The 252,240-nt window shown below is 36.8% G+C and overlaps 3 protein-coding genes and 1 pseudogene across 11 annotated transcripts; 1 reads left to right on the top strand and 3 right to left on the bottom strand.

Annotated features, from left to right (window-relative positions):
- Positions 1-27,626: 27,626 nt before the first annotated feature.
- Pkib (cAMP-dependent protein kinase inhibitor beta) lies at positions 27,627-124,946 on the bottom strand. 7 transcript variants are annotated; one of them, XM_070015351.1, is made up of 7 exons: positions 124,809-124,946; positions 122,778-122,851; positions 101,725-101,822; positions 64,683-64,744; positions 46,682-46,784; positions 32,603-32,776; positions 27,627-29,414 (listed from the first exon to the last, which is right to left on the bottom strand). In XM_070015351.1, the coding sequence occupies exons 5-7, from the start codon at positions 46,755-46,757 to the stop codon at positions 29,347-29,349; spliced, it is 318 nt and encodes a 105-aa protein (XP_069871452.1). In that variant the 5' UTR covers positions 46,758-46,784; positions 64,683-64,744; positions 101,725-101,822; positions 122,778-122,851; positions 124,809-124,946; the 3' UTR covers positions 27,627-29,346. The 7 variants fall into 7 exon arrangements, with proteins under 7 accessions (XP_069871452.1, XP_069871454.1, XP_069871457.1 ...); XM_070015353.1 differs by lacking the exon at positions 101,725-101,822; XM_070015356.1 differs by lacking the exon at positions 46,682-46,784 and having other exon boundaries at positions 64,689-64,744; positions 124,809-124,945.
- Positions 124,947-183,685: 58,739 nt separating this feature from the next.
- Positions 183,686-202,517, top strand: Serinc1 (serine incorporator 1). The gene is made up of 10 exons (XM_070015350.1): positions 183,686-183,826; positions 189,725-189,886; positions 192,258-192,427; positions 193,599-193,678; positions 193,904-194,041; positions 196,263-196,432; positions 196,536-196,626; positions 198,286-198,430; positions 198,518-198,745; positions 200,955-202,517. Exons 1-10 carry the CDS (start codon positions 183,788-183,790, stop codon positions 201,088-201,090), a joined length of 1,359 nt encoding a protein of 452 aa, XP_069871451.1. The 5' UTR covers positions 183,686-183,787; the 3' UTR covers positions 201,091-202,517.
- A 10,042-nt stretch (positions 202,518-212,559) lies between these two features.
- Positions 212,560-243,040, bottom strand: Hsf2 (heat shock transcription factor 2). 3 transcript variants are annotated; one of them, XM_070015346.1, is made up of 12 exons: positions 242,860-243,040; positions 235,152-235,260; positions 234,883-235,010; positions 233,761-233,885; positions 231,711-231,786; positions 227,825-227,886; positions 226,007-226,094; positions 223,271-223,419; positions 222,412-222,651; positions 221,468-221,573; positions 214,133-214,217; positions 212,560-213,559 (listed from the first exon to the last, which is right to left on the bottom strand). In XM_070015346.1, the coding sequence occupies exons 1-12, from the start codon at positions 242,950-242,952 to the stop codon at positions 213,264-213,266; spliced, it is 1,557 nt and encodes a 518-aa protein (XP_069871447.1). In that variant the 5' UTR covers positions 242,953-243,040; the 3' UTR covers positions 212,560-213,263. The 3 variants fall into 3 exon arrangements, with proteins under 3 accessions (XP_069871447.1, XP_069871448.1, XP_069871450.1); XM_070015347.1 differs by lacking the exon at positions 242,860-243,040 and adding an exon at positions 242,224-242,312; XM_070015349.1 differs by lacking the exon at positions 242,860-243,040 and adding an exon at positions 241,916-241,935.
- A 6,944-nt stretch (positions 243,041-249,984) lies between these two features.
- On the bottom strand, positions 249,985-251,096 carry LOC138822540 (protein phosphatase 1 regulatory subunit 3C pseudogene; annotated as a pseudogene).
- Between the last annotated feature and the right edge of the window lie 1,144 nt (positions 251,097-252,240).

Genomic DNA, 252,240 nt, shown 5'->3' with positions numbered 1-252,240 from the left:
ATGTGATTAAAAGATTCCAAAAATAAGTAGAAGGAATTAGATCAATGTAAGAGACAATAATGAATAGAATATCATTTGAGAGATACTCTAGAATTAAAAAAACATCACGAATAGCAATAAAACATATATCATATGTTTTATGTGGTATGGGAAAATTGATATAGAGCTTAGTGAGTGTAAATGTTGCCAAGAAAGATAATCAAACAATTGGCATAATAACATATAATAAAGAAAATTATAACAGGCAAAAATTCCCCATAGACATCGCTATATAGACATCAGTCTTCCACATCATTTGATACGATGGAATTTTCTATTTCTAATAATGTCTTCAAACAAATACATTGTATATCAATGCACATAAAAATAAATAGACAGTAGAATAAATTTTCAAGCAGAAAAAAAGATGTGTAAATTCAAAAGAATTAGTGGGTTTCCATAATCTTTTCCATCATGATATTTACATAGCCAGTCAACATAAAATAATGCCATAGAGATTTTGAAAATGATTAGGTCATGTTTTTATTATATGTGAACTTTTCAAGAAAGAGATTTTCTATTTGAAAGCCAATCACTTGGCATTCTCATTATAGTATTTCACATATGTTATTTCTCCATCAGAAGAGATAGGCAATGATTTGATAGCCTAATTTTGGTTTTATTCTTTTTTTTTCTTTTTCTTTTTTTTATTGTGAGAATACAGTACAGAGGAGTTACAATTACATGGGCAAGATAACGAGTACATTTCTTATCAAGCATTGTTGCCTCCTCCTTTGTTTCCCCTTCCCATCCCTTCCCATATTCCTCCCCTCCCCCCACCTGATCATCTCCCCACCCCCCACCAAAGTTGTTAAGTTCGTTTTTCAACATAACGACTTGTACATCTCATTGTTGCAATGGGTCCACCTGTATCCCTAGTTAAACGATTTGTTTTTTTTCCCTTCCCCTCCAAAAATTGTACCAACATCAAATACAGTGAAAGAATGGGTAATAGTGTGGGGGGAGGGACATATAAAGCAACATAGAAATCATCTTATAAATATGATAGAAACAATTACATGAAAGGAAAAAAAAACATTTGAATACTTATCTTTGGGTTCATTCCCCTAGCATCAACTTATCTGACCTTTTCTGCTTGACTCAGACATATACTAGTTATTGCAAATAAGGGAAACCATGGGACCTATGTTTCTTTGGGCCTGGCTTGTTCACTTAATATAATTTTTTCCAAGTCTTTCATTTCCTAACAAATGGGGCAATGTCATTCTTTCTGATGGAGGCATAGAATTCCATTGTGTATATATACCACATTTTCTTGATCCATTCATCTACTGAGGGGCATCTGGGTTGGTTCCAGATCTTAGCTATCGTAAATAATGCTGCAATAAACATAGTCGTGCTGGTAGCTTTGGTGTGGTCTTGTTTGTGATCATTTGGGTAAATGCCCAAAAGTGGGATTGCTGGGTCATAGAGGAGCTCTATGTGGAGTCTTTTCAGGAACCTCCATACTGCTTTCTAATGTGGTTGAACAAGTTTGCACTCCCACCAACAATGCAGTAAGGTTCCCTTCTGGCCACATCCCCTCCAGCATCAGTTGAATTTCCCTTGGGTATTGATAAAGTCTGATTGCATAACAGACTAGTTTACTTGAATGAACTTTTGAAATGATATCAAAGTTTGCTGCCATGTCATGCTTCAAAATCCTCAGGTTCAATTCTGCATGCATGGCAAACAATTTAAGGTAATGTTTTCTAACTCAGAGAAAAGATGCACTACATAACATACCTTTCCAAAGGGGGAAATACCTTGGTTGTTCAAACAGAGAAGATCAGGTTCAATTTGAAAGCAACTAAATTCATAATAACTATTGTTGTGATTTACAACATCAAGGGGATAAAATTTTTCTTTTTCTTTTTCAATTCAACATGTCAATTTATGAGTGCAATGCATTTTTTTTCAACCTGTATCTTTGTTTCAGCATTTTGTTATTTCCCTTCCCTTGCCCAAATTAGAAAAATGTATATACAGATGCAGAGCACCAGAATCAAATATAGTGAAAACAGGGGTTATACCATGGGGAAGAGCATACAAAAGAAACAAAACAATCACCTACTACGTTATAAGTACATTAAAAACAACAGCAACCAAGATAAGACCACTTGTGTCCCTGTCTTGGGGTTCATTTCACTTAACATCAGCTTATATGGCCATATGTACATAGCTTTTGACCTTTTCTGTTTGTCTTAAACATATACTAGTTATTGAAAATAAGGGAAACCATGGGACCCATATTTCTTTGGGCCTAGCTTCCTTCACTTAATATATTTTTTCCCAAATCTTTCCATTTCCTAATGAATGGGGCAGTGTTATTCTTTCTGATGGAGGCATAGAATTCCATTGTGTGTGTGTGTGTGTGTGTGTGTGTGTGTGTGTGTGTGTGTGTGTGTGTGTGTGTGTGTGTGTGTGTGTGTGTGTAACATTTTCTTGATCCATTCATCTATTGAAAGACATCTGGGTTGGTTCCATATATTTGCTATGGTAAGTAATGCTGCAATAAATATAGTTGTGCTAGTAGCCTTAGTAAGGCCTTGCTTGTGATTGTTTGGGTAAATACCCAAAATTGGGATTGCTGGATCATAAGGGAGCTCTATGTGGAGTCTTTTGAGGAACCGCCATACTTTTTCCAAAGTGGTTAAACAAGTTTACACTCCCAACAATGCAGTAGAGTTCCCTTTTGGCCACATCCCCTCCAGCATCTGTTGTTATTAGATTTCCTGATTAGGATGCAATTTTTCAATATGAAAGAATGGGCCATGTACAATTGAAAATGTTCTCAATATTTAATATTTGAAGATTTCCTTTGAACATTCTTTTCAGACTATCACCACATCACAGTTGTGTTAGAACTTGTATACTTCTTAGAAAGCATTGTGTTATTAGTAATCTCCATATTTAGTAGCCACATGTTTGTGGCTCCACTTGTTCAAAGGTCCGATAACATGGTTCTTAGTAACATGTTTATTTCCACATGTAAGTCTCTGTTCCCAATCCCTTTACCATCTCCAAGGTAGCTAGCCTTGGGTTGTGAAAATAATTGCAGAAACATAGACAAACCTCATAACCTAGAGATTAGTATTGTAGTATTGAAAATCTTCAATCTGTTCAAATCCAGTCTTTAGATTAATTTATATCCTAATCTCTGACTGCCCTATATTAAAATCCCATAACAAGGTGATTTGCTTGTTCTGAGGTTGTAAGATTACTGGCCAGGATTAAAGCATAGAATATATCCTGAGACAAGCTATCTAACTACTTTAGATAGTTTACAAATAATGGAGATTCCCTGGATCCATCTCTTAGCTTTCTTTAATTTCCTGGAATTCCTTGGTATTTCTATGTCATCTGGTAAATGTTTAGAATTACCCCATAGAACTTCTTCAGATAGGGCCAGAGGTCCTCGGCCTGTGTGTATCCTATCAGCCCCCTCATAGAACAACATTCCCCAACCTCTCATGAAGCAATCACTGTGTACTCCTGTGAGTCAAATTCAAGGCAAATAGTAAAAAAATAAGAAGCAGTTTTACTAAAGTAGTACTTTTAAAATTAAATATATTTTATCCTTTAAAGGACAAATGAGGAAAGAAAGACCTAACTTAATCACCTATGTTTGTGTTTCAGGTAAGTAAAGTTAACTTTAGCCTGGAGATCTCACACAATCAATTCAAAGACATTGGTGTTTTCAAAAGAAAGAAAGAAAGGAAGGAAGAAAGGAAGAAAGAAAGAAAGAAAGAAAGAAAGAAAGAAAGAAAGAAAGAAAGAAAGAAAGAAAGGAAGGAAGGAAGGAAGGAAGGAAGGAAGAAAGGAAGGAAGGGAGAAAGAGAGAAAGAAAGAAAGAAACTGATACTAGGTATTGCAACTGATAAGTTGGATAATGAATATAAATTATTCCTTAGCCCTATTCCCCAAAGACAAAAATGGAATGAAATATAGATAATAAGCCAAAACTGTCTAGAAAACAAATGCTAATGAATTTTTAACTAACCCAGAAGAAGGCATAAACAGGGAGAGAGAGAGGAAAGAGAGAGATTGGTTAAACAAATACAAATTAAAGAATAAGGTATTAGATTTAAAATATTAGGTTTAAATTAGAAGTTGCTTCTGCAGCTGGATGCTGGAGCAACTTCTGTAATCCAAGCTTTTGAAGGTGGAAACAGAAGTATTTGCAAGTTTGATTTCAGCAAAAGCTACATTGTGAGTTCAAGGCCTGTCTGACACACCTAGTAAGACCCTATCTCAGAAAACCTAGGACAGATAATCAAGTTCGGTACTGGAGTACTTGCATGATTTACACAAGGCCTTGAGGTATATCTGCAGAAACATGCACACATGCATGCATCCGTGCATGCATATGCGTGAGTACACACACATACATGTGCTTGCATGCACATGTGCACGCGTGCGCGCGCACACACACACACACACACACACACACTCAAAATTTCCTTTTAGCTGGGTGCCAGTGTCTCACCCCTATAATCTTAGCTACTAAAGAAGCTGAGAGGCTGAGATCTGAGGATCATGGTTCAAAGCTAGACCAAACAGGCAAGTCCATGAGACTCATCACCAATAAACTATCAAAAAAGCCAGAAGAAGGGCTGTAGCTTAAGTGGTAGAAGGCTAGCCTTGAGCAAAATACGGTCAGGGACAGTGCCTGGGCACTGAGCTCAAGCTCTAGAACCAGGACCAAAAAAAGAAAGAAAGAAAGAAAATTACTTTATGAAATCTCATTTCTTAAATGTCTAAGGATAAAAATATATTTAACAAAACATAGAACTACCTCTCCTGGGCATTAATGAACACTAACAAGGCCATGCTAAGCTACCAATACACTGTGTTCATTGTAGCACTATTTACCATAGCTAAGATATGAAATCAACCCAGATACCCCTGAGTAGAATGGATCAAGAAAATGTGGTATATATACACAATGGAATTCCATGCTTTCATCAGAAAGAATAACATCTCCCCATTTGTAAAGGAAATGGAAAAACTTGGAAGATATCATATCAAATGAAATAAGCCAGACCCAAAGACACATACACACCATGGTTTCCCTCATTTGTAATAATTAGTATATGTCTAAGATATTACCAGCAGAGGATCACAATAGCAAAAAAGCTATGTACATAGGCTCACATAAAATAATGCTAATCAAGATGAAATCCAAGATATGGAAACAAGAGGCATTTTGGATTTTCCCTTTGCTTTTTAAAAAAATGTACAGTGTGAAGTTATTTCTGTTTTTCTTCTTATTTTTTTTCTTTCCTCCCCCTGCCCCTTTTGGTTTATCCACTGTTGTCATTGTTTCTGATTTTGGTATCCTGTGTTTTGAACATTTGTTTAACTGATCTGGGGAAGGGAAGGGGAATAACAAAATGATGAGACAAATGACAAAGGGTGAACAAGTACAACAGTGATACTCACAAGACCCTGTATTGGAAGTGAACTTTACAATTTATGTAGGAGGGATGTCAGTGGGAGAAAAAGGAAGTAACACTGCTCGACAAGAAATCTACTCAATACTTGCTTATATAGCTGTAATCCCTCTGTACATCACCCTTACAATACGATTTTAAAAATGTATCACAAAGCTATTAGTCATAAAAGTACTGATGTGATTATATTGAGACAAGGTAGACTTGAGGACAATGAACAATACCAGGGACAAACAAGAACATTTCACAATGACAAGTGAATCACTCAAGTTCCACTTCTTGAAAGGGGCACAAGGGAACTTTCTGAAGAGATGGAAATTTTCTTCACAGCCATTTTCTTTGAAGGTGCATACACTCGTCAAAACTATCAAACTATGTACTTTGAGTGGATACAACTATTCTATGTATTACAAAACCACTCAGCCCTACTGTATTTGGTATGGCCCCAAGTGCTGTTAGAACAAAGAAAGAAAGAGAGACAGGTCTAGGATTGTACTAAGTGCCATTTTCTGGAGGAAATGCTATTACAGTGTTCTCTCTGGTGGCAGCAAGACCAGTTGGATTGCTGCAGTTTGACTCAGAAATGTATAGGTTAGGACAAAAGGGACTTCACCATGGTTAGAATAAAACTGGTTTATCTTAGATAATATAAAGGCTCTGGAGTCAGAGTCTTGTTTATAAAGCCCAGCATTTTGTTAATGCTTTTATTATTTTGTGGTTTACTGGAAAACCATGAATGAAAATCAGCCATTATAACATGGAGTTGGGTGGAGGGGGAGCAATGGAAGGCAATCATGGAGGATATTAGTCAAGATGGCTAAAGTCAACTTAAATCTTTAAATGTTTTAAAAGTGGTATTTCCCAATGAATCATAAACAGTGCAGTATAGTATGGCATAGTGAGTTATAACTTTGTGTTTATTTTTATCGGAGAGTGTCGGGTCTAAATCTTAACTTTATCTATGCTTTACCAAATAAGAGATTAACTGAAATAATTACCTTCACTGTGGTTTTCTAAAATGGACATTATCTTTTAAATAGTCATTGGAAGGATTCAATAATTTACTGCAAATAAGTGCTTAGAAACTTTTGAAGTATTTGATAAATGTTAGCCACTTTCACATTCTATATCCTCTTTTTACTCATTAGGACAGGATGCTTGTGATAATCTGTGACATTATTTTAACCAATCAAAAGGAGATAAAGAGGAGAAAGAGAAAGTAAAGCAGCCTTTTATTGGAAATAGGTTTTAAAACAGGAATTAGCTAAAATTGCATGTCCGGTATTTCGGTTTGAGCAATGACAAACCTCTTCCAGTAATTTGATCTGCATAGTAGGCAATTGCCCTAGAGTGGGGTAGAAGCAAATGCCAGCCAAAACCTGAGAACAATATAGAGTTTTGCCAATAATTCTCATTAGCAATTTTGGAAACACCTATGAGGAACCTCTAGGCTCTACATAGTCATACTCCATGAAGAATACATTTCATAAAGATATATGAGTGAGTTAATATATGGAGAATGTAGAATTCACAGTCAGTTTGTGAAAAGGGATAACCTTGCTTTTTAACTTTATAGAGAATAGAAAATGTGATGTTGGTAACAAAAGATCTTGTAAATTAAGTAGCTTCTTAGAGCACTATGTAGCTTTTTCATTTTTCTAATGTGAGAGGCCTGGTGATGTAGTTAGGTGTAACAGTGATTGCCTAGCATACATGAGGCCCTTGGTTTAATTTAATTAAGGGGGGGGGGAAGAGAGAGAGAGAGAAAGGGAGAAATAGAGAGAGAGTCAGACAGACAAAGAGAGAGACAGAGAGACAGACAGAAGCAGAGACAAGAGTAGAAGGAAAAAAAGGAGGAGGGGAGGTAAAGGGAAAAAGTCATCTTATTATTATAGTATCTACCAAGTATTTATAGTTAATGTTTTATTTAATGTAACCTGTATCATCTTTATAGTTTATATTTTTTAGCACTGGGGATCAAATATAAGGCCTCATACATGATAACTACATAACTGAATGCCAGAGTGCTACCAGTAGTGCCCACTATATGTAGGTAAATATGTATATGACAGAAACAAATCACCTTGAAGTGACAGAAGAGAGGAAATTGTCTTGGGGAGATGAGGTCAATGTCAAAATCAACTGATTTTAGATAAGCCAGTGGATACTGATGAGGCTTAAATCTGAGTAAAATGCCAAATGCTTTAAATCATCTTCAATAGAAGCTTTGGATTCTATATAAGGAATGAAACTAAAGCTAACAAAACTACAGATTGGCACGGAGATTCAGTTCTCCACATTAAGAGAGGACATTTGGGAAGTGATGAAAATTACATTTAGAGCCAAGTTTTTAACTTCTGAATTAATTGAAAAGAAAAGCTGTCTACAAAAACATGGCAAGGTGTGGCTGAAATTAAGAAAACAACTCCATTCGTAATAGCCCCACAAAAAATAAAATACCTAGGAATTAACTTAACCAAAGAAGTGAAGGAACTCTATGATGAAAACTTTAAAAACCTGAAAAAGGAAATCAAAACAGAACTTAGAAAGTGGAAAAACCTCCCATGCTCCTGGATTAGAAGGATCAACATCATGAAAATGGCAATACTTCCCCAGGCTTCTACAAATTCAATGTGATACCTATCAATATTCCAACCTCATTCTTCAAGGAAATAGAAGAGGCAAGCCAAAAATTCATATGGAACAATAAAAGACCCCAAATAGCAAAAATGATCCTCAACAGAAAGAACACTGCTGGAAGAATATCAATACCAAATTTCAAACTCTACTACAAAGCCATAGTAATCAAAACAGCTTGGTACTGGCACAAGAACAGACCTCAGAACCAATGAAATAGAATTGAAAACCTAGACGTGAACCCACAGACCTATAGCCATATAATCTTTGATAAAGGAGCTAAAAAAATAGAATGGAAGAAAGACATCCTCTTCAGTAAATGGTGCTGGCAAAATTGGTTAACTACTTGTAGAAAACTAAAGCTAGATCTTTATATCACCCTGCACCAGAATCAACTCCAAATGGATCAAAGACCTTGGAGTCAAAGCAGACACTCTGAAAACATTACAGGATGGAATAGGAGAAACCCTAGGTCTCCTTGGCACAGGCAGAAATTTTCTTAATAGAGACCTAGAAACACAACAAATCAAAGAAAGGCTGGACAAATGGGATTGCATGAAATTGCAGAGCTTCTGCATGGAAAAGGACATAGCTAGCAAGATCAATAGAAAGCCCACCGATTGGGAGAAGATCTTCACTAGCCATACAATGGACAAGGGTCTCACATCTAAACTATACCTGGAACTCAAAAAATTAAATCCCCACAAAACAAATCTTCAAAGAAACAACTGCCCAATAAATAAGTGGGCTAAAGACTTAAAGAGAAACTTCTCTGAAGAAGAAAGAAGGATGGCCAATAGACACATGAAGAAATGCTCAACCTCCCTAGCCATAAAAGAAACGCAAATCAAAACAACATTGAGATACCACCTCACCCCAGTTAGAATGGCTATAATCAAGAACTTTAATAACAACAGATGCTGGAGGGGATGTGGCCAGAAGGGAATCTTACTGCACTGTTGGTGGGAGTGTAAACTTGTTCAACCACTCTGGAAAGCAGTATGGAGGTTCCTCAAAAGACTCCACATAGAGCTCCCCTATGACCCAGCAATCCCACTTTTGGGCATTTACCCAAATGATTACAAACAAGACCACACCAAAGCTACCAGCACGACTATGTTTATTGCAGCATTATTTACCATAGGTAAGATATGGAACCAAACCAGATGCCCCTCAGTAGATGCATGGATAAAGAAAATGTGGTATATATACACATGGAATTCTATGCCTCCATCAGAAAGAATGACATTGCCCCATTATATTAAGTGAAGTAAGCCAAGCCCAAAGAAACATAGGTCCCATGGTCTCCCTTATTTACAATAACTAGTATATGTCTGAGTCAAGCAGGAAAGGTCAGATAAGTTGATGTTAGTGAAATGAACCCTAAGATATGATTCAAATATTTTTTTCTTTCATGCAATTGTTTCTAACACATTTATAAGATTATTTCTTTGTTGCTTTGTATGTCCCTCCCCCACGGGTTATACACCCGTACTTTCACTGTATTTGATGTCAGTTTAATTTGTGGAGGGGAAGGGAAAAAAAAAACAAAACAAAACATGGCAAGACAGTGGCCTGATTAGCCTCACAACGTAATCATAGAGCAATGACTCAAACATGCTGGAGGACAGAATTTGTTTTCGATGTCCAGTTTTGCCTCCATGATAAAGCCATAGATAACCACTTTGTTCCAGAAAGAATTACTTTTTTCGAGAATGGATAAGTATTTATTATAAACTAAGTATTTTCTTTGGCTTTACCTTTATGAGAATGAATTTTGTTTTTAGCTATGCTCTTAAAGTGAAACCACAGAGCCTTTGCAGATTCAACAACTCCAAAGAGGGTCATTACGGAAGTCTAAATTCAACTCAACCTTTCTCAAACTGAGCATTTCATGGCAAAATATTCATCAATAACTATGTACCGGGGTAAATAGGGCTAGAAATGTGGGCTGGGAAACTGACTCCATTATAAAGCTTGCTTTGTCAGAGACTATCTCACTTCACACTTTAAAAAAAAACTGGCATTTACAGATTTTAGTGTTCCTTTTTGTGCTTAAAGCATCTCAGCTTAAACAAAAGGTATAAGACAATCTATTCAACCAAAAGCCAATACTTCACACCTTGTGGAAGAGGTTTCATCAAGTTTTATTCCAGAAGGAAAATGTCAATCAACATCATGGCTGTATTTTCAGGAGAGGAGAGGACAGGGAGGATGTGAATGGCGTAGGCTAACACCTTGGGAAGGGAAAGCCCCATAAAGTGACTGGTAATTCTAGCTATGCAGATTGCAGATGCAAAACACTACTTCTTCCTGAAGATGCTATACTTATCCAGACACAGACTACATGCATAATTGAGAGGGAGTTCCTATCCTTGTGCAACAGATTCTTGTTTCCACCCTTCTGAGAATGCAGAAGGAAATAAACTCATATTTATAAGAAGTCAGTTTTTGTTATCATAATTCAGTAACCAGAAAAAGAGAACATTTTTAATTGCACATTGATTCTTTCCTTTTGCTCTCTGACTTCTCTAAAATTAGACAAGTTCCTAAGGGAAATTTGTTAACAGAACATCAGGAGGAAAAAATATTCTAACTAGAAAACTACAGAATCAAGCATTGGAATTGGAGACTCAGAGTTGTAATAGGCCTGGATAAATGCTGTTTAAACATTGCTCAGTCATCCAGATCAAATTTCATTAAATGTTTAAGAAATAGAAATTATTTGGGTTGGGGCAGAGTACCAAGAGAAGTAAAGGAGATAAGTAGAGAAGATACAACTTGGAAGCAGGTGACTCTATTAAGAAGCTTAGTGGTTGTTCACCTATTTTCCTTCTCTAAGCTATGTCTCAGAGTGAGAATACAAGACAAAAAATTATTCTAACTTTGGAAGTGGCGCTGTAGCTCAAGTGGTAGAGCGCTCGCCTTGAGCTGAAGAGCTGAGGGACAGTGCCCAGGCCCAGAGTTCAAACCCCACGACCGACAAAAAAAAAAATAACATTCTAACTTTGTAAACATTTGAGGGATGAAGAATTTGTCTCAGTTGCCAGGTGGAATGAAAGGGAGCAAGTTTTGTTATTGTTGTTGTTTCTAAGTTCTTCTGACCTAGCAGCTGAAATATTTTCTCACAGAAAAAAATAATGTGGATAGGTTTTGAGGTGGAAGTCCCCTGAGCCAAGTGTCCTTATAAACTACTTAAAAAGTGTGAGAGAAGTTAAATGATGACAAAGTGAAACCAAAAGGGCCTTGTCAGCAGAATTGTTAGTAATTTATGCAGAACCTTAAAAGAAGTTGGCATCTCTGCATGGATGCATTGATGGTAACAACCAAGGACCCAAATCCATACCTGTAGTGCCTTTTACCTGACCTATTATCATCATCTGAAATAAGGGATAAAAGTGGAGATGAAGACAGAAGGAACAATAACAGAAGCAAACATTTTTATATAGTTTCCTTTCAGTCAGACACTATTCTACATGACTTACATAGACAGCCAAACAGACAGACAGATGGATGGATAGATAGACAGGCAGGCAGACAGACAGACAGACAGAAAGAAAGATAATTTACATATTTAATTCTCACAGGTACCACTATAAAACACACTTTTTTTTTTCAGTTGTGGAGCTTGAACTCTGAGCCTAGGCACTGTCCCTCAGATCTTCAGCTCAAGGCGATCGCTCTACCACTTGAGCCATTTCTGGTTTTCTTTGATTAATTGGAGATAAAAGTCTCACAGACTTTGCTGCCCCAGCTAGCTTTGGACTATGATTCTCAGATCTCAGCCTCCTGAGTGGCTAGGATTACAGGCATGAGCTACCAGTGCTGGCTAAAACACACCTTTTTATAACTAAAAAGAAAAAACAAAAACAAACAAACAAACAAAAGAATAGGTCCTGTAACAGACCTGGTAGTGCATGTCTATAATTTTGGCATTTAAGTTCAATCTGGGCAACATAACAAGACCCTATTTCAAAACAATCATTCTACTGGAAATGAAATCCTGACTTCATCAGGATTAATGGATAATATCAGTTTTATGATAGTAAGTACAAAGAAAGGGTTTAAAATGCATATAAATTTATTAGCACTTTTCAAATACTTGAGAGAAAAAGTATTAAAGGAGGAAGGACTTCCTTTGGCTCCCAAGCATGGAGAGAGGTGTCAGTTCATAGCTAAGTTGCTCTGTTTCTAGGCATGCTGAGGCCAAATGTGGTGAAAGTGGGTAGTGAAAGTGCAGTGAGGCAGAGCTGCTTACCTCAAGGAGACAAGAAAGCAGAGAGCTGACAGAGCCAAGAACAAGACACTCTCCAACACTTCCTCCAGTTAGGGTTACCTCCTGAAGTTTCTACTAGCTCCTCAAATACCATCACCAACTATCCGCCACATGAACCTGTGGAGGATACTTCATACTCGAACCACAATACCAGCTGAAATTCCTCACAGATACTTTAACTAACTAAGATAGTTGCTTATTGTGAACTTTTAATTATTAGGTATTCATCTCTAAATATAAGCATATACATATATATCCATATATATTCATATATATATATGCATGCTAATACACAAAAATAGAGTAATTCAAGCAACACAGAAGCAAAGTAAAAGCTCCAATACATGTATTTTCTCTTTGGCAGAAAAATATTCTTCCAACTTTTCCTTATTCTTTTACTCACCAGCTAACTCCTGACTTCATTACTCTTTTTCACAGTCCTTTCTCTAGATTGGGTACATCCTGCTTTTATTAACACCTTAAAATTTCTTACAACATTGCACTTAGAACATGTTTCTTGTCTCTTCCATTTAGTTCAGATTTCAGCAGTAGTGGTAGAACACAGTAAAAATAGAGCCCCATCATGTCTGAGTCTTTTTACCTTGCTCAAAAAACACAACTAATGCCCAAATTCAGACACATGTAACACTAGGATTTCACAAGTCTGAAAACTTGAAAAATAATTAGAAAAAGATTAAGATATTTACTATTACAGGGCTAGTGATATTGTTGAGGCTATTTATGGATAGTTAAATAATAATAAACAATCATAACTTAAGAATTCATATACATTCATTCTAGAAAATGTATTTTTCTTGCCTTCATTTTAAGAAAATTATTATGGGATAGTAATAGTTTTTACTTTTGTGTTCTACTACCAGTAATTACTCTAAATGATAAAGATAATATGTAATTATTACAATGTATTTAAAATACTTGTGTTTTGTTTTTTTTTTTAAAGGTAAAACACAATTGTACTAGGCACTGGTGGCTCACACTTTTAATCCTACTCAGGAGATTGAGATCTGAGGATCACAGTTGGAAGCCAGCCTGGGCAGCAAAGTCTGTGAGACTCTTATCTGCAATAAGCTACTTAGAAAAAGCCAAAAGGTGCTGTGCTAACCTTGAGCACAAAGAGGCTCAAGGACAGAGCCCAGGTTCTCAGTTCAAGCCCCAGAAGTGGTTTGTAATAATTAGTACATGTCTAGGATAGTCCTAGTAGAGGATCACAATAGCTCCATAGCTATGTACATATGACCATATAAAATAATGTTTAGTACAATGAACCCCAAGATATAGAAACAAGAGATTTTTATTTGTTGTTGTTTTTAATGAACTGTGTGAAGTTCTTTCTTTCTTTCTTTCTTTCTTTCTTTCTTTCTTTCTTTCTTTCTTTCTTTCTTTCTTTCTTTCTTTCTTTCCTTCTTGCTTTCTTTCTTGCTTGCTTTCTTGCTTGCTTTCTTTCCTTCTTTCTTTCTTGCTTTCTTTCCTTCTTTCTTTCTTGCTTTCTTTCTTTCTTTCTTGCTTGCTTTCTTTCTTTCTTTCTTTCTTGCTTTCTTTTTTTCTTTCTTTCTTTCTTTCTTTCTTTCTTTCTTTCTGTTTATCCTCTGTTTTCACTTTCGGTACCCTGTGTATTACATATAGGTTTATCTGATTTGGGGAAGGGAAGGAGAATAACAAAATGGTGAGAAAAAGGACAAAGGGTGAACCAATGTAGTATCTATGTTCACAGACAATATGTTGGAAATGAACTATACAAATTGGGGGGAGGGTAGGAGAAAAACGAGGAAGGGGGTAACAATGTTAGACAAGAAATGTGTTAATTACCTTACCTATGTAACTGTAACACCTCTGTACATCACCTTGACAATAAAATTAAATTTAAAAAAAAGAAATTACAGAAGTTAAAATTATTTCCTGTTTTTCAAACTTTATCTTCCTTATAGTTATTCAGCATAATTATAATGCAAACATAACTTAAAGTGAATGATTATTAAACACATTATATTTCACTTTTGAAATAATTCTTATATGGGTTGATGAAATTAAAAATGGTCACAATTCTCATGTTTAACTTTTGACTAGTCAAGTGTGCTATACAATTCATGTTACATCTAAAATATATTTCTTAATACAATAAAATATTTGTGAGTTACCTGTGCAACCCTTGTGAAAGCTAGAATAAATTGTGAATAGTAAATTACAACATGGAAGGAAAATAAAATTAATATCCTTGGTATTTTAGGAAATGCTATTTTACATGCAAGAATCTACTGCCTTCTTATCTGTGTGAAGAATTTTGACAAGTTAATTTGCCATTTAGGTTAACTATATGATTCAATAACTCAAATCTCGGCCATCAAAACAATATTTGTCTCTGACACTGGCAAAAAATTCCACAAATATTCACAGAATTTAAACAGAGCTTCCTTTCATTTCAAAGGTAGAAAAGAAGACCACATAGGGAAAAATGATTATTTTACAACCTGTATGGTATCAGTCATAAGCATGAGTCTTTTTTCCCCTATTCAGAGCACCAGATCTTCTTTCTCTAAGTAGTAATGTGGAAATTTTCACATAGAGCTGGAGAATATTAATAATTTCTTAGTTTAAATGGGAAGTCTCATAATATAATTTTAAAATCACTAAAGTGTTTACTACTTTTTATATTATTTTGTTGTTGCTTTCACAAGTGTAGATTTAAAATTTTTCTCCTTCAGTTGAATCTCCTAGGTTTAGGTGAGGCCAACTCCCTGTTTCTTACCTCAATGGAGAGAATAACTCTTAGTCATAGACAACCCAAGTGTCTTCTTTATAAGGTGAAAAGGTTCATTTGCATAAATGGTCTCCAGTCAAATGGACCACATCATCTCAGAAAGTATTTCGTGGGACTGTTGATGAAGGAGTGTCTGTATTATTCTCATGTGGATGTAACAAGTTGGAGTTTCCTGGAAGCCATCTTGCCTATCACATGTGTTTGAAAATTCAAGCCAGGCAAAGACCAACAGAGTGAGGGGAGGCCACCTAAGCCCTCTTAACATTATCCAAACCTGAGTTCCTGGACATCATCATGAGGGAGGTTGAATAGACACAGAAAGAAAATGTAGTTATGGCCTAAAAACATTATTAGATCCCCCTTTCAGATGTTGATTTCCCTCTAGATGTGCATGAATCAATAATTCACTCTCCTTTTGCTTTAAACTCAGATGGGCTTCTTTCTAAAGTCAAAAAGTACTACTAAATAAGTTAATCTATAATAGAATATGTTCATAGGACATGGCAGGAGGGGAGGGAGAAAAAGGAGGAGGAAATGTGCTCACTCATGTGCACATCTCCTGTGTACAACCTTACTATTAATATGAGTATTGGAAATGGGCCGTAACAAAAAGTGAGCATGCTCCTAGCTACTTTTCTAGAACTGAGAGGTTTATGAAACACAAGTTAGTTGACTTAAAAGAGTTCTTAAATAATAGATCCTTAAAATATGACTAGAGGGCTGGACAGCATGAAAGTACAGATAGTACGAACAGCATGGTTCAAATGTACGTACAGATAATATGAAGAACATGGTTCAATATACAGATGGAAGACTCCATTGGTATTTTCTTTTTTTGTGTGTGTGTTCTGATTCTCACACTGTTTATTTTCCATTTTTGATTTTTTTTAATTTAAATTTTATTTTATTTTATTTGAGAACATACTGTACAGAGGGGTTACAATTACATTGGCAGGATAATGCATACATTTCTTATCCATTGGTATTTTCTTGCCTTTGCTAGGTGATCTAAAGACATTCAGTTCTTTGTGGTTCCCAAAATAAAGTTGTTAGATCCACTTTTGACTTGAAAAAAATTAAAAGCATAACAAAATTACTTAGTATTTCATCAATTTGTTATTGAATTATTAATATAATTTGTGCCATTTCACATTTCCATCAACACAAGTGACAATAATTTATAATTAAGCCACATATTTGGTGGCAATTGTACTAAGAACATTGTAATATTTTAGGTAAATATTCATTAGTCACCCTTTACAGCAGGAGCTACTGTGTTCCCAAATTGCAATGGGAAAGTGGAGACTTGTCCAATGCCTACAATTGGTTGAAAAGCAACACCAGTGATTGTCTGCCTATAGAGCTCATGCACTGAATCACTGCCTCATATCAATTCAACTTGGCTAGTAGGAAAAAATGGTGGTGTTTGTCTTAATAAGAAATTCAGCTGCATATTCTAATCTGACTTGAACTTAGAACTCCTTTATATAACTACTTAAAATTTAAAAACTGGAACTTTTGGGTATTTTAACCATTACTCCTGGATTAGGTTTTCTTTCTCTTTTCTTTTTAAAATGCTCTCATAATTGAAGTATTCATTTATATTTCTTATTAAAACAGACATTTTAGAGAGAATACACACACATACACACACACAGACTATGCCAAATGGTACAACATACGTGAGATATGGTTGATGTATCAGATTGTCTTTCCAGTTTCACCTAGACACCTAAAGTACATAAACACAGCCAGAGAGAAAACTCTGATTTTATTGGCTTTCTTCCTGCTACTAATTTGAAAAAATCTTGGCCTTAATCTAGACAGATGGCTTGTGGTTAAGTATCACATATTTTGCTACTGATTCTGTGTGGATTTCTAGGAATTTAGTTATTTTTCTATGATAGTTGAAGGTAACAGGGAAATATCAATCTAGGGATAGGTAAATATTTGCCAAGTTGAATTCAAAGAGGAAACTGAAATGTTTGCCAATGGCTAAAATGGGCTCTTTTTTTTCTATGAATTTTCAATGTCTGTAACCACAAATACAATATAGGATTTGCTCTATCTTGTAGAATAGGCTGTGATTTTACAAGTTTTCCTTACAGAAAACTCATGTTCACATGAAATAAAAATAGAATGGTATAACCAAAGTATGACTCTAACCAAGTCAAAATTCTTATATTAAATTCCATTTTTGTTTTGCAAAAAGAAATGTAGATAAAAATCTACTGCTACTGCTACTACTACTGTGACCTCCTGCTTTCTTTCTCTTTTTCTCTCTCCTCTTTATTCCTCTTAAACACACACCAGGAAAACAAGAAGGGCAACTTTGTTGCGTTTATAACATTCCTTTTGTAAAATACAGTGAAGAGTGAGAAAGAGAAATTCAAGTGAGAGTAATAAGCATTTTTAATGCTTTTCTTCTTTTGTAATCTTTCAGTTAATGGGAAAACTGATAATAGGATACGTAGGGGCTGCACATATATGAAAGATAAGAACTAAGTGGCAATGTAAAACTTTGTCTCCACATTACATGAAGCTCCTTACATGGAAAACTGGGTTTTTACAGAATACTGGGCAAGCTACAATAATTATTCCATATGGCTAAACAGGCTTTGAGCTGCTTTCTTCCCACAGTCTGTGCTTGGTGTTACTCATATTAATGGGCTATTCGAGACTGATCTGATTTTCTGTCTGCTCCTATCTGTGGTCCTAAGCTTCAGTTCATTCCTTGCTCATTACATTCAGAAGTTAGGATCCACCATTCCTGCAGTTGGTATAGAAAATACCTTGCTCCTACTGTGCTGAAACAAATGTTTATGTTCTACTTTGATGCTGGGAGAGAAGAACCAAGAGACTAAATCCAGTGTTTCTCCATAATTATTCAGTAGAGACAGAACCATTCCCAGTTCAGTTCCCTAGGCAACCATTTAAGAAAATGTTTGCAGCTTTACCCTATTCTATTTTTCTATGATTTGCTAATTTCTCTACATTTTCACTCTCTAGTCTTATACTTCTCATTTTATTTTTTCATTAATCTTTCTTCTCTTCTTGCTCTTCTCTCCTCTTTTATTATCTGAGGAAAGTGATCAGGAGGAATACTTGTCCTTAAATTTGGCCATCAACTACCATCTGGTTACTCTTTTGCTCCACTTTATAAAATTCACAGAAGACCTTCATGAAGTGCTGCTGATATACACCACTAGGGCATGATTGTGTCTCAGCTTATTGAAGTGTGGAAGTCTTCCTAGTGGACACAATGGTTCAGGATCTAATTTCCACAACTACCTGCTTTCTCTGAAGTCTTAGGGGATATGAAATGTTATTTCTTAAACAATACCCAAAACAAACAGAGAAATAAACTCTGATCTGGGGAGAGACTGCTTTTGTTAGCAGATAACTAGCCAGGGGAAGTTAGACATGGAAGAATACACAAGTATTCTGGGAGAAGAATAGAATAGTGTTGAACAGAATCATTTGTTTGGAATGAAATGTTTTTGTTTTGCTCTTTCTTTGAATCAAGTTTCCTTATAGCTTTAAAATCTTATTCTCTAATGTAGAGATTTGGTGTTTTTAACCAAATTGGTTAGTTTTTGTTACTGGCTATTTCCCATTTAGTAAGTATGAAGTAGAAAATATGTTCAGTACCTGTTCGCTACACAATAAGATCTGTATGTCTTACTCTGCCTTTCCAAGGTCTTTAGAATGCAAAGACTGGATCTCATTTTCAACCTAAATGCTCATGTTTCTTACTACTTCTTCCTATGTGCTCTACTATTAGAATCATATTAGCTCACTTCTCTCCAAATACCCTTATGCATTTATTTTTCCTTTCAGCTTCTTCTCAGGTCCAGAACCCTTAGAAAATCCCTACCCCTAATTAGCTCACCTGGAACCACCTAGCATATCTCCCTTCTGTCATGTGACTCGCACATCACGTTACCCATCATAGATGACTGGTCCTATACTCAAGAAGGCAGTAGGGGCTCAGAAAAAGCACCCCAAAAGGCAGCCTCTAGTAGGTCCCATCCTCTCTGTTATCTTTTGTTGCCAAAAGATTTCTAGGTAATTCCAAAGCCATCTCTGAGAAGGTATAGTTCAGGGTGGGAAGGAACAGGAAGACTATTTTAAGGAATAAAAGTGTTAAGGGAGAGAGCATCTTATGGTCTACCGAAATGGGACATCCCCTATCAAGTGTAATACTCATGTAAGGTTAAGTTAGAAATGCCTCAGTATGGAACTACCTTAGAAAATTGTCTTGAGGAAGCAGTAGAGTGCGGAGAATGAGGACAGATGTAGGAAGTGTTACTTGTTTCGGCATTTCTGCCATTGCCTTTGGCTAAGGCTGAGAAATGATAGCACTCACTTGTTGAGTACACATTATGGGGAGGACACACATAACCATTCTAGCTCTTCTCAGTTAAAACCTGAAGTAGGTAGCATGGAAAAAGTACAACTGAACCCAAATATACATTGTTTGCAGGTTCACGGTGTATATATTGTTGTTGTGGATAGTACAGTCTCTCAAAGTATTTTTTAACAATCAATGACCATCATCCCTAGGCTGGCTTTGGAGGCTTCTCAATAGCTTCAATCTATTTATAAGGAAAAAAGCTCAAAAACTAAAAGAACACTTGTAATTTGAAGAGCCCATGACTGGAAAAGTATTCTTCTTCTTTTGCATTTTCTGTCACTCTTGGAAATAGAAATACTGGGCATCACTTTGTTATAAGGTGAGAAATCAGACAAGCCACATTTGGAGAGATTGAATCTTTGAGTCTTTAGTAAAAAGCTGGCGACTGCATGGTGGACTCCTGTCTCAAAGACCAGCAGCCAGCAAATACACTAACACTGTGTAAACTATGCCATGAAGGCCAGAGAGGAAAGAAAGAACAAAACAATACCAACAAACCAATTCAGCTCCAATGGAGAACTCTCCACTGAAGAGTTCCAGTTCCAATGGAGAGCTCTCCATTGGAGCTGAATTAGTATGACATGTTGATTGGAGAAGAGCCAGAACTAGAAGACAGTTCAGGATCACAGAGACATGTGGCTGAAACAGGGTCAGGTCAGGGGTCAGGGTCACAGGAAACTCCCAGTCCCAGGCACTGGGCTGACACGTTTAGTAACCTATCAGCCAAGTGCCTGCCTCCAGGGATTCATGTGTGCCCATCACCTTCATCCACCTTGAAAATAAGATACCAGACCCTACCATTCACCATGTAGCCTATATGGCACCAGCCCGACCTGACCTCCCTACTTCTGCTAATAGATAATAATAATGAGGTATCTCTTTAAGTCTATGCCATTCAACAGAATGTTTCCTGGCCAATGACCTGACTTCCAGAGTTGTGAGAAGCAGATGCTCTCACTAGAAGAGTAAGCATGTATGTTAGTTGCCAGAGAGGAGACAATCAACTGAGGAAGAGAACTAAAAGGCCCTTTGGCTATGCTAAAAGGGGAAAACTGGTAAGAAGATGCCAACCGAGGAGAGAGGATGGTACTGGAGAGCAAGGAGGAACCTGCTCAGTAGCCTAGAGTCTGTAGTTAATGCAACACTGTGTAGCTGTCAGGGTAAAGGAAGTTAAACATGCTTTGTTCTCTCTATTCAGTATTAAACTCTTGAAAAATCTCAGCATTTGAGCTGAGCAAATGAATTTACAAAAGGCACAAAAACCAAGCTCATTTTCATACATTGGCCAGGACCTTTTAAAAAAAAAAAAAGACAGTGTAGCTTAGGAAAGCCTGAGCAGGGAGGCATCAGTGAAGGGGAAGGGGATAGTTACAGGGCAGGGGAGAGTATCAGAGTCCAGTCCTGAACCTTCAAAAGCACAGTGGACTTTGTTTAGATAACAGTGTTCTTGTCTGTAAATCCACCCTCAGCTTCAATCATCATTTTAAACCTTTAGTTGATCTGTGCCTCAGTTTCCTTGGCTATAAATTGAGGACAGTATTGTTTTCTTTTTTCTTTTTCTTTTTTTGTCCTGGGGCCTGAACTGTGGGCCTGGGCGTTGTCCCTCATCTCTTCAGCTCAATGCTAGTGTTCTACCACTTGAGCCACAGCACCACTTCTGGCCTTTTCTGCTTATGTGGTGTTGAGGAATCAAACCCAGGGCCTCATGCATGCAAGGCAAGCACTCTACCACTGAGCCACCTTCCCATCCCCATAGGAAAATATATTTTTGTAAAATTTAATAGATATTCACACACAGTAAGACCAAAGAGGTTACCCTTAGGAAAGAAACAAAAGGGTTTTATCTATCTCTATCTATCTATCATCTATCTATCTATGTCTATAGATGATATAGATGTCTATCTATCTATAGATTGATATAGATGTAGATATATAGACATCAAAGTGAACTCCAAGAATTCTTGGAAACAAGATCTCTTAGAAACAAGAGATCTCTCTTTTTATTTTTTTTATGATTGTGTCTTCTTTAGGTATGGTGTTTTCAATTTTATACCTTTGGGAAGGTGAGGGGAGGGCACAGAACTCAAAGGAAAAGGGTGAACTGTGCAGTAGTGAAGCTCACTGGACTCTGATGAAAGTGAACTATGCAACTCATAGGTGGAGATGGGAGGGAGAGACTGGAGAGAATGAGGGAACAGAAGACACTGTATGAAAGAAAATGTACTCATTACCTGATTTATGTAAATGTAATCCCTCTGTACATTTAAAATTCAAGGAGTTAGCATTGATAAAATGCTCCAAACAGAGTCTGGCATATAGCAATTGTCTTTAAAGGTTTTTCTGTCACTTGGGGAGATGGCAGAGCTTAGTGACTGAGAGCAGGGATTGTGAAAGCCAGCCTCACTGGCTTTGGAATGGCTTTGCCACTTACTACAGTGTCAGGTGCCTCTCTGAGCCTGCTTTGATGTATATACTCATTGTAAGAATTGGATACACGAACATATAGAAAACACTGAATCACTTTCATGTGTAATGAGTGTCAGATGTAATCTATATCTTCCCCTTGCTACTCACTCACCTGCACATCACTGAACAAGGAAACTTTCTGTCCAGGAAAATGACTCTAAAGATACAAGAAGCCATTCTCAGAACCTCTAACCCTTCATAGTCCCTTGCCAAGACGACTTGGCCAGTGTCCACTTCCTGCACTCAACTTTCCCACACAGCGTACAGTGGGACTTGTGAGAAAAGATTTCCCTATTTTCGCCCCTGGCTTGGAGAGCAGAATGATCATTTAGTTAACTTTCATTTGTTCTTTTAGTTTTTGTCTTTTTGGTCAGTCCTGGGGCTTAAACTCAGGAGCTGGGTGCTGTCCCTAGGCCTACTTGTGCTCAAGGCTAGTGCTCTAACACTTGAACTACAGCACCACTTCTTGTTGGAGATAAGAGTGTGCCTGGGCTTCAAACTGCGGTCCTCAGACCTCAGCCTCCTGAATAGCTAGGATTACAGGTGTGAGCCACCAGCACCTAGCCTTTATTTGTTTTTATATGACCTATCTTTCTCCTCAGTGAAAGGGGAAAGTGCAGAGTGAAAGGGGAAAGTGCAGAGTGAAAGACGAAATTCTGAGTTAGATAAAGAATGCAAGCTGTACATTCACATTATTATCTCCTGAAGGCTCCAGCTGCGAACAGCTTTGTAAAGTCTAAAAGTCACGACTGAAAATGATCCTTTCAACTCGAAAGACATCAAGCATCTTGCAACTTCAGATGTAAGAGAATTCAGAATTATTTGTAATTTGATTTTAATGAATAAAGCATTTGTGCTTAGCTAATTCAAATGAAGAAAAAAAGAGATCCACTTGGCTTTGTTATACAGAAAAAGAAACTGTGGCACTGAAAGTACAGTTGCAGCGTTCACATAGTCAAATAAATTTTCAACATGTATTTACAGCACCCTCTTCTGGATCTTAAACAACATGAGAACTCCTAAAAATATCAACAACCCAGGGTTAGAACACTGTATTATAATCTCCTTTTGAAAGTATATTTCAGAAAACATGTGTTAAAATACTGTACTTTGGGGGTTTTCTTTTGCTTTTGCAATGATCTTGACCAATATGTGTGCCAGGTCAGGTAAAACACACCAAGTAGAAGGAAACCTTAGGCAGTAGGGTTTCATGTGCAAGAGCTGTAGAGAGGGCTCCATCTAGTGTCCATTTTGTAATTTTTCACATAAAAACTATCAAAGAGCAAAATAATTTACACAAAAGTTTATTTTTGGTCAAACTGAAGTAAAATCTTGGAGCAAACTCATATTTACTGATTGATATCCAACTTTTTTCTATTTTTCTCCAGAGTTTTAGGATACTAAAGAAAGGAAAGACTTTTAGAAGTAAATTGTACCCATCGTTGGAAATCTAGTGCAGATGACCATTTCATTATAAAAGCCGACATCAAAATGCTTCCCCTCAGAAAATGTATTTTGATGCCAGCAGTCATTTATCTACAAAATATACTGTAATATACTGTAAAACATTGCACATGAGTATTCAAGCAATTAGAATTTCCCCAGTTATAGGAAAGCATGATAAAGAATAAATTAAATAACACCAAGAAAAAAAAAATCATAAAGAGCCAGGATATGGGACCTTTTCTCCATGCCTCAATAATTTCATAGTATCAGGGATAAAGAAAGAAAGAAGAGATCTGAGACAAAGGACAAAGGATGAACCAATGCAATAACAATACAATATGTTGGAAGTGAATTTTACAACTTGGTGGGGAACATCTGGAGGGAGGAAAAATGGGAGAAAAATGAGGGAGGGGGTGGCAATGTTTGACAAGAAGTACACACACTACCTCACATATCTAACTGTAACCCTTTTGTATATCACCTTGACAATAAAATTAAATTTAAAAAATTTATTATTCAACATTAACTTTTATTTGTATTCTGGTTGAAATAAATTTTAAAGTAAAAAGGTTAATTAAAAACATCAAGGTTATTGTTGATTTCATTAACTTGTGGCAATATAATAAAACATGCTTATTAAAGAAAAACAATAAAACAGAAAGCCTAGAATGTTTAATGCACTGTGAGAATTTTCACTAGAGTTTTCCTGTCAATTCCGCAGCTTCTAAAGTGCAGCTGGACTTTTGTTTTGAGTTTCTTCCTCTCGGCATAGCTCCCAGGCCTCAGTTGCTACAGGACATTTGGGGTCTCTGCCATCATTTTCCCATACAGCACTCAGTGTGAAGTACACATGAAGCAGACGAGATGATCTCATTCTCCCAGAGTTTCCACTGTTAAAAGTTTATGGTAAGCTCATGCCAGATTACTTTTATATCACTTTCTACGACAGCTTGGATTTTGAATGTCCACTAAGGGCCGGTGTGTTGAAGATTTGGTCTCTAGCCCAAACTGCTCCTGGGAATTGGTGCTTTAGGAACTGAGCTCTAGTGGCCTCGTGTCCAGTTCCCTGGGATCATGCTCTCAAAGAAACTACTGGAATCCAGCCCTCTTTTAATATGTTTTCCAGTCACTCTCAGGCCAACAGGCCTCCTCTACCACACAATCCTGCCACCATGTAGTGATGCCACAGGCCATGGGAACATGGTCCTGTAGACTTCCACAACTAAGAGCCAACACAAGCATTCCTCTTTTTAAGCAAAATGATTGTCACAGTAATAAAAGCTATGACACACCTTCACAATCAGGGGACCCTTTTTATGATTACTGGCAGTCACACGCATATGAGAGAACTCAACCCTGAGGGTAGTATGTCTTTCCATCAACACTTTCTCCCCTTACCTTGTGGAGACACTATCTTTCACGCAAAAGAGACAGAGGTTCTCATCCATTTTCCATTCCTTCATTGTCCTTAAAAGTCTAGCCAGGTACCAGTGGTTCACACCTGTAATCCTAGTTCCTCAGGAAGTTGAGATCTGAGGATCAAGGTTTGATCTGAGGATTCGCCTAGACAGGAAAGTGTGTGCCTATCTCCACTAAACTACCAAAAAAGCCAAGGAGTAGAGTGCTAGCCTTGAGAAAAAATGTCAGGGACAGAGACCAGGACCTGAGTTCAAACCTCAGGACTGGTGTGTGCAGGTGCACACATGCACATGTGTGTGTGTGTGTGTGTGTGTGTGTGTGTGTGTGTGTGTGTGTGTGTTGGCAAATGTAGTGACAGATTCTGCCATCTAAATTTTTGCCATAAAAAGTGACAAAATGTGTCATATAAAATCTGTTGAATAAATAGAAGGAATATGTTGACCAAATAAAAATAAAGTCACATGTTTTTAGTCTCAATAATTCATATGCTATTCTCCACATATAAAGATTTTCAATTTTTCCAAAGATTCATATAGTTAATGAGACTCATGGATGGAGCATCATGGAAAAGTGGCTTTTTGGTGCAAGAAAGGCAATGTGCATACTGGCTCCCAGAGCCTTGTCCCAGACCACTGCTTGTGTAACTGCTCAAGAGCACCTTTTCAATCCATTTTCTCCATCTGTGAAGTGAGAAGTTAAACAGCTTATTTGTGGGATTACTTTTATGAAGCTTCAAAGGAAGCTAGTATGTACTTTGTAATCTCTAATTGCTCAGCATATATCTATAATAGTTATTCCTATTGATGTCTGTTCAATAAGAAGTCCACTTGGGATTTTTAACAGGTAGTAGCAATATTTGCTTCAACCTTTTGTTTTGAGCCACTGTTTCTGTATTTATTAGCTGTAGATTTTTGATGTTCTGAAAGTTCTCAACAATAACAGAAGAGAGTAGAAATCACTGATTGAACAGCCCCAGGTTTAGCTAAAGAGTTATGGTAATGGGAAGGAAAGAGTAAAGGGAAAGGGACATCAGTGTGAGTAAATAACATGGAAAAAATAAATCTAAGAATTATATTAATTTTTTGGGCAGGTCTTAGGGCTTGAACTCAGAGTTTGGGTGCTGTTTTGGAGATTCCCTCATCCCACTCCAAGACCAGCTCTGCCACATCTCCACTCCTAGCCTCTTTATTTTTTCTTTTTTTATTGTCATCAATTGGAGAAAAGAATTTTGAGGACTTTCCTGCCTAGGATGGCTTTGAACTACAGCTCTAAGATCTCAGCCTCTTGAGGAGCTAGGGTTACAGGCATGCCACCAGCACCTGCAATCTAAGATATTCTTATCCTCTGGCGAATAATAATAATAATAATAATAATAATAATAATAATAATAATAATAATAATAAACAATGGCTTTTGTTACATGTCAGGCAATTTATTGTATTCACTTATTTAATCCTCATGATAATTCACCATTTTACACACTGAAGGAGTTGAAACACAGTAAGTAATTAGCCAGAATGATGGGAGCAAAGGGAAGAGATGTCCTTTAAAGTCAAGTTCCACAGAGTACTAGAGTAGTGGCTTTGGTAATATCTTTCCTTATTCACTCTTCTCTTTTACTTTTCTTTTTTCTATCTCTCCTTTCTTCTCCCTTTCCCTTCCCCTCTGTCTATCCTTTTCTTCTCTCTATCACCCTTCCTCTTTCCAACAACCTACCCCCCAGCTCAATATGCCCAAGCTATAGGAACTACAGAATTACATTTATTGCATTATTTCCTTTTCCAGGAAGGATTCTACCTCTTACCTTACTCACATTCTTATAGAACTTAAGCCTTTCCCATCCATATCTCAAAAGTATCTGTGGACAAATGACACAGAATGGACTAGTTTTGCTCTTTCTCTTCTTTTGCATAGTTTTCAGATAGCTGCTTTAGAGCTTTATTGTCCCCCTTTAGCCAGGCTTTCTGGAAGTATTAAGACTTTCTAACTATCAACTAAACCAGACATCTTATATAAAGACAATAGCAAAAAAAAATCAGGGAGCTTCCTTTCATGAGTCCCAACTAGATGGTTGTGTTTAACTAAGTACCCTAGATTCCACTAAAATAGCTTGATTTTCTAACAATAGTAGGTAACTTAATTTTGTCTTTAAACTATAGCAACCTCTATGTTTTTGTCTCTGCTTCTCATCCAAAATTAAAAATTAAAAATAAAACAATTGCTTTTTATTCTTTCAGTGTTATATAACACAAAATGCATGTGCATATAATGGGACATATTTATGCATGCATTGTAATGCATATGGGATAGAGAATATACACCATTCAACATATACATAAATATATATATATCATTAGAAGTAATAATCACATTGCTTTGTACAGTTTTCAAATATGGGAGAGTATCATGTGATACTATAACTTATGTTAATTTCTTTTAATGTCTCTATTTTCAAGGGAAATTTTATTCCTTTAAATGCTAACTTTAAATTGTTTTGTTGCAAGTCATTGTCAAAAAGAAACCCCAGAGAAATGACTTGCTCATCACCTGTCAGTGCACATTATGATGATTGAGTTGGCATTAATGCAGTAATTACCATGAATTTTCAATTTCTAGCACAATGTCTTCTCCTATCCCCATCCGTCAGGCATATTTGTGAAGTCACAAATGGATACAGAAGACAGACAAGTTGAGAAACGGAGCTGCCCACCGCCTCTACTGCAGAGAATGAAAGCAATAAGATCGGAAGTGACGGTTCTGGTGATGGCTAATATTTATTGAATACTTTTTTGGTCAGGTATTCATCAAGCATTTAGCACATCTGAGCTCATTTGCTTTTACTCATCTAATAACACAGATATGACTATTAATACCATCTGCCAGATTACAACAAATTTGGAAATATGTAAAGCACCATAGATCATACAAATAGCATGTAGCAGAGCTGATGCACATGGGTGTGTCAGAAGCAAATCTCTGCATACTAAAAGGTTGATTCAGCTTCATGGTTTCTCAACGCAGTACCACAGATGCGGTGGGGAGGGGGGACGGCTAAGTAAGTCTTAGCTATGGGTGACTTGGCTAGCTTCTCTCCACTAGGTGCCAATAGCACCTCCTCTCCACTGCCTGCTTCCCTCCACCTGTGTGGTAGCCAGAACTATCTTCAGACATTGCCAAATGTCCTCCAGGAAGCAATATTCCCACCTCCCCAACAGAAATCATATAAGACGTAAAGATAAGCTTTGTCAGTAAAATAATAATCAGGAATTTTACAAAGCCATGATGGTAGCTTTATCTTTTAAAATGTGTCACCATTTTTCTTCTGGAATATTTCAGATAGTAGAATGAAAAATACATATCAACAAATTTCCTTAGAGGGAAAGTTTATTTGGTTAATATATACAGATGTAGATTAAGTCAACAATCAAATAAAATATAGGTGCATGTATATATAGCGGAACATTAAATTATTCAAAAATTTAACATACAGAATTCTATTATTTTCATAAAATATCTAGTAAATTAAAATTCACTAAAGCTTTGGTTTGTCTTTATTCCTTTTAAAATAGATACTTAAGTATGTATATTAAAAGTATACAGGATCCACTCCATACTTTAAGTGCTTACTGCTATGTTATCTACTTTAGGAATGATATAAAAATTAAGGTTTGCATTCCTGAGGAAATTGCTTAGAAACAACTCATATACACAAAAGCCCAAAGAATAAGAAAAGGTAGCATGAGGCAAGTGGTATTTTGAATGATTCACATTAAAATAAAACACGCGGCACATACGTACCCAGGTTACGGTGTGTCATTTAATAGGCATATTTCATGTTAGCAATGTGTTACACATTTTACATTCTAAGGATCAACATGAAGAATCATAGTATGCACAGACCTAATGCAAAATACATCAGACAAAATCACTCTAGAGATATTTATGTTATTTTCTTCTAACGTTTTGGGAAAATCCAGTGCAATTTTGGTTAAAAATAAACACACTTTATTCATGTGATTTTTTGGAGTATTATTCCTTCTCACCAAAAAATATAATCTCCTACAAAGTTTACAAAATTTTAAATTAGTAATGTTTAGCTTATATTATCAAGAAATATTTCCCCATCACCATAAAATGTAAATCCAGCCAAATTAATAACAAAGAGGACAGTGGATTTTGTTGTGTTTAAGACAATAATATGTACTTAAGTGGTTCTACATTCTTGGGTGCAATTTAGAACTAGCCTTCTTTTTAATAGCATACACTGGGTATCACAGTTACAATCCAAGTGAGTAGCATCACAACACAATTATCTAACACACATGTTACCACAGATGCCATAGATCAAACATCTCAGGAAACACTAAGTTGTTCAATGTGCATAAATTCGGCACGCTTGATAAATGATAAGCCTTCATTTTTCTTCATTTGGGGGGTTTTCTAGGTGGTCTTGTGTTGTTTCTTCACTTTTCTTTTTTACATCTGGTGGGGGAAAAAGAAATTTCCATTCATATATAGAATATATCAAAATGTATTTTGTTATATTTACATAAGATATTTGGATTTTCCTTTCTCCACCTGAGTCATTTTTATCTTGACTAAAGAAAAATGTGTCTTATCTCTAAATTCATATAGGAATATGAAAAGAAAGACGTGAGTGGGTTTGACAACCTACTTTCTCTTCAATAAACTCTTACTTATTAAGAGCCAGGCAGCAGCTCAAAAGGACAAAAGTCTTGTGCTTACCCTCAAATGTGTGGATGTTAGACCTAAAATATAGGCATATAAATATAATCAGGATCCTCTTTATATGTATATATCATGTTATATATGTTTCTGACACATATGACATATTGTATTTTGTATATCATATATGACATATACTTATGATACATGTTATGTATCATATGTGTGACTTAAGTGCATATGTATGTGTGCATATATATATGCATATTCCTGTTGGTATGGAAGTTGCAGGAATACAGGAGTTTACATGCACCCCATTCATTCACCGCTGTATTGCTAGCTGTTAGAAGGCCTATCTTTTAAGAGTTCTAAGTTGAATGATAGGTCAAATAGTAATGATGAAGGTAAGAAAAGACATAGTATTTTGTGACTTTTCTAATTTTCTAGGATGCCACACTTTGTCATCCTTTGCTGACGTATCATAAGGCATCATTGCCTTCCTATAAGAATTTTCAACTTGTAAGGGGTCTATTTAAACATAAATAAACTAAGCAACTTTCAGGTTAATCTTATGCAGCATGCAGTTCATTTGTGCTATACACGAGGATATGCCTAGAAAAGCTACTGGTCTTTCTTTCCTAGAATTTTATTGATTTATTTGTTACTTTACCAGTCCTGGGGCTTGAACTCAGGGCCTAGGTGCTGTTCCTGAGCCTCTTTGTGCTCAAAGCTAGTGTTCTACCACTTGAGCCACAGCTCTACTTAGGGCTTTTTCTGAGTAGTTATTGGAGATAAGAGTCTCACAACTCTTCCACCTGGGCTGACATTGAACTGTGATCCTCAAATCTCAACTTCTGGGTAGCTGTGAGCCACCAGTGCCTGGAGTTAGAATTTGATTTTTAAATGGCTGAAGCATTGAAACCAAAATATTTGAGATTTCTTTGTGCTTCCAGTGTTCATTAGCAATTTCACGTTATTCATTTAAATATTCTATTCATATTTGTGCTTAGCTAATGAGAAAGAAGATGGGCTTTAAATCTCTTTACTATAGCATCAACCATATCATCTACATCTGTAAGTCTATGTCTTTATTCTTTAGCATCTGGTGTTACATGTCATTGGTTTTCAGCATTTTTGAACACTTAATTGATGTCCTTGACTTTATTTGAAAAATAATAAAGAAAATTATAGCAGTAGACTCTCCAGTGATGGAAATAAAATGGAGAGTGCTACAACCCTCCCATGTAGTTTGCTCCTTCTTGCTTATCTCAGTAATGGCAGTAAGCATTAAAATTTCATTTGGGGGGTTAAATTATGTAATCTTTAAGTAAGCATTTTTTTTCCTGTTCTGGGGCTTGAATTCAGGGTCTGGGTGCCACCTCTGAGCCTCTTCATGCTCAAGGTTAGTGCTCTGCCACTTGAACCACAGTGCCACTTCTGACTTTAGAAGGTCAAATTTAGAAGGTCAAATTTAGAAAGTCAAAAGCATTATATATTTGTTTCTTGTCTTCTCTTTAGCTCTTCCATATGTTTTGTTCTTTTTTTTGGAATGTGGGGCTTGAACTCTGGGCTTGGGCGCTGTTCCTCAGCTCTTCAGCTCAAGGTTAGTACTCTACCACTTGAGCCAGAATGCCACTTCCGGTTTTTCTCAGTGGTTTATTGGAGATAAGAGTCTCTCACAGACTTTCCTGCCCAGGCTGGCTTTGAACCATGATCCTCAGATCTCAGCCTCCTTAGTAGCTAGGATTACAGACATGAGCCACTAGCGCCCGGCTTTCGTTCATCTTATAATTAAAAAAAAAAAAAAAACTTGCCCTTTAATTTACTGTCATTTGTGTCCCATATGAGAAATTCAATGATCTTTAGAGGAAAGTGAAATTACTAGAAGACTCCAGAACTTGATCATGGTCCCACTCTAACAAGGATCTAAGTATTTCATAGACATCAGGCCAGGAACATTTGCAGCTTTATCAGGTAGTAAATAATCTCCTGAAACTTAGAGTCAAGAGCCTTATTCCCGTGGTGCCATGAACAGAATAGAGGTGTAGCAGCTTTTAGCTTTCTCTTGCTTTGTTCCCCCGAGGATTACATTTCTGCATATACATACAAACGCACTTTTGATTTTATTGAAGTACTCTTTCATTTATTTTCAGACTAAGGACAACCCAGGGAGTTAAATGAACTACATGCAAGAATTATAGACCTTCCTTCGCTGGTGTCACAACTTTCTCATTTTCTTAATTCAACTTTTCCCACTGTTTGAAAAATGATCACCTTTTATCCAAAGTTTTATTTGCAATGCAATTACCACGATGTAATTACTTTTTGGAATGCTTCTCAAAAAATTGTGTGATTTGGAGGTAACAATGCTTGATAGGAATTACACTCATTACCTTACTCATGTAACTGAAACCTCTCTGTACAGTATCTTTACAATAAAAAATACAAAACACATTGCATAATCTCATTGAGAAAAGGATCATTTTGTATTTCCATGAGCCCTGTGAACTACTAAACACATGTGATAAAGAAATAGGACATCCATTTCCACAAATGGCCTGGGAATGTAGAGTGCTTGCCTAGCATGCATGAAGCCCTGAGTTAGATTCCTCAGAACCACATGAACAAAAAAAGTCAGAAGTGGTGCTGTGGGCTCAAGTGGCCTTGAGCCAAAGAAGCTCAGGGACATTGCCCTAAATTCAAGCCCCAGGACTTGCGATAGATAGATAGATAGATAGATAGATAGATAGATAGATAGATAGATAGATAGATAGATAGATAGATAGATAGATAGATAGATAGATAGATAGATAGATAAAATGCCTAGCTCAGAAATGCTGAAAGGTCTTAACCATATGCAAAACATGGGATACGTTAAATCCACAAGAAACATAAAGCACTGTATGCCAGAGTGTTCTAGAAAAAAAAAGGATTAACTAAGAGAGAGAAGTGCACACTTATTTAACGAGGCTTGGAAGCCTTACCTTCCTTCATGGCAAGAGCTGCCAGCTTCAGGGGCAAATCAGAATTCACGCCGGTAACAGATGAACTCTGGATGTCAGGTAAGGCATTCCGGCGGCCAGTCCTGGCTGAGGCTGCAAAGGTGTTGATCCCAGACTCCACATCAGTCATCTCTGATGAGTCTGACCTCATAACATCTACAAATAGAATGCACACATGAAGAAGATGAGAAACACAACCGTCTGGAAAGTCTCTCCCTTGATCACACCCTCCAAGAGTCTGTGCCTCGGTCCTGGAGCTGCCATGTGCATGATGCTGAATAGAGCAGGAAGTCCTTAGCATCAGCCAACGTGCTATAAATAGCCCCGGAGCCCTAAGAGCCACTTAGTCTTGAGCATGAAGCCATCTTTAAGTCTTTGTTCCACTTTTCTGTGGATCAGCCAAACCAGAGAACTTGGAATGACACAAAAACAGATTTCTTTGGCTGCTCCCAAAGGGCCCTCTGCCTGCCAGTATTTGTTTGTAATGCTTGTTTAAGCTGAAAGTAAATCACTATAATTCTGAGGACTAAACAAGATGCTCTTTTTCTATTCTTTGGAAATAAGAAATACAACATTAGCCCAGAAGCTCTTTTTTCTTCGTTGAGCATTTCAATCTGTTCTGGTCTTAGACTCAATTTTCCATAGACTTGCGTTTATGTTAGAGAGAGTCAGGACCCTTTTTTTTTTTTTTCTGTCTCTTGCTTTCAAGTGGATATGGTAATTGTTTATATGTTCTGCAACACTCTAATCTTCCTAGCAATTAATTGTCTTTATAGATTCCCAAGAGTTCAGTGACAGCACAGAGAGGAAGGGAGCAGTTATTGCTTATTCTAAACCCACCCTCTTTCATATGATGATTTCTTTTCCTAAGATGTTAATACTGAATCGTATCTCAAAACAACTGAAACAGCAGCACCAAGCATTTATTGAGAAACTTTTGTGTCAGGTTGTTAGCCAGGCATTGGGAGTATGGAGGTATAATACACTCTTCATTTTGAGAGATTTTATACTCTCAAGAGGCAACACAAGCTGTGTGTACTAGCACAAATTGCATCAAAACAGAAAAGTGGTCCAATATCAACCAAAGGATAAAGACAACTATTTGTAGGCCTTAAGAAATATGTTAGCCAACAGAAAACATGCCAGCAGTTCAGAAACTGCTAACAACAGAATGAGTCGGATGTTAGAAACACAACTCCTTTGGTCCAAATCATGCAAGAAATGCATGTTTAGTATGGTCCTCGGGATGTCAATGGTCTTAAAATGTACCCTCCCCTCCAAATAGGCATACTATTATTATTTAAATGTTGTGGGTTTTTTCTAAGGATCATATAGGGTCTCCAGATACAACTGTGGAATCCATTAGACTTTCAACTCTCTGTCAGCTGCATGGTTCTGACAGGTAACTTAGAACACAGTATAAAGCACTCAACTATAAGATAAAAATAATTCATGCCATTATAGAATTGCAAGATAATCATGAGGGCTCAATCCATTTAATTTGTCTTACTCAGGTCTAACAATTAGCCTGTCTGATTCACAGAATTTTTATGAGAAATTAATGAGATAAAGAACATAGAAAATTTTTTGTAGCTAAAACATTGATAATATTGGATTGATTCCATCATGGTTCATATTTCAGTACCTTTTCCTTACTCTGTTACCATTCTACACAGAATGGTAATCTTTTTAATTCTAATGAGAAGCTCCTTCAGAGAGAATTCTAAAGTTTTCTTAGAGAACAATCAGCACGTCTTTGAAACTGAACTTTTAAACATTTTATTTGTCATGTCATCGAAACCTCCCAGTAGTTCTATAAGCTAATGATATGTGAACTTAATTCTGTAGATCTAGAAGCGAACTCAGAGTGGTTAAGTGACTCAAGAGCTGTCGTTGCTAGTCTAGCACTCATGGGTACCAATCCAGTTTCAATGCACTCTGAAAAACAAGGTAACATGGATGATAGGAAATGATCTATCCAAATCCTACAACACTTAGAGAGAGAGACATTCTTTTCTATCTTAAATGTTTGGTTATCTTGTTAGGTCCTGTACCCATGATCCATGGATTTCTATTAGGATATATTCTCCATAGCTACTGAGAACTACCTGATACCAGCAGCTTTGTATTGACTCCATACTCAGGGTTCCCAACCTGCTCTAGGTCAATTAGCATCACAGTGAAACCAAGGCCATGATCAAGTGCTTGTCTCTCTGATCAATTGCAGAAACAACTGTGGTAGCCTTGGAGAAGGAACTATATGATGATCTGAGAGTTAAAAACATTAACACTGAAGATAAAATTTATCGAGATGCAGTATTTTTAACATTTAAATGATGTATACGTTGAAATAAATTTCTTTACTAAGATAGGAAACGTTAAGGAATATTTATATATTATAAATTCAAATTCACTTCTTTTGCACAATTGATAAACAAAAGTCCTCTTACATGTTATACTTTTAAGCCAAAAAAATTTTTTTTGGGGGGGGGAGGTCGGTTGAAGGGCTTGAACTCTGGACCTGGATGCTGTCCCTGACCTCTTCAGCTCAAGGTAAGTATTCTACCTCTTGAGTTACAGTGCCACTTTTGGTTTGCTGGTGGTTAGTTGGAGACAAGAATCTCACAGACTTTACTGCCTGGGCTGGCTTTCAACTACAATCCTCAGATCTCAGCCTCCTGAGTAAATAGGATTATAGGCGTGAGCCACCAGCGCCCAGCTAAGTGAACTTAAAAAGTGTCGGGGCCATCAATACGGAAGCAGCAAAATTTTGACTCAGGTTTATTTAAAAATTCCTTTGCTATTGGTGCTAGAAAACAATCATTACAAAGCTTGCCAGTTATATTCATTAACTGCTATCTTGTCAAACTCAGAAGTTGTTCTACAAGGAAGTCAAGCTAGCATGCTTTTCTCTGAAGATTTAGCTGATCATTCCCCAACTGACATTCAGCATGATCTCCTTACAGAACCTGCTTCTGATTGCTCCTAAGACACTGCCCACCACAGGTAGACAAGACAGGTTCTCTCTGCCCAGCCCAAAGAGCTGTGATAAGGTGGGCCCTTCTAAGGTGAAGTCATCTCATCTTCTGGACAGAATTTGTTGTTGACTTACAGATACTTTACAGGACCACATTACAATACAACTCTAAACAAGGCTCTCTCAGTTCCCTGGCAAGGGAATTGTTGTAGCTTTGGGAATGATAAGAAAATCCAGGGCTGGGAAGGTGGCTCAGTGGTAGAGTGCTTGCCTTGTATGCATGAGGCCCTGGGTTCGATTCCTCAGCACCACATAAGCAAAAAGAAAAAAGCCGGAAGTGGCGCTGTGGCTCAAATGGTAGAGTGCTAGCCTTGAGCTGAAGAGCTCAGGGACAGCGCCCAAGCCCAGAGTTTAGGCCCCACGACCGGACCCCCCCCCAAAAAAAGGAAGAAAGAAAGAAAGAAAGAAAATAAAAAAGAAAATCCATGGCCGGGCACCAGTGGCTTATGCCTGTAATCCTAGCCTCACAGGAGGTTGAGATCTGAGGATCACAGTTCTAAGCCAGCCCAGGCAGGAAAGTCCATGAGATTCTTATCACCAATAAACCACCAGAAAACCAGAAGTGGTGCTGTGGCTCAAGTGGTAGAGCGCTCACCTTGAGCTGAAGAGCTGAGAGATAGTGCCCAAGTAGCAGGCAATGAGAAAGTAAATGTGTTCGAACCTGTTAGATCTACCTATGGAGGTGCCTGTGACACAGTGTTAAATAAAGCAACAGTCAGTAAACAGCAATAATATTTATAATATGGGGAAGTCAGTAAACAGCAATAATATTTATAATATGGGGAAAAAAGAAAAAGTTATAAATGTAGTATGATCTCAATTTCATACAGAGTAGTAATAATGACCACATACATATTACTTTCATTATTTAAAAAAAAGAGTGACACATTCATTGGGAAAAATTACATGAGTAAACAGTTATTAGTCACAGAAAATTTCAAAATAATAGTTTGAAAAGTTAGCCAAATAATAGCATATCTTCAAGTGAAACCTTCCCCCTCCCCCCCAAATAGTCAATGTCTGTGTCTGTCATTGATTCCATACAGACCTTTGACTGTATATATTTTAATGATTTTTTAAAAGGATAACATTTAGAGACAATTACTCTCTTCAAATGCCTTATGATACTTAAAAATATAATCCAGATGGTAATAGTACTAAGAAAAATGAAAGATATTAACTTTCTGGCTCTTAGTTTTCTGAGTTGACAAAGCTAATTATGTGCATGTTTGCTAACCAAGCAACTCTTCCTTTTTCTCTTTTGCAGAGTTAGAAGAGGTCTCTATATGAGCTCTAGTTTGTCAATCTCAGTTGCTTATAGGACCTAGAGACATTTGGGAATTAGGGGGTTTCATACAAATCCTTACATTCCCTCAGTGAGCCAATACTATTTACAGTGCTGGACTCTACCTGGATTAAAAACACACAGATTAGGATGTATTATCAAAGTGCCCTCCACTGTCATATGTACATGAATGTGGGATTATTTGCAGGCTCTGAAATACTGAAAAAGTGGCACAGTCATAATTGTGAAAAGGACAAGAGATTCAAGCTAAATAGAGTACTGGGATATCTATCTATCTTCTATCATCTTTTTATCTATCTGAAGTATATATATATATATATATATATATATCACATATACACATACAACAATGTATACACACAAACCTATACATACCTATATATGTATATATATGTATACACACTTTTTCTGTCTATATCTATGTTTCTATACAGATATAGACAGATATATATATATAGATAGATAGATATAGACTAGATATAATCACTAGTCAACTGCAGTGGGGTAAAAAGAAAATAGGTTGATGTGTTACAACTGTAATTACAAATAAATAGAAGTGTTTGCAACTTCTTTCTCTGGCGATTGAAATACTGCATTAACACAGGTTCTTTCCTTCTCCAATAATTTCCTTATTTGAAGCCAAAACATCAAGGAATTTGATGCTTTTTTCATTTCGGGATCCATCTCACCCCATCTCCACTCATTCATAAGTGAAACCTCAAGATAAACTTTCTAATGAAGCCACTACCTTAACACACTTGGTTGAGAGGTGGTCTGGATCAAACAATGTGAAAAAATGCTTAGACTAAGAAAAAAGAAATCATGCATTTTTGGTATGTTAGTGCTTTTCTTGTCCAAAGACAGAGAGAGAAGGAGAAAGATTCTACACTGAGTTGGAACTGAGCTCAGTGGTAGAACTATCAGATGTGAATTAGCACGTGTGAACTAGCAGTGCTCAATCCTCAGCATGAAAAGTAAAAGGATACCGAATATCTTATCAGTATTTCTCCAGCTCTTAATATACTAATACCTTATGCTAGATTTCTTTAATTGTGGCTAATGCATTTTATATGATTTCCTGATTTATGATATAAAGATTCTTCAAACAAGGTGAAAGAATTAAAACAGTAGCCAGGCTCCGGTGGCTCACGCCTGTAATCCTAGCTACTCAGGAGGCTGAGATCAAAGCCTGCCAAAGGAGGAAAAGTCTGTGAGACTCTTATTTCTAATAAACCACCAGAAAACTGGAAGTGGCGCTGTGGATCAAGTAGTAGAGTGCCTGCTTTGAGCTGAAGAGCTGAGGGACAGCGCCCTGGCCCAGAGTTCAAGTCTCATGACAGACAAAAAAAAGTTACATTTTTATGTACCAACAACATAGATGATGATTTATCAAATCAATATTTATAGGACATCTACTGTATTATTAAGTTCAAGGCCTTGTACCTGGCTCACAGCTTCAAGGAGAACCCAGTTTGCTGACATCTTGAGATAATCTGCTTATATTTCTTTACCTCAAATATTACCCTTTGGAAATAAAATGAAATTTCCCACCCTAAAGTGGGAACTTGTAACAAATCTATCCATTTAAGTAAGAAGGCTATTTTAGGCTACACCAATATTGTAAGAAATAGATGTGTATACAAATTATTTTTTTACTTAGAGATCTGCCTCTTTTAAAAATTCCTTTACATATATTTCTGTACATACCTTAGCTGATCAGAGAGTGACTTAGTTTTATAGTTTCCTCCAACTCTTTTTTTTTTTTTTTTTTTTGGTCCAGTCCTGGGGCCTGAACTCTGGGCCTGGGCGCTGTCCCTCAGCTCTTCAGCTCAAGGCTAGCACTCTACCACTTGAGCCACAGCGCCACTTACGGCTTTTTTCTTATGTGGTGCTGAGGAATTGAACCCAGGGCCTCAAGCATGCAAGGCAAGCGCTCTACCACTGAGCCACCTTCTCAGCCTCTCCAACTCTTTTCTTAAGAGAGAAAACTCTTGTTTCCATAGTTTGGAGTTCATTTTGACATATATATATTATATATAATTTTATATTAATATAAAGAGGCATGTTGGTGCTCTTGTAGGTTCCAAAAAGGACCATTAACCTGGTCTCCCATTATTGAAGATGGTTTTGTTTGTTTTTGTTTTTGAGACAAGGTCTTGTTATGTGATTCACACTCACTTTGCTTTCCTATGTAGCCCAAGCTGGCCTAAAACTTTTTTTATTCTAACCTCAGCCTCCCAAGTGCTAGGATTTTATGCAAGAACTACTCTGTGTGATTTTAAATTTGAAAGGAATGTGTGTGTGTGTGTGTGTGTGTGCGTGTGTGTGTACGTGCGTGCGTGCGTGTGTGTGTGTGTGTGTGTGTGTGTGTGTGTGTGTGTGTGTGTCCTTTAACCTTCCAGATAGAGACAGTTCCTTAAATGATATATCAATGTGTCACAGGCAGTTTGTTTCCAACAAGTCTTCCCTAAATTCAGACAACTTTTTGCTATCACTATTCTTTTTCCTGTTTCTTCCCATAATAGAAGATCGACCTGCTACTAATCAGATGGCTGGGAATATTTTGTTCTATCCTGAAAATTTTAGTGGGAAGTTTTCTACAGACTGTCTCTCATCTCTTCATTAGCCAAGCTTTTGGATATAAAATATTTCTAGATTTCAAATGGAGCCCCAAAGGCGCTCCAAGCACACTAAAGCCTAGTCAGAACTGAATTTGTACTTATGGGTAAACAAGTATAATTTGAAGTTCTGTGGTCAATTTGTGCTTTTCTCAGAAGGATGAAACTTGTCTGTGCCAGGGTTTGAGCAAGAAGTTGAAGTCATTTCCCCTTCCAGTGAAATGGGTGGTTTTCAGATGTCAAATGACTGTGGATGATGTCAGTAAAAAAGAGAGAAGGGGAAGTTAATTCTGACCACCAAGATTCTAAAAGAAACAGCATTGCATTCTTCCACCTGGGTAAAGACTAGACCAAAGTCACCTAATAAATTCAATAAGCAATTGTTGAATTAATAGCTGAAACCTATCAATAATAAGTTAGCAAGCATAAAAAGTAAAGGTTCTGTTCATTATTAATATTCACAACAAAGATTGCAAGTAACTACAGGAATGCCCAATGGCTCATGCCATAATCCTTGATGTTCAGGAAACTGAGATCTAAGGATTGTGGTTCAAAGCCAACTCAGGCAGGAAAGTCTGTGAGACTCTTACCTCCAATTAAACAGCAAAAGGCCAGAAGTGGAGCTGTGGGTCAAGTGGTAGAGCACTAACCTTGATTTAAAAAATTCCAGGTACAGGGCCAGGCCTTGAGTTCAAGCCTCGGCACTTGCATAAATAAATAAGCAATAAATTTCATTAGTAAATATTAAAATGGGCTTTGTTATGCTAATAAGAAAACATTTTTTGCAAGTAGATTGTAGAATACTAGCCCAAGTAATGCCTGTCTGGTTTGGGCATGAGCTCTGTTTACCATAGACACAACAATAATCAATGCAAAAACTCTGATAGTACTAACTTTTATGCCCATCAAGAGCTCTGATAGTACATGCTCCTGACTTGAGCCCTCTCTGGAAGGGACTCACTAACATAAAATTGAACACATTGTCTGCCTAAAGTCAATACAAGCAACCTACCAGTTTTCCCTTGTATGTACATATGTTACTCTCTAATACTTTTAAGTAGGCTGATTCCCGCACTTTATTGGTTTTGTTCTCAACCAGGGGAGAAATGAAATTCCTTAATCCTCTAAACTGATGCTCTAGATGTTTTATCTAGAATTATTACTGAGAGAGTTACATCTATGAAAAAAAACTGCTGTTTCAACTGAAAGATAATTTAAAGCTGTTTAAACATGAGAAGCTTAAATTGCATGTTTTCATTTTAAGGGAATATTTTTGTAACAGGTATATTTATCTATCAGAGAAAAAATACAGTGTGATTTAAAATAGCAGATCTATTTTAATAACAGCAAAAGTTATACCATATCAAAGCATTAAAAGCTAGATTTCATTCCACTTCTCAAATTATTCTTATAGATGCATAAGTATTCACACTTAATATAATTTCATTTTATGCTTAATATAGTTTTAGCAAACTTTTTGTTTTTTACTCATATAATAGCATATTAGAATTTAATGTAGACCATTTTTTCAGTAAACTTTTGTTTTTAGCAGTGCTAAGAACTGAACCCAAGACTTTGTCTATGATATGTTAGTACTCTACCATTGAACTATATCTCCAACCCATAATAAACTATTTTAGTCATAAACTGTATATTTCCCTTCATTGCTTATCATACTTTCCAGAAGTTAAATCCTGCATTGCCTTCGAAAAGAGATTTGATTTCCCACAAGACAGCAAATTACTTTATTAGCTTTCTACATTATCAAAAGTAGAATTAAAAGTACCTGTTTTATTTCTTTACAATCAAGTAAACTAACATTTGTAAAAGCGCATCACTAATAACTACACAAATGAAATGGTTTGAATCTGTCATATTACTGTATAGGCATTCTAACAGAATGTAACTATGAGCACCAATTATCTTGTTGAATCACACGACTGGCATGACTTCTAGAGACAGCATCTAATGTCAGTTATAAAGTTATTATAATGTCACGATAAAAATCACATACAAATCTGGCTAACCTTCTTAATCAGCTAAGCCAGCTAAGTCACACACAACCCCACTGCCCTGCACTGTCCATGGCAGGTTCTCCTGAAAGATATTTAAATTTCAGGGTTATCTTCAATAGTTAAAATGAGATTGAATCTCAGTATCTTCATGATACTTGAAAAATAATCCTTAGTCTAAGTAAATATGATAACTCTATATAAAAAAAAAAAGGTTATAAAAGAAAGTCCTGGGTTCTACATGAGGCTTTACCTGACCTCATTTAAAATATTCCTTCTCTGAATGCTTGATAACTCCTTGCCAGGCCCTACTTTTCCCAATGCTTGCTAGCTTTGAATGCACATTATAATTTATGTATGAATGTATTAAAGAAAAAAATCTCCCTTCCCAGAAATGTTAAACTTCACATAATTAAGGGTTTTGTATGTCATTTCACTGACATTCATAGCAATTAAAGCCATGCTTGGCACTAAAATCTGTATATTTGTTTCAAAATGATGTTTTTCCTCTTGGTTGACATACCTTTATGTTCATTTTTCAGAAAATGTGAAATTCTGGTAGGCATTAAGAAGAAAAATAATTGTCTCATGCCTCATTAGCCATAATAGTAGTGCTATTATAATACTGGTATAGATCCTTCCAGAACTTTTTCCATGCTCACAGACACAAGGAAATGACATACAATGTATGCCACATACACAAGTTCATCATATACATAAGAGTTCCATATGCATATATTTCAGTTCCATATTATTTGACTGGAAGATGGATTATACTTATTTTATATCATTGACTACATAGTAAAAGTGAAATCTTTTGTAAGCCAGGATAATTATAAATTTGAAGGAAAGGTTTAACAAAAACAAAAATCATATATATAGATTACTTTATATATGCACAGGTAAACATTATAAGGTAAATGTAGTAAAAGTATTAACTATTAATTAACTATTTCTAGGTGGTGTTTTAGTTAAGATTTATATTTTCCTCTTGGAGCTTCATTTTTTACAAATTTCCTATAATGAAGCTTTTTATAACAGAAAAAATATCAGGAACATATTGAGCATTTGGAATGTGAAACACTTTAGAGGGAATTCTCTCATGATCCTGAATTTTGCAATGATCATTACTATCTTTGAAAAATAAGGAAACTGAGCTTGGCGCTCACCTGTAATCCTAGCTACTCAGGAGGTTGAGATCTGAGGATCACAGTTTGAAGCCAGCCCAGGCAGAAAAGTCCATGACACTCTTATCACCAATTAATCAGAAAAAAAATCCAGAAGTAGCACAGTGGCTCAAGTAGTAGGATGCTAGCCTTGAGCAAGAGGAGCTCATGGTCAGCACCCAGGCCGAGTTCAAGCCCCAGGACTATCAAAAAAAACAAACAAACAAAAGGAAACTGAAGATCATAGGAATGAAGCAATTTGATTAAATCCAGCTAGCAAGTGACAGAGGAAAGACCATAAACTATTACATCGTCATTCATTTCTTTTAAATTACATCTCTCAAATATCTGTTGAACAAAAAGTCTGTGTCCATCAATTCTTGAGAGCTTACTAAATTCTTTTTGCAATGTAGAATTCTGAGGAAATATGTACAGGAAAACAAAAGATGAAAATTTGGGATATATCTATATCTATATAGGTGTGTGTGTGATATATATCTATCTTTATCTATATCTGTCTATTACTATTATAAACAGATATTGGTTTATGTATGTATCTGTATATAGACAGATATAGATATATATCCTCACTTTCAAAGGGTTTCAGAACTAAAAATAGAAATAATCAGAATACATTAGGACAGATATACTTTTTGCACTGCTGGCGTTATGTGAAAAGGAAGTGTTTGAGTTGTGTAGTCATTAAGGAAAATTCACAAGGCTGTAGACCACCACCCACAAAATTTTGGAGGGATTCTTTAAGGGAGAAAAGAAATAAAAAGGTGAAATCAAAGAAATATCGTGAAGGTAAATCATGAATGATGGAATGAAAAAGACAAGTCATCATTAAGGAAAAAGAAAAATTTCACATTGGAGCTTAGGTATAACTCAAACAAAAATTATGAAAGAAATGAATGCCATTAAAATGCCTGAATGTATTTTTTCCTAGGAACTGTGGAAACATGAACATTTCCAAGACACATAAGAAAGATATGTATGAGAAGCAGTGTCTAAAATGGAGACTGATATCCAGAAGATCATCAAAAAGCAATTAAGAAAGATTATTTTATAAGCAAATCCACCACAATAGGAATGATAAGCTTATTTCCCAAATTCAGAACACCAGAAATTGCTTCTTAGAAATAAGATAATGGTAATGAACTTACATTAGCAGATCTGAAATTTTATTATACAGTACTAGTTAAGATTTTGTAGAATTCTCCAAATATTGTCAATTAAATAATAAAATAGACTTGAAAAATAAACAAATATTCATATTATCCCTTGATTATTGAAACAGGTTTTAACTAGGTTACTGAACTGTTACTTGTGATCCTGAAGTGTTCACAAGAGAAAACCTGATATAGATGGAAAAACTGCTACTCATGGAAATAACATGTGGTCTTGTTAATAGTATGTAACAAAATTCTAGGTCTATTATATGGAAAGCTTCAAGCTATCTTATTTTCCATTTGGCCTGGAATCACTCATATTGTCATTTGAAAATTTTAAGTGAACAATATATATGTTCACTTAATTCAGCAGTAAATATTTTGCTATATTTAATCACTGTAAACACTAACATTCTGTTCTATTATTTGAAAACAAACTGCTAGCAACATACTATAAATACTTAACACATCTCTAAGTCTTAGCATTTACCCACATTCTCTAAATTTGACCCTTCTGGGTATATACCAAATTGATTAGTTTTATATTTTCAATGTAGCTTTTGTTTTCACTACAAACTAGACATCTCATAGTCCTGTAGATTTATGAGGGCTCATAGATTATTAAGAAAGCCTTTACCCCAAGCCTTTTCTTCTCTGGTTAAGCCAAGACTAGTAAGTCTTATCTTCTTTTGGAATAGGCTTGTGTTATGTTATCCTTTAACTAACCAGATTACTCTTCCTCTATCTGGGCTTTATTTTGAGGATTTAGTCTATCTTCCACCTTGAAAAATTCCCATTTTATGCCTTATCTCCAGAGCAGGATTCATTAAAACAGAACTTGTGCTCCCAAATTATGAAGCTGACCACTTGAAATCTAGGAAAGACTTCAAAAAGACTGCATAAAAGATTGAACGAGTATCATCATCTTGGACTTCCCAGCCTCAAGAATTTTTAAACACATATCTTTTGCTTAAGCAAAATAAAAGTAAAATAGAATTGGAGAGTCACCGTGGAGTGAACCTGGTCGGCCTCTGCATATAGTACTTACCTGTTTCTCCAGCTTTGTGATTTCTCATTGATCTGGCTTTGTGAAGAAATCTCTCTCTCTCTCTCTCTCTCTCTCTCTCTCTCTCTCTCTCTCCCCCCCTTCCCCCAACTCTCTCTCTCCTGTCTGTCTGTCTGTCTGTCTGTCTGTCTGTCTGTCTGTCTGTCTCTGTCTCTCTTTCTCTCTCCTCTCTATCTCTCTCTCTCTCTCCCCCTCTCTCTCATGTCTTTTTTGCAAGCATTTTTTTAAAAAAAAAAAAAAAAGCCTTACAGACCTATCCAACATTTGAAATAGTGTTAATACAGATTTTCATTATTCTGTTTTGGCTTTTACTTACTTAATTAGGTCTTCTATAATGCCAGAAAATTAAGTTGTGGCTTTAAGTTTCAATTCCTTCTTGCCCAAGTAATAGTATTCACTTGATCACAAGAAGACCAAATGTGCAATAATATAACCATATTTTTTGTTTCACATTTTCCATATTATTTTTAACAGTAGTTGTTTTTTTTTTTTAACTCACAGTGTAAGGCTGTTTTTCTTCCACATGGAAGACAATCTTCTCACTCAAAGTAAAAGCATTCAGTTTCACATTAAAATTCGTTGCCTCTTGGGTAAAGTAACAAATAATTTAAGATGATTTGCAAAATTTATTCCCTCATTTTGTCTACAGCCTAATAATATCAAGGCTCTATATTATGTATTGTCATGACAGCTGATAAAATCGGGGGTAAGAGCTTAAATAGTTTGATCATTTCTCCAGTTTATACTCATGAATGGATAAAATACCTTAAACAACCTTTCTAATCAAAGGGACCAGGCACATTCCTACCTATGCCTGAGTAACAAATTTCAGTTCCAAATGAGCATATGGAATTATGCAGACAAGCCAATCATACCCTATGATAGAAAACAGAGGACACCACACCTGCTCCTTACCACTCCCACAGCTCCTTACTTATTAACTCTCCTCTTGATATAGCATCTTTACAACTGAAAAAAAAATGTGCCTCTGCATCGCTTCTTGTGCTATATTTCACTACTAAACTGATTTGAGTCATACTTGTCAGGGGTTAGGTGTTATGTGTTTCTATCTTCAGACCCCTCAGTGAAGAAAGCTCTCCTTCACCAACAGGGTGAATAGGAAGGGAAAAAAACCCACAAAACTAGAGTCAAAAACCACATGGTATTCTCCCACAAGATAGAAGATACCTGGTCAGCTTAAATGAACTGCCCCTGGCTAACTGATTCTGAGACATGATGAAAGCTTCCGGAAACAGAACTGCTAATTACTGGGGCACTATGTGGCACTGTGCGGCCTTTGTCACCATTCCTATTTTCTCATTGCTCTGTCTCCAAGATGAAGGATGTTTGAACTATGCTCTGGTGTGACATGTTTTAGGGTTCAACTTGTGTTTGGCAAGTGCTGAGGTTTTCATTTATAAGGAAAGTTGATGAACAGTGCCTTAACCAGTCAATACTTCAGTCTTCTTTATCTGAATTCAAGCTAGAGCTCTCTGGTCACTGTGTCTAGCCTGGCAACTGCCATTGGCTATTCCAGGAACCTATACAGACACTGTTTGCACTTGTACTTGCATATCTATTAGATATGCCCAGGGACAGCCAGCCCTCTGGAAGAGAACACCACCCAGCAAAGAATCAAGCATGACATTCCCGATGCTGTTGCTCTTCGTGCAAGGGTAATGACCTTGCTGGACTCCTGTGCTGTTGCTTCCCTTGCTCTTGTTGCTTGATTTCTCCTGACCCCCAAGGACATCATCCATGGTGGCCCGTGGCCCAGGTGCTGATGGCTGATGAAATAAAAAAACAATAGGGGGAGGGGGTAGGGAGAGGAAGGAGCATTTGGTACTCAACCAACCACTGAATGCAAACCCATAGCCAGTATGCCCTGGCTCAGCACTGCTGCCTATCCACACAGAATACTTAATTTCTCAGTTATGAGCCCAAACCCCCCCTATCCAAGTTATAGATAAATTTCTTTGCTGGCTGTCGACCTATATTCCCAGGAAGATTGGAACTCTGAACATATCCCATAACTGCCCATATGGTCTGAATCACAAAGTATACATTTCTATGCATACAGACAGAAACTGGAAGCTGTTACTTTACATGGCTATATAGAAAAAAAGGAAAAGAAAAGAATACTACATGATAGAGAAAGGGGGACTATGTTTAAAGATGGTTTGATCTGTCAAGTTTGATTACAGATCAGGCACTCTTTCCTTGCACTATTTCATGGAATAGCTCTCAGTGCTACAAAAAAGTCCCAGTCTATGGGATTATACTAAAACACCAATGGAATCCTTGTGGCATCTTTTAAATGAACTAACTCAAATATAACTTAAACCCAGGACTGAACTCAGGTCCTTGTACTTGCTAGGCAAATGCTCCTCCACAGAACTAAATTCCAAGCTCCCAAATCCGGCACCATTGATCCATGTAATTCAACCATTCCCTCAGGGGAGACTAGGAACTTGATGATTTTGAGAAGTAGAAACTTATAAATAATATGATGAAGATGAAAAGGACCCTTCCTCCATCTCCTTAGAGGAATATCTAAATATACAGGAGGGAGTAAATTATTATCATCTTAACCATCAGAACTACTGGCTTACCCATATGCCCTGCAGTAACAGCACTCATTGCCTAAAAATATCCCATAATGGTCATAGAGATTCTGACCCAATAAAAAATAAATGAAAATTAAATTAAGTCTTTGACATTTACAAATTGGCCAGACAAAATGGGAACTCGGGATCTGTCCAATAACTATCACAAGTAAAAATAATTAACATGGCTTAACATAATTTAAAATAGTGCCTTCAAGAATTAAAACTTAAAAAAAAAAAGAATTAAAACTTGTTTTATGGCAGCTTATGAGAGAAGGGGTGATTACCCCTTAATAATTCAATGCAGTTTATTTGGCCTATTCTTAAACCTGGAGGAAATAAAAACATTTACTCTATGCCACAGTGGATTTCTGCGCCTTTAATGCTATGATTTCATACCATTAAAGGTGATAGAGGTAATAACTTCCTTATTGGCATTGCTGTCTCCCTCCAATCAGAAATTGCCAATATTTTTCCTATTACAAATTTGGCTAATATAATCTGTTTGGTGCCTATTTGAATAGCCTCTCAGCCAGTTTGCCTTACTTCTACAAAGAAACAATACACCTTCCCTACACTGGCTATGGAACACTTCCAGAGCTTTGTCATTACATACAGGTCCTTCTAGACAAAACTTATACATTCACTTTTCTCCAAGAGCACATGTGTGATATCACATGGATGATCTTTACCTCCAGTCATTAATTTCTTTGATACGTTTATTAAAATATAATCACAAAGGAGTTCACAAGAGGTCGTTATGACACATAGAACAAGGTCTAGCTTCTTCAAATAAATTCTTTTTTCTTTTTTTTTTCAGGCCATCTTGGTCCTCCACATGGTGGGAAAAGGCCTGGGAAAGAGAGCTGGGAAAGAGACAGAAAGAGAGCTGGGGAAAAGAGCTAAGAGAGAACTAGAAAAGAGAGAAAATAGCTAGAAAAGAGAAGAGCTAGAGAAGAGCTAGAAAAGAACAGAGAGAAGGCATCTGGGCCTGGGCTAGGCCTTATCTAGGGTATGGGTGGAGAAAGGTGTGGCCACATCAAATTCAGATGTGACCTCAGCGGATGCAGATGTGACCTCTTCCAGGTGTCCCAGTTGTCTAGGTAACGCAGGTACTGGGTGGAGACTTTGCTGTGAGGAGGGTGGAGTCTGCTAGCCATCCAGGTAAGTTCTTTTTTTTCTTTAAGAATATTTATTATATAGTCACTGTAGAATCTTTAGACATCAAGTAAATCTATCATCTAGAAACAATCAGAAGGAACTGATTTCTCTTGAAGTGCAGAATCTCAAAAGCATATACAGATAATACATGTATTCTAAAAAGTAATTTGAGCTGGGCGCCAGTGGGTCACACCTGTAATCCTAGCTACTCAAGAGGCTGAGATCTGAGGATCACAGTTCAAAGCCAGCCCGGGAAGGAAAGTCTGTGAAACTCTTATCTCCAATAAACTACAGATGTGGTGCTGTGGCTCAAGGAGGAGAAAGAAAGGGGAAGAAAGAGACAAAAAAGAGAGAAAGAGAGGGAAAGAAAGAGAGAGGGAAGGAAGGAGTAAGAGAAGGAGAGAGGGAGACCTAAAAAAGAGCACTTGGGGCTGGGAAGGTGGCTCAGTGGTACAGCGCTTGCCTTGCATGCATGAGGCCCTGGGTTCAATTCCTCAGCACCACCATAAGCAAAAAGAAAAAAGCCGGAAGTGGCTCTGTGGTTCAAGTGGTAGAGCACTAGCCTTGAGCTGAAGAGCTGAGGGACAGCGCCCAGGCCCAGAGTTCAGGCCCCATGACTGGACCCAAAAAATAAATAAAATAAAAATAAAAATAAATAACTAAATAAATAAAGAGCACTGCCCTAATCAACAGAAGGTCAGGAACAGTGCCCTGGCCCTGAGTTCAAGTCTTGGACAGCAAAAAGAAAAAAAAAAAAAAAAGAAAAGAAGGAAAGAAAGAAGAAGGCTTCTTGATATATCAGCAAGAGGAAGGCGGCGGCCTCGATGCTCAGTTCCTAGCAAGATTCTATGATGTTGGAGGAAGTCACCCAACTCAGGAGTCCTTCCATACTGGAGATACTCCTTGAAATAGACTAAACCAACAGCAATGCTATTTTTTCCATCACAACTAATGGAGCTCATTGGAGAATTGCTACTTTCTATTCCTTAAGCAGAATGTACATTTCAGACTTTCATCTTAGCAGTGAATACTGGCTCCATAAGTACTTTTTTACAAATCATAGGTTATTGTCAAGAGTTGCTCTTTAACTTTAATTAAACTGGAGATACCAGTTTTAAATACCCAAACCTTGGCAAACAGATTTCTCTACATTTATTGATTGTAATTCAAGCCCTCAGTAGGATACTTCTAATTCTCCTTTAGAGTTCTAGAGATAGAATTATAGTAAAGAAGGCATTCCTTTCACTTCTCGGAATACACACAATACTTGTCACTTGAAGAAGGCATTCAATGGAAATCTCACCTTACCTATAAGCCTCAGGTCATTAGCCCTAGGAGGCAATCAGTTTCATTGAGTAGCCTAATGACATGGTTAAGACCTATTTAAACCACAAAGTAGAAAATGTTCCCCTTTTCTCTGAAAGTCACTACAAAAAGGGCTGCCGATTAGGGTTCTCTGGAGATACTCACGCTGTCTCAACGCACAGGTCTCTAAATTACATTTATTGCCTATCCAGGAGGATACCTCTAAACTTCTTCTAATATTCCTGATCAGGTGGCTACTTTTTACATCTTGAGTAGTTCCATTGTTTTGCTAATCCCTAAAATACCCAGCTATCATCTAGATTTAAATGTCAAATGGAGGCCAACACGTCAAGCTTGACCTCTCATTGAAGAGGTCTCAAATGTTGGCTCCTCACTCTTTCCATAGGTACCCTAGCCAAACCTCGGTTCTTATCAAAGGGACTTGGCCCAGCTTCAGCTCAGGTTTCAGCTGTCTGCTTGCCAAACTGTTGAAATAAGGTCCATATTTTCCTCCAGTATTCAGGGGCACCGGGTGCTCTTCACATTTTAAATCTTCTTCTAACATCCCTGGTTGCTCAGTGAGTTCCCAAGTATGGCTCCTATGGGACCCTGCATGATGAACAGTGTCCTCTTTTCCCTCTGCTCTTAGTTTACAATACTAACAAATAACCTCCAATCTCCACGTCAGGAGATGCTGAGCTCTCTCCACTAAATGAGCAAAACACATACCCCCTACATATGACTAATACCTATTTCCTAAAAGAGATATAAAGACAGGGAGGGATAAAGCCTCAGTTTCACATGTGTCCTACATCCATGCTGACCAGCACTGGTTTGCAACTTGTTCTATTTAGTTAGTGTGACCTGGAATCCACAGCCATTGATATCAATGTAATCCCTGCTCGATCCTCTGTTCCAACCTAGGATATGTGGGATACAGGTCTATTTAAACCACTGTGGATCCTTCCTGAGGGTCTATGAGATACTTTCAGTCTCTTTTCTGAATATCCTGAGGGCCAGGGAATTGTAGGAAGTGGCTTTCAAGCACATCTGCCTAATATGTGCAGCTTTGTTAACTTGTCACCATAGGAGTGAAGGCATAATATTCTCTACACTTGGATTTTTTAAAATATATATTTTTATTGTAAAGATACTGTACAAGGGGGCTACAGTTACATGAGCAAGGTAGTGAGTCCATTTCTTATAGAGCATTGTTACCCCTTCCTTTGTTTTTCCCCTACCGTCCTCCCCACATCCCTGACTCCTCCTCCCCACCCCCCACCTCTGCCCCACAAAGTTGTAAAGTTCATTTTCAACATAGTGTCTTGTACATCTCGTTGTTACAATGGGTCATCCTGTATCCTTATTTCAGCATTATGTTATTTCCCTTCCCCTCCCCAAATTAGAAAAATGTATATATAAGTTGCAGGACTTGGAATCAAATACAGTGACAACAGGGGTTATACCATGGGGGAAAACATACAAAAGAAACAAAAAAATCACATGGTACATAATAAATTGTTGACTTCCTTAAAATCTTTGTTGCTAGCAGTGCTTAGGTGGCTTATGTCTATAATCCTAGCTACTCAGGAGGCTGAGATCTGAGGGCTGTGATTAAAGCCATTCTGGGCAGGAAAGTCCATGAGACTCATCTTCATTTACCACAAAATGCACCAGAAATAGAGCTGTGGTTTCCATAATAGAGTACTAGCCTTAAGCGTAAAACGTCAAGGATGGTGGCCAGTCCCAGAGTTCAGAACCCAGAACTGGTACAAAAGTCAAAAAGTCTGTTATTTCCTTCTGGCTCAACCTAAGGAACTGGGATTCCTCGGGACCTTGCAAAGACTCAATAGTCAGGCTTTTCTCACACTGACAGGTAAATGATTCATTTCCTCTCCCAGAAACGTTAAAAAATGAACTCTTAGTTCATTACATTCTTCTTCCTGCTTGAAGGTTGTTTTCAGTTCTTTTCTCAGCTCAGAAAATCTTTTATTTCAAAAAGCCCGGCTATTGTCAGATATAACATTGGTTTTCAAGCCTATGATTCTTTGTTTACATTTTAAAAAGCATGAAAAACATAAGAGGACTTTTGTTGTATATTATGTATCAATTTTCAGTAAATAGTATCTATAAAAAGCATTAAAGGAAGTATGAAAGAGTAAAGAAATCTCAGTTAATTATTAAAAATGTTATCAGGCCATACAAACTTAGGCAACTACTCTTACTGAGTTCTTACCTTAGGCAGTTGGCTTTATAAATATATTTGCAAATTGTACATTGCTTTATTGCATTATTTCATTTAATCATTACCATGAATGTTTGTGAGAGAAAACAGACCGACACATAAAGGAGAAAAAACTACCTATCAATATGAGATGACTAAAATCAAGTTTTCCAGATGTTACGAAACTTCCGTAGATAAGGATCTGAGCTTTGTTATGTGATTCTAAAACATAGGTTTTTTTTTTTAATCATTGCATTCTAGTGCTTCTAGCATCAAAAGCCTGTGTAAACTTAGAAGACATTAGCAAAAGAAAACTAACTGCCCTATGTATAAAGAAGCCATCTAAAACTCACTGTCAGAATATGCTCATATGTTCTCCGAAGTGCTTGATCTCAAAACTCTTCAAACAACTTATCTCTCATATAAACTTTTATCCTCTTTTTAAAATTTGATTTTATTTTGTTGTAAGGTACTGAGTACATTTATTTTTGAACATTATTGTTACCCCCTCCCTTGTTTTTCTCCCCCCCACCCCCCCCCCACCACCTCCAACTCTCCCCAATTGTAAAGTTCATTTCAAACATAGTGTCTTGTGAGTATCGCTGTTGAATTCAGGTCATAGAATTAAAATAATACTCATGATGTTGAATAAACAATGTATCTTCTGGTCTTTGTACTTTGAACAGTTAGACAATTTCATTATGATCCACATTCAGATACCTTAAAACTCTTTACCAGAATAAAACAGAAGCAAACTCTTATTGCAGATGATCTGATCTCTAAGTTAGTCATTATTTCCAGATATGTTAGTTGACTTTCGAAATTATCTTCCATGACTGAACTCAATTGCAAAGACTAAGAGACCAATACAGTATTTTATTTAGTAGCACTGGTAGGCTTAACATTTAATTTTGTATGTACTTTTTCTTGTAATTTGTATGTACTTCTTTTGTATGTACTTTTATCTTTGTGGTTTTGTGTTAAAGTGTGAAAATAAATGTACATCTTAGAAAAAGGTATTTCCTAGTTATAAGAGAGATAAAAATCTCAAAGATAGCAGAAAAGGAGTCTCCTTATTAGATTCCTTGGGTAGAAGTGGAAGTGGGCTACATTCCACTCTACCAGTTCAGTTAGTCATTTTTATACAGTGAGACAAATCCATAGATCTCTTACTGTAAAATCCTAAACTTTGTTCTCGTAAGCTGTCATTGAAATCTGCTGCCTTTTCCCAGCCATGTATACCCCAGGCTGAGCATCCTTCAAGCTCAGTAGCTACTCAGTGATCAAGCTCCGCCTCATCCCTGCAGCTCTCACAGTGACCTCTCTTAAGGTTTTTTGTTAGCTTTGGATATTTTCCTTTTATAGCTTTGCTAACATAGTCATATTACATCCTGACACCAGCTAGTGTAAATTAATTCACATGTGCCACTCCACAAAGAACCAGATTTTCTTTTCCACTTTAACACTTGATTAAATTATGGAAAGATGACAAAAACATAAGGTCTCTGAGAAAAGTATATCTCACCTGTACCAGCCTGGAAACTAACACAATGAATTTTAAAGCAAGCTAATTCTTCCTAAAATTTGTAAAAATCTTAATGGGAGAAGTATAGAGAACTATAGGAGGAGAGAGAGAGAGCAAAGGTAGGTTTAAAAAAAAAGTATTGACTGAAAATCAATCTCTGTCAGATGAACCAGGACAGCATTTCTCCAAATTGTCTGTGTATAAGCCTTACTTGGGGAGGAATCTGGTATCAAGACCCAGTGCTAGATCTTCTTCTGAACTTTTAATTCAGCAGTTTTGATGTGATCTGTATTATAAACACTGTAGATGATTGTGGCCAACAAGTGTGAGAATAATTAATCTGCGCTAAAAATTAAATTGAGTTATATTCTCCTCTACCTTTCTCCAAAAATATTACCAGGACTAAACAAATGGATTTTTGTTACTGAGGAGGTTTAGAACACTTTCACCTGAATGAGCAGATTGTTTTTATTAGTGGTGTTTAACAAAGTATAGCAACACATACACAGAGACTTGGAGAACAGCCCATCCAATTTCAGGTCTCACTAGTCTTTCCTTGTAGTACACTGAAAATTGCAATAAATCACAAGAAAAACTTTTCCTAGACCTTCAACTAGACATATGTCAGGATGTACATCGATATCATGGATTGGGCTATTTATTTCACCTTCACTCTGATAACCAACACTAAGACTCATCACTAAACCACTTTAATATCATGCTCACTAAACATTCTATGCAGGTGACCTGTTGTTTTTTTTCCCAAAGGAACAAAAACTCCTGGGAATTTTAGATGAATTTCACACTGCCTCATGCTGTCTTTATCATTTGTAAATACTGTCCATGCAAATATGCAGTTTGTTACTGATTATTTTTTTTTGTCAGTTGTGGGGCTTGAACTCTTGGCCTAGGCGTTGTCCCTGAGCTCTTCAGTTCAAGGTGAACACTGTATCACTTGAGCCACAGCACCACTTCTAGTTTTCTGGTGGTTAATTGGAGATAGAGTCTCACGGACTTTCCTGCCTGGTCTGGCTTTGAACTGTGATCCTCAATCTCTGCCTCCTGAGTAGCTAGGATTACAGGTGTGAGCCACTGGTGCCCCACTTTTTTCTAATTTTCAATTGAAAAAAAAATAAACCACACAGCTTGGATGGTCTTTTAAGTATTAATTGTATTTATATTCTAGACATTGTCCACAAACCAAGAAAGACTTCCAAATCCCCCATCACTCTGTCTCTCAGCAGATTTTCCATTATTATCTTTTATCATTTTCTTAAAGACACTAAAGAATTTTGGAGTGGATAAAGATAAAATACCTAGGAATTAACTTAACCAAAGAAGTGAAGGAACTCTATGATGAAAACTTTAAAAACCTGAAAAAGGAAATCAAAACAGAACTTAGAAAGTGGAAAAACCTCCCATGCTCCTGGATTGGAAGGATCACATCATGAAAATGGCAATACTTCCCAAGGCTATCTACAAATTCAATGCAATACCTATCACTATTCCAACCTCATTCTTCAAGGAAATAGAAGAGGCAAGCCAAAAATTCATATGGAACAATAAAAGACCCCAAATAGCAAAAATGATCCTCAACAGAAAGAACAATGCTGGAAGAATATCAATACCAAATTTCAAACTCTACTACAAAGCCATAGTAATCAAAACAGCTTGGTACTGGCACAAGAACAGACCTCAGGACCAATGGAATAAAATTGAAAACCTAGACGTGAACCCACAGACCTATAGCCATCTAATCTTCAATAAAGGAGCTAAAAAAAAATACAATGGAAGAAAGACAGCCTCTTCAGTAAACAGTGCTGGCAAAATTGGTTAATCATTTGTACAAAACTAAAGCTAGATCCTTATCTATCACCCTGTACCAGAATCAACTCCAAATGGATCAAAGACCTTGGAGTCAAAGCAGACACCCTGAAAACCCTAGGTCTCCTTAGCACAAGCTGAAATTTTCTTATTAGAGACCCAGAAATACAACAAATCAAAGAAAGGTGGACAAACGGGATTGCATGAAGTTGCAGAGCTTCTCCATGGCAAAGGACATAGCTAGCAAGATCAATAGAAAGCCCACAGATTGGGAGAAGATCTTCATTAGCTATACAACGGAAAGGGTCTCATATCTAAAATATACCTGGAATTCACAAAATTTAAATCCCCCAACAACGAATCCTCAAAGAAACAAGTGCCCAATAAATAATTGGGCTAAAGACTTACAGAGAAACTTCTCTGAAGTGGAAATAAGAATGGCCAATAGACACATGAAGAAATGCTCAACCTCCCTAGCCATAAAAGAAATGCAAATCAAAACAACATTGAGATACCATCTCACCCCAGTTAGAATGGCTATAATCAAGAACTCTAATAACAACAGATGCTGCAGAGGATGTGGCCAAAAGAGAACCCTACTGCATTGTTGGTAGGAGTGTAAACTTGTTCAACCACTTTAGAAAGTAGTATGGAGGTTCCTCAAGAAACATAAGTCCCGTGGTTTCCCTTATTTGCAATAACTAGTATATGTCTGAGGCAAGCAAAAACGGTCAGATTAATGAACTCCAAGATAAGGACTCAAATGATTTTTCTTTCTTGTGATTGTTTCTAACATATTTATAAGATGATTTTTTTGTTGCTTTGTATGTCCCTCCCCCACAATATAACCTCTGTTTTCATTGTATTTGATGTTGCTATAATTTGGGGAGGAGAAGGGAAAAAACAAATTGTTTAAATAGGGATAGAGGTGGACCCACTGCAACAATGAGATGTACAAGACGTTATGTTGAAACACGAACTCTACAACTTTGGCATGGGGTGAGGGGAAGAAAATGGGAATGGGTGGGAAGGGGAAACAAAGGAGGAGGCAACAATGCTTGATAAGAAATGTACTCATTACCTTGTTCATGTCATTGTGACCCCTCTGTATGGTATTTTCACAATAAAAAAAATTAAAAAAGAACTTTGGAGTAGGAAAAGAACTCAAATCCATCAGGATTAAAATAATTGGAAACCATACCAAAACAAAACCAAAAAAAACCCTGATTATAGTTAAGTTAGAATTTAGTATTACTACAGATAACTGTCAAAATCCTTCCCATCAGGAAGGGTGGGCATGAAAGCAAATGGGTACATTTAAAGAAGTAGGAAGGATTGCTCACTGAAGTTACTGCTGAAGAGTCAGCTTGAGCATCCTACATGTTACTGAAGATCTCTCCAGGTCTCACTATGAGACATTAAAAAAACTCAGTATAAGGCAACCATGGTAAAAAAAAAATTCAGCTAATACTATATAAACATCACTCATAGATATTCATCTTCTGAATTTCAAAAAGTATCAGAAGCAATCATTGGAGATGTAATCAATATTAAATAGCTTTTTGTAACAGAATAAAAACTGGGGATGGAAGTAGTGGAGAAAATCTCTCCATGCTCATTTTAGAATTTTATTACAGCAGTAAGCCAGCCTCTGACCAAGTGTAATTACTATTCTTTATCAGACTGTCCCAAAACAGCCACCCTGTCTCCTTTACCATCTTCTTTCATCAATCATCTCTGGCTTTCCTCTTCCTGTCTCTGGATTCTCTAAGAGTCTCTTTTCATCCTACTCAGACAAGGTTTAGAAAATTCACTCAATCATTATTTTAGCTCAATGGGTAAAATTTACTAAAATATATTTTATTTATAACAAAAAGTGTGAATTTTAAGTTAAATCCAATTAGTACGGATTATAGCTTTTATTTAGCTTTAATGAAAAATGTTATGATGCAAGAACATTGTCACTGGTCAATAGTCCCTGAGTCTTTTAGTCTCAGAAGACTCCTAAATTCCAGGCTAAATAGTCCAGTGTAGAATACTAAGATCTCAGATCATTTTGAATCCTTTCATGCTGGAACCAGCTGGACTTCGATAGCAATCATACACCACAACATACAGAGAGAAAAGTATCTGGCTTTTTCAAGAACCGCTAGTACAAAGTATAGAAATTATGGAAAAGAATTTTGAGTGAAGTAAGCCAGACCCAAAGAAACACAGACTCCATGGTTTCTCTCATTTATAATAATAGTATATGTCTAGCATAGTCCTAGAAGAGGATCACAACAGGTCAATAGCCATGTACATGTGACCAGATAAGAGGATGCTAAGCAAAATGAACTCCAAGATATGAAAACAAAAGGTTTTTCTTTGTTGTAGATGTTTTTTAAAAAAGAAAAAGAAAAGTAATATAAATGTTCAAAATTGCTTCCTTCCTTTTTCACATACTTGTATGTGTCAAGTTGCTCAGTAATTCGTTGCAGAGCATGGAAAGAAAGCAGAGGTGTTTGCTCTCTGTTAATTTAGATAGTCTCTGTCTTCTGAACTGCTGCCAATTTTTATGACTATCATTAAAAAACTTGTTTCACATAAATTCTAAACAAAGTTTAATGCTGGTTAAAGCATCAAGTTTCTTTGATGTAGATTTAAGCTAAGATGGCTGTCGCAATCATAGCAGATAGTAGTAGTATAGGCACCACTTCAACTGAGGCTAAGCAGGATGAATATTTTGCTACTAGACTCTAAGATTCTTTTCTTTCACTTAAATCTCTCTGAAACTTGACTCTACACTTATATGGTTCATTCTTATCTATATTTCTCATATTATCTCCTATATATGTAATGGTTATTGTGAATAGAAATTTTAATTTTTAATAAACAAAGACTTTTATTGCCTGTCTACACAATATTTCAATATTTAAATTAAAAATTGTGATGAACCAAATTATCCAGCTGCTAATTCCAACACAGTCTGTTACAAGGATTAAGTGACTGATTTTTTTTCATAACAAATTTTAACAACCTGTGAAGTTCAGTAGCTAGGAGAAAATTAACAAGTTAAGTGTTTTTAGGATTTAAAAATGCAGAGAAATATTCAACAGAACCTTGCTCATGTAATTGTAACCCCTCTGTACAGTATTTTTACAATAAAAACTTTATAATAATAATAATAAAGAAATATTCAACAGACTTATTTTTAAAATTGAGATGTGCATTTTAAACAGGAGACTGACATGTAATCTTGGTCACATACATCTCATACAATTTCTTTTCCCCACTTTCAAATTAATTAAATGTATACAAACAAACCAACACTATTAGAAGCATTCAAGAGAACAAGACAGAGACAATCCATGAGCAATTTGTCATTATCTGAGAATTTGTATACATAATTTTGAAACCTTAGATGTCAACCTTTGAGAACTGGCTAATAAACATAAAATTAATAACAAGCAATCCTGATTTCATAGATGAGGAAAGGAATCAGGAACACTATTTTGACTAAACATCTGGTTCATTTCAAAATCTAAACATCTTGTAACTGGATAAATTCATTCCATTAGATAAGATAGCAATAGATTCTATTATACTTTTTTAAGAATAAAAATCATTTTGACATCAGATCAATTGTGGGCATGGGGTACATTCCATGTAGGTGGGGCATGATTGGGACACCAGTTGATTGAAGACACTTGAACAGGTGTTTCTAAAGGAAATTAGCATGGGAGTCTGAGTAGACTGGCAAGAACCACATTCAGTACAAATAGGCATCACCCAACCAGCTCAGGGGGTGGAAAAAATAAAAGAGGGAGAAAAATGAGTGGCACACACTCTTCCTTTTCTATCTTGGGACACTAGAAACTCTAGCTCCCTGCATCTTGGATTCCAAAACTTGCACCAATCACCAGCACCCTGTGTTTTCAGCTTCAAAATAAGAGTTACACCACTGTGCATAACATAGATGCAGTTTACCCGTCATCAGTTATGGGACTCAGCATCCATAATTGTGTGAGTCAATTTCCCTAATTAATCTTCTCTCATATCTCTCTGTCTGTCTGTCTGTTTATCTACCATGATCAACATCTATCATATACATGTATTATTGGTCTGTCTTTCTGGAGAACCATGACTAATACATTGCTCTTGAAAAGTCTTTTCAATGGAACTGGGATAGAGAAGCCTCATAGAATTAGTAAGTGAAAACAAATTATAACACATTTCCATCCTATACTGGTACAATAAATGGTAATATATTGTTCTTTTATGGTTGCTATTTCCAGGTTTTAATTGCTTTGACTTAATTGGTTTAATAAAAAATGTCAATATGCTGTTTGAATCAGCTTCATTTATTTAACCAAACTGATTTCAGAAAGGAAAAAGCAATTACAAAATCAAGGGAAATGTTATATCGTTTGGGTATTAAAAACAGTATTACATATGATTGAAACTTGGTTTTTGTTGTTGTTGTTGGGGGGGGTGTTTTTTTGTTTTTGTTTTTGTTTTTTTTTTTGGTCCCGTCGTTGGGCCTAAACTCTGGGCGTGGGCGTTGTCTCTCAGCTCTTCAGCTCAAGGATAGCACTCTACCACTTGAGCCACAGCGCCACTTCTGGCTTTTTTTTTTTCTGCTTATGTGGTGCAGGGCCTCATGCATGCAAGGCAAGCACTCTACCACTGAGCCACCTTCCCAGCCCAAAAACTCAGTTTCTTTTGATAGATAAAAAAAGCAAGTTATCTTCTATTTAAATACAGTATTTTACCAAATGACCAAGTATAAATTAGGTAATCAAAATCACTTCTATTCATCTATAAATTTATTAACTCGGTTGGAAAACATCTGTTGTGTATCGAATATATGTCTAATAAAACAGTTTTATAATTATTTTATGTAATCTAACAGGAAAACATCCAAAGAATAACAAATACAAAGTCCTGTATGACTAATATTATGATAAGTCTAGGATGAAAAATTGTAACGTCAAGATCTGACTCACTGATAGTATGAGTTGACATATGAATGAATAAAAGCAGCTGCAGCTGGCATGGGGTTATAAAAATAGAAGAACACATGTTTCAGAAACTGAAGAAAGCCAGTATGACCAGTATTGAGAGGAAAACGGAGAATGGCATGAGGTAAAGGGAGTAGCTAAATAGGAACTACTTCACTCAGACAAGGTGAAGATCTCATCCGCCCTAATAGCAACAGGAAGTCACTGAAGGATTTTAAGCAATAGTATGACAACCATAATTGATCCTTTGGGATGGTAATTTCTGCTGCCAAGAATTGTATAGATTGGGGGAAGATAAAAAATAGTTTCAAGAGGTAAGTTTGGAGGCAATTACAGTATTCTGTGTGAGAAACAAAGACAACTCAGAAAAGAGTTTGTGTGTTCTATTAACACCTCAAAAATGTTTTGCATTTTACAACTGACCTATTTTCTTAGAATTAGACATAGCAGAGCTAAAAAAAAAAAAAAAGCAGTAATAAAAAAGGCGGCACATGTGCTTTGCAACAGGATATATCTGGTTTTCACCTTTGGTCTGGTTTGGGGGCTGCACAGCCTATTAATAGCTAAAGGACCATATGCATGGCACATAAGGTCTCTAAGCCTCAGTGATTGTACCTTTGGAGTTCACATAATAACACTTCCCGCAGGTGAGAATATTAAGTGTGACAATGCACGCGATATTCTCAGCATGAACAGTTAATATTGAGAAGCCTCAGGACCAGTCATCTGATGGCATTCTCTCTGCTGGGAAATTCTCTCCTTTCTTTAGAAACCTGTTCTTTCTGAATTTTTTTTCTTTTTGCTTATGTGGTGCTGAGGAATCGAACCCAGGGCCTCATGCATGCAAGGCAAGTGCTCTACCACTGAGCCACCTTCCCAGCCCCTTCTTTCTGAATTTTCTCTCAGTAAACAGCACAGATACAGAGTTGGGGGAAAGGCACTGCTCTGGCAAAGGTAAAGACATAAGAAAGACAAGTAAAGATGGAGATGCTCTGAACAGGCTGTCTCTTTGAGTGTGCATGGGAACTATCTCCACATCCTTCTTGCCAAACTCAGTTGGAAAGGAAGACCCTCTCACTTTCAGAAAGATAGCTGGACAGATTAGGGGAAAAGCTGTCTCATCGAGCACTTTCTTCTGCTCACCTACTGGCTGTTCAGAAGCCTAAATCAGCATGAGGGAAACTGGTTTCACAGGTGTTACTGGCTCCAGAAATGGTAGCCAATCAGCCAGGTATGATGGGGATGGAGCTGAGTTTGGAGCAGAAATCCAATTGTTAATCATGGCCTTAGGCAATTCCTTTAGTTACTTTCCTTTTCTGTGAAATAAGACGCTGTTGGATGGTTTCAAACTCTCTTTTCTGGCTGAGAAAGTGTGTGGTTTATGGACCTATCACCTCATTTACTTAAAGTAAGTAAACAACCAAGGATGAGGCAACCGTGAGTTCTGTTAATCCTACAGTAAAGACATCTAAGCTCATCCTTTTCACTCCTGTAACTTAATTTGAACTAGCAGAAGCACATACTCCCCACTTAATTCCCAATCCACATATAGTAAGCATAGCCAAAAGCTTCATCATTAAAAAATAATTACCAACAATGAGGCTATAAATTAGTGCCTTGCAAATATCTAAAGCTGCAAGGCAATTGCTTGAAACTATGTTTCAAAGCCTTGCAGCAATTACTGAATCAGAATCTCTTAAGGCAAATCTCCAGGAATACCTACTTTTACAAATTTTTCCTTTTTTTTTTTTTTTTGTAATAAACTACTTCAAAGAGGATCACCTTTAAAGAAAGATTTGCTTTTTCTCAGGGTTGTCTACAAATTACTTTTATGTGAATTACCAAAAATACTTGCTGACAATAGCAGGGAGAATGCCCAGGAATATGCATTTAATAATTCTATTATTATACATAGAAACTTCATTTCCCCCCCCCCATATAGTTTGTATGTGCTTATGAACAATATCATGTGGGTAAAACCTTCAGGTCTACAAAAAATATAGAAAAGATAATATTGAAGATACAGACAATATAAGGAAATCATAATTGCAGTATAGATATCACTATTATTTCTTTTTTTACAGTTTTTTCTTAAATTGTGAAAATACTGTACAGAGGGGTTACAATTACATGAGCAAGGTAATGAGTATATTTCTTATCCAGCATTGTTGCCTCCTCCTTTGTTTCCCCTTCCCATCCCTTCCCATCTCCCCCATCCCTCCCATCCCCCTTCCCACATCCCTTCCTCTCCCTACCCTGCCAAGTTTGTTTTTCGACACAATGTCTTGTACATCTCATTGTTGCAATGGGTTCACCTGTATCCCTATTTAAACAGTTTGTTTTTTTTCCCTTCCCCTCCACAAATTATATCAACATCAAATACAGTGAAGGCAGGGGTTATACCCTGGGGGAGGTACATACAAAGCAACAAAGAAATCATCTTATAAATATGTTGGAAACAATCTCAAGAAAGAAAAAAACATTTATGTTAATGTTATTACAACAATCATAGATTGACCAAAATAAAATAATATCATTCCTAATAACAGTAATTCCAGAGGCCTCCCCAAATCATAAAATCATCTAAAGTAGTCATCATTTCACTTCAACTACCGTCAAATACAAATATTTACAGGTGAAAAGTCTACAAGTGTGCTTTGTAGAGACTTCTAGCTGCATGGCCTTATTATATGACCTTATTTCCCTGATCCATTTTCATACCACAGGCCCTTGACTCATGTTTATAAAACTCAGTATGCTGGTCATTTGCTATAACAGATTTTCATTAGACTTAAAGATTCTGCAAATAAGGAAAAAATCTTTACACTATAAATATATTTATTTTTGGGGGGGTTGGGGGTCCGGTTGTGGGCCTGAACTCCGGGCCTGGGCGCTGTCCCTCAGCTCTTCAGCTCAAGGCTAGCACTCTACCACTTGAGCCACAGCACCACTTCCAACTTTTTTTTTCTGCTTATGTGGTGCTGAGGAATCGAACCCAGGGCCTCATGCATGCAAGGCAAGCGCTCTACCACTGAGCCACCTTCCCAGTCCCTAAATATATTTTTTAGAACAAGGATTTTGTTTCTTTTTCTCTTACTGATTCTTCTACATTCATCTAATAAGGTATTAGTGTAAAAGTGTGTGTGTGTGTGTGTGTGTGTGTGTGTGTGTGTGTGTGTGTGTGTGTGTGTGTGTGTGTCTTGAACTCTTGGTTAAGTGAAATGGGAAAGGTCTCCTCTCCCATATTCTCAATTCCTAAGCTGACCAGTTTGAGCAAAAATATGCTATAACAACATGCATTTCATAAATTTGTTCAAACAAGATGAACCTTAGTTATGCAAACCCTGTGCTTGATTGACTGATTGATTGATTGCCAGTCCTGGCACTGTCCCTGAGTCTCCGTGCTCAGGGCTAACACTCTACCATTGGAGCCACGGTGCCATGTCCAGCTTCTTTTGAGTACTTTATTGGAGATAAGAGTCTCACGGGGTCTTTCCTGCCCAGGCTGGCTTCAAAATGCGAACCTCAGATCTCAGCCTCCTGAGTAGCTAGGACTATAGGCATGAACCATCAGCACCCCACTCCCCACAACTGCAATATTTTTAAGTCATTAAAAATGTTAATAATAGAAAATAGGAAGATCTCCGAAGTCATATACATTTTAAACAAATACAATTGCCACCTTCTGCTATGGCCAGATGTTACCTACCTTTTTAATCTTCTTTCACCTTGAATGTTACAAACTTTCTAAAATGTGAATACAGATATTTTCACATAGAGCAAAAAGAATGAATATGACATGAACAAAAAGAAATTTCCAAAGAGTAAGTGACATATTAGCTATAAAAACTACCTATAAAAAGATATGGCAAAGGTTTTTTGATTGTGATTTGTTTTCTTTCAATATTTGGTGGAGTGGTATCTTTTTTCATGCCAGTTTATGTTTTATAGCTATATTTGGTCAACTTAGGAGCCATTTTTTTCACAAAATCAACATCTATTTTTTTTAAAGAAAAAAGAAAAAGAAGGATACTTACAAATACCTGTAAAATATGCTGTACTTCTGAAACAGGTTTAGGACTCAGATAAACCTTCTTTCCTGCAAATTAAAAAAAAATACAAGAGAGAAATGAAAAGAGAAACCATGAAGAGACAGAAAAATTCCAACTAAATAATCTAATATTATCTAATACTAGCTAAAATATTTTGACTAATTTTTTTGGGGGGGGTCCGGTCATGGGGCCTGAACTCTGGGCCTGGACGCTGTCCCTCAGCTCTTCAGCTCAAAGCTAGTGCTCTACCACTTGAGCCACAGCGCCACTTCCGGCTTTTTTCTTTTTGCTTACATGGTGCTGAGGGATCGAACCCAGGGCCTCGAGCATGCAAGGCAAACGCTCTACCACTGAGCCACCTTCCCAGCCTATTTTGACTAATTTTTAATTCACTTTAAACTGGTAAACACCAAACATTTTGGGGGAAAGGACAGCTTCTAATTTGATAATAAAAATTTCACACTGAACTCTTATATCCTACTTTATCATCCCCAACATCAAATGTTAGTCTTGAGGATTGCAAGCAACAAAATCTGTCATAGTACTGGTCAATGACAACTTGAGAAAGTCATCATATAAAAACAACTGATTATTATAGTAAATACTTGTACATATGTGCACAGAGTGCCCACTGTAAATATATCCTTGGCATTACTATACCTTTCAGTGGGCATAGAAACACTTCACATGTTTACACCTTAGAAAATCTTTTCACTTTCACCTTTCTTGAGTTTCCCAAGATAGTGTAGCAACATTCCTAGCAACTACATGGGAACCATGCTGAAGGAATGTACGCTATCTTGTTCCTAGAGATAAAATAAACTATGGAGATGACAATCCCTATTTGTAGAATAGGGAAAATAATAGGAATATGGCAAATCAGTATCCACATCTGCCACTCAGCATCAGGGTGCTTTACAAATTTCTTCCCTCCATACTTCCACTGCCCTCATTCATTCAGCCACTTTCTTCCAACATTTACAACATCCTAAAGATTTCCATGTATGCATGCTTCCTCACTGAAAAGCCATTCTTTGTATAGATAGGAGGCAGAATTATTTCAAAGTAAATCTGCTCATGATCACTCTATAATGAATTCTTCTCTAGTTTCCTATCACCTAGAATCAAGTCCAAGTCTTTTTCTATTGCATAAGTTGCCCTCCAGGAACTTGCCCATCTGCCTCTCCCCTTACTTTTCACCCATGCCGAACATATACCAATGCTAAAGACAAAAGCTCTGAAGTGGTACTCCATCAATGGAACTCCTGTGCTTTACTTGCATTACTTCTGTGGCAATTGATTTATTTATTTATCCATTCTTGAATGGATAAATATGGATCTATTTATCCATTCTTAATCAACTTGGGCACTTCTTCCTCAGAACCTTCTGTTTTCTCCTCAGGCCAAATAGAAAGACTCTGGAATATCTCTCTGGTTGCACTTATCACACATATTATAAATGTCTGATTAGCTCTACTTTCCTGCCTCAATCTTTTGAAGCCTTTTGATGGCATGGATTATGACTCATTTGGGTCAGCCCTAGCACAATCTTTTCTAGATGGTGGGACAAATCAAGAAATAATTTGCTGAATGGCAAGGTGCATGTAGACTTTTCATTCTTCCAGCTGACTAATTGCATACTTGGTCTCCTTGAGGGAGTTTTACAATCAAAAGAGGACACCTTTTCACCTTATTCTATAACTAAGCTTCTCATACACTTTTTGGCCATCCTGTAACTCTCTGCCCTGCAGTTAAGTCTTATATCTGCAGACAAAATGTAAGAAACTAGCAAGAGAAAGCAAAAAATCCAATCATGTGAGAAGCAGTAATACAATAAAAATTGCAAGCCTCAAACTTTACATAATATAATGAACATACGCACTCCCTATAAAGCCAAATTGAAAAATAATGGCCAGTTACTTATCATACTCCTAATCCTAGTTATCTGGAAAAGTGATATTGAGAGAATCATGGTTTGAGGCCAGGCTGGGCATGTGAGATCTTTTCTCAACCAATAGTTGATCACTATGTGGCTATGTGGGAGGTTGAGGTCTGGTGGACTATCGACACCAGGCCAGCCAGGGCACCTGCAGCCAAAGACTCTGTTTTAGTGGAACAAACTGGATATGGTAGCATATACCTGTCATTCTAACTCCCACATGAATCCTAAAATAGGAGGATCATGGCCCAGGCATGAGCCTGGGGAGGAAGTGCCTATCTCAAAATAACCACTGTAAAATGGGATCCAAGTGTGGCTCATCTGAGATAACCTGCACATTAAATGTGAGACCCCAAGTTTAAACCTCAGTACAGCCAGAGAATAAAGGAAAAATTCTATATGCTACTCTTTCCCCAATTTAACTTTTGTTTCATTTTATGAATTTCCAACTAGTTCTGCCCATTGCAACAAAATCAGAGAGACAGAGAGAGAGCAGTAGCAATGAAGTGGTATTTTTAAGGATATCCTAAACATAAACACACTAAAAGAGACTGAATCTCTCTTCATCCTTTTTAACTATCAAATATTTTATGAATGAAGGTATTCATGAACCCATTTCAAGAATAATGGCATAGTAGCCCTAATAACAAGAATTTTTTAATGTGTGTGTATACATTATCTCCTATATATATATCCTTATAAATTATAAGAATTATTATGCTAATAGGCTAATATCTTTGTTAAACTATTGTTATTGTATATGTCAATCACTTTAACACAAACAAAATAAACAGAACAAGGTGTTCTAGTATTCTCTCCCTGAATAATATAGGACACAGAACTTGAAAGACATAACTACCTCACAAGGTCTAATTCTTTCTGCATATATCACTTAGGACTGTATTTACATATAAACCCCACGACATATGTGGAGCAAAGGCAAAAAAAAAAAAAAACCCAAAAACTAATGATCTCCTATCTATAGTTTGCACCTCTTGCAAGGGAAACATTAGAGTGTGAGTGAATTAGTAAACTCCATTACACCATTATGAGTTAGCTGAGATTGGATATCATCTCGTCCAGTGAATTTCAAATTACGTTTGCTGATGAGAAATGTTTTCTTTTCAAATGAACTGTTTGGTAAAAAGACAATATCCAAGACAGTGAAAAGCAGAACTTCTCTGAGACCACAGTCTTCGAAGGCCCAAACAAAGTTTTGCCCACACCCCATCTTTTCACTTCTCATTCCCTAACCAGATTTCAAGTTTGAAAACTACATGACCATAGCTTCATTTCAGAGATGTCGCCACCAGGCTAAATCTGAAGCAGCTACTTCAAGACAATGCAACAAAGTAATTGAAAGCATTCATCCCATGTGTTTTCATCCTCCCTTCTCCTGTCCTTAATTTGTGGTCAAGGACCTGCTTTCCTGCATATCCTGATGTGATCTCAATTGAAAATATATAAATTGTGATCAGACAGGATTTACGGTGATGTTTTATTCCAGTGTTCGGTAAAATACTATTTATTTTTTCTGTGTTATGACTCAGGTAAGTATCTTCTACTTGACTTATCTTCAGCCAATGGAAATATTGATAGGCAGTAAAACCTTTGAGGAGAGTTAGGCCCCATGGGAAGAAGTCATGAAGTCAAGTGCATGTCCTTGAAAAAGATAGTGGGGCTCTAGCACTTTCCCTCCCCCGCTCTCCCTCCCTCCCAATCGCCCTCTCCTCCCTCCCAATCGCCCTCTCCTCTCTCCTTTCTCTCTCCTCTCTCCTTTCTCTCTTCTGTGCCTCTCCCTTTCTCCCCTCTCCCTTCCTTTCTCCCTTCAATTTTCTCCCCGTTCTCGCCCCCCTTTTCTCTCTTTCCCCTTATACACCACGAGGTATATAGCTTCTTCTACCAAGTTCTCCCACCAGGATAAACAATTAGAATTTTTGCCACTGACCAAAAGGAGTTATCTAACCAACTATGGAAGAAAATCTCCAAAATTATGAGCCAAAATAAAATCCTTCCCCCACTGATTATCTCAGAGATTTTTGTCATAATAATGGATTTCTACCTACAACGTGTTTATGTTTTCTAACATTTAAATTGTAATTACTCAAGCAGTCACCCATGTGAATATGCAAATAATATACACAAAGAATAATCCATCAAGTTCCCACCACAAAATTTCAGGGAGCATTCAAAACTTTAGACATCAAGATTAATAATATTTTCATGTAACATGTTTCAAAAGTCAAAGTTCATGCAAAAATTCCATGGTGACGCTCCTAGATTGGAAGGATCAACATCGTGAAAATGGAAATACATCCCAAGGCTATCTACAAATTCAATGCAATACCTATCAATATTCCAACCTCATTCTTCAAGGAAATAGAAAAGGCAAGCCAAAAATTCATATGGAATAATAAAAGACCCCAAATAGGAAAAATGATACTTAACAGAAAGAACAGTGCTGGAAGAATATCAATACCAAATTTCAAACTCTACTACACAGCTATAGTAATCAAAACAGCTTGGTACTGGCACAAGAACAGACCTCAGGACTAATGGAACAGAATTGAAAACCTAGAAATGAACCCACAGACCAATAGCCATCTAATCTTCAATAAGGGAGCTAAAAAATAGAATGGAAGAACGACAGCCTCTTCAGTAGATGGTGCTGGAAAAATTGGTTAATCACTTGTAGAAAACTAAAGCTAGATCCTTATATATTACCCTGCACCAGAATCAACTCCAAATGGATCAAAGATCTTGGAGTCAAAGCAGATACTCTGAAAACATTACAGGATGGAATAGGAGAAATCCTAGGTCTCCTTGGCCCAGGCTGAAATTTTCTTAATAGAGACCCAGAAACACAACAAATCAAAGAAAGGCTGGACAAATGGGATTGCATGAAATTGCAGAGCTTCTGCATGGCAAAGGACATAGCTAGCAAGATCAATAGAAAGCCCACGGATTGGGAGGAGATCTTCACTAACCATACAACGGACAAGGGTCTCATATCTAAAATATACCTGGAACTCAAAAAATTAAATCCCCCAACAACAAATCCTCAAAGAAACAAGTGCCCAATAAATAAGTGGGCTAAAGACTTACAGAGAAACTTCTATGAAGAGGAAAGAAGGATGGCCAATAGACACATGAAGAAATGCTCAACCTCCCTAGCCATAAAGGAAATGCAAATCAAAACAACATTGAGATACCAACTCACCCCAGTTAGAATGACTAAAATCAAGAACTCTAATAACAACAGATGCTGGAGGGGATATGGACAGAAGGGAACCTTACTGCATTGTTTGTTGGAGTTCAAACTTGTTCAAACACTTTGGAAAGTAGTATGGAGGTTCCTCAAAAGACTCCACATAGAGCTCCCCTATGACCCAGCAATCCCACTTTTGGGCATTCACCCAAATGTTTACAAACAAAACCTTACTAAAGCTACCAGCACGACTATGTTTATTGCAGCATTATTTACCATAGCTAAGATATGGAACCAACCCAGATGCCCCTCAGTAGATGAATGGATCAAGAAAATGTGGTATATATACATAATGAAATTCTATGCCTCCATCAGAAAGAATGACATTGCCCCATTTGTTAGGAAATGGAAAGACTTGGAAAAAATTATATTAAGTGAAGTAAGCCAGGCCCAAAGAAACATAGGTCCCATGGTTTCCCTTATTTGTAATATCTAGTATATGTCTGGGTCAAGCAGAAAAGGTAAGGTAAGGTGATGTTAGGGAAATGAACCCTAAGATATGTATTCAAATGTTTTTTTTTCCTCATGCGATTGTTTCTAACACATTTATAAGATTATTTCTTTGTTGCTTTGTATGTCCCTCCCCCACAGTATAACCCCTACTTTCACTATATTTGATGTCGATATAATTTGTGGAGGGGAAGGGGAAAAACAAATAGTTTAAATAGGGATACAGGTGGAACCATTGCAACAATGAGATGTACAAGTCATTATGTGGAAAATGAACTTTACAACTTTGGTGCCGGAGGGCGGGGGGGAGAGGGGGAAGTGGGAGCAGGGAGTATTGGGTAGGGGGCAGGGGGAGGAGGGGAAAGGATGGGAAGCAGAAGCAAAGGAGGAGGCTACAATGTTTGATAAGAAATGTACTCATTATCTTGCCCTTGTAATTGTAACCCCTCTGTACAGTATTTTCACAATTAAAAAAAAAGACTTAAAGAGAAACTTCTCTGAAGAGGAAAGAAGGATTGCCAATAGACACATGAAGAAATGCTCAATCTCTCTAGCCATAAAAGAAATGCAAATCAAAACAACATTGAGATACCACCTCACCCCAGTTAGAATGGCTATAATTACTGCATTGTTGGTGGGAGTGTAAGCTTGTTCAACCACTTTGGAAAGTAGTAGGGAGGTTCTTCAAAAGACTCCACATAGAGCTCCCTATGACCCAGCAATCCCATTTTTGGGCATTCACCCAAATGATCACAAACAATACCATACTAAAGCTATGTTTATTGCAGCATTACTTACCATCGCTAAGATATGGAACCAACCCAGATGCCCTTCAGTAGATGAATGGATCAAGAAAATGTGGTACATATACACAATGGAATTCTATGCCTCCATCAGAAAGAATGACATTGCTCCATTTGTTAGGAAATGGAAAGACTTGGAAAAAATTATATTAAGTGAAGTAAGCCACGCCCCAGAAACATAGGTCCCATGGTTTCCCTTATTTGCAATAACTAATATATGTCTGAGACAAGCAGAAATGGTCAGATAAGTTGATGTTAGGTTAAATGAACCCCAATATAAGTATTCAAATGTTTTTGTTTTCATGCAATTGTTTCTAACATATTAATAAGATGATTTCTATGTTGGTTTGTATGTCCCTCCCCCATGGTATAACCCCTGCTTTCACTGTATTTGATGTTGGTACAATTTGTGGAGGGGAAGGGAAAAAACAAATCGTTTAAATAGGGATACAGGTGGACCCATTGCAACAATGAGATGTACAAGTCATTATGTCGAAAAACGAACTTTACAACTTTGATGGGGGGGGGGGTGGGGGTAGAGGGGTGTGGAAGGGGGAGATGGGAAGGGATGGGAAGGGGAAACAAAGGAGGAGAAAACAATGCTTGATAAGAAATGTACTCATTATTTTGCCCATGTAATTGTAACTCCTCTGTATGATATTTTCACAATTAAAAAAAGAAAAAAATTCCATGGTGAACATAATATCCCCCTTTGAAATGCATATTTAATTTTAAGCTTATATAATAAAGTCATGTTAGAGCAAATAAGTACACAGCTATAATACACAAGTGAAGAGTTGTTCTAAGCAGGGCTTGGCAATATATCCCTGTAATCCCAGCACTTGGGAGGCAGAGGGCCTTGAGGCCAGCCTGGGACTCTTTCAAAAATTAAAATTAGGGCTGGGAAGGTGGCTCAGTGGTAGAGCGCTTGCCTTGCATGCTCGAGGCCCTGGGTTCGATTCCTCAGCACCACGTAAGCAAAAAGAAAAAAAAGCCGGAAGTGGCGCTGTGGCTCAAGTGGTAGAGTGCTAGCCTTGAGCTGAAGAGCTGAGGGACAGCGCCCAGGCCCAGAGTTCAGGCCCCATGACCGGACCCAAAAAAAAAAACAAAAAGAAATAAAAAAATAATAAAAAAAATTAAAATTAAAAAAGACTTTTTTCTAAACCTACATTTGATTGTTTTACAATGCCAATGATCTAAATCTAGCTACTTGCTCCTATATGCATTATTTTCCATTGTTGTTTTGGTTTTAAAAGCAAATCACGCTGAAATATTTGCAAACATGAAAGCTGAAAAGTGTCAGGTGAATATCCATTGAACTCTGTAAAGCAAATTAGTCCTTTCAACTGCAAGACCTAGTTTTAATGGGCTGTTCTTAAAAGGATGTATTTAATCCCTCAAGCATGATAATGGTAGGAATAGCCATGAAAGGTGAATCACAGTGACCACTGAAGCATGTGCACTCGTGAGGGTGCATTCTAGCCACAAACCCAAATGATGTAGGTGAAGAAAAACAGTGTTTCTGTGTCTCACGGACAACAGGAATAAACTTTACTCATTTACAACAGGAATAAAACTCACATTTGCTTTCGGAAGAATAAAAGTTGAAAAGAAGTTGGAAACAGGTAAAGGAAGATCAGATTGCAAAGAGGCTTGAGATCAAGACCATATGCTATGGGCTACTAAGCATAGGTTTAACTAATTAGGTATATATGCACAATATATCTTTTAAAAGTAAGAGTGGATACTATGTTGAGAATGAACTTTACAACTTTGGCGGGGGATGAAGGAGTTGGGGAAGTGGGGAGGGAAGGGATGGTAGGGAAAAAACAAAGGAGGGGGTAACAATGCTCCATAGGAAATGTACTCATTACCTTGCTCATGTGACTATAACCCCTCTGTACAGTAACTTTACAATATATATATATATATATATATACATATATATACATATATATATATAAAAATAAAAAATAAAACTAAAAAAGTAAGAATGGATAGACTGACAGTGAGTAAATAGTAAATCTTGGTAATAGGCAATAAAGATTATCCAGAAGACAAAAATAGCAAAATTCTAGAAAGGAAAATATGGGAAATAATGCTCTTTAGTTGCCAATAGCTCTTCTCTTCTTTCTTCATAGACATGGAAATTTGAGCTATGTACACAGCTAAAGATGATATGACCAAGTTTCTGATACTGGTAAGTATAGTGATACAAGTGGATTTTGTCACTAAACATGAGATATTAACTGTATATGAGTTGAACATTCTACTTATAGCTTATATCCTGAAAGAAAAATGAATGACATGCAAAGCAACAAAGAAATCATCTTATAAATATGTTAGAAACAATAGCAAGAAAGAAAAAAAACACTTGTGTCCTTATCTTGGGGTTCATTTCACCTAACATCAACTTATATGACCATTTCTGTTTGTCTCAGACATATACTAGTTATTGCAAATAAGGGAAACCATGGGACCTATGTTTCTTTGGGCCTGGCTTACTTCACTTAATATAATTTTTTCCAAGTCTTTCCATTTCCTAACAAATGGGCAATGTCATTCTTTCTGATGGAGGTATAGAATTCCATTGTGTATATGTACCACATTTTCTTAATCCATTCATCTACTGAAGGGCATCTGGGTTGGTTTCATATCTTAGCTATGGTAAATAATGCTGCGATAAACATAATTGTGCTGGTAGCTTTAGTATGGTCTTGTTTGTGATCATTTGGGTGAATGCCCAAAAGTGGGATTGCTGGGTCATAGGGAGCTCTATGTGGAGTCTTTTGAGGAACCTCCATACTACTTTCCAAAGTGGTTGAACAGATTATAAACTATTGCTTTCTAATGGTCACTTACAAAACTTCAGTAAAGGTAGTAACTTAACTGTTCCCACCCAAATCAAACTTCTTAATCTAATAACTTATTCACCTATATAGTAAATCAGGAAAATAATTTAGAAACCCCAAATGTATTCCATATAAGTCATAATATTATAAAAAGTAACGGTTTGGTCTCATGGCTAAAAAAAGAATGTTAATATTACTAGCAGATTTACATTTGACATCTAACATGCTTAGAAAAGAAAGCCAATGAAAATTGTGCTGTATGAATGCTGAACATCCCAATTTGATGGGAATAAATGGTGAACAGTTTTCTTGGTGACCTTGATTTTTCCAGTTGCTTCAAATAATCTCTCACTGAATCCCTACAAAAGACCTCAGAAAGAAAATACTAATATGATCAGAGGCCTGAGAGAGCCTGAGGTTCTAACAGAGTCAGAGCCAAGAACAGACGAGATTTAATCCGGATCCAACTGCAAATATATATATTGTTTAGCAATTGTAATGATTTATTAAATCACCTCACTAGTGCAGCAAAAAGTACACTAATGAATCCTACATTAAAGGTCACACTTGATCGGATCCCATAGTTTTTCAAAATGGATTTTATTTGATGCTCAGTTAGCAGCTCTATTCACTGAAGATGTTGTATCCGTACCTTGGTAAAATCAATAATCTGCCCAAAGGAGCCTGATCTGTTTTTAAAGCCCAAAACTGTGCCATGAAGGCACCAGACTATACATTTTTACATATCCCATATACGTACCATACACTGATGACATAGCATACTAGAGGCTGCAGGGAAATAGGAATAAAAACAAAACCTGGCACAAAACAAAACCATAGTATTTCCCCATTAACAACAACAACAAAAAAAAAAACCTAATCATTACATAGCTATTCTGTTGGTGACTTTTGGGTATGTCAAGGTGCTTTTATGAAATGTACCTAATTTTTACCCTAAGCATTATACTCTTTGGACATTAGTTTCTTCAATTGTCTAGAAAATCTGCTAGAGTTTTAAGAGCTTTTACTGAGGCTGCTTTTCTGGAACCTGCTTGAGAGACTATGTTAACAGAGGGAAGCAGGCAAAGGAAGTCAGATGGTCATTTAAAAAATGTTATAAAAGGCTACATCTGGAAAAGACTCCAGCTTTAAAGATAGTATGATGCGTTGCATATGAGCTTTGGAGCCAGGCTGGCTCGTGAACATAGCAGCTATGTGACTTGGGCTACTGCAGCCCAAATTCCTTTTATGTTTTTGTAGAATGTTATGTAGAATAAAAGAGACAATGTTTGAAAAGTACTTGGGATAATACGTAACACATGGTTAGTACTTAGTAAATGGAAATCATTATTGTGTCTTCTTTCTACTGAAGTAAACCATACTGTGGAAGATTAATGATGACCAGGAGGAGGTCGCAGGCCATTTCTTTTCAAGGGAAAGTAATCAACTCAGCTTCATCTAAAACCAAATCACCTCTAAATGACCTTTTAGTAACACAAGACCATAAAAAGTCTATAAAATTCCAACTATATTTTGGGGGTATTTTTATTTAAAAATTTAAAACTCATGGTATTATATAGCCACTTTTTTCCTGTTCCCTAATCTTTAGGTCCTTTCAAAATTGTGAATTTCTGTTTGATTTTTAATCCTGATACTTCTCGTGTTGACAATCCCTCTCTTAAATGTACATTGTCCTAATATTTTCAATTATTAATAAGTTTTTATTATGAAAATACTGTACAGAAGAGTTACAGTTACATGAGCAAGGTAATGAGTACATTTCTTATCAAGCATTTATTGCTATTATTTTTCCTACAGTCTAGAATAAAAGCCCACAAAAAAATTCACAAGAGAAATTAGAGGCACATATTTTCCTTAACTAACTTGATTCAGATTTAGAAGCTTCTAAATAAGACACAAACTGTTACTTCAGAGTACAGAATAACTTTGAAAAATGATCTGGATCAATTATTTTTGGTCAGTCTGTTTTTTCCTGGTGTAGAGGAAACCTCAAGGCCAGGACTGGAAGCATATTAGGCAGTCTAACACTGACTACACAGCCCTTGGCTTTTTGAGACAGGGACTCTCTAAGTGGCTCAGGTTGGACTTGAACTCACAATTCGACTATTACTTCAGCTTCCTTAGTATTGGGATTTCAGTTGTATACTGACATCTTGGTTATGAATCCCTTTTTTAGGGGCTTTTGAAGACTTATCTATTGATAAAAAATAATTTCTGAGAAGTAATCTGAAGAAGCTAAGAGTTTCTATTTTCTGCAACCGGAATAATACTCAGGTAGGCCAAAAACTATGTACATATGACCATATAAGATGATGTTAAGCGAAATGAACCCCAACATAGGGACACAAATATCTTTTTTTCTTTCTTGCTATTGTTTCTAACATATTTATAATGTACTATGTGATTTTTTTTTGTTTCTTTGTATGTTCCTCCCCCATGGTATAACCCCTGTTTTCACTGTAATTGAAGTTGGTGCCTTGCATCTTGTATATACACTTCTCTAATTCTGGGAGGGGAAGGGAAAAAACAAAATGCTTAAATAAGGATACAGGTTGACCCATTGTAACAATGAGATGTACAAAACAGTATGTTGAAAACAACTTTACAACTTCGGGGTGGGGGGAAAGCGGTGTAGTTGTGGAGGTGGGAGGAAAGGGATGGTGGGGGGAAAACAAAGGAGGAGACAACAATGTTCCATAGGAAATGTACTCATTATCTTGCTCATGCAACTGTAACCTCTCTGTACAGCATTTTTACAATTAAAAAATGTACAAAAAATACTTGGGTTGAAATATTTACTTCTGCTTCTTTCACTTATCTTTACTAAGTGATTCAGCCGTGCCTTGATTCTTTATATTATTATTATTATGTTTGTTATTTTGGATAATTTTACCCACGTGTACAGACAAAAAGCTTAACTTTCCAACTCAATCTTTTGAGTAGAGGAAAGGCAGTTAGAGAAGTCCACAACATGAGGCTGTAGAGACTATGACTCACAGCTGTCACTCACTATGGTCCAAGAAACACTCATAGCTAAAGTAAAAAAATAAATAAATAAAATACTTGATATCATAAGAATCTAAATTAGAATTTAAATAAATACATCTTAATATATTTATTTATATCCACGTATATTAAAATATTTATTTTCCTCTACAATGGTGGTTTCTAGGCATTCTAAATTCTAAACATTATATTAAGTATAGTTTATTTTTATCAGGAAATTTAAACCTATTATAGGTATGTCTCACATTAAGACATTGACATGCATTCAACTTAAAGCAAAGAGGTTATGGATATACTAAAGCTACCAGCACAACCATGTTTACTACAGTATTATTTACCATAGCCAAGATATGGAACAACCCAGATCCTCCTCACCAGATAAATGAATTAAGAAAATGTGGTATATATACACAATGAAATTCTATACTTCCATCAGAAAAAAAATGATATTGCCCTATTTGTAAGGAAATGGAAAGACTTGGAAATAATCATATTAAGTGAAGTAAGCCAGACCCAAAGAAACATAGACCCTCATTTATAATAATTAGTATATGTCTAGGATAGTCCTAGCAGATGAGCATAATAACTCAATAGATATGTACATGTGATCATATAAGGTGATGCTAAGAGAAATGAACTCCAAGATAAGGAAACAAGAAATTTTTCTTTATTGTTCTCATTTTTAATGTACTATATGATTTCTTTTTTCTTTTGTTTTTTTCTTCCTATGGTTTATCCCTTGTAGTCACCATATTTGATTTTGGTACCCTGGGTATTGTATATATGTTTATCTGAGTTAAGGAAGGGAAGAGAAGCAACAAAATTGTGAGACAAATCACAAAGGACAAACCAATGCAACAGTGATACAAGACAATATGTTGGAAAATAACTGTACAACTTGCGGGGGGCAGAGGGGAGGAAAAGAAGGAAAAAAGGAGGGAAGGTTAACAAGTTTGACAAGAAATGTACTCACTACCTCATGCATGTAACTGTAACACCTCTGTACATCACCTTGACAATAAAGTTAAATTTAAAAAAAGAAATTTGAATACATTTGCCTTGCTGATCCTGTGACTTGACACTTTCCTGTTGTAATTATTTAAATATCTGTTCTCAAGGCACTTTTCAACTAATGGTTTTGATATTCTTAAGAAATACAGTTTTTAATAAATTACAGCAATATTAATTTGCAAAAATAAAGGAGGTTATGGACATGACAAAAATAACTTGGGAAAAAAACAGTAAAAATACAGTTAATGATAAAAATCCTCTTTCCCCAAATCTAAGAATGACTAAAAATCCAGTACATACAGATGTTCTCAATGGCTGACTATACACTTCCTATAATAGCAGATGTTCTTATCAGATTTCTCTGGCCCTGAGAAAAATGTCAGCTACAGTGGTGATTCACTACAACTAATTCTCCGAGCAGATGCTGCCACTAAGAGCTATGATTCCAGCATCAGCATCCTCTGATTGTCACAGCTGGTAGAGACATCATCAGTGGGGTCTATTGGTTTTGTCAGTTGCACTGTTACTGTTTTCATATCATACTATACTAGTTGAAGTAACATCATCTTGTAGAGTATCAAATTCAAGAAAAACCATATAATTGTGCATCCACTTGGCAAGTGAAATGAGGAAACAAATTTTTATTCCAAATGCTTAGGAAAATGATTCCATCCTGCCATGTTTTCCCCAGGGGTTAGTCTCAGCCAACCACACTCCGAAAATAACAGAAATACCAAAACTAGGGTTATGAGTCAGATTTTGTGCCTCAAAACAATATGTCAAAGGCCTATTCCCAGCACCTACAAATGTGATTTTTAAAAAAAATTTGGAAGTAGTCTTTGCAGTCACAACCAAGTTAAATTAAGATGAAGTCACACTGGAATAGGGTAGGCCCTTGATACAATTATCACTCACGTACTTATGAAAAGAAAGAAAATCATGTAATGACATAGACACTCTGCAGGGAAAATCACATGAAGCGATAGGAGTGAAGAAGCAAGAAAGAGTCCTATCTTGTAGGTTTCTAATGGAATATACTTGCTCAAGGACTGCGAGCAAATAATTTTTTCTTGTTTTAAGTCATGTAATTTGTGGGTGCTTTAGAGGCATCCTAAATGTATCAGCAATTTTTAGAGGATACAGACTATGTCAACCAGTGAATTACAGTAAGTTAAGAAACTCTTTTTTCAAGCCCTATTTTCTCAAATTAGAGACTGTCCTCAAAGTATCCCCAAGTATAGCTAATTCCTATGAAAAATCAGGATCAGACTAATAACCTTTAGATTATTGAATACACAGCAATATCTTGAGACTAACCAAGTGTTCCCTAGCAACTTAAGTTTCCAATACTCTATGGTCATCTCATGACCCATGATTTTAACAGGTATCAACCTATCACCAGTCATTTATCCCCATATAAACCAATTCACTCAGAAGAACAGACATGCATTAAAATAAGTAGAGCATTATTTTCATGAAGTTTTTCCAATGAAATGAAATATATAAGAAATGATACAACCAGGGGAAAGGAACAAAAGAAATAGGCCTAAGGAACTGAGTCATCAAACTACACCTTCATAATTATTTGTGCAAGTGTTTATCTTGGAAGTGAGCAAGATGTCTCTGCTAGAACAGGACATACTTGAGTCATGCTAACTGAACCATTGATTACCTCTGTGTCTTTGAGCAAGTTATATACTTTAGTTTACACATTAGTAGCATGAGACCAATAATCTCACCAAACTCATAAAGTATTTCATAATTGCCAAAAGTGTTTATACTTAGCTCAGTGTCAGTCCAAAGTTGCCACTTCACTCAAAAAACAAATAGTTCCCTCAGCACTCTGCTGTTTTTAAACCAGAAAAATAAAGCCAAATCCAAAATGAATCAACTCTAAGAAAATAACTGTAATGCTACAAAAATCACTTCTATAACCACACTTAAATGATACAAAACTAGACAGTTTTTACTGTTTAAACCTTCTCAATTTTGCTGCTAAGTATTTTTAAAAGTACATTAACTTGGAAAGGGAAGTAAATTTGAGCTCCTTATAACTTTTAATGGCCACTATTATAAGCATTAAACATAATTAAAGCAACATATTTCAGAATAGTCTTTTACAAAATACTATGTATGCTCATAGCACATAATCTATCACCTATTAACATTGTCCTATCTTTACCAAGATTGTCCTGACTTTTATATTTCTTGCATTATAATCTAACTTTAGGAACAGTATGTCATTTATGCAAAGTATAACAAAAACTAAAAACAAAAAAAAAAGCTTAATTTTGATAGGGGGTTGTATTTGAACCTGTAGATAAAGTTGGGAAGTATTGCCATTTTAACTGCATTATCTCCAGCTTAAATATGTCTTTATAAATGCTAGCTCCCTTCCTTGAATAGAAGGGATAGCTTCACTGGTTTCTTCAGTTTATTTTTTAATTAATAAGTTTTTTATTGTGAAAATACCGTACAGAGAGGTTACAATTACATGAGCAAGGTACATTTCTTATCAAGCATTACTGCCTCCTCCTTTGTTTCCCCTTATCATCTCTGCCCTCCTATCCTACCCCACCCCCAAGTTGTAAAGTTCCTTTTTCGACATAACATCTTGTACATCTCATTGTTGCAATGGGTCCACCTGTATCCCTATTTAAACGATTTGTTTTTTCCCTTCCCCTCCACAAGTTATACCAACATCAAATTCAGTGAAAACAAGGGTTATACCATGGGGGAGGGACATACAAAGCAACAAAGAAATCATCTTATAAATATGTTAGAAGCTTCTTATAAATATTATACCCTTTGAATGTACACAATATTGAAGTATAAGCATAAACTCTATTAATGTAAAGGAGGAGAATAAGTAAATGAGAAAGCTTTTAGATGAAAAGAAAATAGTTTCAGAACTAAGATTTTTACTGAATTTTTTTCTCTTGTACTTATAACTCAGTTCCAAACCTACTTTCCTGAAGAAACTTCACATTTCCATATGAGAACAAACTTCTTTGGTGGATTAAGAAATAGACACAATCATGCTTTAGGGTATGCAATGTCATCAGGAGATTGATCAAAGATTTGTGTTTAATGGAACAGGCACATTTTAATGTAAGTAATCTATTTTATCCTATAGCTTGGATCTTAGGTATTTCCCAGAATGATGGGAAAATTCCCAGGTGATGGGAATTTTAAGACAGAGGATCTAATGGGAGTTTCTATGTTGCTGGGATGTGTCATTAAAAGAGACAGTGTGTCCCTGATCTTTCCTCTCCCTTTATATCTTATTATTATTATTGTTGTTGTTGTTCCCCAGCACAAAGAAATCAGCTTTGCTCTGCCATGTGCTCTCCACCATGATACATTGTCTTGCAAGCCCCAGAATAAAAACTATTGACCGAAACATCCAAAATTGTGGCCCAAAATAAGCTTTTTTTTTTTTTCTCACTATGTAAGTTTATTACCTTGGGTTCTCAGGTCTGGTCTTGTCTTGTCTTTTCTTTTCTTTTCTTTTCTTATAGTAATAGCCAGTTGTATGCTGATCCTGGAGTTTGAGCTCAAAGCCTGAGCACTGTCCCTGAGTGTTTTTGCTTAAGGCTAGTGCTTTACCACTTGAGCCACAGCTCCACTTCCTTTTTTTTTTTTTTTTTGGTGGTGGTTGATTGAAGTCTTAGGAACTTTTCCTTCCTGCCATGAATGATTTCAAAGAGCAATCCTCAGATCTCGGCCTCCTGTGTAGGTAGGACTACAGGAGTGAGTCACACATTGGCTCCTAGCTATCAATTATAATCCTAAACACCTAGAAATCTCCTTTGAACCAGAGGGCTAAAGCTGGGAGAATTTGACTGTATCTATGATTTGGCTTGCAATAGGTCCCAGGATCACAGAACATTGCACTTATAAGGACCTCTACAAGGAAATATACTAAACTCTTTAATTCTCTTTGTCTAATTCCAGAGTTGCAATATAATACTTTGTCTTTACTTGAATGAATTCCCAAGATGAGAAAAGATGGAATTAGAATTCAGGTTTTCTGAGACTCTGTGCCATGTTATTCACACCAAATAGTGTTGTCCTTGAAAGCATAAAAGGGCACAAGCTTCTTTGGTTTGTTTTTGTCTATCTTTTTTTGCTTTGTCTTGTTTGTTTGTCCGGTGGTACTAAGGTTCACACTGAAGGGACTTGTTCTTGCAAGCTTTTTTGTTCTTGAACATATTGTCCATAGCAGTAAACATGCCTATGAATTTGACAACCCTCCCCCACCTTTGAGGGGACTTATTTATGCATGTCCAAATCCTCCAGGCTCTGCTACATTCAGAAACACCTGCAAGTGATTCACTGCATGGCCATCTCATTCACCAAGAAATTTGTTTGACATTTTCCAACTCATTTGTGAAGAGAAAGTAAAGTAGGTAATTAATTTTTCATGCTATTATTTCAGAATATTTAATATTATGCTGCACAGGATAAATGTTTCCATTTTTTTCTTTTGTGCACTCATCCTATTGTTGACTGCCATGTATTTTTATACAAAAGGCTCTTGTTTTTTCTCTTCTTTTCTTTGTGTCCTCTCAAGACAACATGAGAAGAAATCTCTCAACTGATTTTCAAATTACTTTTTATGGTTTTTTTTTTGTGTGTGTGAAAATACTATACAGAGGGGTTACAGTTACATGAGCAAGGTAGTGAGTACATTTCTTATCCAGCATTGTTGCCTCCTCCTTTATTTTTCCCCTACCATCCCATCTCATCTCCACCTCCACAACTGCACTTCCCCCCCCCAGCCTAAATTGTATGGTTTGTTTTTCAAATTACTTTTGTATTTATGGACTCACCTCCTGTTAACCCATTAATTCAATGCCCGTCATGCACACATGCTACTTTATTGACTTTTCTATGTCAGGATTTTAAATGCTAGTGAAGAATATCCTCCTCTCAAATTCTGAAGCTCTTGCTATAAACCATAAGGATAATAAAGAAGTATATTTTCTTCCAAGATAAACAATTATATGACAAAAGAAAAATCCCTCAAATACCTGTGGTTAGAAAAAGAAGAAACCAGAGGTCTTTCAGAATGATTTCTCAATTACTTTAGCAGGTCATCCATAATGTCAATGAAGGCCAAAGTTTTACATTATTTCCCAGAGAAACCACCAGCACACTAATGACTTTGATCATCTTTTTCTAAAGCATATTGATCTGGGCCTGACTCACTTCATATAACATAATTTTTCAATTTTTCTAAGTCTTTCCATTTATTTAGTCATGTCCAGAGAGACAAAGAATTCATGTTTGCTCTTATATGTGAAAACTAGATTTAGCTTACACACCCATAAGTAAAAACCTTAGGTGGTAAGCAAATGAATTCAAATTTATTAACGGAAATATGATAGATTCAAAGAAGATCTCAAATAGTATAAATCTTCAAAAAGCCAAAATCAAAGTTCAGCACAATATAACAGCAAGAAGCAGGTACTCTAAAATGATGTGGGGTGGGAAGAGAGGAAAAGGGTAGATGAATGAAGAGAAGTGGGGTAAAATGCAGACAAGAATCCAATATATATCCTACAAAATTAAGAAGAGTAAAGGAAGGAGTGGGTAGGGGAGGGACAATGTTCAAGGTTGACATAGATCAAAATGCATTGCATTCATATACTGCTTTGTTAAATGGCAACTCATTTGTACAACTACTTAAAGATAATACTAAAAATAAAAAAGAATATTGCAATTGGCTAGTTATTGCAATGGGCTAGTTATGGTGGTGCATACGTGCAACCCCAGCTATTACCAGAGGCTTAGATTGGAAGATTGTATGCAGAGTCCACCTCGGGCAAAATCTTTAGACTTATTTGAAAACTTCCTGAAGTAAAAAGAAAAAAAAAGGCTGGGACATGGCTTAAATATCAGAGTGCTTACCTTTATTATGTGAGGCTCTGAGTTCAAACCCCAGTACTACCTCTCACTACCTCCCCCCTCTCTCTATATATATATACTATATATGTATATATATACATACTATATAGGTATATATGGACATATATGTCCATATACAGTAACTTTCTAGCTATTTAAAAATAAATTTAAGTGTATTTTGGGTGTGGCTGAAAACTTACATTTGCTTTTAATCAATAGAGTAAATGAAACTTTAGAAATCTTTAAACTTTCTCAAAAATAATTTTATAGTGTTTAGAAACATCTACTTCCATATAAATAATAAGCAAATAAGACTCTCTATTCATTCTAAGAATCCATGACATCTAGAAGCCTGAACTAAACATTTTCAATGCTTAATTCTTATGCCTTAGGGAAAAAAAGATGATGTAATTAAAATTCCATTTAATTAACCCTTATTGTTTAATATTAATATAAATAGTAGCTCCACTAGACCATGATTCTGTTTTGTTCAACATTATGTTGTAATAATCTAGAAGAATGACTGGCTAACATATCATATTAGTAGTAGGAATAAAAAAGTAAATTTATATGAAGCAGTCTTTCTCCTACCATAAAAACCTCCACATATCTAGATGTCTAGATACTGTTTCATGATACCAAAATTGCCAAATAGTAGAATTTTTAAAAATCTTAATAGAGTATCTTCCAACAAGTTATGAGAAAATCAATATAGAAAAAAATTAAAAATCTGATGACTAGAATAAGATGTAGATTCATCATTATGTGTGTGCACTACTGGGGTTTGAACACAGGGCCTGAGTCCACTCCCTTAAATTTTTTGTTTTTGTTTTTGTTTTAAATCTCAGCGCTAATGGTCTACCACTTGAGCCACAGTTCTGCTTCCAGATTTTTTGGTGGTTATATGGAGACAAGAGTCTCATGAAGTTGCATGCTCCAGCTGGCTTCAAACTGTGATCCTCAGATCTCAGCATCCTGAATAGCTAAAATTATAGGTATGAGCCTCCCTTGGAAAACCTATGCATTGTTTTAATGCTTCAAGTTAACATGTAGATCACATTCACACAATAATATTCTCTGGCATTTATGGTCTTGCTTCAGAACCCTGAATATAGTAGACTTTCCATAAATGTGTATTCTTAACATTAATAATATTCTAGAAATTATGGTGACCATTGTGAATTGACTTTTAAAATATAGGATTTAGAGTCCCCATTGACCATCTGGGGAAAATGGCAAGTGAGACAAGTCTCATCCTAAATGCTATTTGTTCACTCATATTTCTGTTCAAGAAATGTAAACACAGTGGCAAAGAAAATAGCATTTTTAAGTACCTATCCTATCTTACTGCCTTACACACAGATATCTTATTTTAACATTATGCTCTGAATGACACATATTTTCTTTTTTTTAATTTTTTTTATTTTTATTGTGAAAATACTGTACAGAGGGGTTACAATTACATGGGCAAGATAATGAGTACATTTCTTATCAAGCATTGTAGCCTCCTCCTTTGTTTCCCCTTCCCATCCCTTCCCAGCCTTCTCCCGCTCCCCTACCCAATCCTTCCCCCCACCCCCACCAAAGTTGTAAAGTTCGTTTTCGACATGACAACTTGTACTTCTCATAGTTGCAACGGGTCCACCTGTATCCTTGTTTAAGCAACTTGTTTTTCCCCTTCCCCTCCACAAATTATACCGACATCAAATACAGTGAAAGCAGGGGTTATACTGTGAGGGAGGGACATACAAAGCAACAAAGAAATAATCTTATAAATGTGTTAGAAACAAATGCATGAAAGAAAAATAAAACATTTAAATACATATCTTAGGGATCATTTTCCTAACATCACCTTATCTGACCTTTTCTGCTTGACTCGTTCATATACTAGATATTGCAAATAAGGGAAACCATGGGACCTATGTTTCTTTGGGCTTGGCTTACTTCACTTAATATAATTTTTTCCAAGTCTTTCCATTTCCTAACAAATGGGGCAATGTGAATGACACATATTTTCTTCATGAGAAAATCAAGGTTTCCAAAATTCAACTAATCCCATAATAAAACCTAAACCCTACATTCTTCCCACTGGATCCCACTGCCAGAACATAACAGAGATGACAACCAAGAAAGACAGGGGAAATGACAGGAAAAAAACTTTTTTTGTTGGGCTCAAGCACAAAGATGATCTATTCTAACATAAAACTGAACTAGTATTCTGTTGTTATTAAATGGAGCCAGGAGAAAGGTGGAAGGTAGAAGAAGGAGCCAATTTTTTTTTAATCTCAATTTGGTTTCAAATAACCTTGACAGTATTCTAAATAGAATGTGGAGAGTTTAGTATTAAGAGCAAAATATCTATTTTGGAAATAGGCTCCTCCCTACTTAGCCTTTACCCACCAGGTTTTAAACGTAGACCATTAAAAGAGTTTCCTGTCTCAGAAGAAGTAAAAATGGCCAATAGACACATGAAAAAAATGCTCAACATCTCTAGCCATAAAGGAAATGCTAGTCAAAACATTGAGATTCCACCTCACCCTAGTTAGAATGCCCATTATCAAAAACAAAAACAAAAAAAACAAAAAATGCTGGTGAGGATGCCACTAATATACTCTTGGTGGGAATACAAACTTGTTCAACCACTCTGGAAAGCAGTAAGAAGGTTCCTCAGAAAAAAAAAAAGAAAGAAACTAAACATAGAGCATTCCTAGTATCTAGAAATCCCATTCCTGGGCATTTATCCAATAGAACACAACAAGGTTACAGTAAAGCCACCAGCACAGCCATGTTCACTACACCACTAGTCACCCTAGCCAAGATATGGAATCAGCCCAGATGCCCCTCAATGGATAAATGGATTAAGATTGAGAAAATGTGCTACGTGTGTGTGTGTGTGTGTGTGTGTGTGTGTGTGTGTGTATACACAATGAAAAGAACTACATTGTACCATTTGTAAGGAAATGGAAAGACTTGGAGAAATTATATTAACTGAAGTAAGTCAGACCCAGAGTAACAAAGGTTGCATATTTTCCCTCATTTGTGGTACCTCAACTGTGGTAATAAATCTATAAGTAAATACATTGGGTGGTAATTGAGTGGTTAGAAATGAATTAATAGAAGTATAATAATAGACTATGGAGAGTTCAAATAGTATAATTTTTTAAAGAAAGACTTGGTCAAAGCCCAACAAAATAAGCACCAGGAAGGAGTACATGCAAGGGTTGGGATAGGACCAAGGAGACAAGGGTAGATAAATGAAGGGGGAAAATGGAGAGAATGCAGTCAGAAATTCATGGAATATATCACAAAATTAGGAAAAATATAGAAAGGAATGGACTGAAGGAGGATGAGAATGTTAAAGGGAGCGACACTGATCAAGATGCATTATATGCATAAACTGCCTTGTTAAATGACACCTTCTTTGAACAACTACAGCTATACGTTACAGTCCTGTCAAAGCAGACCAAAAAAAAAAAAATTACAGACATTACTGTCACAACAAGGACACAAATGCAAAGTGGAGGTGATTCTAAACAATCCTTTACTATCTACCTATGTGGTCTATGTGGGCCTTTCCACTTCTGCAGAATTTATATGATTTTAGTAGTACAAGGCAGTTTGACGTATCTCTTCAAAGATAGGCGGTAAACTATGTCATTTGGTTTCTCCCACAACCAATAAGGAAGTACAGTGTTTAGTAGGTTTCCGGATATTAGAAGCTATATCCACTACTCCCTGGGTAGCTTTCTCTTGCTCAATTTCTGGGTGACTCAAACAGCTGCTAGTTTTGAGAAAAAAAAAATCTCTGAATACAAGAAGGCTCTTCAAAAAACCCAGTCTTCCTTGTATGCTGCTCTGTTGTTGGGAAATATGATTCATCAGATTCAATAGTGTTTGAAGTGCCAGTCACAAAAGAGATGCTATTTTAAGCCATTAGCAGGGCCTACAGGTGAATCACAGAATAAGACCTCAGAATTTTGGAACAAAGCTCTGCCTTCCTTTGAAAATAACTACTGTCTCTTGAGAAACCACATTTAAGCTTGTGACTGAATTTTTGAAAGTGAATATACAATCATGGTCCACCAATTTACCATGAGACTTGAGCTATCCATTCTGAGCTAGCCTAGTTCTCTGATTCATCAACCCTTCATTTGATGATACACAGCAACATGCCAAGAGAAAATGGAAGTAGTTTATATTTGATAGGGCTCAAATAAACTCTGAAGCAACAATTTATACCAGAAAGTGGCATAAACGCCCATAGTTCCTAATCCTTCCATGTTGCCTTTTTTCTTCCAGCTCACACCTGTAGTATCATGGCGAAGCTCTTTAAGATCAACTGACTGGAAGAGAAACTTGAGCCTGGTTTGTAGATGGTTATGCTTAATATGAAAGTGTCACTTGGAAGTGGGAATTCGTTACAATCCATCTATGGAAAACTGTGATAAAGAAAAGTCTTCATACTTGAAATAACTTCTAGTATGAGGCAGTGTTCATTTTACTTGGATGGAGATATGGCTGACACTATAAGACTACACAAAGTCATAGTATATGGCCATCATTTTAATTGGATATTCATCAACTTGCAACATGACCAGAAAGTTAGTGATGAGCATCTGTAGAAGAGGTGTGTGACCTATTTATATTGTTAGCTATGATCTTTACTATCACCCCAGTTAAAATAGCCATTGTCAAGAAAACTAACAATAACAGATGCTGGGAGGATGTGGCCAAAAGGGAATGCTACTACACTATTCTTAGGAATGTGAACTTGTTCAACGACTCCGGAAAGCAGTACAAAGGTCCCTCAACAGACTAAGCATAGAGCCTTCCCCGTGACCCAGCAATCTCACTCCTGGGCATTTATCCAACAAACCAAAACACAGGCCACCAGCACAAGTGTGTCCAGTGTAGCATTGTTTACTGTAGCTAAGATATGGAACCAACCTAGATGCCCCTCAATGGATGAATGAATCAAGAAAATGTGGTATATATTCACAATGGAATTCTATGCCTCCATCCAAAAGAATGGCATTGCCCCATTCATAAGGAAATGGAAAGACCTGTAAAAATTATAATTACCAAAGTAAGCCAGACCCAAAGATCACTAGGGCTCAATAGCTACGTGTAGATGATCATATAAAATGATGTTTATGGAAATGAACTTCAAGAAATGAAAACAAGTGGGGTTTTTTATTTTACTTTTTGTGGGTCTTTTGTGTGTTTTTGACTCCTCTCTTTTTGTCACTGTTTTTTATTTCTGTACTTTTGTCCTGTTTGTAAATTTATCTGCGTGGGGGATGGCAAGGGAAAGCACAGAAATAGTGATGCAAAGGATGAACTAATTCAGTAATGATACTCACTAGACACTATGTTGAAAATGAACTATAAAACTTGGGGTTGCAGGTGAAGGAAGAAAAAATCCAAGAGAAAATGAGGGGAAAGGTGACACTATTCAAAGAAAAATACTCAATACCTAACTAATGAAACTGCAACCCCTCTTTATGTCACCTTTACAATAAAAAAAGAGGGGGTATATGAGTAGATCTCTATAAAAGACAACATGAAAATATGTGTATCTTCCATAAATATTAAACAAAAAGTAACCATGGTGAGAGGATTTTAGTAATTAAGCAGATAGGATGACTTTACCCCCTAGCATCTTTACCCAATGGATTCATTAATAGTTTCCATGATCACTAAAAGGAAGCTTAGATTTGGTCTCAGCAGCATGGACTTCCATTCACCAAAGCCAATTTAGTGATAGCCAGCAGAAGGCATCAACACTGAATTCCAACAAGACATCCTTCATCTGAGTGGCAATACCCAGAAGCAGGCTGGTTATAGTAGATTATTTCCATCATGCAAAGAACAACAGTTTGCAATTACTGGAATAGATATACTAGAAATAAATGTATTCTCCAAGCAAGCAAGCAATGTATCTGCCAGAATTTTCCTCTCTGAATGTACAGAATTTTTAAATTAACTGTTATGCTATTCCACATAGCTATTACTTTTCATCAAAGACCAAAATATGATAGAAATTCTCATTAAGTGTCTTTCCAGTACACCATCATGCATCTTTAGGTCAGCAACATATGATGGAATAGTGGAACCATTTTTGATGAATAACTAGGTGGAAGAACCTTGCTGAGCTTTGGAAATATCCACTAAGACGGTGCCTGTGCTCTAAATTTCCATCTGTATATGATCAATACATGGTGTTCTATAGCCAGGATTCATCAATCTAGTGATAGATAACATTCATTAATACCTTTGGCCATGCACGGGACAATTTTAATTACTAATTCAGCCACATTATGCCTTGGTGGCCAAAGGCCTTAGATTCAAAAGAAAGAGTGCTTCCTTTAAGATACATTAATAATCCCATTGAAGTGGGTTCCATACCAACCACTTTGTGATGCCCACACTTTGAATCAATAGGCAAAAAATAGATAAAATTTGATGCTGAGATGACTTATACTAATTACTGAGGTGTCATGGGGCTTTGATACGCAATGGAGGTAAAGAATATGTCTAGAAGAAAGATCTCTTGGAGCATCTGTTATACTGTGAACGTTATTTGTCACCTCTGAAACGTGTTGGAGTTTGATGGCTTTTTTTGGGGTATTAAGAGTCTAAACCTAACCTTAATGATGGTGTTTAGAAATAGGGCCATTGGGACATGGTTAAAAATAAATCATCCTGGTAGAGGTCTTATGATTGAATATTGATGGCTTTATGAAATGAGAAGACAGAAGATTTATAAGCACACATGTACCTCTGTCTCTTGCCATGTAGAATTCCACCTTGGAAGTCTGCAATCATCAAATGCAGGCCCTTGACCTTGAGCTAGAACTGTCAGCCAAAATCAATCTCTTATCTTTGTAACTTGCTCTGTAGAGTTCTGTTCTTAGCAACAGAAAATAAAAAAAAATCATCCGTGATTAGAGTCCATGGGGAAAACATAGGAATTTGAAGACTGCTAATGGTACAGACCCTTTAAGAATGAAGGTTTGAGTGATCCTACAGGAGAAGAACCATGACCAACACCAGTATCATAAGAAATACCCTGAATGAAGACTAGAGAGAGGGAGTACCTTTTTATGAACTAGATAAATACTAAACACTTTTGCAAAAAGTTAAGAATCAGGCAAGAGTTAGGGTCCAATGTTCTCTCCTTGGAGAGGCAATTACTGGTTTGATATAAAGTATTCTCTAGTAACATAGTAAGGCCTGATAATTCCCTAAATAATTCCTAGGAGAACAGTCATTTCAAACTTGTATTCATGTAAGACAATTCCACTCATTTTTCTCTCCCTATGGAAGAGCATTTCAACCAGTTCCTATTCCTTTCATTTTGTGCTCTTTTCTCTGATAGATGACTTCTTCCTAAGGAAAAGTAAGAAGAGTAAGAATAGCATGTCCACATTTTATTCTTCTTTTAATTGTAGCTACTTGGAAAGATTCAACTGTAGGGGATTTAATCTGGTCTGAAATTAACTTGAAGCTTTCCAAAAAAGACAAAAATAATTGGCAAAGCACACTTAAGTGATCAACACTATGGTTTTCCAGTTTTTGAAAGTTAATCATGTGTTTTGTTCTATGGGATGTCCAAGTCAGTATCTAGGAAAGTCTGTCTGGCTCCTTGGTCCAACCACCCTTCAATCCTCACAACCCTCAAACCTGAGGGATCACAAATTTTCTTTAATCAGTGTCCTCACGAAGCATAGTCACTGCTTCACTGCCCAATAGGACCTTTGTGCTAGTCTACCCAATATCCCCAAACCTGCATTTCACGCCCTAGCCCTAGCCTCAACCTTGGGGATCAGACCTATTGCTTATCTACCTAAATAATTATCTTCCTCCAGACTCTGTGTCACCATGGCCCACTCACCTGTGAGGACACCATCTGCTGCCCTTGTTGGCCCCTTCTGGAGAGTCATGACTACCTGTTGCCAGTACTGTTCTCTCCTGAAAAAAGAGTCCACTAACATAGTTGGACTTTCTCCTACCATAAATTCCAGTTCCCATGAGCCTGCCTTTTCTTTAAAACAAAACAAATACATCCCTCTGTCATAAAGCTCCTCTGTCAGTGTTATGCAGTTCAATTGCCCTAATCTGAAAATATTTCCATTTTAGAGTTTTCAAGCATAATGAAAACAGACTTCGGGTTGCTCAACAAGAGTTATGGGCATGTGATAAATCAAAACAAACACAAAACAAAGGCAAGAGACAGTTGAGGATGGCAATCCTCAAAGCAAAAATACTCTCTATAAACACGAAACACAACACTTCGTTAAACAACCTATAAGCAATATTCTAAGCATTATACAAATGGCAACTGGTTAAAACTTAATAACCCTATCAGTTCTGTTTTACAGATTAAATACATTGAGATAGAAAAGTTAATTTGCCTGAGCCCACTCATTTTATAAATGGTACAAGTTAAACTCAAATTTGATAATCCATGATTTGGTCTAAGTCATTGTGCTGTGTCTTTGAGTGACTTCTGAGATTCATGCAACCAGATTTGACATAGGACCACTATAGAACACATTTTATTTTCAATACTTAAAATCCCTCCATGAAACCTTTTGATGAGTTTATGTGTCCACCTAATGCCATCTTTTTGGGAAGTAATCTTAACTTTTTAGGGTTCTGTCTAAAAACCAACCAAACATGTACATGCACATGTACATTTCCCTATAAGTTGAATTATAATTATTGTTATAATTTCTATGCTTATTCCAAGGTAGGATAATAGATTTACAATAAATGAACCAAAACAGTATGTGTTCTCAGAACCTAACCTTCCTAGTATAACATAAGGATTGCTACGTTTTATTAAGAACATAATTAGATGAAACCCAATGCTTAACATATGTTAGATATTTACATGTCATTTGGATTATAGTATTTTAGAAATTATCATTTTTACTGGATAGTCAAGAACACTGATTTTTTTGTGAACATACTGTACAGAGGAGTTACAATTACATAGGCAAGATAATGAGTACATATCTTATCAAGCATTGCAGCCTCCTCCTTTGTTTACCCTTCACATCCCTTCCCAGCCTCCCCCCGCCCCCCACCCAATCCTTACCCCCCCCACCACCAAAGTTATAAAGTTCATTTTTGACATGACAACTTGTACTTATTGTTGCAACGGGTCCACCTGTATCCTTAAATGACTTGTTTTTCCCTTTCTCCTCCACAGATTATACCGACATCAAATATAGTGAAAGCAGGGGTTATACTGTGGGGGAGGGATATACAAAGCAACAAAGAACTAATCTTATAAATGCATTAGAAACAAATGCATGAAAGAAAAAAAAACATTTAAATACATATCTAAGGGTTCATTTTCCTAACATCACATTATCTGACCTTTTCTGCTTGACTCATACATATACTAGATATTGCAAATAAGTGAAACCATGCAACCTATGTTTCTTTAGGCTTGGCTTACTTCACTTAATATAATTAAGAACACTGATTTTACTTATCTCATAAATGTAAAAGCAGAACAAAACAAAGTAAGAGAAAATTTAAAAGCATTTTATAATCTTAGGAGTTGTATAGTTTGGATTTAAAATAAAAATAAAATAAGGAATTATTTGTTCTCACACTATGTTGTCTAACTGTGAAGAACACCTGAGATTAGCTTTCATTAAAGAAATATAAGCCCTGGGTTGGAAATGCAAACTCCTTGGTTTCCTGTGGTTTAACCAGTGAGTCAATTTCCTGTTTCTAGTAGTGTTCCGGTACATCTAAACCTCTATAAAGTTAGATATGTCAGGTTCTTTAACAAGCCAGAAATCAAAACAACTTCAGGTGTATGCATTATCCTGCCCATGTAATTGTAGCCCCTCTGTACAGTATGTTCTCAAATAAAATAAAATACAATTAAAAAAAATAAAACAACAACAACAACAAAAAAAACAACTTCAGGGAGACAACAACTTGGCAATTAACTAGAGAAGAAATAAATTCTGATCACCAGTGACAAGTGATTCACCAGCCCTCATTCTTAAACTATTAGAGCAAATAAGACGAGAGTGCTTTACCCCAGTGAATACAGGTATTGAGTTTACCCAGTAGATCACATCTCTAGGAAAAATGATGGGTGGAAGCTATATTGTAATCAGTCCTTCTGAAGTCAGGGTAGTAGGTATTTTCATTAAGAATTCATTGTCTTATTTCTCTATTTTTTTAAACCTAAGATATACCATACAAATAGAATAATGGGCCAGAAAGCTATATTTTTTTTAAGCTATATTAATTTTAAGTGTTGATCGAGTCATTACAAAATTGCCATTAACCAGATATATAAAACAATGCCTAAAGAATAACTTTAGATAAAAATAATTCATACGCTGAGCAACACTCAAAACAGGAAGAGGTTCTAGGACCTCTGCCCTGAAAGCCTGAGTAGACATCTTCCCTTGTGGTTGCTTGCACAGATTCTTGAACAGATTCTCTGACTTCCCATATAGTTTGGATTTAGCATTTTGTAAAAAGTTCCATTACTTATAGCAGAAGAAGACATAAGAATCGTTTTTCTTCTAATTGTTTCAGAAATATCATTCTGTTTTGCACAGGCTAGATGTAGAAGTAAGGTAAATCATGCGATGTGAGTAGCAAATGAAATAGAATTTCATAAGAAAAAAATTAAAAGAATGAATACTTATTGTTTTTGGAAATTTCAAATTTGTAAGCCAAGATGGTTCCAAGTAAAAATATAAAATGGATTAGAATCACTTAAACTAATTTATAGGAGAAGAGATTTGAGTAAATATAGCACTTTACTTAAAAGGATGAGTTTAAGAAAATACTTCAAAATGAAAGGAGTCAATTCTGGGAAATGAGAGTTGATCTTAATTTTTTTCATATTTTAAAAAATTACAGTTGTTCAAAGGAGGTGCCACATAACAATGCAGTGTATGTACATCTTGATCAGTGTCACCCCTTCAACTCACCCCCCCTTACTTTTCTTACTTTTGTGATGTACACAATGAATTCTTTACTGTATTATACCCCCACCCCTACTGATCTTATTATTCTTGATTTGTCTTTGCATTTAAACATTTCGGTGTAAGTACAGCTGTCCCTTGACTAGTCATAAAGTAATGTTACTATAAAATGTTTTTCAACTGAAATTATTGTGAATTGAAAATGTTTAACACACTTAACTTACTGAACACGAGAGCATAGCAATGAGTTCACTGCAGAATCTTAGTAATTTCTCTGCAGGTTTGGAAGCTGATCAGAACTATGGCTTGGTCTGTGGGCTAGCATACACTACATATGGCTGTCCTGGGAAAAGATTAAAACTAAAACTCATAACTATAGTTGCTACTAAATAAGTGTTGTTTTTACATCATTACTAAGTGGGAAATTATAACTCAAAGCATTTCAAGATAAGAACAATCTGTGTACTCTACTATAGAGAAAATAAGTCTGATTGGAGTACATAGTATGAATGTATGGAAATGTCACAATGAAATCCCTTTATACAATAAATATATAGTAATAGAAACAATTCAAAGAAAACAGAATACAGACTACTTCAAGTAAAAACAAGGTGAACTAATTAAAGAAGCACAGAATAAAAGAGTAAAGTGGGGTGATTTTCGTTTATTTTATTTTTTTATGTGGTACCAAGGAATTGAACCCAGTGCTTCATGCATGCTAGGCACTCTACCAGCAAGCCACATTCTAGCCAAGAGTATAGTGTTTATAGGGCTCATTTATTGTAGCTGATAAGCATGCCCAAGTCATTCGTAGCTCATTAAGTTCATAATGTTATTTATGGATAATCACTAAATGCTTTATTACACTTATGTTAGCACAATCTGGTTTTAGCTCCACAAACTGAGTCCTTTTGGATTTCTTAATCACTAATTTAAATAATCCAATGATTGATTTCAATAACATGACAAAAAATAGGAATTGATTGCAACACAGCAACCAAAACTGAGTAACTCCCCAGTACTCATCCAACATGTATAAGCATGCTTTATTACAACAGGTCAGAGCACATTATCCATGACCACCTTTGATATAACAAACTCAAGTTGAAAATATGGGTCTTATATCATAATATGAAGACTGAGTTAAAATTAAATATTTTCAGCAACTAAGTTCAGACAAGTAAGAGAGTGCTAATAAAATGGAACAATTGGTCTGTTGAGTTTTCTAATGCTGGTTTTCTAATATGATGGTGCATGTCAGAAAGATTCTGTTATTTACAAAGACAAAATATGGAAGTTCTTTTTACAATAGGTCTCCCTTTCATTTTCTATATTATTTACATCTAGAAAGTCTAAATGTTTACTAAGTAAAATCCTAGTTTCTTATAGAAATGTGAGATAAAATATCTATAAAATAGTATTTATGAAATGTCTACTTTATTTTAAGCATCATAATTAGTTCATAGACACATTATATTATTCAATTCTCACCAATGTTGTACAATATATACTTTTACTAATAATTTCCTTGATATAGGAACTAAGAGTCATGGATGAGTGATTTAGCTAAAATCTCAGAGTTAAATGGAAAAGTTGGTGGGCTTGACTCTTTTGAGCATAGGATTTCCTCATTGTGTTGTTTTCAGGAGAGCCCTTCTCAGATTAGTCATTTCAGTAACCAACCCAAATGAGTAACTCAACTACCTCTTGCCAACTTCTCCCCGTTCCACATATAGATCCCTTTGCTACCAAATGGTAGCAAAGTCATGGTATCAATGGGTTACCAGAACTAGATCCCTACAATTTCAAGCAGTCATTCCTTGAGTTAAAAAAAATCTTTCTTCCTCCCATACCATCTACTTAATCTAGTTTTGCCCCTTGATTGCACACAATGATCATTTAAGTATGATATTTCTCACTGCATTGAAGTTATTAGCATGCTATCCCTGGCACCTACTAAAGGAGGAGATTAGCCACTCCTAATACAGTGCTCTTTGAGTATTCTTCAGAACTTTTGGCCAGTCTTTCTCCAACATGGCGTTTCTATGATGGTGCTTCACAAACTTTGGGAAACTGTGAAGCCTTTTCAGCAGTGTATCAGCTGAACCCCAAAAATCATTCCAGCCCAAAGAATATAGAGTAAAAGTTCAATGAATATTGATTGGATAAAGGAATGAGATTTGCCCACTCTGAATATTAATTGGCAATTACTTTGATCTGTAAGAACTAAGGTTAACTGGCTAACTTCCTTTGTTTTTCTTGTATATCCCCTTTACTCTCCTCCACAAAAGAATCTTATCTGTTCTGCTTTTTGTTTGTTGGTTGTTGTTTTTTCTTATCTCCTATTTTCCCTTCTAGAATTTACTACTTACAAGCCAGTTTTGATTTGTTTTGTTGACAGTCTTCAAAAAAGTGGCAGTTTAGCCAGAATAACAATGAACAAGATTTATTCCTTTATCTTTGGAGTTGTGCTTATTTGATTTTGTTAGTCTTATTTCAAACAAAACAGCCAAGAATTCTTTTTCTTTGATTACCAATGATGAGAAGAAACCCTTTTACATAGTTCTTTTGACCATATCCAGGACATTTTTCTGGGCATGGTAAAACTTACAAATAAACAAACATGCTCTTTTCTTTTTGTCAGTCATGGGGTTGAACTCTGGGCCTGGGTGTTGTCCCTCAAGGCTAACACTCTACCACTTGAGCCACAGCTTAACTTCCAACTTTTTCTGCTTATGTGGTGCTGAGGAATCAAACCCAGGGCCTCATGCATGCAAGGCAAGCACTCTACCATTGAGCCACCCTCCCAGCCCCTAAACATACATGCTTTTAAACCAGTGTTTGTTTAGAGTTACTCATACTGCCTTCTTTTGTTATTCTTCCTTTTCAAAAATGTTCTTTTCCCAGGTTCTCCATTCTCTTATTGGCAAACTTTTCCCTAAAATCTCTTCAAGATTTTTAAATAAAATTGTATTAAATTTATAAGGCTAGGGAAGAAAATAATTTTGTAGCATTTATTATTTTCATCCAAAAATGTAATGTAGATCTTCAGCACCGTTTATAAGTTTAGGGAACAGAATGGCTATAGAACATTTATTATTTTTATCCAAACATGCAATGTAGAACTTCATTACTACTAATCTCATTTGTGTTTCTTATTATATCATTGCTGTTCTTTTTTTCACTTAGGTCTTGCATATTTTCTGCATAGTTGATTCATAGAATAGTTTATTCATAGATAATCATTTCTACAATAACTGGCACTTCATTGTGTTTGTAATTTATTGATATTATAATGAACTTTAATTTATATAAACCTATCCTTTATAGCTTTACTTAACTTTGGTTCCTTGCTCTAATAGTTTCTCAGTTGAGTTTCTTGGGATTAATAATATTAAATATTATTAATATTAAAAAAAATCTATTAAAGTATCATCTTTTGAAAAATAATTGTAACTTTTGAGTCTACATGATATAATATTGAAGTCTAAAGACTCATGATTCCAGCCTCCTGAGCTCTATCTGAACTCAGATACTTTCTTGCTCTACAACTTAGTTGAGTTATATGCTTTTATATGTCTCAACTTTCTAATTTGAAAATGAAAACTTATAATAATTAATACCTCCTGGGATTGTTATAAAAATTAAATAAGATCATTTAGATCTTAGTGAATATAAATAAGAAATCAGAAATATTTCTTTTCCTTTTCATTAGTTAGAATTTGTATCATATTTCTCTAGGTGATGAAACTGGACATGTAATAAGCCTCTAGAAATTTCTTTTCATGGACTCACTGTTTTACATTTTAATTCATTCTTTCTAGTCCTAAATTGCCATGCGAGTGTATTTTCCCCTTTTTTGAGAGTCTATTAATGTTTAATGTTCAGTTTTTAACATCAATCTGTTCAAAATTCTTTACACCTTTTTATTGAAAGAAAAAAATGACATTTTATCAAATGTCATTTGTTATCCATTAGGAAATAAAACAGATCCAAGTTTTATTTTTTGGTCTGTGATTATTAAATTATTTTTAATAAATTTTCCAATACTAGGTCACTGTCACATTCATAGGATATAATTTTATCCTTAAGCGATTTTGTGTATTTCTAATTCCTTTAGCTCATTTTCATAAATATTTGTGATTTTTCCTTTTATAATTCTTTTGATATTTTTTCTTATTTGTGGAGTGTTTCAGTATGATTTTTTTTTATTAAGTGAATCTGAAAAATGAATCGGAGCCCTGTAACAAAGTTCTTTGGGTGTATGACAATGGATTCCTTAAGAGTATATTTTTAAAACCAGATCATAAGTACCTGGTGAAAACAAGGTAGCTTACTCATTTAAGCGGAAAACATGTTAGCTTCTGCCAAACCTTTCTGTCAGCTGGTCAAGGATATATATAGACTTAAACATCAGACAGAATTAGGCTCAAATCCTAACTTCACCACCCACCCGCTAAATATGTGCATTTGGCAAGATATACTTTTATCATAGAGAAAAAAGTATAAACTTTCAGTCCCTTTATAGAGTTACCTTGAGAATTAAATAGACTTACATTTGTAAATCACTGTATACACAACATACAGTACTAGCTCAGTACATGACTTTATATGTTACCTTTAATTTTCCTTAAATAAAAAAATTAATTTTACAATTCGACTAGTTATCTTTTCATAGTATGAATGGCTCAGTGAATTGTGGAAAGATGTGTTTTCATAAAATTATTTCATTGAAATTACTTCACAGTAAAAGGTAAATTTGAATTAAAACATTATCATGGGCATGATGATGAACTTAAAGCTTGACATTAGATGCTCCAGTGAGACATGGAACCATAAGAATGAAATCACAGACGGTTAACAATAGTTTTAGGAAGCCAGGCTGACAGTCTAAACCTCATGTAATGTCTTCCACTCTTTCCTGTCACCATAGCCTTATTCTCATAGAAACTTGAGAATGGAGGAGAATGGGAGAGCCTTTACCCCCATGGAGGTTTATTCCAGGATCTGCAGATCCATCATCTAACCAACAGCAGAAAAGCACGTGTCTCTTTCTGCATGGCAAAACAAACATTCAGGGATCAAAGTGGATTCAAAGCAAATTCTGCCAACCTGCAAAAATTTTGCAAAATAGCAGTGAGACTAAAATCTTATTGAATGGATGCATACTCCATTTTCAAAAGGCATATACAGATATAATTACCTCACTAATCAACTGCATTACACAAAAACATACAACTGTTTCACTCTTTCTCAAAAAAAGTATTAACTTGGGGTTTATGTCCACTGATCAATATTATCAAAAATATTACTCCTATGTAGCTACTCAATAGGCTGAGATTGGAAGGCAGTTTGAAACCAGCCTGGGCAAAATGTTTATGACATCCTATCTAAATAAACAAAAAGTTAGCTCAGTGAGGGTAGCGTGGTAGAGTGGTCTAAGATGCATTCCATTTTGGGGCATTTATTAAAAGATTAAAAACTATGATACAGTAAAGCCATTAGCATGACCATGTTCATTACTGCACCCTAGCCAAAATCAACCCAGATGCCCCTCAATGGATGAATGGATATTGAAAATGTGGTATATATACACAATGGAATTTTACCCATCTATTAGAAAGAATCATTTGTGAAGAAATGGAAGGTTCTGAAAAAATCATACCAAGTCAATACTAGAATTAATGTATAAATCTATAAGTAAATACTTTGGATGGGCTGCAGGTGTGCACAAATGTATTGCCTAAAATGTGGTAGGTTCAAGGATTCAGCCTTCCTGAGAAAGGCTGACAGTTCCACAAAATAAACACCAGGAAATCTGTATTCGAAAAGGGGGCTGTGATCAAGGGGAGAGGGCTCGGTCATTAAAGACAGGAAGACAGAGAAAGCAGTCATAAAATTCAATGCACATCCTACGACAGTAAGAAAATTGAGGAAAGGGTGGAAGATGGGGTTGGGAGGGATGAGTGAAAATGTTGAAAGGGGTGACATTGATTACATTCATTGTATTCGTAAGTTGTTGAATGTCAATTCCTTTATGCAGCTACCTAAATTATGTATCTAAAAGCTGGGTGAGGTAATGTCACACCATCATTTCACCTGCACAGGAAGCAGAAACAGGATCATCGCAGTATCACAGTCCAGGCTAGTCCTGGCAAAAAGTGAGACTGTTCAAAAAATAAAGACAGCAAAGAAGGGTTTGATCTGGTGCGAGAGCAGTATAGTGTCTGCCTACCAAACATGAAGCCTTGAGTACCTCATGTACTGAGACCTGAGTACCACCAAAAAACCAAACATGAAACTAGAGTACCAACAAACATGGGAGGCGAGTACCACCCAAAACAATTTACTTGTGTTTAATTGTCAATGTTTTACTTAGGTTCTTTACAGAGAGCAGTTAGGAGGAAAATAATATATATCTGTATATGTCAATATCATGAATTTCTCCCAGGTTTTAAAGATGACAGATTTTAAAATAGTATTATGATGGGCCAGTTGCCTAAACTAAGAATGACTTAGGTAAGCACAGCTAAGAATAAAACTAGCAAACCCAGCTTGTCTCTCTACTAAGCAGGGTCCCTGGCTGACACAGGATGGAACTGGATCCCTCAAGGTCTCAGGATGTATTATTTACTGATGATTTGTAACAGTAGCTAATTCAACTGTATCTATTTACATTCTAAAATAAGGAACCCTCACCCTACCATTTCTCTGCTGTCCTTTGCTTGATAGCAGCAAAGGCATTTCAGGAACTTCCCCTGGATCAGGTGAACATGAATTGTACGTACCTTTTGTCTCTTCTGCCCCGGTATGGTCTCAGTTATTATGGCTTTTCTGTTTTCCCCAGATTACTCTTGATGGAGTGTCCTTTCAATATACCATAACCCTTGAAGGAAATGAAATGGATAAGTGCTTCTAGTTCTTTGTTGCCTTAAGTAATGTAAAAGTGGTTCTTTGGGCAAAAAGAAAAAAATATATAATTTCAAACATCCGAATACTACAAAATTTTAGAACAATCTCCATTGTTCCTTATCCTACTTTTTTTTTCTACTTGTCTGAGATCAAGAGGACAGATTTTGTTGAGCAATCAGGTCTATGCTTCCTTATAAATGAGTGTAATTTTTTTTATTACTTTGTTCACCCCAACTCATCAATTGTCTTCTGAGAAGTCCTTGTGTTTTGTCTTTAATGGTATAAAAGAAGCTGTCAGAAAACATTTTTACCAAAGAGCAAAATCAACAATATAGCAAGATACATTGTTTTCCTTCAGATTTTCAAATTTCTATTGACTAGATAAGTGACAGCCTTTCTCAAATGTGTGACTGAAATATCTATATATCCCTGCAGCGGTTCATCTTTGATTTTCAATGCCAAGGAGAAAAGACATTGTTTTCCTCGATTGCCTGACATAGTGATTGACATGCTTGTGCAGAAACAAACCCAATAGAATCCAGTCTACAGACAAAGCCTCAGCATCAAGAGATAACCAAGAAATTTGCTATGAATAGACAGCTGACCCACATTTTTTCCTGTTAGGCATTTCTGTATTAAATGTCCCCATTTTAAAAATAAGAATACATACAACAGCCTATTTATTTTCATTTCCAAATACACTTCTCTGAAAAGTGGCTACAACTGACCACTAGTCAAAATGGAACCCATTCACTGAGGTAGGCTACATACATTAGCAGAAACATAACAGAACCTTAGATGTCCTGCATGAAAAAGCCATGTTTTTCCTAACATTCGTTTTTATCTTAAAGAAATCACTGTTTTTTTTCCTGAATGTAGGTATGTGAATTATCAATATATCACTCTGCTTGTATTTTCTGTCTGTCCAACTTTACTAGACTTAATGTAAGCAAGAGACTCCATTTTGTTCTATGTATTTAGGGATTCATGCTCTCTGCTATCTTCTCTCTACTCTATTTCTGTTAAACAATCAAATTCTACCCATTTCAGGCTCTCAATACTCTGCAGCTCACTTTTCCTTCGAAGGCCATGTGCACAGCCACCCTCTAGTCTGACTCTGCATCCACACGGCCTCCATCCTATCAATTCCTGCAGAGATTGTGGATAACATCCTTCACAAGCCTTCCTCAACTGAAACTTCCTCTTCCAATCCAGGCTCCACAGACCATTCACAGTGGCTCATGAACTCTAAATTCAAGCGAGACCCGTGAATCACATGTGGTGACTTTTCACCACATGATTCTTAAATAAATGTATCTTTGTTCTCATGATACCAGCATTACTATATTAGTCTCTCTTAAATTAGTATCCAACAATCTGCATACTTTTTTTCCCCTTAGCCTTTGGCATTTTTCATAGCATACAGATGGAGCATTTCTAGAGGAGTTGTCAATTCAACTACATTGGATTTGAACTCATCCATTTATCAGGTTTTGATTTTGTCTCTTTCTTGTAGGAATTACAAAGCAGTGCTCACCAAGTGTGCATATGCAGTTACCCCGCCTACCTCCTCAGGTTCCTCTAAGATTCAAGGAAGATAGCATAAAATAATCTAGCAGATACACAGTTAGTGCTCTTCCCTAAGAATAGTAAAATTAAAAGTTGCTTCTTTTGTTTAACACTAGATGTAGTCTGAGACCCTAGAAAGGGATCTGTGATCACACTCCTAACATCTTGCAGGTTTCTTTGAGGACTGTGATGTTCTGGAGATTTTGTTTTTGCTTCCAAAGGAAAAGAACATCAGAGGAATTATATTCTAATGTATCTGGATTTCAAAGACATCTTGAATCAAAAAGAACCTAAAAGAAATATTGCATGACTTTACCCATGGACTGGACTTGTGGCATCTAAAAATGGTGATCTCATAGAAATAGGGAATAGGACCCCTGGTTATCAGAGCCAGGGAGGGCAGAGAAAAAGAGAACATTGGCAGACATTGAACAATAGGTTCAAAGTTACAATCGATCTCAGAATTTTCTTTTATCTTTCAAAACTAAAATTCTATACCCATTTCTTCTTCCATAAGACCTTTAATAACAACGATCCTATGTCCTACTTTTTGTAAACTTGACTACTCTGGCTATTTCTTACACATGAAATTATATGGTAATATGTAACGTATTCATAACATCATGAACACATGAATGTGTGGCATTTACTTTGGATGAAGCATACAATGATGCATTATTATTTTTTAACTGTTCCAAGTTTGCAGTATTTTTTTCTACTAATGCAGTGTATTCTGTATATGTGTAATGTATTATCATCCAATATCTCAGCCTTGAATATGCTCATACATGCATACACGGTTTTCTGAAGAAAGTTTTCTATAGGTATAATAAAAGATGGGAAGCTTTATGAGGCAGGTATAATGGACCCTGTGACATGACACCAGATTCCCTTTCGGAACGGAGCCACCAATTTCTCCTGCTGACAGGAGTTTGTGCTTGATAGACATCAGGTGAGACCTTCTCTGAGAACTTCTCCGAGACTAAAAGAGGTGGCATTACATAATGCGTTGTGACAGGATATGAAGAATATGTCCTGGACCTCCATGTGGATTGATTCTGAGGAATCAGCTTCTTCCTTTACATTAGACAGGATCCTAGATACACAACTGATACCAAGTGGCTTCTGGTAAGAAAGGTAGAAATGAGTATAATGTACACCAAGCAAATGGAAGAAGATTGCAGAGGAAGAAAATTTAAAGCACAAAGAAATATGACCTGTTTTCTAGCAGGCTCAGTTGTAAGAAATCTTAACCAGCTTACAGAAAGGATAACAACTGACTTGGTAAGCAACAAGCCTGCGGATGCAGTCAAATAATAGGACTATCCATAGGAAGAGAAAGCAACTAACCATAATAAAGCAGATTTTTTTATTGTTAACACTTATGAACTAGCTACAAATGCTACTAACTACAAATGCTAGCTATACTACAAGTATTAGAATGTCCATTTTACAAATCACAAAATTAAATCTGAGATATATTCAGTAATTTGCCAAGATCTCATAGCTAGGAAGTATATTGGAAAGATTCAACTTTTTCTCTGTATTACTTTTCCATTTAAATCACCATATAGTCTTACAGAGTATATACTTACAAGAGATAGAAAATGTTTCATGAAATAGGAAATGAGAGGTCTGAATACTTTCTACATACAATGGTCATCACAACTTCATGTTTGAAAGTATATGTTAAATACAGCATGGAGATATATACCTCTAACCCTAGCTATCTGGAAAGCAGAGGCTGGAGGATCATGAATTCAAAGCTAACCCAGGCAGAACCTCAATTTCCTGTCCCAAGAGCAAAGTATAAACAAAAACTTGGGGTGTAGCTTAAGTGGCTGAGAGCTTGGCTAGCATGTATGAGACACTGGGTTCAATCCTAAGTACTTGAAAAACGTATATGTTAATTTTATACATAATAAAACACTCATACATAGATTATAATGTATAATTATATACATGTATAATAAATATAATTATATACATGTATAATTTATACACATATAATTTTAATTATTTCTTAAAGTCTATGTTCACAAATTAACTCATGTTCTTTTTTTGGGTGGGGAGGGGCTCCAGTCGTGGACCTGAACTCTGGGCCTGGGCACTGTCCCTCAGCTCTTCAGCTCAAGGCTAGCGCTCTACCACTTGAGCCACAGTGCCACTTCTGGCTTTTTTTTCTGCTTATGTGGTGCTGAGGAATCGAACCCAGGGCCTCATGCATGCAAGGCAAATGCTCTACCACTGAGCCACCTTCCCAGACCAATCATGTTCTTTTCAAATAGAAGCATGATGATATTTTACAAAAGGAAGCTGTGGTTTCTTGATTAGTAAATGACCATCATCAGTAGTGTCAAAATGTTAGACAATTCTGCAAAACTGAAGGAAAATTGGTTGATTTAATAAGCCATGTAGGTTTTTGGTTTTTTTAATTAAATATTTTTTATTGTAAAGATACTATACAGAGAGGTTACAATTACATGAGTAAGGTAATGAGTACATTTCCTATCCAGCATTATTACCCCCTCCTTTGTTTTTCCCCTACTATCCCTTCTCTCCCACCTCCCCAACTTCTCCTTCCCCAACCCCCTGAAGTTGTAAAGCTTTCTCATTTGTCAATTTTAAATCACAAGTTAAAATACATGGCTTATCAACTTTTCTCTGACTGCTGATAAGCCATGTGTTGATAATTAAAATTTATACACAATGACCAGAATCAAAATCTTATATGTGTGTCATATGTCTAATTTATCTAAAATTTTTCATTCAAATTCATTCTTAATTAAATAATGAATTAAAAAATGGGTGAAAATGATTGAATCAGATATATACTAATGGTTCAGATACCAGTGAATAAAAAGTTTAATGTCCATCCATTTTTTTAGTCAAACTACTTCTGTAATATTTCAAACATTCAAAATAAGCTCAGGTTTTTCCAATTGAGAATGTAATGCCTCTATTTTACAACTAAGTTTACACATTGTTTTGGCAAAGTTTATCCAGAGTCTTAAAAGATGTTGATAAACATCAACTCTGACTGTGAAACTGCTTGGACCTTTCAGGTGCCTAGTAGAAAGTTAAACTTGCTTTTAACTATGGTGGGTTTCCCTTTTTATTGTTATGGAGTGGAGATTAAGCAAATATTTTCCCTGTGAGCTCTCTTGCTCAAGGCTAGTGCTCAACCACTTTGAGCCATAGCTCCACTTTCCAGTGTTCTGGTAGTTAATTGGAGATAAGAGTCTCATGGACTCTCCTACTCAGGCTGGCTTTGAGCTGCAATACTCAGATCTCAGTCTCCTAAGTAGCTAGGATTATAGGTGTAAACCACCAGCTCCTGGCTAGATTTCAACGTTTTATAAACATGGGTTCTGTGTTCTGAACCTTGTGGAACACTTTATATGTTATTTAACCCCTGCAATCTACCATATACATAGATTCTTTTTCTGTGCTGAGATGGGGAGATATATTCACAATGTCAGATAGTAAAGAAGACCTTGACCCTGGATTTAAGCTCAGCTTAAAATTTGCAAATGACTCAGTATACATGATGATTACACTAAGCAATATCCTTGAAATTTTGACGTACCTTTGACATATACCTTTTCCCTTGTGTGATTTTCCTCTTTTTACTGCTTATTTCCTGCATGTTTACTGTTTCACTTTATATTACAAAGCTCTAGGAAATAGGAAATTTGTGGAGAACCACCAATGTATTTCCTCTATTTTTTTCTTCTAACTTCTCCCCTTTCCTTTACAGCACATGCCAGAGAAAATCATCTCATTGTGGACATAAAAACCTTAAAAGTACCAAATATCTGATGCATTTATTTTCACATTTATAGAATTTGAATGGATATAAAGGGGCTATATCAAAAAAGGGATTTCCGGGGCTGGGAAAGTGGCTCAGTGGTACAGCGCTTGCCTTGCATGCATGAGGCCCTGGGTTCGATTCCCCAGCACCACATAAGCAAAAAAAAAAAAAAAAAAAAGCCGGAAGTGGCGCTGTGGCTCAAGTGGTAAAACGCTAGCCTTGAGCTGAAGAGCTGAGGGACAGCGCCCAGGCCCAGAGTTCAGGCCCCACAACCGGACCCAAAAACAAAAAAGGGATTTCCTAGCTGTGAACTACAGAATCAAAGAAGAAATCAAGTGAACTTAGTCACACAAATGATTCTGTAGTCTTCGTCTCTTGAACTCCCTAATTGTTTAAAAACTTGTTTGAAAACAAGTTTGTTGAAAATTCAGAATTTCCCTCATTAATTCATGTGATATTTATGATATAATAATCAAGAACATGGATTCTGAAGGCATAGTCTAATTATAAATCTATACTGTCTACCATGGCCCAAGTTCCTCTCTGAGTCAGACAAGGCTTCCCTGCATATAAAATCAGCTTAATAATCTTTTTCACATGATTGTTAGAAGTTCAGATGCCCTACTAACCTTAAAACACAAAGAACAATACCTAGCACATACAGTATTCAGTGTGTTAGATTATGAAATCTCTTACATAAAATAAATAGAATGCTCCTGCTGATTATGTAAATGATAGAAACTGTCTAAAACTCCTTTAAAAAGGCTATAAGCCTAGCTACTCAGGAATCTGAAATGTGAAGATTATAGTTCTAAGCCAAACAGGCAGGAAAGTCTATGAGACGTTTATCTCCACTTATCTGCCAAAAAGAAACTGGGACTCAAATGGTAGAGTACTAGGCCTGAGCACTATGCACAAAACTTGTTTTAATCTTCACCAAAACTTATAGGTCACTCTGAGTACAAACACTCCATGCCAATAAAAATCCTAGCCTACTGTTTCAGGATTTGCAATTGTTGTATCTTGACCTTTAAAACATGTGGCAGCATCTTGAATAAAAGCCATTGCTCAACACGGAAACTTTAAATCCTAAAAGCAGAACTTAGCCTTCCTGAGAGAGCTGATTAGTTTCAACACTTTCATCAGCTCTCTTGAGTGAATTGTGTACCGTGTTAAGTATGAAAACTAGCTAAGACCAGGTCTTGATGAATTGTTATTTTCTGACCTTTCTGTGCAGAAAGAAAATGTAAGATAATCTTGCATTTATATTGAAGCAAATACATTACCATCTAGGTCCTCTTACCCAGAATATGATCACCTTGCTGGTTTTTCTCAAATGTTTGCTTTAGTTACCTAATTTTAATCGGGAACTGTACATATTCCATGTAGCACAATGAAAAACTAACTGCTTACAGAACCCAAAACTCAATGCCTCCAGTTCATGTTTAATTAAGTCTATATCAATAACTCCACAAAGAACCCACATCCTCATAGAATATAACGCTATCTTCTTTGATGCTAAAGTCAGATACTTACTGCTGGCAACCCTGGAGCCTCTGAGGAGGCCTGGCCCCCATCCAGGCTATGCTGCTTTTCCCATGGGGTAGCCTACCACTACTGACAACTCCATGGGGGATGATATGCCACCACTGAGCCCCCTGGTTGCTCAGCAACAACACCTTGTGACTGCTCCACAAAGACTACTAGGCAACAGGGCTGAGTTGCACCAGCTGTTCTCCAGCACTCTCACAGCTCAATGGCGCTCAAGAGGGCCAGGTTAACAGGAAGCCAGGGACCCTACTTCTTCAAGTGACTACTTACATAATCTGCACACACAGTTCTTGGACTACTCTCTGGCTGTTGCTAAATAAAAATCAAGACAGAGTTTGTTCCTAGCCTGAAAGATACCCTTGAAAATACTCTTGAGTTAAACTCTGTCCTTGGAGACTTGGGGAGGTTGACAAAAATCTAGGGCATCAGAATCCAAATTTCTGGCAAATTTTAAGTATTCGCAGCTATTGCTTATTAAATTATATTTGAAACATAACTTTGAAGGTTTTCCAAAGAATTTAGCTATTTACCTACTTTCTCTTCATAGATGGAACATTGGGAAAATATAACTTTTTAAAAATCATACATATTTTTATTTTTTATTGTGAAAATACTGTACAGAGGGGTTACAATTACATGGGCAAGATAATGAGTACATTTCTTATCAAGCATTGTAGCCTCCTCCTTTGTTTCCCCTTCCCATCCTTTCCCATCCTCCCCACCCCCCCCAATCCTTCCCGCGGGGAGCCCCCCCACACCAAAGTTGTAAAGTTCGTTTTTGACATACCGACTTGTACATCTCATATCATACATATTGTTATATAAAAATCTGTTCCTAAAAACTTGGAGCTAGGTTTAGTGGCTCATACCTCTAATCCCAGAACTTGGAAGCTGTGGAAAATGATTGTGAGTGAAAGGCTCTATGCACTATATAGCATGCCCTGTCAAGAAAAAAGGAAGGAAGGAAGGAAGGAAGGAAGGAAGGAAGGAAGGAAGGAAGGAAGGAGGGAGGGAGGGAAGGAAGGAGGGAGGGAGGGAAGGAGCGAGGAAGGGAGGGAGGGAGGGAGGGAGCGAGGGAGGGAGGGAGCGAGGGAGGGAGGGAGCGAGGGAGGAAGGAGAAAGAGAGAGAAAGAAAAAGGGAAGAAAGGAAGGAAGGAAGGAAGGAAGGAAGGAAGGAAGGAAGGAAGGAAGGAAGGAAGGAAGGAGGGAAGGAAGGAAGGAAGGAAGGAAGGAAGGAAGGAAGGGAAAGGAAAGAGAGAGAAAGAGAAAGAGATAAAGTAAATAGGTGGGAGGGAATGAAAGGAAAAGGGGAAAGGAGGAATGGAGGAAAAGAGAGAAGATTGGAGAAAGAAAAACAGAAGGAGAGAGAAATGTAACCTACTTCAGTCATTTCTAGTCAGGCCTTTTACTTCTTATCTATGGTTAAACACATGCTTACATCATCAACTTCAACATCCCACACAGTTCCACACCCTAAAATTCAACACATCTAAAATTAACCATAATTTTCCATTCACTTCTGATTTATACCTTAGAAGACAAACACATAACAAATCTTAGAACACCTTCAAAACCTAAGTACAGCCTTGCCCACATTGTCCCCCAGTGTTCCTTACCTCTCAGAGGCATTTTGCAAAGGCACATGGGCGTTCAGCCAGTAGATCACAGCACAGATAAAATTCCATTACTCTCATGATTCAAGACCTTCTATCAAGTTTAAGAATTTTTTAGCATGATATGAAATCCTAAAAGCAGGATTTTGCCTTCGTTATAAGAGCTCACTAGTTCTAACATGTTACTTTCATGTGCATTTCCTGTGAAACTTTCAGACATGTCTGCTGCTGTCTTGTGGAATGCACACTCCATTCTGATGAATTCACAGTTCGGAAACACATCAGGCACGTCTATGCTCTTTCCTCTTCTCAAGATACATCCCTTTGCCTTACAAACTATTGGTTATCCTTCAGACCTGGCAATAATGTCACCTCCTTTGAGCATCTATCCTTGATTTTATGGTTACTTATAAACATACCTCAGCATGCTCTTACTTAATTCATCTTGCTATGATGACTTGATTCACATTGCTTTCCAGCTATTAATCCATCTGCCGTTAAGCCTTTGGTCTTCAAGAACCATATTCTATGTGACTTGATCTCCGTGCGACCTGGCTCATTCCTTAACACTAAGGAGATGGTAAACTAAAATCAGTGAAGAACAATTTAACCTAAGGCAGATTGTAAACTGCACAAGGATTTAGTTTCTTTTCATTTTTAACCTCATTTATCTACTAAGTGACAGCACCTAGCAAGAATGGGAAAGTAAGTAATTCATCCAAAACTGAAAGTAAAATTCAATCTCCTTAATCTTGGCCTGGTTTTCTTAGTAAAACATAATGAGTCACTATAGTATAAACAACCAAATATTCCCATAGTGATTTAATTCATTCAGTAAAAAGGCTAAAATAATGAGATTGACTATATTCCAACCGTTAGCCCTCTTTTTTTGGTGGTGCTGGGAATTCACCACTGAACTGCAACCGCAGCCCACATTCCTTTTATGATAACATAAAATTCATAATAACATAAAACTCAAGGGAGCTACATATTCAGATAATGACCAAACACTGACCTGAATCACTTGCAAGGAAGACTATTTCCCATTTCAATCAGCAGCTCTTAAAACAAATTTTGTAAACATAGTTTATTCAGTAATATTTTATGCAGCTAGAGTAGGGAAAGTAGAATAAAAAATTAATTTACAGCTAACCAAAAAAGCAAAAAGAACTTATCATAATTTAAAACCTGTTAAAAATTCAAAACACAGAATTTCCTCAACATCTGTCTCCCGCAAAGAGCTAATAGAAAAATTAAATTAGAACAGGAGCCAATAGAGCATAAAAGACCATGAATATATTAGCCAAGGGTAATTCCACAAAGCCACTCAACCCTTTCTCTCACCACCTCAGAAGCTATAGAGTCATAGAAACCTCCATTTTCATGCTTTTTCCCTGCATTTGCTTAAACAACCTTGTTAATACGTATTTTCATATTAGACTCAATCTGATTGTCTATGTTAAATCAATCTACAAAAGTTCTTATCAGTTGAAATCTGAATTATGATCCTGTCCATGTTAAGAAAACTGGAGAGATGGGGCTGGGAAGGTGGCTCAGTGGTAGAGCGCTTGCCTTGCATGCATGAGGCCCTGGGTTCGATTCCTCAGCACCACCATAAGCAAAAAGAAAAAAGCCGGAAGTGGTGCTGTGGCTCAAGTGGTAGAGCGCTAGCCTTGAGCTGAAGAGCTGAGGGACAGCGCCCAGGCCCAGAGTTCAGGCCCCACGACCAGACCCAAAAAAGAAAAAAAAAAAAAGAAACCTAGTCTGTTCTGAGCTATGGATTCCATTTACTAGTACTAGTAAGGCCATCTTTCTCCAACTGGAAAGACATTAGTGTTGGAAATACATGACTGCCAGACAGTAATCACTACTACATGATAAAATTTGGATCTCATATCTAAAATATATCTGGAACTCAGAAAACTAAATCCCCAAACAACAAATCCTCAAAGAAACAACTGCTCCACATAGAGCTGCCCTATGACCCAGCAATCCCACTTTTGGGCATTCACCCAAATGATCACAAACAAGACTATACTAAAGCTACCAGCACAATTATGTTTATCGCAGAATTATTTACCATAGCTAAGATATGGAACCAACCCAGATGCCCCTCAGTAGATGAATGGATCAAGAAAATGTGGTATATATACACAATGGAATTCTATGCCTCCATCAGAAAGAATGACATTGCCCCATTTGTTAGGAAATGGAAAGACTTGGAAAAAATTATATTAAGTGAAGTAAGCCAGGCCCAAAGAAACATAGGTCCCATGGTTTCTCTTATTTGCAATAACTAGTATATGTCTGAGGCAAGCAGAAATTGTCATAAGATGATGTTAGGCAAGATAATGTTAAGCAAAGTGAACCCCAAGATAAGGACTCAAGTGGTTTTCCTTTCTTGCTATTGTTTCTAACATATTTATAAGGTATTGTTTTGTTGCTTTGTATGTCCCTCCTCCATGGTATAACCCCTGTTTTTACTGTATTTGATATTGGTATAATTTGGGGAAGGGAAGGGAAAAAACAAATGGTTTAAATAGGGATACAGGAGGTGGACCCACTGCAACAATGAGATGTAGAAGACATTATGTCGAAAACTGAACTTTACAACTTTGGTGGTGAGGAGAATGTAGTTGTGGAGATGGGAGGAAAGGGATGGTAGGGGAAAAACAAAGGAGGAGGCAACAATGCTTGATAAGAAATGTACTCATTACCTTGCTCAAGTAACTGTAACCCTGCTGTATGGTATTTTCTCAATAAAAACTTATTAATAAAAAATAAATAAATAAAATTTGGATATGTAGACAATTTACTTGGCAGGGTATATCTGAAAATATGATTTACACATTAAAATAATAGATACCATTGCTGTGTTTAAACTCAGGAAGTGTTACACTACTTAAACATACCATTACTTGTTTACATTGCAGCATAATCATGATAACATCTTTTTTTAAGTAAATACTTTTTTCTCTCCAGTATTAATCTTAAATCCGCAGTTAACTTTCAGAACCAGTTTATTTTCCTCCTGTATAGTACTAGGGTCTCGAGCTTGCAAAGTAAGCACTCTACCACTTGAATCACATGCCAGCAAGTTTATTTATTTAATTTTTGAGATAAGGTATTGCAAACTTGCCTGGACTAGATTCAAAGGCTTTGGTTGAGTCTACCTGCCTCCAAGTGGTTGATATTATAAGTATGTTTTCCCATGCCTGGAAAGACAACTTTTAAGGTAAAAATAATAGTCACAAGTAGGGGAAATACTGTAAGTGATAGGAAAAGTACTGATTCTTAGATGATCATTAATCACCACAACAAAGCAACCAGAAAATAGTAGTATCAGTCTGCTACAAATAAACTAAAAAAGCAAAAAGATAAGCAAATTCTGTAAATAATACAGTGAGTGATCATGCTTTGTTTTTTCTTTATATACTCAACAGCCCCTTGACAATAACAGTTTGTACAATCAGCAGTAAATTAATCTTTTATTACTAAACTGGTTCTGCTTATGAGTATTTATCATACATTCTTTTAATATCTAGATAGATAGATAGATAGATAGATAGATAGATAGATAGATAGATAGATAAATATCTCTGATAGCTACAAATTTAAAGTCTTCATCTAGCATTTAAGGCCAGAACTATAGCCTTAATCTATCTTTCACTCATTTTTTAAATAATATTTTATTGTAAAGGTGATGTACAGAGGGGTTACAGTTACATAAGTAAGTTACATAAGTACAGTGTTACCCCTTCCCTCATTTTCTCCCACTTTCTATCCCCCGCACCCAACTCTTCTTTTCCCCAAGTTGTAAAGTTCATTTGCATATAATGTCTTGTGAGTATCACTGTTTCATTGGTTCATCCTTTGTCCTTTGTCTCACTATTTTGCTGTTCCCCTTCCCTTCCCCAAATGATATATATATATGTATATATATATACATATATATATATATATATTTAATACAGAGTACCAACATCCAAAACAGTGATAACAGAGGATAAACTAAAGGGAAAAATAAGAAAGAAAAAATAAATAACTTCACACAGTACATTAAAAACCAACAACTCTTCTTTCCATATCTTGGAGTTCATTTTAAATAGCATCATTTTATATGGTCCTATGTACATAGCTATTGTGATCCTCTGCTAGGACTAACCTAGACATATACTAATTTTTACAAATAAGCGAAACCATGGGACCTATGTTTCTTTGAGTCCAGCTTACTTAATATGATTTTTTTCCAAGTCTTTCCATATCCTTCTGGATGGGGCAATGTCATTCTTTTTAAAGGAAGCATAGAATTCCATTATGTATATATACCATATTTTCTTGATCCGTTTATCACTAAGGGCATTTGTGTTGGTTCCATATCTTAGCCATGCTAAATAACGCTGAAGTGAACGTAGTTGTGCTGGTAGCTTTAGTGTGGCCTTGTTTGCAATGATTTGGGTAAATGCCCAGGATTGGGATTGCTGGATCATAGGGGAGCTCTATGTTTACTCTATACTGCTTTCCAGTTTACATTCCCACCAACAGTGTCATAGCATTCCCTTTTGGCCACATCCCTTCTGTTGTTATTTGTTTTCTTGATAGTGACCATTCTAACTGGGGTGAAGTGGAATCTCAATGTAGTTTTGATTTGCATTTCTTTTTATGGCCAGAGATGTTGAACCAGAGGTATTCACCACCAAATTCTATAAGGCCTTCAAATGAGAATTCACTCCAATTCTCTTTAAACTCAATGAAATTGAAAGTGAAAGTCACTGCCAAACTCCTTCTATGAGGCCAGCATAACCCTCATCCCAAAAATAAACAAGGACCAATCAAAGAAAGAGCATTATAGATCCATTTCTTTCATGAACATCATTGCAAAACTTCTCAATAAAATTCTGGCCAACTGACTTCAACAACTAATCAAAAAACTCATACACTATCATCAAGCAGGATTCATTAGGAATGCAAATCTGGTTCAATATATACACATCAATAGGAGCAAGGATAAGAATGACATGATCATCTCAGTAGATATGGAAAAAGCATTTGACAAGATACAACACTCCTTTATGATGAAAGCTCCGGAGAAACTAAGAATCCATGGAATATTCCTCAACATAATAAAGGTTGTATATGACAAGCCTACAGTTAGCGTTATACTTAATAGTGGAAAGTTAAAACTATTTCCTCTAAAACCAGTAACAAGACAATGATGTCTGCTCTCTCAACTCCTCATCAATATAGTGTTGGAATTTGTAGCCAGAGCAATAAGGCAAGAGATGAACATAAAGGGGATCCAAAGAGGGAAAGAGTAAAACTCTCCCTCTTTGCCGATGACATGGTCCTGTATTTAAAGAACCCCTTCGAATCCTCTCCCAAGTTACTTAAGCTGATCCATAACTCTGTAAAAGTAGCAGGGTACAAAATTATCCCACAAAAATCAGTATCTTTACTCTATGCCAACAACAAGGAAAGGGAGGCTGAAATCCGAGAAGCAATAGCCTCAAAAATAAAATACTTAGGAATTAACATTTTACTCTTTAACTCCTCCAAGTCCTTACATTCTTCACAGCTCTGTCCTTTTCTTTCCTGTAGTTGTACTTCTGCTGTTACTGCTCTGCCTTTCAAGAATACTCACTGAAATTCTCCTGACATCTAAGAACCATCCCAACTTGCACATCCTCCATGCAGTCTTTCTGATTAACCTCAAAGCTAATTTTGTTTTTCAAAAACCTTACCACACTTTCTATTTCCTCTACAGGACCTACTGCACTCTGCCTCAAAAGACAGCTGTATGCGTTATCTTCTCTCACCTCCTCCACACAGACAGAAGTCTAAATGTACTACAGGAAAGATGGAGTCTCACTCATTCCTGTGCTACAGCACTTTATCACCAAACAACATCAGCAGCAGAAACAAAAAAAAAGAAAAGCCCTGAATGCAGGAGGATTTTTTAATAGACATTTGTTTGTTGGAATTCAGTTATGTTTTCATCTCAAGTATGAAAAGTTACAGCATTCTGTAAAAACTTACATTAAAATATCTATCATTAGCCATTATATATAGCATCAAATATGTAATTATAAGCCAGGTGCCACTAACTACTCAGGAGGCTGAGATCTGAGGATTGAAGCTGAAAGCCAGCCAGAGCAGGAAAAGTCCATGAAACTCTTACTTGAATAAACCACTAAAAAAACCAGAAGTGGCACTGTGGCTCAAGTGGTAGGGTGCTAGACTTGAGCTGAAGAGCTGAGGGACAGAGCCCATGCCCAGAGTTCAAGCCCCACAACTGACCAAAAAAAATGTAATTATAGATGCTATTTAGAATAATGTATGCACCTGCTTATATATATATATATATATATATGCATTATAGATAAATAGAAAGATAGACAGATGAAGAACTGAAATCATTTCCTTCATAGTGGTGAAAATATGCTGAGAAAAAAATCCTAAATCTCAAGAAATAGATTCTCAGAGTCACATGACTAAAAGATGAGTTGGTTTCACATAAAGCTTTTTTAACTTCTGGCTTTAGGGATATTTTCCCTAAAATTGTTTTCAAAACACATGTTTATATATTTTCTCAAATGTTAATTGCAAATCATATGGGAAAAAGTTTCCCTCCTTATTACTTATTTCTCTTCAAAATAATATATAAATATTTAAATGGTGTGAATTTAAAATAAAATCAATTAATAATTAAGGAGTGTTATGATAAATGATATTTATCTAAACAAATTATACTTCTTTTTCAACTTAAATGACAAAGAATACAGCCAAGAATCAAGATATTAAAAATACTGGTCTTCAGTCCAATAAATCTTATCAAGACATATATTCTAATAATGCTCACAGTTTTTCCACCTCAGACTGTCCTACAACCTTAATCAGAGCCAATATATGCTTCTACTTTATTTAAACCATCTGTCACCAGTTTGGAGGACGGAAACAAATATTCCCTTTGGAAGCATTCCCTCCTCTATTCTCACTCCATTAGATCCAGTTTAAAAAATGGTATTGAGACCAGATCTGACAAATTAATTTCAAATGCAGGTAAACACAGTGGTTGATGACTCTTGCCTGCCACAAGCTTATTACATTTCCCTGTCGCAGAAATGGCATCAAGCATGGGCTTCTGATACATGTTGGTCCATCTAGCAACTGTTACTGAAGATATACACTTCCCTTTAAATTTGTACTTGAGAAGTTAGTTCTAGAATGGTTCCATACCTATTTTGTTATTGAACAGAGGTTGAGAACGAAACCAAGTTAAGAAGAGCAGATTCAAGAAGTAGAAAGAACTAGGCTCTGAAAAAACCTGCTCTGACTGAAAGCTGGCATATCAATGACATAAATCTAAATTTTTCCTCCTTTCTCCTTCTGTCAATTCGATGTGGATTTTCTATCATGGATTGTTAGGATATTCTTTTTTTAAATATGCTCAATGCTCTCAGTTTCTCCATATAAAATAGAATGAAAGGGTATAGAAAGAGGATATAGATACAACCTACCGAAGACAAAAAATAGCATAACAAAACAAAACAACAGCACTTAAATGTAAAGGCCCCTACAAATGGCATATAAAAAGTAAATTTAAAATTTCAAAAGTGGCTGGTGTTTAAGTCAATTCCGTATTCCACATAGCATCATGGGAAGTACTTTCGTCCCTGGAAAAACCAATATATTTGGTCATGATGTTTGGATCATAAGGACTATTCCTGGGTCATGAAAGATTCAAGTGGTGGGGATGTTTTGAGGTTGGTTGGGTTGGTAGAAGAGAATATGGCGAGGGACTAGCCAGACACACACAGAATTCTTAAGTTCTCCTTTGACTTGTGCTGATAGAAACCACTGGGAGACAGCTTCCTCCAAGCAGCAAAAAGAGTTAAAAACAGAAAGCTTAAAGAAGTAGTTACTCAAATAAAGCCAAACACAAGGGTAGGGATAAATCTTTAGACTGTTGTATAACAAAAATAAAAACTGTAATAAAACCATGTTACTATGTACAGAGTTGCAAATGTTGAGAGTTCAGAAAATGAAGAATATCGAATAGGTTAACCAACTCAAGGGATGACTACAGAAATTATAGGATAAGGTCAATATTACTGGAGTTATGGAGGTCCAAGGGTTGAGAAGCTGGGATGGTTGATATATACATCAATTGCCCAGCTTGAGGACAGAGTGAGGGATAAGATTGTCAGAGGTGAAGTGATTTCTCCAGGTAGGGGCAGGTGACAGGGATGTGTAATGATGGAAAGATGCTATAATCAGATAGCTCAAAAGGACAGAATCAGAACAAGAAGAAAGAGGAATAATGTGTGTCCTTTTCCCTAACGAGATTTATAAAATGCAGAATAGTAAGCAATATTTAATATTCCATTTGGTTCAGGGGAAATAGAACACTCAAGAGAAAGTCAAATTCCAGGAGTAAGGGAAAGAGGAGATGACAAGAGAGTTTATTGTGACTGTACAGTTGCTCCGGAGGACATGATATGATGAATTTTTAATACAATTTTGTTATTATTAAGGTGTTGTACAGAGAGGTTATAGTTTCCCTGCCCATATTTAAAGATGAATAAAAAGTAAAGATTGATTCAGGGGAGAGGCAGCAAACAGTATGATGGTTTTAAATGAAAAAGAGAAAAGAATGATTAGACAAATCGTAAGAACAAAGATCTGAATCATATGTTTCAAAGTTGATGGGAATTTAGAAACTATCTATAATATGGACCTTGGCAAATTCCTTAAACATCTGAGGGAGATGTGCCAGTTCTAATCTGGGGAAATGTGTTCCTCACTTCATTTAAAACTTTCTCCGATGGGCTGGGAAGGTGGCTCAGTGGTAAAGCCCTTGCCTTGCATGCCTGAGGCCCTGGGTTCGATTCCCCAGCACCACATAAGCAAAAAGAAAAAAAAAAAAAACTTTCTCCGATCCCTCCCAAAGGCAAATGAATAAAAACTGCTGCCACTCTTCAACTATTATAGACTATTCTCATCTCCACATTGTGGAATCCATATGGTACATATGAATGCAACCCCTAAAATGACTGGTTTTCTTCAATAGTGTAGGACTGTGAGAACAGCAGTAACAGTTTATGTGGCACCCAAGTTACCATGTTACCTTTTTCAATGATCTTTACAAATTGACATTGAGAAAGAGCACTCAGTGCATGCCACACACAGCACTGACTTTTCATCATGTCTAGTGTGAGTAAAGGATCTGACTATTTTCTTGGGTTCAATGATCGAAAGCCTTCTCATATCAGCTCTGCTACTTTCAATGAAATGATTATGAATAGATATTCTCCTCCTCTACTTATTTGGAAAACAGAGACATAAATCAACTCCATAGGTTGAAGAGTAAATGAAATACATGAGAGCATCTACTTTGAGGCCTGACATGTGGCACAGTGAATAGCAGTTTCCCTTTTTCTTTATCATAAACATATTTCTACGGAAAAAAATAAAATAGCTACTCTCCCTTACATTTGTTTCTATGACAATGCTCTTTCCAGCTTCTCATGGGAACTCATTTCCTAGGTTTCTAGTTTCTACAAATTCTCTTCTCATTCTACATTCTTATCACAGGAGTCTCATCCTTACCTCTTACATGCTAATAACTAAATCAACTTCCACTAAGCTCCTCATACAACTGCTTCTTGCTTATCATGCTCTGACTTTTCTTTTACTTATTATCTTTCTTAATAACCACTATAATACTGTCCTATGCCTGCTAAAATGAATTATGAAAAACGACGTGGCTTAATACAACAGGGAATTCCCTGTTGTTTTCCAGTCCAATTCAGGAAGCCAGCAGTCCAAAATTAACAAGTTGGCATGGTTGGATCCTTCTTTTAACCTCAGTGGAGGATCTGTTTCATGCCTCATTCTCAGCTTCTGGTAATATCCACCAAATGTAATCAGTTAGGACTAGTTAGAATTGGTTATACTGGAGGAATCTCTTATTTTCAAAGAAGTTCTCATTCTTACATTCTAGGAAGAGACAAAATTTGGGGAAGAGATAATCTAGTATACTCATCAAATCTGCTCCCATTCTCAAATTGTCATGTTCATAAATAACACCAACTCACAATTGCAAAACAACAATCTGAGAAATATAACACACTCTCTACTCTTCCTAGTGTCACATGCCAGCTGTCATCATGCCCAGTTATTTTCAGGTCCTAATATTTCTAGAATCTATATGAGAACCCAAAAGCACTGGTCCTGGGCAGCAGTCCATTAAATGTCCTTCAAATCTTAACCCCCACAAGAGCATGTGTATTTGAAAGACATATCTACCTATGTTTTTTGTTTTGTCTAACTTTTCACTAATATAGTAGGTTCTGCTTTTGTACTGTAATGTGTGGTTTTTTGGTGCACATCATTTTTCAGGGCTAGAGGAACTGAAAGGTAGAGTGATTTCTGTGGAAGCAGCGTCGGGTGCAACTTCTTATTTTGATTTGATAGACTCTTTACAAACCTTCAAAGTGTGAAAAAAAACTTATCATACCTATAATCTGGCTTTCTATTAGGTTTCAAGGCCTCTTTGGGAAAGGCAAACAAAAAGGCCTTATTTCAGTATTTTGCTGCGATTTAATATTATAACTGGCTCCAGAGGTCCATAATAAAAGTACTTATTTTCATTTTGAAAAATAAACAAACATAATAAACCAATGTAATTGGCTGAGTTATAAGCCATCTTTTACACACACACACACACACACACACACACACACACACACACACACACTGATTTGGGAATGACATTTTCTTCTTGAGAGATATTACTCCACTTATAGAAATTAGTCTAGATGTAAATCTATTGTGATTTTTAAAATATAAAATATGACATGTGAGCAGACTAACTCTCTAGATTTCTATGGTTTTATTTCAGAATTACTACACTGAACCTCAATTTCTCCCTTGTTTTCATTCACCAAATGAAAACTTTTACTTAAGCATGTTGTAAGCATGCTGATTCTGTGGAGACAGGGTTTCTCTTTGATCTGCATAGCTCATCTTAGGGCTTATAAGGAAGTAGAGAATAGGAGAAGGAAGAGTCCAGGAAGGCATCGAGCTGCATTTATACTGTGTACATGCTTTCCTGCTTCCTTCCTCCCCTCAGAAAACAACTTTTCAAGTTGCTGTGGCTCCATGTTACCTCAAAGTATCTACATCTCCTTGGCCCTCTTCTCTGTCTGAGAAAGTCCATTTCTAATTCCTTGAGGATTCTAGGTGATTAATAGTGCTTCATCCTGCTTAGGAACATGTGCAAGTCCAAATTGCTTCATTCTTAGCTCTACATCTCTGAACTCTCTTCCCCAAGAAAGGACTCAACTCCTAGACACAGTTATGTTTTTAATATTAGGAGTTACTGAAGAATATGCATCTACTCTGCTTTGTAAAATTTATAGCATGTATCATATCTGCTATATATAGCATCAAACTGCTATCTGCCACTGAAAGCTGGTGTGAAGTATATTTTACTTGAGTAAAAAGTAACATATTTGTTTTTCAACAACTATTTAAAAACGAAAAAAGAATAATTAAATTTGGCTTTACAGGCATAATTGGGAGCTTGACCAAAATTTTTAGGCAATGTTGTTAACTGATAATGATATCTGACGCCTACACAAAGCATATGAAAATATTTGAGACAAACGGGATCTAGAAGAGCAAGTACTAATGAAGAAGTTTTAAAATAAGAAAGCTGCAACCCTGGATACATCCCTAATATATGATTTTTTTTGTATAAAGTTAAAACTGAACTTTGACCCTTAAGTCTACAAATCTTTTAATAGGATATGATTAAATGCCCTTTATACAGGACCATGGTTAAAGAAAATATTTTATCATGGGATTTATTGTTTGTTTTGTTATTCAGAAAAGAATGTATTATTCCTAACTCCAACTTTTGCACTGAAGGAATGGAAAACCACTGTCAAGCCATTAAAACTGTGTCTCATCAACAACTTAAAATATAACTCTCAAATTGCTCACCATCTAATTTTCATGGAAACATAGTCTTGATTAAGCCTGATTCATTCTCATTTAGCATTAAAAAACCATTAGCAAGAAATATTACTGAAATTTATATGACTTTCTTTTAAAGTTGTTTGCTTTACTTGAATGCATAATTTGAAAGGAAGGAACATGTTTTCTTGCCCAATCCTTGCTCTACATACATTTGCAACCAATCATAGATGATAACACTGGGAACCATTTATTCCCGTAGCATTTTCTACATTTTCCTAAACATGTGACTTATATCTAAAAAGTCACTTTGCATTTTTTAGAAGTTATAAATTCATCATATGATCAAGAAATTCCATGGCTAAGTAGTGACCCCAAAGAAATGAAAACATGAACTCACAGACTCTCATGCAAAAGTTCTTGGCAGCATGTTTCACAAGAGCCACAATTGGGAAGAATTCAAATCTCCACAAACTGGGAAAAATAAGGTAAGTCCATAGATTAGGAAATTATTTAGCAATTGAAAGGAATAAAATTTTGATATTACAAAGAACTACAAAAACATTACACTAAGTGAACAAATCCATAAACAGAACATATGCTAGTCCATTTATTTGAATCATCTAGAAAAGACAATCTATAGAGATGTAAACATAGATCAGTGGTTTCCTGAAGCTGGAGTGGGAACAGAGACATGAGAGATAGAACAAAGTGAGTTAAAAAAAGTAACAAACACTAAAACTAGATTTTAGTAGTAGTTTAACATGCTTGTAAAAATTCTATAACTCACTCATAAGTTTCTAAAAATTCATTTGCCTTTAAGTAATAATAAAAATTACTAGGAAAATTAAACTGATACACCAGTGATCTAAACATATGCTGACAATGACTTAAAGAAAAGCAAAAGGTCTTTAATAAAAATGAAATTTGACCCATTTTTTAAAAAATATTCAGCAAAACAAAGGAGGAGGCTGCAATGCTTGGTAAGAAATGTATGCATTATCCTGCCCATGTAACTGTAGCCCCTCTGTACAGTATGTTCTCAAATAAAATAAAATTAAATTTAAAAAAAATTAAAAAAATAATAAAAAAAAATATTCGGCATTAGCCTCGCATAACACGGTGGAAAAAATTTGTATAGATAAGACTAGGCAATTATGAAAAAAACTTTCTTCATTTTATTCGAAATTATACTTCACACTTGAATGATTTGAACTTTCAGTACATTTTATTTTAGAAAATGGACCGTCTTGACATAAGTGTCAGTAGGAGGGCACTGGAAGTGTCTGACACACTAGTAGGAAACAACGATTTTAAAATTCTGTCCAAGAACATATGGCATCCATCCCAGGGCCTCCCGCGATGCTGATAGTCACTCAGTTCCCATTTTAATAATGCAAACTCTGAGCTTTTTATATTCAAGTTCCTAGGTGTGGTACTGTCAGTAAGGGAGGTAAAGCGGGCAGACGGATTTTTTAATCTCAAAAGTACATAAAGAGAAACCCAACACTCCAGAGTAAGTTGAACCCAATACCCTGCCACTTTTGTTTGTTTCCAGCTTTTGTTTGTTTCAGGGTGAGCATGTGTGTGCGTGTTCATCAGACTCTCCTCTCCAGCTTCTACACCTGCAGACACCGGCTAATCATAACCACCTGCCAGGTCTTAGTTTACTCCGGGGTTTGTTTTAGTTTAGATGAGCTGCTTTCTCCTGGAGGAAGTTAGGCGATGCGGTGAACCCTGCCATCTCAGCCTTACCGAGGAAGGGCCATGGGGGTCTGGGAAGCGGGCCAGGGCAGCGATCTCTGTCCTTTCCACCAGGAAGGCATCTCAGGACCTTCCACAAGAGGGCTGGAAGCAACAGTAGTCGCAGCAGCTAGGACCCGGGCCCTCTGCCACCTTCCCCTTGGCCTCCCAGTTTTGCTGGCAGGGTCTTAGGGCCAGGGAAACATCTAATCGCGGTAGGGGACCCCGGAGGCCATTGGTTGACTCACCCACCTATTTATCGAAGAATGGAGGGAAACCGGTAGGGTAAGGTGAGTTGGCCGAAGCCACAGGGCGAGATGCTGGCAGAGCCGGTTCGAACTCGGATCTCTGCCGACCCGGTGGCCGCCGGCTGCTGCCCGGGGCTTGGGAAAGGAAAACGACGTGGCCCTGCGGGCGCGAAGGGCAACTTGTAACCGGGGGCCGCCTTTCGTGCCAAGTGGCCGAGCTCCGCGGTTAGGTCTGTGGACCGGAGCGCGCCCCTCCCACCCCCGTAGTGCCCGGGCTCGCGCTCTGACCAGGCTGTGGTCAACCGAGCAAAAGCGGACATCTGCTTTTGTGCCGGTCGAGCGGAAAAGGGGAAAGTTGCACGTAACCTCGTTTTCGATGGCTCGGTCGCCCCCGTCTCCCCCCGTCTCCCCCAGTCCCAGCCCACGAGGGGCTGGCTTACCCGCGGGCGCTCACAGATGCCGGCGGGGCCGGGGCCGGCCCGGTCGGTGTGCGCACAGCCTAGCCGCGCCCGGCCGGGAGCTGGGGCTCCCGCTCGCCTGTGCGGTGCGCGGGGATGCGGGGCGCGTCTGAGCTCCGGGGCTGAGGCTCCGCCAGGCAGAGGCAGCGACGCGGGGGGCGGGAGGGGGGCGGCCCGGCCCCGCCCCCGGAGCGCAGCGCGCCCTCCCTGCAAACTCGTCACCGAGGAGCTCACACCGCCCCCACCCACCCCACACCCCCGCAGGAGACCAGACCGCGCGTTTGTGCACTTGTCCCGCGTGCGCGTGGACAGGCTAATCATCAGCGATCGTCCACCTGTGTCCCCCGCCTCTGCCACCCCAGGTTCCCCAGAGGTAACCGGGGAGGGGGGGGGGGAAGTTAAGGAATTTTCTGGGTGTGACCATGGGAATCTCCTGACCTCTGACGAAGAGTGCTGGTTTGGATCTCCTGGGTTTGTGGACACTCCAAGGATTTGTGTCCCCCAGTGTCGGTCCTAAGGTTGTCCTTACTATCTAATCGTGTTTGGAGAACTTAGGACTGCACATAATTATCTTATCTGCTCCTGTAATCAGTGTGTGTGTGTGTGTGTGTGTGTGTGTGTGTGTGTGTGTGTGTGTGTTTTCCACAGATTATTTTGACAGACTGGGACCAAATATGCAAAGCAGACTAGTTTTTAGGCAAACAAAAGCAAAAATCAGCGTGTATCGAGTTTCAGTCTCTGATACGAAAGAAAATAAAGTCATTATTAAAGTCATGGGTGGTACTAGGGTTTGAACCAAGGGACACAGCAAATACTGTCGCTTGAGCTACACCACCAACCCTTTTGCTTTAGGTTATTTTCCCCGACAGGCTCTTACTTACAGTTTTCCAGCCGGTGCACACACAACCATCCTCCTAACTATACCTCCTTAAAAGCCAGAGGATCTGGTGGTTCACATCTCTAATGACAGCTACTCCAGAGGCTGAGCAAGGGAATATTGTGGATTAGAACAATCAGGGTTAAAAGTTAGTGAGATTCCATCTCAAATACCAAGCTTGAAATACGGGTTAAGGTCTACTAGGATCCCACTTAGTAAGAAGCGGTAGCTAAGAAGGTCTCAAAGCCCACCAAGGCAAAGACTCAAGACCCTGCCTGGAAAATAACTAAGAGCACACAATGGCTAGGGGTGTGGGCTCAAGAGATCTGCTAGCACTGGTTTTAAACCCAAGTATCTCCAAACAAAAGAAAACAATCAAGAAGAGAAAAAGCCATAGGCAAAGGATGTCAATGCTACTAGAAAATGAAAATGAGTGAAAGAGTACTTCTCTGCCGCGTCTATTTTTATTTTATTCTTAAGATTGAACCCAGACCGCCTTAGCAAGCACTATACCACTTGAGATATTCCGCCAGCCCTTTTGTTTTTGAAACAGGGACTCATTTACCTTGGGCTTTTGGTGTTTCAAGTAGTTAAAATTATAGACATGCTCTACCATGCAGTTTCTTCTCTGCTTTTAGAGGAGTTAGTTTCCCCTTAAAGTTCTGGTATCGCCTCTGATTTCCTGAAAGTTGTGGTTACTGCTCAGTTTTCTTGATACTAATCTGCTCCTTTTTATACTGCCTGTGGTCTCCTGGACCCTCAGGGCCTGCCTGAGATATATTCTAGTTCTCTACTAATATCAAATTTCCTCTCATGCAAATCTATATGAAGCATGCAAATAAAATACAAGTCAAGGCTCAATTTAAAGTACCTATAAATGATACTCAAATCAGACTTTTAATTCAATATCCATAACTACACAATGTGGTCATAATTATCTCTATTTGCAGGTAATAAACTGAGACTCAGTATGGCTAGATCATTTGAATAAAGTTAAGCAGGATAAATCCAAGCCAGTTTTGGGTCCACATTTATCTGCTCTGTCTGCTCAAATGACCAACTCCATCTCTTCAGTACTGTGAGATTACAGGGATAGGCCTGGGTCCCTTTGATTGCACTGGGACCGGGAAACTATTGAAACACTGATGGGAGACACTGGTAATGGTGCTCACCTCATTTCTTTCCTCTTCCTCAGAGTTTGCTTCCCTACACTGCATCGTGTTCAATAAATCTCTGAAAAACATTGACCCAATTATTTGTTTTGGTAGATGTCTTAGGGAAGAGGTCAACTATAGGAAAAGTCCATGTGGTTTGGTTTGGTTTTGTTGTTTATTTGCTTCTTATACAGTATCCTTTTTAGTATGTTAGTTGGTTGTGGGAGTCCTGTGGCTTCAACTCAGGGCCTTGAGTTGTCATTCAGCTATTTCTCTCACAGCTGGTGTTCTACCTTTGGAGCTAGGCCTCTGTTTCCACCTTGTTTGTTGGTAAATTGGAGATACGAGACTCACAGATTTATCAGCCCATGCTGATTCTGAACCGCAGTCCTCAGATCTGAACCTCCTGAGTAACTAGGATTATAGGTGTGAGCTACCCATGCCAAGCTAAGTGTAGCAGGTTTTTTTAGTTTTTGTTTTCCTAGAAATATTTTTCTACAAAATGGTATTTTCAACGCACATAATGCACATTTGATAAATGCTTCAGAGTGCATATTTATTTGGAGGATTTTTGTGGATGGTATTATTGAGATAACCAGTTCTGTTCTGTTTTATTCCTGACAACTTCTGGGGCTTTAGCACTTTATGTCAGACTTTCATATAAAGTCACAATAGTATTGACAATCCTATAAAAATTAAGCAAAGATTTACATTAGATTTCAACCAAGGCAGTATTAACTAGGACTACATTCCTCTCATATTTCTCATTTCAGTGTTGATAAACTTCAGCTTTCACTTCATGACTTTACATTAACAACTTACCTAAGTTATTGATAAGCATGACTATTTTCTGAAAAACTTTTCTACATTATTTATTTATAAACAGCTTGTGTAAATTTCTGCTATGAAGAAACATAGAATCATATAAACCTACCGAAGCCAAGTCTTTTCCCACTCTCCCCCATCCCCCTATCTGGATGTCCACAGATATACATTAGCTTGGTACTACACATCTTTAGTACTGAAGTGGGGTCCTCCTATGTTACTCAAGCTGCCCTTGAATTTGTGATCCCAGGATCCCAGGTGATCCCCCTTTTGTAAATCATTGGGGCTACAGGTAGGGCTGCCATGTTTGGCATAAGAACTAAATTTAATATTCAACCTCAAGAAATGAAGCCAAAGTGTTGTATGTATTTATTTCACTCCCCTTATGCATAAAAACAATTTAACAACCTTATAATTTAACCATCTTATTTAACCTCAATACCTTAACTATGGGAAATATCAGAAAAAAGGGATCTCCAAACACTCATAGATATCAAATATTAACCACACCTACTTCATATATCAGAGCTCTGAATGCTTTTGTTATATGAGTTCTCCAAATCCATAAAATTGGCATGTGATACCATCAGGCCCCCATCTAAAAACTAGTGAGTCACAATCTGTACTTAACAAGATCTCCAAGAGATTTGTGTTAAGTAATATTAAAGTTTTAAAAGTGCGGTTAAACATTCATCCTTACAGTGGTTAATATTTTTGATGTTTCACTGTGGAGAAACTTCCTTCCGGACATTAAGAAGGGTAATCCTTTCATCAATAAACAATAATCCTACTGTTTAGGTTAATCTGATTTCTGTGATAAGCAACACAATTTATAGTCAACGTTTTGGGTAAGAAAGATAGACTATAAAGCCATTCAGAAAAGGAAGAATCTTTCCTGAAAATGAGTCCCAGATCACTTGACTCTGAATTATCAAGCACTGTCATAAATAATATTAAAAATGTGGGCTGTGATGTGGCTCAAGTGGCAGTGTTTGTCTAGAAGGGCAAGGATTTGAGTTCAAACCCAGTAGAGCCAAGAAAAAAGCAACTCTGACATGATTTTTTTCAGTAGTTATAATTTTCCAGAATATATTCAAGCACCTAATGTTAAACTCAAACTTCAGTCAGATATTACTATTGTCATGGAAGGTTGGATACAGTTATTTAAAATCCATCAAAACAGAACATTTGATCAAGAAGTAATGCTGGTACAGGTGGACCCATTGCAACAATGAAATGTACAAGTTGTTATGTCCAAAATGAACTTTACAACTTTGGTGGAGGTGGGGAAGCAGGGAGGATTGGGGGCGGGGGAGGCAGGGGGAGGATGGGAAGGGATGGGAAAGGGAAACAAAGGAGGAGGCTACAATGCTTGATAAGAAATGTACTCATTATCTTGCCCATGTAATTGTAACCCCTCTGTACAGTATTTTCACAATTAAAAAAAAAAAAAGTAATGCTGACCAAACCGGCTACTGTTGCATTAAACAGGAAGTTATCTACAAAAGGAAATTGTAGAATTCATTATTTACTCTCCATATAAAAGCTTCCAAGGGAAAATCCTTGTTGAATTATTTTTATGCATAAGGGAATGAAATAAATACATTTATTAAGATTATTAAATTTGGTTCTTAAGCTAAACATAGTAAACCTATCTGTAGTCCCAATGACTTAGAAGAAGATGATCACCTGGGCCAGAAATTCAAGGGCAGCCCAAGTAACATAGCATGACCCCGTCTCACACACACACACAAGAAATGGAAGAAAATACAGGAAATTAAATTAAAAAGAGGAAACAAAACAGATTGTACAAGTTAGCCTTTCATTACTAGGTACAGAAACCCACTTAAGGATATTAATAATCAAATAGTTCATTGTGCTCTTTAAAACTTTTTATATAGATTATCATTTTGACCCAGACATTATTAGAAGGGTACATCTCTATAATGGAGAAAGATGATCAAATTTGGTTCTGTGTCATGTTTAACTAGTCATTGATTAAAGTGTATTTTATAAGAATTACTCATACCAATAATGAAATTGTTATGAGGAATAATATAGTTTGGTAATTTTTACAATCAGAACCATATACTAGCATCGTGTTATGTATTAATAAATTGACTATTGATGAAAATGTGGTCACATTTTACTATCTTCTATGACTTTCTTTTCATTTTTCATTTTCTTTTTCTGGTAACAGGTATCATGGACTTATTTATAGCATCTGCTTTATGAGACATACACTGAATGAGAATGACAATTTCTCCCCCTGCTCCTAGCTCAATGTAATGTCATAATAGGGACATAGTAACCTTTTGTTAAGTAATATGCTTTAAAAACCTTTTCTTATATTATTCAAATAGTAGCTAAAATCTATTTTTGCCAATACAAAATATGAGTCTAAAATTAAATCACCATTAAAGCCACCTTCTTCAACTGTTCATCCCACAATCCTATAAGTAACTGCCTATCACAATTTAACTTGTTTATGTCCTGTTCTTTGTTAAGACTTTTATATACAGATCACATGTATGCAGAAATATTGCACTTAGCATAGTGTGTGACGCACTATGAGATTCTAAGGCCTTCATTGTTTTCATTGTTTATCGTATGATGACTTGGAATTCTATGGATGTTGCCAAATTTTTTCTTTCGTACTTCTGGTAATATTGCTGATACTGCCACTCTTTGTAACTGGTACACAGTATTTCAATGGACAAAAATAGTGTCTTATTTAGACATTCCTTTATGTAGAAACATTTCCTTTCTTTCCAAGGACTTTATTATTTACAAGTATTAGCTACAGTTAACATTCTTTGTAATGAAACTTTATATGTATATGAGTTACTTTGTGGACATAAGATCTATTTGGGATTATAGAATATAGCTTAATCTGAAATGTCTTACATTACAGGGTTATATAAGGACCTTAAAAGCTGAGACATTATAATAAAATCTCCTCAATCCTTAAGTCAAGAATTTTTGAAAGCCTACCAATTTTGCAGCTGCTATGTTTTTCTGATTGGCAAACACACTTCAGTGGGAGTCCATAGAAACTGACATTGACCCTCTGCTGCTAATTAGAAGTTGAAATTTTCCAGAACCTGTATTCTCATCTACAATGGTAGGAGATGGAGTTGGATGATTTCCTAAAAATGTCCCAGGTCTACATGGTGTATTTCTACTCTTTAGATAGGCATGCAGCGAACAAGCACAGACAAAGTATACTCAAGAATCTATAAGGAGAAAAGGTTGGAGTCATCACTCGGTGCTAGAGTGCTTGCCTAGTATGCTGGAAGACCTAGGCTCCATCTCCAGGGCTTGAGGGAGGGGAAGGGGTAAGGGGAACAGCAATGTTTCCAAAAGGAAATAATAAGACTCAATATCATTTACAAATGTGAATAGGCTTCAAAAATGTGCACCTTCAAGAATAAGTATAAAGAAGAGGCTCATCACTTTATCTGTCTGATTAAAGTAGCACCTTATTTTGCCTTTAGCTGTGAACAGTGAATGTCATACTAGAATCAAGTCTTTCTTGAGTCCCACATTATACTCAGGAAAAGGCAAAGGAATGTTCCTCTTCATTGGTGTTTACATATTTCCTGTGAACCCAAAGGAGCTATTGGAAGATCTGTGCCCAACTCTGGACACTTGACTTTCTTGGGATTGTTTCTCATGTTCCCTAGATTTGTAACTCCTCAAATGCTACCTCAAGTTTCATCTTCTCAATTGTTCACCCTAATACAAATGCCTTCATCTGCTGTATCAACCTGTAGCAGTACATACATTTGCGTATAAGGAGTTACCCAGGTGGTAGGGCTGAGGAAGGAACTGATCAGAAGTTTCTTTTGAATTTACTCCTAACTAAAAGTCAAAAGTAATTATTTTCATCCAAGATTTTAATATTCTCCACCTTTATTACTAACCCTAGGTTTCTCTTCACCTATTTCATACTCTTGAAGTTATAGTGCTACCTTTTGCTTCAAAGACAAAAGGACTATGTGAATCAAAATACGATGATTAGTCATTCATAACATAGAATCATCCATCAGCTGAAAGAGCAGCCAGAAATAGAACATATAAAATGCAGTGATGTAAAATGAGAAAACATAGGACAATATTGCATTTAATTATTACAGTATATAGCATGACAAGCACTGATTTGTGATGCTCCTCAGTTCAACAGATCATGGTCCCTTGGTTCAACAGATCATAGTTTACCTTCAATTTACTTTCTGCCCACACAAGGGAGGAAATTTAAGTACTCATTCAGTAGATGATTTCAAAGCATGATTTTTACAAAACCCTTTTCAATTTGGTCAAGTTAGTTCAGGTCACGTGGTATTTATTATGTAGCAAGCATTCTGTTAGCTACTGGGAACATAAACATGGAAAAACACGATCTCTACCAAGAAGGGAGCACACCTTCTGCTGGTAGTATTTCCTTATATTGAAGCATTTCCAAATTCTCATATCTCACCTTCAAGTCAGTGTTTGTGTGTGTCCTCTTTAAACAATGACCAAAGAGGGACAAAGTTCAGACACATTTTACAAGGGGCTTAGCATGATTCATACAATGAGGAAGTACTAAAAACTACTCTCCAAAAAACTAGGGATGATCATTTGTGAAATTTAAAAATATATACATATTTGCAAAATTTTAATACATCTGGAAGAACGTGCTTGGGAGAAGCAAGATAGTTACATGGGAAAAATATTGGCCTAACAGCTAAGAAATTCAGAAATTACCCTTTCATTGACTTGCAGTGTTTACAAGTGAATTTTAATTTCAGCTCTATAGATTTAGCTTTTACTACCTGTATGAGAGAGAAGGAATTAAAATAATGAATCAATGGTCCACTCCCCTTTAGCTTTAACCCAACAACTTAGTAAATCTTAAGAATGTAGCAAGTAAAAGTAGTCTAAATAGTTGAGTTCTGTGAAGGTCAAGTGAGGTTGACAGCTTTCAATTATTCAGTGGGCCATCTGCTGTTCTATGGAGTTACTTGCCTGCCTATATAGAATAAATGCTCTTCTGCTTATAACAATATGCTGTAAATGAAAGGTTTAAATTTGGAGGACAATAATAAATTAAGCAGACAACTCAATTTAGTACTGTCATCTTTTTTTTGTCAGTCATGGGGCTTGAACTCAGTCCCTGTGCTCTTTTGCTCAAAGCTAGTACTCTATCACTTTGAGACACAGCTCCACTTTTGGTTTTCTGATGGTTCATTACAGAAATGAGTCTCATGGATTTTCCTGCTCTGAGCTGACTTCAAACTGTGATCCTCAGATCTCAGCCTCCTGAGTGGCTAAGATTACAGACATGAGCCCCTAGCACTGGGCCAATCTCTCTTTTTAAAAGACGTTCTTAGTAAACTGAGAGCACTTCTTTGCATATAGAAAAGTAATGTAGTGAATGAAATTTAGTCTTTTAGTTCCTGCTCATTGTTAAAAGTCTCTCTGACATAAAGTCCACAAGATGAGATTGATTTTCTTACTTTCTTTTTTTGGTGATGTTATTAGGATTGGTGTTTATACTCATAGCTTCGTGTTTCTTGACAGGCAGTCTAACAACTTGAGCCATTCCCCAGTGTTGTATTGTTTTTCTTTTTTTTTTTTTTTTTTTTTTGCTTTAGTTATTTATTCAGACAAAGACTGGGTAAGAGGCATAGAAGGTAACTATCCTACCTATACCTCCGACCTAGATGGAATCACAGATCAACCTCACTTGCCTTTTGTAGAACGGAACTATTTAGACTACTTTTACTTGCTGCTTTTCTAAGAGTTATCCCCATTGTTGGGTTAAAGCTAAAGGGGAGTGGGTCATTGATTATCTTAATACCTTCTATCTCACACAAGTAGTGAAAGCTAAATCTATAGAGTTGCCTGGCTTATTTGGTAACAGAAGTAGATGGGTAGAGGTCACTGATTGCTTGAGCTGGTCTAGAATCTCCATCTGCTGGTATCTGCCTCCCAAGCTACTTGGATTTAGATATGAGCCACTACACTAGATAGAAATTAACTTTTAATTTAAAAATGGATTGATTTTTAACTTAATTTTTTATTTAATCTTTTTAATTTAATTTTTTCATCTTTCCTGGAATGTACCAAAAGGCTGATTGTTAATCAGTATATCATAGACCTCTAGCTTGCATGTCTGCTATATAACTAATAAGCTCATTTATGCAAAAATAAGATACCTGGTTCCAATCATACTCAAAATTGAGTTAATCTAGCATTAATTATAATTTCTAACCAATACTTCACTTTAGCATTATCATATTCAACCTCTATTTTATAGAAGTGACTTTTAATTTAACTGACTCATTTGATCTTCCCATGAGATAAGAAAAAATTCTTTTTCATTTGGGGAAATAAGATAGGAAGACCACCCTGAAGCCTTGCAAGTGTCACATAATACATTTACTTTCCTCCCTTTCTTAATATACTTTTCTCTGATTAGTCTGCATATTTTTACTCAATCTTCTTTCAGGATTACTACAAACTTTTTTTCAAACAAAGCTTCTTTTTATTTACTTTTTAAATTATTTAAATTGTACTGTGAAGGTGATGTACACAGGGTTATAGTTGTATAAGTCAGATTATGAGTATATTTCCTTTTGAACAATGTCATACCCTCCCAACTTCCCTTCCTCCCAAGTTGTATGATTCATTTCCAAAATTGTGTCCAGTAGGTTTCACTGCTGAATTGGTTCACCCTTTATCCCACTGTTGCTGTGATTTCCCTTCCACTCCCCAAATCAGATAAACTTATATACAAAACAAAGGGTACAGAAATATAAAACAGCACCCAAAGAATAAACCAAAGAAAAAAGACAAGAACCTGAAAACAAGAAAAATTATTACTCTTAGACATGATTAATTAAACAGCTGTCTAACCATTCACAAAATGAGACCAAAGGAGGATAGTCTTAGGAGAGGATCTCAAGGCTTCAATAGCTATGTGCATATGATTGTATAAAACGATGCTTATCGAAATGGAAGCAAGGTTTTTATATTGTATTGTGTACTATCAACTTTTAAATGACTGTTTGCCTCATAGACAAAATATTAATGATATATAATCTGTGCTAATAAAATTAGGTTAATTTAACCACACCAAATATAAATAAAACCTCTCTTAATCCCCTATGATTTATCAAGTTAGAATTTCACACACACTAAAGATTAGCTCTATCTCTTCTTCTCTTCACACAAGTGAAACCACTTACAGGTATCCACACTAAGTGCAAGAAAAGTCTGGCAAGCCTAAGTTAACCATTTTGCCCATTCTCCTTTGTTTCAGAGATGCCTAAGGAACTATTTACCTATTTATTTCTCAGGTAAAATAACAATATGTTGACATCTATGAAAGTACATAAAGTAACCAGGAAGAGTTTGCATTATTGTTGTTAATATCATCACCATTCTGAATGGAAAAGTCCATGAGATTCCATTTCCAAAATAACCAGCAAGAAGCCAGACTACGGGCATAGCTCAAATGTTGGAGCATCAGTTGAGCCAGAAACTCTGATATAAACCTGTCTTCTGCTTTTTGAAAACACTCCCAGTCATTTGCATCTGGATGAAATTCACAAGCCAAAAACTGAATGAGTTGTTAAGCCACATCTTAGTCACCTCTCTCTTTTTGGCAGCAAAAGAGAGGAAAATAAAGAGACACATTCTGTGTGTGACTAAGTTCTATTTGGCTCAGAATAATTGCTATATTCTGAGGAGACACATTAAAGCTGCTCAGTAATAGCCTAAAAGATTCTGCTTTTTTTGTGATTTAAGTGTGAACCATGTTAGCTCCACAAACATCACAGGAAACATAAAAATGCCAGCATAAAAAGTCTTCCCATCCATCATCCAGAGGCATACATTTTTTTTATAAACAACTACTATCTATACCATATATTTTATGGTCCAACGTGGTAAAACACATTCTCTGCACTCAAAGAATGTGCATCTGTGATTAATAGATAAACATAAAATATACAGAATGATGTCATGTGATATATCTCATGTACACACAGCTCTCTGACAGGTCACACCACTCTTAACTACTGAGATATAAACCTAGGCAAAAAAAAAAAAAAACTTAACTTGTAACACACAGAAGGACACAAATACAAAAGCATATTTTTATAGTTTGATCAAACTAATATTTACTCTGTACTTACAGACATCTGGCACAAATTAAAATTTGCAGCAGCCATGGCTCACAAAGGAGATTAAGATAAAATAGGGAAGAAAATGAGTAAAAAGTCCAATAAAGGCAAATTCATGGATATAACTTATGGAATTAAAAGAAGAAATTGCATTAAGAGGAGGATTATACTTATGTAAGAGACAAAAAGAATTGGTCTGAAAATATTAATCTTGAGCCTTAACATGTTAAAGATCTAGTAACTGCTTTTCAACACCTATATGTTAAGATACTTAAATTTAACATCAATTTGTAATCTTCCATTTCAGAACTCTTTATTTGTGAGGCCTTCTGACTAAGCCATTTGTAGTATTCCTTTTTGTTTGATCTTTTCATGATTAACAATATCTCATTTCAATAACATCATAAGTCAAGATAGGAAGTAAAATGTTAACATTGTTCAAGAAATGCCCTGCACCAGATCAACTCCAAATGGATCAAAGACCTCAGAGTCAAAGCAGACACTCTGAAAACATTACAGGATGGAATAGGAGAAACCCTAGGTCTCCTTGGCACAGGCAGAAATTTTCTTAATAGAGACCCGGAAACACAACAAATCAAAGAAAGGTTGGACAAATGGGATTGCATGAAATTGCAGAGCTTCTGCATGGCAAAGCACATAGCTAGCAAGATCAATAGAAAGCACACAGATTGGGAGAAGATCTTCACTAGCCATACAACGGACGAGGGTCTCATATCTAAAATATAACTGGAACTCAAAAAATTAAATCCCCCAAAACAAATCTTCAAAGAAACAACTGCCCAACAAATAAGTGGGCTAAAGACTTACAGAGAAACTTCTCTGAAGAGGAAAGAAGGATGGCCAATAGACACATGAAGAAATGCTCAACCTCTCTAGCCATAAAAGAAATGCAAATCAAAACAACATTGAGATACCACCTCACCCCAGTTAGAATGGCTATAATCAAGAACTCTAATAACAACAGATGCTGGAGGGGATGTGGACAGAAGGGAACCTTCCTGCGTTGCTGGTGGGAGTGTAAACTTGTTCAACCACTTTGGAAAGCAGTATGGAGGTTCCTCAAAAGACTTCACATAGAGCTCCCCTGTGACCCAGAAATCCCACTTTTGGGCATTTACCCAAATGATCACAAACAAGACTACACTAAAGCTACCAGAGCGACTCTGTTTATTGCAGCATTATTTACTATAGCTAAGATATGGAGCCAACCCAGATGCCCCTCAGTAGATGAATGGATCAAGAAAATGTGGTATGTATACACAATGGAATTCTGCCTCCATCAAAAAGAATGACATTACCCATTTGTCAGGAAATAGAAAGACTTGGAAAAAATTATATTAAGGAAAGTAAGCCAGGCCCCAAAAACATAGGTCCCATGGTTTCCCTTATTTGCAATAACTAGTATATGTCTGAGTCAAGCAGAAAAGGTCAGATAAGTTGTTAGGGGAATGAACCCCAAGATAAATATTCAAATGTTTTTTTTTCTTTTCATGCAATTGTTCCTAATCTATTTATAAGATGATTTCTATGTTGCTTTGTATGTCCCTCCCCCACGGTATAACCCCTGCTTTCACTGTATTTGATGTTGGTATAATTTTTGGAGGGGAAGGGCAAAAACAAATCGTTTAACTAGGGATACAGGTGGATCCATTGCAACAATGAGATATGCAAGTCGTTATGTCAAAAAATGAACTTTACAAATTTGGTGGGGAGGGGAGGATCAGGTTGGGGGAGGTGGAGGGAGTATGGGAAGGGATGGGAAGGGGAAACAAAGAGGAAGCAACAATGCTAGATAAGAAATGTACTCGTTATCTTGCCCATGTAATTGTAACTACTCTGTAAGGTATTCTCACAATAAAAAAACTATATACTAAAATAAATAAATAAATAAAAACAACTCCATGTGGACCTGTACAAGGCAAGTCTCTTCACTAAACAAAACTAGCATTTCCCAGGAGATCATAAATTTTAATTCCAAGAAACTGCTTCTCACCTGAAAAGTGTATTTTCCTGCCTAGTTAGAAAAATCATAATAGTATTATAATAGCTACAGTCTTCCAAATCACGGTGTGATATAGTAGTTACAATTTTATTGCCACAAAATTATTGGAGCTATTTGAAGGGTGGGTTGATGTTCTGGCTGTGTAATAATGCCAAGTCCCTGGCTACTGTGGGACTCAGGGTATATTTTGAGCCAGGGATGGATGGAGGATTCTGAGCATTTGTCAGGATAGAATCAATAATATAGAACTGAAGTCATCCCCCCAGTGGTAACCCAGACAACAAGAATTAATGATAATGGCAGTTTCTCCATCAGCGGTAGTCCATATGCTTTGTGGAGGGTGAAAAAAAAAAAAAGCAAATGTGTCACAGGTCCTGTCAGAAAAGATACCTGGCACAATTCATTACAGATAAACAATGCTTATTATTTCATTTATTCATTTACTTTTCAATTTAGAAACTCACTAAAACAGATTAAATCTTACAAAAAGCAGGGGAGGGGGAATTGGAAGTGCCAGCAACCATGCAGATAGAAGAGATGAAAACAAATACTATTCTTTGCCGCATATGTGATACTGTAAGATACCAGCCTAATGCTAAATCTGTGCATAAAGCCTGATGCTGAGTGTTGACAATTGAGGCTGGCAGATACTGCCCAGAAAAATATTCATGCTAAAAGCAATGTTAAAATAGAATCTAGTTAATTTATAAAGAAGAGAATGAGAAAAAAGTTTAACAGGATCAATTTATTTCTAATGCATTTAATGAATAACATATTAGTGGCAGTCAGCTTAGTAATTACCTTCATTTCATAGACTAGATGAAAACAAAATAATTACATGCCCAAACAATTTTACAGAACTCCTAATTTACCACCCAAATCAAACAATTTCTAGAGCCTTATTTGTTTTCTGGAACTCATAGACATCAATTGAGCCATGTTAACCTAAGGATGAATTTTCATGTAAATAATTTCATGTGAATTATGCACATCATTTCATGTAAGTGATTTAACTACATTCATATGGAACTGTCTATTTTTAAAGGTGAGAAATACAAAATTTTAAAGTGTTAGTAAATTAAGCTGAGTACTATAGCTAAAACATTAAGAGTGATTAAATAATTTCAGTGTTAATTTACTGAAAACTATTTTGTATTTTAAAAAGTAAAATAAGCAGGGCACTCATACCTGTATCCTAGCCACTCAGGTGGCTGAGATCTGAGGGTCGCTGTTCAAAGCCAGCAGGGCAGGAAAGACTATGAAACTCATCTCCAATTAACCACCAGAAAACTGGAAGTGGCACTGTGGCTCAAGTGCTAGAGCAATTGTTTTGAGCTGAAGAGCTCAGGGACAACACCCAGGCCCAACGTTCAAGCCCCATGATGAACCAAAAAAAAAAAAAAAAAAAAAGTAAAATAATAGGGCTGGGATGTAGTTCAGTGGCAAAGCACTTGCATATCACATTCAATGTCCTGGCTTTGATCACCAATGAAAAGAAAAGACAAAAAAGAATGTAAAATAAGAGGTGGAAGCAGCTAACTCATGCCAGTAACCATAGAAGGTCCAGAACTGGAAGATCCAGGGCTGGATCTGCCAACCCAGGCAGAAAAGGCTACAGGATATCATCTCCAATTAATCAGCAAAATGTGAGACCAGAAGTGTGTGGCTCAAGAGGTATAGCACCAGCTGTGAACAAGCAGGATGAGTGAGAACACTAGAGCTTGAATTCCAAGCCATGGTACTAGGGGGCAGGGGGGAGTAACCCACAAACATATTCATTTAATGCTGGCTTCTTAGCAACACTGGTAGTCACATGCACTTAAGAATCCAATGTAAACCCTAAAAAATTAAGAAGAGTGAGAGAAGGTTAAGTAGGGAAGGGTGACAATGTTATATTGAAAGGTATGACATTGGTTAAGATATATAATATTCATAAACTTCTTTGTCAAATGGTAACTCCTTTATACAGCTACTTAAAGATATTGACAAAGTAAACAATTGGAATAGAGTAAAAAGTAATTTCAGTGACTGCCTTTTTGAATGGAGGTATATGTAAAGGATGTTTTAGCTATTAGTTATTCATTAAGCAGATAACTTGTCTCCTAGAAAATACCAAAAATCTTAAAGAAGAAAAACATCATTCATAAAACTACAGTACTTTCTGGTATATTTTCTGCATAATTGTTAATATATAGAATTATAATTTGCTTAAAATTTAAATCCTGGTCTTTTTTTTTTTTTTTTTTTGGTCAGTTGAGGGGCTTGAACTCTGGGCCTGAGCACTGTCCCTCAGCTCTTCAGCTCAAGGTGAGTGCTCTTCCACTTGAGCTACAGTGCCACTTCTGGTTTTCTGGTGGTTTATTGGAGATAAGAGTTTCACAGACTTTCTTGCCCAAGCTGGCTTTGAAACATGATCCTCAGATCTCAGCCTCCTGAGTAGCTAAGATTACATGCGTGAGCCACCAGCACCCGGCTGCTGGTCATTTTTTATTTCATATCATATTATGATTATATTCTTTGTCTGGAAACCTTTTACTAGGTACCAGAATAGTGCCAGAATTTTGGTACTATTTGGATAGCCAAAATTTACATATAGGAAATGGGTTCAGCGAGAAAGGAAGAGTGACTGACCTTAGCTTACACAACCAGGCAGATGAACAGAATGTGTTCATAACAAGGCTTGTCTTAGACCTCAACATTTCTCTGACGAGAAAAACCACAGCTCTGACTGGATCTTAACACTGAGGTTCAAAAAGCAAATCATTGAATTAAAGAATATCAACTTAAAATAAAATGAGGATAGTTAAGAATGTCTCACTGTACATCATTTAGAATAACAAAAGCTTTGTTTTAGAGATGAAAATTACAGGTAGGGTCTAATGAAAACTGGTTAAATATCCTCCAAATATTTTGATTTCAATGAGAATTATGTGTTAATTATACTTTTGTTCTTTTTTCTTTTAGAACCTTTGTGTTCTTCTACCTAGGTTATATGGACTCCAATAGAAAACATACCATATTCTTAATATCTGAATATATATAGAAGTTTCCCAGTTTATAAAATTCTTTTCATTTTTTTTTAACATTCAGAATGGATATTTTAGGGCTGGGAGGGTGGCTCAGTGGTACAGTGATTGCCTTGCATTCATGAGTCCCTGGGTTCGATTCCTCAGTACCACATGAGCAGAAAAAGCAGGAAGTAGTGCTCTGGCTCAAGTGATAGAGCACTAGCTTTGAGCTGAAGCGCTAACGGACAGTGCCCAGGCCTAGTGTTCAGACCCCACGACCAACAACAACAACAAAAAAAGATATTTTAGAGTCAATTCTGTTATGTTTCATATTGATTTTAAAAAAAATTCAGTGAACTTTCTTTACAAATATTTTATTGTACTTAATTATATTTTAAATATGCAGAAATGTATATGGAAATTTAAAACTATACAGAGCTATAATGAAGCTTTGAACAATAAAAACATTATAAAACTGAAATGCCCTGCATAACCCTCCTGGTGTTATATACATTTCATCTCTCATAAGGTTATTGAAGCATAATTTGTCATTAGCATTTTTATCATGTGCTTTGTGTCATTGTGTGTTTATGCAATTACTCATATTTGTCACAACTTTGCTTGCATAATTTGTTTCATTGTTACTTTTCCAGTTTTTCATGAATATACTACTGTATTTCTGAACACTCTGAATATTGTTTTTAATTTTAATTTTTTGAGATTACTCTCTGTTGATACAAATAACTGGTTATTCATTTCCTATTAAATCAACCAGTTTAAAAGATCAATAGAGATAAGATCTTCATCATCTTAATTACCTTGTGATGCCCAAAAAGCAGACTCTGAGATGAACCTCTAAGAATAATGATTTGCCTGAACAGTTCAAGTAACCCAACCAAAGAGGGGGAATACAACCAATCAAGAATTTCTGACACACAACACATTGGACAGAAGTGTCTTCTGCATCCCTCACAGTCTTAGCACAACCATTTGAAGTGTCAACAATTGTAAGTTGCTTGATCTAAAGAATATGACAAGATCATCGCAGCAGCTGGGGCAGCTTGTGAGGATGTTAAACTCACACCTCTATATGTTGCTGACATTACTGAAAACTGTCACAATTATTTTGGAAAGACATTTGCCACTATATACCAGGAATCTTAGGATAATTCTACAGAAGTGATTTTGTGTGTATTCACCACAATGTTATTTACAATGCTAAAAGTAGAAAGACTCTATATGTCTAATAATATGTAGATATTATGGGTATTTTCCACTTGAAAATTTGCTGTTACAGTTAAGAATTCTGCTATCTGCATGAAAACAATGTAAAGGAGGAAAAAAAGAAGGAAGAAAGGAAAAATGAAGGGAGGAAAGGAACAAAAAGAGGGAAGGAGGGAATTATAAAGAAGAATGGAAGGTGATGGTATTTCAAAATAGTAATAATATGATTAAGTTGGTAAGGCCTATATAATTATCTTTGTGTTGAAAACAATGCATTTTAAAGGAACATGAATATTACTAGTATAAAGACCATTTGAAATATTTTAATAATATCCAGTACATTGGTGTAACTTTTAAATTATATATAAAACTTACTCTTGTCATCTCAAAAACCTTGTGAAGCAATTAAGTTCATCCTGCTGCTTTGTGGGTTTGTTGTTGTTGTTGTTGTTTGCATTTGAGCACTCTAAACTGAGAAAGGATTGAATGACAATAATGAAAGTGTGATTAGAGTATTTTTGTTGTTGTTCTTCACACATCCATCTCAGTGCTCCTAAAGACAGTGGGAATATCAGCACCTCTCTTGTAATAACTCGTTCTTTTATACTTTTTAAATATATTTATATATATATATATATTTTTTTTTTGCTGGTTTTGGGACTTGAACTGTAGGCCTAGGCGCTGTCCCTCAGCTCTCAGCTCAAGGCTAGTGCTCTACCACTTGAGCCACAGCACCATTTCTGGCTTTTTCTGCTTATGTGGTGCTGAGGAATCAAACCTAGGGCCTCATGCATCCAAGGCAAGCACTCTACCACTGAGCCACCTTCCTAGCTCCTAAAAATATATTTTATTGTAAAGATACTATACAGAGGGTTTACAGTTACATGAGTAAGGTAATGAGTATATTTCTTATCGAGCATTGTTACTCCCTCCTTTGTTTTTCCCTTACTATCCCTTCCTTCCTCACCTCCTAACTGCTCCCTTCTCCCCCAAGTTGTAAAGTTCGTTTTCAACATAGTGTCTTGTACATCTCATTGTTACAATGGGTCAAGCTGTATCCTTGTTTCAGCATTTTGTTATTTCCCTTCCCCTCCCCAAATTAGAAAAATGTGTATACAAGATGCAGAGTTCAACACTGCTTTAACCCTTCACTTTCAAGCTTGTGTATGAAGAGTGTAAGGACAGTGATAAGTACACAGTTGGGCATGTGACCATGTTAGGTCAAAGCCCGCCTAGGAATTTTGCTGGAAATTTTGTAAAACAAGATAATGAATGTCTGGGTTTTGTTTGTTTGTTTTTGTTTTGCTTTACAAAATACCTACTTTGTGGATATGTTCCTGTTTGACTCACAGTTCTGGAGATACAGGAGCTTGGTTCCAATATGCACGTGGCTCTGGTTAGTATCTCCTGGTTACACCACAACAAGAAGAGTCATCGCGGTGAGTGGACATACAAGAGAAAGAGAACATCCGGGGGAGAATGTGAAGTTCAGGGGTCAGGCTCACTCTCTTTATAAAAATCCATTCTCACAAAAATTAATATGGACTTCATGAGTTGTAATGTCATTCCCAAAGAACTACATTCATCTCTGAGAGTCATGATCCAAATCATCCACTCACGTCCCATTATGCCACCCCTTTCAAACACTCTACCCACCTCAACATCTCTACATAGGAAATCAAGATTCCAGTGTATGATCATGTTCTAGGCATACCCAAAGCATAGTAAATGGCTCCTTCCAGTGGCAGCACAAAACAAGTTGTATGTTGGAAACGTCAGAAAATGGAAAGGCTGGATTTGCACAGGCCCATGGCTGACAAGTCATCGAATATTCTATCTGAATATCTGAAGGAGAAAGATCACAAGACAACAAAGAGAGAAATGTGGAGGTAGAGGTTTCTGACAGTATTGTTAACATACTCAGATATTCAGAGCTGGGCATGCCTCAAGCCAATGTCTACATTTCACTGTTTTGGTTTTGTAGAGCAACTAATAGTTTCTTTTCTTTTTTCCTGTCTCAAATACATCCTAGCTGGGGTGAGGTTGTATCTCAATGTTGTTTTGATTTGCATTTCTTTTATGGCTAGGGAGGTTGAGCATTTCTTCATGTGTCTATTGTCCATTCTTATTTCCTCTTCAGAAAAGTTTCTCTGTAAGTCTTTAGCCCACTTATTTATTGGACACTTGTTTCTTTGAGGATTCGTTGTTGGGGGATTTAATTTTGTGAGTTCCAGGTATATTTTAGATATGAGACCCTTTCCGTTGTATAGCTAATGAAGATCTTCTCCCAATCTGTGGGCTTTCTATTGGTCTTGCTAGCTATGTCCTTTGCCATGCAGAAGCTCTGCAATTTCATGCAATCCTATTTGTCCAACCTTTCTTTGATTTGTTGAGTTTCTGAGTCTCTGTTAAGAAAATTTCGGCCTGTGCCAAGGAGACCTAGGGTTTCTCCTATTCCATCCTGTAATGTTTTCAGAGTGTCTGCTTTGACTCAGGTCTTTGATCCATTTGGACTTGATTCTGGTGCAGGGTGATAGATAAGGATCTAGCTTTAGTTTTCTACAAGTGATTAACCAATGTTGCCAGCACCATTTACTGAAGAGGTTGTCTTTCTTCTATTTTTTAGCTCCCTTATCGAAGATTAGGTGGCTATAAATCTGTGGGTTCATTTCTGGGTTTTCAATTCTATTCCATTGGTCCTAAGGTCTCTTCTTGTGCCAGTACCAAGCTGTTTTGATTACTATGGTTTTGTAGTAGATTTTGAAGAATCAACCCAGATGCCCTTCAGTAGATGAATGGATCTAGAAAATGTGGTATATACACACAATGGAATTCTATGCCTCCATCAGAAAGAATGACATTGCCCCATTTGTTAGGAAATGAAAAGACCTGGAAAAAACTATATTAAGTGAAATAAGCTAGTCCCAAAGAAACATAGGTCTCATGGTTTCCCTTATGTCTGGGACAAGCTGAAAAGAGCAGATAAGATGATATTAAGCAAAATGAACCCAAGATAGGGACACAAGTGGTTTTTTCTTCCTTGCTATTGTTTCCAACATATTTATAAGGTGCCATGTGATTTTTTTGTTGCATTATATGTTCCTCCCCCACGGTATAACCTCTGCTTTCACTGTATTTGATGTTGGTATAATTTGGGAAGGGGAGGAAAAAAAAATTGTTTAAATAGGGATATAGGTGGACCCATTGCAACAATGAGATGTACAAGATGCTATGTCGAAAAATGAACTTTACAATTTAGGCACAGGGAGGGGGAGGGCAGGGATGGCGGGGTGGGGGGGAGTAGCTGAGGAAGTGGGAGGGAAGAGATGGTAGGGGAAAAACAAAGGAAGAGGCAACAATGCTGGATAAGAAATGCACTCATTGCCGGGCACTGGTGGCTCATGCCTGTAATCCTATTTACTCAAGAGGCTGATATCTGAGGATCATGGTTCAAAGCCAGCCGGGAAGGAAAGTCCATGAGACTCTTATTTCCAATAAACCACTAGAAAACTGGAAGTGGCACTGTGGCTCAAGCGGTAGCATGCTCGCCTTGAGCTGAAGAGTACAGGGACAGCGCCCAAGCCCAGAGTTCAAGCCCCATAACCAACAAAAAAAAAAAAAATGTACTCATGAGTTTGCTCATGTAACTATAACCCCTTTGTACAGTATTTTCACAATAAAAAATGGCATTAAAAAAACAAACTGACATGTTGAACTGAAAAAAAAACCATGCTAGCTAATTATGGAATGCAGTTATTACTGACAACTAATCTGGCCGAGCCGAAGAGGGCTAGGGGGTAAATATTTCCCTTATACTAGATACGAAGTAGTCCTGCTGTGCTATTTCACAGGAAAGCAGATGGCTACTTTGCTATTCATCAGAATTCAAACTCAAGTTATGTGTTTCCTGAGGCTAGGACTTTCGGAAACTTGGCTTAATAAAAAAAGTCAACTTCCTGGAAAATTTAAACAATTCTCTCAAGGCTGCTTGTTTCAAACCAAAGGAAAGGGATAAACACAACCTTGCTAATAGATATTTTACAATCCAAGAAAGTTGAAGTTCAAATATCATTGAGTTTGGAAAACTGAAGAAGGTAAATTGTTAGTGCAAAGGAAGCATGACAAGAGCAAATAGAAATAGGATCTAGAAAGAGCTATATGATGTGTTTCCCTGGATCTTTCACAAGGAACTTGAGCGCTATTCCCTGCAAAAGATGGTAGCCTGTCTTAGGTGAAAATGACAACAACTCAATCTAATTAAAAAGCAGTGGAAAGAACTTTCTCAGTCATGGCCACCTAGAGATACAGGAAAGATTAATTATCACTCCCAGTTTCAACCAACTGTTCTGTATCCTTGTGAACATTGAAGCCAAGAGCTGAAATGTGGCTTAGCTTTGGAACCTAAGAAGTAGAAAGCAGACTCCTTTGAGACTGAGAGTAAGCATGACCAGATGTTCCAGTTACTAGTCTAGGGTATTAACCAAATACGAATGAAGTCAACGCTTTGCTAGTTCTGGGGGAAGTTTTCCTTCCAGAGAAACTCAAATGAGGAGAGTAAATGCCTAGAACTATTCAATCCCTAAGCAATCCTTAGACCACCAAAACTTACAAATAGAGAGAGTGCTAATATGTGACAACCATGTCAAGGTAATTTTTTAAAGTATTAATTACTATCACAGACTTCACTTCTGCAAATTGTGATGCATAATCTCAGCTGGTATTTATAAATTTCTAATTGTATTACACCATTCCACATTCATGTTCAGAAAATCCCTCATCTATATAGTGGCAGTTACTTTCCTGATTGTGTAAACAATACCTTCATTTCTTGTGGGTTTGTACATTTACTAGTCCCATTTCTGTTGGCCATTTGCAGGTCTTAATTAAATTTTGTTACAGAGTATAGATGCACTATGGCATGTCAAAGTGTCTCTCTCATTCCAAACATACTCTTCTTTCTTCAGTGAAAATAGTGCAATCTTTTCTCTGAGTATCTGGATTCATTTCCTCAACAAAAAACATAACCTCACCCTGGCTTGTGGGGGGTGGGGAAAGTCAGTGCTTGTGTGAGTGTGCATGCCAGTTATATTGCATAAGGAGTCCATGAGGGCAGATGTTAGTCTAACAAAGGTTTAGAAAAACTATTAAGGTGTCCACTAGCAGAAATTATCTCTCTCTTGATAATGAAGACCTCCAAGCCAGGAGATAAGTTTGCAGAAATTAGAAGAAACAATGATAGCCACTTTTTGAATTACAGTTATGGGGGGAAACATAACATGTATGTATCTGAAATTTATATATTATATCTAATCCTCAAAGACATTATTTCACTTTCTACCTATGTTGCTCTCTAGTTGGCACTGTAACTGAGTTTTTAAAACATTATTCCACAGTTGTATCAGGCCAGCTGCTTCAGGGCGATAAGCAGCATGCTAAGATCAGGGAGTTTTATGAACACAAAGCCAATACCACATTGCATTTGTTACAAAAAACAAGTTCCTAGATCAGAGATAATGCTGTGAAACATGCTATGATATTGAATAGATCATTCTGTATGGATGAATTAGATTCAAAACAACCATGGATGATGATTTTGGCAAAAACATTGTGGGAAGGAAAAACTATATTCAGAGAAAATAAAAACCAGCCCTTCCACAATATAAATGGTCCAAATAATCATCCTGCCAGTGGGTAAATGGCAAGACTTCCAAGGGAATGGTGAAATATTCAGACTTTATGTGTTGGCAAGTCTGACAGTGGCTGTGTCCAGGTAAGCTTTGTGCTGTTGAGCTCATGCATAACCTCTATCATTTCTTCCATGACCACCTTTTGTGCTTATTTGGATAAGGTAGCAGTAGGAAAAGGCATAATCAATATTCACAGGATAACACATTTTCACATTATTAAAACTGTCCTTTGTTGATATCATTCTTTAGTGATCATTCACATAGCTCACAAATATCTTCATGACATGTACATAGTGACAAACACATACGTATCTCTTCTTCAGATTGTCTTGTGACCAATTTTCTAATTCCTATTCTTTGCACATCTATGGCCACTCATCAGCATTAAGAACCATGTATGAAATTTTCCTCTTGTCTCAAAGACAAAATGTCACACTCAGATGAGTTCTAAAGGACCTTTAACATCTTTATAGTTCTTCTTTCCATTTAGCATTTGGTATTTATTCTATTTTAAATCTAAATTCTGAATTCTATCAAGTATTTGAAATAATATATCAAGTTCTCAACTGCCTAAAAGATGAAAAGCAAACAATTCATAGCTAAAGACTCCTTCAAATATGGATTATGTGTCATCCTCAACACTCAAACCAAACATCATTTCTATGATTTCCCTGATTCCCCCAAAGAAGCATCTGAAATCCATCTCCAGTTCCCTCAATAATGTGTCATATATTTATTAGAGTCCTTACTACAGGAGATTATTGTTCTTTTCCTAAATCTATATATCCCTTCTCCGTGACTAGGAAAGAAGAAAGCATCTATCAAATATTTGTGGAATACATAAATGTATTGATTTATCACCTTTTGGTTTGTCCAGATACTTCACTGTTGCTGTTTCTCTATCTGCTTGCAAGTTCCCATTGATTTTACTTAAGATCTGTTACTAGGTAATTTAACCTTCCCAAACAAGTTTGAAAGCAATTATTAAAGCCACCAAGAGAATGTTTCTTTGCATTGATTTGTTCAGAGATTATTTAGACCTCTAACTAGTATTTAGTGTTTAATTCATTGGTTTTATTTTGATGACCAAGTCTTCTATGAATCTCTATACAAAAAAGAAAGAATTAATCAGTTAATTAAAACAAGGATTTCTTTTTATAGTTTACTTCTGTTAAAATGATGTATGCATCACAAAATAATAGAGCCTTCATTTTGAAGTTCCATTCTTCATACTAGTTGTGTGAATTTTAATGTGTAAATTCATGTCTGTTCAATTCTTCCCATTGTAAAACAATCACATTGTAAAATACATCTTGCAAATGTATTTTAGCTATCATTGTGTTTAAGTGAATAAAAGCACTATGCAAATGCAGTTCTGAGCATTGAGTTCCTAATAAACATGTTGGCACATTTAATGAGCTATTCCATGGACAACTTCTGAACTCTAAAAATTACTTAATGTTTTTATTTCTTCCACCTACACAGTGTTTCAACAAAATAGAACCTTAATCAACACATATTCAACTACCTGTAATTCAAAGTTGATCATTGAGAGAGTATCTGGAAAATTCAAGACTAATTCATAGTGGAGACTATTTTTTATCATTATGATAGGTAAATTTATTACTTTCATCACAAACAAGTAGGTTTCAGTCACGGTAGTCTATGATAGTTTTCTTTCTTTTTGCACTTTTTTTTTATATTGGAAAGGTGATATACAGAGAGGTAACAGTTACATAAGTCAGATAAAGAATGCAATTCTTTCTTAACAATGTCACCCTTTCCCTCACTCTCTCCCAGTTTAATCCTTCCATCTCCACCCACAAGTTGTACCGTTCACTTTCAACATAGTGTCCAATGAGTATCATCACTGTTGCATTTGCTTACCCTTTGTCCCACCATTTCAGTGTCCTCCTTTCCATCCCAAAGACAGATAAATGAACAAACAAGACAAAGGTAAAGAAAACAAAAAACAGAAACAAAGGGGGAAAAAAACCTTCTTGTTTCCATTTCCTAGAGTTCATCTCCATAAATATTATTGTATATGATCAGATGCACATAGCTATTACACTTTTGTGATTCTGATTATTTTCTAGGCCAAGTAAGTCCCAACTCTATGATGCAGAAATTTTTTTGGCATGTGTTTAGTATGCAGCCATTTATTAATGGCATACCTTAATTTGCATTTGAAAAGTTATTAACATAGCAATTGCCTAAGAATTTAACATGAGTTAGATAATCTTAATGTTCTATATATTTTCAAATCCAGTAACAGAATGGTTCTGAGGTAATACTAATCCTTTTATTAGTTCTTAACATTCCAGACCAGCTTGTTTACAAAATACAATCAGTGTAACAGGTTCTTGTTTCTATACTGTGAGTGAGTAGATGTCTACTAACAACCAAGATTAATTACCGAGTACTAATCTGTAAGCAAATACTTTGGAGCAGACTAAAAATTCAAATATTCAGAAAATGTAAGTATTTAAAAACTATTTTATAAAGAGAAATAAGCCTAGCCATTTTTTAAAATTACTTATGTTGCTTTCCTAGTATATTAGATGCATTCTTGGCATGTGTGTGTGTGTGTGTGTGTGTGTGTGTGTGTGTGTGTGTGTGTGTGTGTGCATGTGTGTATAGAAGCAAACATATCATCCTATTTCTGAGAGTAATTAATCTTTTTTTTTTTTTGGTCCGGTCATGGGGCCTGAACTCTGGGCCTGGGCACTGTCCCTCAGCTCTTCAGCTCAAGGCTAGCACTCTACCTCTTGAGCCACAGCGCCACTTCCAGCTTTTTCTTTTTTGCTTATGTGGTGCTGAGGAGTTGAACCCAGGGCCTCATGCATGCAAGGTAAGTGCTTTACCACTGAGCCACCTTCCCAGCCCGAGTAATAAATCTTATGACTTTCAAAAGAATAAAATATAGTAAAGCCATGACAATATTATATGATAAATGAACCTATTTACTTTTTTCCCAAAATTTGATGTGAATTTGGCAGTGTTAAAGAACATATTTGTATCAATGTGTCAACTTAACATTTTGCCATTGCTCTATGTATATGCTTTAATAGATTTTCTTTACAGTGATATTTAAGAAAGGTTGAAAACTAGACAGTCTGTTCCCACCTTTCCAATTTAATTTGTATGCAAACATCTTCACACTGTATCTGTAACTAAAAAATTACAAATGCTCTCTAGAAGTCACTGCATCTCTAATTTTGCTAGAAAAGGATGCTTGTAAAGGCTGAATAAAATAGAACTTGAATAACAAATGTTTTCTGACAAGGGTAATATATACTAATAAAGATGAGTTCAACTTGGTTTTAGGAATGATAAACTGGGAACGAGATGAAATAAGCATTTTTAAAAAGAAGTCTTGGTATTACATTCCACATCATAATTTTCCCATTTAATCAAATATTTACTTCTCAAAGACAAGAATTAATAGAGAGTTTTTCTCCATGGTGTTGTTGGCATTGTACTTGAGTATACTGCCTCGCATTAAAACAGTGAAGCATGCACACTTATTTATCATTGTTTCAAGCTCTCCCTTTAGTTCAGATTTAAGTCTTACAAATTTGTTAGCCATATCGTCACTGGTTCTCTGAGAAAATATCCTAGGATAGACAAATAAGTTTCATCTGAAGACAGATTTCTCGTGCATCCCAGAGCTTCCTTTTGCTGTTATATGGTGTGATGAATTAATGCCTTTCCAATAATTCAAGCTTCAGCAAAGCAGGGGTTCTTTTTTTGGGGGGGCCTGGTCGTGGGGCCTGAACTCTGGGCCTAGGCGCTGTCCCTCAGCTCTTCAGCTCAAGGCTAGCGCTCTACCACTTGAGCCACAGCGCCACTTCCGGCTTTTTTCTTTTTGCCTATGTGGTGCTGAGGAATCGAACCCAGGGCCTCAGGCATGCAAGGCAAGCGCTCTACCACTGAGCCACCTTCCTAGGCCCAAAGCAGGGGTTCTTAACTGAAGGATAAAGTTCATGGCCCCTATGCAGTGTTCATTACCCAGAATGAAGTGAAATGTTTAATTGTACTTTAGTGATTATGTGTTGCTTCTAATTTTTATATCTTGTTTACTCTTCTTATCTCCAAGGTTGGATATCAATATGCAAACTTCCACAAAGGGTTGGAACCTGGCTGTGGTCTGCTAGTTTTGATCATTAACAGCAAGTACTTTTACAGTGACTTTGTTCTTGCCAGTCCCTGGGTTAGCAGTGACATCCATGTGAACATGTAGTTGGTCCAATGACTTTTTGGAGAAGTGGTAGATCCCAGAGAGGCTAGAGGGTCTGACAGGTTGTTTGTGGCAGCATGATATTCATCCAGCAAATGAGGCACAGGAGCCGGATGACCATTATGGAATAAAGAATTTTTAATTGGCAAATTTAAGCAATCTGAATTTTTTTAATGTTACTTTCTGAAAACTATAAACTCTCAGTTATACCTATTGTTCTATAAATGCAGACATCTCAATAATGGAATACACTGAAGACTGGTTTACCTTTAGTCAGATCCACCTGTGATGGGCTGAGAAGAGCTTTAAGCTCAAACTGGTCTGACAGCTGCTTTCACCGACCAGGACCAGGGTGGTACAGCAGAAATTCTGATGAGAGCAGAGGAAGGACAGTCTCAAAATGCATGAGAATCATCCTATCATTTTACATTTTACCCTGCCCCGAAAGTTCAGTTTTATCTTGATTATGGTTCAGTTCTCTACAGAGGAGATTGTGAGTTAAATACCTTGAAAACAAGACACATCCATCTATTTAACAAAGGTTCATTGAGTTCTTAATGTGTGCTCAAAGAGCCATGTTTTTGGGCCTGGTTCTATAAAGAGAACAAATAAACCCAGGGAGGGTGACCTGTGAACAGCATGTGCCCCAGAGGAAACAAGAGGTAAAATAGTGCATTTCCTGAGAGAGAAAGGGTCAGGGAGGGCTTTAGAAGAAAGGCGGCACTGGAGTAATCTTGAGAGATGAAAGCACAAAGCGAATGAATTTAAGTCTTTCTAGAATGAGACTGGATACGTTTAAAGTCTAGGATGTCAACAGTATTATGGATCCTGAAAACTACAAATAATTTAGATTTTTGAAAATGGAAAAAAGGTTTTAGAAGTGGGGATCACAGGACCAAACAGACTATTCTATTCAGGGCTTAAGTGAGTAGATGGTAGGGTGGGTGAGGAAGAACACAACAAGGCATGCTGTTATCCTGAAGTAAGATTAGGCAATAAAAAAAAAGACCACAAGACTCCATTCCACCAAATGACAGGGCTCAGTGGCATGGCCCTGTGGTGCTAATGATGCCAGGAGCACAAATAGAAGAAGTGTAGTCTGGATATCCATGGAAGCCTGAGTTCAATGCAAGATCTTCAGCAAAATAATCAATATAGGACCAAAGGCGTGGCTCAAGTTATGAAGAGCCATCCATGAGCAAAAAACATCAAGCCAAGAGAGTACAAGCTCCAGTACATGCAGGAAGAAAGTAAGTGGGAGAGATGGGGAGAGATGCAGGTAGGAAAGAAAGAAGGAAAGAAAGAAGGAAAGAAAGAAAGAAAGAAAGAAAGAAAGAAAGAAAGAAAGAAAGAAAGAAAGAAAGAAAGAAAGAAAGAAAGAAAGAAGGAAGGAAGGAAGGAAGGAAGGAAGGAGAGAGAGAGAGGGACGGAGGGAGGGAGGTGGAAGGAAGGAGGAAAGGAGGAGAGGGAGACAGGAAGGAAGCAAGGCAGGCAAGCAGGCAAATAGGCAGGCAGGCAGGGTGACTCAGGTGATACAGTTCTACCTGCCTGGCAAGTAGGCACTGAATTCAAACTAGTACTTCCAAAAAACAAAAACAAAAGAATAGAATGGAAAATCATTGCTGCAGAACCTCATGACACTGAGGAAGTGATCTTGTGTGCTAGAACTAAGAGATGCCTTTGTCATGTAAAGCAAGCCTTCAAAAAATTCAATTGTAAGTATTTATCTATGTAGATCTTTATAGTTACCAAAGAAAGTATTTCTATTTCTTTAAATAAACTTTTTAAAATTTACATGTGAATGAACTGAAAGCACAATCAAAATGCACTTAAGTGTGGGGGGGGAGGGGGGTATGATGGGGTGGGGGGGAGGGGGGAGGCTGGGAAGGGAGGTGAAGGGTAAACAAAGGAGGAGGCTGCAATGCTTGGTAAGAAATGTATGCATTATCCTGCCAATGTAATTGTAACCCCTCTGTACAGTATGCTCTCAAATCAAATAAAATAAAATTTAAATTAAAAAAATGCACTTAAGTGTTTTCTTTCGTAATTTTCCAAATGTTGATATTAATCGTGCCCTTAATATATCCTGAGGAATGTAAGTTAAACCTTAGAAACTTTATTTTCCTGCCTATTTAGTCATTGTGAGCCTGCCATATTTGATTCTTGCAATTGCAAAGAAAAGATGAAAGCTAGATGAAAAGCCTAACTTGGTTATTTATTCAATCTGCCATCCTATTATTAAAACACATTTAATGCTACCTGTATGAGATGTATGTAACCATCATAATACTGTATTGTAAATTGGAATGAAATGATAGAAACCATAAATATTTGATGTCTTTTTCCCTATTATTCTCCATGTGTGCTTTCCATTTTGATTTCAGATGACCATTTAGAGAGATGTACATGAGATGTTATATTTTATAAGAGCTATATTTTAAAAAATATTTTTATTGTAAAGATACTGTACAGAGAGGTTACAGTTACATGAGTAAGGTAATGGGTATATTTGCTATTGAACATTGTTACTTCCTCCTTTGTTTTTCCCCACAGTCCCTTCCCTCCCCACTTTCCCAACTCCTCTCTTCCTGCCCCCACCCCACTGGAAGTTGTAGAGTTCCTTTACAACATAGTATACTGTAAGTCTCATTGTTACAGTGGGTCAACCTGTGTCCTTGTTTGAGCATTTTGTTGTTTTCCTTCCCCTCCCCAAATTAGAAAAATGTATATACAAGATTCAGGGCATTCCCATTTGTTAGGAAATGGAAAGACTTGGAAAAAATTATATTAAGTGAAGTAAGCCAAGCCCAAAGAAAATAGGTCCCATGATTTCCCTTATTTGCAATATCTAGTATAGGTATGAGTCAAGTTGAAAAGGTCAGATAAGGTGATGTTAGGAAAATGAACCCTAAGATATGTATTTTAAATGTTATTTTTTCTTTCATGCATTTGTTTCTAACGCAATTATAAAATTATTTCTTTGTTGCGTTGTATGTCCCTCCCCCACAGTATAACCCCTGCTTTCACTGTATTTGATGTTGGTATAATTTGTGGAGGGGAAGGGGAAAAACAAGTAGTTTAAATAAGGATACAGGTGGACCTGTTGCAACAATGAGAAGTAAAAGTTGTCATGTCAAAAACAAACTTTACAACTTGGGGGGGGGGGAGGATTGGGTAGGGGGGGAGGGAGGATAGGAAGGGATGGGAAGGGGAAACAAAGGAGGAGGCTACAATGCTTGATAAGAAATGTACTCACTATCTTGCCCATTGTAACCCCTCTGTACAGTATTTTTACAAAAAAAAAAAAGATTCAGGGCATTAGAATCAAATACAGTGACAACAGGGGTTGTACCACAGGGGGAAGAACATCAAAAGAAACCAAAAAAAAAAAAATCACACAGTACATTAAAAATAACAGCAACAAAGGAAAAAAAAAAAACCTCTTATGTCCATACCTTGGGGTTCATTTCACTTAGCATTATCTTATATGGTCATATGTACATAGCTTTTGAGCTTTTCTGCTCTTCTGATAAAATTATCCTAGACATATACTAACTATTGGCAATGAGGGAAACCATGGGGCCGATATTTCTTTGGGTCTGGCTTGCTTCACTTAATATCATTTTTATAATGTTTTAGAAATGCTTAGGGAGTCCAGAGTTCAGCTGTCATCGCCTATAAAGCTTTACTTAAAATATAACACCTTTTTGGATGCTCAAAATCAGTCTCATAAAGGGTTATTTTTCTATTGAAAATTCACCATGGACTTACTTTTTAATAAGAAATGGGTTGAAGGCTGTGTCTAGGCTACTGTAATTCCCAGTGTATTTCAAATTAATTATAGTCATGTCAGAACAGGTCTGTTCAAATTGAATTACCCTGTTTCTTCCAACACATTTCCAAATCTAGGAGGAAAGACACTCAATAACACATAAGGAGCAAGGTTTCTGTTCTCTACAACATAATGGAAAATGTTTTAAAGGTACACATGTATCTATTTTATGGATTTTGTTTTTTATTTACTAGTCTAACCCTGACTTACAAATACAAAAGTAAACTAATGATCAATGCACTGAAGGTAAGATTTCCTCCAGCCCTAATAGCCAAAGCATTTACCATGAATAACCTTGTAACATCTGCTACTTTCTGTATTCACTGAGACTCCAGGAAGAGAACCCCTAAAATAAGGAAGCATTCACTTGACCTTGGGGTATTGAGCTCATAACATTGTTACCAAGAAAAAGAATTTTAGGAGACCTCAAGAGACAGACCAAGAAAGTTTATTAGTAAAGCAAAGCAATGAAATGATAGTACAGGGGCTGGGAAGGTGGCTCAGTGGTAGAGTGCTTGCCTTGCATGCATGAGGCCCTGGGTTCGATTCCTCAGCATCACATAAGCAAAAAGAAAAAGCTGGAAGTGGCACTGTGGCTCAAGTGGTAGAGCGCTAGCCTTGAGCTGAAGAGCTCAGCTGAAGGGCCCAGGCCCAGAGTTCAGGCCCCACAACCGGACCCAAAAAAATTAAAAAAAAAAAAAAAAAGAAATGATAGTACACAACCCAGACATAGGTGTGCACACACAAGTAAAATTAGTGCTCTCACACTAGTGCTGTTACACTATTTTATCAATTGGAGCCAGAGATACCAAGGTTGGTCCATTTTTTTAATTGGGGTCATTATGACGTAGACACCTGAGAAGCTTTTTAAATAAAGGATAGGTTTCTTCAAGACAGGGTTCATCCTGAAGATAAATCTGTTCTTTGACAAATTTTTTTTTTGTGATCAAAGGAAACATTTTTCCAAAAAGAAAACAAAAGCATTTTTCTGGCTGGGAATGTGGCTTAGTGGTAGGAGTGCTTCCCTAGCATGCATGAAACCCTGGGTTCGATTCCTCAGTATCACAAAAACAAAAAAAGCAGGGAGTGGCACTGTGTCTCAAGTGGTAGAGTGTTAGGCTTGAGCAAAAGCAGCTCAGGGACAGTGCCTCATCCCAGAGTTCAAGCTCCAGGATTGGCAGGGGAAAAAGGATTTTTTCCCAGGACAATTTTTTTCTTTTTTCTATCTTTTTTTTTTTTTTTTCTTTTTCTTTTCAGGTCATGGGGCCTGAACTTGGGCTGGGCTCAGCTGTTCAGCTCAAGGCTAGCACCCTACCACTTGAGCCACAGTGCCACTTCCGGCTTTTTCTGTTTATGTGGTGCTGAGGAATCCAACCCAGTACCTCATGCATACAAGGCAAACACTCTACCACTGAGCTACCTTCCCAGCCCCTTTTCTTTCTTTTTTTCCAAATTTTTTATTGTGATTAAGTGGTTACATAATTTCCCAAATTTCACAGTATTGTGGGATAGTGATGCTTAGTTAAAGTCACAAACACATTCTAACTTTCATGGAGCAAATTGTCTATCATGGTCTATAACATTTTTTTTTTTTATTCTAAAGATACTGAACAGAGGGATCACAGTTACATGAGTAAGGTAATGAGTCCATTTCCTATTGAGCATTGTTACCCCCTCCTTTGTTTTTCCATCCCATCCCTCCCCACCCCTCCATCTTGTTCTCCCCCCACCCCCACACACACAAGTTGTAAAGTTCGTTTTCAACATAGAGTCTTGTAAAACTCATTGTTAGAAGGGGTCATCCTGTATCCTTGTTTCAGCATTTTGTTATTTCCTTCCCCTCCCCAAATTAGAAAAATGTATATACAAGATGCAGGGCACCGACATCAAATACAGTGAAAACAGGGGTTTAAGAGACTTTTTTTTTCTTTGTCGCTGCTGTTTTTAATGTACTATGAGATTTTTTGTTTCTTTTTTTTTTTTTTGGTCGGTTGTGGGGCTTGAACTCTGGGCTTGTGAGCTGTCCCTGCGCTCTTCAGCTCAAGGCGTGCGCTCTACCGCTTAAGCCACAGTGCCACTTCTGGTTTTCTGGTGGTTTTATGAGAGATAAGAGTCTCACGGACTTTCCTACCCGGGCTGGCTTTGAACTGCGATGCTCAGATCTCAGCGTCTTGAGTAATTAGGATTACAGGCGTGAGCCACCGGCGCCCGGATTTTTGTTTCTTTTATATATGTTCTTCCCCATGGTATAACCCCTGTTTTCACTGTATTTGATTCTGGTGCCAATTATTTTTCTTTAAGGATGACTTTGTCAGTTCTCAGAGCACACCAATTATTTGGGTGAGCGAAATCTCCTATTCCTGGACTTCTATGTCTGAAACCAACACTACACATGAGTGATCTCTCAGGACTTTCTCTTCTCCCTACTTAGTCCTATTAATCACTCTACTGTCCTGGAAGGCCAGATGTTCTGCTCTGTGGGAGAAAAAAATTACATTTACCAAGGATGTCTCTGTCTCTAATCCTAACTACTAAGGAGGCTGAGATCTGAGGACCAAGATTTGAAGCCAACTCAGACAGGAAAACCTGTGAAACACTTATTTCCAATTAACAGAGGGGAGGGGGGAGGAGGAGGAGGAGGGGGAGGAGGGGGAGGAGGAGGAAGAAGAAGAGGAGGAAGAGGAGGAGGAGGAGGAGGAGCAGGAGCAGCAGCTGCAGCTGCAGCTACAGCTGGAAGGGAGTTGTGGTTCAGGTGATAAAGCAGTAGCCTTAAGCAAAAATACTGAGATAGCTCCCAGACCCTGAGGTCAAGCCCCAGAACCTCCTCCCCCTCCCCCCACAAACAACATTCACACACAATCCATCTGTCTTCTTGGTGCTCTTGAAGCAGATGGTTTAGTCAGAATTTTGTTGTTGTTGTTTTGAGGAGAAATGAGAAATCTCTACCAGATACATGAACAGAGGAAAGCAGTGTAGCAGTGTAAGATCATGAGGATCAATTTTTGGTAATTGCCATTTTAATAATTAAATATATAAACAAATAAACATGTCACATCTTACTAGTAAAAGTGAAAAGAAATATTTTAACTTGCATTGCTTAGGTACCTAATCATAATTTCATTTTCATTCGTAAGCAAAAAGGCGATGTCAATGATTTTTCAAAGAATTCCTAAAACTCTGTAATCTTAAAATTGAGTTTCCATAGTCAAAACTGCTCAAAGAGTTAGTGTGCTGAAAAGTGGTGAACCTCCCACTGACACCATACCATCCCTGAAGATAAAGGTAAATTAGTTAATTAGAATTGCACTTCAAACTGGCCAAACTGGTTCTTCAAACATAAACTGATTAGAAACAGACCTCTATATCAATACTATAAAAACTCAAAAGTCCTCTCAAACTATCTATGAAGAAAAAATAGAAGAACTTCTCACACCTCTAATCCTAGCTACTTAAGAGGCTGAGATCTGAGGATAGCAGCTTGAAGCCACCCTAGGCAGAAAAGTATGTGAGACTCTTGTCTCCAATTAAACACCAATAAGGCTAAAAGTAGAGCTATGGCTCAAGTGGTAGAGTACTTGAGCACAAAAGCTCAGGGACAATGCCCAGGCCCTGAGTTCATGCCCCAGGACCAGCACACACACACACACACACACACACACACACACACACACACACACACACACACACACACACACACACACACACACACACACACACACACACACACACACACACACACACGTGCAGCAATGAGGCAGTATGGTCTGTCAGACTTTCAAATCTAGAGTTAGAAATGTTGAGAGTAGCATCAAACTTCCCCTAACAACAGAAGATGCAGCTGTCTTTACTAAGAGCAGAGCTGACCATTAGAAATGTGTTAAAGCAACTATGGAATTTCTATATGAGGTAACAGATTTAAGTGGAAGAAAGCCATTATGAATGTGGAGAAACTCATATGTGTATAAATAAATCCCATGTTTTTAATAGCAAGGTATCTTCTGAATCTTTTCTCTCATTTAAAAATGAAGATTTCTTTGGGGATTTAACCAGGGCATTTATAAGAATTTTGCTCTGAATTTTGCTCGTTATTAAGAGAAAAGAATGCTATCTTTTCGAGAAGTTTATGAATATCGACAAACAGAGGAGAGAGAGGGGATTGGGTGAAAGGTTCCAAAACACAGGGTGTGAAGGCGGATGGAGACCGGTAAAGACAAGAAGTGAGATGCAGGAAGAAGATATATTCAAGAAGTCAGCATTAGAAGATCTGAGACTAAATACTATAACAGAAATAAGAGTTTAGGAGTATACCAACTGAAATATAGTAGTGGGAAGAGGAGGTAAGCACAAGAGAAAGGAAGTAAGATTCAGACTTACCTTAATGAAATCAAGTAATGTGTTCATGAGTCACATCTGTGGTTATAAATCATTTTTTGTTACTTAAGAAATCAAATTTTAAATAAACCCACCTTAAAATTCAGTTATTCTCCAAAGGATTTTTAAAAATGAGCAAGAAAGTGCTAAAATAAAACAGTACATGAAGTACTTTATAACAATTAAATGTATTGTTATATGAGAGAATAGAGAAAAACATTTCTTCCTTGCTAACTTTAGCCTCCCCCTTTTTCCCTCTCCTTCCTCTCCCTTTCTCCCTCCTCCTGACCTTCCCCCCCCTCCTCCACTTCCTCCTCCTCCTCCTTCTTCTCCTTCTCCTTCTCCTCCTCTTCCTGAAATGGACTCAAACTACATTTTCCAGGCTGGACTTCAATTTATAAGCTAAAATAATCCTCTCACCTTAGCTTGCAAGGACACACCACTATACCCTGTTTGTATTTCTGACTATAATAGAATAATTGATACTGCACTTGTCTTCTTAAGACAAACAAATGGAAAACTGGATGAAATATAAGCAACAAAGGTTTCCATACATTGTTCAAAAGTCAGTACAGGACTGATCTCTTTGACACATGAACTGAGCTCAGTTACCTACCTACCTACCTGTCTCAGGGACAGCATGGGGAGAAAGACCTACTCTTAGGATGCTGATCTCTCTGCTGGCGAAATCAAGATTGAAATTACATATGGATGCACTGAATTACATATACTGCACTGAATTTATAGTTATTCACAGATTAGGCACAACTTTATGAGGCAAGGAAGATTTGCAAGCTGTAACCTTAGATCTCAAGATCTGTTAGAATAAAGATAAATCATAGAGGTCAGAGAAAGCAGTAAAGAACCTGGAAGCCCAACACTAAGGTAGAGGGTGAAACCAATGCTACTAACTTACTAACTCACTAACTCACTACTTACTCAACACCCACTTCCTCATTCATTAAAAGAATCAACAGATTCAAGCTGGCTCACAAATCCAAATACAATTACCATTATAAAATATATCCAGGAAGGGTTAACAATGCTTGACAAGAACTGTACTCATTGCCTTACTCATACAACTGTAACCCTCTGTTCAGCATCTTTAAAATAAAATAAAATAATAAAATATAAAATAAAATATACCCCAACATTCCAAAATATAATATCCAACACCATATCAGAATTTTTAGACATAGAAAGAAACAAGGAAGCAATTCAAATAACAAAATAATCAAGAGAGAAATACAAACATGACAGAGTATTAAATGATTAGAAAAGAACTTTAAAATAGTATTTAAAAGATACTTGAGCTGGGTGCTGGTGGCTCATACCTGTAATCCTAGCCACTCAGGAGGCTGAGACCTGAGGATCACAATTCAAAGCCAGCCCATGCAGGAAAGTCCACGAGACTCTTATTTCCAATCAACCACCAGAAAACCGGAAGTGGCTCAGGTGGTAGAGTGCTCACCTGGAGCTGAAGAGCTCAGGGACAGCGCCCAGACCCAGAGTTCAATCCCCCACGATCAACAAAAAAATAAAAGATACTTGGGGTTGGGAAGATGGCTCAGTGGTAGAGCGCTTGCCTTGCATGCCTGAGGCCCTGGGTTCGATTCCTCAGCACCACATAGGCAAAAAGAAAAAAGCCGGAAGTGGCGCTGTGGCTCAAGTGGTAGAGCGCTAGCCTTGAGCTGAAGAGCTGAGGGACAGTGCCCAGGCCTAGAGTTCAGGCCCCACGACTGGACCCAAAAATAAAATAAGATAAATAAAAGATACTTGAAAGGTGAAGAGAAGAAATTGTGCTCAGAAAAATGAGAAAATCAGTAGATTGACACATACAGTTGAGAGCTGTGGTTATAAGTTAAACATATGAGCAAGTGAGGGAATAGTCATGAAACAGAAAAACACTGGATTCAAACAGAATTTAGTGTGGTCTTGTTTGTAAACAGCATTATTTACCATAGCTAAGATATGGAACCAACCCAGATGCCCCTCAGTAGATGAATGGATCAAGAAAATGTGGTATATATACACAATGGAATTCTATGCCTCCATCAGAAAGAATGACATTTCCCCATTTGTTAGGAAATGGAAAGGTTTGGAAAAAATTATATTAAGTGAAGTAAGCCAGGCCCAAAGAAGCATAGGTCCCATGGTTTCCCTTATTTGCAATATCTAGTATAGGTATGAGTCAAGCGGAAAAGGTCAGATAATGTGATGTTAGGAAAATGAACCCTTAAATATGTATTTTAATGTTTTCGTTTCTTTCATGCATGTGTTTCTAATGCATTTATAAGATTATTTCTTTGTTGCTTTGTATGTCCCTCCCCCACAGTGTAACCCCCGCTTTCACTATATTTGATGTCAGTATAACATGTGGAGGAGATGGGGACAAACAAGTCGTTTAAGGATTCAGGTGGACCTGTTGCAACAATGAGAAGTACAAAATGTCATGTCAAAACCAGCTTTACAATGTCGGTGTGGGGGGGGAGGGGGGTATAATTGGGTGGGGGGAGGGGGGAGGCTGGGAAGGGAAGTGAAGGGTAAACAAAGGAGGAGCCTGCAATGCTTGGTAAGAAATGTATGCATTATCCTGCCCATGTAATTGTAGCCCCTCTGTACAGTATGTTCTCAAATAAAATTAAATTAAATTAAAAAAAAAAAAACAGAATTTAGTCCTTGCCGAAAGAAGACATTTGTTAACTGAAATGAATAATAATATGACTATCACATATGGTTATATACTATAATTATGTACAACAAATTATATATGTGAACAATATATATGTGAACAATAAATATATAATAATGAACAATATATAAGATGATGAACAATAAACATAATGTAAACATTATACACAGGAAAAAAAATACCATTGAATGACCAATCCATCCCACTGCCTACTTTTTGCACTGCCAATGAGCCAAGAATATTTTCTGCACCTTTTAAATTCTTGAGGAAATAAACTTCAAAGGAGAATATTTCATGCCTTGTACCAATCATATAGAATTCAAATTTCAATATCCTTATATAAAGGATTCAGGGGCACAAACATATTTCATATTGGTGGTTGCTTAGCAAGATCGGTTTTGAGTAGTTGAGACAGAGACAATGAGACCAGAAAGTCTTAAATATTTACTCTCTGGGCCTTTGCAAAAAAAGTTTGCTAACCACATTTTAGAGGGCACAGGTGGCATTTTCTTCTTTTTAAAATCTGTACTGCTTTGTGCACAGTTAAGTGCTTAGGGAATATTTGTTTAATATTGAAGCATTTCCCAAAAGGGCCACACTTAGAAAAGAAAAAATACTTTTTAAAATCTCTTTAATACCAGCCAAATAATAGTTACTGTGGGAATGAATAACTCCTGGGTGAACATAGGAAAAGCTTCTGGCCACAACAAATGTTCTATACCTTGATTGGCTGGTGTTTAGAATATGTGCATCATAAGATAGTAATAAGAATCAGACGCTTGTATGCTTTTCTGAATGTATGTTCTGTTTCAATAAACATTACCACAACAATCCCCTCCAAACCCTGTGTTATTATTTTTGTTTTGTATATTGAGATAGGATCTAATTATATTGTTTAGCTTGAGCTCACAAGGTTTGAGATTCCCCTTCCCAAACATGTGGAATATATGAATTCTGGCCCCAAATAAGAGAGGTCTATTGATTTTTTTCAAGAGAAGGATTTTCCTTTTCCCCTATTCTACCCATGGCAAAAGCCAAGAAAGAGACGTAGACATTCTTATTATCACACTCTTTTTATTTGGGGCGGGGGTCCAGGCGTGGGGCCTGAACTCTGGGCCTAGGCACTGTCCCTTAGCTTTTCAGCTCAAGGCTAGTGCTCTACCATTTGAGCCACAGCGCCACTTCCGGCTTTTTTCTTTTTGCTTATGTGGTGCTGAGGAATCGAACCCAGGGCCTCAGGCATGCAAGGCAAGCACTCTACCACTGAGCCGCCTTCCCAGCCCTATCACACTCTTAAATAATATAGTGTCTCCTCATACTATGTTACCTCAGTGATTCCTGAATCAGCCTTGGTTTATCATTACAATCTCTCACTTAAAACATGAGCCAGTCTGTTCTTGATTCTGATATTGTGCCCATTAAAATTTTTTAAAATAACTTTAAATCAACAGTAATCAACAGGTGCTCTTAGGACAAATATTGACTAGCATTGACCTAGAGGGAATTTCATAATTTCTTATTATATCTAGCCTTTGCAGAATTCATCAGCTTTTTGTATATTGCAATGAAATATATTCTGCAGGAACTTATTTGCTTTCACTTCAACTGGAGTAGCATAAATCATCTATGATTCTTTCTTCTTGATGTGGAGCATAAGAGCTAGAGATCTGATGAAATCACAGAACGTTAAGGCTCTTCTCGGACTTGTATACTTTCATTCTAAACAGATTCCATTGACCCAAATAAAGTTCTAAATAATGTGAAAATGGAAGCTCCTTTCAAGAACAACAATTACCCACATGGAAGTGGATGGATATGTGTGGGTGTGTCCTTCAAAATTTTGCAGGATGTATATGTGCATTTTGTGTATATATAGGTGTGTATGTGTGTGCATGTATATAATTCTCATAAGTATCCACTTACAGAGAAGGAAAGAACAATAACAGAACTAAGTAAATGAATAATTATGGTGAATAAGATGATGTATTCTCAGCAGACACATTACCTTGAAATGTCTGTATGTATCCAAGTGCATGTAAGCATTTGGAAGTTCAGAAGTTTAGAAGAGAAATCTGAAAGGCAGAAATATTATATTAGTAAAAGAATTCTTTCAAGGGAAAGAGAGCTCATTATTATTTGGACATGGGTATTTTCCTTCTTCTAATTTGTCACATATTTCCTCAACTTTTCATTGTCTAATTGTATAAGGCATTATAAATATCAAGAAATATTTCTGCACCCTAAGAAAAATAGCAATCCAAATGTAATAAATGGAACTAAAGGTTAAGTTCAATATACAAAAGATGTCAAAGAGATTGATTGGGAGCTGAGAGAAGACATTTCTCTTTTATATATTTTTTATTATCTTTAAGTAGTTGTACAGAGGAGTTGCCATTTAACAAAGAAGTAATATTATACAATGTCAGTGTCATCTCCTTAACATTCCCTACCCACTTTGACCCACCCTTTCCCTTACAAGGGAAAAAATATTTCAAGATGCCTCTAATATGGTCATTTTAAGATATTGATGTGTCCTTAAATATAAACAAAATAAAATGTATCATATATTATTTGTATTAGTATGCTATAGCACATAACCTGAAAAATGTATGTACTACAAACCCTGTGCTTCTAAACCAATGTGTTTTATTTACTACACATACACTTACTGCACAATAATAGTTTTTGCAGGTCCTGGGGCTTGAACTCAGGGCCTAGGCTGCTGTCCTGAGCTTCTTTGTGCTCAAGGCTAGTGTTGTAACACTTGAGCCACAGAGCCACTTCTAGCTTTTACTGGATAATTTATTGGCGATGTGAGTTTATTGACCTTCCTGCCCAGGCTGGTTTTGAACCACAGTCCTCAGATCTCAGTCTCCTAAACAGATAGCATTACAGGTGTGAGCCACTGGTGCCCAGCTCACAGTAAATTTTTATATTTTAAATAGTGATTTTAAGCTAGAAAGCAGAGCACAATTTGTACTAAATCATTATTCAAGTCATGGGTGCATCCAGGCATTTCTAACCAATATACTAATATTAGACAGAAAAAATCTGCATTCAGAGAGACTAATACCAGCTTTCCAAGGAGTCTTAAATGAAGGAAAGCTACTGAACATTAATTCTTAACGGTGTAAGCACTATTGGAACCATTGCAAATAAAACAATTCCTCACTAAAGTTATGTTTATTCTGGGGAGTCAAGGGCCTTCCTCCTAGAGTTAAGGTGAACTTTATAGTTTAATGGATTATCGTATTAAAAGCAAAATACATCTATTTATTTGTAAATATAATTAAAGAAATAGAAAGAGGAGAAAGAACAGTCCTTTTATTTAAGAAAATAATTTAAATTGTTAATGATTTTTCAGCCAGGACTACCATGATCAGAAGACTTAATAGCAACAAAAGATTAAGGAAAGAAATTGTACTCACTGATACAGTGACTACCATAACATACAATAAACATAGAAAATCTATTTGAAATATATCTCATGTCAAAAGACTTTCCCAGTATCTAAGAAAATGTAATACCTCATTATTTTTGTAAGAACTGACCATGTTGAGAAACTTACATATGTAGCATGTACTAAGCACTTAATGATCTGAAGTAGCCAGAAATATTCTAGAGATAAACACCAGACAGTAATTTTTGTGTGAATTCTTAGCTATATAGCATATAAAGGTTCCCAACTAATAATATAGATAAAGAAAAAAGTTATTTGTTTCAGAAATTATATAAGTGCACTGCAAACAAATATTTTCCTATAGAACAGTATTAGAATAGAGAGATAATCTTCTGTGTCTTTCATAAGCACTTTAATTCATTTTAATAATATTTATTAAGCACTTTTCCTATACTGCATATTGAATATGAAAATTTTATATGATATTGTCTCTGCCACCTAAAAATTTAAAACTTATTGAGGAATTATTTTACATTATTCTCAATATTGCATTAGGTAGCTGATGAACTCAGTACTGAATAAATTATTAGGGAAAGAATATTCCTGATGGACTATTCTGGACACAGTCTCAATAAATATATACTACAGTTGATTTACTCGTGGGCAAGCAATTGAAAGGATTAGTGTGTACAGCCTTGTATTTTTATATAGTCTACACCCCATTCTCTTGGTAGTTTTATTTCATGGCACTGTTACCAAGATCACTCCCATGAAAACATTAAAAAAACAACTGTTAGTGGGCATAGAGTATATGTGACGTCTTCATACTGCCTTTGACACTTTTCTGTAAACCAAAAATTATTCTAAAACTTTGAAAATTTACTTAAAAGCAAACTAAAAGCTTTTAATAACAGACATTTAGCTCTCACATCTCTTGGGGCTAAAGAGTCCAAGACTAAGGTGCCAGCAGACTTGATATTTGAACATTTTCTTCCTTCTGTTTCACAGATATTGTTTTCTGTAACCTCACCTGATAAAGGTCTCTAGGGGCTGAATATAAGAGCAGTGGTCCCACTCATGCATGCTCTGCTCTCAGGATCTAAACACCTTCTTATGGTCCCACCTCCTGGCACCATTTGAATTGACAATTACTATAGATATAAACACAAGCATCTGGGGAAAACACAATTCAGATCATAGCATCAAGCTTATACAATTCAAAAGGTTTCCTTGGAAAACTTTCAGAAACCTAAGATATGTCTCTAGTCTCAAGTTTAAGTAGTTAAAAAATAGGCAACTTAGCCGGGTGCCAGTAGCTCACGCCTGTAATCCTAACTACTCAGGAGGCTGAGATCTGAGGATCGCGGTTCAAAGCCAGCCTGGGCAGGAAAGTCCATGAAACTCTTATCTCCAATAAACCATGAGAAAACCGGAGCTGAACAGCTGAGGGACAGCGCTCAGGCCCAGAGTTCAAGCCCCATGACCGACAAAAAAAAAAAAAAAAAGGCAACATATAATAGGAAATATACCTTTTTCAAGAATTAGTGAAAAAGCAAATCAAGTGGTAGGACTTAAATCTTCAGTGATGAGGAAAATAAATTTAAAAGTCGTAATCTTCACTTAAAATATAATAAAATTACAATTTAATATAGTGGTTTAAACAAAAAGCTTTTAAATAGAAAGTGTAAAACATACCTTAAATAATTATTGGGTTTTAAAAGAAAACAAAAGTGTGCTGGGAAGGTGGCTCAGTGGTAGAGCGCTTGCCTTGCATGCATGAGGCCCTGGGTTCCATTCCTCAGCACCACATAAGCAAAAAGAATAAAGCTGGAAGTGGCGCTGTGGCTCAAAAGGTAGAATGCTAACCTTGAGCTGAAGAGCTGAGGGACAGTGCCCAGGCCCAGAGTTCAAGCCCCCTGGCCGGTCCCAAAAAAACAAACAAACAAACAAAAAAGAAAACAAAAGTTTCAACAAAGGTCTTTTAGAAAAATTTCATAACTAAAAACTTTTTCTTTTGAAAAGTACATAAAATTTCCAGGTGTCTATGGCTCATGCCTGGGTACCTAGCTACCTAGGAGGCTGAGATCTGAGGATCATGGTTTAAAGACAGCCAGGACAGGAAAGTCAGTGAGATTCTTATCTCCAAGAACCCACAAAGCACCAGAAATGACTGTGGCTCAAGTGGTAGAGCACTAGTCTTGAGAATAAAAACTCAACAACAGCACCCACGACTGAAAAAAAAGTGTATAAGATGTGGCAAAGTATGTTCAGGTAAAGTGAATTTGATACATGGTAAATCATATTTATGTTTGAAACACAAAAAGAACAAATACTTTAATAAAATTAAATATAAAATGTCAAAGAAATAAAAACAATGAAAGTCAAACCAGAAATTGGGAGGAAAAGGTAAATTCATCAAAAAAAGCAAAATAGTTCGAGAAATCTAACTTCCACATAGGAGAGAAAACTTGTATTATTTTTCTCCATAGAATGCATACCGATAACATATACAGGGTTACATGCATTTATAGACAAACGAATGAACTTAGAGGAGGAGTCCAATAGTGTAATTCCTTTGAACAACTGAAGAACCATTGAATGAACAAAATGAATATTAGAAAGCTAAAATGTGTGTGTGAGGGAAACAAGAGTAGTTGTAGCACAAAATAGAGAGAGGAAAAGTGAACAAGTACATTCAGTGAATACCATACAGGGGTCAAACTACTCAACTTGATGGTAGAAATGGGATGGGGTGTTGGAAGAGGTGACTCCTGGAATTGAGACCCCTTGTACAACTACTAAATAATAATAATTTTTACAAGATTATTTGGAAGAGAAAATCTCTTTAAAAGAATAGTAATTAAATCATTCAATCTGATCTAGTAATCTGTGGGAAAGAAATACAAATACAGATCAGGAATATTTACTGAAGCTGTCATCTGCTCCATATTTTCCGTTTACTCAATGCAAACACTAACTTGGAGTCCAAAGCAAACTCAGGTCATACATCCTAAAGGTTCACTTTTCCTGGCAAGTTCACTACTTCTCTTTAACCTAGATTCTACTTGCTTTTTTTTAATGTTAACTTTTGATATCATGTGCCCTGCTCATGAATAATTGATGACACTCTCGGGTGCTTATCACTAGTTTTTCTTAAATATAAGCTGCTCCTTTTTATATTTAAGATAGATGAATCTACTCATCCATATGGATTTATAATTCCAAGCTAGAATCGACATTCCCTTGATGTCTCACAGCTCTCTTTCACTGGGTTAGTGACTCTCTGCTGCCCCCTCTTGGTTCTAAGTCAAGCTCCTTCAGAAACATTGTTTTAGCTTTGACCCAAAGGATTTTGTCTTCATAATCTTCGCATGTAGTGAGATTTTTGTCAAATTTTGAATATTTATTAGAAATTGACCTCAGTATTTTCTTTTTTATTATTTTGAAAATACTGTACAGAGGGGTTACAAGTACATGGGCAAGATAATGAGTACATTTTTTATCAAGCATTATAGTCTCCTCCTTTGTTTCCCCTTCCCATCCCATCCTCCCTTCTCCCCCCCCCCCCACCCAACCCTCCTCACCCTCCCACCAAAGTTGTAAAGTTCGTTTTCGACTTAAAGACTTGTACATCTCATTGTTGCAATGGGTCCACTTGTATCCCTATTTAAACGATTTGTTTTTTCCCTTCCCCTCCACAAATTATAACAACATCAAATACAGTGAAAGCAGGGGTTATACCATGGGGGAGGGACATAGAAAGCAACAAAGAAATAATCTTATAAATGTGTTAGGAACAATCTCATGAAAGAAAAAAAACATTTGAATACATATCTTAGGGTTCATTTTCCTAACATCAACTTATCTGACCTTTTCTACTTGACTCAGACATATACTAGTTATTGCAAATAAGGGAAACCATGGGACCTATGTTTCTTTGGGCCTGGCTTACTTCACTTAATATAATATTTTCCAAGTCTTTCCATTTCCTAACAAATGGGGAAATGTCATTCTTTCTGATGGAGGCATAGAATTCCATTGTGTATATTTATCACATTTTCTTGATCCATTCATCTACTGAGGGGCATCTGGGCTGGTTCCATATCTTAGCTATGGTAAATAATGCTGCAATAAACATAGTCGTGCTGGTAGCTTTAGTGTAGTCTTGTTTGTGAACATTTGGGTGAATGCCCAAAAGTGGGATTGCTGGGTCATAGGGGAGCTCTATGTGGAGTCTTTTGAGGAACCTCCATACTGCTTTCCAAAGTGGTTGAACAGTTTACACTCCCACCAACAATGCAGTAAGGTTCCCTTCTGTTCACATCCCCTCCAGCATCTGTTGTTATTAGAATTCTTGATTATAGCCATTCTAACTTGGGTGAGGTGGTATGACCTCAGTATTTTCTATGATTTTTTAAACAAAAATCTATTAACTTAATGAATTTTCCCAATAACCCAGTGTCATAAACAGCTCTGAAATCAGATAAAAGCTACAGATCAGTAAAGTGTGTATGTATAGAGCATCTACGAGAACATTGGGATATGTGTTAGTCATCTATTGTCAAGGGACTTCATGCACCAATTGAAGGGAATAATCCCTTCAATAATCCCTGAAGATAGCCTCCAGTGTTCCACATCGCCAGGAAGTCTTAGACACATGCCCCTGATGGAAGCCTAATCAATGACTAATCAATACTAGTGTATGGTGATCTGGCCATTTTCCCCCACTCATACATATGTTAAAGAACATTCTAGACCAGAGCATCCCTATAGCACTAATTGAGGCTAGAGTTTTGAATGTACATACCCCTGCACAGCTTCTGCACAGCTGCTCTCTCCTGCTTCCTCTTCATGCTGCAAGCCTACTTCTTTATAAACATCCTTATGCTGTACTTCATCTTAGACACTCTTTCTTATAGAACCTAATACATGGCAACTGTAAACAAGACTCACAACTTCATACAAATAGTAGAAGATAGAATAAGGGATTTTTTTTCCTTTGTTGACTTTAGATGTTCCATTTATCCACTGTATTTTATATGCATCTGTGAATGTGTTATGTCTGGAAAGAAACAGTAAATTGACACCAGACATTGCTTATTGGAAAAGGAATTTGGGAGGCAAAATAAAAGAGAGACACTGTGTGGTGACCAACAATTGCTACCATACCCAAAGTTCAGATGTAGGGCAATAATTCAAAGGGTTTAGGGAATCAGGCTACAGTACTCATACTTATTGCTAATCCCTAATGACATTAACAGAAGTAATATTCAGTCATCAGGTGCTTCTAATAATTTTATTACCATCCATTCTCTAATAGCGTCTTGATAGCTCTGCTGTTAAAACAGCCATCCTTACCAGACTCTGGTATCTTCTAATGTTGACTTAGAAATGCATGAAGCCCTCTCCTTTGCAGCTAAATGTGCTAAATGTGCTTCCCTTAGGTCCTACTACCTATATTATACTATATATAGCATAGTATATATCTATATATACTACTTTTCTTTATTTCTAATTATTCTACAAATTAATGTTGCTTTTCAAAAAATATGGATGTATCTATTTTTTTATTGTGAAAATACCATACAGAGGGGTTACAATTACATGGGCAAGGTAATGAGTACATTTCTTATCAAGCATTGTTGCCTCCTCCTTTGTTTCTCCTTCCCATCCCTTCCCATCTCCCCCCACCCATGTATCTATTTTTAAGCCTAATGAATGGTGTTACTTTGATATTTTGGGTTGTTTTAATGTTTTAACCTGAGTTCTTCAAAGTAATTTATGGATTGATCTGTTCTATTTGTAAGTCAGACTCTTTTCCTTTTTTATTTGTAGTGCTAGAGATAAAACCAGGTCTTATTAAAAGCTTTACCACTGATCTATACATTCCTATCTTTCTAATTTTCCACCTGGAATTAACTTCAGTGTTTAAATTCTTAGGTGTCATATTTATAATTTCATGAATTAATTCAAATTTTCATCTATTTCATTTTATTCTCAATAGAAATATAGATCACATTCTTACTATGTTCTGATAAAAAATGGTGGGTTGCTGGGGAGATGCTGTTCTATTTATGCCAGTGGGCAGAGGTGAATGACAAAGCAGCCACCAGAGTTGTAGTTCTTAGAACTCAGGTGGCAGTCCCAAGACCCTTTGGCAATTAGAGTGGTGGCATGGGTTTCTGAAACTTACAGATAAGAGGTTGGGGTAATCAACAGCCTGTGACAGCGGTTAGTGCTTGTAAACCCTGTGCTATAACTATGGCAGCAAGCAAAGTCCTGGATTTCAGCCACCTTCAAACACTCCAGGCCCAAAGCAACAGGTACTCCAGACTCCGCAGGCCAAGGCTACAGACTCAGTGTTACTTTATCAACTATTGTCATTGCTATTAATACACTTCTTTTTTTTCTTTGTCACCAGCTCAGCGGCTCTACAAATGATGAAAATCAAAAGTGGACAAGGCAAACACCAGCGAGAAGTAGTTATTGTGCCTGTTGTTGCTGAAAGGTATCTCCTAGTTAATAGTAAATGAGCTGAGCCACATGTGTGTATACATAACCAGAAAGAAGGTGTGAGTGTCTCATGAAGGTACCTTGTTTCCTTTTCACAAGTGTACATAGGTTATTATGGTTCTATTCATCCTTCTTCCCATCCCTGTTTGTCTGACCCACCCTTCTTTCTCTCGTACCCTGAGAACCAGCCAGCTCAAGCAAGGGCCCTATTGACCTAATAGAATTTTAAGTAGAATATACAATCTCTTTAAAATGATGGGGCTGGGAAGGTGGCTCAGTGGTAGAGCGCTTGCCTTGCATGCATGAGACCCTGGGTTCGATTCCTCAGCACCACATAATCAGAAGAAAAAAAAGCCAGAAGTGGCAGTGTGGCTCAAGTGGTAGAGCGCTAGCCTTGAGCTGAAGAGCTGAGGGACAGTGCCCAGGCCCAGAGTTCAGGCCCTCGACTGGACCCAAAAAATAAAAATGAAAAAAAAATGCTAAGCTATTTTGAATGTCTTATATTTCTGCCTTATGTTTGAAATAATCAGTATTTTTCAAATAAATCAGGATTCTTAGACTTACATATTCTGACCCAAGTCCCAACAACTTGATTGTATAGTTCAAGATAATATCTTACATATTAAAAAACTATTCTTAGCAGGGTTGTTCTATTGTTTAGCTGTTCTACTTTTTCAAACAAAATGTTTGTTTTATTTGTGCAAAAGCTCTTATATTTATTGGATGGCATAAGTAACACCCACACAAATCTCTTAAGAGTTATAATGTCTACTTTTTATGAGGACTGCATTCTGGCTTTAAAGGCAACAAGGTCAAGCTGTGAAAATATGTGACCAGGGTTCTCAGAAGACAGTATTATGGAAGAAGCACTGAAAAGCTCCTAAACAATCAACTGATATCCAGTGCAAGCAATTTTGGAAGAAATAGCAACTACACTAGAAAAGTCTTATTTTTACTTCTATTGGAATTTCAAATGAAAAATCCCCTGGGAGCTTGAGAACAACAAATGACAAGACATGCCTTCAATTGCACAACAATTTGCAATCACAGTACAGGTGAGGTACCTTATTCACTTACATAATTTCCATAATTAATTTTTAATCTTTTCATTTTTACTATTTACTTGTTCACTTACTGATTTTTCTATCTATGTTTTTTGACTCTTTTTTGCATTTCTCTTCAGTGACTCAAAGTACTACACGCTTTTTGTTGTTGAAAGCATTTATACCAGAGGTACACAGGTGACTCATGACTTTAATCCTAGCTACTCGGGCGCTAAAATCTGAAAATTGCTATTTGAAGCTGTCCTGGGTGGAAAAGTCCACGTGACTCTTATCTCCAATTAATTACAAATAGCTGGAATTGAAGCTGTGAACCAAGTGGTAGAGCACTAGCCTTGAGCACAAAAGCTCAGGGACAGTGCCCAGACCCAGAGTTCAAGCCCAGGACTTGCAAAAACTAAAAAGTAGCTATACTAGCTGGGCATCACTGGCTCCTGCTTATGATCCTGGCTACTCAGGAGGAAGATTATTACACATTACAGCCAGCCTAGTCAGGAAAGTTTAGAGACTTTCCACCAAAAAGCTGGAAGTCAAGTTGGCTCAAACCATAGAGCACCAGCCTTGAGCAAATAGCTTAGGACAATAGCCAAACCCTGAGTTTAAGCCCCAGTACTGCACACACACACACACACACACACACACACACACACACACACACACACACACACACACACCCCAAAAAGTAGCTATATTTCCTTAAAAAAAAAAAACAACATCCTTTCTTCACCATCTCTTAAGTTCCAGTCTTTAGATTCAAGACATATCTTTTGCATTATAGAATGATTTTAATTCTAGGAACTTTAAAATTACCTTGCTAGATATTTAAAATCACCTTGTTAGAAAAGTTGTGGCAACTCAAAGTTCTTCATACAATTAAGTTCTGAAATAAGACATCAATTCCACTTTTGTTTCCAGAACAACTACTTGTTCTATATACTCATATATAAACAAGTATTTTTAGGTTCAGTTTTACAGAGAGAGAGAGAGAGAGAGAGAGAGAGAGAGAGAGAGAGAGAGAGAGAGAGAGAGAGAGAGAGAGAGAGAGAGAGAGAGAGAGAGAGAGAGAGATCTGATTGTTTCCAAATTTTCTTGAAGAAGAAACTAAGCCTAGTTTTATTGAATATATGTTGGGTAAAAATATTATATGGTAGGGACAGAAAAGTGCTTCAAATTCAAAAGCTCCCAATTTTCTGAGTAAAACTCAAGTGGGGTGGAGACATTGAATGATAAAATGAAAGATGGACTTCGGCAAAACTTTGCAAGAGTAACTGCAAAATCCATTTCTCCAAAGGAGTAGGCACACATGGATAGAAACATTTAAATTCTGTATTTCAGTGGTATAATTCAATAGTCGGCAATGGTTCTCTGGCAATAGTTCTCTACCAGCTAAGAAGAAATAAAAACAAATGACAGTTGAGCCCCTTCCTCAGTCATGAAAAAAAATCCTAAGTTAAAAGAAAAGTTTCAATTGGGGGGAAAACATGGTCATGACATTTTTTTTCCACATGAATTGTCTTTAACTACAAAGTCTTGAGAAGAGGAATCACCACTTGAAATATTATGAGCATGGAATCTATAAATAGATTTATTAGAGATTGAATGACAAAAAATGGGAAATGATGAAGAATCAGAAAAGTAATGCCATGGAACACAAAATAGTCAAACATGATCTTAAGCAAATAAAGTCACCTCTATAAGCCAAAAAAACAACAACAAAAACTGTAGATATAAAAACCTGACAACAAGATAAAGAAACAAATACAAGAGAGGAATTGAGATCAGGCTATAAGTGGAAGAAATGTAGACAAAAGATCCTTAAAAGGATTAGAAAGATGGCATGTATAATCAGAGAAAGCAGCAAAAGACAATTTGACATCAATGGGCAAAAGAATCTGGAATACCTTGCACCCTGGGGCAGTGGTGTATCGTGCTCTTGGTCCAACCCTCAAGACACAGAATCCTATGTCACCTCACCAGCTGTCACAGCTGTGTCTCCTCCCTCAGACTCTCACCCTGAGCTAAGACAATCGCTGTTACCATCTGCCACTGCCTGCTGTCCTCCACGGTGGCTGCTCACTGGGATTACACAAAGCCTATCCAAGGTGGGAATAAATGGAGGAGTTTCTCTCAGCCTACCCACAATTTCTATCTGGATACAGAGGGTTCTCCACCATCTGGTTTGTGACAGGACCATTCTCATAACAAACAAAGCATGGTGCTGCATTATGAGCAATTGAATGTGTACTAGAAAAGGGCTTTTCTTGTTTCTCTTAGAAGGGCCCAAACCCCTAATCCTATTCTGTCTTTAATTTTATCCAGAAGAAAAAAAAATAGAAATGTCTGAATGAGAGTTTAAAGTAGTTTCAATGATTAAGAAAAACTGAGGAGAAACAAGAACAAGGAAATTAAAGAGGAAAAAGTTGTGTGTGTGTGTGTGTGTGTGTGTGTGTGTGTGTGTGTGTGTGTGTGTGTGTGTGTGTGTGTGTGTGTAGGAGTTAATATGTATTGAGCACTTATCTTGGGTCAAAAAGTGTTTAGTTCACTTTGTCTTCAATTATTTTTCAAAATATTATAAATACAGTACTGTTATTTCATTTTAACTTTGGAGAGTCTGAAGCACATGAAAGTGGAATCTTCAAAGACTAGACAGCAATCAATGACAGCCCTATTCCAGGTTAAAGCATATCTCAAAAACATTTCCCTCTGAATTTAGTTAAATTATTTCTGTATAGAGAGTTAATTAGAAATGTTCACATTATGGATTCCACTTGTATGTGAAAGCTACTTCTTAAGGGACAATTTGAATGTATTATAATGTTTTTGTTTTTCTTTCTTTCTCACTAAAGAATACTATTTGTGGGAAGCACATGGCTGAACACAGTAGCACATGCTTGTCATCCCAGAAATACAGGGAAACACAAGTGGAAAGACCACAGTTTAGGCTTGCCTAAATAAAAAGTAAGACCCTACCTAATCAACCAATGCAAAAGGGGACTCTGAGAATGGTTTAAGTGGTAGAGTTCCTGGATTTTTTTAAAGGTCAAGTTAAATTGACTATGGCATTATGGAATATGATAATTACCTGGAAAATCAAATCTGGCAAATTTCATAAATATAAAATTGCACCGATAGCCTAAGCAATTACGATAACATACATGTCTTCTTATAAATCTCTCACATTTGATTTTCTTGAAAAGTATCATTTGAAAGTAGATTTGATACCTGAAGCAACAGATGGTTTTAAAACCAAAATATCTAAAGGACTTATGCAAAGTAAGATGATTCTTTTTTTTATTTTGGTCGGTCGTGGAGCCTGACCGCTGGGCCTGGACGCTGTCCCTCAGCTCTTCAGCTCAAGGCTAGCGCTCTACCACTTGAGCCACAGCACCACTTCTGGCTTTTTCTGCTTATGTGGTGCTGAGGAATCGAACCCAGGGCCTCATGCATGCGAGGCAGGTACTCTACCACTGAACCACTTTCCCAGCCCCAAGATGATTCTTTATTTCCTAGATTAAAGCTGCATTTTTCTCCTTGATCATGTAGACTGTACTATCCAATATAGGGACCATTTAAATTTTGTAATGAGGGTCCTCCAAATGGATATGTACTGCTAAGTGTATAATACAAAACCACATGGTAAATACTTAATGTAAAAGAGAAGTAACATAACCCATTAGTAATATTGCACTAGTGTCATACTGAAAAGACATTATTGGGTTAAATTAAATATATTATTAACTTAATTTCATCTGTTCCTTTTTATTTGTATTTTATTTTTATTTTATTAAATTTTAATAGGACTCACATTTAACTTCTGTTGGAAAGAGCTGATTTTTTTTTTTTTTGGTTGTTTTTAATGTAGAAAAGCAGCTTGTTCCATTATAGATGTTTACATAGACATAGAAAGTCACAAGTCTGCTAGTGAACTAGGTCACCCATAAGTGGGTGTTATCACGCTACTGGCCAAGGATTACTACCTCCTGAAAAAGAAGGAAAAAGAGTAGAGGAAGGAGGAGGAAAAGAGGAGGAGGTAGAGGAAAAGAGGGGAGAGTAAGCGTAACAAAGGAGGGGTGGGAAGAGAAGGAGGAAGAGGAGGAGGAGGAGGAGGAAGACAACGAGGACGAGGAAGACGAAGAAGAAGGAGAAGAAGAAGAGTAACAAGAAGGAGGAGGAGGAAGAGGTGGAAGAATAGGAAAGGGAAGAAAAAGAAAGAGGAGGAGAAATAATTTGGTTAATTTAAGAACTAATACAAAAATTGGGTACCTGAAATCCTAGCTACTCAGGAGGCTGAGATCTGAGGATCAAAGTTCAAAGTCAGCCAGGACAGGAAAATCCTTGAGACTCTTATCTCCAATTAGCCACCAGGAAACTGGTGGCTCAAAGTAGTAGAGCACTAGCCTTGAGAAAAGAGCTCAGGGACAGGCTCCAGGCCCTGAGTTTAAGCCCTATGATCAACAACAACAACAAAAGAACTAATATAAATTTAGTATTCTTGTCCAACCATGGGTGGTACAATTTGTCAGTCCATGGGTGGTACAACTGCTAGGTAAAAACATATCTTTACAACTTGATGGTCCCAAGTGAAACACACACACACACACACACACACACACACAAAACCATTTTACAGAAAAGAAAATAAAGAATATGAAAATAACTTAATAAATATTGTAATAAGCAAAAATATGTGGGGAATGAGGAACATGTTGTTTTGAATTAACTGAAGAAACCCAAAGGAGACTGGTCTACTTAGAAAAATCTGTGGGGGGATGGTGAAGGGGGTGAGCATTGTGGAAGGGGAAAGAGAAAGTATTTTTTCTGGTGGCCTGGATTTTCAGAAAGTGATCACTATGTATTACTTTAATAACATCGATTGATTGATTGATTGATTGATTGATTGATTGATTGATTGATTGTAGGTCGTGCAGCTTGAACTCTGGGCTTGGGCGCTGTCCCTCAGCTCTTCAGCTCAAGGCAAGAGCTTTACTGCTTGAGCCACAGTGCCACTTCCAGTTTTCTAGTGGTTTATTGGAGATCAGAGTCTCACTGACTTTCCTGCCTGGGCTGGCTTTGAACCGTAATCCTCAGATCTCAGCCTCCTGAGTAGCTTGGATTACAGGTGTGAGCCACCAGCACCCGGCTAACATAATTATAAGAGTAAAAAAATGTGGTGAACACCAAAGCAGTAGCATTGGTTTCTTTCTATAACATAATAAAGCATATTTTTTGGTGAATACCTTGTGTTTTCCATTATATTTTTATGGAATCTTATGTAAGGTCAGTAATTCTTATGCATTTTAGCTTTCAGCTCAAAGATGCATAGTGTTTTAGGGAACTGTTAGTACTTTTTCAAGTCATCACTACCTTCTCAAAATGCTTATAAAATAGTATATTCCACCTTAGAAACATGTTTGGATTCTCTAACTACTTGGTTGTTTACAGGGTGAAGGTTTACTTTTTCCCCAAATTTCTGTATGTTCTGTATGAAATATATTCTTGCAGCATTTACTTCACTAGGATAATATATCTGGTTGTCAAAGAAACTACTTGTATAGTCTTCAGCAAAATAATATATCTATTTGAAAAGAACACTGGGTATTTGCTACAACTAAGAAAATAAAATAATTATGGAGAATTATTTATCTTTGACATTATATCTATGTTTAAAAGATCAAAGTATGAACTCACTGACAAAGTAAGAGATGGTCTCTTCCAATTTTAAGTTTATACTGACCCCTATGGGTCATTGTGTTCTAATTTCTAGGTTGTTTTACAGGAAATGTAGTTAAGTATTTAAGAATTTGGTTAAAATGTCAAATGTTTACAATTAGGATTTAATTATTTGGGGATAAAAGTCATGACATATTCGTATGTCCTTTCTCTCCTTCTATTATACAATTGAAAGTATCCACAAATTCAGTTTATTTATTTAGATGGCATTGGTTTCAGTGTTAATTTACTGAGGACAAAGGAAATATACAGTGTAATTTTTTATAAATTTTATTGTAAAAGTGAAGTACAGAGGGGTTTACAGTTACATAAGGCAATGAGTACTTTTCTTTTCAAACAATGTTACCCTTGGGCTGGGAAGGTGGCTCAGTGGTAGAGCGCTTGCCTTGCATGCCTGAGGCCCTGGGTTTGATTCCTCAGCACCACATAAGCAAAAAAGAAAAAAAAGCCGGAAGTGGCGCTGTGGCTCAGGTGGTAGAGCGCTAGCCTTGAGCTGAAGAGCTGAGGGATAGTGCCCAGGCCCAGAGTTCAGGCCCCACTACCGGACCCAAAAAAAAAAAAAAAACAATGTTACCCTTCCCTGTTTATTTTTCCTGCTTTCTCTTCCCCCTACTATCCTCCACCTTCAAGTTGTAAAATTAATTTCCAGAATAGTGCCCAGTATCACTGTTGCATTGGTTTACCCTTTGTCTCACTGTTTCTGTGATCACAGTGTAATTTGTAACTTTCAGAAGAATGTGACCTGATTGTTTTCTTCAAGGTCTGCTCTATTTTTCCTGCCCAAGGTACATTAAAACAATTAACTTTGAAGTTATATAGAGAATTGTATATAGGTAAGACAGATTATGGAGTACTGAGAGCATGCTGAATTATAGTCAACTGTGGTGGAGACAGATTTCTTCCATGTGAAAGAGGAAATTTTTTTATGATGAGCAAAATTCCAAACCATATTCTTACAGATTAGGGAAAGGAATTACAGAAGGAACAACATGTTATACACTTCTCTTTTCCTTTATGTCAAGATATGGTTTTACTACCATGCAAATATATTCTAAAAGCAAAATTACTATCAATATTCTCACAACACTTAAATGATGGAGAGCTAACATGTTTGTATTTCAGAGTAACTTATTCCATTATATAAATACAAATTTTGTACATATTGTACTGGGGATGACATTAATACTGAATTTCATAAAACTTCTATATTAATTTGTTTACTATTACCAGGATAAGCTTCATAAGTCTGTATTTTTAAAATTTATACAACATAAGAATTGTACATATTTATAGGCTAGTGTAACACTTTTTAATATTTTAAATGTGGCTGATTTAAATGCACAAATATGTATACCCATCAATTCACTGTAGAGAAAGGATTAATTGGAAAAAAATGGAAGGAACTTGGAATGTGTGGTCAATCAATACAAGGTATCGCAGTATAGATTGTCGTGGTCTAGGTCCTGAACTAACTCACTATCATTACTTCTTACAGGAGTGGAGGACTAATGTAATCAGGAACAATTTTGTTTCCTGAGGACAATGAAAAGTTCATGGTAATAACATTTAATGCTTCTAAATGCTTCTCTGTTTAATGCTTCTAAAATATTATATTTTAAACAGGTTTAGTTTTGTGGTAGTATACACTTAGCTTTTTGAGATAGTACCTTTAAGTGACATTAAACATTCAGACAAATTACCTTATGGGAATGAAAAATGTGGAACTGGACAATCCTACATAGCCTCTTCATTTTAGTTTACTTTGGTAGATGCTCTCCTGATAACAAATAATTGAAAAATGTACAAAATGTCTTCACAAGGGCTTGTGATTAAACAAACTGTGCATAGATATCAAGATCTTTATGATTAAGATATTACTCTGGGGCTGGGAAGGTGGCTCAGTGGTAGAGCTCTTGCCTTGCATGCATGAGGCCCTGGGTTTGATTCCTCAGCACCACATAAGAAAAAAGAGAAGAGCCGCAAGTGGCGCTGTGGCTCAAGAGGTAGAGTGCTAGCCTTGAGCTGAAGAGCTGAGGGACAGCGCCCAGGCCGAGTTCAGGCCCCACGACTGGACCCAAAAAAAAGATATTACTCTGTTATTGGATATGCATATCATAAGTAGTCCCATATAAATCACTACAGGTCAGCCTGAGGAACAGATGTCTCCCAGATCAGAAATTACAACTGCGAAAGGGATCTCCAATGATCAACAAAGTAAATGCTATTTGGGCCTCTCTCATGAAAAGACAAAATGCCTGGGTAGCAACCTTGCATGTTCAGAGTCAGAAGATTATATTTGTGAAGAAACCTGAAGTCATCATATGATAAATTAAAAAAACCTAAGGCAACCAGCCTCACTGTGTGTTGACAGCGCTCCAAGCAGGGTGTTATCGTCATAATTCTGCAAGGTGAATCTTCATATCTCTCTACTACCGAGGATACAAAGGTTCTCGGTAGTCAAGTGTCTTACTTTCATTTTCACAATTTGTGCTGAAAGCAGATTTTGAAATACAGATCTTGGGACTGGGAAGGTGGCTCAGTGGTAGAGTGCTTCTCTTGCATGTCTGAGGCCCTGGGGTCGATTCCTCAGCACCACATAAGCAAAAAGAAAAAAGCCGGAAGTGGCGCTGTGGTTCAAGTGGTAGAGCACTAGCCTTGAGCTGAAGAGCTGAGGGACAGTGCCCAGGCCCAGAGTTCAGGCCCCACCACCGGACCCCCCCCCCAAAAAAAAGTACAGATCTTAGAGAAAAGGGTACAGTAAAATGACACACAAACGAAGTCAGAAGGTACAAACGAATTTGTTTTTCCCCTGATGATTACAGTATCTATGTGGAATACAGTATATTATGTGGAATTCAGGGCTTCTCTAACTCTACATTTCTGCTTATCTTCTTCAATCCTGTCTTCAACATTCACTTCAATGCAAATTACTTGAAACTTTGTATCCTACTTCCGATTTTCAAGACGTTCTAACAAATATTTTAGCCAATACCATTCCCTCCTTTTCTGTGGCCTATCAGCTAATGATTGCAGCTCTCCTAGATTGCTTGCATGTTATTTCATCTTGTGCATGCAGGGTTGGTTGTTTTTTTTGTCTTTTTTTGTTTTTTTGTTTTTGCCAGTCCTGGGGCTTGAACTAAGGGGCTGGGCACTGTCCCTGAGCTTCTTTTGTTCAAGGCTAGCACTCTACCACTTGAGCCACAGCACCACTTCCAGCTTTTCCTGTTCATGTGGTGCTGGGGAATTGAATCCAGGGCTGGATGCATGCAGAGCAAGCACTCTACCACGAAGCCACCTTCCAGCCCTGCGCATGCAGTTTTCGTGGATTTTGTGAAACATTTCCATATTGTTAGTTGTAGCAATAACGATTCCAAGTTGGAATCATTCCCGTGTATCAATAATTTCAAAGGCCAATCAATCATTACATAAAACCGGGAACTTTCAGATGGATCCATTCCCTGAGGGAACGCAGTGTCACCCAAGCAACTACCCTCTAAGGACGGTCAACAGCGTCTTTATAATGAACACTTGGCTGCTTAATTTCTGAAGGTCCGAATTTCATCTTCCCCTTACCAGGACAAAGGTTAAAGTGCGCATCAACAGCCAGCAGAAGCGGGAGCAGTCCTGCAGCGTCCAGGTGACACACAGACTTCCCGGGAGAATTGTCTCCCGTTAACGGGGCTGAGCACGGAAATGGGGGAAGGACGGAGCAGGGGACGACGGAGGGGAAACGAGGGGACATTAGTGGACGCGGGGCCAAGAAGGCCCTGGATGGGCCGGGGACCGAGCGCCACCGCAGTCCGTGCCCTCGAACGCGGACACTCAGGAACACGGGAAGAAGAGGTGGGGTTTTCCTCCTATTGCTTTCTGAAGGTGGCCGGCACGGTCAGCCCAGGTCCGGACCAGAGTCGGTGAGGAACTCGGCTGGAAGACACAGCCCCTCTGCCCAAGCAAACACCCCGGGCCGCGAGGGCTCGGGGCTCCGGGTCCCACCCACCCTGGGCGGAAGTGACGCGCGGAGGGGCGGGGCGAAGGCGGGCGGCTGCGCGCTGCGCCGGAAGCGTCTTCCAGATAGTAAATAAGCTGGGAAAAGCCAGGAGGAGGCCGTCTCCATCTTGTCGGCGCCCGCCGCTCCCGCGACGTCGTGAAGATGGGGAGCGTCCTGGGGCTCTGCTCCGTGGCAAGCTGGGTAAGGACGAAGAAACCTTCCAGGGGTCGTGGGCGGTGAGCGAGGGGGGACTGGAGAGGGAGGCCGGAGCCGGGCTGCGGGAAGGCCGGCGGGGCGAGCTGCCTCCCACCGGCTCCCTGCGGGCCCCGTTTCTCCTCAGCTCCGCACGGCTCTGGGACTCCGCCGGGAGTGAAGGGTGTGTCGGCCGTGAGTGGGGGGGGGGGTGAGAAGGGACCTGCCCCCCCCCCAGCGGTGCTCCGCGGCGGCCTAGGCCCCGGCGAGCGCCCTGCGCCCCCCGCCCCGTCCCCGCCGGGGTGCCCGGGCCGCTCCTCAGGCCGCGGCGGCGGCGGCGGCGGCGGCGGCGGGTGTCGTCACCCGACGCCTCTTTTGTTCGGACGCACCGAGCTGCACACCGCTCAGGCCTGATGCTCCGAGCGTCTACCTGGCGTGGTACTGGTGCCGTCCGCGTCGGTTTTGGAACCAGCCGGGGTAGCTCGGGCCGCTGGGCCCGCGGCCTGACCGTGGCAGCGGGGATTGGCTCTGTTCCCCGCGTCATCGGGTCCGTGCCGGGAAGGAGCGGTTCCGACCGGCGACGATCGGCCTAGCTCTTCGGACGTGGAGCGCGCACACGCACCACGAAATTTGATGTCTGGGTGGGGGTGGGGGGTGATGCTGCTTTTTCCTTAGGTACTGAGCGAGCCACGGTCTTCGTCAGGCCGGTGAGGTTTGCTCACCCGGGGGCCAGGGCAGGCAGGGATTATTGCCTCGGTACATTTAAGATGGACATCTTTCTCCAAAAAAGAAAAAGAAAAAAAAAAAAGAAAAGGAACGGGTTGTGTGGTGAATTCCGACATTTGTGATTTGGGACGAGGTACATGGATTTTAATCTTTTAAATTTGCGGTTTCTAAATTCCACTTCACCAAGTTGTTTCACTTGTGAAATAATTCCAGTATGTGTCCATGAACCAATATGGTGATTGTTTTACATCCCTCACTTCCTTGCAAAAAAGGTTTGGGTGTGACTTGGAACTAGTATAGGAAATTGAAATTATATAATATGGCCTGTTATTCCAACCAGGCCATTCTCGAATTTCTGTTCCTTCTTGCAATTAGGTATGGAAATATGTTGTATTTAATAAGATGAGAATCATGGAGTCTGTTGACCCTTGTATACAAAAAAAGGCAAATTTATTGTAGTAAAAGTATTAAAATTAATGTCATTATCATAGATTCTTTAATTTTTTGATAATGCTGTTTAATTTGTAATATATCCGGATTTGTGCAGGAATCGTGTGGGCATACTGAAAGTCTCTTTATATTGTAAGGATACAAATAGAGGAATATGTGTTTTCCATTTTATTCTTTATCAGATTGATGAGCAACTGTTTTGTCTCAAGGACAATGTAATATTTGCATATTACATATATATGTTTATGTTTCGAAGGTTATGTGTGTGTTATGTCAGAAAGAAAAAACTTTAGAGAACACCGTGGAAAATTATATTTTTAGTATTATTGCCATTTTTGTTGATCAGAAGAATGTTCTCAATAAAACTGTCATTCAGACACTATAAATTCCTGGGTACACTTACCTTCCAATAATTAGATATCTGTCAGATACAAAAGCTAGGGAGCCAAGGCAGTTATTTATTGTGGTTGACCTAATAAGGTTACATGACAATCAGTCTGAATCATCTTTTCCCTTTCCTTTTTCTGTGTCTTTATTCCTAAATTACTCAATTTTAGGCTCATATCTGTAGTAGTGAATGGGAATTTGCTTTGTGAAATGTTATCTCTTCCATATTCATAAAAATTAATGTTTTTATTTAAATGTTTTGATGAAATGGAAATTTACTTAATTGCTCAAAACTAGAATTCAGATAATCAGATTAGATTAGGTAACCCAATTAACAACGATCTAATTTCTTTTGTACAAGTTTTTGTTGTTGTTTGCAGGCCTGAATTTAGTATCCTTTTCTAATTCATAAAATAATTAAAGAATATATCTGGACTATTTTAAGTACTTTTCACCAACCTCATCTCAACATTGCTGTTAGCAAATAGAATTGACTTATTGAACGACTAGACTTGGCATACAGTAGCATTCATTTTTCATTTTTCCTAATATATTTAATATTGTTAAGTAGTTAAGAAAAATAACTATGCAAACCATGGATTTTTATTTTTTGTAGACAAAAACCAAGCAGTGCCAACAAACTGAATTGAAAATATTTGAAAGAATAAAAAAGAATCCATGCTGAATAGGTGCAGACATTTTTCTTGTCATTCTCTAAAACATATGTATAACAACTATTTGCATGGTATTTACATTGAATTAGGTATTGTAAATAATACAGAGATGGTTTAAAGTAAACTAGGATGTGCATAAATTACATGCAATTAATAACAGTTTTGAACTTGGAGTTTGGTCTCTTCATTCGTCACTATTTTCATCTTGGAATAAATTTCATAATTGACTGAGAGTACACTCACCTTTAAGATGAAACCACTTTTTTCTGCACTGATTGTTCCCCTTCTTGTTTTACAATTATAGTTTGGTATGGTGTACCTTGAGAAAAAAAGCATAGCAAATACACTATTTGGGCATAGAATTGTAACTTGGAAGTCTTTTTTTCTTAGAAATTTGAAAGCATTGCTCGTTTGGCATCTGACTTTCAGTGTTGGCTATTAAGATGTTGAAGTCAGTTTTAGAAAATATTTGTGACCTCCCACTTTCCCATCTCCACCAATTGAATTTCTTGAGTTCTTTTCCTCACCTTTGTATTTTCTCCATTTTATTTCTGTTATACAGAAACTGATTTCTGGACAGAAACATTAGGTTTCTTTCCTATTCATTGACTTTTTTTCACTTGTCTGAGAAATCTGATTGTTTTCGATTTTTCTTTTTGTTAACTTTATAAACTTGAAAATTTTAATTAGTAGGAATCTTTTCCATTTGATCTCTTTTAATATCTTAGTATTGTTTCATGAAAGTAATCCTAGAATGCTATTAAAATGAATCAGAAATAGTCGTCTTTTTAAGTTATCTATGTAAGTATAATAAAAGCATTAAAAATACTAGATCTTTTCATGCTTTCATCTCCCTGCAGTTTGTTTCCTTCAACTTTTCCCAAAAAATTACTTTCCATTCATGTTAAAATTTTCCTCAGTTTTCAGTGGATTCTATAATATTCTGACATAGCATTTTGGTAAAAAAAAAAAAAAAGTTGTTAGCTTTTCATTGCAGAAAAGGAATGCAGGCATTTATCTAAGACTTCATAAACCATTGCTGGATCCAGAGGAAATTTCCAGATTTCTACCTGGAAAGTTGGTAGCCATGTCTGCTAAGGTTCTCACTTTCAATATATGAAGTTAACATTGTTAGTGTGTTACTACTGTTGTCAGTTTTATTTAGTGTTCAACCATGGAGCGCTCTTTGTTTTTGTTCTTTACATTTAACTAATCATCTTACATTCACATTTACTTTCATTGTCATTTTTGGAGGCACTTATGCTACCAATTCTTGATCTATTTGAGAATTCTACTAAACGTATCTTGTTAGTTCTTACCTTTCTTGATGGCTTAGAATTGAGTTTTCTTGCTCTGTTAGGGCACTGCTTTCTAATTTCCATTTTTCAATTCTAGTTTTTCAATTTTTTAAAATTTTATTCTTTTAATATATAACTTTATTTTTCCTTTCCTTTGGTTTCTACAGGGAAGATATAGTCACTGTGCCATCTTTAACCAGAAGCACTTTGTGTCATTTTCATGTAGCCATTATGTAGTCAATTCTCAAAGTTTGTTTCTTGGGCACTGGACATCAGAATTACCTAGAAATACATTGCAAACCCTGGCTGTGATTTAGTATTCTACATTTTCATAAATTCTGCATAATTCTGGTAATAACTTACTGTACAGGAACTTGTGCTCTACATTTAAGTTGGCTAGAGCTCTCAGTATCTTTTTATATTACTAATTAACGTGAAAAGGATTGTGTGTTTTAAATTCCCTGTGGTTTTATAGTTGAAAATATAAAAACTGAGAGACAGTTTGGGTGTATAAATATAGTATTTTTTCCTTTATTTTGTAGTTATTCCATTTCATTATCTTACATTCTGTACTTTTGTAGCCTATTTTACATAAGTGTAATATCTTAGTTTTCTGAGTAAAATTTACCTTTCTAAAATGTCATTCTAGAAATCATAGTATATGAACTTTGAGTCTGCTGTTCTACTGAACAGTTTACAAGTAATTATTGTTACAGGTATTAGTACTCTTCATTTTTATTGTTGACACATAGTAACTACCAATTTTTAAAATAGCTACACCATTTTTTTACACCTTTTCTTTAGACATCATTTTTTTTCTAAACTTCTAGTGTAGAAAGACTACTTTCTAGTTTTTCTAAGTGTTTCTACTCTTTCAGCTCTTTCCTGTTGCTGTGTATGCTTTTGTCAGTAGTTGGTTCTAATGTGCAGGCAATAAAAGCTGTATCTCTAATAATTACAGTAAACAGGTTTTATATGGTTACTTATCATCCATACAGTTTTGGTGGAAAATACCTGTTTGTATGGGGTTTTTTTTTGGGGGGGGGTCCGGTTGTGGGGCCTGAACTCTGGGCCTGGGTGGTGTCCTTCAGCTCAAGGGTAGCGCTCTACCACTTGAGCCACAGCGCCACTGCCGGCTTTTTTCTTTTTGCTTATGTGGTGCTGAGGAATTGAAAGCAGGGCCTCATGTATGCAAGGCAAGCACTCTACTGCTGAGCTACCTTCCCAGCCCCTGTGTTTTCTAAATTTGTTTTCATACTGAGTTTTGAGAGTTTCTTTTATATTCTGGATAAAAATAATTTCTTAGATAACCTAATTTGTAAATACTTTGTTTAAATCAGTATCTTCATGATGTGTAAATGTTAGTCATTTTTTATCAAAATTTTTTGGTAGTTGAGTGTCTTTGTGTTATTAGACTTTAGTTTTCACAGATGGTTTGCTTATGGCGCTTACTTCAAAAAATATGGATATGGCCCGATGCCGGTGGCTCATACCTGTAATCCTAGCTACTCAGGAGGCTAAGATCTGAGGATCATGGTTTGAATCCAACCAGGGCAGGGAAGTCCCAGTGAGACTCTTAGAAAAGCTGAAAGTGGTGCTGTGGCTCTACAGGTAGAACACTAGCCTTGAGCACAAAGAGATTCAGAGACAGCACCAATGTCCTGAGTTCAGGCTCTGGGACAGACCAAAAACAAAAAGATAATATAATATGCGCGCGCGCGCACGCACGCACGCACGCACGCACGCACGCACGCACGCACACACACACGCACACACACACACACACACACACACACACACACACACACACACGGGTATCTATTTAGGCACCATTTGTTAAAAAGACTTATTAGTATATTTGGGCAACATTTGTAAAAAGATTCTTTCTATATTGACTTGCTTTGATATCTGTACAAAAATCTTTTGACCATATTTTTATAAATTAGTTCTGTTTTATTAGTCTTTTTGAGTTCTGTTTTATTTGTATCTACCATTTTGTCCATCACTGTCTTCAGTAATCATGCTTTCATTGTAAAGTTCTTCTTAAAATCTATTATAAATTTTTCAACTTTATATTTTTCAAAACACGTTCAGCTATTCTAGTTTCTTTGCCTTTATGTATAAGTATTTAAAGCACTTGTTTGCTTATGGAAATCTTCTACTGGCATTGTGATTGAAATTGTATTAGTTTGGAAGGAGCTGACAGATCTCTTCATGCATGAGTCCAATGTATTTTACTATTTTAGGTCTTTTGTCTGCATTTTGTAGTTTATTGTTTTCATCTTAATTATCTTTTTTTTCTTTTTTTAAAGTTGAATGTAAAATTTCTTGGCATCATTTTAACTAATACTGATTCTTAATTTTTTTCCCAGATACCATGTCTCTGTGGTAGTGCCCCCTGTTTGCTGTGCCGATGCTGTCCTAGTGGAAACAACTCCACTGTGACTAGATTGATCTATGCACTTTTCTTGCTTGTTGGTGTGTGTGTGGCCTGTGTAATGTTGATACCAGGAATGGAAGAACAACTGAATAAGGTTAGTGGATTTTCTGTCTTACAACTGGTTTTTGGTTGTTAAAGAGAAAAATAATGTAAAAAAATAATATGTAATCCTAATTTTAGTAGCTTATATTTCAGGTAAAACAAAGATAGCTTATTCAGTTCTATAATGATGATACAGAGAATGTGCATTGGCAAATGAAGAGAAAAATCTAAACTAAAACAGATGAAAGTGTCTAAGTGTTATGGAAAATGGAAATGGGATATTATTATTTTTTCCCTGACAAGGAACATTATAAAAATAAATGCGGCTTTCATATGCAAAGAATGAAACTCAGGAAGCATAAGACTGTAAAAGATTTTTGAGCATAGTGTATATGTGCTTTAGGAAGATTAAGCTGAATGGGAATAAAGCAGTTCTGTGTTAAAGCTGTTACAGTGATGTAATCAGATTATATAGAGACCTAAAATAAAGTTTATGGATGTAAAATTGAGTCTGACTCTGGATAGCTTTTAAATAGTGCTGAAATCAAGACAAGCAAGTTGTGTTTCTAGAAGATTGGGAGCAGTCTGTTGCTTTTAGCCCAACAGAAAAGTAAGGATACTTTATTTTTTGTTTCATTTGAATTATTTTTAATGGGTCAGGTTTTAGAAGGAGGCAGAGAAAATATCATAAATTTAGTTTCTAGTATGTTGTCTTTGAGATATTCATCATAACAATAATAACAAAATTTTCAACAGAAATTTGGTAAATTTGTTGATAAGTTATCAACAGAAATTTCACACTTGCAGAGGGTAGAAGTCTGAGGTCACGGTGCCAGGGGTTCAGTTACATTGAGGGTGTTGTTTATTTGTAGATGGAGCAAAGTCATCTCTTGTCTATTTAAACAGCAGCAACAACAAAAATCCCACTAATTCCATCAGTTTCAGTCTCTTTTTCTATCCCAAATGGGGTTAAGGTTTCCATGTATAAATTACATACTTGAAGTCCATAACTATATATAGCAGGAAGTGGAAAACATAGGTGTATAGTACAAGGAGAATTCATAGCTTGTCTTGGGAAAGGTGAAAGTTGAAGCCTTGGCAACATTTGCTGAAGTGGACCATTCAGAGAGAGTAGTGTTGTAACTTTGTTAAAAGTTCTTATTTTAGGGAACTGGCAGAGAAAGAAAATCCTCTGAAGTTTACATTTAGAAAAGGAGAACCAAGACAGTGATTAGGAAAAATTTTAAGATGACAAGATAGGGTCAGAGTAAAAACAAAGAGATGAATGTAAGGACTAAGAAATTGCTTTTAAAGTTCTCCATTAGGATACAGTTTGTGTCTAACCATATTTTTAGAGTGCTGGAGCTAGAAGTGAGGGCATATAATTCATTGTTGAACATAGAGGTGATACATAGTCCTCAACAGTATGCTACTACCTTAAATAAATATTCTTTTTTGTATTGTGATGACAATGTGACTGTTTTTTCCTTTTATCTTTTGTGGTATTGGGGATCAAACCCAATGTCTCATCCATGTTAGGTAGTCATTGTACTGGTGATGCTTCTAGTCCCCAACAATGTGACTTTCTAAAGTGGTCCTTTTTTTTTTTGTCAGTCATGGGACTTGAACTCAGGGCTTGGGCACTGTCTCTGAGCTTTTTTGCTCAAGACTAACACTCTACCACTTGAGCCACATTGCCACTTCCAGCTTTTTCGGTGATTAATTGGAGAGAAGAGTCTGGAGGACTTTCCTGCTGTGGCTGGCTTGGAACCAGGATCTTCACATCTCAGCTTCCTTAGTAGCTAGGGTTAGAGGCATGAGCCACCAGCACCCAGCTTCACTGGTCTCTTTCAGATTTTTCAGTTAAAATATAAAACTACTGTCAGTTCATATATTGTTAGGTCAAATCTGTTCATGATCACAAATAGCACTTGTAGAATAAAAGGTCCAAAAGTAAACATGTATTTAAAGTAACATTGGTTTTGAAAGGCACTATTCTTTTTAGTTCTTAGGAGGACTTCCTTTACAATTCCTTAAGTTTTTATTTAAAGCTCTAACAGTTTTTTTCACTTATATTTCAATTCAGTATTTTGCAGTAGAATGCAATTTTAAAAATTTAGGGCTGGTGGCTGAAATAAGAGTACTTGCCTAAGCAAGCATGAGGCCCTAAGTTCTAAACCCCTGAACCAAAAAAAAAGACAATAAATCTATCTCAAAAGAAGCATCTAGTTTAAATGAATACTGGTAGGAGGCTATCATTTCTTCTCATGGAAGTTTAGTTTATATTTTTCATTTTATCTGATAAAATGTGCTAGGTGTCTTGATTATCATAAAGTATAAAGCAAACATATTTTCCAACCTTTAAACGGTCTGATTATATAGAATTTGCATTTTTAATGAAAAATTGTTTCTTGGTTTCCTAGATTCCTGGCTTTTGTGAAAATGAGAAAGGTGTAGTTCCTTGCAGTATTCTGGTTGGATATAAAGCTGTGTATCGTTTGTGCTTTGGTTTGGCTATGTTTTATCTTCTCCTCTCTTTGCTAATGATCAAAGTGAAGAGTAGCAGTGATCCTAGAGCTGCAATACACAATGGGTAAGTTTTTGTGTGAGCTTCAGTATAGAAGTATAGATAACTTATCTAAAGAAATTTTAAAACAAAATATATATACTTCATGAATAAGGTCTGAAAACCCTGATGTTTCTACTAGAGAATATCAGGTATTACATGTTAAATGATACCTGTGGATCGTTTATTGGTATTGGTATCTTTGGTTATTTATTCACCATTGATTGATTTATAATCTTCTATGTTTCACCTTAAAAGGAATAGCTATATTTTTGACTACTAAAATAAGAGGTATTCCTCCCCTACTTTTAGCTTTTAATGGACCAGTCCTGTCAGATAGAACTCTCAGCTTCCTAGACTACAGTGCAGCCAGAATGGAAAGCTTTATTCCTGAACAGGTTATTGATTTTCTAAATGATTGATTGTACTGTGCAGCTGAGAAAGAAACTTAAGCCTGGCACTGGTAGCTCATACCTGGAATCCTTGCTACTCAGGAGCCTGGAATCTGAAAGATCATGATTCAAAGACAGCTCAGGCAGAACATTGTGAGATTCTATCTCCAAAATAACTAGCAGAAAGCAGTGCTAAAGTGGTAGAGCATCAGCTGAGGATGCAAAAGTGAGTGCAAAGTTCTGAATTCAAACCCCAATACTAATAAAGAAAGGAAGGGAGAGAGTTGGTTTTATCAACCTCCACTAAGACACCACATACGCTACATAATGTAAATGTTTGATGGGACTGTTTTGCTTTTGTATATTTTTTATGTACCTCAAAATTTGATTTTGTAGTATCTGCTGTTGGTTTTGTTATGTGATACTAAAGACAAGATAAACAAATGGAATATTAATACTAATGAAAAATTGTGACATACTCAGTCTTTTGGTTATTGATTGTTTTAAATTACTACTTCAGGCTGAAGTCATTTGTCTTATAAAAGCTATTTGTGAAATTAAATTTTGCTTTACACTTTTATACATTAACCAACTTATGGCAAATAAACCTATGAAATAGAACCCATATTTTCATATGAATTAGTGACAAATATATTTTTCTTAAAACTATCTGGAAAGCAGTTTTTATAATAGATTTTTTTGTATTCTGGATATCCTCAGAAGAGTTTCTTAAAGATTTCTTAAAAGATTGTATATACAAAACTATTTGCTAGATGAAATATAAATAAAAATTGTATATGTTTTAGATTCTGGTTTTTTAAATTTGCTGTGGCTGTTGCAATTATCATTGGAGCATTCTTCATTCCAGAAGGAACTTTTACAACTGGTAAGTTTTGTTGTTGTTGTTTTTTAAATGTGTCACATTGATGTGCTATAAAGGAAGCTATCATCATTGTTACCTAGACCTGTATCTGAGTTTTTTTGGTCCAGTTGCAAAATCAGGGCATCTATATAAAAGCTTATTTTTCTTTTTTGTCCTCCCATTATGAAAGGATAATAATAAAAATGAAACTAGCCACTCACTTGCATGTGTGCTAATTTTTTCTTTCAGTGTGGTTTTATGTAGGCATGGCAGGTGCCTTTTGTTTCATCCTCATTCAGCTAGTCCTACTTATTGATTTTGCCCATTCATGGAATGAATCATGGGTAGAAAAAATGGAAGAAGGAAACTCAAGATGTTGGTATGCAGGTAAGCCTACATCTCAGAATATCTTCAATATGTTTGAACTTTTGTGAAAACATATATAGAGAATAGGGCAGTCGCTTTAAATTTTTATTATATAATGTCATTTAAAGAGGTTTTTGTTGTTCTGGAGAGTGAATTTAGAGCGTCATGCTTGCTAATCAGGAGCTCTACCACTTAAACTATGCTTCCAGACCCCTTTTTATTGTTCATTTTCCAGGCTTTATGCATAGGGTGATCTAGGCTGTGATCTTTCTACTTGTGATGATGGATGAGAACTACAAAGTTCTAGCTGCCAGGCGCTGGTGGCTCATAGCTGTAATCCTAGCTATTCAGGAGGCTGAGATCTGAGGATCATGGTTCAAAGCCAGCCGGGGCAGGAAACTCTGTGAAACTCTTATCTCCAATAAACCATCAGAAAACCAGAAGTGGTGCTGTAGCTCAAGAGGCAGAGCAGTAGCCTTGAGCTGAAGAGCTGAGGGACAGCCCTCAAGGCTCAGAGTTCAAGTCCCACGACCAACAACAACAACAAAAAAAACTATAATGTTCACCCATTGTGTTCTACCTGTAACTGGGATAACAGGTATGCACCATCCCAGCCATTAGTTGAGGTGCAGTCTTGTGAATTTTTATCCCCAGATGGCTTGGAGCCCCAGTTCTCCATCTTTGCCTCCCAAGTAATTTAAGGTTACAAGATTTAGATACTGTAACTGCCTATGAAGAGGTTTTCAGTTTTAAGCTTATGAGTGACATCATATCATACTGTATTAGCAATTTAGCATTTTTAAGATCTTTGACAAACTAGAAACATACCTAACAACTGGGAAAGAATCCAAAAGAACTTGAGTAGTTAAAAAGAATGTTGCTTCCTGATGTGTCTAATGCCTATAATCCTAGCTAATGTAGAGGCTGAGATTTTAGTTGGTGAGGAAAAACTTCCTTTTATGGGTTCAACATTAACAATGATAATAGTTCTGTTTCTTAATGTTTCTTTTTTCTTTACCAAGTTTTTTATGAGTGTACCTTATACAATGGGAAGTTTCATTTTGACATCACATTTATATACAGTGTATTTCAATCAAGTCAGTGCTATAACTCTACCATACCTCTTCTCCACTTGTTTGGGGGTTTTTTTTCTTGTTTTTTTGTCAGTCGTGGGGCCTGAACTCTGGGCCTGGGCTATCCTTCAGTTCTTCAGCTCAAGGCTAGCACTCCACCACTTGAGCCACAGCACCACTTCTGGCTTTTTCTGCTTATGTGGTGCTGAGGAATTGAACCCAGGGCCTCAAGCATGCAAGGCAAGCACTCTACCACTGAGCCACCTTCCCAGCCCATCTTCTCCACTTCTTAAAACAATTTCAACAGGTTTATTCTATTTTCATGCATGCAAATAAACTACGTCAGCCCTATTCATTCTTACTCACCATCCTTATTAGTCCTCCTCTCTGCTACTTCCCATCTTCAGAAGCCTGTATTATTTTCCTGTCATTCATTCTTTGATTAGTTGTACCAGTGTGTTTCACTGCAATATTTCATTGATATATATTATATTTCAGTCACTTCAGTTACTGCTTCTCTTTTCTTAATACACTGCTGATGAACAGCTTTCATGGAGTCTTAATGCTACCCTCTTCATACATAGTTACAAAGTAAATTTACCCACCTTTCCTCTTCCTTCTTTTGCTCATTTGTTGAACTAGACCTTACTAGGTCATATCTTACTAGGTCATACATATTTATGGAAATGTACACAGGTAGATGTACTCTTGTTCATAAATAAATACATGTATACACAGAGAAAAGATGATTCTAACTGTTGGACTGTTCAGGAGGATGACAGGGAGGCGAGAAAGAAAAGGAAAGATGGAGGGTGCATAAATCTTAATTATTTTTATCATTAATGTTTGAAATATAACATGAGGTATGTAAGCACTATAGATATCTATAATATAATATATCTATAATATAATATATCTATAATATAGATAGACATATTACTAAAAATTGTATTTTTATGTTCCTACTTTATTGTCCTTAAAAATATCCTAGTGAGCTATGTGAAAAACAGTGAAAATCTTCAGTAACAAAATTTAGTTGTTTTTCCCAATTTTGAAACCTGCATAATGCTAATTTAGTTGCTTTTTAAAAAGAATTTAAAAATTAATTCTCTGCCTAGTTCCTAATCTTCATGATAAAATCTAATTGTTCATTTGTATTTCTCCCACAGCCTTACTGTCTGCTACGGCTCTGAATTATCTGCTATCTTTAGTTGCCATCGTCTTATTCTTTGTCTACTATACTCATCCAGCTAGTTGTTCAGAAAATAAGGCATTCATCAGTGTCAACATGCTCCTCTGCATTGGCGCTTCCGTGATGTCTATACTGCCAAAAATCCAAGTATGCTTTTCATAGCACTAGTTGTTAAAGAAAGTTCACCTCTATAAATTTTAATAATCTTGAATTGTCAGAATATTTATCTTTATCTCTTACTTCTTTGTAGGAGTCACAACCAAGATCTGGTTTGTTACAGTCTTCAGTGATTACAGTCTATACAATGTACTTGACATGGTCTGCTATGACCAATGAGCCAGGTATGTTTTCTTTTTTCTTTTTCTTTTTCTTTTTCTTTTTCTTTTTTTGTCAGTTATGGGGCTTGAACTCTGGGCCTGAGCACTGTCCCTCAGCTCTTCAGCTCAAGGCGAGCACTCTACCACTTGAGCTACAGCGCCACTTCTGGTTTTTTTTCTGGTGGTTTTATTGGAGATAGGAGTCTCATAGTCTTTCCTGCCCGGGCTGGCTTTGAACCGCGATCCTCAGATCTCAGCCTCCTGAGTAGCTGGGATTACAGGTGTAGCTACCAGTGCCCGGCTGTTTTTTTTTTTATTAATGAGTCCTGCACTGTTCCTTTGTATTCATTATGGAAGCTCAAGCTACTTAGAAATTAAGCTATTAAAGGAATAAAATCTGGGAAGCCTACCTTTTAGTTTTGATGGGTTAAATATTTCCACATACTTTCTTACTCTGTCTCAACAAAACTATGAAGCTATAAATTTAAATGAAAATTATATGGTTTACTCTTAATTTACACAGTACACAATATCTAGAAAGAAATAAAATCTAGAATTCTTTATTATAAATTCTAATTTTTTATTATAAATTTTTATATTATTGTTCTTTTTGTCTGATCTTGCAATTGAATAAGATGACTGGGTTTATAGTGAATGTTTATTAGCCTGATTATATTTCATTCCATGGGAATAAAAAATAGTTCTTTTTTGAGAAAGAGGAATAGAATATTTTTAGAAAAGGAAGAATATGTTCTTATAAAAAATAGATACGGGGCTGGGAATATGGCTTAGTGGTAGAGTACTTGTTTAGCATGCATGAAGTCCCAGATTTGATTCCTTAGCAATATAATAAATAGAAAAAGCCAGAAGTTGGTGCTGTGGCTCAAGTGATAGAGTGCTAGCCTTGAGCAAAAGAAGCTCAGGGACAGTGCCTAGGCCCCTGAGTGATTCAAAAATAAAATCTGTTAGATGAATCACATTTGAGTTAGCTTACAAATGTTTTATCTTTAAATGCTTTATCACATTAGAAACAGATCAGTATCTTTTTTTTTATTAGAGAATGATTCATTTTTTTCCAAGTAATTCAAAGTTAAAGATAATATACTTGAGATGTTAGTTTTATATAATTTTCATTATAAGGTGAAGATTGGTAGATCTGACTTTATGGGAGGAAAAAAGAAATTATGAAAACTTTAGTGAATTCCTCTCCTTTAATTTTTACCAAACTTTAAAGGAACTGAATAAGCATTTGTTTGTTATGCCTTATCTGATTATTTCCAAAAGCTATTAGTTTTATGTGTAAGCTGTCTTGTTCTTTTTTTGATTCACAGCATTTTTCTCAGTAGGACATATGAATTTATTTCTAACTTTAGTAGAACTTTACTAATTTTTGAAATGCTATATGAATTTTCTGATCCATGATGTATTCTTTTTAGCTCTTACATAGATTGAAACTAGTGATTAAACTTTTTTAAGCGCTGCTCTAAATTCATAGTACAAAAACTTGGCAGAAAAAAATAACACTAAGGCTTCATTATTAGTAATACAAATTCTGCTCAAGAATTTTATTATAGTTTTACCTTTTTGAGCAAAACTTTAAGCTAGCTGTAAGGTATAGAATTAAAATGCTCTAAAAGTAAAAATCTTGTTATTTTAACATTTTGACTTTAACTTACTTTACAGAAACAAATTGCAACCCAAGTCTACTAAGCATAATTGGTTTCAATACCACAAGCTCTGCCCCAAAGGAAGGTCAGTCAGTCCAGTGGTGGCATGCTCAAGGGATTATAGGACTAATCCTCTTTTTGTTGTGTGTGTTTTATTCAAGGTAAGAAAATGCATGAAAAAAATTTAACAAGCAGGCTTAACTATTGACTTAAGAACTTTTTGAAAAAAATCTCTTTCTTTCATTCAGCATCCGTACCTCAAACAATAGTCAGGTTAACAAACTGACTCTAACAAGTGATGAATCAACATTAATTGAAGATGGAGCCAGAAGTGATGGATCATTAGAGGATGGTGATGATGTTCACAGAGCTATAGATAATGAAAGGGATGGTGTCACATACAGTTACTCCTTCTTTCACTTCATGCTTTTCCTGGCTTCACTTTATATCATGATGACCCTTACCAACTGGTACAGGTACTTCTATTTTTTCTTTTTTTTTTTTTTTTGTTGGTCGTGGGGCCTGAACTCTGGGCCTGGGCACTGTCCCTCAGCTCTTCAGCTCAAAGTAGTGCTCTACCATTTGAGCCACAGAGCCACTTCTGGCTTTTTTTGCTTATGTGTGCTGAAGAATCGAACCCAGGGTCTCATGCATGCAAAGCAAGCACTCTACCACTGAGCCACCTTTCCAGCCTTGGTACTTATATTTCATGAAAACTTGGAGTATGAGAATTTGGATGCCTTTTGATGATTCTATTATATAAAGCATGATTTGATAGGGAGTATTTTTTGTTGTTATTTTGTGGTACTCAGTCTTAAACTCAGGGATTTGAGCTTTCTAGACTTCGCTCAACTGACACTCCCACTTGAGCCATACCTCTAGCTAGTTTTTGCTAGTTATTTTTGGACATAGAGTTTCAAAGACTTCTGCTGAGACTGGATTTCAGGGTCCCAGGCTTCTGAGTAGCTGGGATTACAGGTGTGTGAAACTGATTTCGGTATGAAGAGCTTAAAAAAATCTTCTGATATATTTCATAATGTATAGCTAAGTGAATATTTAGGCCAGTGTTAGTTGATCCAAAAAAAGTGTTTTTATTTTCAGTGCTATAAACCTAATCCCAATATACTACAATAAGATATCTTCTTTATTTCATTTGAAGTATATCATTAAAAGATCTGAAAAATTTTAAATTGAGGTGTTGTATGTTAATGTAGATGGAATTTTATAATTTCACAAAACTGTTGTTTCTTCAAACCTTGTTGAACCATAGTTAAAAATTTCTTCTGATGGGGGCTGGGAAGGTGGCTCAGTGGTAGAGCGCTTGCCTTGCATGCCTGAGGCCCTGGGTTTGATTCCTCAGCACCACATAAGCAAAAAGAAAAAAAAGCCGGAAGTGGCACTGTGGCTCAAGTGGTAGAGCGCTAGCCTTGAGCTGAAGAGCTGAGGGACAGTGCCCAGGCCCAGAGTTCAGGCCCCACAACTGGACCAAAAAAAAAAAAAAAAAAAATTCTTCTGATGAAAGTAGCAATTTAGAGTTTTTTGCTTTTGCCCCTTCTGATTTTGTCTGAGTTATTACTGGAAGATACTATAGTGATGAGTGAAGAAAATACGAGAATGTAGCCATAATAGTCAACACATGTTCTGTGAAATTCAGACAATTGAGGGGAGAGGTCAGATGAGGGAAAGTGATGACAGAGGACATCCATGAATATATATTGCACCTATGAACTGATTTGTTGAATGGTTCCTCCTTTATACAGCTGCTTAACAGATAATAAAAACTAATTGAACTATTCAGTCTAAGCAATTATATTTTAAGTAATTTGTTTATTTATTTTGTTTATGTGGTACTGAGGAATCAAACCCAGGCTTCCTGCATGCTAGGCAAGCACTCTACCATTAAGGCACATTCCCAGCCTGTTTTAAATTTTTTTTTTTTTTTTTTTTTTTTTTTTGTCGGTCGTGGGGCTTGAACTCTGGGCCTGGGCGTTGTCCCTCAGCTCTTCAGCTCAAGGCGAGCGCTCTACCACTTGAGCTACAACGCCACTTCCGGTTTTCTGGTGGTTTATTGGAGATAGGGTCTCACGGTCTTTCTTGCCCGGGCTGGCTTTGAACCGCGATCCTCAGATCTCAGCCTCCTGAGTAGCTAGGATTACAGGCGTGAGCCACCAGCGCCCGGCTTGTTTTAAATAATTTTTAATGTATAATGTGTAAAATGACCTTTCACAATCTATGTTCCTTTTGAAAGCAGCTTTTATTGAGTTTTATTATTGTTGAGAATATATTTAAAACTTCCTGTAGTGCATTATATTAGCCCATAAGAATCCAGATAGTTCTCAACAATTCAGTTTGGGCTGTCAGATAATAGTGAATTGAAGAATTTAGATTAAAAAAAAATATTTTTTTGGGCTGGGAAGGTGGCTCAGTGGTAGAGTGCTTGCCTTGCATGCATGAGGCCCTGGGTTTGATTCCTCAGCACTACATAAGCAAAAAGAAAAAAAGCCGGAAGTGGAGCTGTGGCTCAAGTGGTAGAGCGCTAGCCTTGAGCTGAAGAGCTGAGGGACAGTGCCCAGGCCCAGAGTTCAGGCCCCATGACCAGACCTCCCTTCTAAATAAGTTTAGTGGCTTGATGGCTAATTATCCAATCCTTCTGTCCTTGTCCTTTTGTTTTGGGTCAAATTTTAGGTATGAGCCTTCCCGTGCGATGAAAAGTCAGTGGACAGCTGTCTGGGTGAAAATCTCTTCTAGCTGGATTGGCATCGTGCTCTATGTGTGGACACTGGTGGCGCCACTTGTTCTTACAAATCGTGATTTTGACTGAATGGGACTCTTTGGCATGCAAGTCCCACTTTGGTCATTTCATTGTTTATTTGAAATTAACAGTATTCCCAACTTTTGTACAGTTACGTATGTATATGTGCTCACTGTGTAACTTCTGTGTTCTGGCATGAATTGGATTTTACTGCTTGCCATTCATTACTTGCTAAGTGCTCTGATCATGTGAATTGGAATGTGCAAAGTTTTGAGTATGGTGGTGAGTTAGGAAAAGGACAGTGGTAGTTATCCTCTGATCTGTACATACAAGTCAAACTGAGTTTGATTTTAAAATTGTTAGACCATAAACTGTTTTAGGAAGCATACAAGTAAGTGGATAGCTACCTTTTGAAATACGTAATGTTTTGCCTTATGGAAGACCACAAAGAACGTGGCTATTCTAAACTGTGTAAATAACTTATTTAAATATTTGTTGTCTGAAAAATACAAGTCTCTCTTGTCAGGATTTTCCCTTTATATGAAGGTAGGGAACTTACACAGGCAAGGAATGTTTAATTAAAAACAGTGTAGGTTGTGGATGTAGGTAAAGGCACAGAGCCTTTATTATTGGTGGTATGTATTATATTGAATATGCACTGAGATGGTAATCTCTGTGTCGACATGATGGTCATCACCAACAAATGAACTTTGTTTTGGTCTTTATAAATCCATGCCAAGTTGTTGTTTTAATGGAGCTATTAGTATTTGGACAGTTTTGAAAAGAATAATCATAGGTTAGAAGAAACTTGTTGAACTTGTTGAAACTTTGAAAGCTAGTTTTGAAAATCAAAGGTGACAAACTTCTGATTAGTCAGGAAAATACTAGGCTTCAGTATATTAAAAATATAGTTCAATGCTTTTTCATTAAAAAAATGAAGAACCTGAAGCAGACTTAAGTAGCTTAAGTAGCCAAGTAGTAGCAAAGCTGGGAAATTCTAAGTCTACCAAAAATAGTTACATCCTCTTTGCCATAAAATGTACTTTCTATTCATAATTGACTTTATACCTCATTAGTGGTGGAAAACTTATGTGATATGTGTTGATGCTGTTCAGCATGCTTTTGATCCATGCACTAAAGCCAAGAGGATGATGGGCTGATGTAGAATAAAGTTCTGCTTATCATATACTATGCACTTAAAAAAAAATGGTTTAAGTTGCTTTTTCATTTACTGCTCATATATTGGAAATATATAATTATAATCTTTCAACCTGAAAATCAAGCAGTGACACTTTAGATAGGAACTCTTAGTTATTTGTATGTATAATTAGTGTCTAGTGAAGCTTTTTGAACTCTATTGCCTCTTTAATAATATTTATTAATGTTAATGGAGTAACAATTCAGTTAATTCCCCAACCTTATTCTGTATGTTGTTACTGTGTTTCATAATATTGAGTGGCTGTGTTCTATTATCTGAATAAATCATTTCAGAGAAAGTGCGTACTGTTACTAATTTTCTAGTAGTTCAAATCTAAGTGGGTAGAATACTTGACACTATACAAAAGAACCTGACGAAACGAAGTACCCATCTTTTGTCCTGAGAACTGAAATATTTTGAAGGTGCTTTTTACCTTACCTTACCTTCAGTAATAACCTCTTTAAATTTGTATTTTACATCTACTGTGTTTTTCCAGCCAATTATTCTAATTAATATTTTTCTTATAGCAAGCTAATACAAAATTTTTCTCTTGAAAAATAAAGAATTTTGATTCCGATCCTCCAACCTTAAGTTGCATTAGCTTCTGTCACTGTAATATCTGAAATCATTCACTTAGAAGAGAAAGGGTTTCTTTTGGGCTTTGGCAAAGCAGCACATCATAATGAGAATACGTGGCAGAGCAAACCTCTGCATTACAGTGGCTAAGGAAGTACAAAATCCATCGCATCACTTGGGGCTTACAGAATGAGATCAGAGTGCCATGAATCCCTTTAAGGATGTGCCCCCAAATAATCTAAGCATGTACAAAATCCCCATAGTTCTACAACCTCCTAGAAGGACTACCCTGGGGACCATGCCTTTAACACATGGAAACTGGTCACATTCAGTATCCAAACTCCAGCAGTTAACTAAGCTGTAACATACTGTTGTATGGGAATTTGTTCTCAAGAAACAGAAGCCACATTTTGAGAGGTCAAATTAGGATTCTTTATTGGAAAGCCCACAACTGCAGGTGGACTCCTGTCTCACAGACCTGCAGCCCAGAAGAGTTTGCACAAAGATTTTAAGACAAAAACCACATGTTTGGGTTGGAAACCCATGCACATAAAAGCAGACCAAATAGGGAAATACTCTACTCAAGGGCAAGCATTCTCTGTAGCAAACTTTCCTGGGGCTTAACAACCTGACATAGGCCATTCATCTCACCTGTAGGCTTTTTAGAGCTGGGTGAAAAGGCCCCTCCCTCCAGGAAAGAGCCAGTATGGCTGTGAGAGTACTTAGATCCAATATCCTTATTTTGTTCCCCACTGGTTTTATGTACATGGAATCAAATCATTGATTTCTTTGCTGTACTGGGCCCTTGGACCATGAACTTAACCAAGTTACTTTTAACAAGGTTTACAAAAGAGGCTCTCCCATACTAGACCTGTTTCATTAACATAAAAACATCCTAAGGCTGTGCAGAGTTTACCATTAGTTTTTGTTTGGGCTGTTTCCACCTGTGATTTAAGGAGTCTAGCAGTCAAAGTTGGCTCCATATGACTGATACTCTTGGAATCAAGAGGCTTTGAACTTAAATCCAACCAGCACTCCTTTCTCAGGTCAGGCTTGGTAACATTTGCAAACAGAAAGTGCTCCAGGGGAGGAGCTGACAGAAAGGATGACAACAAAAGTCTTAAGTTTCAACATATCGAAAATGGCCTTCCATCTGGAATCATCCCCGTCTGATGGAGCCAGGCATGGGTCCCTGTCTTACTTTTACCAAGAGACTTCAGTCTCTTGATCTTAGGGGAGTTAGTGGGTGAAGACCCATCTTCTGTAATGCTTCAAGCTGAATAGGTGTGTGGCCCTGCCTAGAAGAGACCTGAAATCTTAGCTTAAGTTTACGAAGAGATTACTGCACTCAGATACTGGGGGCTGGGATTCTTGTTGATTTAAACTATCCCCCATTTCACAACCATAGCTTTTTTACTACCCTCTATAACCAATGACTGATAGGCATGGGTGCAAGTTCCCTCCCAGTTACATAGTAGACAGGTATAGGCAATTAGGTAGACATGCTTATTTTTTATGACCTACTGGCTCTGATTACTTTGGAAAGACCAAGCACATTTAGGATCTGATATCAACTCTCTTATCTGAGCAGTGTCTTCCAACTGCCTCTGGATATTCCCTAGTCACCAGGACAAGCTTTGTCCCAAGAGTGTCTTCTCGATACTGGGATAACACCCCACTTGGCATTTTCTTTGTCCATCGCTGGCCTGAACTCAGGACCTAGGAACTGTCCCTGAGCTCTCCTGCTTAAAGCTAGCACTCTACTACTTTGAGCCACAGTGCCACTTCCAGCATTTTGCTGGTTAATTGAAGTGTCTCACAGGAACTTTTCTGCCCAAGCTGACTTTGAACCACTATCCTCAGATGAAATTAGTCTAGTCCCTTTAATTGAAGCACCAAGTAGATCAATTGAAATCGTTTTAAGCAGAGCTTACCTGGTGGTGTTTTGAAAAGGGTTCTGTTTCCATGGCAGCTCACATCCTTGAGAAATAGATATTAAGATAGCAAAAAAGACCTTGATATAAACAAATATAAGTGAACTTTGGTAGTCCTAATTTCCCCCTTTTACCACTTTGAAAGAAACATTCAAGACAATTCTTACTTCCCAGATTCCCTTCATCCAGTAAGCCATTTTAAATCCCCTTTCCAAAGCATTTCATTACTCTTTGCTTCACACTCCTATGTTTTAATTTGTATTTAAAATAACCCTTTTGAAAACCTTGAAACACTTACCATTTACCTTTTTGCAGCCTGATTTTAAAACTTATTTTCTGTAGTCTGAGTTAACTCTTAGAAAACTTTTGAACTCAAATGACATAGCTTTTCTTATTGTAAGAATTACATACAGACCGGCACTGTACCAAGAGTCCAGACTTAACAAACTTAAGGAATCTCAGACCATATTTTGCTTTTAAAAAAAATCCATCTAGGGGCTGGGAAGGTGGCTCAGTGGAAGAGCGCTTGCATTGCATGCATGAGGCCCTGGGTTTGATTCCTCAGCACCACATAAGCAAAAAGAAAAAAGCCGGAAGTGGCGCTGTGGCTCAAGTGGTAGAGCGCTAGCCTTCAACTAAAGAGCTGAGGGACAGAGTTCAGGCCCCACAACCGGACCCCCCCAAAAAAAAAATCCATCTAATTGCAAAATAGAAATTAAGGTTTAAGGTTCCATATACTAATACTGAGACCAAATTATATTACACGAGAGATTACCTTTTTTTTTCTTTTTAACCTTCCTATTTAAAGCATTTAAATACATACCAAGGAGCAGGTTTTAGGAATTATAATCACATCACCCACACTACAGTTCAGGCTTTCAGTGTCTGTCTGTAAGGAAAAGAAACAGACGCCCATTTTGTATTTGTCATGTCCTGGTGAGAGGTCATGCCTACTGGTTGAGGGGAGAGGTAGTCCCTTTTCCTTGGGCATTCCAAGAGGAGCTGAAGTAAACCAAGCTTTTCTCTTGATTCCTTCCTAAGAGAAACTAAAGCAGTTCCAGACAAATAGAATGGATAATATCTTTGACAGTGATAAACAATTATACTTAAATTTCTGATAATTAGCCCCAAATTTTAACAATGAAAGGAAATAAATGCTTAGTTGTCAAGATTTATGTTTTTGCTAAGCCAGATAACTTGATTACAGTGCTAACAGTTTTTATCTTGAACATGCTGATACACACACACACACACACACACACACACACATACACACACGTACACAAAGGTCTTTAAGAATGCAAAAATGAATATCAGCCATACATTTTCTGGAATTCCAGCAGCAAGGGATATTCTTGCCCATAGCACTGTAGAACCACGATGGTCAGTGTTAGAAAAACTTAAAAAAAACTTTTGCCAACAAACTAAATATCTTAATCTTACAGATAACCAAGATCTACATGCTGAAACAAAGTTTGTGACCAAGGCACAGTAGCATGCGGATTGACCTTTGAATACTTTCAGATAAAGGAAGGGTAAGGGTCACCTGAGGCTAACCTCTTAACCTACAGGTGGCCTTACTCTACCAAATTTTAGACTAGAGCACTTTACCAATTCCAATCTGCCAAAATTAACCAGGGGTCAGAGGAGCTATATTACAGACTGGTACAGAGAACAGAACGAGACAAGACCAAGGCAGAAACATAAAAAACCTAAACCTGCTGGGTAGGCCAGGTCCAAAGACCTCCTGCCTTATCAGTGACCAGAACTCTACTGTCCTGAGCATGCTGGGCATGCTTGATCCACAGATCTCCCACTTCAGCCACAACCAGAACTCCACAAAATGAGAGTTTGCTGTATATGCCTCTCCCACCTCAGCAACCCCAAACTGTTGTCCTCACAAACTTTGAGGGCTGTGGGTGTGTCTCAAGCACATCCACTCCCCTTACCTCTACAGTTCCAGATGGATCTATCCCCCCAAAACAGAAAAACAAGCAGAATTCAGAGAAAAAACAACAACAAACTTATTCTGGAGGTCTCTTGAGTGACTCCAAAAAATGGATGGCCTTTCAGGTATCCATGAGCTTGCCGTCAAGAATGGCAGAACTGCCTAAAGACCTGGAAAAAGGTCTCAAGCAGTGCCTGCCTTTTGGAGTGTTCCATCCAAGATCATCCACCAGTGGCATCAAGAAACCCAGGTGCCCCCTTGGCACTGGAATCTGGCTGGGGCCTCCAAATACTGTATAAAACTTGTTCGTAAGAAATAGAGAAGCCGTATTTTGAGAGGTCAAATTAGGAGTCTTTATTGAAAAGCCAGCAACTGCAGGTGGAGTCTTTTTTTTTTTTTTTTGGGGGGGGGTCCGGTCGTGGGGCCTGAACTCTGGGCCTGGGCGCTGTCCCTCAGCTCTTCAGCTCAAGGCTAGCACTCTATCACTTGAGCCACAGTGCCACTTCTGGCTTTTTTTTTTTTCTTTTTGCTTATGTGGTGCTGAGGAATCGAACCCAGGGCCTCAGGCATGCAAGGCAAGCGCTCTACCACTGAGCCACCTTCCCAGCCCCTGCAGGTAGAGTCTTGTCTCAAAGACTTGCAACCCAGAATCGAGCTTGCACAAAAGCTTTTAAAGACAAAAACCATGTTTGGGGCAGAGACCCAAGCCCATAAAAGCAGAACCTATAGAGAAATACTCAAGGACAAACAAACCAAACCAAATAGGGAAATACTGTACTTAAGGACAAGTATTCACTGTAGCAAAGCTCTCCTGGTGCTAAACAATCTGATATCTGCAATTCAAAGACTGGCCAACCTCACCTGTTGGCTTTTCAGAGCTGGGTAAAAAGGGCCTTCCACCCTGGAAGGCACCAGGATGACTATGAAAACAAGGTGATGTTACTTAGACCCAGTACCCTTATTTCAATACCTTGTTGAATAATTCTGTTGAAATGGTCTGAATATCTCCAGGATTATACACAAAGACATGCCTATAAAACTGGCATTATCCCACCTAAATAAAAACCTACTCACATAAAAACATGTATGTAGATTTTGATAGCCTTATTTGTAATAGCCCAAACTAGAAAACCCAGATGTCCTTTAATTGGCGCATGATTAAAATTAGATGTATATTCAGTGCTACTGAATAAAAAGAAACGATACATGCGACAAATCATTCTGGATAAAAATGATAATCCCTAAAGGCCATTTACAGTGTAATTTTCTTATATTGCAATAATAAAAACATATCTGTGAGTACTTGAGAATTGGAAGTCTGTTATTCTGAATATTTATGAACAGTTTTAGGGATTACAGCAAAATTGAGGGGAAGGTACAAACATTTTCTATGTATCTTTTTTTCCTGCAGCATTCAACATTTTATTCTGCAATTCATTACATCATTATATTCTAGTGTCCACTACGATTCATTCTTGGTATAGTGCAGGCCCATGGGTTTGAACAAATCTATGCTGACATGTATCCACCAGAATATCACAGCAAGTTTCGCTTCTTTGTGAACTGCCTATTCATCTGATCTTCTTACTGACTTCTGTTTTTCCCTTTTCTGGAGTGTCACATGATTAGAATTGTGTACGCACTTGGCATTGTCATATATAACCTGAAATTTTCATTAGTAACGTACACTTAAAATTCCTTTCTACATGACTTTTATAGCTCATTTCATCTTTTTTTCCATTGCGAAGACACACCAGTTTATACTTTCACCCACTGCATTTTGCTTCCCTATTTTGGCAGTTACAAATAAGGTACATATAAGTTTGTGTGCGGGCATTAAGCTTTCATCTTTTCATGCAATTACCAAGGATTACAAATGCTAGGATCATGTGGTGATCAAAATGTTTAATTTGTAAGAAAAAATAGTTCCTGATTTTCTTCATCTTCATTGCAGTTAGTGTTGTCAGAGTTGTAACGTTGTAGCTTTTGGACATTTTCATGTAAGTATAGTTGGATCTGATTCTGAGTTTCTTTTTTGCATTTTCTAATGATATAACAGTATGAAGCATCTACTCACATGCTTTGCCATATGTGTATCTTCTCTGGTAAAGTATCTGTTAAAATTGTTTTTGCTGGGCTGGGAAGGAGGCTCAGTGGTAGAGCGCTTGCCTTGCATGCATGAGGCCCTGGGTTCGATTCCTCAGCACCACATAAGCAAAAAGAAAAAAGCCCAAAGTGGCGCGCTGTGGTTCAAGTGGTAGAGCGCTAGCCTTGAGCTGAAGAGCTGAGGGACAGCACCCAGGCCCAGAGTTCAGGCCCCACGACCAGACTCCCCTCCTTGTGTTTCTTCCCCCACCATGTCTAGGTTTTTATCCATTTTTTTTTAAACTGCATTGTTTTCTTACTGTTGAATTTGTGTATTTTATAGTATTCCTTTATCAGAACTGACTTTTGTTCATTTTCTCCCAATGTTGACTTGTCTTCATTCTCAAGACTGTTCATTAATCAATTCTTTCATAAATTATAGCCTTTAGAAGACCTGGTAATGAAGCTTTGTGGTAGAGAGTTGTGCAAGGCTCTGAATCCAGTTCCTAGCATGGGAAGGAGGTATAATATTCCTCGACAAATTCAAAGTCATCTAGATTTTTGTCTGTTATATCCCAGGAGTTTTATAGTTGGCATTTTACAACATTCAGTTCTGTGATCCACTCGAGATTTTGTAGAGGGTTTATACATGTGAATGCCAGTTGTTCCAGAACCATTTATTGAAAACTGTCTTTGCTGGTCTTCTCTATTCTGTTCCACTGTTTGTTCACATCTTTTGTCCATGCCACATTATCTCAATTACTCTATTATTTTGGTGCAGTATTTCGGCTTGAATTCAGGACCTTGGTTTTTTCCAATTAACGACTAGCATCCTACCACATCCTACCACACCACAACTTCTGGCTCTGCTGGTTAATTGGAGGCATGAGTCTTGTGAACTTTTCAGTTCAAACTGTGATCTTTGAATGTCAGTTTTCTGAGATGCTAGGATTACAGGCATGAGCCACCAGCACACAGCTTCTAAGGTATACTTTTTTTTTTTCTTACATTTTTTTCTTTTTTCTTAGCATACATTAGTTGTACAAAGGGTTTCATTGTGGCATTTACTCATATCTATACAATGTATTCTGATCAACTTTCCCATTACATAAACTTACAATTTTCATAAACTTAAGCTGGGTATTATAGAGCAAACTTGTAATCCCATTTCTAGGGACGCCGAAGCTAAAGAATCCAAGTTTGAGGCCAGACTAGGCTACATAGCAAGACCTTGTCTCCAAACAAAGAGAGGGAGTAAGAAAGAATACTAGCTTATTTGATGATCAGGAAATCTGTAAGTTTAGAAAAAACTTAAGTTATCCTTTTATGGCTCAAAACATGCCTTGGATGAGTGGCTTATTCTATGTAATTGAGAGAAGAATGTGTACTATTAGATATAATGGTCTAAGTTTTTCTGTGGGCTGGAGGTATACAATTTATACAAGTCTGTAACTGGCATAGTGGATTCATCTATTTGTCTCTGAAGTTAGTAAGCTGAAATTCATTAAAGATTTAAAGGTCTTTTTAAAACAATGGACTTACTATGTAATGCCTCTTTATTCCTAATAATTCTTGTTCTGTATCATAGTATCTAAAATATAACTACTCATGCTTATTTTGGGGGGGGGTCCAGTCGTGGGCTTGAACTCTGGGCCTGGGCGCTGTCCCTCAGCTCTTGAGCTCAAGGCTAGCGCTCTACCACTTGAGCCATAGCACCATTTCTGGCTTTTTTCTTTTTGCTTATGTGGTGCTGAGGAATCCAACCCAGGGCCTCATGCATGCAAGGCAAGCGCCCTACCACTGAGCCACCTGCCCAGCCCCACTAATCATGCTTCCTTATGATTAGTTACTAGCCGTATTTTTTTTTTCTATTTACTTTTTTTTGGGGGGGGGGAATTTTTTTTTTTTTTGAGTGCAGGCCCTAGGGCTTGAATTCATGACTTAGGCATTGTCCTTGACCTTGTTCAAGGATAGTGCTCTACCATTTGAACCACAGCTCCATTTCTGGCTTTTCTTGATGTTTAACTGTAGATAAAAGCCTCACATACTTTCTTTCCAGTGCTGACTTTGAACTTAGATCCTCAGATCTCAGCTTCCTGAGTAGCTAGAATTACAGGTGTGAGTCACCAACACTTAGCTCTATTTATTTTAATTTGTACATGTGTACACATTAAAAAAATTTTTAACTAATAAACCTAAGTGAGTTATTTTTAATCCACTCTAACACTACTGTACAGTATTAGGACTGTTTTCTATTGGTTGCTCTTCTACTTTTGCCTTCCAGTTTTCCTGCTCTTGTAATTTTAGTTCTTACGTTTTGTTTTCAGTCGTTTGTGGGGTCTAAACTCTGCGCCTGGGTGCTGTCCCTCAACTCTTCAGTTCAAGGCTAGCACTGTCACTTGAGCCACAGCGCTACTTCCGGCCTTTTCTGTTTATGTGGTGCTGAGGAATCGAACCCAGGGCCTCATGCATGCAAGGTAAGCACTCTACCACTCAGCCATCTTCTCAGTCCTGTTTTTGTTTTGTTTTTTTAAATCAGTCTTTCTTCCCTTCATTTTCAAATGTTACCAGACTGTTTCAGGGGCAATGTTGAATACCTAATAATAACAAAAGAAAGTCATAAATCCTCCCTATCATTTATATCCTTGTTTCCTTCATGTATATATGTTTATCCTATCATGAATACATTGTTATTATATTTCATATGGAAGCATGTTAACGGTTACTGAAAAAATTGCATCTTTACTCATATTATTTGGTAGTTATAGGGTTAACATAACTATTAATGTCTACTTTGTTGTTTTTCAAATTTGTTCATAATTATCTGATTTTGTTTTGCTTTTGCTTTCAAGAAAATTAAAAGTGATATGATTTTAAGTTACCAACTAACAGAACATAAAAGTAACTTGGTAATTAGTGAATTCTGGTACATAATTTTGAAAAAGTTATAGCGTAAATATTCTGGAACAAAATTCCTTTCTCATTATTTGATATTAACAAATGAAGTTTCTTATGACTTTATGTTGACAAAAACAAAAATAGGAACAAGGCAGATGCTGGTTGTCTGGAACCTGGTGGTCTCTCAAATTATATAAGTATTGCTCCAAAAGGAGGTATTTTGGCTATTTCTATCATCTCTCAGGGCAAAGGTTGTAGAGGTTTAGTGACAATCAGTGATAATGATCTTAGCTCAGCTGCAACAATGGGAGGTATATTCCAGTTCTTTATTAAGAACAGAATGAGCAGGGTGCCAATGGCTCATGCCCGTAATCCTAGCTACTCAGGAGGCCGAGATCTGAGGATCTCAATTCAAAGCCAGGCAGGGCAGGAAAATCTGTGAGACTTTTATCTCGAATAAACCACCAGAAAACGGAAATGCTACTATGGTAGAGCGCTTGCCTTGAGCTGAATAGCTTAAGGACAGCACACAGGCCCAGAGTTCAAGCTCCACGACCAACAAAAAGAAAAAAAAGAACACAGTGCAACCCTGTATAATCTTGAAACAAAGAACTTCAAAATACATTTTAAGAAAAGGACTGTGAATGTGGCTCAGTGGTAGAGTACGTGCGTGGCATGCACAAGGACCTGGATATAATACTGCATAAATAAAATTATAGAAATGCTGCAATATAAGGTGTTATTTTTTTTCAGATGAGGCACAAACATCTTGATGTGTCTCACATTAAGATGATAATGGACAAGAGACAGCTTAAAGCAAACTTCTTCCTGTAAGTTGGAAAATATTTCAGGTAGCTATCAACTCACCTCCAAAGAAGACACATAACAAATACTAGTACTCAACGTTCATTCTATTTATTTTACTAAATATTATACTTCATAAAAACACAAACCAGAAAACTTTTATTACTTATACTAATCTAAGTGAAAAGCAGACGGGGTTGTTTCCAACCCCATCCCACAGTCTTTCTACACATAGGGAGCTGGAACAGTATCCGTGAACACTTGTGTACACTTTGCCTTTCCTGTTAAAAGATGAATAAACATCTCTGAACATAAATGAACTTCTCTGAACCAAGAGAGACAAATGAAGCTTTACAAGATACAGGCACTTTATGTTCCCAGTTTTAAAAATAAACCAAGCGAAAAACTTTTAATAAAATTAACTGGAACAGAGAAAGTTTTAGGAGGTTTACTATAAGTTCTATTGACTTACAGTCAAATGCAAACAGCATCAAACAAAAACTGAAGTTTAACTGGAGCAAATAATCATCTATGTAAAAAACTGGAGAAAAATGCCATGTGACTCCAACGTAAAAGATATGCCAATAATCTGCATTAAATTTTGTATACCTCCAAAGCTGAGTAACACCTGCAGGTTTTGCAAGAATGTGTGGTTGGTGAGAAAAGCAAAAGGTGCTTTTATTCCACAGTATCTGATTAAAACAAAACAATTTACAAAAGAAAGTACCAAATGATACCTTAAAATAAATACTTCATCATTTTGATGAATATGTACATGTAGAGTCCACTTCCAGGTGATTTAACTATCTAAAAGTGGCATATCACTATCCAGTGGTGCAGGTGCAAGTTCACATAAATAAAACAGAGTAGCTTCACTAGCTTCAGCTTCAGTCAATGGCTCCAGGCGAACAAGCTTGCTTTGGGTTGGTTCTGGGTCCACATTGTTACCCAGAAGCTCATCAACTTCTATAGGTTTATCTACACAAGACATAACTTCAGATGATGCTGTTGTACTCCCTTGTTCAAGAGCAGCGGCAGGATTCCCATCAAGGAATGCAAGAAGTGGAAAGGCAGTATACTGGATAAGTTGCTTATCTATAAAGATCAGAAAGAAAAAACTTTTATATACCTAAACAAGAAATGACATGACATTTATTAGCAAATTTTAAAATATACAAGTCAGAAAAGTGTTTCAATTAAGAAATGAGGTTCTTTTACGTCTCAAAATTAAGACAAAATGATCCAGGCCCCAGCAGCTCATTCACACCTGTAATCCTAGCTACTGAGGAGGCTGAGACCTGAGGACTGTGGTTCAAAGCCAGCCTGGGCAGGAAAGTCCATGAGACTCTTATCCACAATTAACTACTAGAAAACTGGAAGTGGCTCAAGTGGTAGAGCACTTGCCCTGAGCTGAAGAGCTCAAGGACAGTGTCCAGGCCCAGAGTTCAAGCCCCACAACTGACAAAAAAAAAAAAAAAAAAAAAGACAAGTTTTTCAACTCATTTTTCTCTATAAGCTAACACCATTTGACAAGGTATAGTCAAATTGGTATAACATTGTATTCAACGATTATGACAAGACTTTCCCTGGCTTACACTAGTTTCTCTAAAAAGTTTTCTGAAATAACTAAAAATATCATACATAGTTTAATACTACCTCTTTACTCACCTGGTTTGGACTTAGATTTTCTTCCATCTTCTGAAACTGGCTGAACTATATTGTTCTTCGTAGGTTCTAATCCTTTATTCTCAGACTAAAAGAAAAAAAATTGTAAAAATCGCTGTTTCTTATTTTGTATTCCTGAAAAGTACATTCTTAAAAAGTGATTTAGTATATACATAATGAAATATTATCTGACAGGGGAACACAAGATAGATGAATAGAAATTTCAGCAGAGGTAACAAAACTGGTTTTTAATCTGCCTTCAAGAGGAAGAAAAACAGACCTCAACTAGGATGGTAGTATATAAGGGGAGTATTTCTATAGTATAATAGAAAGAATTTGATAAGGTAAAGATAGGAATGTGCCAAACCCAACCAGTTTCAAATACTAACTGAAAGATAACTCTTGAAGCAATTAAATACATTAAACAAGTATCAATTAAAACACATATTACACAATACTTTTCATGCCTAAACAGAACATTTAGGATAATTATAATTAGGTAAATATATGACATGATGACATCACTAAAACATGCCCTGTCTTGGAAGCCTCAAAGTTGAAGCGGGGTTTCTTCTTATCATTTTCTTCTTGTTTCTTTAAGCTTTTTTTCCCCCACCTTTTAAATTGCTTTTTTCCCCCACCACTCTCTTTACTTCTGAGCAGCACAGATGAATTTAACCTCTAGTGATATTAAATTCTTCAGATCTTTTCAATGATGTTCAAACTCAAAGGAGATGATTCTCTTCTCTTTTGTCCTTTTTTATGAATAGCTGTTAAGTCCTAACTACTTCCAAACCTGGAATTTCAGAATGCTGGTTAAATATGTATGGTGTTAACAAACATCTGTATACTTAATTTCTGCAATTCCACAGATGCTCATCATAATACTATGCAATGTTAAGTTTTCAGGATTCAGAAATGATAATGTTCCTATGATCAAATAAAAACTGAGCATTTCAAGTACTTACATAAAAATATTTCACCATTTAACATTCACAATAATTATGTAAAAAAAAATTTCCAAGGATACTATACTGTGGATGCTCTAAAAACATGAGGACCAGAACTATAGATTCGTCTCCCATGACAATTCTTATTCATTAGCAGTGGTTAAACAGCAGCACTACGGAGTATCCTGATTGAGAGAATGTCATAGACCATGTCATATATATTAAAAATGGAATGATAGATGATATGCCAGTTTTACTAGAACTATAATGAAAGTCAGTCTCAAATTAATTTGTTGAGTTTTATAGAACGTATATTTTGCTATACTACTTTGAAAATTTTCAGAATAGTATAAGAATAATAGCTCAATGTCTAGCAATAAATGTACAATAAAGCATGTTCACTAAATTAACCCATGACATGGACCATTAGGTATATAACTGACAATATAATTATATATATTTACCGAATTTTATACTACAGACACAGAATTTTATACTATAAAACAAGCATATTAAGAGTCCACATGCCAAATTAAGGATACCATCTGTTTAAAAAAAAGTCTTATTGAAAGTTCTTTTATATTTTATCTAATTATTTTGTATATCATCTATAACTGCTTTTTAATACCATAACTTTTTATACTGTAACTGTAGCACCAAATAGTTCAAAGAACATGTTACCTGTAAAACAAAGTATTTATTAGCTGTCTCTTTACATAAAAAGTATGCCAGCCACTGATTAAATGATCCAAATACTAAATGATAATCAGTAACTTAGTGTTAGGTTCTCAGTTAGACAGGTGGCTAAACATACAGAAAATCTGTCATGAGTCATGGCTCAATGGTATCTTGGCCAAGCTACCAAGTGTGAGAACTCTGAATTTAAACCAAAGTTCTGACAATAAATTAAAATAAATAATACAAAGGTAATAGAAGGGTGCCAGTGGTTTATGGCTCACACCTATAATTCTGCCGACTTACAAAACTGAAGCTGAGGCCAGTGCAGATAAGAAGGTTCAGTGAAATACACCTTCAAAATAACTAGCGAACATTCAAGCTAGAGGTGTGGCTCATGTGGTAGAGTCCCAGCATAGCAAGGCCCTGAGTTCTATCACCGACACCATAAACAAAAAAAAAGTAAGAACATTTATGTTATTTCCTCACATAACAGAAAAATTCAACCTTATGATTTTATTTATTTGTTTAGGGGTATTCATTTTTAGATCTTTACTTCACTGGAATTCAGACTTGATTTACTCCGTAGTCAATGAAATAAGGTTCCTAAACAATTATGTGTAAATTAAAACTCTGTATTACACTAGTCAGTAAGCTGTACAAAATAACCAAACAATTACAAACATATGCTTACTTGTAACTGCCCTTAATACTCATTGAAAAGCTTGCTAACACTTGCTAAACCCAAGTAATGCTCTTATTACCTTCAATCTTTATAGTTGAAGAAAGAAAAGGTCAGAACTTCACTCTTTTAACCAGCCTTTCCTCCAATGAGTACAATTTTTTTCAATATGCCAAAAATGAAGAAACTTATACAAGAATATGGGTATCAGTAAATTCCCAATTAAATAAAAGCTGAGAAGTTATTTACAAAGGAATAAGAATGCAGCTTACAAAGCATGAAAAAAAAATGTTTCTATAATTACTTATTTCAACAATATACCTGAACAGGCCAAGGATGGTCAGGTGATTTCCCGCAGGTGTGGTCATACTTAAGTGAATCTCGTATGTGCGAGTATTGGGCAAAACCAGAATAACAAAAAGCTAACTTTTCATCTATCTTGTTCAAAACATACTAGGTAAAAATGTATTTTAAAATATTTGTAACTGAATGATACTATCTACTTACTAAGCCTTTCTCATATTTTTATATTATAGATCCTGAATGACATGGATTATAACTTACTTTTTTATTACTGGGATTCATTTGTGCAGAACTAATGAAAAGCTGAAAGACCAAACTAGAAAGATGATAAATTTTAAAAGAACTGCATGTTAAAATTTTTTATAGAACCATGTTGAGTGAAGAAGTGTTAGTCCTTAGAAAGTTTCTACAATAAAAAACAAAATTAGGAAAGCAGAAAAGAAAAACAGGGCAAGATAGTCTAATGTACTAGATGAAATTTTATGTGAAGAATTCGTCTACAAAAATTAGTGGGGGGGGAGGGGTGTTGGGAAGGTGGCTCAGTGATAGAGTGCTTGCCTTGCATGCATGAGGCCCTGGGTCTGATTCCTCAGCACCACATAAGCAGAAACAGCCAGAAAGTAGCACTATGGCTCAAGTGGTAGCGCACTAGCCTCGAGCTGAAGGGTTGAGGGAGAGCGCCCAGGCCCAGAGTTCAGGCCCCATAAACAACAACAACAACAACAAGAATTCTTCCACAAAACAATGATTTTCCCTAATTAACACCTCCTTCATTATTCTCCACTCATTTTTATTTCTTTCACTTCTTCTCCCTACTTGATTCTGGCATCATGAGGAAGCAAAGGCTAAGTCCTATGCCCTAATAACAGGCTTCACTGAGTATCTTTTAATTGAAAATAAATGTATAGAATTTATGTGATAGCAGCACCTTAACTACACATCAAGTGTTTAATCTCACCTAATAAGGGAAGATAAGTGTCAATCATTGCTCATGAGCTGTACTCCTTAGTTCACCCAATTTATAAATGTAACTTTAAGTCATAAACTTCAAAATCAGTCATTCCATGAGAATTTATTAAGTATCCGAGAAATAATAAACATCATGAAGACATTATTTCTGCTCTCTAAGAGCTTACAATCTAAACAAGGTAAGACCAACATTAAATAGCCAACAAATGTACAGATACAATCCAATAAGATTAACAAAGGGTGGTAGGGCTTAAAAGTACTAGGGACATAAGAGAATGAGAAGGGAGGAAAGCACACACATGCAGACATATTATGAAACAAAAAGACCTGATAAAGCTATGTGACATTTATCAGTTCCCATAGAAGTGTTAGGACTTGAACAAGATTTGAAGGTACATGTGTGTGTGTGTGTGTGTGTGTATGTGCTTGTGTGCGCGCGTGCGCGCGCACACACACGCACACACATAAAAACCAGATTATATTCTAGAAATGAATGAGCCAAGTCCAAATGACAAGGAAGTTTTAAACTGAACAGTAAATACTAAAGTTCAAAAGGTAGAGCAAATCAAGTCCGTTGATGAGGCCAGATCCTATCAGTAATGAGAGCCTTAGGAATGGCTAGGTCAACAGAATACAGAGTAAGTTAGTATTTTCTAAGAATGAGCATAACAATGGCTCATAAGATAGAATGAAGTGCAGAGAATCCACTGGCACATTCACTCTCCATTCTGTCTACATTGATTCCTCTCATTAAAGTTCCTTGAAAGCTCACGGTAGCAGTAAAAATATTACTGGCTCCCACCCCCCAATTTTCTTCTTCTCTTTTTATATCACCTAGTGATCCCTGAAGAGTTAAGGAATTCATAGTCTTGAAAGCAGACAGCAGCACATGATTACTACTCTCTGTCAGACCACTTTCCATGACTCCAGGGGCCTGCCTGTTTCCACTTTGCTCCTCTAGACGGTAGGTGCCATAGGAAGGCCACTAATGTAAACTCATTTCCTCCCATCTTTGTTCCACACATCTACTCCCGACTCAGAAATACTTCTATGTGTTATCAGCAGATACATGGTAGAAAAAACTAGACCACATATGACAAACTAAAACAGCCAACTGAACTCTAACCAAACACTACAGAACCCACAAACTACAATATCCTTATTCATCTGACCATCTTTGTTGCTAGCTTAGAACACAGGCAACCTACAATCGGACACTTTAAATGACAGTATAACCTAATTCAAGGGTAAAATAAGGATCCTAGATGAGAGAAGTAAACATAAAAATACAAAGTTGGGATGGCTTGTGAATGTTACTTCAGAAAAGACAGGAATGAATGAGATAAAGGAAATAAAATCAAGATGATTCCGTGATAACTATCCTCAGTGGGTAGGTATATTGCCATCTGATACTATAAAAAATAAGAAACCTGCTGTATGCTGGTGGGTCTTGCCTGGAAGACTAACAGCTACTCAGGAGGCTAAGATCTGAGGATTGCAGTTCAAAGCCAGCCCCAGCAAAAAAGTTCCCATGAGACTCTTATCTTCAGTAACCAGTCAAAAAATGAGAAGCACAGCTGTGGCTTAAAGTGGTAGAGCTCAGGGATAGCCTAAGTCCTGAGTTCAGGCCCTATGAAAGAGAAAAAAAGAAAAAAAAAAAGGATAGCTAATTTAAAGAATGAATATTTGGTTTTGAGCACAAATAATCTGAGGATACAACTGATGCTATCAAAGGCAAAGAATTAGAATTGAAGCCAAGTTTACTAAGAACTGGAGATAACACATTTCAGAGTAATCCTACAAAACAAATGATTTTACAGGGGAGGCAAAAATAAAAGAGGATACGAAATTGAGTGTCTCGGAAATACAAGACTGCAGGAAGAAAAGCTCTTAGAAGAAACAGAATGGTTAGAGATATAAAAAGAAAAAGGTTTAGTACCTCTAAAATCAACAAACACAATTTTGATGTATAATATTTGATAATATTGTAATACCAATAATGCCAATTAGAATTCTTTCAATGCCCTTCATGTTAGGCATAAGCTATGTAGACTTAAAAGATGGAGAAACAGAAAAAGACAGGTTTTTCCATGTTTAATAATGTGAGCAGGAACAGAACTCAAACCCACATGATTCTAAACAAATTTCCTCCCACTAAATCACTGGATTATAAAAACAACCAAATCAAAATAAACAAAAACACAGAACACACAAAGCCTACTTATTATGTAAAACAAAACAACCCAATACCTAGAAACAGTGCTAAGAGTAAAAAAGCCAGACATTTCAGTCATAGTTTCAGAATAGAATGAGTAAAAATAGGTAATACTCATTTCTAAAATTTTGTAGTGAAGACAAGAATAGTAAAAGAGCAAAGCATAATAGGAAAATACTTTACGATTTGTATCCACTTAAGGCAAAGTTAATAATTAATAACTAAGTTCAGAGGAAAAAAATTGAGAAGCAGAATGCAAGAATATAAATTGGTTTAACCTGCTCAAAGAAATTATACATAATTGAAAACAATCACAGCTCCTGAGAGGAGTGGGGCACAGTAAATTACTTTCTGCAAACAAGGGAAATTTAAGAGAAATAATATTCCAAGTTGAATTAAAATGACCAATAGCCAGAATTCATTCTAGAGGTATCTAGAGATTTCATTCTAGAGGTATCTAAAGGAAAGATATTCTAGGCCAAGAGTTTACTACCTGAGCCACATCGTTGCCTGTAAGGGATAGGGATTGTGAAAGGTCTCCAGAATGAGTGAACAGAGTTGATAGAATTCACTAAAGATTATAACTGGTAAGCATAGGAAGGAAAACTATATCTTTTGTGGTGCTGATGATTCCAGAAGAGTGATTATGCCATGGAACAATGACTGATGAGAAATCCAGAGGTAAAGGGCAAAATAATGAACTAAAGTAAGACTGAAGTAATAAGAAGGATTGACTCCTTTTAGCCTCATTAATAATAATGACACCCTTAACTAATAAGACTAGAATCTTTTGAGGTAAGAGAAGCTTTAATGTAAGGCAAGAATACAGAAAAGAGCAAAAAACTTTCCAGAATAAAGACAGAAAAAAATGAAGAAGAAATGTGGAAATAGTAGAGAGATCAAGGTTCATCTGAGGGGGACCAGGCTGGACTACATACAAAGCTTTGCATAAGGTACGCATGAGTAGCATAAAGCAGGAGAAAAGTGAGTAATACGGTTAGACAAAGATTCACAGTTCTGACAACACGAGAATTGAATTCATACAGGTAGTGATAAAGATTAAAGCAAGAAAACTTTAGGACACAAGATACAAAAATATAAAACAATATAGCATAGGTAATAAAACACAGTTGAATGGAAAATGTTCATTCCCAAAGGATTAAAAAGTGTTCCCACAGTGTTTCCTGGGTAGGTACTTCTATTACTAATTCCACAGATTTTTATTCAATGATACATTACTTCAGAATAAAACAGCACAGCAACAAGTCTGGACAAGACCAGATTTAGTAGTACTAGTAAATATAAAATATGTTATGAAATATTAACTGAACCGCTACTCAGAGTAGCAGTAATGACGACACACCTTGAATGTTCCTAACAGAGATCATCATCCTTTCTGACAATATTCAGTTAAGAAAGAAAATGCAAAAAAAAGGAAAAAAAAACAGTATAGAATATAAAAACAAGAAGATGTATTGATTTTTTAAGTAGTATGAATAAGTATATAAATTATCAGTACAGCAAAAATTACCCAAAGTACCTACATCAACCAGGAGATCTGGGTCTATGCTAAACTGTCTTCCTGATAGCATAGCTTGGAAGTCCTCTAAACTGCAATCAATACTGTCAAGATAATCCAACAGCTCAACTCTAAGGGGGAAAAAAAAAAGATTAAGTAGATTGAATATTTATTAGGTTTCCTTATTCTTACATTTATAATCACATTACAACCTTACTAGCTGGTGAATGCTTACCATTTCTTACATTTGAAATATTCCATTCAAAATTTGGGATTCCTTATAATTTGATTGGGAGCTTATGGCCTTCACACAAATTTCAGAGTTTACAGAAGGTTCTGCAATAATAGTCAGATGTACCTTATCTTCTAACTCAGACTCTAATACTTCCACTACTCTAATCACTTTTATACTAATCTCACTAGTATTAATCACTGGCTTTCTTTTTGTCCTAAATCCTTTAATGGCAATTATACTATTTCATAGTACCAGTAGAAATAGATACCCAAACAAATATTTCATTTATAAAAATCTGAAGAACTGCTAACAAAAACTCCAAAACTAGACAGGTGCTGGTAGTTTGACTGTAATCTTAGCTTATAATCTTAGCTTATCAGGAAGCTGAGAGCAGAAAGATCATGATCAAGGCCAGTTCCACCATTAAAATTTGAGACCGTACCTCAAAACTCACCAGCAAAAAAGGCTGGAGAGTGGATCAAGTGGTAGAGCATCAGCCTAGCAAGCACAAGGCCTTGAGTTCAAACATCAGCACTGCCAAAAAAATAAAAAAAAAATTTAAACACTCCAAGTCTACCCTTAATTTAGTTAATTCATTTCATTTCATGGCTCAGCCTTGACCAACAGAAAAACAGACAGGATGGGTTGACCATCTGAAAGAAAGATAACTAAAAATACAAAAGAATGTGAAGTTCAGAAAGCAATTAGTTCCTCACACATCTAAGAGCACTCACTTTCCTAAAAGATTAATGTTATCATTCAAAATGGAATCCATCATGGTCACAGGATCTTCTGTGGTCAGATTAGATGACCCATTTAGCTGGATAGCACTAGACATTAGAGGGTTGGTGACATCACTTCCTGAACTGAAGGATTCTCTTGCTGGTTCACTCTGATCTAGACTCTGAATGACAGGTGCATACTCATCTTCATTGTCATCTTCAACAATAACAATATCAGGGTACTGGCTACAGCTAGATCAGTAAAATGAGAAAGAAGAACCAATTACACTTTCAGACATTCAATAAATTCACTCTATCCACCATTCTCCATAGAAACTTCTGAAAACATATTAAGAGGCTTATATTTCTTGGGTAGGTAGCTTAATCATAAACATTGATACTTCATAAAATACAATGCCAGCTGGATGCTGGTGGCTCACGCCTGTAATCTTAGCTACTCAGGAGGCTAAGATCTGAGGATTGCCAGCCAGAGCAGGAAACTCTGTGAGACTCATCTCCAATTAACCAACAGAAAACCGGAAGTGGCACTGTGGCTCAAGTGGTAGAGCACTGAGACAACGCTCAGGCCGAGTTCAAGCTCCATGAATAATGAATGAATGAATAAATAAATAAAATGAATAAATACAAGGCCACAAATATCAATAAGAGGTATTTAGTTCCAAAAACAAAAATAAGGATCAACTAATTGTCACTATTTACTTTGTGAGGAAGGCTTTATCTGTTTAACAATTTGGCTTAATTTTCCAGTTAAATAATCTAAATATGAGATAGGTAGGTACTACTCTTTCAGAAGAACTTTAACTAGGAAAGTGCCAATAGTTTCACAAATTTTATCTCGTAAGCTCCTTACTTAGAGGTATCAGATATAACATCTTCATTAGTTTCTGGAATAACTGGGATATTTTCTTCATCTGCATGATCATCAGTAACATCATAAATAATGATGTCATCTGAAATCCGTTCTCTTGTTTTTAAACCTTCAGTCCTACTGTGTGGAACCTTAAAAGAGAGGGAGAAACAGCAAAATCAAAGGGACTATAAAAGGTATCATTTAAAAAACAACTGTACAGATAATATAATTACAGATATTTACTGTAGACACAATCATAAGCAAAATAGCAAAGTCCTTTTCTTGGACTTTTCTATCAATTCACAGGCATGAATCATATTATCTGTAGTCTATATAACTATTACTTTTACTGTAAAACAGCCTGAAGACATCATGTCCAAAAATGTTTCTACGAAAAGATCTTCAAATTCTAACATACTTATTTTTTGTCAGTCCTGGGGCTTCAACTCAGGGTCTGGTGGTATCCCTGAGCTTCTTTCTTTTGCTCAAGGTTATAGCTTTTCCTAAGTAGCAAGAGTCTCATGGAGCCGGGTGCTGGTGGCTCACGCCTGTAATCCTAGCTACTCAAGAGGCTGAGATCTGAGGATCGCGGTTCAAAGCCAGCCCGGGCAGGAAAGACCGCGAGACTCCTATCTCCAATAAACCACCAGAAAACCGGAAGTGGCGCTGTAGCTCAAGTGGTAGAGCGCTCGCCTTGAGCTGAAGAGCTGAGGGACAGCGCCCAGGCCCAGAGTTCAAGCCCCACGACCGACAAAAAAAAAAAAAAAGAGTCTCATGGACTTTTCTTGCCTAGACTGTCTTCAAACTACAATTCTCAGATCTCAGCCACCTGAATAGTTAGGATTACAGGTGTGATCAACTGGCACTCAAGTTCTAACACACTTTTAATAACTAAAGAATAAAAAAGTTTTAAGCCTTCAAACATTCAAGCATTATCAGATATGTGAAAGTACATGGATGGGGATTATTTTACCGCAAACAACTGTTTGATGTTTTGTTCTTAGTGTAAGTGAAAACACTTCAACTATTCTATAGTTATATGTCAATTTGACATTTTTTAGCAAAGTTTTAATTTTTTAATTAAGATACCGGTACGTTCACCAGTTATCCATTTTTTTTAAATCCAACTCTCAAAACTGAAGTTATTATAATACAAAAAATATAATGTAAAAATGATTATAACACAAAAGGGTTCAACACTAGTTAGTTACCAAGAGGTAAAAAATATGAAACAGTCATATTGATAGCTTTTGTCTACAATCTTAGCTCTCAGAAGACTGAGATCTGAGAAGTGCAGTTTGAGGCAAGGCCAGACAGACAAATCCTCAAGAATCTCATCTTCAAATAACTAAGCCAGAGTAGAGGCCTAGCTCAAATTGTAGAGCACCAGACTCGAGTGAAAAAAACTTGACTGCACAAAGCCCAGAACCAAGAAAAAAAAAAAAAGAAAAAAATGAAGCAGTTTAAAATACATAAATACAATTGGCTAAAAATCTTCATCTGCTTAACATAAGCATGCAATCCTATAAGCAACATAGATACACTTGATAATTTAGAAATAAAAGTGGGACTAGGAGTCAAATATGATGTTAGTGCTACTTTGCCCAAGAACTAAATCATTTTCATAGTTCAGTAATAAAATCCAAAGCAGTATTTAAGAATTTTATGACCTAAAAGTAACAATAGTAGCTCAGTAGTAGAAGTACTTTGCCAGCCTGTATAAGAAGGTACTCAAGTCCATTCCCAACACCACAAAAAATGAAAGAAACAAAGATTTTAAGATCATAAAAATAGGTCTGGTTTCTGGACTTGATGGTGGACTAATATGCCATCAGAGTTGCACAAATTATCCAGAGAGCTTGTGACAAAAACAAAGGTAAGGGGCTGGGAAGGTGGCTTAGTGGTAGAGCTCTTGCCTTGCATGCATGAGGCCCTGGGTTCGATTCCTCAGCATCACACAAGCAGAAAAAGCCGGAAGTGGCACTGTGGCTCAAGTGGTAGAGTGCAAGCCTTAAGCTGAAGAGCTGAGGGACAGTGCCCAGGCCCAGAGTTCAGGCCCCACAACCGACAAAAAAAAAAAAAAAGTATCTTAAAATTAGGGGAGGGGGGAGGCTGGGAAGGGATGTGAAGGGTAAACAAAGGAGGAGGCTGCAATGCTTGGTAAGAAATGTACGCATTATCCTGCCCATGTAATTGTAACTCCTCTGTACAGTATGTTCACAAATAAAATAAAATTAAATTTAAAAAAAAAAAAGAAAAAAAATTACTAGAGAAAAGCAGCCTATTTAATGCATATTTATTTAAAAAGTTGGAAACAACCAACAAAAACTACAAGACATTGCGCAATCATAATTATATGATATTCAATTTTTATACAGGGTTGAAATGCACTAAATGTGGTTTAAAAATCCCAAAAGTAGCACCAACTAAAAGTAGCTACAGATAGATACATACATAATGTACTGTTCCTAAGTTAACACATATAAAACCAGCATGGAAATTAACATTAATGCAAGACAGAAAAACAGAAAAGCAAACTTGGAAATAGGCAAGTAGAACAATTATATTTGCAATAATTTGTTACTTAAATAGTCTAAAGCAAATTACAAAAAATTTAATGATTTAATAGAGCTAGGGAATGAACACTTACATTATTATTCACTTAACTTCCTTGAAATACTGCCATAATAAAATTTAGTTTGAGAAAATAAATATAAAATATACATGAAAAATTACTTTATGATGGTGATTATCAGCTGGTTCTTTGACTATGTGCTGAAATAGATTCTTCTTTTGGGCTCCATTAGTATTTAGAAGTAGAGGCCTGGAAATCAGAAGAAATATTCAGAAATAATGGTTAAACCTTTTAAAAATTTAACTATATTGAAAAATGTTTACTTCAATAGTGAATAAAAATCTTCAGTAAGAATACATAGAAATTCTTCTATGTATCTTAGCAATAGAAACTGGGGATGAAACTAAGACTTTAGTTTTCTGGTTTTCCACATAACTTTTGTTACAGTAAATACAATATAAACAACTCCAGAACATACCACACTGTCTACTGGACTATACAGTTCTTTATAAACTACACTTACATACTAAAATATCAACAGGTATATTACTAGTTAATGGAAGAGTTAAAGCCACGAAGCTCTAATCATAATCAAACTTGTACTCAGGGCCTGGTTACTGTACCTTAGCTTTTGCCATCAAGGTTAGTGCTCTACCACGTGAGCTACAGCTCCAATTCTGGCTTTCTGGTGGTTAATTAGATAGAGTCTAAGGAGGACTCTTCCTGTTTGAACAGGCTTTGAACCTCAATACTCAGATCTCAGTCTACTGGCTAGAGAGGATTACAAGTGTGAGCCACTGGCACCTGATGGTAATCTTTTTTTAATCTTCCAGCTATGCCTGTTGACAATTATTCATCTGGCTTAAATGTGACACTGGCCACAGTAGTTAATATACTAACAGGTATAGCAACCAAATTATGGTTAAGAATGTAAAAGATCAAATAAAATAATTGTTTTCTTCTGACAAAAGGTTCTTTTTCTAAGACTTCCTTTCACTTGGATTTTCTACGGCTACTTTAAGATGCTAATTTGAATGAAAAACAGATTCTTTATTACCCATAGGTACGTCTGTAAAGTCAGCACTCAAAATGTAAGAAAGTTAGCACTCAAAAATGTAAGAAAAATGTCAGCATGAAGAAAACATATTAACACTATTCTGACAATCCAAAATCTGAAATGTTCTAAAATTCAAAGATTCTTGAGCAGCAACATGTTGTTCCAAATGGAAAATTCACCTCATATCAAATTGAAGCATACAACACTCAGTTTTTCAGGATCCCTAAAGGGGGGAAAGAGTCTCCCAGCCCTTTCATTTACTTTATTTATAAACTTTGCCTCATGCACAAAATTATTTAAAATGTTGTATGAAATTACCTTAGATTAAGTGCATAAGGTATGTATAAAACAAAGAAATTTCAAGTTCAGATTTATATCTCTAATCACAAAGATTTTTCATGTTTATGCAAATACTCCAAAACCTGAAAAAAAATTGAAATCCAAACCACTTCTGATTCTAAGCATTTCAGATAATGGGTATTCAACCTTTAAGGTAAGTTAAGATGTTAAGAATGAAATTTAACAAGAACTGTTGTTTTGGTACATCTGGCAAATCTAGGACATTCATGTTTAGAAACTAATGGTTATAGACACTAAACTGTTGGTTTATATATACATCCAAATGTTTTATCATAAAAACTTACCTTTTACGCCGGGCGCTGGTGGCTCACGCCTGTAATCCTAGCTACTCAGGAGGCTGAGATCTGAGGATCACGGTTCAAAGCCAGCCCGGGCAGGAGAGACCGTGAGACTCCTATCTCCAATAAAACCACCAGAAAACCGGAAGTGGCGCTGTAGCTCAAGTGGTAGAGTGCTCTCCTTGAGCTGAAGAGCTAAGGGACAGCGCCCAGGCCCAGAGTTCAAGCCCCACGACCGACAAAAAAAAAAAAAAAAAAAAAAAAAAAAACAAAAAACAACTTACCTTTTACGCTTTAAACTCACGAGTTGGTTATTCTGAACTAATGTAACAATAAACTGGACAATCTGAAAAATAAAAACACATCACAGAACCATTCAATTAGTCTACATCATCAAGTCTTATAAAACTGATTCAGATGATAGATGTTCTCTATTCTAGATTACATTGTATCTCACACATCAACATTGGAAGTTGGGTGCATATTATGAATTAAAAAATACTAATTTAGATCAGTTATTTGTTTTGCTGAAGTCACATTTTATACTATGAGGCACAACAGTAAACTGATATTTGATAGGCAATATTATTTTCATAATAGGTAATATAATTATAGGCAAAAAAATCACTAATTTTCTCCAAAGAGATCATAAATTTTCAAGTTAGAAAAAGTTACCAAGTGGAGATGTATCTGCCAAAATTTGCTGCTCAGAGTTAACAGAATGATTTGATTTTCAACCAATTTGTAAGGAAATCTATTAAACTGGTCAAAATATGTACACAAACGCTCATATTTTATAGCCTTGTTTCTTAAAAGTTGGTCTACAGTCCAGCAGCAATCGCTTAGGAACATGTTAGATATGTAAATTCTAAATTCTCAACTTTCCTACACAATTACTGAGTATAAAATTCCAAGGTAACATGTTTTAGCAAGCATTCTAGTTAACACTGATATATGTGGGAATTACACTGTCAACTTCCTACATAAAAACACTAAAAAGGTAAACTATGAAAAGCAGTGTATCACTGAGAGATTATGAATATAAAACAAAAATGACTGAAGGACTAGACTCTAAAGAAGACTTGCTTCTCAGCTTTGTGAAATGTAAATTACATGATTAAAACAGATTAAAATGCCTATACATACCTTAAACATTTTTTTTTTGGGGGGGGGTCCAGTCATGGGGCCTAAACTCTGGGCCTGGGTGCTGTCCCTCAGCTCTTCACCTCAAGGCTAGCACTCTACCACTTGAGCCACAGTGCCACTTCTGGCTTTTTTTTTTCTCTGCTTATGTGGTACTGAGGAACTGAACCCAGGGCCTCATGCATGCAAGGCAAGCGCTCTACCACTGAGCCACCTTCCTAGTCCATACCTTAAACATTTTATATCTCTCTCCAAAGAGACTACTAAGTGGTTTGCTTTACAATCAATAACAACTCTTCAATGGACAAAAATGTAAACACTTTAAGACGGCATTAGAGACATTAAATTGTTAATGCAAGTGAAAATGCAAACAGCTCTAAATAAAGACAATATTTAGGTTTAAAGGTTATCTTTGGACAATTCAACTTCAGTTTTTTTGGGTTTTGTTGGTTGTGGGTCTTGAGCTCTGGGGCTGGGTGCTGTTCCTGAGCTCTTCAGCTCAAAGCTAGCACTCTACCACTTAAGCCACAGTGCCACTTCCAGTTTTCTGGTGGTTAACTAGAGATAAAAGTCTCACAGATGTTCCTGCCTGAGCTGGCTTTAAACCGTGATCCTCAGATCTCAGATCCTGAGTAGCTAGGATTACAGACATGAGCAATGGCTCTTGGTCAACCTGTTTTTTTTTTTTTTTTTAAATTTATGAATGTTACATGACATTGAATCACCAGCTAAATATATTCTCTTAGTTCTTTTTTTTGTCAGTTGTAGGTCTTCAACTCAAGGCCTGGGTGCTTTCCCTGAGCCTCTTTGTGCTCAAAGCTAGTGCTCTACCACTTGAGCCACAGTAGCACTTCTGGGTTTTGAGTGGTCAACTGGAGATAAGGATCTCATGGGGACTTTTCTGCCTGGGATGGCTTCAAACTGGCTTCCTCCGATCTCAGCCTCCTGAAGTATCTAGGATTACAGGTGTGAGCCACTGCCACCTGGTTATCTTAGTTCTCTTTTGATACTTCTGCATCATAGGTAGAGATTTCTTATTCCCCTGAGGAGACAGTTACAGCATCCAACTTTTGAACTTGAGGACCTGTAAGTGGTACCCGAGACAAGTGTAAACTCAATCCAAGACCAAACATTACACAGCAGTTAGAACCAATTCCACAGGCAGAATAAATAGTACTAGTTGTTATGCATTATATAAGCTTTTTGTTGTTGTTGTTTTTTGTTTTTGTTGGTTATGGGGCTGGAACTCTGGGCCTGGGCGCTGTCCCTCAGCTCTTCAGCTTAAAGCTAGCACTCTACCACCTGAGCCACAGCACCACTTCCAGTATTCTGGTGGTTTATTGAAGAGTCTCACAGACAATAAGAAATGTACTTATTATCTTGCCCATGTAATTGTAACCCCTCTGTACAGTATTTTCACAATTAAAAAAAATAAAATAAAGTGTCTCATGGACTTTCCTGCCAGGGCTGGCTTTGAACCGTAATCCTCAGATCTTAGTCTCCTGAAGGGCATTATATAAATTCTACTCACACAAGAGATTCAAAACTATTGGTGCATAGCTCAATCCTATACTCCTGGTTACTTGGGATGCATAGATTGGGGAATCAAAAATATAAGGGCAGTCTTAAGCATGAAAGGTTCTGAGACACCATCTCAGTAATGGTTGGGTGAAGTTGTGGTTTGTGCCTGTTATTGTATCTTGGGAGAAGAGCGCAATGGCTGAGTACAGTGGCACATGCATCCTCATGGTATGGTTAAGCAGAAGTAGGAAAATCACAGGCATTCCAGTCCCAACATAAAGACTCTACTTCAAAAACAGCCAATGCAAAAAGAGACTGTAGTCATGGCTGAAAAGGTAGAGCACCTGCTAAGTGTTAGTCCCTGAGTTCAATCCCCTGTATCAGAATCAAACACACACCAAAAAAACCCAAATTTGAGCAAACAGCATTAACATTCACAAAAAGTTGAAATACAATGTAACCACTACCTATCTGTGCTTCAGGGGAAAAAAAAGTAGAGTCTTAGAGGCTTACAAATATGTTCAATACTCAAACTGCATTCCACTATATTCACTCTTCATTTTATGAATGAAAAATACAGAAAACTACTGTATCTACTAGGCTCCAAGAGCTATTCATCTCTGCCCTAAGCTTGTTTCACTAGATGCCGATTTTGTCAGTTATGCAGAGCCTTACTTTTAGGTCAAGGGCTTTCTAAGCAGAAACAAGCTTTCCTCCACTCTCGTCTTCAAGAAGACCTACTGCTTAGTCTAGTTTACTCAAAAGAAAAAAACAGCTGCCTTAATGACTTTTATGTTTCATCTCTTATTAACAAATGAAAGTTGATACACAAAAGACTAAATCACAAGCACACAATGCCAGGGAGGGATTCCAACATTTCTATTAATTTTAAGCTTACAAATTAGCATCCAGAATCTATTTTTCAACACTATTTGCTTTATGCATAGAATAATAATGACATACATAAAATGAAATATACATATACTAATAATGGCATACATACAATAAAAAATACTGATAAACTCATAATGTGGTGAAGTAATCTGAAAATTTTATCTATACCAGTTTAAAAGCAGTAAAAAAAAAAAAACCACAAAAAGATAAAACTCTCAAAGATTGTTTTATAATAAACATATGCTAAGAAACTAGCATCATTTAAGCCACTCAGGACAAAGGATTTTAAAACTGTTCTACCATGTAAAATGTCATTTACTAAAAGCTACTGAAATATCTGAGAACATGAAATAATCATTTTTAGTTAATGAGAAATGGATGCTATTAAAAAGCATATACATAACTTGGCTTAATATGATTTCATATTTGTAAAGAGAAATACACATACATATATATGAACATACATGTATATGTACATACGTATACACACATATACACACATACATACTATTATGTATTAAATAGAGAAATTAAGCTCAATTACTAGCTACTCATAAGCAGTATTTACTAAACAATGTGAATTATAGTCACAGAGGGAAAAAAAATTTTTACCTTTCGAATAACTTGTTGCTGTTGTGCATGCTTTGCTCTTAATTCTGACACCTCTTTCCAAAGAGACTCATTCTCACTGTTATAATTTATTTAAAAACCAAACAAAATAAGATTTAATCAGAAAAAACAAGCCTCAATATCATTAATTACAAATACTAGAGCAATACTTTGAAGGCAAAAGATCATGAGACCAATATCAACTTAGACTAGAGTAAGGTCTAGCTTAGTTTATAATACATACTACCATAATGAAAACCAAATGCCTGCCCACCTCTCCCAAAAAATAAATATTGGAAAAGTTAATTATACCTGTTTTTTAAAGTATATTACATATTTATATTAGACCAGGAAAACTTGTTCAATTACCTTTATCTTGATATCTTAACACAACTCTAGAATCACTTCTTTATTATCTACTACTTAGGGAAATATAGATACAAAACTTAAAAGACAAGTTCCTACATTTGCCTAGTAGTAGGCAATTTATTCCTTTTGAACATCTGGTTCAGTACTTTATGTTTAAAAACAAGGTAACCTTTAAACTACAGCTACCAACTGACTTCAGATCTTGTGACTCAGCTTATAAACAAAGGTAAGTGACATTTACCTAGCACTTAATATGCTCCAGGTAGTATGGTAAGCATTTTATGTGTATTAATTATTTAAATCCTCTCTAAACACTGCCAAGAAAGGAAACACTATCATATTTTTCTAGATGAGATGAAGATGTTCAGAAATGAATCTCCCAAAATGTCAGAGAGAATTCCATAACTGTTAAAGCCAAACTCCAAAACTATTACATTAACTCAAGCAAAAATTAAAAATAAAAACATCTTAAAAAAATCAAACCAATAACTTCTCTAATAGTAGTAATTCTTTTTCTTACTTCATTACTTTAAAAAACTGAAATTGTGCTATTAAATCTTAGTAGAATGGTGAAAAGATAGAAAAGACAATCCAATAACAAAATATTCAAATTTTTCCATTTTTGTTAATCTCTACAAATGACACCTTCTTCAATCTGCACTTATAAAAGATGTTCATTTGCATACAGAGGTACTAAAAAAGACTTTTCATCATTTACTGATTACTGCATTACTGAAATTCAAAGATGCTCTTATCTTCTATTAAAGGAGGAGGAGAAGGATTAGAACTTAAAGAATGAAAAGCAAGAATTAAAGAATGATTGATTCGGAGATACAATTTTCTTAGGAGCAAAATGAGTCCAAAATACTTAGTTAGAGAAGCCAGCAAACAAAACATAAATACAATAATGGCATAAAGAAAAATATGTAAAAAGGAAAGATTACATGTTATTCAAACAATGAATCAAAGTGCAAGGTTACTCTTAATGAAGATAATTCAGGAAGGAATAACTAATGTCCCACATTTGAAACAAGAAAGAAGACATCTAAAATAACTTTCAAGCTGTTGGCAACTATTAAAGAGAAAAAAAATCTCAGCTACTTAGTAAGAAGTAAACACACAAAATACATACAAGTTATTATTGTGGTATGGTAGGAAAGTGCTACCTAGTAATGCAGTAAAACAAAATGTTTCTGAAAAACTTTGAGTAACAGTTTTCTAAGCCTCTGTGAAGTAAGTATCAAGTAGGCCAACTATCTCATTTGTTTTTCTTCCTATTGTGTCCTACTTTTCCCAAGAAGTGGGTCACATCAAAGAATTTTAAGAAATAGCCATAAAAAAAGAATAAAAAATATGAATATGTAGGATTTTTTAATGTGGACCCTCATTTGTGTGTGAATACCATATGCAACTCTATTTTCTGCAGTAACTGATAGATCTACTGTTTCATCAACAAGACTTATGCACTGGATTTTTTTTTTTGGTGTGCTTAGATTTAAATGTTCTTTTGATTAATATAAAATATTAAGATAAAATCTATCAAGGCTTTTTTCCCCCTAATTTCCCCAAGTATAGAGAAAATATGTGCAGAAAAACAATAGTACTTAAAACACCAAACACCTTCAATCCCCAATACACATACCCAATATCCTATATTAGGATTTTATTTGGAAAAATACTTTACCTTTTTAATTCTGAAAGCCTGGATTCGATGGTTTCTTGTTTTATTTGAACCTTCTGAGCACTACTCATAATTTTTGTTAAATCTTCCTGACGAATTTTATTTTCTTCTGGTTTTGAAGCTGAAACCTTTCGAAAAGTAGACTTAGATAATCAAATGTGTATTGAACATCCATAAATATAATTTTAAGAAGGTTTTATATCCCATTAAGGAAGTTAGATGTGATTTCAAAAAGTGAAGGACAGAATTCTAGGAAAATAATAAACTTTATAGCTCAGTAGAAGAGAAAGCAAGGGACACTTACTTCTGTATTTCCAGGAACAGAAACAACTTATTTTCCTTTTCCTTCTGACAAACTACACCAAACTTCTTTATGCACACATTCCACATTTTAATTAATTTATACAGTCATTTTCTTTCAGTCTGAATTTTTAGAATTAGTAATACTGATGCCCATCCATGATATCAAAGGGACTTAATATTTTAGGCACTGAATATAGAACAGGGAATTACATTATAGAAAAAGTTCTTCAGAGAGCTAATATTCTAGTAGAGGCTTACTTTCCTTCATCTAACTTAGGAGGAATGAGCCATTTTATTAGAATTTATGATCCTTTACCTCAGTCAGAAGATTGTGAAAATTTTCTTTCTTTTGCAAAAATGTTTGAGGACTAAGCCCTCAGTACAATGAACAAGGAGGCAAACAGTGGGGTGGGGAGGGAGAATAATTCAACAACCAATACCTATATATATATATATATATATATATTTTTTTTTTTTTTTTTTTTTTTTTTTTTTGGCTCAGGTCATGGGGCCTGAACTCTGGGCCTGGGCGCTGTCCCTCAGCTCTTCAGCTCAAGGCTAGCACTCTACCACTTGAGCCACAGCACCACTTCCAGCTTTTTATTTTTTGCTTATGTGGTGCTGAGGAATCGAACCCAGAGCCTCAGGCATGCAAGGCAAGCGCTCTACCACTGAGCCACCTTCCCAGCCCTACCTATATATTCTTAATTTCAACAGCTGAAACAAAAGTTTTGATGAACCATCTTATAGTATAATCTACATTTAAATCCTTAATAAACTACATTTAAACCCTAGTTTAAATTTATGTTCATGTTATCTCACCTTCCTCTTAATGTTTTCCAACAAGTCATCCTGGCCTTGTTTGAAGTAAGGATGCTGAAATTCAACAGGACCATCTCTTTCTTGCTTTACAACTCCAGAATCAATGTGCACTACTTTACGAAAACCATCTGAAAAAAAATAAAATTTTAGTCTAAAATTATACAAAAGTAAGTAATGATGCTTCTATGGATTTCCTTTACCACCATAATAAAAAAAGATAGTTAAATAAGTGGTTGAGAACAGTAAAACAAATTGATAGCTATACTTACACATATTTAGTTGCCTTACAAAGCTTGCCATGTTATTGTGCTTGAAGTACTTGGGAAGAATTTCTTTTGAAAATCTTTGTTCATCCAAGACCAGAAAACTTTGGCCATTCTAAAAAACAAACCAGAAAAGATCAATTAGTTAAGGTCTTCTGACACACATATATACATATGCATGTATGTTTACACATGCATACATGTATACATACAAACACACATCCAAAATCCTGCCCTGGGCAGTTCTAGATACTTTCAGACCAATATTCTTTCCTTGAAAATGGCAGTAAAAAGCAAACTACTATTAAGTACCAAACTGCAATTTATTTTTTTAAATTTTTTTTTTGTGGAACTGAGGTTGGAACTAAGGGTCTTACACCGGCTAAGCTGGTGCTATACACTGAGTAATAAGTAATACATCCAACACTGTGTCACTGGTTCTTTTTAGTAGAATGCCTTGACTTACTGCCTAGGGGTGTACCTGAACCACAATGTGCCTACTTGTAGGCTTCCCAACATTGCTGGAATCACAGATTCACGCTTTAAGTCCAGTTTCCCTCTGAGACAAAGTTCTTACAATCTTCTTCTTGAGCTGGCTTGGAAGCATGATCTTTACTATCTCAGGCTCTCACTGGCATGGGAAGACAGGCACATGCTACTGTACTAAGCCATGAGTTGAGAAGGAGTCTTACTAATTTTTCTGGCCAGGATGGCCTTGACCTTAGGTCCTCCTGTATTAGCCTCCTAAGTGCCTATTACTGTAAGTGTAAGCTACTAGAGTCTGGCTGCAATTAAGCTTTCTGATGAAAACCTCAAACCAAAAGCTGCATGATTCGCTGAAATACTATTAAGAAGTATTTACCATTATTTTAAATTTATACAGTTAGTAATATTTGAGACTTAACATTTCAATATTATCTATATTATAATTGCACTTCAGCACAAGAAAATGAAAAAAATGTAAAGTAATTCAGTAAGGCATCTGGCTACCAGATTAATACTCCTCAGTAACACCCTCCCCGAAAAATACAGTCATCAAAACAACATAGAACTGGAAGAAAGACACATATTTATCAATAGAAAAAATAAAACTAAAGTCAGTCAATGTATTTTTAACAAGAATGCCATAGCCATTCAATAGAAGACAGGGGAGCAGAAAAACTGAATGTTCAAGTGCAAAACCATAAAAAGTGGGAGTTACCTGATGCTATACAAAGAAAACTAAATATGAATGATAGGCCTAAAAATTAACATCAAAACCCATAAATTTCAAAGAGCTTTTGGCAATGATTATGCATTACACTAAAATACAAACAAAAGCAAAAAAAATCTGATATTATCATCAAATTTTAAAACTTTTGTGCAAAGAATATGACCAAGTAGAAAAGCAACTCAGAATAAGACAAAAGATTTGTAAATGATATATCTGGTAATCATAAATATTTACAGAATTCCTAAAATTCAAAAACACTAAAAATTAAAAATGAACATGCTTAGGGTAGGTATTTCTCCAATGAAAATATGTAAGTAGCCAATAAATACATGAAAAGATGTTCAAAATCACTAATCAATAGGAAAATGAAACTCAAAACCACAATAAGATTCTACTACATAGCTGTTAGAATAATTATTAAAAAAACAAAAACAAAAACAACCAGGCAGCCAGTAGCTCATGCGTATAATCTTAGCTACTCAGGAGGCTGAGATCTGAGGATCATGGTTCAAAGTCAGCTTGGGCAGGAAAGACCATGAGACTCTTATCTCCAATTAACCATCAGAAAACTGGAAGGGGCACAGTACCTCAAGTGGTGGAGTGCTAACCTTGAGCTGAAGAGCTCAGGGACAGTGACCAGACCCAGAGTTCAAACCCCACAACCAATAAATAAATAAATTAATTAATTAATTTTGGTGAAGAAATGAAGAAATCTTGAAGATCTTGAACTATGAATCACTAGTAGGATATAAAAGTGCAGATGCTATAAAAAATATTCCTTGAAAAATTGAACTTGGAATTACAACATGATTCAGCAATTCATGTCTATATATAGTCTTCTCCCCAAAAAGTAAGCAACTAAGAACAGAAAAATGGATGGACAGAAGTACTTTATGAGAAGCTAGGAATATCAAAGAGATGACAAGTAGTATTTAATAAATATCGTTTCAGTTCGTAAAGATGAAAAACCTTCAGGAACTTGATGGTGTTGATAGATACAAAACAGCCTGAATACACTTAATGCAACTGAAGTTTAAATCAATTCCACATCAATTCAAGGCATACTGAACTGTAAAGCTTTAAATCTTTCCAAAGACAGAGGAAATATTCCCTTTAAGGTATATAGGTAAAAACAACTTGAAACTACAGCAGAATAAAATATTCCAATAGCAGAAAAATATCTTTAAAATATACAGGACCTTTAAGAAATCTTAAAACAAATTTAGTTAAAATAGATGAAAAATGTATCACAATAATTATTTATTAGTCAAGACCAGTTAATGACCTGTCTTTAATTTTTCTGTTTTCTCACTCTTCCTTCTCAGTCTTCTGATTTTTTGAGTCTTCATACTCTAAATATTAAAAATATCCCAATGTTCTTCTTACATTCATTTACCATCCAAGATTTCACTAACTGACCATTCATAAATTCCAAACTTTACCCTGAATGGCCAAAGTCAAACTCAACAGCCTATTTATTGGACATTTCTACTTGGACTTCTTGGAGTATGGAAGTCAGTCAAGGTGTTCAGAAATATTCTTGTTCTTTGTAGCATTGTATGTCCCCACTGCTATTGAAACTAGGTGTCTTGTTTATATGACTGTATGTGTGGTTAACCAAATGTAAGCAAAAGGAAACAATTTTCAAACACAGGTTATTCCCAATCCAAAATGCTTGGGGATGGAAATGTTTCAGATTCCCGATTTTTTTAAAATTTGAAATATGTGCACATACTTTTTTTTTTTTTAAGTTGTGTGGTAGTATTCCAAAAATCCATGAGAGCTTCTGATTTGGAACATTTATGTTTCTGAACAGGGTTGCTCAGCCTGTAATAAAAGTGATCCACCTCATACTCAAAACATGGCCAAACTTCTAATCTTCCACTGTCTCAGGAAATGGACTCATCCTATTGCCCAGGCCAAATCTGTGTGTGTGAGGCCAAATTTGTGGGGGAGGGGTGGGGAGAGTGGAGGGAAGTGCTTGGAATCAAACCCAGAATTTATAATGTTCCAGGCACCACTCTACTACTGAATCACTACTGAACCATCCCCAATTGTAAGATATTCTTAGTTCAACTACAGCCTCTAACTACAGCCATTTTCCATCAGTCTCTGCATTTTACCTTCAAAGTGGTATCAATTTCTCACCACTTCTACAGCGAGTCTATTCAGAACCACCTCTACTTTCAGTCGTTTATGGGAAAACTGATCATCTTATAAGATTCACTCATTTCCAGCCTCTTGACTCTTATCTTTAAGAATCTATATCATTTGCTTTTACCATTATCTAAAGATATACAGCAACCACACAGGCATTCTTGCTTCAACAAGTCTTAGTAAAAAACTACACCTGTCCTAAAATAGCTACAAATGCCACTCAGTTTATGTGTCAGTTATTATCAAGCCAAATTCATTCTTTGTTCAAATATGGAACAGAATTGCTTAAATATTTTTCTTTTCCTGTCATAATGCCAAGTTTTGTCTGTCAGCAGAGATAGTACAGAGATAAATAGAGGAGAAAGAGGTTCTCCTTTCTGGTTTTATGGTGACCTTAGCACAATCCTGAGTACAAGCTAGTTCTCAAGAACCATTCAAAAGAGCAATTCTCCTTATCACTCTCTCAACTTCATAGAATTCAAAACAAATCTCTCTAGTAAGAAATCTCCTCAGGAACAGCTATTTAGGGTAATGTAAAGAGTTGACAAGCCTTTCCTTGAAGAGCCAGATAATATATTAGGCTTTTTGATAATAAGATCATTTTACTTATAAAATAGATGACTGACCTACATGAGCTATAGTTGTCAATCTTTGACCTAGAGTAATGATGTATGGATTTCCAATCAATTCCACCAGTATAATACTAATGACTTCTCTGTCATTCAGTGGGACATGACCATACTTTTTTCAGTAAGGTCAGCATCTTAACCTACAGTGAAGGGTGTTTAATTAGATATTCTATCTCAGTCCTATTAACAGTGGCTGCTCTAAACTATTCCTACTTTAGTTTTCTTTACTCCAATTCCCTAAAATCATAATTTTACTAAACTTCCCATTCTAAATATTTTATATATTGTTGTGTTCTGATTACTCTGATTTATTTTCTTTCTGGTACTTATCACTACCTGGAATCATATTACTTTGTCTGTTTTATTTTTTTAAATCGGTATCCTCCACTAGAATGTGAACTTCATAAAGGCAGGCACTTTGTTGCATTGCTGAATGAATTTTTAGTATCTAACACACTGACTAGCCCTAACAGATGCATAATAAACATTTATGATTAACTTACTGAATACATCTTTAGCCAAATGGCCTACATTATATATTTAGAATTTCAACTTGTGTTTATATTAGAGATGTCTCTTGCTTGTATCTACTCTTCCTCACATATACCCCTTATTCTTCCTAACATTCTATGTATCTCAATCCCTACCTAATACCAGTAAATAACCTTTTTGCATCTGAAGTCAACTCTTACTTGTGAGGATCAAACAGTGCAACACAGAACTCTTTCCATTCTCCCTCAGCATTTTAAAAGCCATTACCTACTGCAGTAGGAGAGACTGGTACCTTCTTAAGATTTACCACAAATGTTAGCAGCCTTCCAAAGAAGTAGTAACAGCTGGTACTGCCAGTGTCTAAATAAACCTTTTGGCACTTCCTATGAATACTCAAAATATTCTTATGAAGAATAATGCTCAGCCCCACATTATGAAAAACATTCTTCAGAATAGAAATTTATTACTTTAATTGAGTCTGTAACTTCCTAATGTTTACCATTCATTCCTTAAGGCTGTAGCTCATTTTTCCTAAGTGTACAAATAAAAATAACTGTAAATAAATCTCTCAAAATTTCTGTAGGCCTAAATTGCATGTTAGATACCAAATATGTGGCCTTTCTTATTTTTACTCTGGAATACTAAAATAATCCATTAGTTGTTGGAATGTTCAACAACTAGGATATTGTGAAGTCTAAATTCATCCCACAGGAAAACTGGAAGAATTCTGGTTTTGCTCCTTTTCCCTCCTACGTACACTGTGATCCATCTGGTGATTAAAAAAAAAAAAAAAATAGTAGTATAGAATGCCGAAGAGCACACAAAAAGGTGAAACAAATTTGTATGAGGTCTTTAATAGTAATCCATCTTTCAATATTCTGAAAAACTAGGTAAGGACACTGACCAAGTAAATGACCTGCCAATGCTTTCCTTCATTTATATGGTCTCAATTCAATATACAAATTATCAAATTTAACAGTAAAAACTATTCTTCAAATATGAGTAAAACAACTTAAATTTATTCTCTATAATCTCTGTCTGAATATCATATTTCTCCAGTTGCTTCTAGCTAAACACATGCCCTCTGTTTAGGATTATGCTACATTTAAAACTATAGGAAATGCTCAAAAATATGTATTGAAAGTCTCATCTCCAATCTGAGTTAGCTGTATAATTTCAGGTAAGTAATCTAACTACACCAAGCCTAGAAATCCATCTCTAAGATTCTTTTCAAATGTAATTTCATCATTTCTACCCTATTACATTTTTCAGAGATTTTTCTTGACTTTTATTAAAAGCTGATCTGGCATGGAACTGACCTCATGTAGTTAACATTCACATTGTCCTATTGTTGTATGAGAAAATGAGTAGTTAAAACGGGAGCTGAGTCTTAATGGGATTGATAAAAAGTAACTTATTTACTTAGTTTAGGATTCACAAAATTAGATAATTCTATGGGTTAGTCTGATACCCTCCACATTTGATACTGCCCCAAAATGCAAGATACTTGAACTGAGGATGTTTTAGACCAACCAACAACAGGTCTAATACTCTGTAAATTAAAAACCAATTACTAATATGTCTAGGTAGATACCATGCTAGACAGTGCAAAATGTATGGTAACTTGAGTGGGAAGAGTATCTCAGTTCAATTTCTAATATGAATTCATGGCTGAGCAACAGCCTGTGCCGAATCTCCCCTGTCAACTTTTAATCCCTCTGACTGAGGGAAAGCATGAGACATCTATTTATTTTAAGTACATGCTGGTAGCTGGCTTTCTTATTTTACCTTTCACTGTACAACGAAACAGAATTTATGAAATGCTTAACACAGTATATCCCCTTGAAAGGATTAAAAAAAACAACAGGTGACACTATTGACCACAAGAAAATTGAACACAAGGTAAAAACTGAACAACTGAGTCTAATACAAGGAAAAATATAATGGTGTAGTAGTTTCAGGTACTGAACAGATTAAAAGTAAATAAAACTGAAAATTAGTGTAACAGAATAGGGACAAAAAGGAGGTAACATTTATTTAGCACATCATAGGTGCCAGGCATTGTTCTTAAAAGTCTTTGCTTACTCTTCTGAGCACTGTATGTACCTAAGAAGATATCTATAGATCTATAGATCTATGAAGATATCTATATACACCAAGGGAAACCCAATCTCCTTCATAAAACGATGCCAACAGTCAGTGAATATACACTACAACACATATACTATTGAACCACTTGGCTTAGACTCTTAGTTGTAACTACGAAGGGTCTTGGTCACCTCTTCACTAATCCACCTGTGGACATGAAATTTAGGCTTCACAAGATAAAGGGCTTAAGGTCATGGCCATCCTGGTGAAGCAGCAGAGAGGAACAAAGTAAACAAGGTGCTCCCACTGTAAGTAACCAAGTAGTGAAATTTAGTGAATCATTTTTAGCTCCTAAATTACTATTAGCACTTTTATGATGGTGACATTTTTTAAAATGATGTAGTATATACAAAAGGCCCCGTTCCCAAACAATAATTCGTCTAATTTTTTTCTATTAGATACTCACAACAAAAACCCAAATCTGCTCTGGGTCATTTACCTACTTCGCGACGGATTCTGTCCGCGCGACGACTGCAGATGCGCACAGAGGGGTGTGTGGCGCGTGTGCGCGCGCGCGGGTGGAATCGGGGCGCACAGGAGAAAGCTTTCCTTGGATCCCCCCCCACCTCCACCCCGCCGGAGGCTCCGGGTCCCCATCCCCAGGCCCGGCCCGAGGATGAGTGTGCAAGAACGGGGCTCCCGCACCAGGCACTGGCCGAGGCCCGGCGGCCTTTCCCCCGCCCGGGGCTCCGTGGACCCCGGGCCTGGGCCGGGGTCGGTTCTGAGCTCCGTCCTCGCGGAACCGTTAGGAGGTCGCCCCTCCCCCACCCGCCCCTCCCCCGCGGCCTGCGCCGGGCCCGGCCGCCGCCGCCGCCGCCTCCCCCTCCCTCCCCGCGCGGACAATACCGGGGTCCCCCCCCCCGCCCCGCGCGGCTCCCCGCGCAGACAATACAGGGGTCCTCCCCTCCCCCCACCCCCGCTCCCGCGAGGACTCGGGCCCAGGCCGCGCGCCGCACGCCCGGCACAGCGTCGGGCCGTCCAGGCCGCGAGCCGAGCGGCCCCGAGAGGAGCCGGAGAGCCGAGGGGGCTCGTCCGGTCCGGAGGAGCTCCGAGGCCGCCTCTGCCCCGAGCGTACCTGGCTCCAGGTGATGAACTCATTGGTGTGCGTCTCCTCCACCAGGGTCCACAGCTTGCTGAGGAAAGCCGGCACATTCGAACTGTGCTTCATTGTTACCGAGGAACAGGGATTCCAGATTCTACCCCCGAACGCGGCGGCCGACAGGATCGGCTGTGGGAGCGGAGGCGGCGGCGGCGGCGGCGGCAGCAATAGCTGCTCTGAAGAACGCCCACCGCGCAGGCGCAGCAGAACCGGGCCCCGCCCCCTCGCCGCCGAGTCGGCGGCGCCGCCAAGCCTGGAAGCCAAGTGACTGCGCCTGACGGACAAGTGTCTGGGCTCCACCCAGGAACGGTCCTTCCGCGCCGCTCCCCCCGCTCTTGCCCAATCACAGGCGCCAACCGTCTCAAGTAGAAAAGCGATTGGGTGCTGCTGGCGTAGAGGGGTGGGAGCAGAAAGAGACGCTGTCTTCTCTTTCGTCTTTTACTCGGAAACCTCCGCGGGAGCGGGGGACCTGTGCTCCGGAGACCTAGGAGACGGGGTTTGGTTGGTTCGCGTGGAAACCGCCTCGCGTTTTGGGGCGGTGGGGAGGCGGCTATGCCGAGCCTCGCGGAGCCTGTGGAGTCAGAAGTTCGACCTGTGCCAGTCCAGAGCCGGGATACATGACTTGGGCCGGGTGGGGGATGGGAGCAGCCTGCCAACAGGACGTGCCAGGTCCCGAGTTGAACCCGATCTAAAATTAACCTTCCCTTTACATTTTCACGGGGAGAAAATGGTTCCTTTGACATGTACTTATCCAAGCTGGTTCAAATAACTGTACTAAACACATAAACTTAGGAAGCATCCTAGGAAACACAATCATGTAATGCTGTGTTAAAGTCAGAATTCGGACATCAGGCACCTGCTCTATCTAGGCCCAGCATAAAAGAGTTCAAATCCGGTGCCCTGCATCTTGCATATACAGTTTTTTCTAATTTGGGGAGGGGAAAGAAAATAGCAAAATGCTGAAACAAGGATGCAGGTTGAGAGTTGGGGAGGTGGGGGGGATGGTAGGGGAAAAACAAAGGAGCGGGTAACAATGCTCCATAGGAAATGGACTCATTACCTTCCTCATGTAACTGTGACCTCTCTGTACAGTATCTTTACAATAAAAATGTGGGGGGAAAAATTCGGCTAATTGACACCGTTTGGATGAATTACATTGTACCTGCATGTAAGCTACAGATAGGTTGTTAGTAGTAGGGGGGAAGTGAACAAGTAGTAAATAGAAATTTAGGCCCAGCTAGTACTAGGTCATTTGGAGCAATTCCTTAATCAGTGACTTTTTTTTTTCCATTTCATTCGTTCGGAATAACAATATCTTGTCACCTACTATGAATGGCTTGAACTATGATATCTGTGAAAGTGATTTGAAACCTTTTTTAATTTTTATATGTTTTGTATTATATATTACATAGAATATATAAAATTATATGTATTATATACATATATGTATATTATGTTATTGTATGTGTACATTATATATGTATACTATATACATATATGTATATAATATATGTAATGTATACAATATATGTAATGTATATTACATAAAATATACAAAATTAATTTATAATTTTATATAATGCCTGATACAGTTACCTCCAAGATGAAGATAAAATCAATCTCTTCTTCCTGTCATTCACCCCACAGTTTTACAGATACCTTTCTAAAGTTCAAATCCGATAATGATCACTTCCTAACTTGAGACAGTTCACTTGTGTTCTATATTTCCCAAGTAAGTCAAAATTGCTTAAGACTGCATAAAAAACATTCAGTAATATAATGCTATCTACAGTTCCAATCGTTGTCTAAAAATCTTGACACTCAGGTGGGTGCTAGTGGGTCACACCTGCAATCTTAGCTATTCGGGAGTCTGAGATCTGAGGATTACTGTTCAAAGCCAACCAGAGCAGAAAAGTCCATGAGACCCTTAACCACGAAAAGCTGGAAGTGAAGTTGTGGCTTAAGTAGCAGAGCACTAGCCTTGAGCACAATAGCTCAGGGACAGTTCCTGGGACCTACAAAAACAAACAAAAATCTGCAGTCCCTGAGTTTTTTTGCCCAAGGCTAGCCATCTACCACTTAAGCCACAGCTCCATTTCTGGGTTTTTTTTGGTGGCTATTGGAGATTCAATTCTCAAAAAGTTTCCTGTACAGGCTGTCTTCAATCCACCATCCCAGATCTCAACCTCTTAAGTGGGTAGTATTACAGGTGTTCTGAGTCACTGGCTAGAACTCATCTCATTTATCAAATGTTTCTTGATGGCCATTAGCACTTACTAAATCAAGTTGTGATTTTTTCATTGATATGCCCTTTGGTACTGGATTATGAAAACTTCAGTATAAAGACATTTATATTCTTTCATTTACAATGGTTACCAGTGCCTGGTATACATTAAATTTTCAAACATTATTTGTTGAATAAATTATTAAATACATCAACAAATAGATGCTAGCCATCTGTTTAATCTTCCATGACTCTCAGATCTTGATTAATTTCCTCTCATGTGCTCTTATAGCTTATGGAATATGACCTTCATAATATTTATTCTGCTGTAGTTGCCCATTTATTTCTCAGCTGGAAAACTGCCTTTTTTTTTTTTAAATGGGTATCCTTAGCGCTAAACATGTTGCCAATTATATGGGAATTGTTCAATAAATGCTTGCTAAAAACAATTTCAGTTCTTAAAAATTTTTAGAATTAAAGTGTACTCTCCCTTTCAATTAACGAAGTCTCTGTCAGTATAAACATTTTTATTTTCCAAAGAAGAGAGTGGAAAGAAGGAAAGCTTAAGAATAGCTGCCCTGAGAGGCATATGGATGACGAACTATTAGTACTAATCAAATATATGAATCCTGGAAATGCTAGATGTTAATGGACTGTTACAGAAGGCCAAGGTTGAGGTCATTTATGACTTCACAGCAAGTGACAGTGGCAAAATGCTTGCGCATGGCTGGTTAGATATTTCAGAACTAGTAAGAAGACTGTGAAAAGTTCATTTCCTAAAACTTTGACAAGAAGGCCAAACAAAAGTTACTACTTGGGTGTAGCACATACTAGTCACAAGAATTTCTACAGGAAAAATCAGGATTGTGTTGTAGCTGTATTAAATCTCCATTTATGATAAATTTTCTAGAATCCAGCTAGTCACCTAATTATGGGTGAAGAGTCCAAATTTACACATTTTCTTTCATTTTAGTACTAAAAGTCCTATGCTCCAAGGGCTCTCTTAAACCCAGTCAAACAGGGAAGATTGTTGACTGCATCTGCTGTCTCTGCCTTTATTGCTGTTATACAGGTGCTTTCTTATCTCAGAAACATACTTTGTAGTGACCAGTATTGACATATTGACAGACTATCCAAACATTTTAATGCAGCTTTAGCTTTCTCACAACAGAATGGAAAGATTCCAGTAGAGGCATTTTACCAGCTCTCTGGTGAATAAGAGGAAACTGGGTATCCTACTTTAAGTCTTGGCTAATCAGGATATTCAAAGCCACAAAGCAAAGCAGAGGGATGATGATAAGAAAAACAATGTGGATCTTGACAATTTGAAGTCAACAGGAAAATGCTTCAAATATATGGGCTTGTACACTACAGCTTAATAGTATCATTTTTTTTTTTTAGAAATTGTGCCACAATTTCTTTCTCTCTTATTTTTTGTCAGTTATAAGCCTGGGTGCTGTCCTTGAGCCTCTTTGTGCACAAGGATAGTACTCTCCCACTTGAGCCACAGCTCCACTTTTTGAATGGTTAATTGAAGAGAGTATCATGGAGACTTTCCTGCCTGGGTTGGCTTCGAACCATGAGCCTCAGATCTCAGCCTCCTGAGTAGCTAGGATTACAGGCATGAGCCAACCTATACTCAGTTAAATACAGGCCCTTAATGGTGCTGTTATTTCTAGGAATGGTAAATGCAGTTCTATTCTATGAATAGTGAGTACAGATTTTCATGTATAAATTACATGATAACTCTATAGTTTCCATTATGGTACCACCCTGTAAAAAGAAGGTTATCTGATTTTAAAGCCCTACATTTAAGCCAACAGAAAAATATTACGTATGCATCAAGGCAATGAAGTTCCTAGCAACCAATAATATCAGCATAATGCTTCCATGGTAATATGAAATGTTTAAACTTGACAAAAGAATCTAATATTTGGTGCTCAATAAAGATGTTACCATTGAATAGGAATGAAAGGAAACGCATTTATTCTCTAGTATTTTCACGAAACATTAATGCAACGCCTGGAAAATAAATGTTATTATTTGTGACTTTTGGAGCACTGAAAGCTGAAGCTATATTCTGTGCTGCTTTGAGACCAATTTAATTCTGTGGGTCAATATACAATTTTCAGCAACTTTCTCTGTAGTCTTACTCAGCTGTGAGGAAAAAGAAAGGTAAAGGAGATGGAGAGAATTTTGATCAGATTCTCTTAGGTTCACAATCAGTACATTTAGAACACTTCCACTTTGACTTTTTCCATGACTTTGTTTAGGATTTAACGTACAGTGGTCCTCAAGGAATCCAAAGGAAACCTTGTTTCCCAAGTCTCATGTTTGATATTTCCGGAATTGGGTTCCTGGGATCCCAATGCAAAGGAGTAGCTTTTCCTTCTGTCTCTCTTCCCACCTCTCAAGTCTATAACTTGGCATCTTCATTGTTTTCTGTAGTACAATTACTATGCAAAATGCAATCAGGCCTCTCATAACCACCCACTTGCTTCATTAGGTCACAGGCAGACTAAGGCTTTTGGAGACCAGATGAAAATTAAAGCTATTTTACTAAGTATAAAAAAGTACAATAAATGTTTTCCATGACTATGTTAGTAATTTTTATAATACCAGTGTCGACAATGAACACAGAATTTTAGCCCCACTTCTACGGCCACACAGACATCAAAATGTTTTGTGTTCTTCTACTCACCCTAGAGCCTTATTAGGTAATTGAGAACCTCAGCCCTAGAGTATTGTTTGCACTACATAGATCACATGGGACTTGATAGTAGGTGTTATGTGCTAATTTATAGCCCCTCAGAATTCATAGATGTCGAAATCTTACTCCCTTGGTACTTCAGAAGGTGACTAAACCTGTGGAACAGGCACTTTAAGATATCATTAGGATAAATGAGGGCATGTGAGTGGACTCAATATAGTATGACTGATATTAGGAGACAGATAATACACAGATTGAGTGACTATGTGAGGGCCCAGAGAGAAGACAGAATTTAAAAGCCAAGAAGACAGGCCTCAGAGGAAACTCTCCTTATCAACACCTTGATTTTCTACTGGTTGCCTCCAAAACTGTGAGTGGCCTGGTGCTGTGCTAAGTGCTAGGCTGTGGCAGCCTCCCACACTAACATGCTAGGTGAACAATGTAGCATTCCAGCTATTCTTTGGCTTCTTGGTCTTAGGCATCATTGCAGGCCTAAACTGAAGAGTTTACCATACTCACTGAATTCTGTGATTGAAGCTGCTGGCCATCTACTCCTATATGGCCTGAAGCCAGCCTCTATTCCTTCCTCACTCTGGTTTTACCTGTTCACTTTTTCTCAGTTGCACACTGTCATTACCATAAACCCTGCAGCGAAGACAGCTATTGTCTGCTCCATATGTTCATGACCTCAACTACGCCATAAGCTCTGGTCATCTCCCCAAACCCAACTGCAATGCACTTGTTTTGTTTTTTTTTCCTATCAAACACATTTGTTCCTAAATGAGAAGCTCCTAAAGGATAGCTAGAAGAAACTGAAATATTTGCAGTAGAAAAATCATGGACACTAGTAAAAGCTCAAATACAGTCATAGTTGAGTTACTCTGACAGCACTATTCCAGCATAGAAGAAATTAACTACATTCTCTTAACATTTCTCAATAGACATGCACAAGGATGAATCAAACATTTCAGGACTCCAGTCCTCAAGATCTTCCTGAATGGATTTATGCACACATGAAAAGAATTCACCCAAAAAAGAATTCACATCCTTTCTTTAAATATAAATTAATCTATCTATCTATCTATCTATCTATCTATCTATCTATCTATCTATCTATCTATCTATCTATCTAACTATAAAAGAGCAGCAGTATTTAACTTCAAAGGAAAGTAAAACAACACAAAAACAGGCAACAAAATAGACCTCCTTCTATGTGCAAGGTACTGGATTCTGGTATTGAGAATCTTAATGTCAGTCCTCACTTCAAACCGAAAAAGCATGACAGGAAGATGAGTCACCTTCAATATGAAGGATGTGAGTTGTGTTCACTGACAACAATCTTGAAGGTAGAGCAGTACTCCAGGAACAATGCCAATGAGTGGGCCTTTGTGTAAGGTCAGAAACTCACGCGTTTGTAAGATATTGGGTTAAACAACTACATTATTTTTGGTTTAATCAGACACTTGTAAAGAACCATCTTTGACATATGTGGATTCCTGTGTGCTGTTAGCCACTAGAAATGGCATGAATAGTTAGCTACAACATTCTATACCAAGAACCCAAGTACAATGCCTTGATCACAAAGTCATTTGTCATATTAGGACTTCAAAGACAGCTTCAGTTAAACTTGTCCCAAACCGTGACTTTTTTTTTTTTTTAAAAAACAGACCATGATTAAACAGAAAGGCCTTAAGGTCTTGAGTCTCCAAAATTATAGTTCATCTTCCCCAAACACCATCCAATATCCTAAAAGTTTATTTGGCTTTTCTCCACAAGAATACATAGAATAGACCTCTTCCCTCTCTTCTGAGTTATTTCTCCAGGAGAAATAGTTGTAAACCCAACTTCAAAACACAAAAATAACCTTACAGTTTCACCAACAATTAAATGTTCAGACTTCCACTCCTACTCTGACTCAAGCCTCAGAGCTTTTTGCATACCCTTTCACACACTCTTCCTCACACCATTAACACAGATTTCCATCACCATCAACTGTTCTTCTTCAACTTTTTCTTGCTCAATGTGAAAGCTAGTAACTGAGAGGGAAGACGGGAAGGGCACTGGAAAGAAAAAAAAGATTACTTAAACAGAAATAATTCTCAGGCAGTTACTTGATCATCTAGAACAAAATGATGAGTAGAATTATCTGCCTGGTTACTAACACTAACTTCTCAAGTGGCTCCTATTTTTCTGTTGCCAGGCCCCAAAGGTTCAAACCTAAACCTCTCAGTAGAAAGTAGCAAAGGCTTCCTAATATTGAGCAATACAGATATAGAATTGCATGGGGACTACCACAGGTCAAGATCAGTCGCTAGGTTGCTTAATTCATCGGTAAGAGGCCAAATTCTCCAATCTCCCCCAGCTCTGCCATTCTGGGAACAGTCCACTGGCCAATCTCGGACTGCCAAAGATGGTTGACTCCAGCTCAGTCTTGGGGGGCATCTGGTTGAATGCACAGTCCTGTGGTGCCATCAGTGTCTGCACCCCATCTGGTTTCCACTGTACATGAACAATTCTGTAATTCTGGCCCTTGTTGTTGTTCCAGAAGACTTGTCCATTAGCTTGATATGAAATGCAGAACTCAATTTTCTCCTCAATTGGGATGATAGAGGGTAAGTCAATGGCAAAGGAGAAGGTGTCGCTATCTGAGCTGCCGTACACATTCTTCATGTAGACACAGTCCACATCCGTATAGCTTTTCCACGAGTCAAACGTAATGCGGACCTGAACCTTCTTTTCAAAGCTCATGATTTTCACTTTGATTGTCCAAGTCATTGTTCATTCTTGCAAAGAGCAATTCACCAGACAGACAAGGCTCTTCTGAAAATGATTCCGGAAGCTTATGTAATCAGTTGAAGGCTGAGGAAAATTTAAAATCAGGGTTTTCTCCTCATGGAGTTTTAAACCAGAGGAGATATCATTAAGGTCCAAGAGATCAAACTGGAGGTCCCATGCAGGTTCTTCTGGAAGGTCAGAGAAAACATGGACTGCAGTGAGAGATAGGCCCTTGGAGTCAGCAAATACAACCCGCTTCTTGGCTTGGTTGTGTGCGTGTTTCCATTCTTTCTGTGATTTGGCTTCTTGTCTGAGGTTGAGACATGATTTCAAATGCTTCAATTTATTCACAAAATTTTTTTGTTGAAAGTCATTGTAAGGGCCCAAGAAGCTCTTCAGAGGTGGCGAATGAGCCAGGCAAAACCTCATGGCCATATCCATTGGCATGACTGAACTCGTCAGAGGACGTGGGTCCAAATCCTGGATCATTCTGGTGCAGCTCATGAGGCTGGGAGGCAGCAGTGGCCCGACAGTCCCTCACCCTCACTCCGACCCATAGCCTCTCCAGTAGACTGCCTGCAATGCACTTCAAAGTATTTTACTAAGACAGTTTACTAACAATGGTGGAATAAAGTAATAACCACATTTAAATGGTCAATATTTTTAATAACTAATACTTATATAACTAACTTTAATAACTAATACTTTAATACCTAATACTTTAATAACTAATACTTATTAATGACACATCCAGGTATTATTATTGTAAGCCTTAGCTGAACAGCCTATATTAAATATCTGCATGATACTTGTCAGTAGCTATAAAAGGCTTAATGAACATGTATTAAATCCTTGATACTTGAGAAAAAGTTGACTGCTGATGTTTTGAATATTAAATACTTTTGCTCCTTTCCCTGACTCCTACTTTTGAATTATCCTTTACCATGATTAGATGAGAATTTTATTATACTAATTATGTAAATTATTTTTAATTACTAATATATCTCAGAACACGTTGCCTGTGTGGTAATTCTATAGCGTTTTCATCTCTAAGTAAAAGTCAGAATCCTTTCAATCCCTTTAAGGTCCTATCTGATCTGTGTTTCCATACTGTGCACCTTACCTCATCCCCAGCCCAGCTCAGGTCCTATGACTCTGGTCCTGTCAAGCATGTCAGCTGCATTTTCTTTAGAGGCTTGGTGCTGACAGCTTCCTCTGCTGGGAATACATTTCCTTAGATTTCCTCAGAGCTGAATTCTCTCCCTCTCTTTCTAGACTTGGTTTAACAACCATCTTTTCCACGACATTTCTCCTCCCACGCCACATGCCCCAATCCCATTGGGTTTTATTTCCCCTAAAACAGGGATTGTTTTTTTTTTCACTGATATACTCCAAAATTCTTGCAATGTACCTGCAACATTATGGGTACTCAATAAACATTTGTTTAAAATGGAACAGCAAAAACAGATTTACTACATATTTAACTAAGATAAAAAGAAACGAATCTGGCTCATGAACTTGACACAAGGGCAAAAGCCTTTTCTCTTTCTTTAATAATGAAATAGTTTATTCATGGGAACAAAACAGAAATTGAATGCTCATCTTTGTTAGGAACTATGATTTTCTCAATAATAAACCCTTTCCAAGA

This window comes from Dipodomys merriami, unplaced genomic scaffold (genome assembly GCF_024711535.1).
Source record: "Dipodomys merriami isolate MVZ:Mamm:240054 unplaced genomic scaffold, mDipMer1.0.p SCAF_112, whole genome shotgun sequence".
NCBI classification, from domain to species: domain Eukaryota; kingdom Metazoa; phylum Chordata; class Mammalia; order Rodentia; family Heteromyidae; genus Dipodomys; species Dipodomys merriami.
This window is presented reverse-complemented; position numbering and strand designations above follow the sequence as displayed.

Coding starts and splice junctions, on each gene's coding strand:
- Pkib (XM_070015351.1), bottom strand. CDS start 46,757: ATGGATGATGTCCTTGGGGGTCAGGAGAAATCAAGCAACAAGAGCAAG. Junction 32,777..46,681: donor CAGCACAGGAGTCCAGCAAG/GTCATTACCCTT, acceptor TTCTATTTGTAG/ATGTTATGAGGTCAGACTCA. Junction 29,415..32,602: donor AGCTCTTGCCATGAAGGAAG/GTAAGGCTTCCA, acceptor TTCCCCCACCAG/ATGTAAAAAAGAAAAGTGAA.
- Serinc1 (XM_070015350.1), top strand. CDS start 183,788: ATGGGGAGCGTCCTGGGGCTCTGCTCCGTGGCAAGCTGG. Junction 193,679..193,903: donor AGAAGGAACTTTTACAACTG/GTAAGTTTTGTT, acceptor TTTTTCTTTCAG/TGTGGTTTTATGTAGGCATG. Junction 196,627..198,285: donor TGCTATGACCAATGAGCCAG/GTATGTTTTCTT, acceptor CTTACTTTACAG/AAACAAATTGCAACCCAAGT.
- Hsf2 (XM_070015346.1), bottom strand. CDS start 242,952: ATGAAGCACAGTTCGAATGTGCCGGCTTTCCTCAGCAAGCTGTGGACC. Junction 222,652..223,270: donor GTTATATCTGATACCTCTAA/GTAAGGAGCTTA, acceptor TTACTGATCTAG/CTGTAGCCAGTACCCTGATA. Junction 214,218..221,467: donor ACCCAGATCTCCTGGTTGAT/GTAGGTACTTTG, acceptor TTTTTCTTTTAG/TCTGAGAATAAAGGATTAGA.